Genomic DNA, 288,358 nt, shown 5'->3' with positions numbered 1-288,358 from the left:
CGTTAGGGCGTTACAGTATAGGTTGTGCTGAGAAATAGAGCTTAAGGAGAAAATTCAATGCGTTGTACTTTTTCCGATTTAATTAGCATTGACGTTAGCCAATCATTCGCTGCGCGCGTTGCAGTGCGTTGATTTAAATATGTTGCAAATAATTTCACACTAAAGGAAGCAGATAGTTTATGATTTGCGAAAGGTACACTCGAATTCAAACACTTGCACGCGCTAAAATCTAATGCGCAGTCATCTGTGGTTCATGAGTTTCCACTTGCTCAAATGCTCTTTTCCAGTTAAAATGTGCGTGTTTTGGAAGTGATTAAGTTAAACTAGGTGAGCAAAAGCTACCGTTTTTGGTGAGCCGTGTGGCTCGCTTCGATCTCTCTATTGCCGGTTGTATAGTTGTGTGGCAATCTTCGACCCTGCGAGGCTCTGCGGCGCGACAGAGACGCCTTGGTAGTTGGTAGTTGGGCTTCAAGCGGTAAAGGGTCGGAGGAAGGACAGCGGTGTAAGGGAAGTGGCCACGGAGTGTTGTGTTGTTAGATGGAGATACCGTGAGCCTGTTGGGGCAGACGCGTGTTTTGGATGGCCAGCGAAATTGCGTGCAAGAACCGCAACGGTGACTGAGCCGCGCCCGCTATTTGTGTCTGCCAGGCTATGTGTTAGAAAGTAAGCTCATGGGAGACAATGAGGGACAACCTGAAACTTGGATTTGACGCCATCCCCCGCCAGACGCGAGTGGCCTGTTTCCTGCCGTGCATTAAAAAAAAAAAAAAAGAAAAAAAAAGAAAGACTGGTGAGCAGTTTGAGACACCGTTGTGGAGATGATGTCTGCCTCAGTGAATCAAAACTTTGACGTTTCATATGACTATAGTGTCTCATCATCATCATCATCATCATCTCAGCCTTTTCCCATGTCATGTGGGGTCGGCGTTGCTTTGCTGGATCCTTCTCTCCCATAAATGCCTATCCAGTGCTTCTTCTCTGAGCCACCCTTTCTCCCGTAGGTCCCTTGCTACCTTGCCTTTCCATCTCACTTTCGGTCTTCCCCTACTCCTTGGTCCTTCGATTTCTAGGTCTTCAACTCTTCTCCCCATGTAGTACTCCCCTCTTCTCTGCACATGTCCATACCATCTTAGCCTACTTTCTTGGATCTTCTTTCCCATGGGCCCCACTTTCACTGTTCCTCTGCTGTACTCATTCCTTAGTCTATCCTTTCGTGTCACCCCACTCATCCACCTTAACATTCTCATTCCTGCCACTTCTATCTTTTTCTGTTGAGCTTTTGTAATTGACCAAGTTTCTGCACTAATAGCTTCGCAGGCCTCACCACTGACTTGTAAAGCTTTCCTTTCATTCTGCAGCTAACCTTCTTATCACACAGTACTCCTCTCAGTTTATTTCATTCATCCACTATTTATCCTGTGCTGTATTTCGGCCTGCAATCTCCTATCACTTTGCGTGTAAGAGTCTAGGTATTTAAATTTCTTGACCAGCGTCAGTTGTTCTCCTTGCAGGTTAATATATAGACCTTTGGGATCGTTTGTACACATATACTCTGTTTTCACTCTGCTAATTCTCATTCCCCCTTTTCTCTAGAGCTTCTCTAGACTGTTCAAGCTTGTCTTGAACTGCCTCCTGGGTGAGTTCACAGATTACAACATATCGGCAAACATCATGCTCTAAGGTGCCTCTGTTTTTACGTCTTTGACTAGTATATCCCTGACAAGGTCAAAGAGTTATGGGCTGCGAGCAGATCCCTGATACAGTACTATTCTTACTGGATTGAGTAGCTCGTTTACCGTTGTTGTCGGTCCCAAGCCCGGATATAGGAGCAGGGTTGGCGTCAGGAAGGGCATCCGGTCAGAAAAAAACCTGCCACAACCAAAACTATGATGGATATGACTCTAGTGTCTATCGGTCGTTAAACCGTGTGTAGTTATTGCGTGTTGGGCCGCAAGGCGTTTTACCAGAAGAGATCAAAAGCTTTGCCTAAACTAAATTATATTATTCCGGAGTAAATTGGTGACTTAAAATTACGATTCTGCTTGTTTACTGGTATTGCGATACAGGCCGTAAGGCCAGTCTTATTGTGGATTATCTTTAAAAGTCGTGATATTTAGAAACATTTCCTTGTTAATTGTATAATCAGCTTTAAGTAGGCATACTGATTGAGCTTTCTGGCTGTTTGTTATATCGTGGGTTCGTGGTTGTTAGTAACCTACAACCTGATTATAAGCATGGTGCCTTGTTGGACTTCTAGAGGTCTGCCATTTACCCTTACCCAATGTCCATTAGTTGCAAGCCGAATTGTTATAATTGCTTATTAGTAGGAACAGTTCCTGAAAATTCGCTCATGGTGCAATAATAATTTTGGCGATACTTGGGGAAATATTTAGGCCACTTATTTAAGCCGGTCAGTGCCTGGGGTGTTATTTCCGTATTTCAACTTGACTCAGTTTCATTGTGGCTACTCTCAGATCTTAAAAGGCCTCCGGTAGGATTAGCCTTATCCGTTGAGCTTGGCCATTTTACTATTGAGCGCCTCTCTAGGCTTCCTTTTGACGATGTGTGTTAATAAGCGTGTAATTGAGTAACCTTACGTTAGTTTTAATTTTTTATATACTTCGGTAGTGCTCTATCTGGTCTGTTGTTAACTTGCCTTGCCGCGTGGACCCGCCCATTATTTCCCGGACAGTGGCGTTGCCGTCCTAGCTGATTGCAACGTCACTTTGGATCATATGGAGTCTTTACCAAGTAAGTAATTTGCTTAACCTTTGTGTTATTGTTGTATCTTATTTAATGTTGTTAACCTTAACCATGGCTATTTCTACCAAGCCGCTTCATTCAGAAGTTTTTTAAGAATTAATCTTTTCATTCGTTGATGCAATTAGCAATCGACATAAACCAAAGTTTATAAGATTCTGAATTTTGTTTGATTTTACATTTGTTAAATACATTATCTTAAAAGCTGTAAATAATTTTGAATATCAAGTACAAGCTTCTACCATTTATGAGGAATAATTCAAGGAATTTTAGTAGGATTTTCTTGCAATAATTCGTCACTGTCGTCTCACTGTCTCACTAAGCTACAGTCGTTTAATGTTTTATCACATTTTGCTGTATGTTTCATTAAATCAAGTGTTGTATTTGCTGGAACCGTGAATCATGCTGTTGTTGTTAGCCTCTTGGGTCCGCCATTCCACTCCACAGCCGAGTGTGCTATATAATAATACGATTTCTTAAAGAAATGGAACGCGTTCTCAATTCGGTTTGAGAAAACCAAACGAGGAACACATTTGGCGACATTGTCTCAGGCGGGTTGCTTGAATTTGCGTGCCCTCAGATGTGACTGGATGGCTTCAATTTTAATCAAACCGGAAAGAGCTCAATGTGTCGAACTTTATTTTTATATTTATTTCTCAGGAAACCTCCCTTAACACAAGCTTTTCAGACTCCTTCTGACTAACCTGTAAGGGAGCGAGGCTAACTTTGTTTAAGGAGACTGAACGTGAACAGGTGATATTTTCATCCAGCACCTTCAGAGTATATTATCTTACACATAACGCTAAGCAGCATCAGAAATTGTATTTATTTATCTCTTAAAGTGTAATTGTAAAAGTTTGTCTACAAGATGAATTTTGAAAGCACATTTGTCTGGGCGTTATCCGTGTAATAGGCTCAAACTGTGTGAGAGATCTCTCTATACGCATAGATTTATGTTATGTTTCACATCTTATAGTTCGGAGAATGGTGGTGAAACACATGTTGGCATAGGAATGTACAAGCACGCAGAGATCTAAAAATGAACTTAACGTTAAAGATGGGAAGAAGGCCCCCAACGAATCGCCAACTCATACTGAGTCCTGTGGAAGAAAGAATGAAATCGTAGAGAGATTGCTTTTCTTGGTAGCATCGAAAGCGGCGGCAACAATTTACCTGTTAATGAAATAATATCTGCTGGAGGAATTTCGGGAGGCGAATGCCCTACTACGAGTTGAATGAAACTTCGGGAAAATGGTTAATGGAAAATCATCACTATCACAGTACTGGCTCAATTGATATGTCAGTTGCACCACCAGAGCAGCTTGTTTTCTTGAAGGGTTTGGAGAAAGTGAAGTGGGTTAAGGATTAAGGACTTTTGCCAGAATATGCTATGTCCAAAACTGAGCACAAAGGCTGCCCCTTATTTCCTGCACTGAGACTGAAAATGCGTGTTTATGGACATGAGCCAGTGGCTGATAGATTAAATGTGAGTTTGATGGATCAGTGATGGCGCAAAAGTCATATGAGGGATTTCCCATTTGACACCAAACGAGCAGAATGCACCTTGTTGTTGACCAAACAAAGAAATGTCAACATGAAATACTTTTTTAACAAAATTTATATCTAAAATATTTTTTGTCTGGTCTTTTTCCTTTTAATATACAATACTTACTTTTACTTTTCAGGGCTTCTCCACTCTTCAGCAGTTGCCCTGTATTCCCATTCGCCAGGTTTCACGATCATCGTGGTCTTCCTCTATCGGACACCTCTTCCTCATCATTCCAATTACGCCCGCTCTCCAAGTTAATCTCGACCGTCCACGCATCCTCCTTCCTGGCGGTGACCATTCCAGAATTCCTTTGGACCATCGCCCTTGCTCCATTCGCCGTACGTGGCCACGCCATTGAAGATCTCTGTTCTCAATTCTTCGCACGACTGGTTATGTCCATTATCTCCTTAATTTTCTCATTTCTTCTGCGGTCGATCCTGCATGTACTGGCTGCCCTCCTTATTCCAACGATCTCTACTGCATGTACTCTGCTTCTCTGCTGCTCCCCAAAGGTCCATCCTATACTTTCCACTTCTGTTTTCAGAATCCTCTTCCTTCTTTCTTTTGATACTGTCCGGCTTCACAGAATTCCATTTAGCATTTTAGTTGCTCCTCTTACCTTCTGGATCCTGCGTTCCACATCTTTTCCATAGCTTCCCAAGGAATGCATGATCGATCCTAAGTATATGATATGCTTTACAACTATAATAGTTCTTTGCGGCAGTACTATACCCCTTCCATCTCCTTTCACTACTAGATGTTCTGTTTGGCTCATATTTATTATAATCCCGCCTCGTTCAAATGTTTCCGTTAACTTCTTTAATACATATCTGCCATCCTCTCTACTTTGCGCTTTGAGTACCTAATCATCTGCAAACAATACTGAGTAGATAGTACCATGTTGGAAAGGAAAGCCCATAGCTCCACATGACGATTCCATAGTCCCGATATATACTACAAATGTATTTTACACAGGGTCGGTGACATACTGCAGCCCTGTTTATGTCCTTTGGATGTTTGGAATGTCTCACTCAACTCTTTTCTCAACCTGGAGGATCGGAATTCTTCCACAGGTTTACCTCCCTTAGGAAACTGCCTTCACTACGGTAAGAGTCCCCCTACTCACGATTGGATAAAGGAAAAGATGGGATGTTCTGAGACACTCTTTGCCTGGATTCTCTGCAACAGGCCTGTCCAGCATGGAAGACCTTGCCAGTAGCTACGCTGCCGCCAGCCAAGTCCTCAGGTTCGCTGAAACAAGCGAACGCTCTCGCCCGCATGGACAGTGTTACTTTAAGCGGTGTCTCCTCGAGAGAGAATACGCCATATAAAGAAATATTTTGCTGTCGATGCCTGATTTCGGCGAGATCTTGCTTTTATTGCTGACTTTACCAAACATTGTGCTCATTACAATCAGCATGCAAACTGAGATATCTGAAGAACAGCATGGTCCAGCACGCAAAATTTACTAGAAGAGAGTACTCCTGAACGGAACAGCCGACATTCAGCAAACTGAATTAGTACACCTGAATGGATATTCGAAACATAATTTGGGCTTTGAAAGGAACAGGGGGATCAACGGAAGTTATTAACCAACCAGGGAAGTTATCGGTTGATCCCAAGTCATCACTGTTAAGGAGACGAGAATGAAAATTAAAACTACGAGGTAGAATACTCGGAACGATATACGCGTATAAGCATGAAAATATTAGCAGATATGAAGGGATACAACGAAAATGTCATAAAATTAGCACTGTATAATACAAGAAATAACTGACGGTGATAAATGGTACATAACACATAAGGAGGATATTCTAGACCATACAACGAATTTGTACAATAAACTATATGAAAGAACCACTTAGAACATGGGAAGTGCTAGACATCCTCCAAAAGGAAATACGAAAAGCTATAAATGAAATGCAGAATGGCAATTCAGGGGTTATAATGGTCCGAAGACGGCTTGTATACAAAAAGGCATCTCTGGATCAAAGCAAATATAATCCCTCTACACAGAAAAGGAATTATTCGTGATACGGAGAATTACCGTTCGATCAGGTTACTCCCAGTTTTTTCATTAAACTCTTGACAGGTTGCATCAATGCTTTCGTGGAAAGCGCCTAATCCACAGAACGTCCAGGATTCCACAATGTTTACAGCAAAACTGTCCGTACACACACTGCGTGAAGTAATTAGTCGAGCCATTGAATATGAAATGCCACTATGCACAGCTTTTATAGGTTCTGAAAAGGCTTTAAGATTATGTCAGCCACACTGCATTTATATAGGCAGTGACCGAACAAGGTGTGGAAACAAGTTATACAAACATATTATGCAACAAGTATGATATCTTGATGGCTTCAGTCAGCAAAGGGAAAAACAAGAGGTAACCGTTGGAAGAGGGATAATCGGGCTTATCCTGTAACGCCGCAGCTATTTTTGATTTTCCTTGTATCCCTTCACATCTACTAATATTTTCTTGATTATACGCTTATATCGTTCCGAGTATTCTACCTCGTAGTTTTGATAGTGTTATATCGAAAAAAGAGGAATTGGAATAAATGGGGAAAGTCTCACTTACTTGATATTTCCAGACATCTTAAAATTGCAGTTCTCTACACAGGAGTTCTCAGACAGTTGCGACAACATGGGTCTTAAGATCAAACTGTCCAATATTATGCACAAGAAGTGGGTAACTGCAAGACAAATGTATAAAACATGTCAATGAATGTGTTTGTCACAGATAATTGATATCCGAAGACAAAATTTGAAATCATGTTAGGTCGGAGGGATTATAGAACAAACACAACCGTTTTTGAGACTAAAATGTCAATAAATTTGAAAAACCGCTTTGGAATAGCGTGCTCTTCCCTTATTAAAATATGGTTGTGAAAACTTCGAACAGCTCAGAGAGTTATGCGAAGGTCACTCTAACCCTGGAGTGGGCGCGTGGGCCTGTCACCCAACGGTTACACATTGTGATTATTTCCGTTACGTTTAAAGATGCAGCGTTCCCACGCTCAGTGCCTTTCGAATGCGTGCATTGTTAAAGATCCGTTTACAGCTAACGTCAGTTGGACGGCTAAACAGAGAGCAGCAGGACGTTGAAGTGCGGTTGGGGTACAACTGTCCATCACGCGCCTATCTACATAACTATTTCTTACGGTAGGTGTTTTTCTTTAACATTTTTCATACTAAATTCACTGTAAGTACAATATTTAAAATTTTTATTGATCTGAATAAAATAACTATGTTAGCTTAAGTGATTACTTATGCAGTCTTCAAAATGTACTGTAATTTACAGAAACTGATACTCATGAACATGTTTTTATTTTAGTGATGTCAGATCCGAAGAAAATTTCCATTGAATTACGGCGGCGTGCACGTATTCCACTGGGCATAAATTCAAAAGTTACACCACAAGACAATCCCAGAGAAGGTTCCAAAGGACGTTGCTACGAGTGTGGAAGGCAGAAAGACAAGTCAGCTAGAAAATTGTGTTATAAATGTAAAAGGTAGATGTGTTTGCTTCATTTGCATAAAGTATCTGTTAACTGTCTGTGAAATAAATTACTGAATTTTTTTTAAAATTTGTGTTTTATTTACATCCCTACACACATACAAACATATAAAAAGCAACTAAATAACATTTCAATGAGTAATTAAGAAACACAAATGGGGGACAGCATACAGAACAATTACGTAGCTGTGATCACGACTGTACGAAGGTGATGTCATGCCCATTCATCCGTCTGTAAAGAAATTTATGATTGGTTATTTCATTGTTATGGCAGTAAAATACTGCATTGTGATTCGGACATCTAACTATGTGTAACACAGTTCATTTAGAAGCTGTCTGATCTGATCATTTCCAAAAAGAAAGGTGTTGTTTAGGAAAGGTGGATTGAGGGAAGGGGTTTGACAGAAGTGGTGGAGGGGATTGGGGTGGGATGGCAGGGGCAAGAGAGAGGAGGGGGAGGTTGAATGGGAGAGGCAGGACCGGCGAGGTCAAGGTTGAAAGTAGAAGATCAGATTTGGTCCAGAGTCCGCATTGCGTTCCTTACTGTGAACCTTGTCATGTTCAAAATGTAGTACAAGTAGTGAAAACTGATCGACGAATGATTTTAATTTTTTCTGATATTGCCTCAATTGTGATACGTCGGTCTTCGAGAAGCAGGGCCTGCAGTGCTTCTGCGATTCCCGGTTCTTCACACAGAAACGTTCTGTCGCTTCGTTCTTTGCCTTCCAGCTTGCTGGACAGCACTGGACGCGTTTGCACCACCTAACCACTATTTCATATAACGGTACGTTGTAGCCGTAGTTTTCATCAAGTCAGCACGGATTATTGCAGTTTTGTTTCCCCTCAAATGTACATAAGCTCGATATTTCACTTTATCAATCGGAAGCGCCTTTTTTGTTTTAGCTTCTCTAGCGGGCTGCTACGGTACTGTGGTGATGAGATTTCAATATGTACCAGGACGGCAGACGGGTATCTGCAATGAAACGAAAAATTATTTTCTTAACATTTTTTGGGACAATATATATTCGTAGTCTTCGCAAACGCAAAATGTCTTTGCGGAATATAAAGTATAAGGGGCGTTAAAAAAGAAACGAGCCGGAGTCTGGAATGCGCAAACCGGTGACAGGAGGGTAATATCGTGGCGTGTGTAACGATGTGTGGTTCCAGCCAGAGCGTGGAAATTCACAAAATGGCTCTGAGCACTATAGGACTTAACATCTGTGGTCATCAGTCCCCTAGAACTTAGAACTACTTAAACCTAACTAACCTACGGACATCACACACATCCATGCCCGAGGCAGAATTCGAACCTGCGACCGTAGCAGTCTCGCGGTTCCGGACTGAGCGCCTAGAACCGCGAGACCACCGCGGCCGGCTGGAAGTTCACAGCCCGTCGCTAGATGCCACGCGTGCACGTAACGTGACGGTACAGAGCTAGCAGCAGCATGCATCAGTTGTCCACCGCTGCAAGTCAGATCGCAGACATTGACATGGAGGCGTCAAAAGAAGAGAAAAGGGGTGTTGTTCGTTTTCTGACAGCGGAAGGAGTAGGAGGAACGGACATTCGTCGATGAATGTGGCAAGTGTACAGTGAGTACTGCATGTCCCTTGCAAGGGTCGTGGCGTGGGACAAGCCCTTCAGGGAAGGACGGGTGTCGTTAGACAATGATGCACGGTGTGGAGCACCACACTGCGTTACCGATGACGTCGTCCAGCTGGTGGATGCACTCATTACCTAGAACCACCGAGTGACAGCGAAAGCCATAGCAGCCGTGGTCGGTGGCAAACGATTCACCTCGGATGACGACGTCCACCTGTACGTGCAGAACTGGTTAACATCGCAGCCCCTGAAATTTTGTGAGACAGCCATTCACCGCCTTGTGGACATCGGGACAAGCGTCTCAACAGCAAGGGCTAAGGTACTGGTTTCTGTAATTATATCTCCGGCTCGTTTCTTTCTAAACGCCCCTTATACTTTATTTAGTATATAATGAGTCTGATGGATTTCATTCTTAATTACACTGAAGCGCACACAATAGCAACACATTTTAAACTCTATCCTTTCCAGATCCGCTTGTTGAATCCGGGACTCCATCTTAATAGGCAGCAATGCAACCGCCAAAACTTCGGTAAGCTGGTGTTCTGCTCAATCCCAGCGCCCCAGCGTATGTCTGGATGACTCCTAGCTCACGTTGTAAGTATCGGCTGAAAATGAAATGAACTCTCTTAGCTAGGGCTTCCTGTTGGGTATACCGGTCGCCTGGTGTAAGTCTTTTTAGTTGGCACCATTTAGGCGGCTTGCGTGTCGATGGGGGGTGAGATGATAATGAAGACAACACAACGCCCATTCCCGTAGTACAGAAAACCCAGAAGGGTGTCGAACCCAGGTCCCTTGCATGCCATTCTTCCACGCTTACCAATTTTTTTTTTGACCTCATTTTGTTCGTTATTGGTCGTTGTGTTCGTTCGGAGCGGACGTCCCATGACGATCGTTGAAGTTGATCGTTCATCCTTTAACTAAGGTTTTTATTTCTATCCCTCCGGCCGAATATGCTGAGCTACCGTGCCGGCAACCACTGAGATATCTAGGCGGGCACAGTTTCGGTTGGCTAACAAACTGTACACTATCTGAGCAAAAGTATCCAGGCTGCCCTATGTAACGCGGAATTGACTACTGCATGTCACAAGAGACGGAGCCACCAGTTTAAAATAGGTGGGAGGCACTCTGTTGTCAGTAGAGAAACAGTAACAGCAGAATGGGTCGGTCAGGACAGCTCAGTGGCTTCGAACGTGGACCAATGATTGGACGTCATTTGAGTGACAGATCCATTAGAGGCGTTACAGCGCTCCTAAAGCTGTGCAAGTCGACTGTTGGTGATGCGACTGTGAAGTGGAAAAGCGAAGGGACGACTACAGCTGAACCAAGACCAAGCAGATCTCTCCTACTGACGGAAACGGACCGTCGAGCATTGCGGAGGGTGGTTACAGAAACTCGTGCGAAATCACAGGAGGGATTTACTCACGAATTCCAAAGCGATGCAAGCACTCCAGCTAGCACAACGTCTGTGCGTATGAAGATAAAGTGTGACTTGGTGGCTCAGTGATAAAGTGTCAGACTAAAAATTCAAAAGCCTCGGCATCGATCCTAGGTCAATCTTAGGACTTTTATGTGCCACTTACCACTTCGTTTTGAAACCTCCCCTTAGAAAAATTTATGCAAGACTGGTCTATGTGAAACGTCCTCTTTGAACAATTATACACGAATGTGCTTAAACTGACACACAATATCTTTAGCGCAACGCAATCTGACTTCCAAAAATCCCTACGAAAGAATGGCCCTGACTATCATTAACCTATATGTTTCACAAATCACTTACCTCACAAAAATCTTCATTACTCGAACTACTGCAATACAGCGAGTGCCACTACTGCCAGCTAACTAAAAGATTCAAACTACTGAAGGCACTAACTACTGATAGGCATAGTTAGCAAATGAAAGATTTTAATAGAGAACAAATAATGTATTTACCTCACTGGTCATTATATATATATATATATATATATATATATATATATATATATATATATATATATATATATCAGTTCATGACACCAATTCTTACAAATTTCAAAACTCCGCCATCTCTCTCCCCACGTCCACCACTGCTGGTGGCTCACCTCCAACTGCGCAACGCTACGCGCTGTTAGCATCCAGCTGCCGCTGCCCAACACTACAGTGGCAGACAACAATGCAAACCAGCCACAGACTGCACACGGCACAGCCAGTGTCCTTCATACAGAGCGCTACGTGGCGGCGGTGTTACCAATAAAAAAAACCTAAACAGCATACTTACAGTTTCTCGTTCGTAAGGTTTGCTAATGTGAAAAATGCTGACTTGCAAAGTAGTTCGGAATCCAGTCCATGTTAAACAGTAGGTCGCCCTATAAATGCCTGGGTAAGTCATTTAGAAGGTCGGAGGGAAGCGACGTCATGTCACCTCCTTCCTATGGAAGTATTTAATTATTTAAATTTCTTTCCGTAATGGACAATGGATGCCATTTCAGACCTCCATAATTTTCAGCCACAGTTACGCGAAAGAAGAATCAAAAGAGGGGGTTCCAATAGAGAATTACTACGAAGGAAGTTTCAGTTGCAGCATTTGCCTCACAATCAAGGAAATCCTCCTGACCAATTGATCAGGACCTAGGTATAGGAACTATCTGCATTAATTAATAGGACAAAATGTCTCAGACAAAAATACCTTTTAGTACAGGAGGAATACTAAATACTTTTGGAGTAGATATTACAGGTTAATTAAAAAAACATTCCATGTAATATGTGACCCAATTTTATTGGTAACAACGATTCGGATGGTTGCAGAAATAAGTTCCCATATTGGACCTTAGTAGTCCATGTGCTATATGTTCATATATCCTTCGTCGTTTTTGTTTGAAGTTCAAATAGTGAAGTCGTGCTTGAATAACATAACAGAAGTTTTAAACGGTAGCTAGGACGGTGATTTGTTGGCCGACAGCCAGTCGCATCGCCTTACAGGGCCGCGTTGTATAGACTTCCTCGAAAACCAGCTTTCAGCGTTATTGGAAGAGGTTCCCTTAGCCAATGGTCGCATTTCTTGGCCACCAAAGGCACCGGATGTTACCTGTTCAGACTTTTATCTGTAGAGATGGTTGAAAGGCGAATTTTACAAAGAAAAGTGTAAGTAGGAGACGAAATGATAGATCGAATCATGAATAGTGCTGCTGTTATAGAAGGAACGCCAAGACGACCTGAGAATTGCTGCACGTTCTAATGTCGAGATAGTTCGAAAGTTTATTAAAGTATGATGTTATTGGATGTGTTAATGTTTGTAAAGGAAAGTAATATATTTGAAGAACTATGGACAGAGAAATAGTTGTTACACAACAGTATCTGTGTCTGCCATCGCGCCGACCGCTGGTGACCGAGCGGTTCTAGGCGCTTCAGTCTGGAACCGGGTGACCGCTACGGTCGCAGGTTCGAATCCTGCCTCGGGCATGGATGTGTGTGATGTCCTTAGGTTAGTTAGGTTTAAGTAGTTCTAAGTTCTAGCGGACTGATGACCTGAGATGTTAAGTCCCATAGTGCTCAGAGCCATTTTTTCTATGGTGGCAGCATTGTGGAGTCGTAGACTCTTTGACAGTCAGTAGTGAATAGCTGCGGTGTGCAGCAGGCGGGGATTCGTTGAGTATGCTGTGTACCGCATGGAAGCACTTTTGGAACTATGTGAGTTGCATATTTATTACGGGGAAGAATGATGACTGACAACAATGTCTGGATAGCGTAGGACATAAAAAACGTTTTGAAATGAAGCACGTGTTATTTGGTGAGGCAAAAAGTTTATTTTTATTTTTGTAGACATGTATTGTTGGTCAACTTCAGCCTCCTTACAGTCGAGTTTTTGATGATTTTGATCTTCTGAGTTCATTTACTGTACCATGCAAGTTATTAGATTAAATGAATTTTCATACTTGAGTCTGTAATTGTTATTTTTTCTATAAGTTCCTTCCTAATTGAAATTTCAGAACTTAATGGTTGAGTCATGTGTTTCATTGGCTTTCTGTGTTAAGATTATTAACTCAATTTCCCTGGACCAACTGCATTTCGTTTTTAGCAGTAGATTTCTTAGCTGTTACAAAGTCTTGCTGTGTCGCTGTCTCTGCCAGTACTTCATTTTGCCGGTGAGACTCATAATAAATGATTGTTTCATTTCCTTTGCGCAATGTAGGTTCTGTCAGTTTCTTTATTTTACCAGGGGCATATATCAGTGCATAAATTTTCGTTTTTTTCAGTCTTATACAGATCGGACTACAGTTTGGTTTTTATACAGTTACGTTTTTTTAACACTTTGCACTGACCAAGTCTACTGATCGTGAAATAATCGGTTTGCTTATTTATTCGCTAATGAATGAGATCGTTTTTCACACATAAAGGATTCTTTTAAATTTCATGTGAGTGGCGTGCTTTGAGCTCAGTAGCACATTTACGTTGTCAGTTCACATTCTCAGGTTTGTGTTTACGATAACACACACACACACACACACACACACACACACACACACACACACACACATACACATACACACAAGTAAAGGCTACTCACAAGTACTACAAGCTACTTACAAGTAACAGGTGTAGCTTATGAAATTTAACTTTGCTTAGCACCTTCTGTGAACATTTGTTTGTTTTACATTCTAACCAACAGACACTAACCGAAATTAAAACATTGTCACTTTCGCGAAACCGTGTAATTAAGTTTCAAATTTGGCTCAAAGGTGTCTACGCTCTTCCTCTGCAATTTCGCAAAAGCGTGGTGGCCTGCAACGTCACCTTCGGACTCTTTGACGCTTCAAACACTGGTAGCAGTTACTTCTGTAAAATATCTGGGATTATGCGTGCGGAACGATTTGAAATGGAATGATCATATAAAATTAATTCTTGGTAAGGCGGGCACCAGGCTGTGATTCATTGGGAGGGTACTTGAGCATTGCTCATCAGTGTGGGATCCGTACCAGGTCGGGTTGACGGAGGAGGTAGAGAAGATCCAAAGAAGAGCGGCGCATTTCGTCACAGGGTTCAAATGGTTCAAATGGCTCTTAGCACTATGGGACTTAACATCTATAGTCATCAGTCGCCTAGAACTTAGAACTACTTAAACCTAACTAACCTAAGGACAACACACAACACCCAGCCATCACGAGGCAGAGAAAATCCCTGACCCCGCCGGGAATCGAACCCGGGAACCCGGGCGCGGGAAGCGAGAACGCTACCGCACGACCACGAGATGCGGGCCTCGTCACAGGGTTATTTGGTAAGCGTGATAGCGTTACGGAGATGTTTAGCAAACTCAAGTGGCAGACTCTGCAAGAGAGGCGCTCTGCATCGCGGTGTAGCTTGCTCGCCAGGTTTCGAGAGGGAGCGTTTCTGGATGAGGTATCAAATATTTTGCTTCCCTCTACTTATACATCCCGAGGAGATCACGAATGTAAAATTAGAGAGATTCGAGCGTGCACGGAGGCTTTCCGGCAGTCGTTCTTCCCGCGAACCATACACGACTGGAACAGGAAAGGGAGGTGATGACAGTGGCACGTAAAGTGCACTCCGCCACACGCCGTTGGGTGGCTTGCGGAGTACAAATGTAGATGTAGATGTAGAAGGCATCGAAATAAGCGAAAGAAAGAGTCACAGCCCAGAAGTAGATGCGAGCTGTAAGATGGGTTAATGATGTCACATTGGCACCAAATGTCGCGACAATTCTTCCTGATGCTATCATGGACGCGTCTCGCGACTGGAAGAACATCATGCCTCTCTCACCCAAATTTCACCCCTTCGTTAGACGCCTCCGTCATGGAGGTCAAAACACCAGCGTTGGAATCACGCGGTTTTCCTGTGAGAGACCGGAGAAAACATTTCAGACACACCGCCGCTCAAAATCCACACGAAAAGCTCTGAGGAGGTAGCCAAAAGTTTATCATTATAAACTACTCCATCCCTTGGTGCATTAATTCCCACACAACTGGTGGACGAAAACGTCAGTTGACAGTGCGATGGACAACAGTACCACGTTCTTGACAACATTTGACACTGCTGGCACCCGTGAGCGATTCAGTCCTACTGTAAGGACATCATGAGGCTGCAGACCCACGGAACGTGATGTCATCCCTACGGTGTGTAGTGCGGTCAAATGTTTTGCTCTAGTATATCAGGTGGAACCATTAGGGACCATTTAAAAGCACACAACGAAATTTTAATGTGATCTGAAACAGCAAAGGGTGTTTATGCTGTTTCAGCCATTCTGTTTGGCATCCTCCTGTGTCGTGATGCAGTGATCACAGAGTGGGATGCGGGGGAGTGGAGTGCAATATTGAGACGTGTCATTCTAAGAAATCCCAGTTCGGAATCACCCTTGGTGCCATCCACATGCCACAGGACGGTGTGAAACAGGAGGACCGAAAAAGCATAAACACTCTCTGCTCTATCAGATTACGTCAGATGTCGTCAAACGCTTTTGAATGGCCGCCATTGGTACCACCCTTTAACCAGAGCAAAAAAATCGTTGTTACATTACTGATCAAAGGGATCATATCACATTCAGTGGAGTTGGAGCCCCCCGATGTCTTTAGAGTAGGGTTGAATCGTCAAGGGGCTGTCAGCAGTGCCGAACGTTTGTCAAGAACGTCGCACTGTTGCAAGTCGCACTGCGAACTCTCGATTTCGATCGCCAAATATGTGGGAATCAACGCCGCATAGGAAGGGGTGGTTTCATTGAAAGGCTTTATGCCACCTCGTGAGGGCTTTTCGTGTCAGTTCTAAGCGACGATATGTCTGAAACGTTTTCCTAGACGTGAGGAAACCGAATGATTCCGACGGTGGATGTTGCTGTTCTGATATCCGTAGGTGAGGCGTCAATAGAACGGATGACATGTGGGCAAGACGAGATGTGATGACCTTACAATCGTGTGACGCGACCACAACGACATTGGGCTGAAATAAGGTGAAATTATGTGACATCATTAACCCACCTTATAGCTCACATGAACTTCAGAACTGTGGCTCTGTTTTTTCTCTCGTTTCGACACCTTGATGTCTGAAGTGTTGCCCAGCCCGAGGGAGACGTTACAGGGAGCCACGCTTTTGCATCATTACAGAGGAAGGTTGTAGGCCAAAACTATGGGACTTAACAGCTAAGGTCATCAGTCCCTTAAACTTAGAATTACTTTAACCTAACTAACCAAAGGACATCGCACACATCCATGCCCGAGGCAGGATTCGAACCTGCGACCGTAGCAGCCACGTGGTTCCGGACTGAAGCGCCAAACAGCGCTCGGCCACCCCTGCCGGCTTCAAACTTGTGCTTCGCAATGAGGGACTAGACTACACCAATACCACCTAAAATATTAACTATCTTTCCTGAAGAACTTTGTACAGAGACCCAGTGCGTCACAGTGAATCTCTTTGTGTTTGTGCCATCGTAAAGTCGATGTCTTTGCCTGACCTGTACTGAAATGAACCTGCATCGATGATCGACATATTCGGTGGTGATGTCAGCCACGCAACATAGAGTGTCCACTGTTATCGCACCACACGCACTGAATACTGCATCGAAGTAATAACAGCAATATTATGCAGACGAAGGTCATAAGCAATCCTAAATGTAATACCACGATTATCATAAGCATTGTAAGTAAGCTGTTTAGGTTTTTTTATTGGTAACGCCGCCGCCACGTAGCGCTCTGTATAAAAATCACTGGCTGTGCCGTGCGCAGTCTGTGCTTAGTTTGCATTGTTGTCTGCCATTGTAGTGTTGAGCAGCGGCAGCTGGATGCTAACAGCGCGTAGCGTTGCGCAGTTGGAGGTGAGCCACCAGCAGTGGTGGATGTGGGGAGAGACATGGCGGAGTTTAGTAATTTGTAAGACTGGATGTCATGAACTGCTATATATATTATGACTATTAAGGTAAATACATTGTTTGTTCTCTATCAAAATCTTTCATTTTCTAACTATGCCTATCAGTAGTTAGTGCCTTCAGTAGTTTGAATCTTTTATTTAGCTGGCAGTAGTGGTGCTCGCTGTATTGCAGTAGTTCGAGTAACGAAGATTTTTTTGTGAGGTAAGTGACTTGTGAAAGGTATAGGTTAATGTTAGTCAGGGCCATTCTTTTGTAGGGAGTATTGAAAGTCAGATTGCGTTGCGCTAACAACTATTGTGTGTCAGTTTAAGCACAGTCATGTATAATTTTTCTAAGGGGACGTTTCAGCATGCAGAAACAGAGCGTTGCAGTTCACTGATTTAATAACACCATAGTGAAGCACGCAATACGACCTGAATTACTAACAAAAATTCAAATTACTTTTCTTAGACTAATAGATTTTCTATACGTTGAAATAAAAATATTGAAGCAAATATTACGGGCTTTTGTTACTTTTTCTTATTAGAGATATTCTCCACTCCCTGTATAGTTGCAGCGTTTAGGAAGTTAAAGGTCCGCTAGAAACTTTCGAAACAGCAGACACTCTACTACAGAGGAAAAGATTCATTTTTCTACAATGACTTGTCTTCCCGGAATGGTAGTCTTACAAGGCACGATGAGAGCTTCTGTGAAGCCTGAAAAGTATGAGAGAAATGCTGGCAGAAGTGAAGTGTCAAGCTAGGTCGTGTGCTGTGCTGTGGCATCCCAAATGGTACGAACATTGCCCGTGAAAGAGGGAGCTCCGCCTTAGAGCTTCGTTGCGGCGCACAGTGGACCAGAATCCTGAATACCTGGCAAAAACTTCAAAATCTGCTCCAGTAGAGCCAAAGTTGGTTTAACAGGGATTCTGATAAGGAATTTTATATCAAAATTGAAAAATTCATAATGGATGTTCTAGGATGGCTAAAAGAATCTGCCAAAAATTAATGAAGTGAAAAAAAATGTCTTCGGTTTATACTCGTAATGGTAAACTTTCTTACAAAGCTGTCTCTTTTACTGTATTTATTACAGAAAATATACATTGAAGAGCCAAAGAACCTGGTACACCTGCCAAATATTGCACACGTTCCACAACACGAAGTCGCATGGACTCGACTAACGTCTGAAGTATCACTGGAACGAATTGACACCATGAATCCTGAAAGGCTGTCCATAGATCCGTAGGAGTATCAGGGCTAGATATCTCTTCCGAACAGCACGTTGCAAGGCACCCCAGATTCGCTCAATAATGTTCATGTCTGGGAAATTTGGTGGCCAGCGGAATTGTTTGAACGCAGAAGAGTGTTCCTGGAGCCACTCTGTAGCAATTCTGGACGTATGGGGTGTCGCATTGTCCTGCCGGAAATGCTCAATCCGTCCGATGCAGGTGATCAGAACGGATGCTTACGTACGTGTCACCTGTCCGAGTCGTATCTATGCTGTGTCCCATATCATCCCAAGTGCACACGTTCCAGACCATTACAGATCCTCCACTAGCGTGAACAGTCAACTGATGACATGCAGGGTACATGGATTCATCAGGTTGTCTTCATACCCGTACACGTCCATCCAATCGATACAATTTGAAACGATACTCGTTCGACCAGGCAGTATGTTTCCAGTCATCAACAGTCCAATGTAAGGCACTGTGTCGTGCACTCATCAAGGATACACGAGTGTGGCTCCAATGGTTCAAATGGCTCTGAGCACTATGGGACTCAACTGCTGTGGTCATCAGTCCCCTAGAACTTAGAACTACTTAAACCTAACTAACCTAAGGACATCACACACATCCATGCCCGAGGCAGGATTCGAACCTGCGACCGTAGCAGTCGCACGGTTCCGGACTGCGCGCCTAGAACCGCGAGACCACCGCGGCCGGCTACACGACTGTGCCTTCGCTCCGAAAACCCATATCGGCGAGACTTGTTGATGTCCCGGAATTAAAATCTGCAACAATTTGCGCAAGGGTTGCACTTCTCTCACATTAAACAATTCTCTTCAGCCGTTGTTGGCCCCCTTCTTCCAGGATCTTTTTCCGGCAGCAGCGATTCGGAGATTCGGTGTTTTACCGGGTTTATGATATTCACGCTACCTCGGAGATGCTGTGTCCCATCGCTCATGCACCGTCTATAACACCACATTCAAACTCACTAAAACCTGATAACCTGTCGTTGTAGCAGCAGTAACAGATGTAAGAACTGCGGCAGACGCTTGTTTTCTTATCCAGGCGTTGCCGACCGCAGTGCCGTATTCTGTCTGTTTACATTTCTCTGTATTTGAATAGGCATGCCTATACCAGTTTCTTTGGCGCTGTACTGTACAGTGGTAACAAAAATTGACAGTTTTGTAAGTCTTCTTAGTCGTCTTCCTCTTGCGCACTTTGTTCTTCATTTTCATTTCCTTCTTTATGCTCATCCTCTCTGATATTTGTATCTTCTTATCCTCAGCATCTAATTCCAGGTAATATTCTGTAGGATTTCGAATTTTCTCGGAGACGGTTTCCGCGAAGAGGAAACATAGGGATCGGTTGTTGCCAAAAGTTTCCGGAACATATCCCCCGTATTTTTCATGCAAGAAGACTTCCGGAAAAAGCTTAGGCGATATTGTGTTATTTACTTGTTTTTTGATTCCTTCGTATCTTCTGACAGCTGATCAACTGGTAAAATTATAGTAATTATATGTTTATTTTTAATAGCTTATTAGCAATGTTATAGAGACAGTAAGTGTATGGTTATGTGCGCATATGTGTTCTACTCGTATTTTAATAAAATTTTCAATTGTGACTGGAAAGTGTTGCCGACCGGTGTGGCCGTGCGGTTCTAGGCGCTTCAGTCTGGAACCACGTGACCGCTACGGTCGCAGGTTCGAATCCTGCCTCGGGCATGCATGTGTGTTATGTCCTTAGATTACTTAGGTTTAATTAGTTCTAGGCGACTGATGACCTCAGAAGTTAAGTCGCATAGTGCTCAGAGCCATTTGAACCATTTTTTTGGGAAGTTTTATGTGATTGTACTCCACCTCCTCCTCAAACAGTAACTGTTCCATGCTAGAGACACGGAATAATGTTCTGTTTGAACATTAATTTAACATTAACAAAGAAACATAATCAGCTATCATATTATGGAATAGTCTTCATCGTCCCTGTTCTCTAGCAGCTGTATTTTTGCTCATGGTGAAGAAGACAACTGGTGCAACTAATTTCCTTTGTGCCATTACACAAGCGGTAATGTGGGAAAGACTTGGTGTTGACCATTACTGTTGAGAGGACGCAAAATATTTACACCAAGCTGTTGTGTAAAACTGTCTCACTGAGAAATAGTTAATTAAATGAGAAGGCAACTGAGTTAAATTTTATGGCAAGCGTACTCATTAGTCTAATTATCACTCGTTAGTTATCAAGTTGCGAGTTCTGTTTCCTGTTAAAACGTTTTGTAGTCTCCTGTAGTCCCGTAACCTTGCAGGTTTCTATGGTCAGCGTCTATATGAATAACACCTTTTTGGACTAAAACAACTATAAAACCGACGCTGCGAACAAATTAACATTTTTGTAGTGGTGCTCTTCAGGACGTCTAAATTGCCAGGTACTGGAGACTGGGTTCCTCATTTACCGCCTCATTTCGCTTCTCAGGTAACTACTGAGGTCACAGTTTGGTACGCCACTGGGCAGTTCGTTGTGTAGATGCCTGCGCAGGAGTGGCTGCACCTTAGTTAGCCTGTGCTACTTTAAACTCTAGGAGTCCACCCTTCTTCACCATGTTGAGACAGATCATTTATTTCCTTGTGACTGGTTCGATGCAGCCCGTGAACAATTCCTGTCTTATGCCAGCCTCTTCCTCTCAAAGTAGAACCAAACACCATCAACTATTTGTTGGAATATTGCAGTATCTGTATTCCTTTAGATTTTAACCTTTACAGCTCCCTCAAGTACCGTAAAAGTTATTCCTTGATGCCTTACCACGCGTTATATAATGCCGTATTTCTTCTTGTCAGTATTTTCAACATATTTGTATCTTCACTGATTCTGCGAATAACCTCCTCGTATCTCATCTTAACTCTCCACTTAATTCTCAACGTCCTTCCACAGCTTCATATGTCAAATGCTTCGGCTGTCTTTTGCTGTTTTCCCGGGGCAATGATTAACTTCTGCACAAAGCTGTATCCGAAACGTACATTCTCAGAAATTTCTTCCTCGAATTACCTCGAAGAAAACGGTCTATTGACACAGAGTCAACATGGGTTTAGAAAACATCGTTCTTGTGAAACACAACTAGTTCCCTATTCGCATGAAGTGTTGAGTGCTACTGACGAGAGATTTCAGATCGATTCCGTATTTCTGGATTTCCAGAAGGCTTTTGATACTGTACCACGCAAGCGGCGTATAGTGAAATTGCATGATTATGGAATATCGTCTCAGTTATGTGACTGGATTTGTGACTTCTTGTCAGAGAGGTCACAGTTCGTAGTAATTGACGGAAAGTCATCGATTAAAACAGAAGTGATTTCTGGCGTTCCCCAAGGTAGTGTTATGGGCTCTTTGCTGTTCCTTATCTATATAAACGATTTGGGGGACAATGTGAACAGCCGTCTTAGGTTGTTTGCAGATGACGCTATCGCTCATCGACTAATAAAGTCTTCAGAAGATCAAAACAAATTGCAAAACGATTAAGAAAATATATCTGAATGGTGCTAAAATTGGCAGTTGACCTAAATAACGAAAAGTGTGCGGTCATCCACATGAGTGCTAAAAGTAGTCCGTTAAATTTCGGATACATGATAAATCAGTCAAATATAAAGGCCGTAAAATTAACTAAATACCTAGGATTTACAATTACGAACAACTGAAATTGAAAGGAACACATAGAAAATGTTGTAGGGAAGGCTAACTAAAGACTGCGTTTTATTGGTAGGACACAGAAAATGTAACAGATCTACTAAGGAGACCGCCTACAGTACGCTTGTCCGTCCTCTTTTAGAATACTGCTGCGCGGTGTGGGATCCTTACCAGATAGGACTGACGGAGTACATCGAGAGAGTTCAAAGAAGGGCAGCACGTTTTGTATTATCGGAAATATAGGAGGGAGTGTCATAGAAATGATACAGGATTTGGGCTGGACATCATTAAAAGAAAGGCGTTTTTCGTTGCGAGGGAATCTCCTCACGATATTCCAATCACCAACTTTCTCCTCTGAATGCGAAAATATTTTGTTGACACCGACCTACATAGGGATTAACGATCACCACGATAAAATATGAGAAATCAGAGCTCTTAAGGAAAGACACAGGTGTTCGTTCTTTACACGCTATATGAAACTGGTATAATAGAGAATTGTGAAGGTGGTTCGATGAACCCTCTGCCAGACACTTAAATGTGATTTGCAGAGTATGCATATATATGTAGATGTAAGGCCGATATTTGATACCAGTACACTACCCTTGACCTAGAGTGCCCTCTTTATCTAATTTAGTCTGTTTTTCGTGTCCTCCTTACTTCATCATGTTTATTTCAATAACCTCACTTATTTTCAAATGAGTGGAAAACGCTAGTTTGCTTTTGTTCTACAGAACTACTTTTGTTTACATTTACATTTTCAGACGTTTACTGACTGTTGTCTCCAAGGAAGTTGCAATGTTTGTAAACGACACAGGAATAAAGTTACACATCTAGACTGAAGCAGAAACGTACAGCAAATAACGTCTTTAACAGTGTGATCGTAAAGCAACGTAAAAAGTAAAAAGTTCAGCAGTAAATAAGCATAAATGGAATAAACAGGCCGGTCGCAGTGGTCTAGCGGTTCTAGGCGCGCAGTCCGGAACCGCGCGACTGCTATGGTCGCAGGTTCGAATCCTGCCTCGGGCATGGATGTGTGTGATGTCCTTAGATTAGTTAGGTTTAAGTAGTTCTAAGTTCTAGGGTACTGATGACCACAGTAGTTAAGTCCCATAGTGCTCAGAGCCATTTGAACCATTTGGAATAAACAGGAAAAAACTTTAACATAAAACTGGAACAGCAAGTCAACTAACAGTTTATATTAATAACCAAAACCAGTAAAACAAAATAAAAGGAGTACTTGATAAGGCTTCTTCAAGAGGTATAAAACACAGAGAGTGATATACAAACCAATTAAAAGAAAGAATTATCATTGTAAGTACAGAACATATGAGGAACTTAAGCAATATCCACAAGATAAACAGAGATGAATAACTGCTGGAAAATGGAGGACTGTAAGGGAATATACAGTGAATGCCATCTTTGAGTGTGTGGTGGTAGTGCTTTTTAACAAATAAGAAGTAGAACAATATGCAAACATAAAAGGATCAAACATAAAACTAAAAATTGCGCCTATGTAACAGTTTGCTTTAAATAATTTAACCAAGTAAAATAAAAAAAAAAACAGTACTTGATGACGCAACTTCAAGATGTGTTAAACATGGAAAGCAATAAAAGCGCCAGTTGTAAATACAGTCTATACCGATTACACAGACAATTTTAATAAAAGAAAAGAACTGAATGAATACGGGAAAATGGAGAATATGTAGGAACAGACAGTGTGGGAAGTAATGAAAAACAGAAAAGAATATGTGAATTTTAGGAGAGGGAGGTATTAAGCTACGTCTGATCAATGTAAGATTTTCCGCTGCTGCATCCACGACTGCTGAGCAAGCACAAGGAGTTCTTGAAACTTCAGCTATGGCTAATTTGTTGTGTTATTCCAGATAGCGTTCATGCTCCTACATGCGAGTTCTGATAGGTCTCACGGTTTCATTGACGTAGACTCCATTGCACTGCACTGAAATTCGTAAACGCCTGCAGCGTTGAATCTACGGAATCCTTCGTAGGCCTCTGCGGATATCGAATCATGAGGTCGCTCTGGAATATGAGCTTAAATCCTCATCTGCGCAGGATCTTTCCTACACGATCGCCGAAGCCTCCCACGCCAGGTAAGTGAGCAACAGAAAAAGTTCCTTCAATTTCGCTGTTTGTTTTAATTTCACTGTACCTCACGTTGTATGTTGGTGTTACTGTACCCATTCGCGTGGAGTGCTCTCTCGAGCTCCTTTAGTCGATGCTGCAGGTTATCAGCGTCGCTTATCCGGCGGTTTTGGGCAGCAGCGTCGTAGAGCAGTGTTCTTTTTTGTTTTATGCTGATGGCGACTCCGAAAACAGACATCCGTGTGAGACGGGTTCCCATACACTTCATATCCTTCAGAAAAAGTATATCAATCTTTCAGTCTTACGATAAATAAATCAATATAAGGAAGTGATCTATAAAAGGTTTGATCAGTTATTGTCACCACATCCGCTTAAGCTCCATAATATACCCTGAAGGGCTGAGTTTGATGTTGGAAATCGGACCACTTATTTTCAGCCAAATACCAGATAGTGGGGCCCCTATTTGGGAATAATTTGAAGAAAATTTCCAGTCCAAGCTTTTCCCTTACAACCAGGGAGATCTCCAGAAAACCTTGGTCGAAACTGGAAGACTGAGGCCATTTTTAATTTGTTTTTCTTTTTGTGGGGTTCAGCGCGAAGACTGGTTTCGTGCAGCCCTCCACGCTACTCTGTCCCGTATAGGCTTCTTCATTTCTGCATAAATACTGCTCCTACCTCCATTTTAATCTTTTTATTGCAGTCAAGCTGCAGGATACCCCTACTCGTACTTAACCTCCACAAATGTCTTAGTTTAGCCGGTGAGTCCGTAGATGGTGGTTTAAGGGGCGAACAGTACAACTTACCAATCTTCCCCACCCGAGTTTTGCGATAATTAAGCTAGTCCGTCCTTTAACTGATTTAGTGAGCCGCCTCGTAGGATTTCTTCCTATCTGTTAAGCGAAGATGCTCTCTTAGTTTTATATTTCTTGCAGAGCAGTAGCAGCGCCTTCGGATTCTGAAAGTGTAACATTAATATCTAAGTTTTACGGAAGAAGTTTTTTGTGCAAATAGTTTTTAATAGGATGCCATTATGGTGCGTTTATTTAAGAAAAACTGTAAAATGAACTTGGCCACACTGATTATAAGCTAACTGCTAACGGTACGCAAGCGTTGTCTACTGCTTAACTAGATTGAAAGCCATCCTGTCAACGGACAGCCGACTATGGCGCAAAGTCTGTAACTTAAGTGTACAATCTGAGTAGTTAGTACAAGATCGTATATCTTCGGTTATGCCAAAGTTATTCATTTATTTATTAATGTCTGTGTTTCCTGGCATTGTAAAATTACTTAAATATAGTGTTTATGATTCATAGACTACTCCTAATGTCTGAGTGGTGAAAGGAAACTTTTGTTAGCAAATATTTATTAATAACAGTTATTTGATTCTCACTAGAATAAATGTACTTTCCCTACTATCTCTTTGCTGACGTCATGAGTGATTTCTGCATCAGCACCTCATTCCACTGGCTCTGAAAGCGCCAGACGGCCAACCGCTTCTGCTAGCCAGCGTGCGAACCCACCGCTCGCTCATTACGCCATACGTACTACAAAGCTGACACAATCACTTCACTTACATGAAATAACAAATATGTGAAATAACAAAACTGGGAATAAAGTTAAATGAGCTTTTATCAGCAAATAAAGGGTACCTTACAAATCCTATATCTCCCTCTAAAATTTTTACCCTCCATTACCAAACTGGGATAGTCCTTTGTGCATCAGAATGTGTCTTGTTAAGTGATGTATTCTTTTAGTCGAGTTGAGCCATAAATTTCTTTCCTCCCCAATTTGATTCAGTACCTTCTAATCAAATACTCAGTTTACCAATCTAATGTTCAGCATTCTTCTGCATCTACATACAGGCCCTTCAAGCCACTGTGAGGTGCATGTCAGAGGGTACCTTCTACCACTACCAGTCTTTCCCTTCTGCCCTCCATTCAATAATGGAGGGAAGGAAAAACGGCAATCTGTACGATTCCGTACGATGTATATTGGTGACAGTAGTGTTTTCCGCAGTCTGTCGCAAACGCTAGGTCTCTAAATTTTATCAATAGAGCTTCATGAAAAGAAAGTCGTTTTCCTTTCGAGGATTCCAATTTCAGTTCAAGAGCATTAACGTGTTCATTGCACCTAACGGTAACAAGTCTAGCGGCACGCCTCTGAATTGCTTCGACGTCTTCCTTTAATCCGGCCACGTCGAGTAGCGAACACTCGAGCTGTATTCAGCAGTGGCTCACTCTAGTCCTCTGTGCGCGATCTTCTTTACAAATGAGCTACACTTTCGCAAAATTCCTCCAATAAACAAAAGTCGAGCTTTCGCCTTCCACACAACCGACCTCACGCGCTCGGCCCATTTGATATCGCTCTGCAGTGTTAACGCCTACGTATCTAACCGACGTGACTGTGTCAAGCGGCACATCACAAGTACTGCACTAAAACGTTACAGGATTGTTTTTCCTACTCATCTTCATTAACGTACATTTCCTCAAATTTAGAGCAAGTTGACATTCATTACGCCGAACAGAAATTGTATCCGAGCCATCTTCTATCCTCCGATAGTCAATTAACGACGACATTCTCCCAGACGCAATAGCGTCGTCAGCAAACAGTCTCAGATTGCTGCTCACTAGAGATGGGTCGTTCGCGAACTAACGGGTCCAAAGCAACGGTTCACCAAGATGAAGGGAACGAACGAGGAACGAATTCTAATTAACGGTCTTTCATAGTTCACTTCGGTTGCGGATTTTCTTCTTATAGTTCCTGAAACGGGAAACGGTCGGCCTCGTTCCCGCAACGGCTCGTCGGCCGGTCTCGTTCCAGCCTCGGTCCCGTTCCCCTCGGTCTCGGTCTCACTCGGCCGGACTCGTCCTTCTTCGCGTGGCCACTCGTGGCAGTTCCGCTGCCGACTGCTCATAGTTCAGACTCGAGTTGTTGTTCGTTTCGTTCGCTTCGCACGCCCATTCTACACTCCTGGAAATTGAAATAAGAACACCGTGAATTCGTTGTCCAGGAAGGGGAAACTTTATTGACACATTCCTGGGGTCAGATACATCACATGAGCACACTGACAGAACCACAGGCACATAGACACAGCCAACAGAGCATGCACAATGTCGGCACTAGTACAGTGTATATCCACCTTTCGCAGCAATGCAGGCTGCTATTCTCCCATGGAGACGATCGTACAGATGCTGGATGTAGTCCTGTGGAACGGCTTGCCATGCCATTTCCACCTGGCGCCTCAGTTGGACCAGCGTTCGTGCTGGACGTGCAGACCGCGTGAGACGACGCTTCATCCAGTCCCAAACATGCTCAATGGGGGACAGATCCGGAGATCTTGCTGGCCAGGGTAGTTGACTTACACCTTCTAGAGCACGTTGAGTGGCACGGGATACATGCGGACGTGCATTGTCCTGTTGGAACAGCAAGTTCCCTTGCCGGTCTAGGAATGGTAGAACGATGGGTTCGATGATAGTTTGGATGTACCGTGCACTATTCAGTGTCCCCTCGACGATCACCAGAGGTGTACGGCCAGTGTAGGAGATCGCTCCCCACACCATGATGCCGGGTGTTGGCCCTGTGTGCCTCGGTCGTATGCAGTCCTGATTGTGGCGCTCACCTGCACGGCGCCAAACACGCATACGACCATCATTGGCACCGAGGCAGAAGTGACTCTCATCGCTGAAGACGACACGTTTCCATTCGTCCCTCCATTCACGCCTGTCGCGACACCGCTTGAGGCGGGCTGCACGATGTTGGGGCGTGAGCGGAAGACGGCCTAACGGTGTGCGGGACCGTAGCCCAGCTTCATGGAGACGGTTGCGAATGGTCAAAGCCGATACCCCAGGAGCAACAGTGTCCCTAATTTGCTGGGAAGTGGCGGTGCGGTCCCCTACGGCACTGCGTAGGATCCTACGGTCTTGGCGTGCATCCGTGCGTCGCTGCGGTCCGGTCCCAGGTCGACGGGCACGTGCACCTTCCGCCGACCACTGGCGACAACATAGATGTACTGTGGAGACCTCACGCCCCACGTGTTGAGCAATTCGGCGGTACGTCCACCTGGCCTCCCGCATGCCCACTATACGCCCTCGCTCAAAGTCCGTCAACTGCACATACGGTTCATGTCCACGCTGTCGCGGCATGCTACCAGTGTTAAAGACTGCGATGGAGCTCCGTATGCCAAGGCAAACTGGCTGACACTGACGGCGGCGGTGCACAAATGCTGCGCAGCTAGCGCCATTCGACGGCCAACACCGCGGTTCCTGGTGTGTCCGCTGTGCCGTGCATGTGATCATTGCTTGTACAGCCCTCTCGCAGTGTCCGGAGGAAGTATATTGGGTCTGACACACCGGTGTCAATGTGTTCTTTTTTCCATTTCCAGGAGTGTAGATCCGTTTCAAATCTTTGCTGAACTCTGAACTTCTGATACTTTTCGTATTCTATTCAGCGACCACGATCGGTAATTAAAATGTATTTTATGATTACGTAAATTACATAAAAATTACGTGGTATGTAACACATACATCTTTTCAGGTAACAAAATGGCGTATCAGCTTACGTGACTATTTCGATAAACAGCAGACGAAATACTTGTAAAAAGGCAAGATTTTATAGTTATTACACGTGCAAAGGACATGGGCACGGCACAACGAGTCGCCATTTTCCGTCTTTTTTTTTATCCAAAGTACAAGAGTATGTTCATTGTTCTGGAAGACAGACAGACTCACAACCGAATGAAGCAAGCGCTTCGCAATCGAGTGAATGGTGTCACATTTTGTAAAGAGAATATGATAACTCCTACAATATTATTTCAGTGGTACAGGGTGGCGCACGAAAAATCGGCCCCGAGTATGCTCATTGTCGCTTACCAATCGTCATCTATTGTTTTGAAGTTGTTTGCATTAGCTTATTTGTTATTTCCTCTGTCTATTCTACTCGTAGCGGTCAATAAATCGTGCGTAATTGGCGAGCAGTCTGTACTCGGGACCGGGTTTTTCGTGCGCCACCTTATGTTATTTCACTGCTATCAGCCACATAACGCTAGTTGGCTAAACGAGATGTTTTGTAGTATGACGAAAATTACAATTGTGTGAGAATTCTGATATGAATAAAAACTCTGTACTCCAGGGGGTAGGCAAGTGCCCCCTCTTGGCACCTTCCATCTTCAGTTACCTGTACTACTAACTTTTAGTTTTCCATAGGAACCATATACCAAACACAATGGACGGTGAAGGAGTAAAAGTGAACGGTTCCCAAAAAAGAGCGATCACCAGAGAACTAGTTCCCAAGGATGAACGACTTTGCCCATCTCCACTGCTCACCCTGTCTGTCAAATCGTTTATGTATACAAGCGTTTCACAGCTCCTATTACAGAATTCTACTGGTTGCAAAGGTGACTCAGCAGATAAATTTTTCATAAGGAACCCTTGTCGCGAAATGTGTCATTCGGAAACAAAACACATTCGAAGAACGGATCATTTTCAAGTCTCCCACTTCACGGTATGCACACAAATTAAGAGGGCGCCGTCGTCAGTCCCGCTGTAATTATGACACCACATACCATTCTCATCCGACTACAACAACAGATGTGAGTCACTGGTTCGTTCGCAACTGGGCTGATGGACTGTGGTACTCCACGGTCTCACCGCACCCTCAACTTTGAAGGCTCCTGTAGAGCACACAGGTCAGAGCTTTCTGTTTCCGCTGTGTGCGAACCGTAAAGAGGGAGATTTCAAAGTGATCACATCTTTAAATTTATTTTAACTCCAAACGGTACATTTCTGGACATGCGTTACCTATCAATGCTTTATCTAAGTTTCGTCTACAACTCCTAAAAGCCTGTGAAAGGAATTATGAAATACCCTATGTACTGAACAACAGCAGTCCTACAACACTTTTCTGGGCCACTCCTGGCGATACCTTTGTCTCCGATGAACACTCCCTGCACAGGGCAACTTTCCAGGTTCTATTACTTAAAAGGTCTTCGAGCCACTCAAATATCTGCAAACCTATTCCGTATCGTAGGACCATTGTAAACAGTCTACGGTGTCGTACTATGTCAAACGTTTTCCGGCAATCTAGAAGTATGAAACCTGTCTGTAGCAACGCATTCAAAAGCTGCTGTTCTGTCCTAGTTTGCATTGTGTCTCACTGTTTAGAGGCACAAAGCGAGTGTGTTTTCAGTTCGTTACTAAACGCAAATAAGTAGGAGGCCGAGTTGATAGGAGCTGAAGGGAGTCCATGTTGCAATAATATGCGGTACGGCACATTGTTAAAGAGAAGGATTATTATTCAAGAAACACATAGTGCAATGAAATTACTTATCTTCAGTAGTTTGTAGGACTGCAGCTGCGGCTATGAACTGACAATCCCGTAACATAGAATACCATGAACTAATACAATATATTCTCAGGGACTAAGCCTGATGGGCTCTCCTCAGAGAATGAATGCAAACATTTCAGAACTGGCTGAGGGCCGATTACGAAAGTGCGTGGGCCCAAGTTGAAATCTACACTCCTGGAAATGGAAAAAAGAACACATTGACACCGGTGTGTCAGACCCACCATACTTGCTCCGGACACTGCGAGAGGGCTGTACAAGCAATGATCACACGCACGGCACAGCGGACACACCAGGAACCACGGTGTTGGCCGTCGAATGGCGCTAGCTGCGCAGCATTTGGGCACCGCCGCCGTCAGTGTCAGCCAGTTTGCCGTGGCATACGGAGCTCCATCTCAGTCTTTAACACTGGTAGCATGCCGCGACAGCGTGGACGTGAACCGTATGTGCAGTTGACGGACTTTGAGCGAGGGCGTATAGTGGGCATGAGGGAGGCCGGGTGGACGTACCGCCGAATTGCTCAACACGTGGGGCGTGAGGCCTCCACAGTACATCGATGTTGTCGCCAGTGATCGGCGGAAGGTGCACGTGCCCGTCGACCTGGGACCGGACCGCAGCGACGCACGGATGCACGCGAAGACTGTAGGATCCTACGCAGAGCCGTAGGGGACCGCACCGCCACTTCCCAGCAAGTTAGGGACACTGTTGCTCCTGGGGTATCGGCTTTGACCATTCGCAACCGTCTCCATGAAGCTGGGCTACGGTCCCGCACACCGTTAGGCCGTCTTCCGCTCACGCCCCAACATCGTGCAGCCCGCCTCCAGTGGTGTCGCGACAGGCGTGAATGGAGGGACGAATGGAGACGTGTCGTCTTCAGCGATGAGAGTCGCTTCTGCCTTGGTGCCAATGATGGTCGTATGCGTGTTTGGCGCCGTGCAGGTGAGCGCCACAATCAGGACTGCATACGACCGAGGCACACAGGGCCAACACCCGGCATCGTGGTGTGGAGAGCGATCTCCTACTCTGGCCGTACACCTCTGGTGATCGTCGAGGGGACACTGAATAGTGCACGGTACATCCAAACCGTCATCGAACCCATCGTTCTACCATTCCTAGACCGGCAAGGGAACTTGCTGTTCCAACAGGACAATGCACGTCCGCATGTATCCCGTGCCATCCAACGTGCTCTAGAAGGTGTAAGTCAACTACCCTGGCCAGCAAGATCTCCGGATCTGTCCCCCATTGAGCATGTTTGGGACTGGATGAAGCGTCGTCTCACGCGGTCTGCACGTCCAGCACGAACGCTGGTCCAACTGAGGCGCCAGGTGGAAATGGCATGGCAAGCCGTTCCACAGGACTACATCCAGCATCTGTACGATCGTCTCCATGGGAGAATAGCAGCCTGCATTGCTGCGAAAGGTGGATATACACTGTACTAGTGCCGACATTGTGCATGCTCTGTTGGCTGTGTCTATGTGCCTGTGGTTCTGTCAGTGTGATCATGTGATGTATCTGGCCCCAGGAATGTGTCAATAAAGTTTCCCCTTCCTGGGACAATGAATTCACGGTGTTCTTATTTCAATTTCCAGGAGTGTAGCTAAGAAGTGAACGAGGCACACCCCAGTTCCGTCGAGCTGCACAGCCCGCTAGAGTGCGCTGGGCTCGGCGGACGCCGGGCTGCCAAACTTGTGTTGGCGCGGCGTTGTAGTGGTGGTATCTGTGGCAATGATACTACAGTTTGTTTATATGAATGCGTGTTGCCTGTCGTTTCCGGAATGTCCGAAAGAACAGGCACATTTCCGAGTGCACATTCACGTTTGAACTCCAGCGGGAATCTGAAATTAGCGAACACGAAGGAAATGCAGGGGATTGCTGATAGGTGGCGCTAAGTAGAAGTGGGAAAGACCCGGCGAGTGTGCCGAGACAATCCGTGAATTTCCGATAAACACTTCGTCAGGGTGGTGCAGTAGCTAAAGTAACTGCCTAATACGTAGGAAATCCTGGGCTCGATACCCCGTCGGCAGGCATTTTCACTCGTCGCCTCTAATTTCACGTGAAGCCCCGATGCAGCTGATATCATTAGATCATTTCCCTTCCTTTCATCCTACCCCCTCCACCGTAAATATGCATAAATAGTTTGATTTGTTTATTGTCTACGTTTCATTTGCGTAGAAGACTATACTCGAGACAAGTATTTTCAGAAAAGACTTCCTAATGTTTTATATTCGATGTTAATACATGTCTTATTTTCAGAAATGCTTTTCTTGCTGGTGGATAGCCTGCATTTTGTAATCTCACAAGTCAGGCATAGTCACTTATTTTGTTGCCCAGATAACAAAATCGTTTACTGCTTTTAACATCTCGTTACCTAATCTTACTCCCTCATCATCACCTCGTTTAATACGACTACCCTCCATTATCCTTGTTTTACTCTTGTTGAAGACACGATCCGTTTCGTTCAGTTGCTTTTCCATGTCCTTTACCCTCTCTGACAGAATTAAAATATCATTGCAAACCTGCAAGTATTTATTTCTTCTCACAGAACTATAATCACCTTTCTAAGTTTTCCTTGGATCTCAGCTTCCCATTGATTTTCTTTGACACTTCTAAATGCAATCTGGTTCCTCCACGAGTTGCAGTCCCTGTACTTTATTCCCACTACCTTCATAATTTGAAAAAGAATGAACCCTTTCAACACTGGCAAAAACTTGACCTTTATTACACTTGCTTTAACGGTAGGTTTACCTTTCTTTGCACTACATTCTAAAATACGTTGTAGTGTCAGTTTTGCCTCGAGTTTCTACGAAGGCCATGATGATCTGCCCTGAGGTCAGCTGCTATCCTATGTCCCACCCTTCTGTAAATAATTTGTGTAAGTATTTTGGAATCATGACTTACTGTTAGTCCGTTAATATTCAAGCCCCTCAGCAGTAGCCTTCAAAGCAATTGGAGTTATTACATTTTTTTGTGTAAGTTCGGGGGTATTTCGCCTGTCTCGTGTATCTTGTACAGCAGAGTGACGCCGGCCGCGGTGGCCGAGCGGTTCTAGGCGCTTCAGTCTGGAACCGCGCGACCGCTACGGTCGCAGGTTCGAATCCTGCCTCGGGCATCGATGTGCGTGATGGCCTTAGTTTAGTCACGTTTAAGTAGTTCTAAGTTCTAGGGGACTGATGATCTCAGATGTTAAGTCCCATTGTGCTCAGAGCCATTTGAACCATTTGCACTTAGGTGATACATGTAGAAAAATTTCCGAAGTGATTATAGCCGCACGATAGGAATTAACACATCTACACGCGGAGTGGTGGTTGGAGATAGACGAATGGGACATCCCATTTCCGAAATATTTAGGGAATTCAATATTACGAGATTCAAAACTCAAGAGTGTGCTGAAAATACCAAATCTCAGGCACTACCTCTCACTAGGGACAATGCAGTGGCTAACAGACTTCTCTTAAAGACTGAGAGCAGCGGGGTTTGCCTTGAGCTGTCAGTGCTAACATACAAGAAACTCTGCATGAAATAACCACAGAAATCAATGTGCAATGTGCGAGGAACATATCCGTTAGGACAGTGCTGCGAAATCTGGCATCAGACAACCGACGCGAGCGCCTTTGCTAACAACATGACATCGCCTGCAGCGCCTCTCCTGGGATAGTGGACATATCTCGTGAGCCTCTGACGACTAGGAAACCGTGGTCTGGTCAGCTAAACTTCAGTTGGTAAGAGCTGATGGTAGCTTTCGACTATGGTGCAGACCCAATGAATCCATGGCCCCAAGTCGTCAAAACCGCACTGTGGGAGCTGACGATGGCTCCATAATGGTGTAGATTGTATTTACATGGAATGGACTGGGTCCTTTGATTTAATTGGACCGATCGTTGACTAGAAATGACTATGTTCGGGTACCTGGAGACCATTTGCAGGCATCGTGGATTTCGTGTTCCCAAATAACGATGTAGACAACCCATAATTGCTCGTGATTGGTATGAAGAACGTTCTGGACAATTCGAGCGAATAATTTAGCCTGCCAGATCGCACGACATGAATCCCATCGAACATTTATGGGACGAATTCGAGAGATCAGTTCGTGCATATCATGCACTGGAAACACTTTTGCAGTTACGGACGGCTGTAGAGGCAGCGTGGCTCAGTATTTCTGCTGGGGACTTCCAGCGACTTGTTGAGTCCATGCCACGACGAGTTTCTGCATTATGCCTGGCAATAGGAGGTTTCCTATGACTTTTGTCACCTCGGTATATATCAGGTGGAATATTCGAGGGAATGACATCTACTCCAGGGAACAAGTTTCGATTTAGGTCTTTCAGTGTTCTGTCTTCATCAGTATCCCATCCCCTATTTTATGTTTATATGCTTCATTATACTTATCCATAATATTATCTTATCGTTCATTCCACTTGTATAGCCCTTATCTATAAGCTTTCCACCTCACATTCTTGCCGGCCGGAGTGGACGTGCGGTTCTAGGCGCTACAGTCTGGAAACGAGCGACCGCTACGGTAGCAGCTTCGAATCCTGCCTCGGGCATGGATGTGTGTGATGTCCTTAGGTTAGTTAGGTTTAATTAGTTCTAAGTTCTAAGCGACTGATGACCTGAGAAGTTAGGTCGCATAGTGCTCAGAGCCATTTGAACCATTTGAACCTCACGTCCTTCCCTTCTTTGCCCAGTACTATATGGCATCTGCCTCTTAATATTCATAAAGTGCTTCACTTTTCTCCTACGGTATCCCTAATTTTCTTATTCGTGGCGTCTGCCTTTCACTTAATCAAGCATACTTTCACGGATTTCTCCTCTAGTTGACTCAGCGTAGCCACTTCACACTTTCTGCGTGGTTTGCCTTTTGCTTACATCTTTTGCAGCATTCTGATATTTTCTCTTTTTGTCACTTAAATACAATATCTCTTGTGTTATCCTTACCTTCAGTATCTCACCTCTCGAAGCTAACCACTAGTCTTCTACTACATTCTACTTTTCCCAGTTTCTGTCAATCGGTGACAGTATAAACAACTTTTTTTTTTAATTTACGAGGGCTATTCGGAAAGTAAGGAACGATCAGTCGCGAAATGGAAACCATATTGGCAACAGTTAGCTACACCCTGCACCCTCTACATACTCTCCGCTCAGATTTTGTATTAGCGTTGTAGCAGCTTTCAAATACCCTCGTTACAGAAGGCCTTCCTGTACATTCCGACAAATTTCTACACTGGATCGCAGCTCGTTATCTGTCCCAGAATGTTGTCTTCATAGCCAATGGGTCACCTGAGCGTGCCAAGTTTGGGCTGTATGGTGAGTGATCAAGTATTTCCCATCGAAAACGCTTCAGGAGCGCTCTCATTGCCGCAGCAGTGCGCTGCCGAGAATTGCCGTGAAAGAGGAAATGCATGACAGTTAGGTCATGTGGGTTGCTTGAAATCAGACAAATCTCTCGGCAGGCACCCATACTTGGAGGCAGACACTGTCTTCTAGATATCTTTAAGCTGTCACTGTGTGGTTAAAACTGAGAAGCGCAACATGACGCTGTCTACAGGCATACAACAGATACTGCCCAACACATCTGTGCAAAGCTTCATCGGATTTTCACTGTGGTTTCTGTTTCGCAACTGACCATTCCTTACTTTCGGAAAAGACCTCGTATTTCTGGGATGAAAAGTACCATAGAAAAATATGAAGGCCTTGTGCGTGTTTGAGAATCTGATTGTGTGCAGAGGGCAAGAAACTCGATGATTTCCTGGTCACATGCAGTATACTTGATGATGTGTATTCTCGTCTCAGGTAATTACTAGCGGCAACACGTGCATCTGCACGTGGCTGCGGGAAATACTACCGACTTATCTGTCCATCGATGACTGTGGAATGAACGGCAAACGCCGGCGAGAAAGTCGTAAAAAAAAGTTCCCGTAATAAGTTCCTGCCCTGCGAACATAAATCCTATCAGCTAAATCACGCTGATCGAGAAGATTCTATAATCGGTACAGATTGGGGAATCGGGTGGTCAAGTCGAGGTTCAGATAATTATACTAATATAAAATTTATTAGGAGGTAAGTTCATTACAGTGTAAACAGGGCGGTATAAATCTCGCGCCGCGTCTCGCTAGGTCACGCCTAATTACGGCAGAGGGCTAATTATCGAGGTCTGCGCCGCTCCGCACCGGGCACGCCCCTTTCCTCTACCACCCCTCCCCCCACCACCATCCCTGTCGGCGTTTCTTTGCCCCACACGTCTCGGCCGCTCGCATTCCCGCTACCTGCGCCCCTTCACGCACGTTCCAACTGCCAAATACTCCGTCCAGACTGTGCAGGAAATACTGGTACCTCCAATGTCAGACGTCTTCTGGCTTTTGCTGATCGACTGTCACCGTGACCGTGGCAGTGAACAGGGGACCACGAGAAAATTTTTAACAGAACAGCGTTACTTTCATTCTTCTGTAATTCATAACGTAATATCGATTACATATTGAAGAGCCAAAGAAACTAGTACATCTGCCTAATATCGTGTAGCGCCCCCCCCCCCCCCCCCCCCCACGAGCACGCAGAAGTGCCGCAACACGACGTGGCATGGACTCGACTAATGTGTGAAGCAGTGCTCGAGGAGGAAATTGACACCATGAATCACGCAGGGCTGTCCATAAATCAGTAGGAGTACGAGGGGATGGAAATCTCTTCTGAACAGCACGTTGCAAGGCATCCCAGATATGTTCAATAACGTTCATGTCTGGGGAGTTTGGTGGCCAGCGGAAGTGTTTCACTCAGAAGAGCGTTCCTCGAGCCACTCTCTAGCAATTACAGACGTAAGCGGTATCGGATTGTCCTGCTTGAATTGTCCAAGTCCCTCGGAATGCACAACGGATATGAACGGATGCAGGTGATCAGACAGGATGCTTACGTACGTATCACCTGTCAGAGTCGTATCTAGACGTATCAGGGATCCAATATTAATCCAACTGTACACGCCTCACTCCGTTACAGAGCCTGCACCAGCTTGAACAGTCCCCTGCTGACATGAAGTGTCCAGGGATTCACGAGGTTGTATCCATACTCGTAGACATCCATCCACTCGATATAATTTGAAACGAGACTCGTCCGACCACGCAACATGTTTCCAGTCATCAACAGTCCAATGTCGGTGTTGACGGGCCCAGACGAGGCGTCAAGCTTTGTGTTGCGCAGTTATCAAGGGCCTATGTGTGGGCCTTCCTCCGAAAGCCTATATCGATGATGTTTCGTTAAATGGTTTGCACGCTGACACTTTTTGATGGCCCAGCATTAAAATCAGCAGCAATTTGCGGAAGGGTTACACTTCTCTCACGTTGAACGATTCTCTAAACTCGTCGTAGGTCCCGTTTATCGAGGATCGTTTTCCGGCCGCAGCGATGTCGGAAATTTAGATGGTTTACCGATTCTTGATATTGACGGTACACTTTGTGAAATGGTCGTACGGAAAAATCCCCATTTCATCGTTGCCTCGGAGATGCTGTGTACCATCGCTCGTGCGTTAACCGTAACACCACGTTCAGACTCACTTAAATCTTGACAACCTGCCACCGTAGTAGCAGTAAACGATCTAACAATTGCGCCAGAGACTTGTTGTCTTACATAGGCCTTGCCGAGCGGAACGCCATATTCTACCTGTTTTCATATCTCTGTGTTTGCATACGAATGCCTACACCATTTTCTTTGGTGCTTCAGTATATCTGAGCCTGGCCCGCCCGGTTGGCCGTGAGGTCTAACGCACGGGTTTCCGGGCGGGAAGGAGCACCTGGTACCCGGCACGAATCCGCCCGGCGGACTGGTGTCGAGGTCCGGTGAACCACCGGACAGTCTGTGGATTGTTTTTAGGCGGTTTTCCATCTGTCTCGGCGAATTCGGGCTGGTTCCCCTTATTCCACCTCAGTTACACTATGTCGGCGATTGCTGCGCAAACAAGTTCTCCACTTACGCGTACACCAACATTACTCTACCACGCAAAAAAAGGGGTTACTCTCGTCTGGTGTGAGACGTTCCCTGGGGGGTCCACCGGGGGCCGAACCACACAGTAACCCGGGTTTCGGTGTGGGGCGGTGGAGGGGTGAAGTGGACTGCGGTAGTCGTCGTGGGGTTATGGACCACTGCAGCTGCGGCGGGGACGGAGCCTCTCCGTCGTTTCTAGGTCCCCGGTTAACATACAATACAATGCATACAAGGACCGAGACTACAGAGTTTGGGTCACCAAGCTTATAGAACACAACAGGATTTACTGCACTCGTACAATCGAGGGAATTTGTAATTGGATGGAAGTTGATTAGTTGGTAGATTGTGAGCGGGGAGACCCTGAGATGGAGTTCCTAGAATATAGAATGGGCTTTGGAATATACTAGCTGTAGAGGTGAAAAGAAAGTCGGTCAAAGGGGAGGATTAATGATTTAACCCTATTTATTTCACGGTTCAGTCACATTAACGTAACCCCCGCCTATGTTCACTGCCATCGTACAATAACCACTCACAGGAGTCACGCGTCAATACTAACAGCGGAGGTTATAGAAAGATTCTTGGGGATGTGGAAAAGTGTGCAGCCGGCCGCTGTGCCCGAGTGGTTCTAGGCGTCTCAGTCCGGAACCGCGCTGCTGCTATGGTCGCAGGTTCGAATCCTGTCTCGGGCATGGATATGTGTGATGTCCTGAAGTTAGTTAGGCTGAAGTAGTTCTAAGTCTAGGAGACTGATGATCTCAGATGTTAAGTCCCGTAGCGCTTAGAGCCATTTGAACCTTTTGAAAACAGTGCAGTCGTTGTCGTATTGCGGAAACAGAGCGATTTATCCGACGTCCAAAAGACCACGATCATTGGCTTCCGGCCCAAGAGTGGAAGCACCTCCGAAACGGCTAAGTTTGTAAACGGTGAAAGGATGTCCTGCATGGTAAAACAGCGCTGTCAAAATCGGCGCAGAGGTAACTTTGGTGTACCATGGGCCATAGACGACAGGGGTGAACGACAGCTGCGGAGATGTGTACGGGCGACTGACTCAGCAACTGACCGCTCAGATGAACGAAGGGGCTACCAACAGTGTTTCCTCAATGACTGTTCAGCTAGCGTTGCTACCTGTGGACCTGCGCAGCAGGTGCTAGGTTAATGTACCCATGATGACTACTGTTCATAGCGACGAAGGATGGAATTTGCACGCCAGTCAGTAACGCAACTGGATGTTCACTGAGTGGCGACAGGTGGTCTCTTTAGAAAAATCACGCTTATTGCTCCATCTGACAGATGGCCGTTGGCATGTTCAGCCCTGCAACAACAGTAGGAAAGGTCCAGGCCAGAGGAGGGAAAGTTATAGCCTGGGGGACGTTTTCGTGGCATTCCTTGGGTGATCTTGTCTTTCTGGAAGGCACAATGGATCAACACAATTATGCGTCTATCCTTGGGAACTACGTCCACCCGAAAAATGGCATTTATTTTTACCTCGGCACGATGGCATCTACGAGCAAGACAGTACAATGTGTCACACAGTTCGCAATGCACATGCGTGATTTGAAGAAATTCAGAGTGAGTTAACAGTACTCCCCTGGCCACCAAACTTCCAATCGAGAATCTGGGGAACCACCTCTATCGGAATGTTCAGGCCTTGGATCCTCAACCCTAAAACCTAGCGCAACTGTCCACGGCACTAGAGGCGTCATGGCTAGCCATCCCCGTCGGTACTTTGCAGAGCCTCACTGACGCTTCCTACACGTCACGCTGGAAGAAAAAAAAAAAACCGTGAGCGAAGTCGGTGTTGCTCTTTTGTTTGAATTCTAAGTTCCATAACACTCAACAAATAAACTGTCATCATTATATTTGTAGGATTTCCTACATTAATGGAAAGGCTGTATATGTTTATTCTCTTCATCGACAACGAGTCAAATTTCCATGTATCATAAACTACGACATAGTTTTTGCTTATCTACACAGCGTTAGTCGAGAGACAATCTATAAACATGGCTACGGACAAGTTGGTAGTTAATCATGTGACATTTTGCATATCTGCTTAGGCCTACATCAGATCTCTGGGAGAGAGAAGTTCAAAAACACAGTACCAAGTGCTCTTCACCTAATGTCAGTAGATTAAAAGTTCCAATGGCAAAGTGTCCACACTCATGCAAATATGAAGATTAGATGAGATAGTTGGAAGATGAATACCTACGAAGTTGATGCAACGCTAATGCCAGAGGTAGCAGCTTGATAGTCTCTGTGTCAGAAAACAACGATTACACAGACCGATCTGTGAGGGGCATTTAGGATGTTTACCACATGTATATGGGTGAGCAGTGATCTGACACCTCATTTCTATATTACGGCACTCAGAGGCAGACTATGTTCGCTTCACAGTAGATCCCTGTAGAAGCTAATAATGGCTTAGGTTGCAACTTCAGACGTCATAACGTGACGTCCTAAAAGCTAGCAATGGCTACAAATGGATGAAAAAAAACACGTTTCAGAGTCACTAACAGATGCAGAAAAGAATGAAAGCAGAGATTAAGGTAGAATGATCTCAGGAAATCATTCGGGCTTTTTTTCCTATCTACTTCTCCATCAATATTCCGCAAGCCTCTTGACGTTGTATGGTGGAGGGACGGGGGGGGGGGGGGGGGGGGGGGAGAAGGGGGTCCTTCTAGTACGACTAAATGCTCTCCCCTCTCTCTCCACTAGCGAATGCCGCGTGAGAAGAAAGACTGTCAGTAAGCCTCTTTATTGGCTCTAATTTCTCGAATTTCCTCATTATGGACATTTCGCGAGGCTTATGTGGAAGCAACATGTTGTCCGACTCTTACCGGAAAATACTGTCTAACGATTTCAGTAGGAAATCTCTCCGTGATCCCCTGACGAAACGCGCCGCTCTTCTCTATTCTATCAGTCCTAAGTGGTAAGAGTCCTGCTTCGTGGATGAATTACGTCTCCTTAAGATCCTTCCTATGAATCACATGATTTTTCCTGCTATCTGTTTCACGTGGTCTCGCCAGACTCGATGTTTTACGGTAGTTACCGTTTCCAGCAATAGTTTCATCAGTAGTTTAGTTGTACAATAGTGGATTTCTTTTCCTGTGTATGCGCAATACGTTACATGCATTTACGTTCAGGGTCGACTGCCAGAGCCTGCACTATTCATTAATTTTCTAGAGGTCATTTTGCAAATCGATACTGTCTGCTGGCGTTGCTACCTACCTCATATCACATCATCTCCATACAGCCTTAAAGAACTCCTGACGCATTCTACTAGGTCATTTATATACCTTATGAACAGTAACGTTCCTATCACACTTCCCTGAGGTACACCTGAAATTACCTTTACATCTGTCTCTTTTGTTCCGTTAACAGCGACATGTTGAGTTCTGTCTGCAAGGAAGTCTTGTACCCAGTAGCAAATCTGGTAAGATACTCAGTAAGCCCATTTCTTTCCACTGAACGACGGTACAGCAGAGTCTCAAAAGCCTTCCTGAATTCGGGGAACATGGTATCAACCTGATCGAGATGTCTAAATCGCTGTGGATATCGTAAAGGAACAAAGTAAGCCTTTTGCGGAATCCATATTGATTTTTATACAGGAGACTTTCGTTCTCCGAAAACTGCAAATACATTAGTACAAAACGTGTACCAAAATTCTACAACAGTTTAACGTCAACGAAATAGACCCTTCTTGAGAACGGAAATGACCGATTTTTCCCCAGACGCTAGGCACCATTGACTGCTCCAGCGACCTACGATAAACTGCTGCTAGAAAGCGAACAAGTTCTTTCTCATAATGTCCGCAGAACCCTACAGGTATGTAATCTGGTCCTGACGCCTTTCTACTGCAAACTGATTGTAGTCGCTTTTCTATTCCACTATGAGCTATCCCAACATCTACCAGTTCGAAACTCGTACGATGATTGACATGAAATACAGCGTTACGGTCTCCCACCGTGAAACAGTTTCGGAAAATCGAATTCAATATTTCGGCCACCTCTCTGTTAATTTCAGTTTCGGTGCCATTACTGTCACTGAGCGACTGGACGGATGATTTCGAACCGCCTACTGATTTTACGAAAGACCGAAATCTCTCAGCGTTTTTAGTCATGTCGACAGACAAAATTTTATTTTCAAAGTCAAAAATCACTGAACGCCGCTCTCACTGATTTCCTTACTCTCTCCGTTTGTCTTGTTGAATGTATCTTGGAGAGTGGTTGTTATTGTACGAGTGAAACCGTGGCGCGTGTGTCGGACAGTTGTGAGTCACCGTCCATAGTGGCAGTGCGACTGCTCTGCTTAGTCAGTTACTGCTAGATAAGATTACACCTGTGTGTTGACGTTACGTGTTCCAGTTCGTGCCCTCAGAAGTGCCTTACGATAACGCTTTCTCACCGAGAGCAATTGTAAATTCAACTGTTAAGAATAGTAATAAATATAAAGAAAATATTGACCTACAGGTACCACAAAAATCAACATAAAAGCAAGTATGAATCTGTGGTCGAACTATACTCCAATGAATGTTCGATTTCTTACTCACAGAGACATGCTTGGAACACAGAGCCCAAGTCATAAAACATCCTTTGCGTTAGATTCTAGCACTCGCTTCAACTATATCCAAGAGTAATTCCCTACTTCAAATCAATGGACACTATCTCCTTTTTGGTTTTGTTATCACTTAATTTGTAGCTTTCTGTTGTCAATTTATACACTCTTTTTATATGAAAAGCTTTAAAAGTATACTACTGGTTTCAAATCATTAAGCCCTTAATAAACACCAATTATGTTTTCACAAAAGGGCTATGGGATTACAAACATTATTGTATCACCGAACTTATTCATAGTAAATACTTCATAAATACTTCAAAACAGGACGTTTTATGTGGACTTCCGGAGTCAGAGTCGTCTATGGAGTGTCGAAATAATTAGCTTACCACGAGGAAGCTTTCTTTCAGCAACGTTACTTAATATCAATGACCAACAAAACTTTCGGCGAATACAAGGAGTTTCCTTAATGCCGACCAGGCATTAGCGAGACAAGGGAAATATTTTGATGTTGAAGTCCACTTGACAATGATATTCGTCCAAACTCAGCTAAAAACCAACTCTGTATATTTCATCTTAAGAGCAATAAGGCACTTCACAAACTTACCACGTGGCAAGCGATACAGATAGTAAACTATAAATACATATCATTGAAAATACCAGGCGGTCACTCTGGATCTTACTCCGAGGTACAGGCAGTACTGCAACAATACTAGAATGAGGATGGAAGCCAGATCAATGGTAGCACGTGGAGCTCTTTACGCCAGCATAAGCAATACGTCACAGTGCTGCTATGTTTAGGCTCATTACAGGTAGTTTAAAACCTACAGCACTTGTAAAACTCTACCAGCTTACCGGCATCGCGTCACCTGATGTTCAGCGTGAAGTAGCTGCCAGTGCGAAGAGATCACATCAGCCTCATCGGGATGGGCACGTTCCAGCAACGCCAAGACTGATGTGCAGAAGACATTTCCTCTAGAGCACTTCACATTTGCGAACACCAGCAGTAATAGGAAGGAAACAATGTCGACGTCTCAACTTGAAAACTCTACCCGGCCTCTCCCTTCTGAAAAACTCCCAGGTGGGCATGGACATATTCGGATTGTCTGGACGTTACTCAGCCGTCTTCATTCTGGGGTTGAACGATCCATAAACAAACCCCAGAAATGGAGCGATATCCTGTCGATACCACCAACTGTGACAGCAGAAAACCACAGTCCTTGGAGCACCTACTCGACTGTCAACTATGCCCTGCAATTTTCACAGAAGAAGATCTACTGCTTGCATCTCCTATCACTATTGAAATTGCAAGGTTTTGGTCAACAGTAGTTTAACTTGATTATTCTTCCGTTCACTTTCTTTTGGTGGTAATAATTATCTACACTGAAGAGCCAAAGAAAATGGTACACCTATCTAATGCGTAGGGCAGCGAACGACTTGGAATGAGTTTGACTTATGGCTGAAGTAGTGCTGGAGGGAATTGACACTATGAATCCTGCAGGGCTGTCCATAAATTCGTAAGAGTACGGGGGTATAGAGATCTCTTCTGAACAGCATCCCAGATATGCTCAATAATGTTCGTGTCTCGGAGTTTGGTGGCCAGCGGAAGTGTTTAAACTCAACAGAGTTTCTGGAGCCAGTCGGTAGCAATTATGGACGTGTGGGGTGTCGCATTGTCCTACTGGAATTGTCCAAGTCCGTTGGAATGCACAATGGACATGAATGACTGCAGGTGATCAGACAGGATGCTTACAAACGTGTCATCTGTCAGGGTTGTATCTAGACGTATCAGGAGTCCCACGTCACTCTAACTGCACACGCACCACACCATTACAGAGCCTCCGCCAGCTTGAACAGTGTCCTGCTGACTTTCAGGGTCCATGGATTCATGAGGTTGTCTCCATACCCGTACACGTCCATCTGCTCGAAAAAATTTGAAACGAGAAGACCAGGTAAAATGTTTCCAGTCATCAGCAGTCCAATGTCGATGCTGACAGGCCCAGGCGAAGTATAAATCATTGTGTCATGCAGTCATCTAGGGTACACGAGTGGGCCTTCGGCTCGGACAGTCCATATCGACGATGTATCGTTGAATGGTTCGCACGCTGACACTTGTTGATTGCCCAGCACTGAAATCTGTAGCAATTTGCGGAAGGGTTGCACTCCTGAAACGTTGAACGATTCTCTTCGGTCGTCTTTGGTCTCTTTCTTGCAGGATCTTTTTCCGACCGCATTGATGTTGGAGATTTGATGTTTTACCGGGTTCCTGATATTCACGGTACCCTCATGAAATGGTCGTACTTCATCGCTGCCTCGGAGATGCTGTGTCCAATCGCTCGTGCCCCGACTATAGCACCACGTTCAAACTCACTTAAATCTTCATAACCTGCCATTGTAGCAGCAGTAACCAATCTAACAACTGCGCTAGACATTTGTCTTATACAAGCGTTGCCTGTTTACGAACCTCTGCATTTGAATACGCAGCATTTGAATACGCAGCATAATTTTTTCTTAACCTAAATCAAATCTTGTCTGGGAGATCCCACGGTCAGATGCGGATACAGTATTCTGTTTTGGGAGGGATCACGATCTGTCATGATTTCCCCATTCCGTTCCAAATATCGACTGCCGTGACACCTACTTGCAACGTGCCACTTATGACAACGACCCTAATAGTAATAACAAAAACTATAAAATGTTTTAATATTATAATTATTTTTACTTGTTTATCTCAGTGATTAGAACATTGTTTTAGCATAACTTTCAGGAAGTTTCGTAAGGGGAAACCCGTTTTTTGAAAAGATTTGTCCAGTAATTTTAGAACTACGTTTGTCATGCAGTTAATGTAACCCTAGGGTACTAAAAGCTCTTAAAATTTGCGATTGCAGTTGCTACCAATTCACGGTTGTAGCCAATCTGTTATTTTCAGTATACGGTGTAATATCGGACATTTCGTAATTATTTTGTGTGTGACATACCAATGGAGACTTTCTTATTGTAATTAACTGGAGTTTAAACTATAAAATATGTCTTTCTATGAATAAAATATTGACTGATACAACTTATGATGCTTAAATAAAAAAGTAACGTTTTCTCCCCTTTAGTTTCCTAGGATTAACTTTGACAACTCATATTTTACACGATATACATCCGTAGTGTGCTCTCATTATTGCCAGTATTTCACTTAGCACTACGGACTACGAATAGGCGAACATGTAAAAGATGCAAATGCTGTATCTTTCAAACGTTTCAGCCTATCGATTTCTGGAAATCAGTCTTTCTACTATTGTTTTTCTTAGTAGAGGGTCTCTCCCTTTCTGTTTCACCTTATCCGGCTTCCTGTGGTTTCTCAGTTTCAACTTTGTCGGATTTGTTATTGACAGCGTATACAGTCAATCTGTGAATGCGCATCAGTTTATGTGCCTTCTTAGATCAGGCAGTTATTGATTTTCTTTGAAATTTACGGAGAATTTCCCACACATATAGCAAAAGTTATCAGGGTGATATAGACTACAACGATATGTGCCAGTGCCATTTTTACTGAGTGTAAGTTTTAAACACCTCATCGTTCCTCTATATCCACGAGAAACACTCACTGAGGTAACAAAAACTCGCAGAACACTGTTGGGCCGCACTAATCGTGATGAAATTGCACCACGTATGCATTAGATCAAAAAGACACTTTGCACCATGAGTTATCTTGCCATCAGGTGAGTAAAGTTTAGAGTCTTTATCACATCTACCATGTAATAATAACGACTTGTAAATCTTCCTGTGCCAAAACAACAAAAGTTAAAACATTAGATACTTCAACAAAAGACCCGTAAACAGTTAAATAGGGAAAATAAAAGCCTTTAACACTCAAAAAATTACGTGTAGAACCTTTTGATTGGTAGATACGGATTCTACACACCAGAATACATACTAACTCAAGTATGACATGCCGGATGCAAAATTGATTTTGACTAATGTAACTATATTGAAGTCACCGCGATTTGTGATGATTCACTGTTTCGTAATAAGGTGCATGATCACTGCGGACTATAGTGAATGCTCTGTAAAGTATTCCTGTGCAGGCCACAAGCTGGTACGCAGTTATTGTTGATGTCGTTGTTGTTGTTGTTGTGGTCTTCAGTCCTGAGACTGTTTTGATACAGCTCTCCATGCTAATCTATCTTGAGCAAGCTTCTTCATCTCCCAGTACCTACTGCAAACTACATCTTTCTGAAACTGCTTAGTGTATTCATCTCTTGGTCTCCCTCTACGATTTTTACCCTCCACGCTGCCCTCCAATACTAAATTGGTGATCCCTTGATGCCTCAGAATATCCCTTCTTTTTATCAAGTTGTGCCACAAACTCCTCCCCAATTCTATTCAATACCTCCTCATTAGTTATGTGATCTACCCATCGAATCTTAAGCAATCTTCTGTAGCACCACATTTCGAAAGCTTCAATTCTCTTCTTGTCCAAACTATTTGTCGTCCATGTTTCACTTCCATACATGGCTACACTCCATACAAATACTTTGAGAAATGACTTCCTGACACTTAAATCTACACTCGATGTTAACAAATTTCTCTTCTTCAGAAACGCTTTCCTTGCCATTGTCAGTCTACATTTTATATCATCTCTACTTCGACCATCAGCAGTTATTTTGCTCCCCAAATAGCAAAACTCCTTTACTACTTTAAGTGTCTCATTTCCTAACCTAATTCCCTCAGCATCACCCGACTTAATTCGACTACATTCCATTATCCTCGTTTTGCTTTTGTTGATGTTCATCTTATATCCTCCTTTCAAGACACTGTCCATTCCTTTCAACTGCTCTTCCAAGTCCTTTGCTGTCTCTGACAGAATAACATCGGGGAGAAGCTACAATCTTGTCTCACTCCCTTCCCAACCATTGCTGCCCTTTCATGCCCCTCGACTCTTATAACTGCCATCTTGTTTCTGTACAAATTGTAAATAACCTTCCGCTCCCTGTATTTTACCCCTGCCACCTTTAGAATTTGAAAGAGATTATTCCAGTAAACATTATCAAAAGCTTTCTCAAAGTCTACAAATGCTAGGAACGTAGGTTTGCCTTTACTTAATCTTTCTTCTAAGATAAGTCGTAAGGTCAGTACTGCCTCACGTGTTCCAACATTTCTACGGAATCCTAACTGATCATCCCCGAGGTCAGCTTCTACCAGTATTTCCATTCGTCTGTAAAGAATTCGCGTTAGTATTTTTCAGCTGTGACTTATTAATTTGATAGTTCGGTAATTTTCACATGTGTCAACACCTGATTTATTTGGGATTGGACTTATTATATTCTTCTTGAAGTCTGAGGGTATTTCGCCTGCCTCATACAACTTGCTCACTAGGTGGTAGAGTTTTGTCAGGACTGGCTCTCCCAAGGCTGTCAGTAGTTCTAATGGAATATTGTCTTCTCCCGGGGCCTTGTTTCGACTCCGGTCTTTCAGTGCTCTGTCAAACTCTTCACGCAGTATCATATATTCCATGATTGTCGTACGGCGCTCATTACTCGATCAGCGATGTTGATAACTGACGGAGAGTCGTTGGTGCATGTGGACGTGCTGAAATACGTCTCCCCAACGCATCCCACGCAAGCTCGATGGGGTGTAAGTCGGGGGTGGGGAGGGTAGGGGGATGGAACGGGTAGGTCAGTCCATTCCCCGAATATCCCCTGGTTCCAACAAATCGTCCAGTTCGATGCCGTGGAGCATTGTCTTCCATAAATTGGGCGAATGCATACCTCAAAAGACGCACATGATGAAAAAGCACACTGTCACGACAACGTTGACTGATGAAGGTGCCGTATTCAAAGAGTTGGAGATCAGTATGCCTGTGCAACATTATGCCTACGCACACCAAAACACCTGGACCACCAAAACGATAATATTCGACAATATTCCAGAGTATATTGTGTGTTCCCATCTGTCGCCATACGAGGGTACGTCTAGACTCAGTACTCAGACTGAATCTGCTCTCATCCGAGAAGAGCACGCAAGCCCCACGCCTAGCTGGTCCAGTCCCTATGCTCTTCCCACAATCGCAAAAGCGTCGTCAATGTGCGGGTGTCAACAGAACAGAATTTACTGCTCTTCGGGAAAAGAGACCACCTCATGCATTCGCCGTACCAGTATGGAGCGTGAGACTGGTCGCCTTGCAGTCCTGTTAAATGTGCTTGCAGTTGTACCCGCTGTTTGACATTGGTCCCTTCTTGGCTGTTGCACAGTATAGCGGTCATTTGCTGCTGTAGTTGACTATTGTCGACCACCTCCTTTCTTTGGGGCACAGTGCCTGTGGTTCAGAACTTAACCCATGCACGTGAGATAATGCTGTGAACAACACGTAACTCCTGGGCTACACCCAACACACTTCGTCCTTCTTCCATTTTCCCGATGACGCTTCCCCATGTGAGTAACTCAGGTGTTGTCTCTGGGCCATGTTGATTTGAAGGTCACCACGAGCATACACCGTAACTTCTCGCTGCTTTGTGTTGCAGGTCCAGCCCCATTTTCCGCTATATTCACGCTGATCTTACGCTATGGAACATGCAACTTTCTGTGCACTACTTGTAGATGTCTGGAAACATGCTCCCGCACTTTCGTTCACGTCCACCGAGTGATTGTACGCCGAAGAGCCAAAGAAGCTGGTGCACCTGCGTAACATTAGGGCACCCGCGAGCACGCAGAGTGCCGCAACACGACTAATGTCCGAAATAGTGCAGGAGAGAACTGAAAACATGATTCCTGCAAGGCTGTCCATAAATGCGGAGGAGTACGAGGGGGTGAAGATCTCTTCTGAACAGCACGTTTCAAGGCATCCCAGATATGCTCGATAACGTTCATGTCTGGGGAGTTTGGTGGGCAGCAGAAGTGTTTAAACTCAGAAGAGAGCTCTTGGAGCCACTTTGCAGCAATTCTGGACGTATGGGATGTCGCGTTGCCCTGCTGGAATTGCCCAAGTCCGTCGGAATGCACAATGTACATGAATGAATGCAGGTGATCAGACAGGGTGATTATGTACGTGTCATCTGTCAGAGTCGTATGGGCTCCCACGTCACTCTAACTGCACACTCCCACACCATTACAGAGCCTCCATCAGCCTGAACAGTCCCTTGCTGACATGCATTGTCCATGGATTCATGCGATTATCTCTATACCCGTACACGTCCATCAGCTCGAAACAATTTGAAACGAGACGAGCAGGTAACATGGATCCCGTCATGAACAATCCAATGTTCGGTGTTGACGGGCAAAGCCGAAGCGTGAAGCTTTATGTCGTGCAGTCATCAAGGGTACACGAGTGGCCTTCGGCTCCGAAAGCCCATATCGATGATGCTTCGTTCAATCGTTCGCACACTGACACTTGTTGATTGCTCAGCACTGAAATCCACAGAAATTTGCTGAAGGGTTGCACTTCTGTCACGTTGAAAAATTCCTTTCGGTCGTTGTTGGTCCCGTTCTTGCAGGATCTTTTTCCGGAGATTTGATGTTTTTTCCCGATTCCTGATATTCACGGTACTCGTACGGGAAAATTCCCACTTAATCGCTACCTCGTAGACGCTGTGCCCCATCGCTCGTGCGCCGACTACATCACTCACTTAAATCTTGATAACGTGCCATTGTAGCAGCAGTAACATATCTAACATCTACGTAGACACTTGTTGTCTTACACAGGCGTTGCCGACAGCAGCGCCGTATTCTGCCTGTTGATGTATTTGGATACGCACGCCCATACCAGTTTCTTTGCCGCTTCAGTGGATGTTGCTTTATCTACCTCGTCCATAAGTTTCGCAGAGCAGTGATAAACAGTCTTACTAATTTTTGGGGGTGGCTGGGTGGAGGGGGTGGGGGGAGGGGAGGTTCATAAGCCCCCATTCCCCCGCCCCCTTCGTCTCTGTTACTACAAGTGCGTTAGCCAACGTTGCGATCGCAATTGCATAAAGGTTTTCTTTTTCTGTGTAAGGGTTTTACGGTTCTTGCCATCGACAGTTACAGTGCATTTGAAAACTAGGCGCGTGCTCAGCCACCGATTTAAAAAATGGCTTATTCATAACCCTCGGCAAAAGATTATGAGGATGAACGTGGCCACAGAGTACAAAGGGCAGAAAACAGAGTTACTTATCACGAAAGGAGCACTTCATGCATGCCAACACGAAAGAGTCTTCCGACTCATACTATGCTCGAACGTCAAAAATACGTTCGGGCGGTGTTTGAAACCTCTCTGATCTCAAGTCATCATGTCAGTCTACAGTCCAGGAGTACCGAACAGAGTCTGTGAAGAGTGGAGAAAAGAAATGATTGTGTACACATCAGCAACGAAAGTGAATCCCTCGACGATGGTGTGAACTGGTAGTCGTTAGGGCTACAATCATCTTCAATCCGTTTCAGCACCGGCTTGAACTGTCCGAAGAATAGCACATCAAATGGCTGAACGTAAGTTGTGTATCCAGGAGGCTTCAAAATGGTTCAAATGGCTCTGAGCACTATGGGACTTAACAGCTTAGGTCAGCAGTCCCCTAGAACTTAGAACTACTTAAACCTAACTAACCTAAGGACATCACACACATCCATGCCCGAGGCAGGATTCGAACCTGCGACCGTAGCAGTCCCGCGGTTCCGGACTGCAGCGCTAGAACCGCACGATCACCGCGGCCGGATATCCAGGAGGGATGATCTTCACTGTATACACCGTGTTTTGCGGTTGGATAACATCGATAAGAGTCCTGTCATGATATGTTCGGAGAGAATGAACTAGAAAAAGAGACTCCTTCGAAGCATGTGGGGAGTAGACATCCTGAAAGAATTGAGTCAGAACTTATTCGTGATTAGGTCGGATTTCGAGGCAACTTGCATAAGATTTTGCTGTTTAAGAATATGTTGTACTACTCGTACTCCAGACTGACTTCTAGGTTCCTGGTAAATCACCAGCATCATTAGAAACACGTATCCACTTGCCGACGTAACGGACTGAATGGTGTAAAAATGAGCTATTGCATGATCACTCCGCATCGAATTTCTTACCGGTTTCTCTCCCTTGAAATGCACAGCTCGCGAATGAGTGAAGTTCCTTCTGGATACCACTTTGATCAGTATTACAAAACTGTTTGCGTTCCATGATGTTCCTTGCCGACATTACCTCCTTGTGGAACTCTTCGCATCTTTCATTCACGTCATCGTCTGTATTCCAGGCTTCAGTGGTTAAACGTTTCATCAATGCCCTTGAGCCAAGATGATGTCTCCGTTTAAACCTTCCAACCCATCCATGGATAGACCCAGAGAATGAAGTTAGTCCTATTTCTCAGGTCTTTTCCTAACCCTTAGCACGAATATCCGTGTCGTGAACATTAGCGCCTAGAACACTTCTCGCCAACCTGAATTCTTCAGCTACTTAACCGTCAAACAGTTGAAGTTTTGAGCGCTGGACTTCCTCCATTTCTCTGCCATGTGACGTAAATATCATAGATGATGTATGTGCAGCACCATACGGTATCGTTTCTGAAAATTGAAGAGTAACCTTTTAGTTTAGAATCCTGGAATGCAATTATCTCCTTCAAAAATATAACACCTTACTTCTCCTCCATCGGTGGGATTGGCAGATAAGCAGACGACTGGATTCGTAATTATCAGGTTCTAAACCATCCATAAGTTTTTCATAATCAAACAAGTCTTCTTCTGTGCTTTCATAATTTTCTACGTAGTCGATTGTATTTTTGTGATGTATATTATTACCATTGTTTGTCGCTGTTTCATCTATCACACTGATTATGAATGCAGCTACATTTCTCTCCTTAAGGATACAGGGTACTTTTCCAGCTCAATATTATGTAAAAATCAACACCTATTTCTTTCAGACACTGTTTACAATGTATATGTTCACTAGATTTTTTGTTGGTATCATGTAATGCAGCACACTATCTAAACATATTAGTAGTATTTTGAATATTTTTGAACGTGCTTAGGGTTATTAAAAAGATTACAAAGAAATTGTCGCATTTTTTCTAAATGCTTCCTCAAATTGAGGTACCACTTAATTCAATGTTATACATTTGAAGGAGACCAAATTTTTACTAGATATGCACGACATGATGGCGGAGGTACAAGACCTGTTTAATTCCACCTGCTATGTATATTACAAGGATTAAAAAGTAACACATATTATATTTTAAGTTTTATAATTTTTTTCCTAATAAAAATATTTTTTCTATAATTTAGTTAATTCTGCAATAAAGCTTAGATCCACCACACAAGTATGGACTATTTCAAGTTACAGAAAAAAATTAGAGCAATGCTTTATAAACTTTAGGAAATATTTGTATCTGACTTCTGAAAAATAAAACTTGTGGGAAATTGCTAATGAAGATATGAGTTATATTAAACTGTTCCTCAACACATTCCTGAAGCATAGTTTTCATCCTGCAGTATTTCTTTATCTTCAAGCTTCCTCTTGGATTTCCTTTTAGCGCTTCTTGCTTCTTTATTAACTTGAAGAGAGAATCTTTCAGCTTCATGCACCCATCGTCTGTCACACGCAAGCAATGGATCTTCCATACTAGAGCCACATTTTATGCCTAAATTTCTCAGGACTACCAACCTTCCTATCACTCCATCACTGAAACATACCACTGTATCTAGTACACCAACTTTTAAAGTATTTAGTCCTACAAAAATATTCTTGGTTAATCTTTCCCATATGCAATGGTTGAAACTTTCATTTCTTTCTGAGTGCCCCCATGAAGACATTTACTAAGCAAAACAGGGTCACTCAGGACTCTAAAAATTGGTTTTATTTCATTCATAACAGGCTCAGAAAGAGAATGCTTATGATGGTGTATTTGAACACTTTCTTTTGCTTTTTGGTAACCACACCAACAATCCGCTCCTTTGGGGCAAAGTCCGTGAACAGGATGATCATCTGCGGCCAACTTATGAAAGTGGGTGGCCCATACAGCTTTTCTTATTGCTGTAACATCATTCAGAGGTGCAGTTCGTCTAATGGCCAGTTCATAACAACTCTGAAGAAGGTTTATTTCAGTTTTTGTAAATCTGCCTAGAGATTTTTCATCAGACAGTAACTTCTCATTCATTTCTCTTCGAAGCTTGTTCAATATAGTACCCATCCTCGTTTGTCTTGCTGCACAACACTCCAGTTTTGTTACCAAGGTATCACCATAAACATCGAATTCATTAATTTTATTGAAAGCTTTAGAGTCCCCATCGCCTAGGTACTTCGTATATCTAATGTTATAAAAGGGCACTGACCTCTGAAATATTTGTAGAGATCCATCACACTCCATACCTCCACTGTAACCATCATAATTCTTAGTACAATGATGTTCAATATGTCCTTAAGTGTTATCATGGCAGGTGCGTCAGTACTTAGATAAACATTCAACATCAACAACTTTTCCATTCTAAATAGCACTTACAAGACCATTCAAGGAACTATGTCCTCGATGTTACCATGTCCCATCAAGCACAAGAGCAATGTTCCTGGTTACATTAATATTTAGAGTTTCTTCTCCAGCACGTTTCATAGATGTTTTAGACACAACCGTCAAGGCACCTAAAAATATTTTTATGTACTTGCCGAACTGGGAGGAGGATGGAGGTCCATCAAACCACAAAACGTTTGAGCAGCCTTTTTTCCTTTTCCTATTGCACACATTGCATACAATAACTTCAAATTCACATCATATGAATTATGCACAATGTTTGAAGTCGTTTTCGAGGTAGATCTATTGCAGGATCTACACAGAACAACTAATTTTGACGCTAAACCCTTCCTGCTACTTTGTTGTTCAGTTAGTTCCAGACAGTCTACACCATCACAATGTTTACATTTCGCCACTTCCTTTTGTCAAAGAAGATAAGATGCCAACATCAACAACAACAAATCCACTACAAATAGCGTCATTGTTAACATAATAATTTTAATCACCAGAAAGTGTGCCATGTGGGAGTTTCTTCTCTGAAACCGAGTGAGGTGGCGCAGTGGCCAGCACACTGGATTCGCATTCGGGAGGACGACGGTGCAATCCCGCGTCCGACCATCCTGATTCAGGTTATCTGTGATTTCCCTAAATCGCTCCAGGCAAATGCCGGGCTAGTTCCTTTGAAAGGGCACACCCGACTTCCTTCCTCTTCCTTCCCTAATCCGATGAGACCGATGACCTCGCTATCTGGTCTCCTCTCCCAAAAACAACCCAACCCAACAACAACTGTTCTCTGGAGAACTGACACATATGTTACTTTGAACGTGTCGCTTGCTTTGTTTGTGAACTGGTTACCACTGAATTACCTTTTATTGGATTTATTGGTTCGTGGCATGGTTTGTATTTATTGCACACTAATGGATATTTACTTCCACAAATATATGTAGCACTTGGGCAACAAACATTCAGTAACAGGTGAACAAACTGCTTCAGCAAAACAAAAGTGAATACTAACAAATATAATAATTTACAGACACTAGAATCCTGCACCGTTTCCAACATGTACAATATATCATATGTATAATCGCTCGAAACAAAAGGTTGGCAGTTCTTTTCGAAATAATACTGGTTTCTGTAACAGAAATGAAGGGGGCGTGATGGCATACATGACCGTAATTTTAAAATTTGGTATATACAGGTCATTTTTCATTTGAAACCCTATAATGTATATATAAATGTAATCAGGAAAGCTTGTAGAATATTCAAAATTCTTAAAAAATTTCAATTTTTCCACTATTTTAAGTACCCTGTATCCTTAACGCAATTTCTGTGTATCTTCTTTCATGATTGTAAAGGCTAACACTCATGCTCACAATATTTGCATGCTTCATTATCACACGATTACGTGGAAAGGGAGACTAACGTGACCCACTTCGAAATCGGTAACATCACAAACGGACGGATTAACTGCCAAGATTGATGTAACACAGCCGAGGATCACTGTTATTCTGGTCTCTTTGCCCTTATAAGTAATGTTGCAAGACAACACTTTAGCTCGTAAGCCCTCCACTTGCCTACTTGGCCCATGCCCTGGCCCTGGCTTTTCCCTATGACCCTGGTTGTTGTTGTTAGCCTGCATTAGAGATTATGACATTTGTCAGAATCTAAATGAACTTAAACGCTGAACTAATTTAATGAAATGGTGGCCCTGTCCTTATTGTAGTCAATTGTTGATGGGTGATCAATATACCAACAAGAGATTCGTCTTTTACGAAAATTATGGCAAACGTTTATTGATCATAAAATGGGACAAACAATACAAGTTAAGCGTGATGACAAATAAAACATAAACTGTTGGCAACACAAATAGATGGAACACATAGTTTGCATTCCACTTCGTGGCAATTCGTTGGCAAAGCCTATGGTTTATCTGATTAAACTATTTACTCTGGCTCAAAATATGGATAATGCAATCTGAAATTATCTAACGCTAAATATACTTTAATGGATTTATTCTACACAGAAGTTACATAACGCTGGTGCAGCTGAGAGCATGTGACGAGACTGTGATTCTGCTTGCCCTAACAAGCCAGAGCAGTAGTACTGTACTTTTTTCTCGATGTGTAGTGCTGTCTTAGGTGACGCTCGTGGTGCAAGTGCCTGGAGATTAGCAATGTGCGGGTCCTGTAATTCGTTATCGCGGGCTCACAAAATGCAAAGTCGCGGCTGGCGATGTGTTAGACGGATTGAAATTACTCTCAAATGGAGCGGTGAAATCTCGGCATATTCCAGCATGTGACCTCCCATTCGCCTGTCATACCATGGACCAATTTGACTTACACGGCAGCGCGCACGTCTAGGATGCAGACCTGACACGAAGAAGATTTCCCTTGGCACAGCGAGTTGTCCAAGGTGACTGATGTCTAAACTATCGGTACAGCTAAGTCCTCACCAAAGACTCCACAGTCAAGACCAATGCCAATGCAAAGTCAGGCTCAGGACGAGTGTCACAAGTGCAGTCCATTCATAACAAGAGCCAATACCAGAATTCTCCCTGACCAGAGTCTGAATCAGCAGACCAAGTTTCTCCACTCCTCACTTTCCATCAAACCATCAATGAGGTCATTATCTGCACAGGCTAAACGTTACAGCATGTCCAACCAGGCTCTTGGCTAAACTACAAGAAGTTCTCTCTTGACCCAGAATAGACCATTGCAGTGCTGGCATAAATGTTGCTTTCCATTCTAAAATTCAAATGGCTCTGAGCACTATGGGACTTAACTTCTAAGGTCATCAGTCCCCTAGAACTTAGAACTACTTAAACCTAAGGACATCACACACATCCATGCCCGAGACAGGATTCGAACCGGCGACCGTAGCGGTCGCGCGGTTCCAGACTTTAGCGCCTAGATCCGCTTGGCCACCTCGACCGGCTTTCTAAAATTCTTTTGAAGGCCTGAGGCTTCCCGAAAACGCGGCTGGCGGAGGTACGACATCACCTGACAGCTCCCTTGATGGCGTCCAGTCCATGGTGAACATGGAAACTCGCGAATTTTTATGGCATCATCCCTGTTCACAAAGGGCGTTTATGACACTGTCGAAACGCCTTGGCTGGGCGACCTAAACTTCTGTTGTGTTCCTGCCCTTGCTGTGGTTAGAGATGCCTAAGAGGTAGATCCAGGTAGGCAGTTTTCTTTGTCCGAATACATCGTATGCACACCGGTGCGAGAAATTTTTGGGACCAGCGTTCTGCCCCCCGGTGAGTGCTTTGACATGTTTCTTTCCCTAATAGCTGCACATGGCTTCCAAGCCCCACTCGTTCACTGCATGATTTACTGTTAAATGACCAATCTCCATGCTAGTTCTCAACTCCAGAAAATATTATTCGGAGGAGAGCCACTATAAAGATACCACCCACATTAACGATGTGCATGCTCCCATCAGTGCCTGGAAGAAACGAAAGGAAAGGGAATGAACTAATGATATCAGTTGAATCAGGACTTTATGCGGAATCAGCGGCGACGACTGAAAATGTATACCAGACAGGGACTCAAACCCAGGATCTCCTGCTCAATCACTGCGCTACCCAGACAGAGTTTACTGCAAAAACGCAGATTATTTCAGCAAGCCTCTCGGCCGACCCACACTCCCACCCAGCGTCACCTATTTGCAGTCTCTGTCCATGTTCTCTACACTTGCGAATTTTAGATTCCCGTTCGAGGTCGAACGTAAATATGCATCCGCACTGTAGGTTGTGGATTTGTACCCCATCGAGGCGAATCAATTATATGAATGTGTGACGTCTGTTCTCTCGGACATGTACAAAAGAACAGACACCACACATTCATTCTAATAGTGTGCACTGCAAATAACTATATTAGCTGGAGGAACACTGTTGACGATGACTACAGTTACTAATGTCACGATATCAGGTTAGGTATGGTCCATTGTGAGTGGAATATCGCATCTTCATAGCTTACAGTGTAATTTGCAATGACATTTAGTTTTTGTAAGCAGCACCTCAAACATATCAGTATTAACCACAACTCAGCTGCAATTGCGATCGCCCCTTGTGCTGACTCTCTTTTCAGATCCGTGCCTGACATAGGTTCAAACACTAAATGGGGAAGATATTCTTTTCCTTGCCTTCCTTTTTAAGAGCGATGTAAGTTACATGTTGGTGACCGTAAGCCTTCCTTCTAAAGTGTGAGAACGTTTTCTAAACGTTTGCACAGTACATATTTGATGTGGCACATGGGTACGAGCCAGGTATTCTCCTAACTGTATGTGTGAAACCACCTAAAAACCGCATCCATCTAGCTGAGTCACCAGCCCTCTTCGTTAATCCGCAAAGCAGATTCGTTCCAGGCCAGGCTCACCTCCCCAAGTTTCGGAAGCAGTGCATTAGTGCATTTGGTTATCTGGGCAGGTCTTTTAAAGGGTTATCATTGAAGGTTCTTGTATGTTTGTGTTAATTGATGTCAATGAGAGAGAAGGAAGAGGGCTGCCGAATTCAGTGTCTCCATGGAACAAATGGAACTCAAGAGCTCACTCCGCGAAACATTGCGAAGTTGTTTGCCTCACTGTAGTCAGGAACTATTCGTCACGGCTTCTGCTGCCCTTACCAGCTAAAACCCAAAGATGAAAAATTCTTTCTCCACTTCGAATTGAACTGGTTGTAGACTTCCACTTCATTACCATGTGTTATCGACTCTGGCTTCGGTAAATGGAGGCTTCATTTGTTGAAAACGAGAGACTGTTAATTACACTATTTGCAACTAGTGTATGGCTGTGAATAGCATTGCTTCATGCTCAAAACGACGTTGCTTTCTTTGCATTCTCTATTATTCTTTATTTAAAGAAAGATGAGTAGTGCGAAAATAGGAAACGAACTATTGATCGAATAACGAAAACTGCCGCTCACGCTAAAATATTGAGGAAATGTTTGTCCAAGCATGAAAATGAGAATTCGAATCATCCAATTGATTAACACTTTTAATGTAAGCTTGGAGACGTTGAAATGTGTTTGCTACAGTGGTGTTACGAGAGCACATCACAATTTTTTAAAATTTTTCAATTTTTACAAAAAATATACATAGGTAATTTCACTATGGAACCACTGTAACACAAGGGGTTGTTCAACGTCCTTCAGAAACCTACTAATTTTTAATTTTCAGTATTTTATTACACTAATGATACATTTTCTTTCATACATACTTTTTTATAAACTGAGGTCCCAAAAAAGTATTTTTCTTTAATGCAAAATTTCAAATTACATTACATACCACACTTGTTTTTTACTTCTCATGACACTCCAAAATACAGTTTTTTTATCTGTTAGGCACAATCCGACATCACATACTTTGCATCTCCATCTGGTCCTATGAGGCTCTTTTTTTTAACTACAATTTTCACAGCGTTTCGATTTGTTTGGAACGGGAATATGTGGTTCATTGGATTGTCTTTTATCCACAGAGACTTTCATTCTAAATGTCTTCTTAGATGATGATGGATGGGAAACTGCTTTCCTTTTCCTGCTGGGAAAATGCTGCCTTGCACAAACAGCCCCTCAACCACTAGTATCTTAAAGTATTTTAATTTCAGTTGTGTTCATCCACTTTTTATTTTATATATGACATAGTCACTCACGACAGTGACATCCAAGAAATGGAAAAATATTCTATGCCACCACTTCTTGCTTTTCCTGTCTAATTCATAAGTTGATTGGAGCATATCTGCTTTGTCAACATAACCCACTGAAGCCCACTGAAGTAATGCAGTCATATATGACTTTCAGATTTTTATTGCTTCCTGAGAGCAATCTTTTTTTCTTCAGTTCACAGTGGCTTCTTGGTTTGGATTATGGAAGTCTGAGAGAAAAAGAAAAGATTTTTTGTTCAGCCATTTAGTGCAAGTTACTTTCTCCAAGTTCCCCCACGAGTATAACATTTATCAGATTTGAAATCTTTTGGCAAGTATTTCGTGCCACTTTTAATTGTGCCACAGGCATATACTTTATCTAATAGAAGGATTTTGAACAATGGTACTGATGTAAAATAGTTGTCTACATAGATTTCATAACTCTGACCTACCAGTGATCTTGTCAAATCAGTAACAGCTCTTCCACCTAGGTCATCTTCTACCTGAGTTCCATTTCTCCCTGTGTATATTTGAAACTCACAAATATACACTGTTTCGTCCGCCCTTACCCACAGCCCTTTTTATGGGTTTCTGTGGCATATACATTTTCATAAATGATCGTCCTTTGAACTTAATCATTGACTCATCAATGCTTTGTTTCTTAGATGTCCTGTAACAATTTTTGTAGGTTGTGGAGAGAGAATTTAGCAATGGTCATAGATTACATAGTTTGTCATAAAATGCTGATCCCTCTGTAGTTGTTTTTCACTGTCATTTACATGTAAATTAAAAAGGAGCCACACAAATCTATTCAATGGCATTCTTTGGGCAATGTATTCATCGCACAATGCTGGAAAACATGACCAGTAATCCCTAAAACTAGGTTTTGCTTTTACACCCATAAATAAATGAATATCTAAAAACACTTTCATCTCATCTATATTTGTAGGGTGGGGATTGATGCCACCATCCTTTTGCATATAATGTAAATTTTTCTGATACAGTATTTCCTCCAGTGTCTGATTTGTAAAAAGTTCAAGGAAAAAGTCAGCTGAGGAAGAAAGATTATCGAAATTGGGCTAAGGCCCTATTTCTTCCATAAAATTTACATGATCATAATCACCGAACTCACGTGCCCACTTTGGGTCTGTAGAATCTTGTGTGGAAGGAAGAAGTTCACTGACATCAGCTGGAGCTTCTGAAACTTCTTTCTCAGCTGCTAAAGAAGGTAGGAGTGTGGGGGCTTCCTGTCCAAGGGCGTGAGTAATAGATTACCATCTTCATCCTCTTCAGATTCTGACAATTCTGACAAATCGCTTGGAATATCCTCAAAAAGCAGGTTGTAGACAGTAGCCTCATCTAATTCTTTCGTGGTGAACGTTTTATCTATCTAAATAGAGGCAAAAGTTAAACAACTTTCTGTATATAAGAATAGATTCTTCGTACAGTAAAGGTATCATATTAGCATAGTGGTTTCACACCTAAACCACCAACATTTGTGCTTCTCATTGTTTCAAATAATGTGCTATATTCAAACTTTAGACATATTTTAAATCTAGAGTATATGTTGTAACGTGCATAAAAATTTTACTTACATTGAATAAAGCACAGCACCTGATTAACACAAAACAATGTGTCTGAATCACAATATGTCGGACTTGCACGGAAAACACGTGCTGAATGCCGGTTCCCGCTCACAGTGTTGCTGTTTCAATATTTATTGAGTTAGTTCATCGAAAATCCACTAGAGTGCACTACAAAGATGGGTGAGACGGTGGTTTCACAGTGAGTCACCTATGCCGCAAAGAGATACAATGGAGCAAAAAGTGATTCCACAGTGAAACCACTGTGACACAAAGGGTTAAAGAATCGAACTCCCATGTACAAAATAGTTCAAACGTCGAACTGCTTTACAAATGAGTTAACGTGTTAAATATTTGACATTAAGCATGTAATCGAGAGTGAGAAAAAAGTAATAAATAAAAATGTCATACCTGATGCTAGAACAGAAAAAAATGTATTAAGCGATGAACTATTCTTCTTTCATGATTTTGTGGATGGGAGAGGGGAGAGGTGGGGGTATTCGCGAGAAAAAGCTTCATAAACGTTTGAAATTGAAATTTATAGTTCGATGGAATTCGCTATGAACTCTCATTCTCAAATACAAGATGAATATAGTTGGGGTAGATTGCATGTAGTAAGATACGCTGCCTCAAAACAAGTACACAGGTTCTAAATGTATTACCAATCTTGACCATAAGGTCAGTGGCAGCTCGTGGAGTCTTTTTTTTCCCTAGGGGTTTACTGGAAGATGGTCTACAAAGTTCCAAATAATTAACAATTAAGTATAAAATTAACTAATGAAACAACAGCTACAAGGAAATGCGCTTGTCTTATTGCAAATATATGAATATTTGTATGAGCAGTTCACTCTCCTCTCCTTAACAGCAGGTACCCCAGCAACGAATAATTCATTGAAGTCTGCTGTGCCTTGTATGAAGTCTTTCTCAATGGAAAGCACTGCTACTGCTATAAGCCGCTTTTGACTCATAGTACTTCGCAGAAAAACTTATATCATCTTCAGGGTAGGAGAAGATCGCTCTGCCTCGGACATTGTCACTGGTAGGATAACAGTCACTTTCAGGCATTTCATTGTTTCACTAAAAGGCTTCTGCAAATTATTTTCGAGCAGGAATATCAGAAATGGAACATAACTTGCGAGAGTTCTAAACTCATTATTCATGTGTAGTATCTAAAGTTCTGTTCTCAGCTTCTTGTATTCAAGGAAGGGGCATACTTTTTAAGACCTCTGCAGAAGCATTTGCAGAAATTGACTTGCACTTGAGACAACCTTTTCAGAACCAAACAAACTTGCTGCAACGAGTTACCCTGTGAAGTCAAAGCGTTCAGTAACATGAGCAATAGTAGTATCTCACGCTTCTACTGCAACTCCTTGTCTCTGTCTCTCTGCAGGATGCAGCAGCTTTCTGCATGTAGGAAATGTGTCAAAGATAATATCTCAGATATATTTTTGCAATGTTCTACCCATTGTTGTACAGTCAGAGAGTCAACTATTCATTTTTTTGATTAACAATACAATTTATCAGTTGTACAGCATGAGTAAATACAGATAACAAAATTTGAAATGATGGGTACTTTAATTTCAGATGGAGCTCTGCTTCTCGAGTAATTCTAAAAGTAGGTGTAGATGTAGGTTCAGTTAGCTCCAAGCAAGCTAGAAGAGACTCTCTTCGTACACAGCATACACATATCTTGATTTAAAATTCCAACTTATTTATGGTCTTTCCTGTTCACTACATCAGTTAGCATCACTGTTCACTACTAAGAACTGTGGAAAAAAACTAAAAATTTTAGCAATGTCAGAAAAAGAATTGTAAAATACCTATTCTGACTTGTTGCCTGCGCTAAAATCAGATTCAACGTATGGGTGTAACAGTTAACAAAAGAGGTATGTTTAAAATACTTTTTGGGAAGCATCTGTACAACTGAATGATGACCACCCGTAACAGCTGCACCATCTAGAATATTCAGAAAAGCTTCTTTGAGCTATAATGCTAATGTTTGTTCATCATGCACACTAGGAGTGAGGAACATATAAAGCCTTTCTAAATGTCTACCCTCAAACAAAACATGCCTGCTAACTATGACAAACTCCGAAATTGTCGAAATATCATTTCTTATCAGCTACAACTGAAACAAAATTTCCTTTCGTACTTGGACATGGTAAACCTCCAGCATACAGGAAAGAAAATCATATTGAATATGTTTATGTGTGCCTTTGAAAACAGTACTCTTCAAAAGGTGATTGTTAAGCATCAAATTCAAATTCAACAGTGAAATTCGGAAGTCCATGGACAATCCCTGGATTTGATGAGTCACGGTATTCATTATGTTTATGAACTGTGAACGCAGAAACACCACAAACTTTAATACGGCAGACATTTTTAGAGAATATTTAATATGTTTGCGTTTCTAATCACTGAGTCTTTTCAATTGTTTGTCTATAAGCACTATACAGTTTTTGTCTAATATCATGTTTTTCTAAAATATTGTGCTCTAGCTATGTATTAGTATGTGATCTGGACCACTCACAATTTTTGTTAAATTATTTAATTTTTTTAAATTTAAATATCTCTTACGATGTATGTCCAAGATCGTCAAGAAACCTTGGCATCTGAATCTTTAGCAGCGGCATTCTGTTTTGCGAACAACAATCTCATAAAACAAAACAACTTGTTCGTTGTATCACAATCACATATCTAATCTACTTTCTTATAAATGCCAGGAGTGAAAATTCTTATAGTTTTCTTCCTTAACTTGATTTCCAGCAATGGTCTCCTCAAATCCTTGATACAGAGCTTATCTTCAAATAACAGGAAAAAATAATTCACTTCCCCAACCCTCTGCACTGCATGAAAAACAGTACAGATGGTCACAGCACTGGTAACATAACTGCAACAAACAAGAGAAAAAGCCTTCCTCTCATTATTGTCTAGATTCTTATTGTTATCTCAGTTTCCAAAATATAATTGCTCACAGGGACCGACGACACAACAAATATTATGATTTACAAAATAGTGTAGATATGCATCAGATGAAAAAATATGCTATTTGTGAGTAATGACGACAGGAAGACAGGAGGAAGGAAAACCGCATTTTGGCGATGAGCACCAGCAGAAAGGAGATCAGAGGCTGTGGCGAACACATGCCTGTCTCTTGCTCCAGTGTTCAGAATTGCAGTCACCTGCTGCCCCTGATCCCTTCTCCATGTTCATTTTTAGAATCGGAACACTATTGCACAACAACTATAATCTATGTCAGTAACAAACTAAAATAAGGCTCTGGAGCTGTAACTTACCAAGAAACAAACCAGTTGTGAAATTTTTCATGAGTGCTATATAATAATGGATGAGGTATTTAAATTGGAGTCACTCTTGGCCTAAAAAACTAGTCAATATTCTGAGTTATCTCACCATTGAATAAACTTGACATGAGAACTGCTCTAGCTATCTTTTGCTTTCTTCATATTGTACATTATGGATTGAGGTAATGGTTGTTATATTTTTACTGTAATAATTAGTAGCATTTAACCATAATTCTTGTCCTATAGGGAAGTCAACAATGCTTTCCTAGAGAAAATATATACATCATCAGGTAGTAAAACTTAGCTCATGAAGTTAAAATGCTACTAACACAACTGCAGCGTTCATAAAATAAAATGGAATCAAAAATACATTGGACTATGTGTCCACCTCTACATTAAAATCGCCGACTTCTGTCAGTGGCCATCCCATCTCACACTGCACAATGCACCAGGTGTGTCCTTCTGATCTACTGTAGACTCCAAGAGTCAAAGCGACGCTTATGCAGAGCTCGGAGGGATTTGTGAACTGATATGTCCGTTACATTACAGTATGAGCACAGCTTCTGGATCAAGCATAGTGCTGTTCTATTATTCACCTGCATTTGCCTCATTTTCTAAATGTTTGGACATCACCTTATGGCTCCTTCATCAAAGAGTTATTGTAAATTTATGATTATGTGTCTGCCTTAAAAAGATTCTATTTAGACAAACAATCCTGTGAAGTATGATCTGAAACATTACATCTGCAAAAAGATAAATAAATTCGAAAAATCGGACGCAAAGCATGTTGGACAGACAGGAAGAACATTTTTGGTCAGTTATAAGAAACATGACGATGCATTCAGACTGGTTAATAATGATAAATCAGCTGTTGAGAATCAGGTATAGCAAACAGGCCATCCTCTTAAGGAAAAATCTGAAGGCTTAGATCTCTTGCACTTAGAAAGGAAAGGAAGGAAACTCGACTTGTAGGAAGGATAGGAGATCGCCACTCATGAAAAGAAAAATGTCAGTATTCTGAATGTGCATGGTAATGACAATGGAATGAGATTTCTCAAATACTTTGCAGAATTAATTCAAGGTAGATACATAACCATAAATTTGTAATGATTCATTGATAAACTGGCCATAAGCTGATGTCCAAACATTTTGAAACAAGGAAAATGTATGCGAATAATAGAACAGCATTGTGCTTGATCCAATAGCTGTGCTCATCCTGTAATGTAATGGACATATCAGTTCAAGTATCTCCCAAACCTCTGCAGAAGAGTCATCTGGACTCTTGGTGCCCATAGCAGATCAGCAGGACGCACCTGATTCAATGTGCAGTGTGAGATGCGATGGCCACTGACAGAGGTTGGCAATTTTAATGTAAGAGGTGGACATGTAGTCCAATGTGGATTTTATTCCATTTTATTTTGTATATGCTACTATTGTGCTGATAGCCTTTTCAGCGTTTTAACCCCATGAGCTAAGTTTTACAACCTGATAATGAACATTTTGTCTCTAGAAACCCTTTGTTGACTTCTGTATAGGACAAATATTGCAATGAATACTACCAATTATTAAGGTTCTCTTGCATTTATTACGTAATACATTAATACGTTGATAAAGTATCACCCACTAATACCTGTACTTTATGTTTGTCATCTTTCTATTTTTGACTATCAGTGGCATTATCTCTAAAATTTCAACTAAATATGGTAGAAAATTCTGATCTGTAGTTTAACTCAACACAATTTCGTCAAGACATTGTCACGTCATGGCATCGTCACCTAAGAGAGTACTCTCACTGTCTGTCTCGTCATGTCATGTCATGTTACGTCAGTTCGCTTAAACCAGTACCGAAAGATGATAGTGAGGTTATATGCAACAACAGTGAAGTTTATTAAGGGCAAAGCACGCTTCATAATCCATATTTTTCATCAGGTTTGTGTGGTAAAGGGCTGAGAAGTCAAACAACATTTCAAACAAGTGGCATACATTTGTTGGCGAAAATGTATAACACTCAATATCACCAAACTATGTTTGTAAGGGAATGAAAAGTACTTCTTTATCCATTATGGTTTTACATGTAACAAATAACGTAACAGACAACTGTATTTTCCTCCTTCATTAGAGCTGACTTTTTAACTTAAAACGATACTTAGTAAAAATTGATCCCTCAACTAATGTTTTTGCTTATGCTCAGCATGGGGTTAGCTCTGTTCCGTTACTGTAAAACCTAAATAATGTCGCACTTTTAGATATCTGACCTCACATGTGGAAGAAGATTTGTTGGAAAAAATATCCAAATCATCGTGGAACATGTGCAGTTTTCCACGAAAACAAAACACAGTGACAATAATAAAAATTAAAAAGACACAGAAGCATAAAATCCAATGCTGTTGCATGAGTGAGCGCAGCAAAAATTCCAATTTATCAGACGACGACGCCGTTATAACTTTCTTCCCGAGAAACCTTGACGTGACGTGTCGATTCTTTGACATCCTGTGTGGATGTTGCTATTTGAAAAGAATTGTGGAACATTTTGACGGACGTGAGATGTGAATTGGCCTTTACCTTGACGAAAGGAACGACACATTCTTACACTGATGTAGTATATGGAGGGGCAACGACATATATGGTATCATTCTTTAATAGGAAACGCTTTTGATCAAATCTCACTAGACGACAGTTGAATTCAGGTGCTGTTTCAAACACAGTCTCTAGTGTAGTGTGTCTTGTTAATTTTCAACGCTCGAGTCACGGTCGTACTCGAGTGCTACTTGCAGAGATCACTGGCTAGATGTTGGTAATCTTTGGACGGTAAGTTACACGTATTTGTAGAAGGTGTGCCATCTGTGAGCGTGTGCTGTAACTACGTGAAATGACACTTCAAACAAATTTGTTTTGACTTACATGATGATTCATTCACAAGAAAATGAGACACTGTCAGTAATTGTTGGAAGAGTGCGTTCATTGATAGTTTGAAGTTTAGTGTTGGCTTTCTTTGATCTCTGTATTCGACATGGAAGCGATTATTGAAATTGAGGAATGCTTGCGGGACTCTCCACGTTTTCGGTGAGAAAAACCACCTGACATTTGAGTTCTTTTCGACGCTTATATATTGTTTATCAGCAACCTCACATTTTCATATCAGCAGTATACTGATAACATTGATTAGCGAACCATAATGCCTCAGTCGCTGCAGCAGACAGTTGACATTTTGCATTTGTTCATTCGCTATCTCATATTTGCGCAAAGTGACACTTTATTGTATCGTCGTTATTGAGACATGAGGAGGAAAATAAGAACAAATCGATGGACTATTTTCACAGAGTTTGTAATTTTCAAAACATTTTAACGTTATTTATTTGTGTATCCCACACTGTGTTACTGGTTTTCTCTGTAGCGGTGCGATTTCACAGCCCTTTCAGTTTTCGTCTAGGTGGCGTTTTTAGTGGTATTACTTCCCAGCGATATGTTATTCTGAAACGTGTGTTGTAAAATAACAACATATTCATTGTGAATTGAACAGAAAAAAATTACCCCTAGCCCCCATGTGAATTCGTTTTGAACAAACCTATCTTATGACGCTGTGGGTGAGTAGATACAGTTCAGCGTTCAGAGTTGAAAAAGTTCCATTGAGTTACCCGGTTGTAAAGAAACAACATTGTTTAACATTTCCCCCCATCATTCGTCGTTCAACTGTTGGAGCACACACTGAAAGTTTTCTTAGGTATTGACCGGAAATTTAATATACCAATAAAGGCACCAAAATATCAAGCGCCCCGAAAACGATATCGCAGCTTGCAGCTTCTACAGCCAAGAATCTTTTGTAATCTGCCAGTGTTACATTTCTTAGAGCAGCAGGTACCGCGAGTTATTATCAAATGTTTTCCGTAGGAAAAACAGGGAGTAGTTTCAGTCCTCCATGCTGAACGAAATATGAGTGTTATTTTATTTGTCTTCGTTTTGTTATTTGGGTAACAGTCAGAACAAATATGCATTATGGAGAATCGTGGCTGAATCATCTTTCTTGTTAATGTATGCATGTCACCTAGTCTTGGCATACCTTTCACAGTGAATAATATGATAAAACAAATTGATAGGCATCAACATAATATGCTTATACTTCTTTCACCTTTCTCTTTTATTAATTTCGAAAATGCGAAGGTTATGTATAGACTAGAGGAGACAATTCCAATTTCTAATCAGTGTATTGTATTGTCCCACAAAATCACAGTTTCCATCTTTTTTCCCCTAAGGAGCGCCATGTTAACGAAAGAGTTAAGAATCTTCGGCTTCTATAATTATGTGAAGTTGTATATATAATTTGCCCAGTTTATATCAGACCAATAACGTGAAACAGTTGACTAATGAACGCTGAATAACAAAGGATACAGATATGCCTAGCTCTGTGGGCTGAAATATGACATCAGATGTGCCACGATATTGTGACATGTAAACTGGGCTAAAGTGCAATAGTAAGCACCACCTTCCTTCTAAAATATTTGTTATGACACATTGAACTGTAGCATTGCCTGGTGTTATAAGAATTAAAACTGCAAGATACAGTTTGTTGAATCACAGACTTTATTTAGACATTTGTATTTTTCACTAGACAAGACATTTTTCAGAAACAGAGTTCATGTTTAGCAGTGTGGTGTGAAAATGTAGCCTCTTTAAACAGCACACTCCAGATCACTGCTATTTCCATCTTAAGTGTTGAAAAAACCAGTAGCATTAATAGCTTTCCTTTAACTGTTTTCATCTAGTCTGTAGTATCCCTGTTTCCTTGATGGGCAACAGAATATTTTCCAGTAGGGCTGATATAGTGTGATAAAAGCCTTGGCAGCCAGAGACAGCAGTTGTGTGTGTGTGTGTGTGTGTGTGTGTGTGTGTGTGTGTGTGTGTGTGAGAGAGAGAGAGAGAGAGAGAGAGAGAGAGAGAGAGAGAGAGAGAAGTCTTTTTGTTGTGTCTGTTTCAACTCAACAGCTACAATTTAGTGAATATTATTTTCATTGTTACCATTATTGCATAGATTCAAAATTTTTTGTTCCTATTGCATGTTAATGTTAAGTACACAGACACTTTTACTCATTGGTAAACAGTGAGACAAAACAGAGAGAGAATGATCAAAAACATATACCTGTAGACGAGTTACTTACAAAAACATATGACAAGTTACTTAACACACAAAAACAACATGAACACTCTGCCACTGTGGAGTTAACCAAATGGTGAAGTGAAAACGTGTTGTGGAACCAATAGCCACACCTACCCGTCAATGTCAGTGCTTGCCGCCTCAAGGTTGGCCGAAGGAGGCACGCCTTTAAAAGAATGTTTAAAAATGTGATTTCAAACATATAGACTTATAGGTGTAAGATTTATATTTAAAAAAGAAAAAAATTCTTACTTGCCAGTCATAAAGCTCTTGAAACCCCAGATATTTTAGCAACCCTAGACAGCACTGTCCAGGTTAATCCTGGATGTATAGGAAGCCTACCTTTGGTGATTGCTGAGATTGTTTGTTTGTAGAGACCATGGCTAATTACTTATGAACTTTCTGTCCAATATTATCTTATGCTCAGTTCCTAATGACATTTTTGTCATTGAGTTGTTAAACCCTAATCTTCTAAGGGACTGACAAATATGGTTTTCAGTTTTTATCTGTTTCATTAACTTTGGACCAGCAATTTGTGAAAATCTCTGTTGAAAAGCTGCTGTTTCCTTCCAGTAGTGCTTGACTCGAAATATTCATTAATATTCTTGAAAAATAAAGTGTGTTCCTTCTCCAGCCTTTACATCGTCATCAGTGTGACTTTTAGTTAACTATTTATCTAGCTGGCTGCAGTAATAAGATTTTTATGTTCAGTTTGTATTTACTTTCTTGCTGAATTTGTTGTAGTTCCATGTAGTTTCATGAAAGTGGCCTACGCTGAGTCCATGAAGGTATGAAGGTTGTTTCAAAAGTTTTACATGATAGAACTGAAGAGAAAAAAACCTTATTTTACCAAATTCCTTCATGAGCCTTCAATATACCCTCCATTCTTGTTTGACAGTTTACTGATTACTTCTTTATTCCTGACAGGACACCTTCATTCTAGAGCTGGCTAATTGCTTGGGTCATCTCACTGGAAGCTTCATCAGTTGGGTCAAAACCTTATCCGTGGAGTTGTTCCTTCGATTTGGAAAACAAATTAGAGCTGGTGGGCTCGTATCAAGACTGTATGGTGTGGTGATGGGGAAGTGGGAGTATTTACCATCCATATTTGTCAAGAACTTACCTCACTGGTAGAGCACTTTGTGGTCTTGAATTATCATGCAAAATGAGGACACCAGCTGGAAGCATTTCAGGTCTTTGACAAAGCAGAAACAGGCATACCCTGGGGGCACTCTATTTGTAGCTTTGTCATACCCAGAGATCATCAGTTTCCCCCCCCCCCCCCCTCTTTTTTTTTTTAGGCATAATTTTCCACCAGGAGTAGAGAGTTTGAACTTTTCCATTGTGTTGACGGAGATTGAAATTACAGTTTGGGCTCAAAATCTTGTGTTCTGGTTTCATCAAGGACTACAGTCCTTTTCAAAAAAATATTCTCCTTCTGCAACCTATTTTCTACTCTTCACTCAGATCCTGTGGAACCTATCTGGCAGCAGCTTTCCTTATCTTTAACTTTTCCGTTATGATTCCGCATACCGAAGTGACAGACATTATGTCATCATATGCAAGTTCCTCACATGTCTTTTGTTGATCCTCTCGCAAAGTATCACTGACAGTAACTTCTGAGGTGTAGTCTGTTGGGGTCAACCGAACCGTCCGATCCCACCAGTCGGCTTTGACCCGTGACATAAGGCTGTTGTGGTGTGTAATGTCACAACAGCGCGGAATTTAGTTTGTGAGTGTGGCGTGTTTGTGGGTGTTGTTTTGATGCGATCGGTGGTGCTCTCTGGTGGTGTGTTAGGTGATGTTTTTGGTTTAATTTGTGAGTGTGGCATTGTGTGTGAAATTTGGTAAAATTGCTTTTTTTATGTGTTTGGTAGGTATGGATATGACCGACAGGGTCAACAGTTTTTGGTTGTCGGCTATGATGGGGGACAGTGCGTTGTCTCTAATAAAATTTCTTCTCACTATTCGGATTTTTTGATGAAGTCATGAAGTGTTCAGTATGTCGTGAAGGAATGAGGCTTACTTAAAGTTCCAGTGTCTCGGACCATGGACGGCTGTATGTGGAGATGTCGTAAGGATAACAGGTCAAGGGAAGTGTTCAATCCCAGTGTGTGGCTGTGAGTGTTGGTATTGGTATCGGGAGATGTTTTTGAGCTGTAGCCTATAGGTCAAGGGAAGTGCTAGGTCCTAATTTATGGGATCGGAAGCTGCTGTTGAGCTATATAGGTCAAGGGGAGTCTTCGATCCCAATTTATGAGATCGGGAGCGGCTGTTGAGCTATAGAGGTCAAGGGAAGTTTCTGATTCCAGATGATATGTGTTTAGTGGTATTTGGGGAGTTTTGTGATGTCGGTTTTTTTGTCGTTTTGTATGGTGGTGGGTGTCTAAATTTGTTTGTATTTAGTTTGTCCCCACCCAAAAACTCCCTATTTCCCGTACTTGTCCCGTTAGTGTCATTAGGCTTTTTGTGGAACATTTGTGTGTTTGTGTTTTGATGTATTTTCGTCCTCATAATGTGTATGTAACGACTTCATATGTGCCATATTGGAATCGTGGTTTATGGTCGTTTCCGCCATATTTGTGACGTCATGGGTCAAAGCAGACGGGCGGGGTTGGACGCTTCCGTATTTCTGTCTGTTGCAGTTGATGGGCTTCCACTTTTTGGGTTATGCCTTGAAAGTGTGGACACAGAGAAAAGATATTCCATTTTGAAGCACATTAGTAGAAGACAAGGCAGCGATGCCCAAACGATTTTTAAAAATTGCTTTGACTCTGAGATATAATTTGGCACAATACCCCCATTTTCTTTCTTTGCACATACTCACAAATTGTTAGGTTCGCAAAAATCTTGAGGAAAAATGTCCTGCATGATTACTTCATTTTTGGCTAATGTTTCTTAGAAACAGTAGGCCTAATCCAAATGTTTTTCCAGTACTGAACTGTGGAATGTCATTAGGTAGTTATGAAAATGTGCTGTAGATTTTGTTAGTGAATTAAGATTACCAGTATTGAATCACCAATGTACCTACATATTTTAATAAATATGTATGAAAAAGAATGCCATATCCCATCCAGAAGCATAATATAAAAATATATTATCATCTTACCTGTGTTTTTGGTAGATGATTATCAGAAATGAAAACAATTCATTTGTGCCACTCCTGTTTGTTTAAAAATTTTGTCACATTTTAATCACCTTTTTCAAATACTTTGTCAACATTCTCACCTGCTTCGTGTCCACAATGGCTCATCAACCTGTTCACAGGATTTTGTTTCCCATCCTGATGTCGTAGTATTAGTAATGATAATAAGTAGATAATGATGTGAACTTTCTCTAATTTTTTGTTGGTACCACATTGGGCAAGTGACTGCTTTTTATCAAATACATCAGATGGGTCAGCTGAACCTCCAGTACTGGGTGTCGGCTTCACCCTGTGGCCTAAGTTAATGGTGTTGTGGTTGTGTGACGTAATAGACCCACTAATTGGAAGATAACACTAAAAAAAATTTATTTATGTTTTTATTTTTCAGTTTTATTTTTGGCATCTATATAATTTTTTGGAATATAGGTCGTGGTGACAGACTGATCTGCAGCATATCCCAAGATATAGGTTAGATTGAAAGGCCACAGTTTGGTTGACAGTATAGTGATCATGTGGTACTGGTGAATAGCTGGCTTGTTCATATTTGTATGGCTCATGGCTGATGAGCTATATTAAAACCTTCACTATTTTCTGTGAAACAACTCTCAACACTCTAGAATGACTCGTTTTTACCAAGCCTGTCTTACATTAAGATATTTATTTTTGTTGAGCCATCATGTTTTCATCTCAAATGATGTAGATATTTTGTTTTTAACGATGGAAGGAAGGTAGCTTTATTGAATCGTACCTAATATTTGTTTTTTCAGTGTGTTACAGCTAGAGTGAAGTTCTTATGTCACTGAGGGTGCCAAATGTTTCAATAGGCAGATCCAGCCCTATCATATAACTATGAGAATTAATATAATCTAATTGGTTTAACAGAAGCCTTTGATGCCATTTTGCCAACTCACAATGAAATTGGACCTGTGACTATGTTGCAGCCAAGACCATGTCCACACTCTTCACTTGAACCAACACCATACCATGTCATAACACATTCTTTAGCTTTTCCAACTCTCAACAAAACTATCGTATGACATCCTAACGTAACTCTTAGGCTGCACTTCGTATCAATCTGTTACTAGGGCCTTCATTATCTGCATTATGCTAATTTCTGGAATCCATGAGCCACACAAGCAATTTAGGGATGGAAACAGCAGTAGAAATGGAAGTGGAATCCAATCTGAAACAAAAGAATAACACAGGATTTGACTGCTTTGAAGAAAAACCTTTTATTTGCAAAACTATAGAGTTCTGATACTGATCTGTAAGCACACCCAACAGGCATCCTACACAGATGTCAGTGCTTCCCCTGTAAAATGCATTGCAGTTCCAGTGCATAATATAGCTACATACTTTTAATTAAATTCAGTCAGTGACCACAAATACAAGGTGTCAAAGATAGGAATTTTAGAGCTCATTGATATTGTGCTAAGAAAAGTGATATGTGCTTCCAGACTATTATTGTTGTTATCAATCTCCCATTATTCTAATAATAATAAAAATAAAAAACACCCTTCCCATCTATTAACTAACAATTAACTTTGTCGATGTTTCATTCATTTGGGTGGATATAGCTGTAGTCAGCATTCATTCCATCAGTTACTGAAGACAATTTGTAAATTATGCCAAGAGTGCACATTTCTCTCTCTCAAGTGGAGATTACTTTCAGCGTACACCTTGTAACCACTCCAGTATTAAGGACAAGTAATTTTGTAAACTAAATTTTCAAGCATGCATAATTACTTCTCACACTGTTTTATAATTTTTCCAAAGCTTTTGTTGGTGACAGAAATCACAGATTAATGTGCACTGAATGTTCCTGTGATATTAGTCAGTGTTTGGCAAGGGTTGGCAATTAGTATTGCTCAGTTGTTATCAATAGTGTATGCAAATGCATATTCATATAGTTTACTTTTATTTATCCTTTTATATTATTGTTTTTCCAGTTTGAACAAATCTGATGATGGCAGTGATCCAAAACTAGTTGTATTGTGAATTACATAATAATGTGCAATAAAGGTGGACAGTTACAGAAAAAATGCTGAATATTATCACAGATTCATGAATAGCTTTTATGTCATCAATTAATAAACACTACTAAATGTTGGTGTGTTGATGCAGAGTGCCAATGAACCAGTGAAATCACAGTTTGCATCTGCAACACTGTCCAAATTTTAAATGGGCTGTTAATGTGAAGCCTGTGAGATCCTTCAGTTAAGATTAAACAGCCGTCATGAGAGTGTCATGTACCAACAGTTGTATTAGTTGACAACTTTCCTACTGTTTCAATTAAATTTGCCTTCGTTTCTGTTATCACACTGGCTTTTTCAATTTCTCTGTGCTTTTCTATTCTGTGTAATACTTCATGTGTATCCTCTTTAGAGTCCATGTAAGTGTTCCTTACTCTCCCTTTATCACCAGAGGGTCTACAGATCATGAAAGTAATGAAAATAAACAAGTAGTCATGACAGAAATGCAAAGGTAATGAAATGAAATGAAATGGAGTGGGTGGTTGTGCATTTTTGTCTGTCAGTCAGACTTGGCTTTATAAGGGAGTAGCAAGTTAGAGCTACCCCCAAAAATGTTGTATCTAGCAGCCCATTTAATACAAAATTATATACAAGGGTTCACCAGAACTCAAAAGTCTTTATGTGTAGGAGACTAAAGTGTCCATCTGTGCAAGCCATGTTAGCAAAAGATCTGCTGCTGTGGTTTTAAACCTTGAGAGGCAATTGAGAAATTTCGATGTGTGACTCCATTGACTTACATGTGATACACACCTAGTAGAAATAATGTATAAATTGTATCTCGGTCCTTTACAGTGCTGCCATCTCATGTGTTGCTAGGTTATTAATAGTTAGAACAGCTGTTTCTCTAATTCGGTGCCCTCTCACTTCTGTTTAAATCTATTTAGTCCACATCTTTCTTTGGAAACACATTTCCTTAAAGGTTTTTAATAATAAATATAAAACTATTGTGATTTTAATCCCATTTTAAAGATGTTAAGGCTTTTCAGAGTAAAATCGATTTCTTGCTAACCAAAACCTTTCCTATTTCATATTGGTGCTACTTGCAGGCTATAACTTGGCAACTGTTGAACATCTTGTGTAAATGTGACTTTGACATTAGTGCCAGTGACATTTCATGTGTACAAACACATCCAGTGTTGGTTCATTCATTAGTTTCAAGGCAACAAAACAACTTGTCTTTTATAGTAGTAGTTCGAGCACAGTCACAAGTTTCTTCTGAAAGAATTTGAATGGCAGCAACAAATTACAATCACTTGCTCCTCCTACAACCTCTGAAACCTCAATTGAAAAGAGTTCTAAATCAAACTCATTGAAACATTTATTTAGTTATTTGTGAGATGATAAAATCTGACATTATGTGGGCTATGAACAAAGTCATATCTCAGTCACCAGTAAGAAGTTCTGGAAACACAATAGACATATTCCACATTATGTTTCTCGAGAACATGATTCAAAAAACAAAAAAAGGTTACTTGGCCCTCATTTCCAGAATCTCCTAGCCAAGAAAGTCAGGGAAGTGGAATTCTTTCATGTGTTGTATAATGAGAGCCCGAACAAAGTTGTCCTAAAGGATAGATGGATCTGTGGTTCGTTTCTGGAATGAACAAAATCAGTCTATATCTACAAGATACTAAACATATTTGTTAGTTTTGCCACAGCTTCTGATTCACAGTCAATCTCCTGGGGGGGGGGGGGGGGGGGGGTATGAATATTTTGAATGTGTCACCTAAGACTATAATTCAAATTTTAGTGGCTGGGCCAAATGTGAAGTTGAAAATGTTGCACAATTTGTAAGCATTTCTAATCATAGAAGAATATAATCAATTACAAATCTATCATTGTGGCACTTGCCTCCTTTCATGTAATGGATGGAGCCTTAAAAAGTGGTTGGAATGTTGATGAGTTTCTTAGGATGATCTGGTAGTTTATGAAGGATTTTCCTTAGAGGAGGGCAGCCTTCTCAAATACCACTGGATTTTCCAAGTTTAATATCAAATTCTGTTCTGTAGGCCCGCATCTCGTGGTCGCTCGGTAGCGTTCTCGCTTCCCGCGCCCGGGTTCCCGGGTTCGATTCCCGGCGGGGTTAGGGATTTTCTCTGCCTCGTGATGGCTGGGTGTTGTGTGTTGTCCTTAGGTTAGTTAGGTTTAAGTAGTTCTAAGTTCTAGGGGACTGATGACCATAGATGTTAAGTCCCATAGTGCTCAGAGCCATTTGAACCATCTGTTGTGTAGAATGGATTGGAAATATTGAAGCCGTGAAGATAGCACTTGAACTTATTCCACATTTGAAGAAGTACGTAAAAGACCAACGGAAAAAAGAAACTTTGAAAAAAATTAAACATCACTTAGGAAGTAAATTCCTTTGGGCAAGACTTGAATTTCTCAGTTCTAAGTATCAGTCAAATGACTCCCTCTTCCTCTTGTTGTTCAGATTTGTTCTGTTTGATGTATAGCATTGCTTCTCAGTTCATAAAGAAAACTGTTATGCAAGTGGTGACAAATTCTAGCAAATTACTTGCTCTTGTTGTTATAAAAGCACATAGTCGAAAAACAAGTCACTATGTAGGTACTGAATTTGATGCCAAAGCTGCTAGCAAGGACTACATGGAAAAGTATATCCTTATCTCAGAAAGAAGTGCACATTTATTTTGTGAAGTGTGTATCTAAAAACTACTGCTGGAATTAAAGTACTCAAAGTGGCTCATGTTTATCATCCGAAGTCCATTTTGAGAAGCTCTAAAGTGAAAATTGCAATCAAAGAATTTATGAAAAAAAAGTTACTGTATTAACAGCTGACATAGTGAAGAGAGAATACCTTAAATTTTGTGTGATAACTGACCAGTTCAATCCTGAGGAGGACAAACTTGATCATTTTCTGACAAATTTATTGCACAGTATGAGCATGACTTCATCAAGTTTGTGCAGAAGCTGTTATGCATGTTTCATGAAAACAATGTAGTTGAAAAACACCTTTCTTTTAAGGAAAAAAGTTTTGATTGAAAACTTAGAAAAGCTACAATTGTTGCAGAAAGAAGTGTTTACAATGCAATACAATCATTAGGTGGTTAATTCAATAGTGAGAAATAACTGAATGTTGATATTACAAAATTAATGATACTAACTGTGAAGAATGCCTCATAAAAAATGTAGAAGCCTTAAAAAAGAAGAAATCCGTTTAAAATGAAGTGGCCAATCTTAAAAGCACAGTAATTCAAGAAATAAAAGAACTCAGAAATAAAAAAGAGAATAATTATTGAAAAGACAAAAGAACATGCTGAAGTTTTAGATGAAATTTCAAGTTTTAGCTAAGAAACTTAAACAATAAATCTTTTACTTTGAAGTATAACATTTTGGTATAAATTTTGTACCTTCAGAGTTGTTAAATTGTCTTAACAGAAATTGTAAGTTTTCACTACATTACTATGTTAAAACAATTTTAATTTTAATTGATATGATGATAAATATATCTGAAAATAGTCATAACCATCCTATGTGAGAGTTTAATGTTTTTATAGCATTTGGTGAATGGTATACTAAAAGTCATACATAATGGAAAATCCAGGATGGAATGTAACAGTATTATGAAAAGGACAGTTGCTGCATACCATATAGCAGTTGTGTTGAGTTGCAGATAGGTACAACAAAAATACTGTCAGATAGTGAGCAGTCAGCCAACATTGCCTTCGTTAAAAAAACTTAGGAGCACGCATGTGAGCAAATGCAGCTCACACACACATTGGCTGAAAGCTGTGCCTATCTGTGACTCAGCATCTCCACTGTATGTTGAGTAGCAACGATCCTTTTCATGTCATTGTTACAAGTCATACATAATTGTGTTATTCATGCTGACATGATACAAGAATTATTACAGTCAGATTTCATTTCAATCAGCTCTCAGGTTCATAAATTTTTTGTTTTTGATATTGTAACATGCATAGTTTTGAGAAGTCATGATGTAAGTAAAGAGGTAATGAAACACACATGAAAAGGTCATGAATTTGATCCCCTGAATATCTGCAGATGCCCTGATCGAATTTTGTGTAAGCCTACTGAACTCCTGTTATCTTTTCCTCTGTATTGTTCCAGGTTTTAAAGCCTAATAAGAAAATGTATAGATCTTATTCAGGAAACAGTCTTGGTAATATTGAAGTTGTTAATTTTTATTTGTAGATGACTGTTTTCAGTCTCCTAAAAAGATAATCAGATCTTCATTCCTTGATGACAGTAGAAGTTGCTTGTGCGGAGCAGGCCCATCCATGCTGGTGTGGAGAACACTAGTACAGTATTCTTCACACCAGCAGGGACAGACCTACCCCACACAAGCTATTCCTCCTGTTGTAAAGGAATGTAGATCTCTGATGATGATCTCATTAGAAGATCGAAACTCTTCATCTATAAACAAAAATTAACAACTTAAATGTGACCAAGACTGTGTTTACTAAACAATTTATAATTTCAATAGATCACTGTTTTCCTGGAACAATGCCCTAAAAACTTTTAAATGTGTGGGTGATGATTCAGCTGTGAAACACTTGCTAATTTTCAGATTATTTGCTGTGTGGTGTATCTTCTTAACCCCTCCCTCCTTTTTCTGTGGTTGCCTGATAGCAAAAGGCTTACAACTATTTTAAACTGTGTTATTGAACAATGTCCGTAGAAATATTACTCAGGCAAAATAGAACATTTTGACTGATAAATGAACTCTTTGCATAGTGCCTTTGATATATGTTAATTTTTTGAATATCAGTTTTTTGACACATGAAATTTTTCATTTATTTATTTTGCATTGTTTCAGAGCAAAACTCGAAGAGCAAGAAGCTGATATAGAGCAACTGGAGCAACGACTGGATAAGGTTATTACACCACATTAAGTGATAGCTTCATATGTGTTAAAAATTTCCTGTGACTAAAAGGCACTCTTCTTTCCAGGTTCTAAAGATGTGTGGATTAATGATAGATGCTGGTAAAAGCTATGTTGCACAACAAAGGTAGGCAACTCTGAAATAATGAACTATATTTCTAATTAAATGCTGTAATTAACATAGTTGTCCTTACTTGTTGCACAAATGACAGTTCAAAATATTGATCAAAACAATGAATGTGTGAGACAATCATAAATAGCTGTATTGTAGAGCCTTGCTGAAGATAGCTTAATAACCAGTTCAGCCATTTGTTGAGGAATATGAGCAGCTAGCCATAGATGAACCCTTTTTAAATATGTAGACTTCCTATGGGTTCATAGAATCTCCCACTCTGCCTAGCAGTGAGGCTCCACATAATTCTTGTCCAGATCAGACTGGTCTTCTCATATTTTGTTCCATGTGTGCTCACCAAGGTTGTGGCCCAAAGATAATTGTGACAGAGATGTCTTCTTCAGGACTGCAGTAACATTCATCACTAAAGGCCAAAATGTTTATAGTTGCCATCCAATGTGCGTACCCCATTGCCAGTGGCCACATTCTTGTTTGGTAGTAGCTATCAGTAATAATGTGACTACACACACCTGCTTTCAGCAGTTGGCCTCTGTGTACTTTTTGAGTGAACATTTAATGACATGCCATTACAAAATCAGTTGTATCACGATTGCCATCTGTCAGTCATGTTGAGCTTAAGCAACCATCTGTAGATATAAAGCAATGCATTGAGGTGGCACTGGAGAGGCACTTGACCATGGAGAATATAGCTTTCTAGTGTCACCACTGTCAGTAGTCCACCAGCATGCCACAACCATTATGAAACACAGTTGTTCAGAGGATGTTGACAGTTTCAGTACACAAGTGTAATTAAATTGTCTAACTTGGATTACTTAGCTTAAACCCACCACAGAGAGACAGGTGGCCCATTTGTAACGAGAGCTGTGCATAAAGCATATGATGACATAGTGCAGACTGTTTCGATGCTACTGCACGGGACATGGTCACATGTTAGTGCCCCTCAGTCCAGGCAGGTGCAGTTAGTGTAGGCCACCTGCTGCACCTATTCCACCATACTCAGATCCAGTTCTATCACACCAGTGTGCCATTTACCCGTCTGTGCCATCTCAGCTGGGGCATGTGGTTGCATAGATTACGACCAACTCCCTGACTGCCCTATTTCTCCACTGCTGCCTGTGGTCCCCTGGGGGTATGAGGACAGATATTTGAGCTGGAACAGCTTGATACAGTGGATTTCAGTAAATTCTCGTGCTATGTAAAGTTATTAAATTGATTTACAGCTTAAGTCTACTCACTCTTCGTCAAAATTCCTAAAGGTGGGTCATCACCACACCACACCAAAAACAAAGACATGACTGGAATGTTTGAAGGACTGTTGAAGAAAAAATCACAGTAGAATACTTCAGAGTGCATTTATCAAAAATAAATTAAACATTACTGTTTGAGTAATACTGTTTTCCACATCCTTAGAACTATAGAAAACAATTTTATACCCCCTTCTCAGTCTCTCTACCAACTGTTAAAGACCAGACTGACAGCTGCCATCTCATTGGAAATGGTTAGCCACTGCAAGTGTTTAAATACTCGCACAATTCTTCTCTTATAATTATATTTTGAAGGTTGGCAATGGTTACTTCAGTCCTTCTAGTTTCCCTGTGACAAATAGTTGACATTGTATAGAACAGGACCACAGAAAGTAATAATCTCTATTGTTATATAATTAATGAGTCCTTATCCAAGTATTATAGAACACCCCAGTCTGTTGGAACATTTATGTAAGCATACAAGGAAGGCAGAAATAAGTGAGACAAAAATAAGACAAAATAGTCTATAAAAAGTTGGTTTAATAAGTTGACTGCACCAAATCCGTACAACATCTCAACAGTTTAATTGCTCTTCTACCAGTCTCTTATTTACTTGTGAGGATATCATCCCTCACCCACTTCCTGCAGGCTCATACTACTACTTTCTGGCTTCCACCTGTATCCAACTTCACTGAAATTCCACATCATGTCTGCCTACACTCCACCGAGGATTCTTGTATGTAACTTGTTCCATCACTTACAACAGACTGTGTTAATGGTATGGGTGGTAAAAAGTAGCTTATACTTGCAAACTGTTTAAAAAGGGGAGTCACATTGTGTTCTTTTGGTTGCTGGTACTTTCAACAAGCCATGAAATCGCCAAGCTCTCTAAAGAAGACCAACATCTCTCTCTCTCTCTCTCTCTCTCTCTCTCTCTCTCTCTCTCTCTCTCTCTCACACACACACACACACACACACACACACACACACACACACACACACACACACACAGAGAGAGAGAGAGAGAGAGAGAGAGAGAGAGAGAGAGAGAGAGAGAGAGAGAGAGAGAGAGAGAGAAAGAACTACTTTCTGTTCCTGCCGTCAATGAAAAATACATTAAAAACAAAAATTCCAAGACTTACCAAGTGGGAAAGTGCTGGTAGACAGGCACAATAAAATAACACACAAACAATGTCAGCCACAGCTGCCCTGACACAACTGTGTTTGCAAAGACATCCTGTCCCCTTAACTCATAAATGAATTGTATGGTAGGAGGAGCCTTGTTGAATGTGGTGCTGAATCTCTGACATGCCACAGTTGGGGATTCACTCTTGCATAACTCCATCATGCAAAATATCTTCTCTGTTGGTTTGGCAGCCATGTTCCAGGAACCATGGCACCAAAAAATACTTCTCTAGTTGCTGTATCCATACATATAATCATGTAATACCATACCTCAATAAAACATTTTTTATAATCAGTTGAACATAGCTAAATCATTTTGAATAACCCTGTACTGTAGAAACACACTATGGCAAAATGCTATTACGGTGATTCCTACAGTTAGGTATTTCTTTCCTTTTTTCTTACAGAATATTAACTATTCTTTATTCACCTTAAAATAATAGCGGTGTGTTTGATAGGTAATGGCAAGGAACATCCATGCCTTTAATGCTTGTGACTGAACTACTTCATGTGTACACCGATTTTGTGCATTCAGATGAAAGAATCTTCATCTCCGTCTGTGGACAGGAGATGTTAGGATGAGCACAAACTCATTGTTGCATATGTAGTTTTAGCTCTCACTGTAAACACAAGACACGAGGCTCACTACTTGATATATTACTTCAGTAAACAATGGATAAGCTGCATTGCCCAGTGACTGACCTTGCTCAGTCTTCTTCTCAGCTGATCTTGATATCCAGTAATACGTGCAAAATGCTTAACATGGCTGGCTGGAGCCATTCAGACCACACGTCAATGACATTCCACCCCACCACCTTCGTCATGCTAACTAAAAGGTTCTTGCATTTGAATTAAGTGGCTTCATCAGTTGAATGGCACAGCATGTCTCCATTTAGGCCAGCATCAACAGTGTTTTGTGCTCCTGAGCATGTTTCACTAAATTCCAAATCCCAATAAGCATGATGGCTATATTGCAACTCAAGTTGTACATTATCTGGTAGGAAACCACCCAAAAATCTGCATTTAAATCGGCGAAAGATGCCAAGAACATAAGTTTTACACTTCTCTAGCTAATAGACAGTAATGCCAGGTTATTAAAGAAAAAGAACAGATCTCAGTCGTTTATTAGAAACCTTAAAAGATAGAAACACGTCATGTATTTCACTGGGTAGAACAAGGTTCAATTCAAGCTAAGTTTTGACACAGCTGTACTGTTGTTTATTTGTAGCAGCATTGTGACAATGCCACAAGAGAAATCATTTTTTGTGTTTGAACTTGCATGAAGTTAATCCATTGTTAAAGTGCAACATACATTCTTCCATCGATTCAGCAAGAAGCTGTCTTTAAACAAGCAGATTTATGACTAGACTACAAAATTCTTGGAAGTTGGTTGCATATGCAAAGGGAAGAGCAGTGGTCTGTCACGCATATCTGTTGAAAATGTCAAGGGTATGCAAGACGTGTTCACACGGAGACCTCAAAAGTCCACAAGATGGACACACGCCAGGAATTTCAACTTACTCAAACAATGGGGTGGTGCGTTCTGAAATGACGTCTGTATATGAAGTCTTACAAGTTGCAGTTACTGCAGCATCTGTAGCCCAATGGCCATTACAGAAGGTACATATTTTGCATTTCAGTTCTCCAGGATATGACAGAGGCTACTTTTCCAAATGACTCATCATTTTGGACAAATCAGTGTTTCATCCATCGGGGAAAATAAACTGCCAAAATGTAAGAATTTGGGGGTCACAAAATCCTGGGTTTGTCATTGAACATGAGAGACATACCGAAACTGAATATGTTTTGTGGCATTTCTTTTTACAAAGTTTATGGGCTTTTCTTTTATGCAGAGGAAACTGGGACAAAAATGTCATACCCGTTCATACCACAAAAATGATTGTCTCCTCAACTTTACAGAGATTTGTATGATTCCGTTTTTATGCATGACGCTGCCTCACCTTACTTTCATCTTGACATGCAGCGTTATTTCAACACCACCATCCCGACTCCCAGGTCATCAGGTCTCACACCTTGTGACCTTTTTTTACTTTTTTCATTTTCCTTCTGTGAAGTTGTGAGGATTTCGTCCCACCTATGACAGCTGTCCTTTAACAGCTGAGAAATCAAATTGTCAAACCTGAGATTCAATAAAGAGGCACTTGTTGATTCGTGTGTGGAATGAAATGGACTACCATTCCCAAGCAATGCTTGGTGCTTGTGTTGAGTGTATGGAATAGTGTCTTTGCAAACATAAAACTTTGAACCTTCCTCTATCCAGTGGCATGTACAATGTAGTTCTATCGTTCATAGTTTGTAATAAACCCTTGATATACATTCTTTCTTTTTGAGTCACACTGTATATATTTCAATAAAATCTTCTCAGTTTAAAAGCTACTTCACCTCAAATAAAATAATTGAGCTTATGATAGCTGTCTCTGCCATCATCACCAGAGGTTAAAATCACTGACTACGAGGGCTGGCACTGTGTTCTGCTTATGTAGATGCGATGTTCTATTTATGTAGATACAATTGATCCATCTGGAACCCTCCATAGAATTCTGCAGTGGCACTTGTGCGGAAGGCAAGTTGCCCAGTGTCTCTGTCCTGCTGTGGGACCAAGTACCTTAAAGTGGTGCAAGGGGCCGGTGCCACATTTGAACCTGCCACCCCTGTCCCTGCAAGCATCAAGCTTCTGCTCAATGTCCAGATACCACCCCCATGCCCCACCAAGCATGTACTCCTGGATTCTGTTAAAATTGTTACCATTTGTTCTAATTTTGGCAGCTTATATAACAGGATCCCAGTATGATGCTGTTTGAGTGAAAATTCTAGTCTTCTTCAGATTGTCTTGTACGCCTGTTTTCTAGGCAATGACTAACCACAGCTGACTTCTCATGTTCTCTTTGTTTCATGTGATTTGACTACTTTGCACAGCACTTGCAACATCACAAATAGTTGGACCTGTGAAAATGATGCCATATTCATAGGGGTTGTTGTACGTGCCAGGAACTAAAAGGCCTAAAGTTCTCTGTAACAAGGCACAACATCTCTCTTATCTTGGAGGCAGGCTGGAACACTGTCTCAGTCAATGTCTCTTCAACATGCTTCCTTTCTTGCTAGTAGTTGCTCCACTGTATAGAAGGAATGCAGCTAACTTGGCTTCTTCTGCCATTTGACGAAGCATCTTTTGTCGGTGGCACCAGGAAACTTTTGCAGTTTCTCCCTTGCTGTAACCATTTCCTCTGAACACACACTTCAAATGTTGAAATTCAGACTCCAGATGGTCCTTGTCAGAAATAATGTATCCCCTGTCCACTAACATGTTCAGGATTGCTTTCTTGTATACGGCTGACATTCAAGTACTGGTTGCTGTGTGTAGATTGCTTGGGCACTGAATGACCTAACAAGCCACCTGCCTTCCAGTCAACTAAAACATCCCAGACTGAAAACTTGCCATTCCTATCCAACTCAATAATAAATTTAATGTTGGAATGGACACATTTCATCTGACTGATGAACTTCTGTAGTGCATTTTCACAGTGAGGCTATATCAAGGTGTCATCAGTATGCAGTAAAAAGCAAGATAGTCACAACCCCGTAGAGTTCAGAGTTTTCTCATTAAAGCGCTCCATGAGAAAGTTTGCGGCGGCTGGAGGTAGCGGTGATCCCATGGCTGTGCCATCTGTCATCTCATAATATTCATTGCAACACAGAAAGTATGTCATTGTTTAAGGTGTTGCGGAAGAAACTGGTGGTGGAAATTGTTGAGCTAGAAGATCTAGCATGTCTTGTACTGGCACCAACGTAAAAAGTGATAGAACATCAACTGAATTTAGCCTATCTTTATTTTCCTGAAGGTCTCATTGACTAACTACGGACAGCTATCAATAGCTTGAGTATTTTATTCAGAGTAATTCAGCTTGTAAACTGAGAACATTTTGCTGAAGCATGTCATTGAGAAAGACTCTGAGGGCACAGAGATATAGACTTGCTTTTCACTTACTCAGCCGCCTAACCACTTTCATCTGTGGATGTGAATTACTTCATTAGGTGGTTACAAAGTCTCATTACTAATTCTAATAAAGTACAGACAAGTTCAAGTTTTTATAATTACTGTTTCCTTGCACATATGTTTGGTGGCTGAACCTGTGGCTATTATATCTTCTGCTTCCTTTCTCAGTACATCTTCAAAATTAATGCTTGCTTCAAAATTAATGCTTGTCCAGCTACAAAAATAATGAAATATAGTCACATATGTAATAAATTAAATGACAACAGTTGTATCATTATCAGAAAACTGTTGAATATATTAAGATGAAACATCAGTGATCACACTGAGAACAAATTCATTGGTTGTTGTTTTTTTATTTTATTTTTTTAAGACATAAAAGCAAACATAATCCATATTTCACAAATACACTGCTTCCAGCTAAGAATGAGTCTCTATTTAAGGAGCACAAATGGTTTTGTTATGTCAAGTCACACCCTCTGGTGTACATAAATTGTTAAATCCATAAGATGAGAAGGGGACTGAACCTTCTCTAAATAAATTCCTGTTACTGACAACAAGCTGGGCATCACGAATCAAATTCACTTCTTGAAAAACTGACATGAGTAAGGCTCTGTACAGCAAGGCGGTTGGAGCGATGCTGTCTGTAGCTTTCAGCTGTTTTTAACATGTCAGTTTCTCAGCCGAGAATCTGATTTGTGATGGCCTGCTTGTTGTAGGGTAACAGCATTTTACTTCAACAAGGTTGAGTCCCCTTCATATCTTGTGAGTTTAATGTTTTAATGACATATCTACATTTGAATATGCAATTGATATCATGAAACTGTTCGTTCTCCTATAAATGAAGTTTTACACGCAGCTGGAAGTAGTTTTTGTCAAAATGGATTACTTCAGCTGCAGTTGCCCACAACATAAAACTGTTCATGCAAACGTAATATGTCCCCACCCCCAGGATGTGGCAGGGGGGCCACAATTCTTCTGTAAATATGTGCATAGTGAGCATGGGTCCCAAGTGGTTGCAGTGCTTCTTCCTTTTCTGTGATGATGTCTTACCCTCTGACAGTATCTATTTTCAGACTTGGTCTTGTAAGACAGAGATCCTTCATACGACGTGGTTTGCTTGTAAGGACATTGTTTATGGCTTTTTCCCACATTTTTTCTTATGACATGTTTTTCTAGTCTCTTCACTTCTAACCAGGACACCCTCAATATGACAATTTGGTGAATATTACTTTTAGCTGCCAGAACTACAGCTAATTTCTTCCTGTTCTGCAACCTGTGCATCTCTACAAGAAACGCTTTCACTGATGGCCATTGTCCAACTCTTCGAGGTTACTGTCCACTCCGTCAGAATCGCCCAGCTCTGAGAGAGCTGCTAAGGAGGTTTGTACATTGGTTCACACAGATGTCGATGAGTGCATTCCCCTCCTCACTGCATGCTGTGTATGCGTGTGCGTGTTTCGCCATTTGTAACATTTATTTATGTTATTCAACAACTCAGCCTCCCTCCTCGCAGCTTGGCAATTTCAGTGTGCACCGTCCATGTAACACCCACTTTAGTTACAGCCATGGTACCTTTATTCTATCAACCTTATGATCCATTCTCTCAACATTGTTGCCTTGTTGCAGCGGTTACTACCCAACAATCTTTGAGACACTGGCCACTTTCAGGTGCTCTGTCACTTCCCTGTAATGTGTGCCCAGTGCTTACAGGAAGACATCAAACCTACCAGTTACATATGTCTTCCTGGAACAGCACATGACTTTTATAAATTCAGTTTGTTCCTAATATCTTTTGGGTGCAGTGGTCGCCTACAACATTATCTTGTACAGCTGGTACTGCTATTCAGTCCCAGCTAATAATCTTCTTCACTGTGCTCAGAGCCTCTTCACTGTAGATTTCATGAATTAGCTGTAAAAAGAGCTCATTTCTCTCCTCAAACAAAGTGAAACATTCATAACCAGAGTTCCATCGTTACAACCATGTATGAGGTATGTTTTTTAAGTAAGTACCATTTTGAAATTAAAAAAAAAATACGTGCTCAATAATTTTATTTTTACACGAAAGCCTATATCTTAATCTACTTATCTACATAATTTCCATCAATATTGAGGCACTTGTCATAATCGTGTACCAGTTTTTGAATACACTCCTCATAGAAGTCTGCCGCCTGACTTGTTAACTACTGCATCACCACTGTTTTTACTTCGTCATCGTCTTGAAGATGCTGACCACCCAGGTGTTTCTTCAATTGCAGGAACAGATGGTAGTCACTGGGAGCAAGATCGGGGCTGTACGAAGGATGATAGAGTTTCCCATCAAAAAGATGTGATGAGATCTCTGGTCTGATTCGCCACATGCGGGCAGGCATTGTCTTGCAGCAAAACAATGCCCTTGCTCAACTTCCATGCACTGTTGCTTTGATTCTGGTATGATGTAGGCCACCCATGTTTTATCGTCCATAACAGTTTGGTTTAAGAAATCACCACCATCGTTGTGGTACTGCTCGAGGAAAGTCAATGCACTGTCTAAACGTTTGGTTTTGTGCACATCTGTCAACATTTTCGGTACCCAACGTGCTCGCAATTTTTGGTAATTCAAGTGCTCGGTCACAATGCCATACAAAACACTATGAGAAACATTAGGAAAGTCATCCCACAAGCAGCCCCCCCCCCCCCCCCCCCCTGCGGATCCGGGGTAAGAATAGGCCCGAGGTATCCCTGCGTGTCGTAAGAGGCGGCTAAGAGGAGTTGCAACCATTTCGGCCTTCAATGTAATGGTCACCATTGGGGGTTTGACCTCCATTTTTCAAAATTCTATACAAGTAAAAGCCTTTTGGGGAAGGACACCTTACGTGGTGTATCACCGGTCCTCAGTGCACTAAGACCTTGGCACTTATTGTAACAGTGTCGTAACTGCACCCACTGTTCATCAATTTGGGCCTAAACACCTGTTGGGGTGCACAAGTTCCGCCCATAGTGCATCCCCATCTGCATCTATGATCATGATGGACTTTCCATGGTATTTAAAATCCAGCATGGTAGCCAGCCCATTGTGGTGGGGTTGTCATGTACCCTCTAGGTTGTAGCCCCCTGACAAAACAAGGATCATACTGCCGATATCTGAGCTGCACCCTCCCCACATCAGCCCAGGAGTAGATGCCCGTCTACCTGGGGCATCAGGACTCCCGGCTACGGTCGTCCTGCCAGGTGGCCCTTGCTGAGGCTGGGTGGCACCTGTGGGGAGAGCCCCTGGTCAGAGTGGGTGGTATCGGGGCGGACATTTCGCAGATGAAACATCAACATGCATCAGGTCGCTCTGTGGCCGCGTCTTCCAAGAGGAAAGGTTATGTCTCTGGTTCTGGTACTTCTGCTTTTTCCCCCTTGTCCACTCCCTGGGAGGAAGGACAGGCCCACCGGCTTGGGGCAAAATACTTCCCCCGCTATTTAATCTGTTCTCGGACCAATGGGGGGGGGGGGGGGGGGGCGGCTTTCGCCACCTCCAAGCCCGTGTTCTTTGTACAGCATATCGAGGGATATCTTCGGAGAAATCGAGGCTCTTAGTAAAATGCGTTCAGGGTCCATTCTCATCAGGACCACCTCTGCTACACAGTTGGCAGCGCTCCAGACATGCGACCATTGTCCCACATCTGGTGCTCAATAGGACGCAGGGGATTATTTTCCATCGGGACCTCCTTCTGCAATCTGATGAGGAGCTCAGGGCCAACCTGGAGCGCCGTGGCATGCATTTCGTCCGGCGAGTCCAGCGCGGCCCCAAAGACCATCGCGTCAACACTGGGGCCTTATCCTCACCTTCAAGGGGAATGTTCTCCCGGAGAAGGTAAAGGTCATGTGCTACCGGTGCAACGTGTGACCTTACATCCCACCTCCTATGCGATGCTTTCGATGTTTGCACTTCGGGCACATGTCGTCACTGTGTGAAGCTGAGCCCCTTTGTGGCGTTTGTGAACGTCCTCTTTGTGAGGGACATACATGCACCCCACCACCTCAGTGCGTAAATTGTCCTGGCCTCCACCCCTCTAGATCTTTAAACTGCCCTGCTTATCAGAAGGAGAAAAAGATACAAGAATTGAAAACCTTGGACCATCTGTCTTATTCTGAGGCCAGGAAGAAATATGACCGCCTCCATCCCGTGATGTTGACAACGTCGTTTGCTTCGGTCGTATCCACTCCTTCTGCAGTATCCTCACCCCTATCCTGTCCCCCTCCACCTCCTCACCCCATCGGGGCTATGCCTCTGCCTCCCAAATCCCTCCCTTCCAAATCCTCCTCCCTCGTGGCCCCTGCCCCCTCTGTGCCAGGGACCACCCTTCCTCCTCCTCCTCCTCCTCCTCCTCCTCCTCCTCCGCCACCGCCTGAGAAGCAATCCTCTTCTCAGGCTCCCATCGGGGAAACGTTACGGACCCTGGCTTCTGAGGTCCAGCATTCCAAAAAGGACCCCAACGTGAGGACTTTCTTCGGGTCCAGCCCCCACAGTCCACCATCCCTGCGACTCATCGGTCTTCCAAGAAGGCCTCAAAGAAGAAGTCTTTATCCCCCTCTCCACCCCGGTGCATTTCATATGATGCTCCATCTGACAGTCGCTTCTCCCAGCTCTCCTCAGTTTCTCTGGGATGCTCTGCTACCAGGCACTCAGCTGGCCTGTCGTCAGCGGATGATGCTGCCCCTCCTGCGCAACCCAGGAATGTGGCCGCAGCTGGCGACGACTCAGTGGAACAGGATCCGCCTCCCAACAGGTTTAGCGATGTTCCCTCGAAACCTGGCCCTCCGCGGCCGTGGAGGTGACCAGCTCTTCACCCGTTTCGTTCCCCCTTTCTCTGATTTGCGATGGCTCTGTTACATTGTAACATAAGAGGTATTCAACCTAATCGGGAGGAATTACAAATGCTCCTCCGCCTGCGCTTTCCACTCATCATTGGTCTCCAGGAAACGAAGTTACACCCAACTGACCATATTGCTTTTACACACTATATCTCCGAGCGATCTGACCTAACCCCTGTGCATGCTGCTCATTCAGGACGATGTCTATTAGCATCCCATCCCTTTGACCACCCCACTCCAAGCAATAGCTGTCCGTATTACTCTTTCTGCCTTTACTTTTTCTGTTTGTACTGTCTACACTCAATCGTCATCCACAGTTAGTCGGACTGACATGATGCACCTCATTGCTCAGCTTCCTCCGCTGTTTTTATTGTTTGGCGACTTCAATGCCCATTATCCCCTTTGGGGTTCTCCTGCATCCTGTCAGAGAGGCTCCCTCTTGGTGGATGTTTTCAACCATCTCAATCTTGTCTGCCTCAATACTGTCGCCCCGACTTTCCTCTCGGACTCTACTCATACCTACTCCCACTTGGACCTCTCGATCTTTTCTACCACTCTAGCCCGTCAGTTCGAGTGGTATGTCCTTTCTGACACCTATTCGAGCGACCATTTCCCCTTTGTCGTTTGTCTCCTGCACCATACCCCATCCCCACGTCCCTCAAGCTGAAACATACCGAAAGCTGACTGAGGACTTTACTCCTCCCTGGTGACCTTTCCGGACCAAGATTTTCTCAGCTGTGACAGTTAGATCGAATACCTCATGGCTGTTATCATCAATTCTGCCGAACGTTCCATTCTATGTACTACCTCTTCTTCATGTCGTGTTTCAGTCCCCTGGTGGAATGAGGCTTGCAGAGATGCTATCCATGCTCGACGACGTGCTTTACGCACCGTTCGCCGCCATTCTACGCTGGCGAATTGTATTGATTACAAATAACTCCGAGCACAATGTTGTCGAGTCAGCAAAGGCAGCAAAAAAAGCTTGTTGGGCCTCTTTCACAAGCTCCTTTAACAGTTTTACTCCCTCTTCTGTCATGTGGGGTGGCCTGCACCGGCTGTCGGGCATTAAGGCCCACTCCTCGATACCTGGCCTGACTTCAGGTAATGAGGTACTTGTGGACCCTGTGCATGTATCAAACGCCTTCGGCCCATTACCACCCTGCCTTCCTTCCCAGAAAAGAGGCAGAAGAGGCTCGGCAACCTTCCTTCCACTCGCTGAATCTGGAAGATTATAATGCCCCCTTTACCATGCGGGAACTCGAACGTGCACTTGCACTGTCCCATTCCCCTGCTCATGGGCCAGGTGTCATTCACGTTCAGATGCTGACACACCTTTCTCAGGCAGGCAAATGCTTTCTTCTTCGTACCTATAATCGCGTCTGGACCGAAGGTCAGGTCCCCATGTGCTGGTGTGAGACCGTCGTTATTCCCCTACCCAAACCCAGGAAGGATAGACACTTTCCTTCTAGTTACCACCCCATTTCTCTTACAAGCTGTGTCTGTAAGGTGATGGAGCGCATGGTTAATGCTCGGTTGGTTTGGATTCTTGAATCTCGACAGCTACTTACCAATGTTCAATGCAGCTTTCGTCGATGCTGCTCCGCTGTCGACCACCTTGTGACCTTGTCGACGTTCATCATGAACAACTTTTTGCTAAATCGCCAAACGGTAGCTGTGTTCTTCGATTTGAAGAAGGCTTATGATACCTATTGCAGAGGAGGTATCATCTGCGCTGTGCACAGGTGGGGCCTACGTGGTCGCCTGCCCCTTTTTATTGATTCTTTTTTTAACAGATCGAATGTTTAGGGTACGTGTGGGTTCTGTATTGTCTGACGTCTTCCTCCAGGAGAACGGAGTGCCTCAGGGCTCCTTTCTGAGCGTAGCCCTTTTTGCCATAGCGATCAATCCAATTATGGATTGCATTCGACGTAACGTCTCAGGCTCTCTTTTCATCGCTGACTTTGTTTCCTACTGCAGTGCCCAGAGAACATGCCTCATGGAGCACTGCCTTCAGCATTGTCTTGACACCCTATACTCATGGAGTGCGGCTAGTGGCCTCCGGTTCTCTGAAGAGAAGATCGTTTGCATTAACTTTTGGCAATATAAAGCATTCCTTCCACCATCCTTACATCTCAGTCCCGTTGTTCTCCCATTTGTGGAGACAATGAAGTTTTTAGGGTTCACACTGGACAAGAAACTCTGTTGGTCTCTGCATGTCTCTTATTTGGCTGCCTGTTGTACACGTTCCCTTAATTTTCTCTGTGTTCTTAGTCATTCATCTTGGGGAGCGGATCGCACTGTCCTGTTTCGCTTATATCTGTCCATAGTCCAATCACAGCTGGTTTATGGGAGCCTCGTCTGCTTGGCCATCACCTTTAAATACCGGCTCCTCGACCAGTGTTCCAGCTTTACGGCCGAGCTTTTTGCTCTGTCAGGCCATTCAGTATGTCTGCCGCCACCGCCATTCTCCATATGTACTCTGCTCTGATTCACTCTAGTGTTCTTCAGAACCTTGGAGCTCCATATCCAGTCGATCCCTTGGTGCAACGGATCCAGCAATGCCTCCATTCTTTTGCTGATGATGGCTCTCCTGCTAGCTTTATGTGGGTTCCAGGCCATGTAAGAGTGCCTGGGAATGAGGCTGCTGATGCTGCGGCCAAGGCTGCAGTCGTCCTGCCTCAGCCAGCCTCCCTTTGTGTCCCATCGTCTGACATTAGTGGGGTTGTTTGTAAGAGGCTTGTGTCATTATGGTGGGATACTTGGTCGTCACTTCAAGAAAATAAGCTCCGGGCCATAAAACCGTTCCCAACGGCTTGGGTAACCTCCTCCCGACCATCTCAGTGAGAGGAGGTCCTTTTGGCCAGGTTGCGGATTGGGCATTGCCGGTTTGGCCACCGCTACGTGCTCTCCGGTGACCCCACCCCGGAGTGCCCTTGTGGTCATGCATTGACAGTGCGCCATGTTTTATTGTTGTGTCCCCGTTTTAATCAATCTCGTGTTGTCCTGTCTCTGCCATCTACTTTACAGGAAATTTTAGCTGATGACGCTCGAGCAGCTGCTCGTGTTCTTTGTTTTATTACTTTGATGGACTTGTCCAAAGACATCTAACTCTTTTATTTTATCTGCTTCTTTGTAAGAACTTTCTTGTGTCCCCCCCCCCCCCTCCTCTCCTTCAGTTTTACCTGATTATATGTGCACTTACATTTGTGACTGGGCGCTAATGACCTCAGTAGTTGAGCACCCTAAAACCCCATACACAAAAAAAAAAAAACATTCCACAAGCAGGAAATCATGAAGCGTCTGTTTTCTTTCACCTTATTGTCCACTTCCTGCACCAAACTTTCATTGATGGCCAAAGGATGGCTACTCCATTTTTCATCATGTACATTTGTGCGGCCATCTTTAAATGCTCTCACCCACTTCCTTACCATTCGATCACTCGTAATGTTTCCTTCGTAAACTGCACAGATCTCACGATGAATATCAATTGCTTTTAGGCCTTTAGCACTAAGAAATCTTATAACAGCCCGTACTTCATAGTCGGCAGGACTCAAGATTATCGGAGGCATCTTAAACACTCAATACACAATGTAAACAAGGAAGAATCGGGCTGTAATGTCGTCAGTGCTTAGATTAAGATACAGGCTTTCATGTAAAAATAAAATCATTGAGATATCTTAGCACGTCTTTTTAATTTCTAAATGGTACGTACTTAAAAAACATGCCTCGTACTACGAAATTAACCATTAATAAAATGCACTTTACAATGAGCACCAGCCTGCTCCCTCTCTCTAGTCGATACACCATAAAGTTAATGAATTATGTTACATTTTACATAAACTTAATTGTTAACGCAGGCTCCTTGGTTATTCTCTGGTGGGCCACAATAACCACTTCCATCAGCAGCTGCACAGAATAACACACCCACCACAGCAAGTGATGATATCTGTTCGTCAGTCATGCCCACAGGAGGTGCAACTCCCGCACATATTCTTTTCTCCTCATATACAGAAGCCTAGTGACAGTGTTTTTGCTCTACTCCAGCCCAATTAACTAAAAATAATAGATTTTCCTCTTTGTATTCATGTGAATATCTTCCATTTCTCAAAGAGCCTTAGAGTGTACCATGCCCCATTTCCTAATAAATTGTCATGTTACGGTACAACTTTATGGTCCAACTGCCATATTGAGCTGTACAAAAGTCCAGTTGCCAGTTGTATACCTGTGAGGTCACCTTCACCACAGCTCCATCAGATTACACCTATGAAGTTGTGGAAGGTAACTCAGGCTGCTGGAACTGTTTTCTCCCTTTCTGTGGTCACCCTGTATCAGTGATCAGTACCATAGTAAACCAAAGACATCACAACAGCTATTCATGACCATTGAAGAACAATACATTGTCTCAAATTACATTCTTGACAGACTACCCTCATCACTTTCAAGTGGCTCCATGCAAGTGCTTGCTTTCTAGTTAAACACAGTAAGAAGTAATGTTAGAAGTGCTGTCTTTCCTCATTGGGAACATGTATGTCTTAATCTCAGGTGTGAACCAGGCACCATAGTCCTTTGGAGCACCAAAGATAAACTACTGTACCTGGGCTCCTCTTTCAAGGTGGAACTTCTACCATTGCACCAGTTCTTACTCCATGATTCGTGAACTACTTTGTGACAGTGCCAGCATCTTTTTTTTTTTTAATGCCTCAAATGCATGAAAGACAAGTTGAAGACATCCCTCTATCATGTAGCCCTCCACCTCTATAACTGTGAATTATATGATGAACCTTTAACTGACAGGGAATTGCTTCAGACTCTTAACTCATAATAGGTATGGCCCCACACTTGAGTCTATTCCTCATCAGATGATCCGACATATGAATGTGATTCACAGACCACCTAATAAGGAACGAATTTGGTTAGTAGGCGTTTACACTTTGCCATGTAATTAGAGTATCATCACATCATACCAGTCCTTAAACCAGACAAGAATTAAACATCTATTAATAGTTATTGACCAGTTAGTCTTATCAAATGCTCTGCAGACTGCTTGAAAGGATGGTAGAACAAGGGTTATTCTGAGTTCTCAAATCATAGGTCTTTTGTCACTAGATCTGTGTAGTTTCTGGGAAGAATGATCCACAACTGATCATCAGGTCAGGTTGGAAACAACAATCCAACATCTCAAAGCAATCTGTTTTGACTTACATAAGACTTCAGTAGCAGTCTTTTTTGATGTAAATAAAACATAGGACACATTTTGCTGCTATCACATATTACTTATCCTTCATGATTGGGGTTTTGAAGCTCCTTACTAATCTTTATTTGTAAGTTTTTATCTCACCAATCATTCGCTCAGCTCCTCATGAATCCAAGGTTCCACACTTAATGGTCTGCCTTTGAGTTTCCCCCTCCACTTTTCTAAATTTCATAGTAGTGTTTGCCATATGGGAAGGATGTGCCGTGTAGCACATTACCTGTCCACAATTTGCTGTAATGCCCTGTACCTATTGTTAGGAGTTGACTTAACATTTGCACCTGAAATACAGTGCAGTAGGCAATCTTTAATGAGTCGAGCAAGAAGACATGGAGATACAGTCTGCCTAGTTCTTGGTACGCTCCAGAGTTGATAGAGAATCATTTGTAACAATGAGGTCACATTTTGCATTGAAGACAGGTTTTGTGGCGTTGCTTCTATTAGAGAAAATGAGAATTGGCTATGTGTTGATAAAAACTTTGAATGCTAACCTATCACAGGCACTTCAGGCCAGGCACAAGCTCAGATATATATGAGCTACCATCACTCTTTATAACAAACATCTTCCATAAGGACGTAATGTTAGAAAAAGATGAAGGCTCTTAGCTTACCTAGAGCAGTACGAAGTATATTTGTCCCTTGCATTCAGAGGACCAGAGGATAATAGGGTGGACAGTGACGCTTTCATCCTAGCCTTCAATGGAAATGTTTTACCTAAAAACGGCCCTGGTTTGTGGGTGTGATGTAAAACCATGTTTTCCTCCTCCTATGAGAAGTTCTAGGTGTGTGAGGTTTGGACATGTGTCCTCACACTACTAATGAATATACCTGAGGGGTGTGCAAAATGGCAGTGCATGATGGCAGAACTTGTGAGGAACATGCATAAACTGCACAGATCACAACCCCCTCTCCCCCCCCCCCCTCCTCCCCTCCCAGTTTGCCAACATACCCAGTTTTCAAGAGGGAGGAGAAAATCCAAGACTATAAAACTCTTGATCACCTTTTGTATCAAGATGGCAAGAAAAATTTTGAAGGACTCCACCCAATTGATGTAACTTCAAACATAGCATATGTGGTGGCAAAATCCATACCTAGTACCACCACGACAACAAGATCTCAGACACCAACTCCTGGCCCTAGCATACATTAAGACCCTATATTTCATTTGAGGAAGAGGACATCAGCTCCCTTGATTCTCAAGCACACAACTGTCATCACCAGGAAAGAGGAGAGGACACCTGCCAGGGTTCCTCTCTCCCACAATGAAAGAGACTAGCGGTCTAGCACCAACCAGTGGGTGAAAGAGCCAGTGATAGAAAAGTTCGGTCATCTGCCATTCCAGAAGTCAAGACTGGAAAATCCTCATTGAAAATAAAGGGAAAAAATCAACAGTGAAATCATATTCCGTTACACCAGTCAAGCTGACCCCCATCTCTCTTCGCTCAAGTCGAACCTATTAATACCAATGTAGAACCACAAACTCAGGTGATGCATACATGAATAGCACAGTAATTACAAGCTTTGGCAATCAATGTCCACCTTTCAGCTAGGGTAATAGATATTACATACTACCCCTGGACAGATACACACTGTCGCAAGCCAGTGGAGCTTGTGGAACAGCTTTTGGTACCCTTCCTCATATAGGACTACTGCAGTGCCCATACCAGGCAAAGCAGTGCGGTGGTTAGCATACTGGACTCCCATTCAGGCGAGGACAATGGTTCAAATGCACGTCTGGCCATACCGATTTTGGTTTTCTGTTATTTCCTTAAATCGCTCCAGATAACTGACAGGCTGGGCCATTTGAATGGGCTTGACTGACTTGCTTTTATGATGCCCTCAATCCTCTGTGGGACATTAACATCATCTCTAGCTGGGGCCAAGTAATGGAGTAGTTAATCTCAGAACTGAAAGTAAACTAACTTAACAATGGAGCTGCAGCTCATTTCAGCATGTTCCACTTAATATACTCAGCCATAGATACTGCAGTCTGCAGCCCAAGCATTTTCCTCTTGGTCCAGTGAAATTTCCATGGCAACCTCTGCAAAAGCAACCAGTTTCCCATCACTCTCTCTCTTTCTCGGACTATCAACCAATTGAATATGCACTATGTTGGTTGCTTTGGAAAGCCAACTCAGGCAAGCTTTCACCTCCAAAGCAACTCTTGAAGCCAATGGAGAGAAAGAAATCAAAGGAGTAGCACAAGATACTACTGGTATGATGGTACACACAGTAGAAGCAGTGATAATCTATTTCCCAGGCCCACCCAACTGGAAACTTATGCCGTGATGTCCAGAAAAAAAGCTGAAACCATCAAAGAGCGTATAAGAACATTTCAATGATACAAACACCATCCTTTTATTGAACATTTAATAACATTCAAAAGATTTCAAGCAAAGGCAGGGTTTTAATAAAAGGAAGCAGAAGTGTTGATAACAATGTATGTCATCTATGAGAACCCACACCCCTTCATTTTGAATATGAACTAGATTCCACTGCATTTGCAGCCACCAACTATCTACAGTAATCTCCTTTAGTGGCAACATCTGCCTTGATCCCTGTAGTTGTTAGACGTTTCATGTGACTCATCGCAGTGTCCGCAAGCAATAACTACCATCCTAAATTCCTGACACACAAACACTTGATGGAGTGAAACTACTTACCCTTCAATGCACAAGAACCCAAATAGTACTGTGTTCCATGTAATGAATGGGAGCTCTGCAGCAAACAGTATGCAGTGACACCTCTATGAAAGGGACACACTTGGAGGCATCTTAAAAGGGAATGTCGTGCACAAAACTCCATATATATGTGATGCCTTTTTTTATTGTTAGAAGACTTCATGATTTCTAGGACACCTCCATCAGTGTAACTTCCAGGCACATCTACTCATCTTTGTATGGCTTTTCCTGTCACATGTAACAGTTTTACGAGGTTTTGTCAGACCAATTTGAACAGAAGATAATTTTTAAAATGAAATTATATTTCCTATTGGAGTTAATAACATCCTTTTCACTTTGGGAGATCTCTTCAGTGCTCTGTGAAAAATACAGAGGTGCACCTTCGCTCAGAATCAAATCAACATTTAAGCAGTGGATCTCCACACAACAGGGGGTTCAAAGGTTGCAAAAGGTAACAGCATACCACCTTGAATGGGACCATGCCTGATAATGCTCTGTGATGTTCAAACCAACCTTTGGTTTTATGACAGCTTTACTTTTTTTAACTCCTTAATATATTATATAGTCAGAAGCTTTGACGATGGCTTTACCTTTTTTTAAATCGTTCATATGTTACATGATCAGGAATGTTTCTAGCGCACTTAACCTGGAGCATGCATTACATCCTGTTAGGTCTTCTAAAAGAATTAACATTATGTATTTGTTGCCCATTGATTATTAGATCAGATTGTAGTATCTGTCTGTATTCAGAAAGAATTATTCGGCAGCTCGGTAGGCATCCGTTTTATTATATGAAGCTGTGTATGATAAGGAATGTTGATAACTGTTTCATATTTCACCTTTTTTTTGTTTCAGTGCTTTTGCAAACAGCTTATGGGATTTGAGTACATATTTTAGAGAGGACGTTGATGTTATGACTTGTTTGAATAAACTTATTCATGCACTACAAGAGATGAATAAGTTTCATAGTATCTTACTTGACCAGGCATCCCGTACAATACTGAAGAATCTTACGTCATTTATCAAGGGGTATGTAATTTTTACAATTGCATAATTTCAAGTTTATGGTGTAAATTTCATTTTAAAATTCATTTCCTTTTATATTTCTTCCACTGTTGATAACTTTCCATGCAATCAGGTTATTAAACATGAGTTAGGTATTTCATGAGCATTTTATTGTGACAATTTTACAGCATTAATGTTTTTGATGGTCAATGAGGTACCTCACTGGTTTATGTTTTTACAGGAGTCTAATTTTTGTAGAATTTGCTGTTCACTTCATCATCATTGTTTCCCTCCTCTTACTCCTACTCCCTTTATTCTTTGTTCTTGGATTACATCCAAACATGAGTTTAGTGTCAAAAATTTAGTGCAGTTGTATTATTATAATTGAAGATGTAAATGGGCATATTTGTATTTATTCTGTTGCCTCAGTCACTTCATTGTATTCTGGTCTTCCACAGTTATACTTTTCTTATCTGCATAAAGTGAAACATGAGACTATTTGTTATGTTTAACATCATGCCACTGGTGTACACCAAGTAATAAATAGCTCAACAGAAAATAATTCATTCTAGTGCTCATTAAGCACCCCTATTCAGTTAGTTCCATATATTTTGATTATTTTTAAGTGTTCACTCTAGTCATGTTCCTTGTGATCTGCTGCATGCTGCAGCAGTATATTGGTGATTCATTTGCCTAGACTAAAAACTAAAGTGAATTATTAGATGTATTTAATGGGTAATGTATGTCCACATTGGGTGTCAGTTATTTAGTTGATACTTTGTTAGCCCCACACAGGGAAAAATTGTGTGTTGACACACCTGTCATCAGCCATTTTTAATGATGGCTTGGATTCAGGCTGCCGAAAGGTAAACCATCAACTATCATATTTGTACGGTGTGATTTTTCCCACCGTGTACAAACTCTAGGGATCGATCAGTGAGAGAACACAGAACAAAAAAGGTCTAATGAACTTGCATCTGAAAATGCAAGGTTTCCATGCTAGAGACCATTTATTCAATCATACATTATTACAAAGTCTGTGGTCTATTACGTGCCACAGTTACAGTATATGTTGAAAGTGATTTCCATGTGCCTCAACGCACGTGTGTACATGCTGTAGCATCTGCTGTCTCAAGTTCACATCAGCCAGGCTGCATCTGAACAGTGTCAAAGGCAGCATGAATACGCTGCTCCAGTGTCTCCACATATGGAATGGGCTCTGCATACTCAATATTCCAATAGTTAGATGCAGAACTGTTATCAAGCACCCATGTGACCCTCCACTGCTGGCAGTCAGAGCATTGAAGGGCTTTCTGCGTGTGTGCCATTTGTATCGAATCAGTGCAGTAAAATAGGTTAATGTGGCAAAAAGCGGCTATTGTGTTCAAGCATTCCTGTGACCACACTGTGACTAAAGTTTCCTGATTTGTTGCTGTATCAAAACAGTCTGTTTACCCAGTCTACAGGGAATGGTGTACATTCACATCCATGTAACAAAATGTAAGGACAGTGGTTGTAAAAAGATGCTAATCCAACGGCGACCGGAGAAGATTTTCACAAGTTGCCAGTGACGGGCAGTTTCAGACACATCAGGAGTTGCTTCTGTCAGTGCTTGGAGGTCCACCTCAAACAGTTTCCAAACAAACATTAGAGGTGAATCTGTGTGCAGTGGAAATTTGAAATCAGGAACCTAGCAAGGCCATTGTTCATGACAACACACAAAGTTGTACTTCTTCAGTGGGCCAAATATGAAATAAAGTGGACAGTGACTGATGGGAATCATATAGTGTAGTCTTGATAAGTCACAATTGCTCCTATTCAAATGATACTAAACATCAAGAGCACTGATAATTCAATGAGGCAGCATGTGGAGTGTGCAATCCAAGCCAGAGACAGTTCTATGATGATTTGGATTCCACTTATTCAGGGTTTCGTGAACATGGCGAAATGTTGCTAGTGCTTCTACAACTTGATGAGTATGCTTTGTACAGTCCAGCCTTCCTTGATGACAACCAACATGTTCACAGGGCAGCATGCGTACCTTGCTGGTTTAACAGACATTCCTGCCCCACATCAACTGACTCACTAAAGGTACAAAGTCTTTATCTTGCAGGAAATGTCTGAGAACACATGATACAGTAGAAGAAATAGAACAATCGGCAGCATCACCACAATTTGGTTGTTTCATAAGATTTTATCACTAATGTATAGCTTCATTTGGTATGACATACATAAAGAAATATGTGGACTTTATTCTTCACCAAATTGAACCTTTTATCCGGGATAAAGATGGTGCTACAATGTATTAGTGCTCCCCCCCCCCCCCCTTCCCCAGGGGCCTCCACAGTTGTTTCATGAGTTCATGCATAGGGCCTCAAGCTACTGCAGCCCATTCTTCCTTCCCGGGCAGCATTTGAATCTCCATGCCCCTCTCTCTCCTTCCTCGCTCCTTCCCCACTGCCCCCTTCTTCCCCTCTCTTGGTGTTCTTACTTAAGTTGACCTGGCTATCCACTTATTTTTCTGTATTCGTTGTGGTTTCCCCCCCCCCCCCCCCAGCCTTTTCTCTTTCATCCTTTCTTTTTTATGTTTTTTGTCCCCCTTTGGGGTTTGACATCCACTTCTAAATTTTCTCTCCATAGTGTGAGCCATTTGGGGATGAAATCCCTCCCTAGTGTCTACAGCATAGGTGCCTCTCCCCCTTCCTTCCCTGCCATAGCCCCACCTCCCTCCCTGCTGGGTGACCAGCACGTGTAGCCAGTCTGTGTGGTGGGGCTATTATGTACCCATGTGACTGAGCCATTGACAACACACAGATCCCATTTCTGATACCTGAACTGTTACATCCCCATGAATGCCTAGGAGTGGTTGCTTGTCATTCCAGAGTATCGGAATTCCTGGAAACTGCTGGTGTTCCAGACAGCACTTGCTATGGTTGAGTGGTGACCATGGGGAGTCCCCCTCATTGGAGTGGGTGGTATCAGGCCAGAAGCTCGAGAAATGTGGCCTTACATCTACAGCCATCGCTTTGGCTTGTTATGACTCTGTGGCCTTCCCTTCTCTGGCTACACACTGGGAGGTGGGCCAGGCACTCATTTTTGGTGAAAATGGTTTCCTCGATACCTGATCTGTGCTAGAACTAATAGGGACACATTCATGGCAACAAAGCTGTTATCTTGTGGCAAATATCGAAGACAGGTTTCGCGAAGTGGAGCCTCTCAGCAAGATGTGGTCGGTTTCATCAAAACATCTTCTGCCAACCAACCTGCAGCTCTTCGTCTTCTGATCATCTTGGTGACATTCTCGTGTCCATTACACCTCAAAAGTCTTCGAATATGGTCCAGGAGTCATTTTTCATACGGATCTCATCCTTCAAACTGATGAATTGTGGACAATTTGAAATCATGGGGTGTTCATTTTGTTCACCTTATTAAGTGTGTCTTACACGGAGACTCATCATAAATTTGACTGACTTCATCCTGTGTCAGTGACTTATACTTTTCCCTCTGTTATGTGCTTTCCAACCCATCCCTCTTCCTTACCCCAGTGCAGTCCTCCTTTCCTCTCCCCCGTCCCCCCAGTCCAGTCCTGATACCCTCCCCTCCGGGTGCACCTGCCCAGCCACAGAAATGTCCACTTTCCTTAGTGCCCACCAGTGATGGGGCTTTTCCCAGGATGCCTCCCGCTGGCACATCTCAGGCCAGAAGCCTGTTACCACAACTCAGCCATGGGACACAGTCTGTGTGCACCAAGGTCACTCGCCACCTTTCAGTTCCAGATCTTGGAGAAACCTGCTCTGCCTCTGTGGCCTGTCATCCTCAACCTGTGAAAGAGAAGACGAAGAAACATAAGTCTACAGACAAGGCCCCTCCCCCTCCCACCTGTGCCCTGAAGGTGCCATCTACCCGCTCACAACCTGAGTGTGACCTCTTATTTATGGATGTCAACCCACCCTTGTTGGTGGTGACCCAGTTGTGTGATTGGCACCACCCCATTTGCCTCCCATTTGGATATGCCTTTCATGCTTATTTAGTGGAACTGTAATAGACACTACCACCTTCTCCCCGACTTTAAAACCCTTATTGCGTTTTGTTCAGCACCTTGTGTCATTTTCCAGGAGTGTCATTTTATTCATGCTCGCTCATCGACCCTTCTTGGGTTCCGTGCTTTGTCGGAACCAGTTCAGCCCTTTGAGGACTTCTGGTGGCGTCTGCACATTAGTCCATATAAATATTGTTAGTACGTGGACCACACTTTGTACCCAATTGGAAGCAGTTGCCATCCAGGTCCACTTGGACTCTGCTGTCGCAGTGTGCAATCTCTGTCTCCCTCCTGCAGGCCATCTATGTCTGCTGCCCTAACTTCCCTCCTTTGTCAACTCCCCCCTCTCCCTTTTTCCTTTATGGAGATTTTAATGCCCACCACACTTTGTGGGGCAGTAGTTTTTACGTCTTGTTGGGGATTCCTCATTAACCAGTTTCTTGTGGATCCAGACCTTGCCTTCTTAAATCTGCCGTTGATTTTCCTCTCTCTTATCCCCATTCTTTCTTCCTTACATTGGTTGCCACACAGTAATCTCTGTGATAATGACCATTTCCTGCTGATTCTCTCATTATCTTCTTACCTCCCAATGACCAGGTTACCCCACTGGGCTTTCTATGGTGGTGATTGGCCTCTACACCCCTCCCAGATCATGTTTCTACTTTCTTTGTAAGGTTGTATTGATGAAATCATCCATTATCTGTCCGCTAAGATAACTGGCACTGCTTGTCTTACCATTCCCCGCTAGACAGGCCGCATTCACCATGTTGGGTACTCTTTGTCTCCTCTCCAGGATCTTCTTTCCCCTCATTACAGGTGTGGGCTACACTCCACACCCTCAAAGGTTGTCAGCAGCAGCCTTCCATTCCATTCCATGCCTTGCCCTTCCAGGTGGCCTTTGTGCAAGTCCATCAGTTCTCGCTGAACACCTCATGACCTATTTTGTGACAGCATCAGTGTCAGCCTCCTATTCAGCTGCATTCCTCTTCAGGAAACAGTGGGCTGAAGCTTCACGATTATGTTTTATCCCTAGTCAGAGTCCTACAGTAAACCTTTTGCTGAATGGGAGCCTTTTCTTCCCACGATTCAGCTCTTGGACCTGATTCCATCCATAACCAATTGCCTTAACACCTCAGCCATCTACAACAATTGTATCTCCTCCAGATGGCTAACTGTATTTGGCTCCAAGGCATTTTCCCCTCTCAATGGAGAGACAGTATAGTGGTTCCAGTCATTTAGCCTGGCAGGAATCTGTTGTCCATTGATGGTTACCAGTTCACCTGACCAATGTCACCTGCAAGTTACTAGAACGGACAGTGGGCTGACTACTCAGTTGGGTCCTTCAGTTTCTGGACCTTTTATCTTATCTGTATCCTTTTATCTTATCAGTATCTGGCTTTCGAGAAGCACAACTCTGATAGTCATCTGCTTAAATTGTAAACCACATTTCGGTAGGCCTTTTCTCGGCGCTGCCATCTTATCACTGTTTTCTTCGATCTCCGTAAGGCCTGTGACACAGCTTGGTGTCATCATGTCCTCCTTACACTCCTGAGCGGGGTCTTTGTGTGCCCTGTCCCTATTTTTATTCACCAGTTCCTGTCCCACCAGTTGTTCAGAGTTCAGGTTGGCACTGTTCTCTGCTCTCCACAGACCAAGGAGAATGGTGCTCCACAAGGCTCCATATTAAAGGGTTCTTTTTTTCTCATCGCTGTCAATGGGCTTGGGGCCCCCTGCCAGACAGTTGGTCACTCCTGCTCTGTATGTGGATGATTTCTGTAATTGAGCTAGCTCCCACTCGATGGCCTATGCAGAACTACAGCTTCAGGGTGCCATCTGGCCCACTTCCATGTGGACAGTCTCCTATGGTTTTCAATTCTCTCCCCTTAAGTCAAAAGTGGTGCACTTCTGTCGCCATACTACAGCCCATCTTGATGTGGAGCTGTATCTCGATGCTCAACACCTGACCATAGTCCCCCAGTTACGCTTTTCTTGGGTCTTCTTTTTGACAACAAGCTTACTTGATTGCCCCATATCTGTCATCTGAAGGTCGACTGTTTCCATAAACTCAATGTTCTTCGCTTCCTTGCCCATACTTCATGGGGGCATGGACAGTTAGACCTTCTCTGCCTTTTACAGGCCATTAGTTCTGTCTCATCTGGATTATAGTTGTTAGGTTTATGGATCAGCTGGTCCTTCCATGCTGCTGCTCTTGAACCCAGTTCATCATTGTGATATTAATCTACCGGTGCCTTTTGCATGAACCCTGTCACTCCAATGGTGCTCCATTGTTTGTTCTGAACGTTCTTATGAGAGTTTCGGTATGCCATTGTTTTTTTGGCACTGATGGCTCTAAATACACCAATCAAGTGGGATATGCCTTCACATCTCCTGTTGGCACAGAACACCATCACTTATTTGCTGCATGTGGGGTGTTTATTGCAGAATTGATGGTCATCTGTTGGGCCATCTGATTTGTTACACAGTCTTCACTCACCTCTGTTTTGCTATGTACGGACTGAACGAGTGGCCTTCGGGCTATTGCTTGGAACTTTTCTCGCATTCCTTCCCTGACATCCTCTATCATGTAGCTGTGGTGATGCTGATTGTTGGGTTGATTTCCTTTGGGTTCCTGGCCATGTAGGATCCCAGGTAATGAACTTACTGATCGTCTGCATGGGGAGGGGCAGCCAACTACCCTAATTCTCCCTCACCTCTCCAGGGACAGATTTGCAGCTTTACATGAAGTCACTTTTCACTCAATTGTCTAAAAAACTAGGATGATCCATGGTTATTTTTTTTTTACTCATCAGTGAACTGCCCCCTATCCATTCCCCTTTGTAGGTGTGGTGCTCCCTCGCGGTGATCTGCATTTTGCTGGACTGCGTCCACCTTTTGGCCCTTTGCACTAAATATGCCCTCCCACCTTCCTTGTCTTGGGTGTTAGCAGACAACCCTCTTATGGTCCTCAGTTTTTTTTCACAAAAGTGGTTTGTCCTCTCGAGTATAAGTCCTTGAATTTTCCTGTGGAATTTGAGTTCCTCAATTAGCATAGGCATTGCTTATGGAGGCCTTCACGTTACCTCCACACCAGCCAGGTTCTCCCTGAATTTTCTGTACATTTTGTTTGGTCTGTTGTGCTGTCTTGTTTCCCCTTTTCTTGTATCTTCGTCCCCTGGTGTTGCTCCTACTGTATCATGATAATGGTGGTATGGTGTGGGCATTGAGACGGTACCCCACCGCCTTTAGCATTTATGGTGCACCCGTGGTCTCCCCATTTCCACCCGCACTCCTCCTGTTCTTTCTTCTTCCTGCTGCCCTGACGTTCCTTTTCCCTCTTTATTTGCATGTTATCTCTCCTCACCCCCCCCCCCCACCCCCCACCCCCCCATGAACCGTGGACCTTGCCGTTGGTGGGGAGGCTTGCGTGCCTCAACGATACAGACAGCCGTACCGTAGGTGCAACCACAACGGAGGGGTATCTGTTGAGAGGCCAGACAAACGTGTGGTTCCTGAAGAGGTGCAGCAGCCTTTTCAGGAGTTGCAGGGCCAACAGTCTGGATGATTGACTGATCTGGCCTTGTAACAATAACCAATACAGCCTTGCTGTGCTGGTACTGCGAACGGCTGAAAGCAAGGGGAAACTACAGCCGTAATTTTTCCCGAGGGTATGCAGCTTTACTCTATGCTTAAATGATGATGGCGTCCTCTTGGGTAAAATATTCCGGAGGTAAAATAGTCCCCCATTCGGATCTCCGGGCGGGGACTACTCAAGATGATGTCGTTATCAAGAGAAAGAAAACTGGCGTTCTATGGATCGGAGCGTGGAATGCCCGATCCCTTAATCGGGCAGGTAGGTTAGAAAATTTAAAAAGGATAATGGATAGGTTAAAGTTAGATATAGTGGGAATTAGTGAAGTTCGGTGGCAGGAGGAACAAGACTTCTGGTCAGGTGACTACAGGGTTATAAACACAAGATCAAATAGGGGTAATGCAGGAGTAGGTTCAATAATGAATAGGAAAATAGGAATGCGGGTAAGCTACTACAAACAACATAGTGAACGCATTATTGTGGCCAAGATAGATATGAAGCCCACACCTACTACAATAGTACAAGTTTTTATGCCAACTAGCTCTGCAGATAACGAAGAAATTGAAGAAATGTATGATGAAATAAAAGAAATTATTCAGATAGTGAAGGGTGATGAAAATTTAATAGTCATGGGTGACTGGAATTCGGTAGTAGGAAAAGGGAGAGAAGGAAACATAGTGGGTGAATATGGACTGGGGCAAAGAAATGAAAGAGGAGGCTGCCTGGTAGAATTTTGCACAGAGCACAACTTAATCATAGCTAACACTTGGTTCAAGAATCGTAAAAGAAGGCTATATACATGGAAGAAGCCTGGAGATACTGACAGGTTTCAGATAGATTATATAATGGTACGACAGAGATTTAGAAACCAGGTTTTAAATTGTAAGACATTTCCAGGGGCAGATGTCGACTCTGACAACAATCTATTGGTTCTGACCTGTAGATTAATACTGAAGAAACTGCAAAAAGGTGGGAATTTAAGGAGATGGGACCTGGATAAACTAAAAGAACCAGAGGTTGTACGGAGTTTCAAGGAGAGCATAAGGGAGCAATTGACAAGAATGGAGGAAAGAAATACAATAGAAGAAAAATGGGTAGCTTTCAGGGATGAAGTAGTGAAGGAAGCAGAGGATCCACTAGGTAAAAAAACGAGGGCTAGTAGAAATCCTTGGGTAACAGAAGAAATATTGGATTTAATTGATGAAAGGAGAAAATATAAAAATGCAGTAAATGAAGCAGGCAAAAAGGAATACAAACGTCTCAAAAATGAGATCGACAGGAAGTGCAAAAATGGCTAAGCAGGGATGGCTAGATGACAAATGTAAGGATGTAGAGGCTTATCTCACTAGGGGGTGAGATAGATACTGCCTACAGGAAAATTAAAGAAACCTTTGGAGAAAAGAGGACCACTTGTATGAATATTAAGAGCTCAGATGGAAAACCAGTTCTAAGCAAAGAAGGGAAAGCAGAAAGGCAGAAGGAGTATATAGAGGGTCTATACAAGGACAGTATTATGGAAATGGAAGAGGATGTAGATGAAGATGAAATAGGAGATAAGGATACTGCATGAAGTGTATGACAGAGCACTGAAAGACCTGAGTCGAAACAAGGCCCCGGAGCAGACAACATTCGATTGGAACTACTGACGGCCTTGGGAGAGCCAGTCCTGACAAAACTCTACCATCCGGTGATCAAGATGTATGAGACAGGCGAAATACCCTCAGACTTCAAGAAGAATATAATAATTCCAATCCCAAACAAAGCAGGTGTTGACAGATGTGAAAATTACCGAACTATGAGTTTAATAAGTCACAGCTGCAAAATACTAAAGTGAATTCTTTACAGATGAATGGAAAAACTAGTAGAAGTCAACCTCGGGGAAGATCAGTTTGGATTCCGTAGAAATGTTGGAACACGTGAGGCAATACTGACCTTATCTTAGAAGCTAGATTAAGGAAGGGCAAACCTACATTTCTAGCATTTGTAGACTTAGAGAAAGCTTTTGACAATGTTGATTGGAATACTCTCTTTCAAATTCTAAAGGTGGCAGGGGTGAAATACAGGAAGCAAAAGGCTATTTACAATTTGTACAGAAACCAGATGGCAATTATAAGAGTCGAGGGACATGAAAGGGAAGCAGTGGTTGGGAAGGGAGTGAGACAGGGCTGTAGTCTCTCCCCGATGTTATTTAATCTGTATATTGAGCAAGCAGTGAAGGAAACAAAAGAAAAATTCGGAGTAGGTATTAAAGTCCATGGAGAAGAAATAAAAACTTTGAGGTTCGCCGATGACATCGTAATTCTGTCAGAGACAGCAAAGGACTTGGAAGAGCAGTTGAGCGGAATGGATAGTGTCTTGAAAGGAGGATATAAGATGATCATCAACAAAAGCAAAACGAGGATAATGGAATGTAGTCGAATTAAGTCAGGTGATGCTGAGGAATTAGATTAGGAGTTTTGCTATTTGGGGAGCAAAATAACTGATGATGGTCGAAGTAGAGAGGATATAAAATGTAGACGGGCAATGGCAAGGAAAGTGTTTCTGAAGAAGAGAAATTTTTTAACATCAAGTATAGATTCAAGTGTCAGGAAGTCATTTCTGAAAGTATTTGTATGGTGTGTAGCCATGTATGGAAGTGAATCATGGACGATAAATAGTTTGGACAAGAAGAGACTAGAAGTTTTCGCAATGTGGTGCTACAGAAGAATTTCACATAGGTAGGCTGCTTGAAACTTGACAGGCTTGTGAAATTGCTAGCCATCTCTGTGGGGTTGCTAGTTACACTCACCAAGGATTTCTCTGCTTTTGCATTGAATTCCATCAAGACAGATACAACATGCTGATGTTCACCATTGATCACTGTATTGGGGGTGTGGGGGAGGTAGTATTACATGCCAGTTTCTGGAGCACATACGTTAATGTTAGATCTAAAATTGGCCACTTCCATGGTTGATACATCCTTGTAGTGCTACTGCAGAAGCTTGTTGAATTCAAAATTAGCAACACAGATGTGACTTTTATGTGGTGACAATATACCATGTATGTCATTGTTTGTGTACTATGTGGCAGAACACCAGGCTGTAATACACTTGCAAAAACTGATACATTTAAGTAAAACGTTTTGCTGGTATTAGTGTGGATATCACCTTTTATTGCCTCATCTCTAACATTGGGTTGATGGCTGATGAAAATAGTCACAACTTCAGCCTTTAAAGGGTTCAGGTACAACAATCCTTTCTCAATACGTAGACCAAATCTCCATTGCCACTGTTGACACTCTGAGAGGTTATAAAGTAAGTATGTGTTTTGTATTGAAGTTCACAATAAGAGTTGCTATTTTTTTAATGCTGCACTACACTACAATAGCTACTATTGTAATGTTGTTCTTCCTAGATGTGTGTGAGATGTCTGGGATTCAGGAGCAAGATTTGCTGTGCTTGTCATTTAGAATCAGAAGTCCTTATTTATTTTCCTTTTTGGTTTAAAAGTGTTGGGGGTGGTTATAAAACAGGCTTTCCTGTACAAACAATATGTTGTACATGGATTTTTTGACATGGAGAAGGCCTATCTCAAATTTTTCTTCCTTTAGTTCCTCATCCAGCCCTACATCAGTGACTCATCAGCTGCAGATGACTGGAAGGCTGGAAAATGGGTAAAATGCTCTGGTTTTAGTTTCTTATTTAATAATGTTTTGCATTTCATTTAATTGTTTTGCTGTATGTTTGTATAGCTTGTATTAAAAATGAGTGACTTGATAATACAGTGGATCATATCCAGTTCTCGTATTTTACATTAGCTTATTCATCAGATAGTTAATTTCTAAATACGTACAGAAATTTCGTTTGCATTTTTTCCCTTATTTTAGAGCTTGCTTGGCCCTCCAAATACAGGTACATGAATTATGTTGTATAATTTCAGTATATTACATTTTGCTTGAAAGTGTTTTATATTATCATAAAGTTACTATTCTGGTTTTGGTAGATACATGTGTGGTGGAAATGGTCTGGTTCTGTGGCACATCCATACTGTGTTAACATTAATGCAAAACAGTTTGTATGCGTTTAATAATGACTAACTTACCAATTTTCTTATACACTGTTAACCAGCTCGTTTTTCTTATGTTTTTTGACGTGGTTGGACTACTGGTGTGTGTGTGTGTGTGTGTGTGTGTGTGTGTGTGTGTGTGTGTGTGTGTGCGTGTGTGCGCGTGCGTGCACACTTCAATATTGGAAAATAATAATCTTGTGTGTTGTTAATGTTACTTGTTTTACAGGGACATCAAAAGTGTGAAGGAATCAAGACATTACTTTGAGAAAATATCAGTTGACTTAGACACAGCACTGTCTAGAAATTCTCAAGCCCCACGTAATAAGCCCCAGGAAGCAGAGGAAACACAGAACTTGCTTAGTGCAACTCGATCATGTTTTCGCCATACAGCCCTTGATTATGTGCATAGCTTAAGTCTTCTGCAGACCAGAAAGAGGCATGAGGTTTTAGGGACGGTATGTATATTATGCTTGTGCTTGTTTTGTATTTCTTAGTAAATTGATGAATAATGAATAACATTTTACGTTTATTTTTTCAGTTACTTTCATACATGCATGCTTGCAGTACATATTTTCATCAAGGGTCTGATCTCTGCCAGGATTTGGAACCATTCTTCAAGAAGCTTGCAGAAGAGGTAAACTGTGTTCAATTTGTTGTCATAGAATCACTAGGATGTGTCCCATGATTATCAGTCTGAGAGATTTCTGCAAAGAATTTCTCTGATTTCTTAAGTGCTCTTGGTATTTGTGTGATTGGGTTTGCTGGGATATCTATACCATTCTACATACAGTAGTTAAATTGCAACTCTTCTGGTAGCCATCTACCACAGATTACTAGAGGAATGGCTGTCATTCTGCTGTAGAATTGTTAAACAAGTCTTATGCTTGCTTATTATGACTTTTATGGCCATCATAAATCATGCCTGTTAAAATTGATAGATTCCACTAATAATAATAGAGTTAAACCCATCTTGCTCTGTTTCTTCACAAGACCCTGAAAGCAGTAGATACTGGCACCCAGGTTGATGTTGTGTTCCTTGACTTCCTGAAGGCTTACAGTACAATTCAACATTGTTGCATTATGAACAAAATACATGTGTAATGAATAAAAGACTACCTTTGTGACTGGATTAAAATTTCCTTGGAATAGAACACAACATGATGTGCTTAACAGAGAGAAGTCTTCAGACATAAAAGTAACCCTGGGTGTACTCCAAGAAATTGTTAAATGACCATTACTGTTCAGTGAGGCTGTTCACGTATGATGCTGTTGCATATAGAAAATTTAGCAACAATAGAAAATTGTAGCAAAATACAGGAAGACCTGTAGAGAATAAGTGCTTGATGCAGGGATTGGCAGTTGACCCCTCAACATAAACAACATAATTTATCATACATAAATAGGTGGGAGGACCCATTATTGTATGATTAAGTGGTGGCCAAACATCAATGGAAGCATTCACATCCATTAAATATCAGGGACTACATGTATGGAGCACTTCAAATTTGAATGATGCCATGAAACTAATGTTAGGAAAGGTAGCTCCCATACTGCAATTCATTAGAAGAATCTACGAGAAGTACTGTCCACCCATGAAGGAGGTAGCTTACAAAACATTCACTCTGCCAATACTAAGACATTGCTTATTAGTCTGGGACCTTTTTGGATTGACAGGTGAAATAGAAAAGATCCCAAGAACAGCAGATTCACAGATTCATTAAGTAAGTGTGAAAGCATGATGAAGATGCTCACCCACCTGCAGTAGTAGGTGTTACAAGAAAGGCATCGTTCATCACAATATAGTTTACCAGTAAAATTCTGAGAGTATATCTTCTTAAAAGAGTAACCATTTATTGCTTTACCCCACGTACATTCTGCAAAATTACTGTGGAGACAAGATCAGATGTCACACAAAGGTTTATCATTAATGCACCATTCACAACTGGAATGGGTGGAACAGGAAAGGGAAAAGGGGGAGTGTGATAGTGGCAAATATGATAAGTTGGTTTGTGGAGTGTAGATTTAATGCCAATCATTGTTTTGGCCGAAAAGGCCTTTCTGCCAGCTGAGGCCAGACTACCTGGGCTTGGTCACAGACTTTGGTCGTGTGTGTCTGTTGTTTATTTTCAACAAAGGCCTTGTTGGCCAAAAGCACGTGACAGTCCTTTTGTTGTGCCTATCTGTGACTCGAGCATCTCCACTACATGGTGAGTAGCCACTATCATTTTTCAGAGAAAAAAATCACATATTAAATACAACATTTCGTCATTTATTTGCTAATGGTTCTCGTAAGATATCTGATACTGTTTTGCATGTTTTCCTGATAAGTGAGGTATTTAATATTTTTATAGTAACACTGGCTGACTCACTTGTGATACAAAGATGAAAATAAATCTGAGAAATTAATTTGATTTTTATTGAAACTAAAACTACCATGCTCCATCCAAATTTAGGGTAAGATTAAAAGCACAAAGTAAGCCAACTTCGATTTCTATTTGTCGAGTGTTGTTGCAAATTACATTATGTCCTCAAAATATGTGACTTAATACTTCTCTCATCTGCTATTAATACATTGCTATAATATGCTTCTGCATAGGAAACTCCATTACAATGCAGACTTGCTTGATTGTATTAACATGTGTTGTTTGACAAGTGATGGTTTATGAAATGTTAAAGAAATAAAAGTAAAAGTGCCATTCCTTGCTCACAGCTGGCCACTGTGGCCATTACAGTGTGACTGCCATTCACTGCAGAAGCAGGAACCAGCATGTCCCATGAAGTGGCAGTAGCTTCCAGCTGGTAACAATACATCAGAAAAGTTTTCTCTTCTTCCACAGGATGACCACAACATTTATGAAAAGACTATGTAATATCAATATGGCCTCATTTTAAAGTTGTATTTGTAGTGCCATTTAGCCTGAAGATGTTTACCTCGCAACATGTCGCTAATAAATAAGTCATACAGTAGTTGACAAAGTTTGTGAGTGGTAGTGAAAAAAAAATTTTTACATAAATAATGTCCTGTTTAACTGCTGCTAGATCTGATCAAAGATGATTTCGAGGAGAGTTCATCAAATCCAGTAACATCTGACTACAAATTAACCACAACACTAAATTAAGAATAATCGAAATACTTTGAAGGCTACAGTGATTTATTTAACATTTGTTTTGTTCTGAAACAAGGAAAAACAATTAACAATGAACTGAAATTCATTACCCTAGCAGGTTATAAATAATCAGTTATGTTCAGTTACATGATTGCCAGTAAAATCCAAATTTGTTGCTGATACAGATCTGTCATTATTAATATTTGGGGGTGCCAAACATGCTAATTGTTCGTTACAATTTTGTAAATAAAAAACGATCTACAGTGACATTTCTTTTTCTGTGATTAAGTCGGGTGTCGACTTTTTAACAGACATTCTTGTGCTTCCGAAAAATAAATTGATGTTTTCCTCAGGCATTGGTCTAAAGTTCTTAATAATATTTTCTCTCTTGATTTGCCTAGCCTCCAAAAGTTGTAAAATTAATCATTCATTTCTGCCTTCTACTAGTTGATGGAAGAGGAATGAACAACTTTATCCTCATTCTCTGTTGAGGGAAGCTCCACTGCAATGTTCGTATCACCACCACCTTCAAGAGTACTGACATCGGAATACTGAATGTTTGAGATACTTCTGCGAAGTAAAATGAAATTAACAATTTAATTCTTAACAAAATTAAAGATCATTGTTAAGAGCGAAAGTTAAGGATAGAGACAATGGTGAACAGTGACTTGCTCTCTCTTGCGGTCCACTTTTCCAAGAAATGTCAGCACATCAACTAGGGGCAATTTCTTACCCTGACTTGAACACAGTTTGGGAAATTCCATTTACATTCAGATTCCTTGGATTTCATCTTCAGGTCCTCCAATGAAGGTGGCTGCAAACTCTAATTTCATTTGAAGTACTGATAGCGTGCTTTGTAATATTCTAATGGTCTAAATGACTCTCCTGTTGCCAAGAAATTAAAAACAAAATGAAATTAAGACTGAGGCGCACATGTGTATTGAAGATCCAATTGCTTCTTCTTCTTCTCTCTCTTTTTTTATTTAAGGGTATCGTTAATGTGTTTCCATCTTCTCTTAAAATCTTCACCTGTAATGTGTCAGCATTAACTACTGGCGAAATTATTATATCACATCCTATTCTAAATTGGATGGTGCAGTTATGTTTAACTATCTGTACCCATGTGGTTCTCAATCTTATTTTCTAAATTTTAATTTAATTTGATTTTGTTTTTATTTGCAAGGCAACAGGAGAGTTAATTTGATAATTGGCATTGAATTCAGAATATAATAGTGTTACATTGACAGAGTAGTACAAAGCATGCTGTTAATATTTAAGAAATTAGTGGTCCCCTCCCTCTTACCCTCAGCCACCTTCATCAGTGGATTTGTTGATGTCAAAGTCCAAGGAATTTGAATGTAAATGGAATTTCCAAAATTGTGTTGGAGCTATTGATGGAAAACGTGTGGAAATCTTCCCCTGCTCATAGTTCCCTGTTCTATAATACAGATCTCCCCCCCCCCCCTTGATTGTGTTCCTTGCTATCATTGATGCTAACTGCAGGTTCATGTGACTGATGATGTTGGCTCCTGTGGAACTGAAGGTGACAAAGGAATTCTTGACAAGATCAATATTTTAGAAGTGGCATTCTGTCCCTACATCCTTGCAAACTGCCCAGTGCTGCTGATGTTTAATCACAACTTCTTCTTAGTGGTGAAGCATTTCGATTGAATGCAAATGTAATGAAACCCTTTTCTCTACCTACTGCCTCAGCAACAAGAAAGCAGTTTTTAATTGCCATTTCTGCAGTCTTCGTAGAGTGTGTGAAAAAGACTCTACATTATTAAGTCAGATATTTTTCAATTTTTTAAATGTGCTAGTTGCTGTAAATCCTGATACAGAATTGGATTTAATTTTGTAGCTTGTTGCCTGTGCACTCTACTTCGGGATGCTTTTCTGGAGAGCAGCAACAAACCGTGTTGTGACATAGAGCAAACTGAGCTACCACTATCTAAACATAGTACACCACTTGCTAGGGGTGGCAGTTTTGCCAATGCAAAAGGTTTGTGTGTGGAAGGTTCAAGCATGAACCAGTTAAACAGCCCTGCAGGGACAGCAGTCAGCCAGAATAATCAGGTTACTAGTACCCATTAGAATAGTTACTTATGAGTATATAGAAAGTTTGGTTTAACTGTAGTAAATATTGATAAGAAATCACACAAATAGACTGAATGGAATCGTGGATCTGCAGAAAAATTTTCCAGGCTTCTTTCAAGCATTGTGTTTCACATTTTCATCTTCACATACAACACTGGCTACATTCAAAATAAATTTACACTTGAACCCTATGTATACTACTTTTTCATCGTCTAAAAATGTGAATGCCATTTCTGTAGCTGACATTGTCAGCAACTGGTTCGGTGACACCAGTGTACTGTAAGCTGCAGCTGGGCTGCTCTCAGAGCAGTGTATCTTCATGACATGCATCTCACCTGTCACCACAGATGCTGCTACAGCCATCAGTCACATCATAGGAACCACACATTAAAAGGTGGATTAAAAAGTGATACAACAGCTTGAGTGACTAATTATTCCTCCTGTAGTACTCTCACAGGAGGAAATAAACTCTGTTGAGACTGAGCTTTGATCTTCGTAGTGTAAACGTATGCTGTCTTAATTTATACGTCCTGTCAGATTGAGCTAGAATCGATGAGGAGGAAACATCTTCACCAAACTGTTTTGTTGCATTTAAATGGATATTTTTGTTTGTTTGTCTCAAAATTTCCATTACACTACAAATTAAGATTTTTATCCTGGAACTATTAACTGTAGTGAGTTTCCTTCATAGGTTGTTACCATGCGAAAACAGAGTTGTAAATTGGAAAAAGAAATGGAAAATCGGCACACACATGTGACAAGTGCTGATTATGTTCAACCACCTACCAAAGATGGAGTAAAACCCCCAAGGATGGAGGGGTATCTTTTCAAGCGAACTTCCAATGCTTTCAAGACATGGAATAGGCGATGGTTTACACTACAGGAAAACAAGCTAGTGTATTGCAAACGAACAGGTACTTATGGTTCGATTGGTGCAGTAATACCATTGGATCATTTATATTTTTAAACAATTTTTTAATTAATTAATTTATTTATTTATTTATTTTTCCAGGAGAAGATAATGTTACAATCATGGAAGAGGACTTAAGGCTTTGTTCAGTAAAGCCAGTACATGAAGGAGATAGGCGATTTTGTTTTGAAGTTCTTTCACCTTCGAAGTATGTATACAAATAGAAAAGTAGTTTACTTGTTTTAGAGTGAAGTAGTTTAGGCAACAAATTATTAACTGTAGTGTTTGTTTAAATTTTAAAAAAATTTAACAAATTACTTGCAATTCAAATTTTGGAAATTTTTCCATGTGTAATGTATAGGTGCATTAGTTTTATTGGATATGAAATTGATGTTATTTGTTATATCTTGAGTTGTCATGGAAGACTTTGAGAAAACAAATGTGGTGAAAATATTTTTGTGTCATCTTTATTTACTGTGTTAAGACTCACTTTTAATAATCATTTGATTACAATTTTTTGAATTGTGTTCCTTGGGGCTTTTGTTATTGGTGCACCCTAAAATTAGTGCCACAGACACAATCTGAAATTTTCAGAGAGGTGTTACAAATATTTGTATCTTTTGGCATGAAGCATTAAATTATGGCAACAATAATTGTATACTGCAGCTGTTTCAGTGTAGATAAGCACAAAGGAAAAAGTGAAAAACGAAACCATAAAACCACCAGTGACCAACTCAGAATTCAGCTGTGTTTTAAACAACTTAAACAGTAACAAAGCAATAACTTCCCTATTGAATTATTGCAAAATGCTTCAGATAAAGTGAAAGAACACCTGGACGAATTTATGTGTATCTACCGAGAGACTGGAACACTACCAGTGGAATAAAAATGAAAGTAAAACAGTCACCATGCGTAACAAAGAATATGCCAGTGATTTTTGAAATTATAGAACCTTGTGGTTACTACTAAGCTATACTTTTAAAAAAATCTACTAAGTTTAGTTAAGGAAATACTAAGGCTAAAATTAATCAATATTTAAGAGAAGATCAGTTTGGATTTAGAAAGGAAAAAGAACCAGTGCACAACAAATTATCTTAGAAAGAAGATTTGAGTTCAACAGGAAACTGTGGCATGTTCATTGTCCTAGAGAAGGCTTTTCCTGAAAAACTAAATAAAACTGGTTTGTACTGGAGATATAAGACTAATTCTCATTTTATGCAAAAACTAAAGTAATGAAATAGATGCCAATGACCCTAAAAAAAAAGAGGCTATGAGAAGAGGAGCTGTTCTCTCTCTCTCTCTCTCTCTCTCTCTCTCTCTATTATTTATTTAATTTCCTTGTGGAAAGTTCAAACAGACAATGAAGAACAACTCCAAAGGGATCAAAATTAATGGTGCACAAGTACATTTTATTCACTTTGCTAATAACGGAATAGTTGTAGCAAATTCTGAAAAAAAAGAGCTATGTTAAAAATTCTGTCTTTCATCTTAGATAACCACAAACTGAAAATAAATCCAACTTCTATTTCTTGGTGTAGCAAACATGAAAGGATTTCATGAAAAATGAGACATTATTAACATGGTGTGAAGTCTTTGCTTAAAAGAAGTGACAAAAGTCACAGCAGTGGATATTTTATAAACTCTAATACAAAGATGCTAAATACACACTCCAGTAAAACCAACACCCCAACTTCAGCTTCCCATACAGAAAATCTTTCAACTGCAGTGCAAGTGCCCACAGGTCATGTGTTTCGCAAGAGCAAGGGTAAGAGATGGTTCAGTTGCAGCAAGTTTGCCTGTGCCTCTCCTGAAAGCATGGAGAAAAATGAAAAGGCAACAGTATAGATGCTGTTGAAAAGAGCATTAACAGCTGCAAATTTAAAATTGCCTAAATATCTAGCTGAGATGTGAAGATGCTCACTGACTGGCAGTCAGGTTAAAGTATTATGACAAGCTGTTTGAGAGACAATAAATGCTTGAAGATTGAAGGCAAGAGATGTTTCTGGACAGGATGTTGAATAATTTTACATTGAAAGGGGTATTCTACAAATACTATTGAGACTGGTTATGTAAAAATTAAAACAGATATTTATTTGGTTTTTAGAGACACTATGAATTTAGGCAGTGTACTTAGGAGCAATCTGCTAGACCACACTGAAGGTTTCAATAAATAATGGTAACTTTATTACTAGGAAAGTAGGAGTGGAAGATCATTCCAAAATTGGAAGCTCATCTCGTGCATATCCATTTAGCAGCAATCCACAATTAGGTATTGAAAGCTTTGCTAGTGATAAAATGAAGGAACATACTGAAGATTTAATAATTAATTATGTCCTAACAAAGACAATACTAATCAATGTCAGCATGAAGACTATTGTTAAAGATTGTCACACTACAGAAAGAAACTGTTGACAACAAAATCCAGGGATTATAGAATACAATTTGAATATGGCTTTAAATTAATTTGTTTTTTTAGGAGAACAGTTTAGTTTCTTGCAACTGATACACAGTGAGGATGAATTAGACATTCTTCTGACAAGAAGAGTCATTCAAATCTTTTTAGAACTGAAATCTGTTGCAGCAGTTAAAAAAAAATCCTGGGACTAACAGGATATTTTAGGGAATTTATCACAATTTACTCTACAGTACAAAAACCATGGTTTACTTTCTGAAGAATAAAATTTGAAGTGCAGGATCCAGTTTCAAAAATCTACAGTCAAAAATTTAAGTTGGACTAAATATAGATGCAAGCCAAGAAGGCTTTGGAGCCATGTTGTAACAAAAATCTCCAGATGATGAGTTACATACAGGCTCTTACATGAGTAAAGAAATAACACTTCAAGGAAAAAAATTCTAACTGTGTCAGACATCAGAAGGATTGGTTGAAAACTTATGATATGTATGTTTTCTGCAGAGAAGGTGATAACCACCTGGTTTCCAGGACTGTGAGAACATGCACAAAATTAATGTAACTCTGACCAATTGACTACTAATCATCCAAGTTGAATGATTATCTAGTTAACTGAGTGTGGGATTTGGATGGAGGCTTTAAAACTTCCCTGCTGACGAGATAAGTGACATGACAAAGAGGCCAAATAATGCAGACTATTTTTGTATGTTCACAGAGAAATTGTTTTATAGAGAAGGTATGACTTTGTGTTCTGTTCCTTTGCTTATTCTATTTCATTTATCATTTGAATTTGTAATAGTGGTGATAATAAGTGGTTTATTTAGAAATCAGCACAATTTTTCCGTTGTTGTTATGTATGTATATAGTAATAACTCTTTAGACTAACCAGTTAATTGTAAAGAGGATCTGTTGGCCCTTTCTGCCAGGAAAAAAAATCTGTAAATAAATAATCATCTTCTTGTTCAAATCATGAAAATATATTCTCCATAAAGTTACAACAAGTTTTGAGCATATTGCAGCTAATTACAAAATGGTGCTATAGTGTAGTAATGAAATGATGCATGTGGACAGGAGTCACATGCTGCAAGCAGATTCAGAGGAAATGCTTCAGTGCTGGATTTCAGCTATGCAGCAAGGCATTGGAGCAGCATTGCAACAAAGTCTGAATCAGGATGGTAATGGTATGGACAACAACAATGCAGGATCAGACACAAAGGATTGTCATTCACCAAGTGGTAATTCAGGAGGTGCACGACCTGGAGACAGCACAGAACGACCTTCCCCTGACAAAAATCGTAAAGCCAGGTTTGTTCTTTATAAATGCAAACAGCTGTCAGTTTTTTCTTTTTTTCTTTTATTCTTGGTTATCAGAAATGTTTCACAATAAAGTAACATTAAACTAAATTTGAATGATTGTACCAATTCTTATGTTGAGCAAGGTTCTTCATACACTCGATTCTACTCCATACTGTTGAGCTTTATTTTTGTGAAGAAATTTATGTGACAAAGCCTCAATCTAATATGGAGTTTTCATGTGGAAATGAAAAGGTTTCAAAATGCAACATAAACTAAACAAATTAATAATATACTGGACGGGGAATGTAAGAAACATGTTCTGGATGTGGAATAGTAGACACAAGAAGCAGACGTAGTTGATACCAGTTGGTACGATAAAGGAAAGAGTAGGAATATGGAATATGGAAAACTGTCTTCTTCGTATCAAAAAGCTGAGGAGAGAATTTCTAACAAATGGCGATCATAGTCATTATTGGTAACCACTTGCCACCATCACATGCTAGACTTTTTGCAGGCACGTAGATGATTGCTGAAGTTCAAAATCTCTCATCTGTTTTGTATTAACTGTTATCATCTTCGTAATGTAGGCTGAACACCAAAACCTTTTGTCCTCATTCTTTCTCAGCAACACCAGCTGATGGCCTCAGGTGCTCAGCATGTTGTCTAGGCACAGGTTTGACAAACCAGGGTTCTTGAGCTAGGGACTGGTAAGTTCCACCAGTCCTTTTTCACCATAAGCTCTGGACATGCTTCGGCAACAATTGTGTAGTACAGTGGTGGAATGTTGTGTGTCACAGGGAACAGAGATCTTGGCTTAACCACCTGGATTGTAAGAATGGTAAAAACCTCTATTAAAAATCAAACCTCAATTGCAAGGTATGCTGCATGCTCATTAGATCCATGGCTGTTGAGGTAGAACAGTTGTTAGTGGGCAACTTCTGCGGTAACTGCTACACTAGAGTTGTACAAGGTTTACCAAGCCACACAGGGCTCTGTCTGGGTGGACCATTCTTTCCCTAGCTGCTTGTGGAACTGAGATGGACCCCTCAAAATTTTCTCCTCCTCCTCCTCCCAGCAGAATGGGTGGGAAACTGGTAGGTATTTACACCGAATTGCTCAAGAGGCCTCGTTTGATGAGCCGTTCAGACTCTGAGTTTATAAGAGTAGTTCAGTATTTAGTAACAGAATGCATGCTGCAGGTCAGAATGTCTTTTTTATAGTTAAAGGAAGAGAAGGAAGACTTGAGGAAGTCTATGTTCAAAAGGGTTTAGAGGGGATTGCAGGTACATTAAAATCTGTAAAGTGGTTGTGCAATGGCACACTGTTAGTCAAAACTTACTTTCTAACAAGCAAAAACATGCAGAAAGTGTAAGGAATATCCCATTGACATTGAGCTGGACACCACTTTCAACTACAGTAAAGGTGTTGCCACGTGCAGGGATCTGGTGGACATTCCCAAAGAAGAACTGAAAGTTGAGTGGGCCCAAGTAGATGTTGTTGACATGCAGGATATCATGAAAGGGTGGGAGACGATCTGGGCAAACCCAACTCGTTCCTCACTTTCAATATCACAAAAGTCCCAGAGCATTTCAAGGCAGGTTTTCTCCGTTTAAACATACGACACTATGTCCCCATCCCAGTGCACTTTTTTAAATGCCACTCTAGGATCTAAGGGAAAAGCCACTTGTGGCAAATGTGGTAAAGTTGCCCCAGAAGAACTCGGATGTTCATCTCCTGTGAAGTTTGTAAATTGCTCTGGGTATCACTCTTTCTGGAATATGGACTACAATGTCTTCCTTGGAGAAACTAAGATACGAGAGATTAAAACAACAAAGCACATCTTGCATGGTGAGGCCGAAATGATCTATAAGGCCAAGCAGCCCACACATTTGCTACCTCATTTGTTTCAGTTCTTAAACAATCAGTTCAGAAAACTGAGGCTACTGCACAAATAGGGGTTGCCAGTGTCAGCTCTGGTACCTGCTTTTGTCAGTGCACATGTGCTGCTGCAGTGATTTTGAAGCCCATACCTTGCCCCAGAACATCAGAAAATGCTGGTGTTGCTGACATTGCAGAGCTCCTTGCCCCTCCAAAGGTTCAGTCCGGTCCACCATCCAGTACCGACCCTACCACGGCCACAGTGGTGGCTTTAAAGCCTCCCCAGACCAAAATATCAAAGTTGAAGCGCCAATTGTTGACAGAGACAGGAAGTAAGCAGTCTGACAATGTCGATCTCCCTCCCATCCCTCCCCCCCTGATGTCTCTCATGATATTTATCTTCAGATCTGAAGGTCTTCGATTTTGGACTGAGGTACTCATTTTCTCCATGAGTGAGCCTCTACCTTTGTGATCTCCCCATCCTGGTGGAAAGACAGGGTGAGAATGCTACCCCCATGATAAATGGCTCCCCATACTACAGTGGAACAGTGGGTACAGGGCACTTGGAGGAACTGAAATTACTAATACAAAAATGCCTTCTGTGCTTGTGTTTGCAGAAAACACATTTTACAGCTTAAGTCTGTCTACTACAGGGCTATATCCTCCATCACAAGAATGACTTGCTGGGAAAAGAGCCAATGGAGGGGTTGCTGTGCTCTGCTCACCCCCTCGCTGCTGATCTGCAAGCAGTTGCAGTGGCTATTCATGTGTATCAGAGGATAACTGTTTGCCTACTGTATTTACCTCTGCAAGGCACAACAGACTCTGAGACTCCCAAGAACAACTCCCCTGATCATTTATCCTACTGGGAGACTTCAGTACCCATTATATGTTATGAGTCATGACCTCCACTTGCTCTCGGGGTCAGGTTTTGCAGTGCCTCAGCACATCTCACAAGCTGTGCATCTTCAACACAGGCACTCCCAATCATTTTTGTGCTGCTGCTGCTGCTGCTGGGTCATCCTCAGCCATCTACCTCTCTTTCAGCTCTACAGCCCTCGTGGATTCTGTTCGGTGGGAAGTCACTGATGATCTTCATTCTGGTGACCTCTTCCCACTGTGGATTCCCTTTCTAAATGGAGCTCTCCCTGAAAAGACACAGCCACAATGGGTGAGCAGCATAGCCAACAGGACTCTGTTCAGCCAGCTGTCTGTGTTTGAATATCGCAACAGTATTCGGGAGTGGGTGGACCACATCACACGAGTGATCCACCGTGCCTCTGACTTCTTCATTTCAAAGTCCTCAGGTCACCTTTGGAATCAACTTGTCTCTTGGTGGACTGATGGAGTGTGTTCAGCAACCTGGGGCAGGCATGTTGTTCTGTGAGAGTTTTAAGTGCTGCCCAATAACAGAAAACCTTGCAGCCTTTAGAGTCATGAAAGCCAGAGCAAGAGGAGGACATGGCAAGTGTTCCTGGGTTCTGCAGCTACTCCATTTGTTCTACAAAAGTATTAGAAGCCATCAGGATGATTTCCAGTAAATACTGTAAATTACCAGTAGTAGCAGTGCTGAAACGGGGGAGTTTCCAAACAATATCCAGAAACATTTCTCAGACATTTGAAGAGCATTTTGCAGTGACTGCTGCTAATGTCAGCCAGGATCCAGCATTCTGCCACTACCATGTGTCTGTGGAGAGGGGCAAGTTTGACTTCAGATACAATAATTATGAGACTTGCAACTGACCTTTCTTCGATGAGGAGCTGGTTTCAGCACTGTCTGGGATTTGTAGTACTGCAGCCTGTGACAACCAAATACAGTACAGTGGGCCTCGACATTTGCCAGCAGTGTCAAAATGAATCCTCTTCAAATGTTTCAATTTGATACGGTACACAGGCCAATTTCCCACCTCGTGGAGAGGTCATTTTGATTCCTCTCCTCAAACCAGGGAAGGGTCGAACATGTCCCAGTATTTATCAGAGTGTTGCCTGGATAAGCTTGGGGGAAAGACCCACCAATGAATGGTTAATTATCATCTAGTCTGCGTGTTAGAAGCCAGGCAACTCCTTAGCCACTCTGTGTGAATTCAGGAGATTTTGATCCACTGTCGACAAGTTTACACTGCTACAAGCGGTGATTCAGCAGGCTTTCCTGACTCAAAACTGTTGTGGATACCACACCTAAAGAGCCTGAAGGCGAGGACCTAGAAGGCACTGAATATCTTCAAATGTATTAGCCACAGTTCTTGAGAGCTGGACAGAGCACAGTTGCTCAAGTTTTAGAGAGCCTTCCTGCAGTCACAGCTGGACTATGGGTGCAGTGTATGTGACAGCCAGGCCTAGTTAGATTTGATTGCCACTACACAACCTGAAGGGATCAGGCTGGCTACGGGCACCTACAGAAGCAGCACCATACCCACTCTGAGCTGAGGCTGGTGAACTGCCACTTACCATCTGGCAGCAACTCAAGGTATCAGTCAAGAAGATGTGTAAAAAATCAAATTTTTGGGCCAAATAGTTTTTCTGAAATCAAATGATAAGTGTGTCAAAGCAGTCGGAACACCATGTGTCTGCACAGGCGAGCAGTGGAGTGATGTCAAAATGCTGGGACCACATCTCTGTAGCAGCAAAAGGGTTAATGCGGTCGTGGTGGCTTTACTTCATAAACTGCGCACTCCCCCCTAAAAGTAAGTTTGCGAACTATACTATACTATGGCGCTGCTTTTCCTTGTGCGTGCGTCGTTTGGCAACACAGCAATCACCCGTGTCTGGGCGGGCATGCGCGAGCCGCCAAGATAAAAGAATTGAACTATATGCGATCAGCTAAAGTTGAATGGGAGCTATTACTTTACAGTGCTCTGAGATTTTCTTTATACCTGGTTCTAAAATTCATGCATGTTTGACACATGTATACTGATAAACAGCAATTGCAAGTTAATTGATACTAACCAGACTGGCTGTATTTGTCAGTGTAGATGGTATATTGTTCCAAGTCTGTTCTGTATTGTGTTGTTGTTTCGGTGTACTATGTTGATTCCTTATCTCTTCAGTATATTGCCCACACAGTGTGTAACCGTACTAAAGAGACAACACCTTAACGTGGCATAGCAAACCAACAACAGACATTTCTCCAGAAGTTAACTGGTGGTCAACAATTTCATGTCAGACCTTTATCGAATGACATGCTACATTGCAAAGTGACCAATTTTGGGATTGGATTATTGATTCAGGTCACTCATTCTGCTGACAAGAATTATTGCAAGTCTGAATTGATATTATTGTTGAGTAATTTCAGTAAGTGAAAGGAGTGCAGGTTATTTAAAGTCTAACAAAAGTCAGAATAACTGCCAGTCTTGCAACTTTGTAGCGCTGTGTTCACTTTGACGAAGCGTGCTCTCTAAATTGAAAAGAAAAGCTTTTCTTCAATCTGCCTATATTTGAATCATTTAGCACATAATTCTGTAGGGTTAGTGTAAGCCAAAGGTGACAGGCCCACCATTACCACATCATAATGCAATATCTGTAGCATAATATCAGCTGTTTTCTTCTGGGTGGGCATTAATGCACTATTAAAAAGCCACATTAACTAGATGGATCAAGAAGGTAAACCAAAAAATCTGTAGCTGTAAATTGTAATTATTCGTGCTTATTCTTAGAAGTGTCATGTATGTGACTGCACGGGAAACACTTTCAGTCAATGAGTAAAAAAAAATATAAGGAACTTAAAGTACTATTGATATAATTCTTGAGTATATCTTTCTCTTGTACTGATCGTTATATAAAGACATGATGACTTATCCTAATATTTATGAATTGGTGTCATACATAAGCAGTGGTACAAAGAGCTGTTTGTACAACAGTAAAAATTTAATTTATACCATATGTATTACAATTGCACTAAGTGGCATATATTGTGCTGAATCTCAAAATTGAACTCTTGGGAACATGAAACTGAGGTATGAATGAAGTTTTCCTTTTGTCTTTAGTGCTAAATCATAGTTTTCACAGTCACACTACAAGAAACGTAACCATGGCCCAATATATCACACATAGAGGACAGGTGCCAAAAACTAGGTGCATAAGTGAGGATAAACTGATATTTACTAGGTCCCAAGAAATAACAATGTGTCAGTACAAAGAATAATTGAGGCAAAATAAAAACAGAGGATCATGGTAAATAACACTTCACACCAACAGACTGTACTGGCTTCATGTTAATCTAAATTACTTGATGAATCATAGTGAACACATTCCCACAGTTATTTGTCTGCTGCTAATGAGTGTTACTATGGTGATGCACTTCTACAAAGCAGATCATTTCATAAATTTAACACACATCTATTTTTTATAAGTTAATTAAAAAATCTATCATTCAGTGATTTTTTTTATGTATACTTGTGTTTTATCTCTAAATTTTACTTATGGAGATAAAAAAGAGACTTGTAAAAATTTAGTTTTCTCTAGTGTAATGGACTTACACATTTACTTAGTTAAATTAATTTTTAACTTTGTCTACATACTGTTGTTTGTGTTCTACTTATTAAATAATCGTGTCACTGAAAAATTGGTCTAAAACATGAACATAGTCATTTCCAGATTCAAGCCCTCCATTCCAATAGAATATCCAAAATCAAAATTGCTCAAATGCTAGGTGCTAGTGACAGCAACAGAATTAGGCAGCAACAAAACTCTCATAAAACACTTTAAAAATCAAAGACCATTAGGAGGACAACAGTAAAAACCTTTATTTGTGGACAATCCTAGAAAATGTGTGTCCAGCATACAGAACCTACACTGTCAGAAAAAAATGTTGTTGATTGTCTGGCATCTTGTAAAAGAATAATATCTGATGGCTCCTGCGATGCTAACCCTGAAGGAAAGAGGAAAAGGATTCTCTCTCTCTCTCTCTCTCTCTCTCTCTCTCTCTCTCTCTCTCTACATGAGTGTCCAGTAGAGCTTTACGCAATGTCCAATTTGTATAAATTAACTAGAGAAAATTTCCACAGACCAAAGCAAGGATTGAAGATATGGTTACTGGTGGCATCTGTGACTATGGAAAAACTGAACTGTATGTGGTTGATGCAAAAAGCACTGTCAGTGCCAATTATTATAAGCCAAGGATTGTTCCTGTCAATGCTCAGGCAGTCCAGAAAAGTCTTTTCCCAAATCCAGACAGTGCTGTTTTTATGCTAGATGAGACAACAGCTCACACAGACAAACAAGCAACAGCACTTCTGAAGAGAATGCCTCCTGTTGTTTCAGATGACTGGCCTGGTAGCAGTCCAGACCTAAACACTGTATACTACAGGATGCAGTCTTCAAAGAACCTTGTCCACACAGTGGAGGCCTGCTTATTGCACATGTTAAGAAAGAACGGAACTCAGTCAGTTTGAAGAGACAGCAGTGCACAGAGCATTTTGACAGATTTTTTGATGAATGTCTTCATAATCAAGGACACCATACAAAGTACTGAAAAAGTGAACAGATCATTCATGCAAATGCAGTAATGTGCATTTGTAAAAAGAAAAGTGTGTAATAAAAGTGTTCTAAAAACCTCTTTTCATCCACCATGTAGAATACTAGTGCAGCCCATTCTTGAGTACTGTTATGTACACATTAGTATTATCGAGGTGCTGTGTGAACTGATGCAGGAATCCCCGGAGGGAATAAGATGTTCTTTTCGTGGAACACTGTTGAAAAAATTTAGAGAACCAACATATAAACGTGACTGCAGAAAGATTCTAATTCCACCATTGTAAATTTGACATAAGCAGCACAAAGATAAAAGAAATTAGGGCTTTTAAAGAGGGATATAGACAGTAGTTTTCTAGAGTTACTCTTATTGTAGGTGACAGGATATGCTACTCTCCACATGAGCACACCTCTGACAGTATACTGAGCTGTTTGAATGTGGATTACATATTGAAAATTTTGATACGCGGCATACGTTGTAGGAGTAAATACTCTGCAAATTATATAGGAAATGGTTTGTTCATTCTATGGTAGAAATAAAGAGGCAAACAGTGCTGATGAGACTTATATTTGCCATTGTGAATACAGAAATGACCGAAAAGAAAGGAAAGCAAGTGAAGGAAATTAATTTGTAGAAAGTTTCAAAATTTATATTTGAAGCAAACCATAATGCACTTAAAAAAACCTTTGTATTGTTACTGTTGATAATTGCTAACACATTTTAAATGTTTGCCATTCTAGTATATGATTATCAAATTAATGAGAAAAAATTGAGACCATGAAATATGTTTCATTTCAGGATGTGGGAGCAGTTACTGAAAATTCCGGGAAATGACCGATGCTGTGACTGTGGGAACTCTGAACCGAGATGGGCAAGCATCAATCTTGGCATAACTTTGTGCATAGGTGAGGTGGAAATTACATTTGAAATTATTTGTTACAGAACAGATTAAACACAGAAACATTAATTACTTACCCCTAGTTGTATTTATTTACATCTTTAGTTTTCTTGTGTGGTTCCCCCCCCCCCCCCCCCCCTCCCTCCCCCCAGACCAGCTGTATGTACTATGTTCAGCTTACAAAGTTGTGAGCTGAAGTAATAAACTAACATTGTATTCCATATTCTGTTCTTATTTGGCTCTTACAGCATTGCACTGCTTAAGTGCGTATTGCAAAAATTACTTGCAGACAAATGACTGAAATTTATGTAATCTATTCTTTTTATTTGAGCTTTCAGTAATGGTTGAGCAGTCGAGAATCTAATAGCTATGTACATCACTAATCTATCAGGCGAAGTAGCACAGTGTCTCAGATGCTTCCTTTATGTGGATAAAAGAGCTGAAATAGCCATCCTGTCATCAAGATTTAATTTTCATGTGGTTGTCATGAATTTTGAATGCCAGGGTACCTTAAAAGGTGAAAAATCATCGTGACCTTTTTCTTCCCTTCCATCTGAGCTAGAAAGCCATATGTAATGGTTTTGACATTATCAAGCTGTATAACCTTCATTCTTTCTTGTTAACATAAAGACTCTTATGCAAAATATAAAGCGATGTGTGACAGTACGATTCTAAGAGTTTGCTAAGTTCAAAAGGGATCGTATCCAAGAAACTTTTTTTTCTCTTGTTCCTCAGCATCAGAATGACTTCTAACTGCAAGCAAATTGTTTCTTTTTGAACCAGTGAAAGACAGTGACTGTTTGAGAAAATGAATGGCTAAATGCCATGTGTGACCACTAATGCCATTGAGTCGTACTTGGACCACATTCAAAATCATAAATCATCTTCCTATGTCAACTTTGCAACATAAAGGAATGAATACCTTGCTGACTGCACATTGGATACCAACCATATATTCTGATATTTGCACATTACTGAAATTTCACACAATAGATTATGTAAAGTGTTGATACGTCATTTATTTTTATGAACTACTATATCCAGAGGAGGGGAAGTAGAGAAGTTTGTTACACTTGAAGGCACTTTTACAACACTGACAAAAAGATTTAATATTGCAGTTGGCAGTACTTCTGACAATCATGCTCAGATATTTATTGATGATATGTGGTGGGTAAAATAGTGGAACTAAATTGTTCAGTGAACAACTTGCTGGAATACAGAGTAGAAGTAAACAGTTCAAACATTGCATAAGTTTGGAAATATCAAGTAAATTTTAAGTTGAATTGATAGGATTTAAACATTTGAGAAACACCTTACCAAATATTGTTCATAACCCATAAACATAAGATGACGACCTAGTGTAGAATGTGTTTGAAATTATAATTTAATACATGTAATATCATCATTCAAAATGAAATTGTATGAAAAATTTGTGATAGAAATCCTTCCATCAGATGGGCTCACTTTCTAATCAGCAGAACACATACTGTAAGTTTTAGTTTGGTTACAACAGGAAACAAAAAGGAGAGTGTTCATGATGGATGAGAGAAGATGAAACAAAAAATAATTAAAGAAATGACACAAAACAATTACAGTGTTGTTAGTAACAAATTTTTAGAAAACTGCTGCAGAAGTGCAAATATTTTGAATGCCATTTTTGTTTTATTGTTAAACCGAGATGTGTATTACGCAACAAAGCAAATTGTAGTCATGGCCATAGTGTGAATTAATATGGTACAACCACATTAAAATTAAAAATAGCATGTGTTGTTACCTCACAGTGAAAGCACGCAAAGTCATTGCAGAAAGTGGCTTTGTGGACAGCCATGACTGCTAGCTCATTAGATCATTAAATTTATTGATTATGAACAGAGAAAAGAATTACCACGTTGACCAGAAAAGATGTTCAGTTAAGTCAGTGGTATACAAATTACAGGAGGACAGGTAGAACACTGAACAGAGAGAGACGCGTATATCTATTGCAAAGAAGATGCGAAGCGCACACACACAATAGAGGTCTCATAAACAGTATTGTTAAATTTGCTTTTAGGCAGTAATCTCTTCATTATGAACAACAACAACAACAAAAATGCAATTTTGTGAGAACTGCAAAGATTTTGTCTCGCACACCTGGAATTGAAGGCTAGCAAGGGAACTCCATGACATTGTTCTGTTTTTGGGTATAGTTTTAAAAGATGATGGGACAAACGAGTCGTCTTATAGAAATGAGGGGACAGAGTTTCAAACTAGACATACAATATAAGGTATATAGAAAAAGTGAAGCATCTGAAGTAAATGGGCCAATGGCTTATTCGGTCAAACAGTAGGTTCATTCACATTGCAGTTTGAAAAAATGTTGTTGAAGTGGTAGTTTATGAGAAATGTTGTCGAAGAAAAGTGCTGCTCAATGTTTAACACTTTGGAGACCAAGCCTGAGGATAGCTTAGGCAGTAACTTTGTATTGAAAAGACCCTGCCTAAGTACAGGTTGGTCTACGACTGTCTTGATGTACGAGCCACCTATCGCTCAAAAAGTGGAGTCATTTCATAAGACGACAATATACAGCTGTCTCGCAACCTGCCCATTGACTGGTGCTGCCTTCTACTGTCAATTTCTAGAATTATTTTGAAAGGAACATCAGTAAACATAAGAGCTGCTATCAGAAATGGCTGAGCCAGTATGATTGTGTTGATGTAATGTCATGCATACTCGTAAAATTTTGCAGTTTGCTGTAACTCTTCTGTAAGTACATCATGTTCATTGAGCGAGAAATTTTGGAAGCTCGAGAGGAAGAAATTTCTCAAAAACTTACCTCTCATTTCTTGAACAGGTAATTGTACTTCCTGTCATCATTATTTTAAAATTTGTAATTTATCAAAGAACTAAAGGAAACATGAAAAATAAATCTTGAAGCTTGGCCCTTTTTTACTCTAAATTACTCTTGAAGATACATAATTGATGTATGTTCCAGTAATGCTTTAAAAAAGTCATAAATGGCCTCTTTCCTAGACCCATTATTTTTCTAACTGGCTGGCCTTCAAAGTGTTAATGGTTGTGTTACACATGGCATTGGCACATAGGCATGTAGTGTGTGGCAGTGCTCCATTTGTAAGACTAAGTGGAGGGGGGTACTTTATTAATACCTGTCTCCATCTCCCAGTTTGTAAAGCATAAACATAATGGAGCTGCCATTCTTGCCAGGTCCCCAGTTTGCTTTGCTCAGTAATATTTGACATTGCCCCAAAACAGGTCGAGTACAAAGGAAAGTTTGGAGGATTTTCTATGAGTTAATGAACATTAGATAAAGCAAAAAATTGGTAGTTTATAGAGGAAATAAATTTCCTGTATGAGCACTTGAATATTTATTATAACATTGTTACATTCCATCCTGGATTTTCCATTGTTTGGTCTTCATTTATTATGCTGCTTCCGCTACTGCCATTGCCAGATACCAAAATCCTGCTTCCTCGGCAGCATGGCAGACAGTTTACACAAACAGCTATCAAACTGGACATGGAGTCTCTCCCTGTCAATAGCAGCAAGTGCAACCCTAATGAGGAAACTACTTGCCTCAAAGCTCTACTGTCTATATCCCTCTTTATGAGCTCTAATTTCTTTTATCTTCGTGCTGCTTATGTGAAATGTACAATGGTGACAGTAGACTCTTTCTGCAGTCAGGTTTATATGTCAGTTCTCTAAATATTTTCAACAGTGTTCCACAGAAAGAGCATTGTATTCCCTCCAGGGTTTCCCACTTGAGTTCATATTAAATTAGAATTTTCATCAACACACTGATCATGCATAATTTTTTTAATGCTGAGCTGAACCTTCTTCCTTTTTTTTTCTCTCTTCAAGTTCTAAGTTTCTGATATTTAATGTTGGTAGTAGCCAAAATGGCATAATAAAAAAAATATTAAGCATCTAGACAGTTTTATTCATAAACCAAAATTTTTTATTAGTATTACATAGCAAAAGCTATGAACTTATGACTTATGTTTCTTCATGGAGTGAAGAGGAGATGTTTCAGTATTTGTCTTCCTTTATATTATAAACTGTACTTTATTTTATGTTGGTGCTTCTCATTCATTTCATTGTACCACCTACAGTAAAAGTTATCTTGATAATATCATCTTCAGTTTTTGTTACAGATATTATTTAGTTATGAGTACCCCAGTGATAGTCAATAATTGTTGAAACAATGCTGTTTCCTTTTCCATGTGCATAAGGCAGATGTTTGTTCCAAATGTAAATATTTTTTTATGTCTCTCTCACTTTATATTACAGAATGCTCGGGTGTGCACCGTAGTCTAGGTGTCCATTTCAGCAAAGTTCGATCCCTTACATTAGATGCTTGGGAGCCTGAGATTCTTAAAGTGATGGCTGAATTGGGAAATACTATTGTAAATAGTGTATATGAAGCCAACATTCCTACAGATGTTATCCGAGCTACTCCAAAGTGTCAGGAGTGAGTAATTTTATAGTTCATTGTTAACATGTATGTTAATATGAATACTATTTAATTTGGTTATGTGTAGTTATTTATTATAGCCAAGCTGCCGTTTTGCCTTTGACATTCTAACTGTTCATCAGTCATCACAAAAAAGAAAAAAGTAGTTATTTTTATGTCTGTTAACCTATAAGTACATAATGTGAAGTGTGTAAGTTCTTCAAAAGTGGAAAGACATCTTATCCTAATTGCTGGAAAATTATGCTTATTTCATCTGCTCACACAACTAAACTGTCTACTACTCAGTAATCCCACTGAGAGTGAGTCTGAAAGTGCTGACCAGAAACTACCACTCATCAAGCCCTGAAAAGAGGAATATCCTACCCACTATCTTTCCCACTCTTCCCACAGTGGTATTCTGCCACCTGCCAAATGCACACAATATCCTCATCTACCCTTGCACACTCTCTCCTCCCAGCCTCTTGCCGCATGGCTCATCTACCTGTAAGAGATCCAGATGCAACAAGTGTCCCACACTTCCTTCCACAATGCCACCTACTCCAGTCCAGTCACAGGCATCACCTATCCTATCAAAGGCAGTACTACTTGCGAAATTAGTCATGTGATCGGGAATCTAAGCTGCAACCAATGTGCTGCATTCTACATGGGCATGATGACCAACAAACTGTCTGTCCACATGAATGGCCACTGACAAACTGTGGCCAAGAAACAATTGGACCACCCAGTTGCTGAACACACTGCCTGACATGATTTTCTGCATTTCAGTGACTGCTTCACAGCCTGTACCATCTGGATCTCCCCATCGATACAACCTTTTCTGAAATGTGAAGGTTGCAACTCCCTGCAATATGTCCTACATTACCGTAACCCTCCTAGTCTCAACCTTCATTAGTCATTGTCTTTTACCTGCCTACCCCTTTCCCTGTTCCCATTCCGGCACTACATAGCCCTCTCTAGTCTTTCTACTTTTCTGTTACCCCCCCCCCTCTCTATCTAACCTCTTGACTGCACCTACCCTCTCCCCACCTTGTCCCTGTATGCTCACACAAACAGCACATTACCATCACCCACCCCTACCCTGCTATCCCTTACCCTCCCTGCCCCGGCCTCCTCCTTACCTCCACCACCCAATTTGCTTCTCCCATCATGCAGTACTGCTCACAATTTGGCCTCAGCAGGCACAGACTGTGTGTGTGTGTGTGTGTGTGTGTGTGTGTGTGTGTGTGTGTGTGTGTGTGTGTGTAGTTTTTTGTTGTTCCTATTTGCAACTTGGTATCTCTGCTGTATTGTGAGTAGCAACTGTTCTTTTCATAATACTGACCAGAAACTGTGATGTACAATATGTGATCAAAAGTATCTGGACACCTGGTTGAAAATGACTTAAAGATTCGTGGTGCCCTCCATCAGTAATACTGGAATTCAGTATGGTGTTGGCCCACCCTTGGCCCTAATGACAGCTTCCACTCTCGCAGACATACATTCAATCAGGTGCTGGAAGGTTTCTTTGGGATTGGCACTCCATTCTTCACGGAGTGCTGCACTGAGGGCATGTATCGATGTCGGTCAGTGAGGCCTGGCATGAAGTCCGCATTTCAAAACATCCCAAAGGTATTCTATAGGATTCAGGTCATGACTGTGCAGGCCAATCCATTACAGGAATGTTACTATCATGTAACCACAGGCTGTGCATTATGAATAGGTTTTCGATCATGTTGAAAGATGCAATCGTCATCCCCGCTACATACAGTGGGAAGCAAGAAGGTGCTTAAAATATCAATGTAGGCCTGTGCTGTGAATGTGCCACATAAAAAAATAATGGGTGCAAGCCCCCTCCAAGAAAATCATGACCACACCATAACACCACCGCCTCTGAATTTTACTGTTGGCACTACATACACTGGCAGATGACGTTCACCGGGCACTCACCATTCCTACACTGCCATTGGATCGCCACATTGTGAACTGTGATTCATCACTCCGCACAATGTTCTTACACTGTTCACTCACCCAAGCGAGGCGTTGTTCAGCATTTACTGGCATGATGTGTGGCTTATGAGCAGCCACTCGAACATGAAATCCAAGTTTTCTCACCTCCTGCCCAACTGTCATAGTACTTGCAATGGATCCCTATGCAGTTTGGAATTCCTGTCTGCTGGTCTATATAGATGTCTGCCTATTACACATTATGGCCTTCCTCAACTGTCGGCGTTCTCTGTCAGTCAACAGATGAGGTCACCCTGTACACTTTTGTGCTGTATGTGTCCCTTCACATTTCCACTTCAGTATCACATTGGAAACAGTAGACAGGTATGTGTAGGAAATGTGGAAATGTGTGGAAATCTTGTGTACAGATGTCTGACACAAGTAACACCTAATCACCTGACCACATTCAAAGTCCTTGAGTTCCACGGAGTACTCCATTCTGCTCTCTCACCATGTCTAATGACTACTGAGGTCACTGATATGGGGTATGTGGCAGTAGGTGGCAGCACAATGCACCTAATATGAAAAACATGTTTTTGGTGGTGTCCACATCTTTTTGATCTCATAATGTACTTACTAATAATAAGAATCGTTGTGAATTCTCTGCCAGCAGTTTAGCAGAACTCTTATGGAAGTGACTGGAATAACCACAAACTCTTAAATGTGTTTCGAATTTCATAATAGCTGGACTTCAGTTTGAAAACTGTGTAACGTTCATACCTTAAAATCAGACTTTCCCTTAAAGCAGGTTTCATTAAAACTGAATTTCAGTTACATTGTTTTTACAAGAATTTCACCAAGATTTATGTAAATATTCTGTAAAGTCAGTTCACATTACTGTACTTGCATACTAGTAACAAGAGTTATTCAGAATGATAGGAGGTGTTAAGGTGGGATTAAAATACAGTAGAGTCAGAAATTAATCCAATACTGGATTCTTAAGACTGTTTTCTCGAAAATAAATATCGTTTTGTGTTACCTCATCTTAGCTGTTCTTTCTCACTGTAATAACATTGCATTCAAAATGTGCATTTACACCTCTCTTCCATTTACTTTGTTGTGGCATTGCTGATGTACATTGGAGGAATTCATTCATTTGATTTTTCTTTGTGTTTATTATTCTGTCCTCCATTATAATTTCAATGTCAGTTTGTTCTTGACACTAAGTCGAAGTCAAAGTAGTCCCATACTCAGAGAACAAGTATAGGAGAGCAGATGCAGAAATCCTGTTCCTGCATCACTGTTCATTGCGAGTAGTTATGAGACAACCGACATGAAAATAAAACAGATACAATTTTTTTCTTTGTGGCTTGATCATTTGCATTTTAATAATATGCCACCACTTGTATGAAGTATTTGTTTTGCAAAAAATATTTATCATCAACATTACATCCTCGGCATACTCTGCAAACCTCCTAATGGTGTGTGGAGGAGGGTAGTTTCCATTCCACTAACTGAGCGCTCCAACCTTGTTCCACGGTCAAATAGTGCATGAGAAGAATGATTATTGGTACACCTCTGTAATGGCTCTGATTTCTCGAATTTTCGCCTCATGGTCATTATGCGAGATGTATGTGGAAGGGGGGGGGGGGGGAAGTAATGGATCCCAGATAGATAAACAGTACTCAAGAATCGGTCAAACAAGCACCTTATAAGTCACTTCCTTCCTGAATAAGTTACATTTCCTTAAGATTCTTCCTATGAATCTGAGTCTATTATCTGCTTTTCCCACTATTTATTGTATGTTGTCGTTACATTTAAAGTTGCTTGGGACAGTTATTCCTACATATTTTGTGGTAGACACTGTTTCCTGCAGTTTGTCGTCAGTAGTGTAGCTGTACAGTAATGAATTTCTTTTCCTGTGTATGTGCGCTATGTTACATTTATTTATGTTAATGGTCAACTGCCAGAGCCTGCACCATTCATCAATTCTGTAGAGATCATGGTGCAAATTGTTACTACCTTCTGCCTGTATGTATGATGGGTTCTGGGCAAAAGTGTGTAACCAGAGTGCAATGTATTTTTTGGGACAAAGTTTTTATACTTTCAAGAGAACACTGTTTTCTTATACCCAAGTTCTATTTGTATCATATGAGGAAATTTTTTCTATAAATAATGGATCCTGTAATCTGGCGCGTTATAATTTACCTGTTGATTTTTATTCTGGCATGTTTCTTTTTTTTAACTTGTTTTGAAAATAACATGCCATTGTATGTTGGCAAGGTGTGCATTTCTCCCTTCCTTTTTGCTATATGTTTGTAATGTACAATTTGAAATATTCAATTAATGATTTGCAAGTGCACATTTGGTATTTTGTGGTAATCTCTTGCCAAATAAAGTAATGTTAAGTATCCGCATGACACATGTCACATAGAGGGCCCCCCCTGCGGGTTCGGGGGTACGAATAGGCCCGCGGTATTCCTGCCTGTCGTAAGAGGCGACTAAAAGGAGTCTTCAAAGTTTCGGCCTTATGTGATGGTCCCCACTTGGGTTTGACCTGCCATTTTCAAAATTTCCGTTGTTAGTGCGTGCCATTTGGGGAAGGACGCCTTACGTGGTGTTTTTCTATTGGTCCATCGTGCACCTCCATATTGCATGCTATCTATTGTCGTGTGGAGGGATTTACACCCCATGTCTTCTGGGTTGCCTCCTCGTCTTGTGCGCAATCCCCTTCTTAGCGCCCACGGCAATTGTGGACCCTTTCAACACCTAAAATCCAGCACGGTAGCCAGTCCGTTGTGGTGGGGTCGTCATGTACCCTCTTGGTGGTAGCCCCCTGACCACGCAGGGATCGCACTACAGATGCCAGAGCTGTTTCCTCCCCATGCATGCCAAGGAGTATGTGCCCATCTTGTCTGGGGCACGGGGACTCCGGGCAATGGGATATCGGCCAGGTACCCGTTGCTTTGGCTGGGTGGCGCCCTTGGGGAGAGCCCTCGTTCGGAGTAGGTGGCATCTGGGCGGATGTGGCGCAATGAAGCGCAATAAATCTCAGCAAGCTGGTGGCCGCACTGCCACCAGCGTCTCTAAGCGAGGTAAAATTGAATTCGATGCTGCACAATATGATCCTCAGTCGTTCCCCTCGTTGGCTGCGCCATGGGAGGGACGCAGATCTTTTGCCAAGCAGGAGCCTTATGTACCACAATACCTTGTCTGCAGCAGAAGTGATGGTGACTCCTTTCTTTCGACAAAGCCTATGTTTTTTGTGGAACACCTGGAGGATAAGTTTGGGGAAGTGGCGGGTTTGTCTAAAATGAGGAATGGGTCCATCCTCCTCAAGACGGCCTCCCCAGCCCAGTCACGGGCGTTGCTCTTGTGTGATAAGCTGGGAGATGTCCCTGTTACCGTCACTCCCCACAGTAGCCTAAATATGGTCCAGGGGATTATTTACCATCGCGACCTCTTGTTACAGTCCGATGACGAGCTGAGAGCTGACTTGGAACGACGTGGTGTGCATTTTGTCCGTCGTGTGCACAGAGGACCCAAGACCAACAGGGTGGCCACCGGTGCCTTTATCTTGGCCTTCGAGGGTGCTGTATTGCCTGAGAAGGTCAAGGTAATGGTTTACCGTTGTGACGTCAAGCCATACGTCCCTCCCCCGATGCGGTGCTTCCAGTGCTGGAAGTTTGGGCATATGTCCTCCCGTTGCCCATCCAGTGCCACATGTCGAGATTGCGGACGCCCCTCCCATCCCGATTCTCCATGTGCGCCTCCGCCTGTCTGTGTCAACTGTGGGGAACACCACTCTCCATGCTCGCCGGACTGCCCCGTTCTTCATAAGGAGCGGAAGATTATGGAATTTAAGACCCTGGACCGGCTTACTTATCGCGAGGCAAAACTGAAATTTGAAAGGTTGCATCCTGTCCCTCTTCAAACTTCTTATGCTGCAGCTACGTTATCGTCGCCCTCGCGGGCGGCAGTTGTCGCCTCCTCTGTGCCGCCTTCAGTTGGCCCTCGGGGCCGTCCATCTCTGTCTGCCCCCCTTGTGTCTGGGGGCAAGCCTTCCTCTGTTGCCCCCTTAGCAGTTGGGGGCAAACCCCCTTCTGTCACTCCCCCCGCACATGCTTCAGGAGTGACATCTGCTCCAAAACCAGGGGGCTCGATCCCTCCCCCTCCCCCTCCCCCTTCTCTGCCGGCGTCGTCTCCGCCGGCGTCGTCTCTGCCGGCTCCTCTCTCGCGGAAGGGGTCCCTCGGGGCCCTCCCTTCTTCCGTTTCTTCTGCTACCCCGCCGGATGTCAGCCAGTGGCTGAAGGTTCATCCACCTGCTGGTCGTAGGGCTTCTGCGTCGTCGTCAGCCTCCGACGCTCCTTCAGAGAAACTCTCCCAGCCCTCTAAGCCAAAGGACAGACGCGAGAAGAAGGACCGGAACGTGTCCAAGAAGAAGGACGCTCCGGCAGTTTCAGTACCGCCTGCTGTCAATAGCTCTGGCTCTGGGGATGCGGTGGAGATCCTCGCCTCTGCCATGGATCTCGCCCTCACGGAACCCTCGGGGACGTCTCCTATGGACACAGCTGACTCTCGCTCGGTGGCGGCCGTTGACTCTGCGGCGCCGTCTGCCTCTTAGTGGACTTAACGCCCTCCCAGTCCCTTCCTGCTTCCATTCTCCAGTGGAATTGCGGCGGTTATTTCCGCCACCTGCCTGAGCTCCGGATGCTTTTGAGTGTTTCCCCTGTTCTGTGCATTGCTCTTCAGGAAACTTGGTTTCCAGCAATGCGGACCCCTGCCCTTCGCGGTTATCGGGGATACTATAAGAACCGCGCTGACTGTCAACGAGCTTCAGGTGGAGTTTGCCTCTTTGTTCACCACTCTGTCTGTAGCTCACCAGTACCCCTTCTGACGCCTTTAGAGGCAGTCGCTGTCAGGATTGAGCTCTCGCCGGCTATTACTGTTTGCTCTGTTTACATTCCTCCGTATGGGCAACTCCCCCGACATGTCTTGGCTGCGCTGCTGGCTCAACTCCCGCCGCCATTGCTGCTTCTGGGCGATTTCAATGCCCACAACCCTCTATGGGGTGGGACTGTCTCCGATGACCGTGGTCGCGCTGTGGAGCATGTGTTGGCTCAGCTCGACCTTAGCCTATTGAACACCGGTGCTCCCACGCATTTCAGTGTGGCCCATGGCTCGTTCTCGGCCATCGATCTCTCTCTTTGCAGCCCCGGACTTCTCCCATCCCTTCACTGGAGAGTGCATCCTGACCTGTGTGGTAGTGACCATTTTCCCATCTATTTGTCACTGCCCCAGTGTCATTCTTCTGGTCGCCTGCCCCGCTGGGCTCTCAACAGGGCTGACTGGCCGGCTTTTACTTCCGCTGCCACCATTGCTTCTCTCCCACAGGGTGACATTGACGAGGTGGTCCGTGTCTTGACCTCGTCAATTATTTCTGCGGCCGAGACTGCCATCCCTCGCTCTTCTGGACTCCCTCGGAGGAAGTCTGTCCCCTGGTGGTCGCCGGAGATTGCTGAGGCTATTCGCGACCGTAGGCGGGCTCTCCAGCGTCATAAGCGGCACCCGTCTCTGGAGACCCTCATCGCCTTTAAGAAGCTCCGTGCCTTGGCCCGTCGTCTTATTGCACGGCGTAAGCAGGAATGCTGGGAGAGGTACATTTCATCCTTGGGCTCCCGTGTCTCCCCGTCGCTCGTGTGGTCCCGCATCCGGCGGATTTATGGATACCAGACCCCTATGGATGTCCCTGGAATCTCCCTGGACGGCGCTGTCTGCACGGACGCCGCCACCATTGCTGACCACCTTGCCACGCACTTTGCTACGAGCTCTGCGACTGCAACTTACCCTCCTGCCTTTCGCTCTCTAAAGGAGCGCGCCGAGCGGACGCCGTTATCGTTCCACACACGTCGTTCTGAAAAATACAATGCTCCTTTCAGCGAGAGGGAATTCCTCGCTGCCCTCGCCAATTGCCCTGATACAGCGCCAGGACCGGACTGCATCCACGCGCAGATGCTGAAGCATCTCTCCAGGGACTGCCAGAGACACATCCTCACCATCTTTAACCGCATTTGGAGCGAGGGCGTGTTCCCGTCGCAATGGCGAGAGGGTGTTATCGTTCCCATCTTGAAGCCCGGTGCGGACCCTCTGGCGGTGGACGGCTATCGCCCCATTACACTAACCAACGTTTTGTGCAAATTGCTCGAACGTATGGTGGGGCGGCGTTTGTGTTGGGTCCTTGAGTCGCGCGGTCTCCTCGCTCCATCCCAGGGTGGCTTCCGTCAGGGCCGGTCTGCTGCGGACAATTTGGTGCGGCTGGAATCTGCTATCCGTACGGCCTTTTCCCGCCGTCAGCATCTCGTTGCTGTATTTTTTGATCTGCGGAAGGCATATGACACAACATGGAGGCATCACATCCTTGCTACGTTGCGCGAGTGGGGTCTTCGTGGTCAGCTTCCAGCTTTTCTTCAAAACTTTTTATTGCGCCGCTCTTTCCGGGTGCAAGTCGGTGCCGCCTCTAGTTCATCTTATATACAGGAAAATGGGGTCCCGCAGGGCTCGGTATTGAGCGTTTCCTTATTTCTAGTGGCCATTAATGGTCTGGCTGCAGCTGTGGGGTCGTCGGTGTCTCCTTCTTTGTATGCCGACGACTTCTGCATCTCATTTAGCTCAACGACTACGGGAGTCGCCGAACGCAGGCTGCAAGCAGCCGTTCGCAAGGCGGCATCATGGGCTCTGACTCATGGATTTCAGTTCTCTGCGGCCAAGACTCGAGTTATGCACTTCTGCAGGCGTCGGACGGTCCACCCTCATCCGGAACTTTACCTCGACGGTCACCTACTTGAAGTGGTGGACACTAGCCGCTTCTTAGGACTCGTCTTTGATGCCCGGCTCACATGGGTTCCTCATATTACTCAGCTGAAGCAAAAGTGCTGGCAGCACCTCAACGCCCTCCGCTGCCTGAGCCATGCGTCTTGGGGTGCAGATCGCAGCACGCTGTTGCGATTGTACAGAGCCCTTGTGCAGTCCAGGCTTGATTATGGGAGCCTGGCCTATGGGTCTGCATCGCCCTCAGTGTTGACGTTGTTGGACCCCATACACCACTGTGGGGTTCGGCTTGCAACTGGTGCTTTCCGTACGAGCCCCGTGGATAGTCTGCTGGTGGAGGCCGGGGTTCCCCCGCTGCGGATTCGCCGCCACCGACTGCTCGCCGACTATGCTGTCCATGTGCATTGCTCACCGGGCCATCCCAATCATCGCCTGCTTTTCCCTGCCAGGGTCCTCCCTCTGCCCGACCGGCGACCTAGGTCTGGGCTTTCCATTGCTGTCCGTGTCCAGTCCCTGCTGTCGGAACTGGGGTCGTTCCCTCTTCTGCCGCCCTTCCGGGCCTGTGCACCCACGCCTCCCTGGTGTATGACCCGTCCGTCCGTCCGCCTGGACTTGGCACGGGAACCCAAGGACTCGGTTCCGCATGTGGCCCTCCGTCACCGTTTTCTTGCGCTCGTCGCCTCGTTTTCAGGCTGTGAGCCTGTCTACACTGATGGTTCCCTGGTGGATGGTCGTCCTGCCTACGCTTTTGCTCACGCTGCCCATGTTGAACAGCGCTCCTTGCCGGCTGGCTGCAGTATTTTTACTGCAGAGCTGGTGGCCATATTGCGCGCTCTTGAGCATATGCGTTCCTGCTCAGGTACGTCCATCGTCATCTGCAGTGACTCCCTGAGCAGCCTCCAGGCTATCGACCGCTGCTATACCTCTTGTCCTCTGGTATCCTTTATTCAGGAGTCTGTTTTTGCCATTACCCGCTCTGGTCGTTCGGTGGTCTTTGTTTGGACGCCAGGTCACGTTGGCATCCCGGGGAATGAACGTGTCGACAGGCTGGCCAAAGGGGCGGTCGACGCCCCCACTTTGGCGATCGGCCTCCCGGCTCGTGATTTGCAGCTGGCGTTGCGCCGTAAGGTGCTTCAGATGTGGCGTGACGAGTGGCGTAGCCTGACTTCTCCGAATAAACTGCGGGCTGTCAAGGAGACGACCGATGTGTGGCAGTCCTCCCTGCGGGCTTCTCGCAGGGACTCTGTCGTCCTGTGTCGGCTCCGCATCGGCCATACCTACCTGACGCACGGACATCTTTTGCGTCAGGAGGATCCCCCCCTGTGTCAGTGTGGGTCCCGGTTGACGGTCGCCCACATTTTGTTGGAGTGTCCCTGCCTGCGCATCCTCCGGCAGACTTTTAATCTCCCGGGCACGTTGCCTTTGGTTTTATGCGACGATGCCTCCATGGCTGACGACGTTTTAAATTTTATCCGTGGTAGTCCTTTTTATGGTTCCATTTAGGGGGGACCTGTCCCTTTCCCTTTCTGTGTATCTTGTCCTCGAGTGTCTCATTGGTTGCAGATTTTAATGTGTGTATTCGGATGGTTGACTCTTTCCCAATTTTTGTACCCATGGTCAGTCAACCAGTCTCCGACCCTCTTATTTTCTTCCGTTTCTTTCTGTCCAGTGTTCGTCTGTACTCTTCTTGTCTCTAGTGTTCGCTGACACATTGGTGTTCTTTCAGTGACTGGGGGGAGGGGCGTCTCCTCCCCCCTTGGGGTTTTACCTGTTCCGTAAATTTTGTTTCGCCGGTTTTTTTGGAATGGGGGACTGATGACCTTAGCTGTTTAGTCCCCCTTAAACATCCCAACAACAACAACAACATAGAGGGCATTCTAAGCCCCTGTCACACCAGGGTCTGTTGTATAGCTGAATGGAAACAATGGCTTCTGTTGTTGTGATCATTTCATAGCTTCTGTTACTGCTACTAACTAGACACCAGCGCCTACAAGCTTAAATTTGTATGCTAAAGGTATGTTCTTACCACCAGTTGATATGTACTCTGGGGTATTTTTGGTCTTTTGTTTCTTATTCACTGATCGCTATGTGAAATGTTTAACTTCCAGCACTGAAGATGATCATTATGTGATCGAAAATCGATTTTGCTGTTAATAAATGATCAAAATTATGGCCGATGCTGACCTACCTTCTAATTTTATTTATCATATGGTTGTTGTGCACAGAGCACTCTATGGAGTCGCCAATCAAATAATGTACTGTTTACCAAACAGCTGCTGCTCCTGCTGCTACCACTACTGGTGCATTTGCTCAACTCTTTAATTAATAAAGTTTCATAGTGTGAATCGTCCTTGTAGATATTGTACACCATGGTGAGTTAATTCAGAGGATCACTTCTTACTCGGTCATATATTAGTCTATCAGAATTACTTGCAGTATTATTTGTTTCTATTCAAGCAGTGCAAATGAACAAAAGACATTTATGAATTGCAAACTGCGCAATTTCTTTCAACAATCAAAGCACAATAATCTTGACGGTGCAATGTAACATTACCTCTATTATTCTACATATGCTGAAATGTGTCTGCCTGATAGTGTTAACGTATAGATAAGTTTTTTGTGTTGTAAGTCACTGTGCATGTAAAAGAGGCTCAAATGGTTAACCAGCCCAGCCTAGAAAAGTGACAACAGCAGTGCGATGCGGCACACAGCCAACAGAAACTCTTTCAAAATAATGCAGTAAAGATACTCAGTTGAATTGCATTATAACATCTATCCATGTTCTAATAAGCTGTGAGCACACTCACTTGGTGTTGCTTGAGCACAATTACATGTCCGTTAATTAGCTTTGGGGAAAGTTATAATCTTGCAGCAGTGTGTTTTATGCACTTTTGATTGATTTGAAAAATGCTGTTTAAAAAAGTTTGTTACAAGAGAAGTCTTAATATTTTTAACTTTCTTTAATTTTTTAAAAACACCATCTTGTCCACATTCTTAGATTTCATCCGGTTCCTTCTCTCTATGCAAACATGTCCAGCCTTTGAAAAAACTCACTCCAAGAGGGTCATAGTGTCCAGAATACACAGTGTCAGATAATGACGACATGGACTTGTGATACTTCTTTCAAAAATCAGTGGATCAGGTTTCTCCTCTGTGTCAAGAAAGTTTTTGGATAAGTGGAGCCAGATGTCTTCTTGCATGTTTGTAAATTCCAATGATACTGACTCATTTTTGTTATTCTATTCCATGAAAAAGGTCCTGATCTTCTTCTTAACTTGGGTTTCACCTTCTTGCACTTAAGGTTCCAAACTATCAACCACAACTCTGCCATAGTTTGGAGTTTGGCTAACCTCTGCTGTGAGCTCGCTCGATGACTTTTTCAGCACTTTCAGTTACTCTGAAACCACACTTTCTGAACAGAGTGTTCAAAATAGTTACTTTGAGATGGATGCCGGTGCTGTCTTATTCATAATATGTCATCCTTTTTGACAGCACCTCCAGAAGATATGGTGCGTATCTTAATTTTGTCGGCCACTGCTCTTTAGCATCTTTGAACTAATGTGACTGCAAGGGAGGCTGTGGTGAACTGTTCCCCAGACAGTTCTTTTGTTAACTCACAGGTTCCAGTACAGGAAGGCAGTCTTCCAAAATGCCCCTCTATTTGCTACCAAAACTTCATAGATAACTTATGAAAATATCATTATGATGGTGTATTTGACCAACAGTAGATGCTGCATCATAAGAAACATACAGTGCCACCCCCTAGACATCTCCTGTTTAAGCTTTAACTGTTTTTTGTTCAGCCAAACTTGGCAGTTTACCAATTTCACAGTGAGTACTGTACTGTTTTTGAAAAACTCAATAATTTTGCAACATTTCTGTCTCAAGGCCTCTAGTGCTGCAGTGTCAGGTTGGTTGAAAACATCTGACGCTACTAAATTAAATGTGTGAGCAGCGCATCCCAAGTGAACAACATTAATTTTCCTTTTTACATCCACCATAACACTTGTGTTGTCACTGGCAAGAGAAAACAGTTTTACCTATCCCCATTCAGAAACAATTGTTTTAATGCTCTTACTAACATTTTCAGAGGGATGCCGATCTGCAATGTGCACAGCATCTGGGACAGCAGATTGTAGTGCTCAATACACCATATTGTCACTGTCAAAAACCCTTGTGTATTTGTGTTGAGCCACATGCCCTCAGTTAGTGTGACATACTTGGTTTCAGCCAGTATATTCTCAATAACTTCCCTAATTTCGAGTCAACAATCCTTTAACAGTATGTTTGTCAGAGTCTTCCTGGGAGGAAAAGAATAGTGCAGTTCTAGTTTCTTAACTAGTTTCATAAACTGGGTATCATCAGCCATAGCAAATTGATGGTAACACACAGTCACAATATCAACACTGAGGTTGTGAATCTCTTTAATGTTAATGCTTGATAATTCTTTTACCTTCATGGTACCAAAAATCCTAGTCTGCCTCATATTTTTTCTCGATGTTTATGGGACTATAGTACTTGGACAATTAGAGGGTTGGTTTAATACTGTTCTTTCAGTCATAATATTTCTTGTGAAATCGAGTTGCATATTTGACATACCTGCCATATCCACGAACGTAGGAGGGCCAATAGGGGAAGAGGCAGTGCACATCGTGGAGCCATAGATGGAAAAGGTAGACATGTCACCAGCAGCAGGTGGCGTCAGCTGACTACCTGTTGTATCTTCTGACAAATTATCAAGAGATGTGATGTTAAAACGCTGATGGTGCTTCTGTTTCAAGTGGTCTATTAGATTACCGGATGAGCCTTGAAAATGTATTTCCTTTGTACAGACCATACAGATCGTAACATCTCTTTTTAGTTTTTGTGTAAAATTCACATACAATTGAGCATTCAGCATTTTGATCCAGATGGCAAACAAAGCTTACTCACTAATAATGTGAAAACACTTCAGTAAACACAGACAAAAAATTGAATTGAAAGCCACTGCAAATATTGGAACGACAGTATTACTGATGACTTGTAATAACAGAGTGCAGTCAGCAATCGTGTTTTGATAGCACCAAAATGTTCTGTTCTTTCCACTAGGAACTGAATGCATAAGTGTTCAGGGGAGTCCAGTTGTCACTTCCAGGGTGCTGGAGAGGTGCAAACTTGGTTATGTTGTTACAGACTGTTAAATTGTGCCTCAAGATAGATCTGTGAAAATGATGTACCAGTATGTGAATGTGAGAACAACTTCTTTGTATTGATGAAATACTACACATACTATGTAAACAGCATTGTGTGCAGTGGGTGTAATTTGTATGTATAATTTTCTGTATAAAATATTTATCTTCCACACAAATACATGATTAAGTGTTTGTGGGCTAGATTGAAATGATTTGTGATTTGTGAACATAATCACACATTTTCCATAAAATCGAATGCAAAATATCTAAAACGAGAAAAGGTTCCTTCCTTCTTTAAATACCCTAAAGGGAAACATGCAAGCAAGGAAATATTCCACCACTTCTTGTGGTACAATGTGCCTCATCGGTCACCTTATCTTCAGACTGTGTGTGTCCAGGAAAAAAATCTGATGTGACTCAGGTGTCCGGGGTTTTCAAAGCTTATTTTCTGGGGATTGGCAATTTAAGTGGTGGCAGGTATACCCTAGCCTAATTAGTTACTCAGTGGTACCTGGGACAACTTAATCCACAGCAGTATACGAATCAGTTCTATGTGGCGAGATGAAAAACGACTCCATTCAGTACACAATTAAATCACCAGTTATAATGCTTATTTTAACTTTGGAATTATCCTGATACAGGTTTTCACCTACTCTCGGAGGTAGAGCTACCCTATGGCTGATAATGTAGCACAGCTTTATTTCATCTGGTGAAAGTTGCTCCCACAGCCTAGGTACAGTCAGAAGAAGGAGTGAATGAAGGAATGAATAATTCAACCGATATGTAAAACTACAACTGAATGAATAGATTATTTTCATTCAGTTGTTCCCATCACTAATGACAAGTTCCTAGTGGAGGTGATTCACCATTGCTTTCCTCAACCTATTGTGAACTGTGAAGTGTGTAGCTGCTCATGTGGATGGTTGTGATAAGTGCTTGCATAGTGCAGTGTTGTTATTCACTAAGAGAAGATAAGGGAAGGGAAAGGATGCTGACATATAACCAACTCCTCTCAAATAGCAGCAAGGTGGCCACCGAGCTTAATATTCCAATTCCGCTGATGGATCACCGTCAACAGTAGCAACTCCCTCACTTCATGAGACGCTGCATACAAGTTTGGAATTAATCAAGGAGTTTGGTCCAAAGACTGGTGATCAGGAACTGTATCCCATCATCTCGCGTCCCTTTGTTAGTCAGATACTGGCAGTGAAAATTTTCCACCACTAGGACTCAAACCAGCTTCCCTCTGAGTCAAATGCCACCACATAGACATGCGTTAGTGACCTCAGTTACAAAGGCAGGTTGATGCTAAATATTTTTACTAATAACTTGATTGTTTCACATCGTCACTGTGGATTTTTTTTCTCCTTTTATTGTACTGAATACTTTCTCAGAAAATTATTTTGAACAGTTAGTTCATCACCCCACTCGAAGCGTAAATGGTTGTGAAAGCATACTTGACCTCTTAACAACAAATAATTCTGGACAAATAGGGAGTGTCATGATGAATACAGGGATTAGCAACCACAAGGCAGGTACTGCTAGGCTGAATACCATAACACATACAGCCATAAGAAAGAAACACAAAGTTTCTCTATTTAAAAAAAGCTGATAAAAATGCTCTTAACGCCTTTTTAAGAGAGAGTCTCAACTCCTTCCGATCTGTTCATGTAAGCATAGAAAAGATGTGGAATGATTTCAAAGAGATAGTATCGATGACAGTTGAGAGATATATACCACATAAATTAATAATTGATGTTACTGATCCCTGATGGTACACAAAAAGGTCAGATCGATGTTGCAGAAGCAATGAAAAAGCAGGACAAATTTAAAAGAATGCAAAATCCCCAAGATTGGCAAAGTTTTGCAGAATTTCGAAATATAGCACGTACTTCAATTCGAGATGCTTTTAATAATTTCCACAACGAAACTCTGTATTGGAATCTGGCAGAAAACCCTAAGATATTCTGGTCATACATAAAGCACACTAGTGGCAAGACGCAATCAGTACCTTCACTGCACGATAACAACCGTGAAGTAACTGATGACAGTGCCACTAAAGCAGAGTTGTTATTAAACACGGTTTTCCAAAACTCCTTCACCAAAGAAGATAAAGTAAATATTCCTGAATTCCAATGAACAATTACTGCCAAAATGAGAAACATAGAAGTAGATATCCTCGGTGTAGCAAAGCAGCTTAAATCACATAATAAAGGCAAAGCCTCTGGTCCAGATTGTATACCAGTCAGGTTCCTTTCAGAATATGCTGTTGCAATAGCTCCACATTTAGCAGTTATATACAACCGCTTGCTAACAGAAAGTTCTGTACCTAAAGACTGGAAAATTGCTAAAGTCACACCAATGCCAAAACAGGGAAGTAGGATTAATCTGCTGAACTACAGGCCCATATCACTAACGTCGATTTATAGTAGGGTTTTGGAACATGTACTGTGTTCGAACATTATGAATTACCTCAAAGAAAACTATTTATTAACACATAGTCAGCATGGATTCAAAAAATATCATTCTTGTGAAAAACAACTTTATACTCATAATAATGAGTGCTATTGACAAGGGATGTCAAATTGATTCCATATTTTTAGACTTCCAGCAGGCTTTCGACATCATTCCTCACAGGCATCTTCTAACCAAGCCGCATGCCTATGGAATATCGCCCCAGTTGTGCTGGATTCATGATTTCCTGTCAGAAGGGTCACAGTTTATAATAATAGACGAAAAGTCATTGAGTAAAATAGAAGTAATATCCGGCATTCCCCAATGAATTGTTCCTGATCTATATTAACAACATAGGAGACAATCTGAGTAGCCCTATTAGATTGTTTGCTAATGATGCTGTCATTTACCATCTTGTAAAGTCATCAGATGACCAAAACTAATCGCAAAATAATTCAGATAAGATACCTGTATGGTGCAAAAAGTGGCAACTGGCCCTGACTAGAGGAAAGTGTGAAGTTATTCACATGAGTACTAAAAGAAATCTGCTAAATTTTGATTACACGATAAGTCACACAAATCTTAATGCTGTAAATTCAACTAAATACTTAGGCATTAAAATTACAAATAACCTAAATTGGAACAATCACATAGACAATGTTGTGGGTAGAACAAACCAAAGACCGCAATTCACTGGCAGAACACTTAGAAGGTGCAACAGGTCTACTAAAGAGATTGCTTACACCATGCTTGTACACCCTATTCTGGAATACTGCTGTGTGGTGTGGTATCCACATCAGGTGAGACTGATCGATGACATCAAAAAAGTTCAAAGAAAGGTGGCTCATTTTGTACTATCACGAAATACGGGAGATAGTGCTGAGACATGATAAGTGAATTGGAATGGCAATCGGTAAAACAAAGGCATTTTTCATTGCGACTGGGTCCTCTCATGAAATTTCAATCACCAGTTTTCTCCTCCGGTTGTGAAAACATTCTGTTGGCACCCACCTACATAGTAAGAAGTGATCATCATGATAAAATAAGAGAAATCGGGGCTCACACAGAAAAATTTAAGTGCTAGTTTTTCCTGCACACTGTTAAAGAGTGGAATGATAGAGAGGCAGCTTGAAGGTGGTTCATTGAACCCTCTGCCAGGCACTTTGTTGTGAATAGCAGAGTAATCACATAGATGTAGATGTAGTCCAATGAATAAGTTGAGGATTTATCATATGAGTTTCTGCTGCTTTTTAGGAATTTTCCTTTTTATTAAATTCTTTGTTTATCAGTTTAGATTTATTGACTTGCATTTTGAATAAACTGCATTCCATCTCCAGCCGTACAGAGTTAGTTTTCTGTGTGGTCTCTAAATCATTGAAGGGAGACCTGTATTGTCATCAAAGATGTTACATCTAACATGGAATAGTCCAACGAATAGCTCTGGAGATTGGTTGCCGATGGCGTTAATGACTAGTGACCAAATAGATTTTCATGCTTGTTTAATGAGCTGCAGGCAGAAATATGAGGATGCCTTAGCCCGTATTTACATGTTATTTGCACATGAAGGAGGATAAAAAATCATTTTCCAAACTTGTAAAGTCTATCTGTAAATATTTGAAGCATTACAATATTTGAACTATGAAGCAGCTCTGCAGGTGTAAACCCAATAAAACATAAGTATCACTGATGGCTGACTTCTCTTCCCATGAAGGATAAGAAAATTAAAATGTACTACCCAAAGATCAACGATTTGAAAGAAATAATTTACTCCTTTATGAATAGAATGCTTTACCTTCAATAGATGTTTTATGGCTTTTGAGCTAGAGACTTTTTAGGTCTTATCGGAGTTGGCTTTCCACAGTTGAGAGCAGGAACATAGTAGGAACAAGTGGGATGTTGAGTAATTTGGTTGTGTACCACACTGGGAATGTTGAGAAGGTTTAATACTGATACTGTGTGTGATGATGCTTCTCATTTCAGAAAATGAGTAGAGACAGATGAAGTCTTGCTTGTGTTGTTCCAGTCACGGTTAGGGAGGATTCTCTAGTTGGGAATGTTGTCCAGTTTTTCCAGTGTCAGATTGGGATTGTCAGTGGAGTTTTTAATATAAAGGCAGGTAAATTTTAATCCTGCCGGTGTTTTTTCTGAGTAGTTGGAGCACAATAAGTTTAAAGTGAAAGTCTATAAATAACGTAGAATCATCATAAAGAGTCCATGATCATTATCACTAGTCAGTATAATTGTCCATCTTGATCGCTTTTCTTAGTTTCACTTTTAAATTTTTTTAAAATATGAATAGCCATCAAAATGGACAGTCATATTATATGAGATTGGACTATAGTATCAAAAAGTTCAAAAAGAACACAAACTTCAGAGCTAAAACTTGTTCATTAAAATTTGAATTTAAGAATGGACAACTAAAAGCCTTAGAAATATGAAATAATATGGAAAGAATTGTCCTTCCTTATGCCACCCTCCGTACCATTTCTTGTGTTTTTGGTTTCTTAGACCACTTGTGTAAGAGGCTTCTCATTATGCGTGTACCATATTACATTGCTCTGAGATATACACAGTTTTATTTTTTAACTCTTTTTCTTTTTGTGCATGTTTCTTGAAGCAAATTGTACCATTCAGTCTGTGCAACAAATTTGAAATTACATCTCTTCCATTTTTTCCCTTACCTAGCAACATTCGCGAAGCGTGGATCAAGCGGAAGTATGTAGAACGACAGTTTGTGAAGCAACTTTCTGTACCTGAAAGCAATCTAGGGGACCATCGTGCTTCCCGCTCTATTACATTTACTGGACGCAAGTGGAGCGTTCGAAAGCTTAGGCGAAGGCCTCGAAGCCGGGATAGTCGCAGCAAGAAAGATTTACTCGGCTGTGAAACAGTATCAGACAGTGGAGAGCCTACCTCACAAACAGGCATAGAAGTAACATCAATCTCAGAAGAGATCACGAATGACCCAGAATGTGTTCATGTTACTGATTCACTACCAGAAGAACAAAATCCTTCATTATCATCATCTGATGCAAACACACCAGTAAGTGCAGAGGTGCTTGCATTTGGCAAAAGCTTGGAAAAGCAGACTCTTGATGGTTCCATTGAACTGAGCAGTGATCAAGATTCTACTGGGGGAGAAGAAGATGAATTTATTGGTAAATATTGGAAATGTTTCTTAAATTATTTTTAGTAGACATTCAGCTAGGTTTTGATTCAATGTACAATTAATTATCTTTTGCTTTATTGGAACTTTAATAATAAAGTGAACATGCCACACTGTTGACTGCAACTTCCATGCTATACACAAAATCTGAAATACCATGCTGCCAGTATGTTGATTTTTCACAAGTAATGATACATTTTTAAAAAAACAAAGTGTTTAATACTAAATCAAATATGATATCAAAGCAGTTTCACTCCTATCACCGTATAACATTGATGAATATAGCTAAATTGTGTTGCCAACTACTTTGAATTTCACATTTGGCACATTACAACAAACATTTATTCTTTTGTTTAAAAAAAAGGGGGGGGGGGGGGCTGCTGCTTCACATCAGTGTATTGAACTGCCTGTGAAATACAGTGTGTGTGTGTGTGTGTGTGTGTGTGTGTGTGTGTCCACATTGCCAAGCTTTCAGGCAAATTATACTTAAGAGGTACACACACACACACACACACACACACACACACACACACACACACACACACACAGTTACACTGTTATGGCTGACAACATTATCTCAAATGACTAAATTATGCTGGCATTATAACTTGGCTGTACTGAGGTATTGTATTGGACGGAGCGGCCGAGAGGGGCTTGGAAGGAGAGTTGAGGAAAGAGATGGCAAGTGTAACGAGTAGGAGTTTGGCATCAGTGCATTCATTTTGGTATAGGCATGTGGATTTACATATGGCATGCAGTGACGTGGAGGAGTGCATTGGTAGGGATAGAAAATCAGAAGAGAGAGTCTACCAAGAGTAGAAGTGGTGCGCAAAAGGTGGTGAGGCTAGTGGGGTGGGGTGGGTTGAATTGAGTTGGGTTGGGTTAAGTGTGGGCAGGATTAGTAGTGATTGAGACTGGGTGCATTTTGTCATCAAAGGACAGTTCCCATCTACATATCTCAGAAGAGGTGGTATTGGGGCTGGGTGGAGGACAACTCAGATGGCACAGGTTGTGAAGCAGCCATTGAAATTGAACATGATATGCTCAACAGCATTATGTGACACTTGATGGTCAGCTCTACTTGTGGATATCTGATTGGTGTCATGACCACATAAAATTCTGTGCAGAAGTTGCAACAGAGCTGGTTCGAGTCCCAGTCCAGCACACATTTTCACTTTTCATCTCCAAATCCACATAAAGTGCCATGTTCCATCTTCAATCTGGCAGCAGACTACAGAGAGAACACTTAGAACCACCCTGGACTGAAGGTGGAATGCCAGCTCTTGGCCTTAGGTATTGGACCAAGGAGGGAATACATTAAGCACACTTGTAGCAGGAACGAACTGTAGCTCATGGAGGGGGGAGTGTCATAGGTATATTTACTTCACCTGTTCCACTTGACAAGCAGTCTTGGGTGAGACCTGATGAAGATAACAAGTACTGTTGTCACAATGTTGTGCCTGGATGATGCTGATATCTTGTACAATACCCGGCACCTCAAAATGTCAACAAAGTGCTGGGTGAGGCTGAAGAATTACACCAAGAGACTCTACAGGCAGTAGATGTACAGAAATATTGAGATGCTGGACAAACTTCAGCAGAGGAATGGGTTAATGCTGAATTCTGTGTTTCCTGCTGAGATGTCGAGATGGAGACGTAGTACCAGTTTCTGCCAGGATTAAGCATCACGTGCACTTCAGAGTGGTGACCAGGATAAAACTTTGGGCTGGGTATGCATCACATGCTAGATGTGGTAGCCAGGGATCTTTTATACCTTACCCTGTACATGGTAATATCCTTATCAGGTAAAGACTGGGACTTGGTGGATAGTACCTCTCACTCTCTAACGGAGTTCGCCGTGAAGAATGCCTTAGCATGCCAATCTGTGAAGTCTGACCACAAGAGACGGAAAGCACAACAGATAGAGGGCACTTGCACTGTGATTAACACAAGTGGCATGCAACTTGATGACACCACTTTGAAGGTACTCAACAGAGATCTCAGCTTCATTAAAACTTATAATAATGTGCTGATTTCAAGTTTCACCAGTGCAATGGAGCAAGTAGTCATCACACTTCCACCAAATGTGGCAGGAGAAATATGCTGAGAGACTTGCAGGGATCTCACTAAGACAAACCTTTCAAAACTAAACATCTCAGGTGATGCGGGGCTTGCACTCAGAGGCTCAGGCATGACAGCAGCACCATGTTGTTGCCAAAGGGGAACTTCAGTCATTTTGCAGCAGGCTGTTTATGATGTGAAAGTGTCAGCTTCTGAAGGACTCTGCATACCAACTTTTGAAATGTCGCACTACAGACAGAGTGGATGAGAAGACTGGAAAGGAAATGGGTTTGTCCGACAAGGTCATTAAACAACTATGACCAAGAGCACCAGCTCCACTAGACCATTTGGTCTGCCGAAAGTACATAAAAAGGACATGCTATTGTGCCCAACTGTCAGCAACACTAACTCATCAACACACCAGAGAGCCAAGTACTGCTATTCCCATATATGGGGAAGTGTATTCACCACATTCACAACCCAGAGGACAACTTGCAGTGTCTCAGGCAACTATGTATCACATAATGTGATATAATGGTCAGTTTGGTGATGCTCCCTATTTCGAGGACACCAGTGAAAGACTCACTCTGACTGACTGCAGAGAAATTTTATGATTCTCTGTTGGACCAGATCAGGAATATATTGACCTCGCCTTATTTTCTGTATGGGGGACAATATGAGCAGACAGAAGGTGTAGCCCTGCCTCCAGTGGCTGCAAATACGTTCTTGGAGAGAGCTGAAGAGGTGGCATTAAAGATGACTAGGTAAAAACCCATGTGCTTCCTCAGGTAAGTGGATGATACCTCTTAGATCTGGCCTCATAGTAGGGTGAGGCTCAGTGAGTTTTTGCAACATCTTAACTCATGGCACCCAGATATTATGTTCACTACAGAACTGGAAAAGGATGGCAGAGAAATTTTATGATTCTCTGTTGGACCAGATCAGGAATATATTGACCTCGCCTTATTTTCTGTATGGGGGACAATATGAGCAGACAGAAGGTGTAGCCCTGCCTCCAGTGGCTGCAAATACGTTCTTGGAGAGAGCTGAAGAGGTGGCATTAAAGATGACTAGGTAAAAACCCATGTGCTTCCTCAGGTAAGTGGATGATACCTCTTAGATCTGGCCTCATAGTAGGGTGAGGCTCAGTGAGTTTTTGCAACATCTTAACTCATGGCACCCAGATATTATGTTCACTACAGAACTGGAAAAGGATGGCCAGTTGCTGTTTCTTGATGTCAGAAGGAGATCAGACGAGTCATTTGGCCACTGTGTGAATCACAAACCTACCTATAAGCCAGTTGTTGCCACCACCAAGTGCAGAAGAGTGGTGTTGTGAAGACAATCCACAGGCCACACACCCTTTTGGCATCAGTAATAGAGCACCTATGATCAGTGCAGATTCAGAAGGCCATTCAATCAGTCACTCCACCACAATTTTTAGAAGAAGAGCAGGATGAAGCAAAGATTATAACATACCTGCCCTATTTGGGATCCTACTTTGCTAAAATCAGCAGGATTCTCGGGAAGCATAACATCAAGTGTGTGTTCTTTTGATCTTCCGAAATAAGACACCTATTGGGAAATGTGAAAGGTGACCTGAGACTCAGAAAACTTTGAATTTATAATTGTTTTACATTTTTTTTTTTTACATTGGCCAAACAACTAAGGCAGTAGATATCAAATGCAAAGTACATCTGAGACACACCCACTTAAGCCAAGCAACTAAACTGGTCATTGCTGAACACAGTCTGGAACTTCAGCATTCCCTGAACTATGATGAAATGAGGTTTGTGGCACATATCCCCAGTTATTGGGATGACATTGAAAGAGAATCTGTATATAATGGTGATGAAAACCTCATGAATTTTGACACTGGGTACCAACTCAGTAGTGCCTGGTACCTGGCACTGGAGCTGCTGAAAACACAACAGGGGCAGTAGCAGAATATTACAAAAAGAAGTAGTAAGAATACAGATTTGAGAAGTGAACACCAGACAAAGCACCAGGCACATTGGAGCAAAGATAGAACTTCATAGGATGGTTTTAGTGGGAGCAGACCACAGAGAGAGCAGCTGGAACCCAGTGCACAGAAAACAGAACACCAGCTTGTACACAGGGACACCATAACAAAGACAGAATATCAGCACACAGCCTGGTGCACAGGGCTGAGGAGGGAACCCTTAAGGGCACTTTCAGCAGGAACAGACTGCAGACCAAATGCCTGGGGCCAACCATGGATGGAAAAGGCAATAGGTATAAATGCTGGAACCATTTCACTCAATGAGCAATCTTGGGTAGCAATTGTTGAAGATGGTGAGCCACATTATTGAAATATTGAGCATAATTCAGCAGAATAGCTGATCCCTCAAAATGTCAACAGATCACTAGGAAAGCTTGAAGACTTTAGACAGTGTGGTCATCTGTTTATTGAATACCTGTGGCCTACAAAGTTTCATCTATCCAGATGCCTCACCTTAAGCCCCACAACCAACTTAAGTTGTGCTAAACTTGTCAAGTACGTACTCTCCTCCTCCCAATTCCTACATTGCAAACACTTATTTCTCACCAACCCCTCTGATCCAAAGCCAACATTGAGCAGTGTCTCTCCCAGTTGATACTTCTCTCCAACAACCCTGAACACCAACTCTTCTGTCGCACATAACTACACTCTGGATACCTTTCAGGAATTCCTTAACACCAACTTGATGTCATCAATTTGTCGTAGATCCCTTCTGAATAACATAAAGCTCTCAACAGAGGAAAGATTTGCCATTCACCACCTGAAATGCATGCATTGATTTGAACATCCTTTCTGCAGACATAGGGTCCACCACTGTTGTGATGAATTCTTGTAATTAATTGACAGAAGATACTGCCAGATGTCTCAACTCCTTTCTCTACAACCCCTGCCGCAGTGAATCCATTGCAAATGTTGTGTAGGTTTTCGGTCCCTACTCAAATCCTTAGGCCTTTAGCAGAACCTCTTGTCTGAATCCCTGTTCTTTCTCAACCCCCCTAGTCCTGCACACCCACCTTCTAGGTGCTTTCCAAAATTTTGATTGTGTAAATCATGGAATACTTCTAGGTAAGCTCAATTACTGTGATATGAATGGGACAGTGCTCCAGTGGTTTTAATCATACCTAACTGGAAGAGTGCAGAAAGTTGAAATAAGCCGTTCACATAATACGCAAAAAACTGGTGATTTCTCAAACTGGGGAACAATCAAGAATGGGGTGCCACAAGGTTCGGTCTTGGGTCCTCTGCTGTTCTTATTATATATTAACGACTTGCCATTCTATAGTCACGAAAATGTAAAGCTGGTACTTTTTGCTTATGATACAAGTATAGCTATCACACCCAACAAACAAAAATTAACTGGTGAAATTATAAACAATGTTTTCCAGAAAATCATTAAGTGGTTCTCTGCAAATGGACTCTCATTAAACTTTGACAAAACACAGTATATACAGTTCCACACAGTAAATGGAATGACACCATTGATAAATATAGACTTCAATCATAAATCACTAGCTAAGCTAGAATATTCAAAATTTCTAGGTGTATGCATTGATGATGGGTTGAACTGGAAAAAACACACTGCGGATCTGCTGAAACGTTTGAGTTCAGCTACTTATGCTGTTAGGGTCATCGCAAATTTTAGCGATATACATCTGAGTAAATTAGCTTACCATGCCTATTTTCACTCTCTGCTTTTCTATGGCATCATGTTCTGGGGTAACTCACCATTGAGTAAAAGAATGTTCATTGCACAAAAGCATGTAATCAGAATAATTGTGGAGCTCATCCAAGGTCACCCAGCAGTCACTTACTTAAGAGCTAGAGATCTTCACTGTTAATGTAATATCTTGTATAGACACCTTTTATTAACCTGACATGTTCCACATCATTACGAAATGTCATAGTCATGATCTATGGAACAAGTACTAATCTAATGTAATCCATAAACCTTTATGTCCTATAAGCCCCATTGTAATTAGTTACTGTATTGTCACAAAAAGAATATTGGCTCTTGTTGACCAACTTGTCCAACCAACTGCCTGCACAGTCCAAAACCAAACACACTGGACTCGCATTCGGGAGGACGACGGTTCAATTCCGCGTCCGGCCATCCTGATTTAGGTTTTCCGTGATTTCCCTAAATCGCTCCAGGCAAATGCCGGGATGGTTCCTTTGAATGGGCACGGCCAACTTCTTTCCCCACCCTTCCATAATCCGATGAGGTCGATGACCACGCTGTCTGGTCTCCTCCCCCAAAGAACCCAACCCAAAACCAAACACACAAGCCATTTCCTTCAGCATCTTTCAACCATCCTTGTCCTTTTACAACTTGAATCCCTAATTCTCAATGTCTCAGTGTTTATGGTGACTTCCTGTACATGGTCGCCCATGCCTATAACTCACAATTGTTGACAACTCATCTCTCCTAACATTGTACTGTTTCTCAGCCCCCTTCCTTATTCCTGATATACATGGAAAACTACATTCGTATGCATAACTGTTTCTTCTGTGAGAGGAAGCTAAACAGAGAAATACGTAGCATGGCCATGGGCACCCACCTGGTGCCCTCATATGTCAACCTTTATAGGGACCATTTTGAGGAAATCATCATAGCCACCTCTTGTCTGGTTGTTTCATTGACAGTTGATTCATGATCTGTACCTAGGGCCAAGACACATTATTTTTATTGCTCCACAGTTTCAACCACCTCTATCCTGTTTATTTAACCTGCTCATATTCAGGCCAGTGTGCCACCTTCCTGGACATTGAACATGTCTCTCCAGTGACTAAATAATAACCTCTGTCCATGTCAGGCCCTCTAACCATCAGCAGTAGTTACATTTTTACAACTGTCATCCCTTCCACACTAAAAAATCTTTCCCATACAGTCTGGCCACCAATAGACAGAGCATCTTCAGTGATTAGCAGTCACTTGCTTGGTATGGTGAAGGTTTTACAAAGGCCTCTATGGATGGGGATTACCCACCAAATCTAATCTGCAATAAAATGTCTCATGCCAAATCTGCAAATATCCCTAACTCTCCAACCAACCCCATGACTCAGCTACAAAAGAGAACCTGCCTTTCAGCTCTTTTATGTGGTTCATTCCTGCCATTGCACGCATAATAGAACAGGCTGCCAGGCACATCAGGATTAAGGCCACACCACCACCACCACCACCACCACCACCTTCTTTTCATCCTCCTCTGGTTGGAATGTGAACCTATGACTTGGCCCACAAACTTAATAGACCTGTAGTCGTAAGAAGTTGTCAGCCTAGTGAAGGTGCTAACTCAGTGCGTTTCATACTTTCCTTCACACCATCTTAAAATTTTTGTCATTCTATGTTTATCCAAAGCTAATTAATCTCACCATCAAAAACTCCGTCTACCTCAAAATGAAGCAGTCTGCCAGTAACTTTGAATCTAGCTTATAGTCTTATCAAGTGACATCGCATATCCTGATATTTGCGTGAAAGAAATCATGTCACTAATGATAAATGTTTGGAGAGATCCTTAATGCAGTGCATCATGCAAATTGCTTCTTTTCACAGTACTCAAGTAAACAGTCAAGTCAGATTAATGCGATCACCACCTGTAATTGACATCAACATGGAATAACTGTTTGAAGACAGCAGGTGGTAGCACTAGCAGTGGAGGGTATCTGTAAAGCATAATTGGGGGGGGGGGGGGGAGACAAAAAACTGTGCAGTTGTCATAATGCAGAAACGCAGTGAAGTAGGTGACGTCCAAAAGGACAGAATAATTGGCTTTTGGGTCGAGTGTGGAAGCATTTCAGAAATGGCAAAGTTTGTAAACTGTTCGCATGTCACTGTGGTTAAAGTATACAGTGCATGGCAAAATGGTGCTGAGGCAACTGTGATGCAGTATAGGCCATAGGTGACAGTTGTGAAAAATGGCTGCAGAGATGTGTACAGGCGAATAGGCATGCAGTTTGTCACCAACTGACCACCCAGGTGAACCAAAGGGCTACCAACAGTGTCTCCTCAACAAGCGTTCATTGAATGTTGCTGCATATGTGCCTCCACAGCAGGTACCTGGTTCATGCACCCATGCTGATGCTATTCATTGGTAGCAAAGGCTGGAATTTGCATGACAGTAATGCAGCCGGATCTCCAGTGAGTGGCAACAGGTGGCCTTTGCAGATAAATCATGTTTTATGCTCCATCAGGAAGTTGGTTGTTGGCATGTGCGGTCCTGCAACAATTGTCGGAAGGATCCAGGCCACAGGAGGGAGTGTTATGGTCTGAGGAATGTTTTTGTGGCATTCCTGGGTCATTTTGGCATTCTGAAAGACACAGTGGATCAACACAAGTATGCATTTATCCTTGGGGATCATGTCCACCTGTACATGCAGTTTCTATTTTCCTTGGCACCATGGCATTTACAAGCAAGACAATGCAATGTGTCACACAGTTTGCAGTGTATATGCATGGCCCAAAGAGCACCAGAATGATTTTACCATACTTTTCTGGCAACCAAACTCCCCTATTTAAAACCAATCGAGAATCTGTGGGACCACCTCAGTTGGGTTGTTCGTGCTGCAGATCCTCAGTTCAGAAACATATTGCAGCTGCCCCCAGCACTGGAGTGTGCATGGCTCCGCATGCCTGTTGGAACCTTCCAGAAACTCACTGACTCTGTTCTTACATGTCCGTACTTGCAAAAGGTGCTGACATTAATGAGAGTGGACTGTGTATAAATATAAAATCTATCAAATATGGCAGTTTAGCTTCACAAATGTATAAATAAACATGACACTTTATTGATTTTGTTTATTTTGGAATTTAAAAAATATTATTTTTACTATCATGTGAATTAACTTTGTGATGACAGCCTGATTTCATGCACAGTCCAAGGTCAAGATTAGTCAAAGGTGATAATTTGGTTAGTGAATCCAGTTAAGGTGATTCCATATGAAACTAGTGAACTATCTTATGTACATATTTTGTTCCTTGATTCCAAATCTTCCCTGTATCATCTGTAATAACTGTGATGTAGCCATATGTCACATAATCTGTGCTGTGATTTTTTGATTGGAGCAAACTGAGAGAAGCCATCTTGATTTATGTGTTTGCTAAACAAAAGTGTCATATTGGGTGGGTTTTCATATTTATGATTGCATATTATGAAAATATTCGGTTTCATTCACATTAATAATCTCCCAAAAATGGCTCATTTGTGATACAAACTGTTGTGCACAACTGTCATGACTAAAACTGTTCCTGAAATTAGGTTTAATGGTAGAAGGGCTATTTTTACTGTACATCACATTTGGAACCATGTTCTTTATTGGGAAAATGAACTGTCATTCTAAATTGCAGGCAGACCTGAAAAATAGATCAAAATCCAGTTTCAGAATTCAGCAACCATCAGTTACCCACATCAGTACACTGGTGCCTCCAGATTTATGACATTTTTACACAGCAATGAAGAAAATGTCAAATATCATGACGTTTCATAAAAACTGCCAATTTTACATTATTGTTAACACAAAATTTTACTCTGTCTAATATGGTTGAAGTTCTTAAGTAAGGAACAAAGGGTAAATTGGAAAAATAATGAAATAAGATCCAAATTCATGGGGTAGGAATGAATTTTTTTTATGTACTTTGTCAACAGAAAGAGAAATGTTAGATATTATGGAAGAAATTAATGCAAAGTCACCTCTTAGTAATTTAAAAATAGTCATGGTGTGTAGGAAAGCTATTGAAGAAGTGGGCATTTGGACAAACTCTCGTCATAGCCAGAATATGCTATTCAGTAGAGTCATCTGTAGAAAAGTGTTTAGTGATCAGATAGGAACCTGTATATAGATGAACACTTCCATCAGCTAGATAATCTTTCTTTCCTACGTTGTTCTAAATAATTGTTCTAACCTTGGGCTTGGGCAGGGAGGGGGGGGAGGGGGAGTCTGTTAATGTTTTAAAATTGTACAACAAATAAAACTGCATGTGATTTATCAAGCATCCCATGTTACTGTTTATGTGAGATACAGTTTAATGATTTAATCACTTGTGACAACTATACCTTTTGTGAAGCTAAAATTATTTGATTGTTCCCCAACCTCCACTTTTCACTATCAGCATAACCTGTGTTTACATTTACTTTTTATTGAACCCTTGAAATCTCTCTCCTCTCTCCTCTCTTCTTTACTGTGTGTGTGTGTGTGTGTGTGTGTGTGTGTGTGTGTGTGTGTGTGTGTGTGTGTGTGTGTGGGCGCGCGCGCGCACTTGATGGGAGTAACATCCACTTATGTAACATGCAGGTGAGGAAGACATTTCAAAGCTGGATCCTAATCGCTTGCTGTACAAGGCTGCAGCAGCTCATAACTTGCCTGTGATGCTGAAAGCACTTGCCTTGGGAGCAGATAAACAGTGGATGAATGAAGAGGATCACAATCGTACACCTTTACATCAAGCAATCTTTAGTGTAAGTACATGATATATTTTTATCATCTCAGAAAACTTATTTTCATTTCTCTGGAACCTAATTTTGTGGTAGTTGTGCTCCATAAAACAGCAAAAAATGAAGTCAGCTATTAGCAAGAAGTCTGCCAGTAAAATAGGTGTGAAGAAATTTAGTGAACAGTAAAAGATTATCTGTTGTTGAAGCACAATAATTGGGTCAGATGTTGATTTAGCACTGTTGTTAATTGCCTCTTATGTTAATTCAGGTCAACAGTGAACCTTGGTCAGTCGATCTAGTTGTCTGGACGAAAGACCAAAATTGATCTCCGGTCAGCGATGCCAAGTCATGACCAGCTTCTCATCTGTGCAAGATCCTGTCACTATTTTATCAGTCTGTCTTCTTTCACTTAGCTCTAGATTGTCAGCTTCTGTCACTTACAATTTCTTGGGCATTTTAGGAAGTGTTTATTGTCTTGCTCTTTCGAACAAATGGTGCTATTTCATGCTTCCAACTAGTCACCACCTTTTTGTGACTGCATGCGTGTATCCATGTAAGTGTACACCAATGTGCCTGTGTCAGTCAACCAGTTTGCTAACATCTTGTGGATATGATATAATTTTTTCTCTTATTTCCAGGGATCAGTAATGGCCTGTGAATTTTTACTGCTTAACGGTGCCAAAATAAACTCTCAGGACAGTGAAGGAAAAACACCATTACATCTTGCAACTGAATTAGGTAAGTACCACAATTACAAATACTGAAGCCTTCAATTATCCAAGTCACTTGGTTATTTTAAGTATTCCTGCTACGCCTAGTCTTTATAATCAAATTTGATAGTACAATGTGACAATCTTCATTATAAAAAAAAGGTGTCATAAATTGTGAGTGAGCTCTTTACTTCTTTCTAATTAATGGAAAATCTCATATAAATAAGTGAAACAATTACTAACAAAGAGATAGAGGGGCTGGCCAGTACTTACCTCAGCTCAGTACAGCCGATAGAAACACAAAAAAACAACCGAAAATTTAACTTCCTAGCTTTCGGAATAAATGTTCCTTCATCAGGGAGGAGAGAGGGGAAAGAAAGGGAAGAAGGGAAAGTGGATTTAGTTACTCACAACCCAGGTTATGAAGCAACAGGGAAAGGAAAATAGGGAGGGTAGCAAGGATGGAGGCATGGTTGTCAGAGGGTAGCCAAAGATATTCTACTGTAAGTACTGTGCCAGCTTCAAACCAAATAGGATGCATACAGAAGTAAAGAGGTGTATAGTATAAAGATGTAGGGTGAAAAGATGCATGAATGGCTAAAGAGGAAAGGAAAAGAGGAGAAGACTGAAAAGTACATGGGAGTGAGGTTGTTTAACGTAGGTTCAGTCCAGGGGGATGGCGGGATGAAAGGATGTGCTGTGAGTGATTACAACTACTGAAACAATAAGTTATTAAAAGTTGTGCCGGTTTCAGTGTAAACACAACATGGATAGAATCTGTTCTGGCATGCAAGTAACTTACCAAAAGTATTGTAAATTACAAGTTGCACGTTAGTGTGATACTTCGGCAAGTGCATTGTTTTGTGATCGAAACTTTTTGGAGTTCCGTGTCATTGTTAGTTGACATCACGTAGTGGTCTATCTTGTAAAGTTTACAGGAACAGAGGAAAATAAAAATTAAAACTTCTCATTTCTACCGTGTCAAATTTGCGCCATTAAAGTTTTCATCAAATGAGTCGCTGCAAATGTTTGCTTTGTAACATTGCACCCAGACAAGCACCAGATGTGAAGAGAGCTATTGAGCTTCTTGAAAAACTGGAAAAGAGTGGAGAAGTGCCAGCTACAAAACTTGCTGCACTACATAAGGTACTCCAGAGTGATTTTCTCAATGCTGTCAGGGAAGTCTATGAGCATGTTTGAGACAGTAGATATTCAAGGGTCACAGGATATATGGGATCTGCAACATCTAAGGCAACTGTAGCAGCTTTTGCTGCTAGTGAAGGACATGCCCGTCCTAGAGTAGTAGAATTACCTAAAACAGAAGAAGGGCTTGGCTTTAATGTTATGGGTGGAAAAGAACAAAACTCTCCTATATACATATCCTGCATAATTCCCGGAGGTGTAGCAGATCATCATGGAGGCCTGAAGAGAGGAGATCAGCTACTTTCTGTGAATGGTGTTAGTGTGGAGGGTGAGAACCATGAGAAAGCAGTAGAATTGCTTAAGCAAGCACAGGGCCCTGTGAAACTGGTTGTGAGGTACACACCAAAGGTACTGGAAGAGATGGAGATGCGTTTTGATAAGCAGAGAGCAGCACGTTGGCGTCAGTTCCAGTAAATGTACACAATGATTTAAGTATAAGAGAACAAATTAAAATGCTTTTTTTGTTTGATGTGGCAATCAGTTTCAAGCATTGATAAATTCATACTGAGTTTTTCAACCTCTTTCTGGGAACCAGGGTAGCTTCAGTACAACAGCGAGTATTAATACTAATTAAATTATAGAAAAAGAAAAATTAGTCCTTGCATGAAGAGACTGTGTTATGTACAAAAGCCTGATACCAAAACTTTTGCTATGAACTTCACATCCTAAACATGTATTATTACCCTTTTTATTTGTGATAATCTAACAGTGGATGAAGATCAAGAGGTCATTTATTAGATGTGACTGAGTGTACATGATGTAAGTGTATACACATGCTTATTAAAAATCATTGTTCAAATTAAGATAATTGTTCCAATATTAGCAGCAGAATGATTTAGTATTTATAAATGTTTAGGTCAGTTAATAGAAGACAGTTACAAAAGCTGTAGCTCCAGGTGTAGCCATTATTCAGTTTATACATATTCAAGCTATTTTCGAGGCAGCCATTCCTCAGTATTACTGTTTTGCACAATGAATGCATGGTAACTTCTTTGTTATTTGTGCTTCTGTTGACAGTGTATAGTTATTTAATTTGTAATTGATACTTGTAAACAGAAAGTCATTTAATATTGATGCAAGACCTAATTCTTTGCTGCCTCATATTTTCCAGAAGATAGGTTATGCCACTTACACTGAAAATGAACGATATCTTGATTTCAGTATATATACTAAGATACCATCTTAGTATAATGCTCAACAGCCACTTGACCATCTTCTTCTGTGCGAATGCACAAACAGTGCCCAAACTCTTACGGGAATCGGCAGCATGCCGCGAATAATGAGTATAATGGCCGGGCGCACTACGAATGTAGTGCAGGACAATGCATTGAGAATGTGGGTTTCATGGGAGGTGTGCCAGAGATAAATCCCTGCAGTCGCGTACTATCCTCTGTGTCCTCGGTGGCTCAGATGGATAGAGAGTCTTCCATGTAAGCAGGAGATCCCAGGTTCGAGTCCCAGTCGGGGCACAGATTTTCATCTGTCTCTGTTGACATATGTAAGCAGCTAAGGGTGGTCATTGCATTGTAATTTCATGATTTCAGTATTTTTTAAATGTGTTCAGGTATACATTTTTAGTAGGAGCAGATGACGACGACGACGATGACGACGATGGTGATGATGATGATGATGATGATGATGATGATGATGATGATCCATGGAATGGCTACAGATTCCTGGATATGTTTAATTTCCATTCAGCTATCTGATTCTTATTTTATTTTTAGCAGTCAACCCATTTCATTTCAGACTGTTAAGATCTTTGTACAATTCAATATTTTGCATTTTTAAATATTCATTCATAATGATATTTGTTCCATATTTGAGACAGACATTCTCGCAATTTTGCCAAATCAGTTTCTATGCTTGTTGAACAGCTGGAAGATAAAGTAGCTGTACACAAATCATGTTGTACACATCTGTGCATAATAGAGTATTACTGTTTTTACAAGATATTCATACTGTTTTTTTAAATATGTTTTGTTGCCTTTAACTGTTAAAATATCTATAAAAATTTTCTTTGTAAACTTTATTTATGGTTTAAGGACTAGAACACAACTATACTTACATGAGAAATATACATGGCAAGTACAGCACATCCTTTCATCCCGCCACCCCCCTGGACTGAACCTACGTTAAACAACCTCACTCCCATTTACTTTTCAGTCTTCTCCTCTTTTCCTTTCCTCTTTAGCCATTCATGCATCTTTTCATCCTACATCTTTATACTATACACCTCTTTACTTCTGTATGCATCCTCTTTGGTTTGAAGCTGGCACAGTACCTACAGTAGAATATCTTTGGCTTCCCTCTGACAACCATGCCTCCATCCTTGCTACCCTCCCTGTTTTCCTTTCCCTGTTGCTTCATAACCTGGGTTGTGAGTAACTAAATCCACTTTCCCTTCTTCCCTTTCTGTCCCCTCTCTCCTCCCTTATGAAGGAACATTTATTCCGAAAGCTAGGAAGTTAAATTTTCGGTTGTTTTTTTGTGTTTCTATTGGCTGTACTGAGCTGAGGTAAGTACTGGCCAGCCCCTCTATCTCTTTGTTAGTAAGTGTTTCACCTCTTTACTTCTTTGATCTTTGTTAGTTTTTGGGATACATATCTTTGTTTTGTTCAGAGTCAAAAGTACAGTGGCACATTCTTTTTATTTGTGTTGTGTCAGATGATTCTTCTGAATGCAGTGTCTGAAGCACAGAAGAAAGTAACATAGTTTAGAGTTAGGTATAGGCCATTTCATCAAAAAAATAAAAAAAGGCTCTTGTTACTCTAATATTAAACTCCCTGTCTTATGTATAGAGCCTCAAAGTAAATTTACTTTAGACTTTTGTTTAACCATAATATATTAAATGGTGATTACTAAGCAATGAACTAATTAATTTTCAAATTGTAATTAAAAGTTTCATTTTTTTATAAATAAGTGAGGAAACAGCTTTGGAAAGGTTTCAGTGATATCCTGTTTCGATGCAAGATGTTAGACTGCAGAACCGGTATCACACTATATTAGCAATATATCCATGGAGTGAAAAATGCTACTTTAACTTGACTCTGAGACTCGCATAATGTGTTCACTTTCCTGAAGTAATTATTTTATTTTTTACAAACGTCATACAATACAGTAACATATTCATTCTTATATCTTTCTTCACTTTGTAAAACTTGCTCTTTATCTCATAGCACAAGAAAGGAGGACAAAATGAAGTCATATATTAATCATTAGTGTGGTAAACACAAGGGTGTAAAATATTATAGATCATTACAAATCATAATTCAAATTGTAAGAAAATAAACTTTGTGAGGAGGCTATTTAATTGAAAGATGAGGAAAAACTGGTGATCATCTTCTAGGAAATCCTTGCTGTACTTGATGTGAGATTTGTAATATTGTGTAACTAGGATTAAAACCAGAATAAGGAACCAAAGTTGGTTTTGGTTGCTGAGAAAACTTAACTATCATATGCACTGCATTCTTCAGTATTGTTTATTGTTAGTCACCCAAAGTGGAAGACATGCTTTCTTTTTATTTGACAGTTTTCATTATTTTGAGTGGGATAAACTGATGCTGCAGTGTTTATCTTTGCCGTGATAGTGTAGAAGGTATTACAAAACCACCAGAGTGAAAAATTTGTACGTTTTGCGCATTTATTTACATATATGATGCGACTTTGTCTTTTGTTTGTGGGAGATTACTGGGTAAAGATAGATCTGCATCAAAATTCTTGATTCAGATATTTTACTGTTCTTGTCAGCAGACTTGTGTCTGTGTATGTGTGGATGGATATGTGGGTGTGTGCGCGAGTGTACACCTGTCCTTTTTTCCTCCTTTTTTCCCCCTAAGGGAAGTCTTTCCACTCCCGGGACTGGAATGACTCCTTACCCTCTCCATTAAAACCCACATCCTTTCGTCTTTCCCTCTCCTTCCCTCTTTCCTGAAGAAGCAACCATCAGTTGCAAAAGCTAGTAATTCTGTGTGTGTGTGTGTGTGTGTGTGTGTGTGTGTGTGTGTGTGTGTGTGTGTGTGTGTCATATGATAGCACAGTAAGTTTTTAGTGGAAAGCTGGAGGAAATCAAACTCATGTGGCCTAAAAAACAGGATAAAAGAACACATTAAAAGCACAGAAAGTGTTCTGCAGTGTTAAAATTAGATGGTGTGGTGTTCTGGAGCAATGTCACAGAATTCACTGGTATGGCCAAAATCCAAATGCGTTAAATGCTGACTATAGAACGAAGCAAGAAAAAAGTACATTAAATTAAGAAGTTGAAAAGGTAAACATAAACATTTGAAATAAATCAGAAATGAACACCAGTTATTTAGGATAGTGTCATACGGTTTGATTGGGTGCCCTGTGTTAGTTGTGGTTAGTGGCTGCCAACTGTGGTGTAGGTGATGACGAGAAGAGAATCAGCTCAAAGGAGTACTCAGTATTGAAGCTCTGTTGTGCAGATATGTCTCCCTAGTAATTTTAGTGCATTTCCAATTCCACAAATAAACTTTCTGCACATTATTGTAACAATGATCACCAGAAAATCTACATTGTCTCCCTCAATAGGTGCAAGCTTCATTTGCAAGTAACTCCTTCCATTGACCAAGTTGTTGGTGTTCTTGCATAATTTCAAATAATCTCAAATTAGCTAAGAATGACCATGTATGTTTTGATTCTGCATTGTGAATGTCTGTCCTTCCTTAAAGCTTCTTTATACTGTTATTAACACATCAATATTTTAGATAGCATTTGCTACCTTCCTCAGCACATAATCATCAGACAGATGTTGAAAATATGTTAATCAGTCTGCAAATTTTTTTCTAATTGATTATACAGTTAATAGAAGAAAAGTGGATGTGTACTGTAACTCGTCATTATTTACAGTAATTGGTCATTATTTTTCAGTATTTTACAACTGCCATTTCGCTGGATTTTTGGCAGTAAGATATTGTTTTCTAACAATTACTTGTACCTCTGTTAGCATATGTGCAATCAAGGCTTTATTATCACTGGTCACCACATCAACAATAATTACATCAAATAGTGAGACCTATTATTATCCAGTGAGTCCAAGACACTACAAGTAGCTGTATTGACAAATCATTTAACATCATTATCAAACAAGCAGCTTATAGTAATTTTGTGTGACTCCTTATCTCATGGTACTCTCTTTTGGGAAGGCAGTGGTCCAGTGCCCCTTCTGGTCATCCAGATTTAGTTTTCCTGTGGCTTACCTATATCCGTTAAGGCTTTTGGTTCTTTTGATAAGTTCAAAGCTGATATCTTTCATCATCACTCACCAGTCTGAGCTTGTGCTCAGTCTCAGTTGACCTCACTGTAGACAAGGCACTGAACTCCTACTCTTCTTGTTTACTTTCTCCACCATTAGTAAACACAACTCTCCCATCTGTTATTTCTGCCATTGCAGAAAATACATTTACATATTAGTTACAATTTCCATTCCTCTTTAATTTTAGTCTTTACCAAGACTGTTTCAGACTTTTTACCTTTAAAATTCATTAGATTTGACCAAATACACTGCCTCAGCTTGCCTCCAGTTGGTCTTGCTGACAACTGTTCCATTTTTAGTTGGTCATTTCACTGGCACTAATACTGTCCAGTGCAAAATCCCCTTCTAGTGGACAAATTGGTGAAATGACAACAGTACACCAGCAGGATTGTTTATAATATGCTGTTTGTTGTAAATACTAGTTTGTGTTCCATTAATAAAATTGTTATTCACATAAAAGATAGAAAGAACTGTGTGAACATATTGCTTCACTCAATCTGTAAGTTAACACATGGACTGTATGTGTTAAATGAGGCCGTTGATGAGTAATAAGTCAACAGGAGTGTACTGCAGAAATGAAATGTGTTTCAAATGCATTCATTATGTCTCCAGTGTTACCAATGAGCATAGTACTTAACATGACAACAGGAATCAGTGAGCTTCCACGCCACTTACCAGTGTCCTCCACACCCAACACACTTGGTTTTCTTGTTTAAAACTCAGGAGAAGGGCTCTTGGACACACATACTGTTCATTTGGCATTGTGTTGATGGTTATCTTTTTTCATTCACCATTTTCTGTCCTTCCTCCATCTTTGCTTTGTCTGTGCTATTTTCCCTGTGGTGTTTAATCAGCTCATTACTAGTCCTTGGATTTGAAAGTAGGTTTTAACTGTGTGTTGCATCTGGATGTGTTATGGATGACTTTATCACTTCCTTTTACTATATCCCATCTTTACTTATATTCTTACAAAGACTTTAAAAAATCTTTTTTTTAAAAAATTTACCTAGTTGGATTTGTGTGTGTGTGTGTGTGTGTGTGTGTGTGTGTGTGTGTGAGTGAGAGAGAGAGAGAGAGAGAGAGAGAGAGAGAGAGAGAGAGAGAGAGAGAGAGAGTTATGTAATGTGCAGGTTTCAAAAGCTGGTAAGTAAACATCTTATACATTTTGTTGTTGATGTACTAGTTAACACTTTGTACTGAACACTTTGTACTGGAGTGTTTTACATGTCGTCTGGTATTTTATTTTGCAGGACATACAGCACAAGTTTGCCTTTTACTGAAGCACCGTGCTGATCAGCATATTCCTGACAAAGAGGGTACTGAACCTCTTACTGTAGCAATAAGGGAGGCAAATGCAGATATAGTTACCTTGTAAGTAAACCCTATTTTTTAAGGTTGGAATTCGGAAGTTTGTCACTGAAGCATCACTAATTAAAGTAATGCAAGGTGACAGGGCAAGGGAATTGTGTATGGGAGATGAAACTATTGATACCTGAAGTGGATGTATCGTTGTACTTTGTTATTTCAACTGTGTCTTGAACTCTGTATACATTGCTAAGTTAGTATGACTGAGAGACAAAAGTTACTTTGGTGAATATACTATTTATGCATAAAATTGTGTTTACTGTGTTCTAGCACTTTCTTATGCCAACAATTTTTGTATTCCAGACAAACTCTATGAAAATCCATGTATGTAGCATTCCATAAGTTACCGATTGACTGTAAATGTCTTAATGATCTCAACCATTAAATACAGGATTCAGTTTTAGGTGAACTGTGGATTCATAGTCAGTGTCTTCTATCCCTGTAAATTCAAAATATGCAACAATTACTGTTGGTCAAAGCTGTGTAATAGTCTTCTTAGTTTATTTCTGTAGTTTTTCATACTATTCTTGTCAAGTCAAAAGTTGTCAGACTGGTAATCAAGTAGTTCTTAAATTATTCGTTGTTAATTATTTTTCTGAAAAGCAGATAGTGAGTCTCACTAGTATGGAAAGGATAGATTGCTACCTGCTACGTTAGAAAAAGTGTTGAGTTGCAAACAAGCGCAATGAAGAAGGATGCTAGATATATTCAACTACCAGACAAAACTGTTCTTCAGATGTAGAAAACTCACAAGCAAGCACACTTGGCCACTGTTGTCTCTGGGCACCAATGCCCAACTAATAGAGTTCCTATGTGAAACATCATGAGGTTGCAATGGAGGGAAGGGGCTAGGGGTCGATAAATAGACAAATGAAAAGGTCAATGCCAATGTGTTGTTGGGATAGGAGCCAGAAGTAGTACGGGAATGGGAGTTGGGAGGAGGATAGGGAGGTGGAGAACAGGGATAAGTGAAGGTTAAGGTCAGGGGGGGGGGGGGGGGGCAGTTAAGAGACTGTATCTTGACCACAGTTTGGCGGTGATCATTCATATGACAGACAACTTGTTAGTTGTCTTGGTCATATAGAATGCAGCACAGTGGTTGCTGATAAGTTGTTAGATCACATGGGTGCCTTCATAGGTAGCTGTACTTGTGATTGAGTAGGAGACAGCTGTAACAGGACTGGAGTAGAGAATGGTATGAGAATACATGGGACAGATCTTGCATCTAGATCTGCAACAGGGATATGGGCCAAGAAGTAAGGGTTTGGGAGCATGGATGGAGTATGGACAGACAAGGATATTGCATGGGTTGGGTGGACTTAGATTAACACTGTAGAAGGGATGAGAAGGATATTTAGCATTCCAGAGCACTATGAGTAGTAGTCGAATCCCTGGTGAAGAATGTGGTTCAGTTGCTGCAGTTCTGGGTGGTACAATAGGAAATACTCCTTTGTGGCTGGAAAGTGGGTATGTGGGGGCTGATAGATGACTGGGGAGTCAAGGAACAAGAGGTCTGCTGTGGATAAGGTGTATTGGGTAATTTCGGTCTGCGAAGGCCTCTGTGAGACTCTTGGCATATTTGGAGAGCAATTGCTTGTCACTACATCTGTGAAAATCGTGGGTGCCGAGGCTATATGGAAGGGACCTCTTGGTGGGGAATGGGTGGCATCTGTTAAAGTGGAGGTATTGTTGGTGGTTGGTACATTTGATTTGAGCAGACATATTAATGAAGCCATCCTTGAGTGGATATCAACAACTAAGAATATGGCTTTTGGTCTCAGGAGGACCAGCCGAAGTAATCGGGGGACAAGGTGTTGAGTTCTGGTGGAATGTGGATAGGGTGTCCTTAACCTCAGTTCTGATCTTGAAAATGTTATCAGTGACTTTATACCAGATGATGGGTTTTGGATTCTAGGTGCTTAGGAAGTATTACTCTAGATAGCCCATGAATAGGTTAGCATAGGGTGCCATGTGGATGTCCATTACTGTACCACAGATTTGTTTGTTGTTGATGAGCGTCTCGTTGCTTTGTGCCACTCAGGACTGGAGCAACTGAATCACATCTTCTGCCAAGGTTTCAACTACTTTGCATCATCTTCTGAAATGAGAAATATCCTCCTTAACATCCTCCCCAACATCCTCCCCACCTCTCCCACAGTGGTACTCCACTGCCTACCCAACCTACATGATATGCTTGTCCTTCGGTAATTTGCCCATGCCCCGGACTTCTTGGCTCATGGCTTGTATCCCTGCAGTAGACCTAGATACAAGACCTATCCCATGCATCCGCCACTACCATCAGTCCTGTTACAGACATCTTCAATCGCATCATAGGCAGAGCTGCCCTTGAAAGCAGCCATATAACCCATCAACTTAGCTGCAACCACTATGCTGTGTTCTGTGTGAGTGAGGCAACTAACAAGCTCTCTGTTCACATGAATCATTTCCACCAAACTATGACCAAGAGAGAGCTGAAGCACTTAGTTGAGGAGCATGCCCCCCTCCCTCTTCCAATATGATGTGCTTGACTTTAATGACACCAACAAATATGTATAGTGGTGTAGTATCCCTTGTCTGTCTCACGTCTTTCCTCTCTGCCGCCTCCCACTCCCCACCTGATCCTTCTTCTGTACCATCGCTACCTACCCCACCAAAGACTGCTGCTTAGCTCAGATGCAGTCACAGTTGGGCGTTAGCACCCTTAGACGAAAGTGGCAAAGTGTGCCTGTCAGGAGCTTGCTTATGAATTTTTCTGCTTTTGATGTAGAGTGTTGTCGGATAGGTGAATGTATCTAGCATTATTTTTGATTGAACTTGCCAACAACTAAGTGCTCTTCTGTGTGGTAAGTTGCAATCTATCCTTTCCATATTGTTGTTAGTCCATCCTGAATTTTCCATCATTTCATAGTATGTGTCTTGCTGTATAGATTACTTGCCCAAGTTGAGTTAACAGTATTGTTCTTATATTTCCTATTTAATGTTATTAACTCAAAATATTTAGAGTTAAAACTAGTGGTCACTGAGACACTCGTACAGGGTCATCCATTTCTTCCATGCAAACTGCTGGTTCGTTTTCGGTTGTGATGCAGTAGGACAGTTTGTTGGGGACAGCCTTTATACCCCATACCCATCCCCCCCCCCCCCCCTGCAGCAAATACATTTCATAATGGTGTTTATGACCATACTGTTGAATGCCCCTCATTCATCCATCATCATTTCTTCATCATAATGCACAATTTTTTTTATGTACTCCTATAATTTATCAGTTCTTTCTTTTCCACAAATAGGAGCTTTCCATGTGAACTTCATGCATTAACCCTTGTGGAAAGTTACATTTAATGTTTCTGTACCTTTATTGTTTTCTGTGTGTGCCTCTTTCACACATTCTGTATTTGTTTGTTCATAAGGTGTGTTAATTTAATTTCAAAGCAATTTATATGTCTGAATTTTTTTTGCCATCTTGAATTTTGTATTAATTTGAAAGCTGTATTATTATTATTATTATTATTATTATTATTATTAATTTGTCTGATTTTCATCATTGTTAGCTATAAAAGTACTGGTCCATATTGCCTGTTGAACCTTTCTTTTGCAGGTCACTTTAGTAATCTGTACTAAGTGTAACTTTAGACTACTTGTTCCTTGCTTTTGATATTTTCCACTTTCTTGCAGTAGATGTCTGTCATTCTACACACTAGCTGCTTGTGTTAGCTGTTTTCCTCGTTTTCTTCTTCTAAACAGTCTCTGCTGAAATATCCATATTGGGTAATAATTTATTTTGTGTATATTTTTTTTTTCTTTTGATTAATTAGCTCTCCTGATACAGTTGAAGAAGTCTGGTTTGGAGGATACACTTTTTGTACTGCATCCACATATTATTGATCTTTCATGAGCCATCTAAAAATGGAAACAGTTTCACACTATAAGTGAAGAGGTTACCCAAAATCTCTAACCAATTCTTCTCCATCACCTATGTATTAGTTAACATTCGTAGTCATTCAGTATCCAGAGACAGAGCTAAACATCATAAGTGGTTAAGGTCGTGGACTTGTGTTCAAGAGAAGGGCAGTTCAAAAACCCTGTCTCTCCATCTATATTTACAGTTCCAGAATTTCCTTAAGTTATTTCATGTGGTTTTGAGATGGTTGTTTTTTTGCTCCAAGCAATGCCACAGCTGATTTCTTGGCCCATTTGTATGTTCTGTAATGACCATATCAGCAAGAGGCCATTAAATTAGTATTCTCTGGATCCTCACTTGAAGAAAGTCTAATGGAAATGTTGGTTTCTAATGGGCACAGAGTGTGATGCTCAGTGGAAAGATCAAAATGAGGATAAATGACAATTTAGTAAAAGCTATAGAACTTGTTAATACTTGTTATACCTAAAAGCATTTTAGAAAGTAAGAGTTTGTGCTCAACTTCCAGAAATCAGTGTTTGTTCTAATTATGGCTACTTTTTTGTGTGTAATTTTAAATGGCTCATTAGTATTTAGACTTCATAATTTGATCGTACAAATCACTGTGAATTTATCATGGAATGGTAGCGTATTTTTTTGAACATTGCTTGCAGGAAGCTCTGACAGGTAACCAAGAGAAAATTCATATGACTTGTGTGTTCTTTGTTTTATTATTGACTACGATAAGTCATTTCGAATTACATGTGATTACACAATAACTGTTACATTGGCAGGATAGTAAACAAAGGCATATGGGTCCAGGAAACTATTAGCCTCACATGTGTTTTTTTGCAGTGTGTTCAAGTGTATAAAAAATTACAAAAAATGCTTTTTAACCTACACAAAATGTTCCTCCCAATAAATCCACTATTGCTCAACTCATCCTTCAATCTGCTAAACTCTTGACCTCCATCTTTACTAGTTTGTCTATCACCTACTCCTACACTATCCCTAGTCTTCCACCCATTACTTTAATTTTTATTGTAGCCTTAATACATGATTCTCACTATTATTTATTCTCATTCTCTTTGATCTTTACACCCAATACTACTTGTATAATGGCATCTCATTGTTACATATGTGAGCAAGGTGAAAAAGTTCTTAAGCTGAAAGAACTTAACATGAAGAAAATTGTGTTTTTTGTTGCATTATTGTGTGGTGGACCATAGTGTAAGCAAAATGTCAACTATCTGCAAAGTAGTTTTGTTTATATGAATTTTTAAAGTAGTTGTGTTGTGATTGGTTCATTCAAATGGATGAATTGGAATATTGTTGTCATGAAATTTTTTAGTTTGTGTTGATTATTACCAGGACAAACAAAAATCAAGGGGAAAGAAAACAATACTGCAGTTGCCAATTTGAGTGAATCATTCACAACACATCTGCTATAATAATCTCTATATACAGAACTGTTTGCAGATCAAGGTGACTTTTGACTTACGCCAATCTGCACCAAGTTATTGCATCTTCTGTGGCAGTTCAAGAACTTTTTTTATCCAAAAGTGATATGGAGTCTGGGTTTTCGTCTTCAACATTTAGAAAATTGACAACTGAATTCAAATGTCATTGTACTTGCCTAGTAGGTAATCCATATGAATGATGTCTGAAAACATCAAGAAGATGCACACTGTAGTGTTGGACGATCAGCAGTCAAACATGCATGAAGTAGCTTGAATAAGTAAGAGGATGGTACATAATGTATGAACCTCCAGTGCAGAAGTTATAGTTTACCCTGGTGGGTATTTAGCAAGTATACCTGAATAACACTTTAGAAACTGAATTTAATCAAAGCAGAAACTAAAAAGTAAGTGTGATGGCAAGAAAGGTGATTTTTTTATAAAGCCTTTCACTGTCAGGCAGAAAACTTACCTTCTTAAGCAGGTTGTATTTCATAAGTGTGTGTTCAGATGCATTATCATTGTTTTGTACATAGGCAGGACATTTCCATTAGCTTTGCATTTAAGACCTCTGGTACCTATGTTTTGATATGTTCATATGTTACCAACATTTCTTAAAATTACAGTAGCAGGAAGAAAAAGTGTGTCCTTATTCATTATTTTCAAATACCACACCCCAACATAAACACATCCGTCTATGCATGTTCTGTTTTCCTTTTGCAAGTGAAATCAAATCTTTTGTTTCAGATGAAATGATTATTATACAACACTGAAGGTACTACAGGCTGCATTTATACTTCACTGATACATTTTATGCTTTTTATTTTTAAGAACATCTATGGAAGTTATGTAACAAGCAGAATTTTTTTTTCTTTAACTGACAACTCTGTTTCCTCAAACATATTTTATCAAAATGGATGCATGCATGAGAATAATGATTTGATTTTTCAGCTAATCCAAATACTTCTTTTTCCTGCTAAATCATTCCAGTTCTTAACCAAACTGAAAAAGTTGATGCTTTCTTGTTTGTCTGAGCTACCTCCATGGTGTGTGTTTTTTCTGAGTGCTGGAATTCTGCTATTATTATAATGTTACTACAGCAGTAAAAACAGCAAATGAGCTCCCTGTACAGGATTACATATTTTATTGCTAGTCATCCACTTCACAAGCGTTTAGAACTGTGTGATGTATCAGCAAGTAATTCATGCAGATCTCCAGTAAGGCAGCATTTTGTAATTGGCAGATAGATATTTTATCAATGCAAGGATTTATGATTGTCCACTAAGATCTCTTATCACTGCTTCCAGTGTGTCAAGAACTACTGGAATTACTTTAACTGGCTTAAGTCAGAGTAGCTGTAGTTCAATTTTGAAGTCCTTATATCAGGCAGGTTGTTAAAGTTCTGGTCGAGTCTGCAATCAAGTGTGATGGCAGTGTCAGTGATCCATATTTTATTTTTCTCCATAGCTCCATAGCTACGATGTCTGGTGTATTTTGTTTCAGCAATTCATCTGTCAGAAGTCCCATTCCCCCCCCCCCCTCTACTACTTCTTTGTTGCCAACTGATGCTAATTTTTGGCGTAAGTTCCAGTGAATGATTTGTGGCACATCTTTATGCCTTTGCTTGTAATCAGTTTGAGTTTTGTTTTTAATTTTTTTTTCAATGTAACTGGATATGATAAATTGTTATGTCAGCTTCTTCGCAGAGTCTATGCTTTGGGTCTTCTACTTATTTCTTAACTGTTCCTCTGCGCCAAAAATCAGTCCTTCCGTTTCCCTCATTAGGATTCCATTGCTCAGGCAAGATCAGATCTATTATTTATCTATTTTGCCTTCAATTGTCTCCAAAAAACTGCCATGCAATGCTTCATTGTGCAGGTTCTCAATCTGGCATTAGTGTGCAGTAATCTGGTAGTGTTCCTTGCTTTGCTATACCTTGAGAAGCTTTCCATTGGTGACTTCAGTCAGAACTGATTCTGAAAGCATCATCAACTGCCTGTTTCTCTGAGCAAGTACAGCTTGCCGATGTCACTGCAGGGGTGAAGAATCCTGCAGCATACGCTTGTTAAGGATATGGATCTACTATTTTGAGGATCCATTCTTTTAGCCTCCTTATACACAGGAGCCACTTGTGCTATTTTCCAGTCACTTGGGACTTCGCACTGGTCAAGAAATTTGTAATAAATACAAGGAAGTGAGGAGCCATTGTTGTAGTGTATTCTTTGTAAAACGAAATTGAGATTTCATCTGGACCTGGCAGTTTATCTGTTTTAAAGTCTTTTAGTTACTTCTTAACTCCAGAGATGGCAATTACTGTGTATTCCATTTGGGAGTGTATGGCAGTCAAATGATAGAATTTCTATACAATCCTCTTGTGTGAAGGATTTTTAAAAGCAAAATTTAAAACTTCAACTTTTTTTGTCGTCTTCTGTTGCCACAACAGACTGGTTAATGAGTGACTATATACCATATTAACTCGAATCTAAGCCGCACTCGAATCTAAGCCGCATCTGAAAAATGAGACTCGAAATGAAGGGAAAAAAAAATCCCGAATCTAAGCCGCACCTGAAATTTGAGACTCGAAATTGAAGGGGAGAGAAAAATTTTAGGCAGCACCTCCAAATCGAAACAAATTTGATCCATTGTAATATGAGACACAATTTAGGTCGAATGAATGAAGATACAGTACAGTAGTTTGGTTCGAGTCGTAAGCTTAGCAGTTAAGCTTTACCAGGTAGCCATTGCTATGCATCAGGCGATCCGTCCGTATTTATACAGGTACCCTTCCTCTTTCACGTGCTTAGTCTGGTTTGAATAGATTGCTTATTTTTCTTTGATCTGATAAGTGCCGTTTTCTTTGTTATAGGTGTTTACGTCACTCTAAGCTGAAAATGCATTATTGTACTGTTCATGCATTGTTTGTCGCATTCTGATACTGTGTGTTTACGAACTATCGCCGCTTGCGTCATGGCTTGCTTTTGGGCGCGCTACCACCGCTTACAATAAAAAAAAGAGAGGAATTGTCTCATTAGCGAAACAATGGCAAGACATTGCTATTTGTTGTTACTTACACTGCTGCTTTCTTTGATAATGATCAACAAGAACCAACTAACAGACTGCGTATGATAGATGATGTTCTGAATGAGAGTTTAGCTAAAATTATTCTCCGTTTGAAAATCTTTGCAGACGCCTCTTTTGTACATTACATTCTGCGCAGAAATAAGAGTCGTCTTAGATTTAAATATTTAATCATTTGTGGTGCTTCATGTCTGACTGTATCACTACTAGGCATAAGAATAATACGAATATAAACATGACATGATATGTATATTCTTCCGCATTTGCTGTTGTCTCACATTAGTTTCGTAGCTTATTAGGCAGACAGGATTTAAATGAAATAGCAGCAAACACGAAAGAATACGTGGCAAAATGTTTATATTCATATTATTCTTATGGTGAAGAGAATACTGCATGTGATTCACAGTTCATAAAAGTTTCAATTAGCAACCATCTCGTCTCACAGGTAGGAAAAAATTCAGAATGTAGAGTTGGCCATATTGACAAACATCCCAAACTATCTTTCCAGTCAGATTTTCGTGGTACATTGGAATGCTGTTACATTCGAAGATGAACAATACGGAATTTGTATTTACTTTGTTGGATAATGTATGAAAATACAGTGGTCGAAACTCAAGGCGGAGAAAAAAAGCTCGTCATCTACCCCCTTTCCCCCCCCCCTTCCCCCCCCCCCCCCCCCGCACAGGTTTTGGCGCCAGTATTTATCTTTGTGCATGCAAAGCATGCCTGTGTAGCGCTACGTATATTCAACGGCAGAAGTTAGTTGTGGCAGTACCTACCAACATTTTTCAGACCTTCCGCTTACTTTGCACTCGATTCTAAGCCGCAGGCGGTTTTTTGGATTACACAAACGGGGAAAAAAGGTGCAGCTTAGATTCGAGTAAATACGGTAGAAACATTGGCCACTTAAAGATTTTATGTAGGACCAGAATTTTCTTGAGTTATCAGCAAGATTCTGTACTAAGATATAATGGTGAAAGTAGTTGTATGCTTCATGCATCAGTCTTGTTTTACTGACATTTCCATGTCCTTTTTTGACCTGAGAAATAATCTGTGCTCCTCATCATTTTATGAATTTTGGTAATAAACCACAATGGGTCTTTTCTGTCCTTAACACACATACTTGGTACTTACTTCTCCAGAGTGCAATTTATAATCAGTTTAAACTCTGTCCCTAATTCCTCAACATCCATCATACCGGAACTAATTTATGTCCATTCATTGACTAATTGGAAGCTAAAAACTGCTTCTCTGGTCTTCCCAGCATAAATAGTCTCCTAGCCTTCATGATGGGATTATTAACTTTAGCAACCATTGTCGTTATCATATTGTGATCACTAATACTTGCCTGAATGCTGACTGTGTCAGTAAGATCTGGTCTGTTTGTAGTTACCATGTCTAATATTTTTCCATTGTTCGTAGGTTGCTGAATTAGCTGCGCAAGACAATTTTCTGAAAACACATTAAAAACTACTAATTTTATCTGAGTCTTTCTGCATTAAATACAGTTTTCCAATTGTTAGCCATTTACTGACATTTCTGTATCTAGCATCGCAGTAAACATTTAGGCCATTTTCACATGCAGGCTGGTAAGGTATATCAGCCAGAAGTCAAACTGTTGATCATTGATAAGTGTCTGCAGATTGTTTTTGACTTTATTCTCTCTTTTCTCAATTATTTTAGATGTTATCTCCAGCTGTTGCATACTGTTAATAGAAAGTTTATTTTCAAAATCCTTTATCCACCCACTACCTCTGTTGTAGTCTTTTTGTCACTTTCCCAAATATATTTTCAGAACTATGTTGTTGCCTCTTTCACTTCTTTCAGCTTACTTATATAAGTGCTTGTTGAATTGGAAGCTTTGATTTTACTTGTACTGGATGATCTTGGTGTCATCTTTTGATTTTTCTGGCTGTTGCAGCTGTGGTTTACAGTTTCCCAAAGCTTCTTAGATTTTCCTCATATTCAGCTAGTACTTTGTATTAGGTACCATTTGATCTACTAATTATTCAGTTTATGTTCTTTTGTGTTCTTAAAGTTGGTTGCATCACATTTCAGACTTTCGATTTTCAGTTCAAGACAAACTTTTCGCTTTGATTTCTCAGTCGATTTTCTGGAAGGCTCTGATTGTCCTAACCCCAGTTCTGCTGTTACTGCTATACTGTAGGTGTAGTTATTTGGACAGCTGCAAGGACAGATTAATGTCCTTCATCAGTATTGCCAGTTGTTTTCAGATCATAGTTTTGGAAGTCAAAGGCCACATCCTTTCTGCTTTAGATGACACACAACCTAGAATTTTAAGTTCTTGTTGTCTTTGAGTCCTTGTTCTTGGCGTCTTCATGTTTTTGTTCTTCTTCATTCCACATTATTTATGATTATTTTCATTATTATTATTAGTATTATTATTATTTCTTTCTTATCTCAGACATTATGTCTGGTGAGAAGTAGAAAGTGACGTGGACCTTGATCAAGCGCGACTTCCTTTTAACTGTACGGTATGTTATATTGCATTTAGGAACTTTCGGGTAATTGAACATGTATCAATAATTACGGATTTCTGTAGTTGTATATATAAGTTTGGATGTAGCTGTATTGCATTGATGTACTGGTGGATATTGTGTGGTATGACTCCTGTAGTTGATAGTATAATTGGTATAATGTCAATTTTATCCTGATGCCACATATCCTTGACTTCCTCAGCCAGTTGGATGTATTTTTCAATTTTTTCTCCTGTTTTCTTTTGTATATTTGTTGTATTGGGTATGGATATTTCGATTAGTTGTGTTAATTTCTTCTTTTTATTGGTGAGTATGATGTCAGGTTTGTTATGTGGTGTTGTTTTATCTGTTATAATGGTTCTGTTCCAGTATAATTTGTATTCATCATTCTCCAGTACATTTTGTGGTGCATACTTGTATGTGGGAACGTGTTGTTTTATAAGTTTATGTTGTAAGGCAAGCTGTTGATGTATTATTTTTGCTACATTGTCATGTCTTCTGGGGTATTCTGTATTTGCTAGTATTGTACATCCGCTTGTGATGTGATCTACTGTTTCTATTTGTTGTTTGCAAAGTCTGCATTTATCTGTTGTGGTGTTGGGATCTTTAATAATGTGCTTGCTGTAATATCTGGTGTTTATTGTTTGATCCTGTATTGCAATCATGGATCCTTCCATCTCACTGTATATATTGCCTTTTCTTAGCCATGTGTTGGATACGTCTTGATCGATGTGTGGCTGTGTTAAATGATACAGGTGCTTGCCATGTAGTGTTTTCTTTTTCCAATTTACTTTCTTCGTATCTGTTGATGTTATGTGATCTAAAGGGTTGTAGAAGTGGTTATGAAATTGCAGTGGTGTAGCCGATGTATTTATATGAGTGATTGCTTTGTGTATTTTGCTAGTTTCTGCTCGCTCTAGAAAGAATTTTCTTAAATTGTCTACCTGTCCATAATGTAGGTTTATGATGTCGATAAATCCCCTTCCTCATTCCTTTCTGCTTCAGGTGAATTTTTCTGTTGCTGAATGTATATGATGTATTCTATATTTGTGGCATTGTGATCATGTAAGTGTATTGAGTGCTTCTAGGTCTATGTTACTCCATTTCACTACTCCAAATGAGTAGGTTAATATTGGTATAGCATAAGTATTTATAGCTTTTGTTTTGTTTCTTGCTGTCAATTCTGTTTTCAGTATTTTTGTTAAGTCTTTGTCGATATTTTTCTTTTAGTTCTTCTTTAATACACTCCTGGAAATTGAAATCAGAACACCGTGAATTCATTGTCCCAGGAAGGGGAAACTTTATTGACACATTCCTGGGGTCAGATACATCACATGATCACACTGACACAACCACAGGCACATAGACACAGGCAACAGAGCATAGACAATGTCGGCACTAGTACAGTGTATATCCACCTTTCGCAGCAATGCAGGCTGCTATTCTCCCATGGAGACGATCGTAGAGATGCTGGATGTAGTCCTGTGGAACGGCTTGCCATGCCATTTCCACCTGGCGCCTCAGTTGGACCAGCGTTCGTGCTGGACGTGCAGACCGCGTGAGACGACGCTTCATCCAGTCCCAAACATGCTCAATGGGGGACAGATCCGGAGATCTTGCTGGCCAGGGTAGTTGACTTACACCTTCTAGAGCACGTTGGGTGGCACGGGATACATGCGGACGTGCATTGTCCTGTTGGAACAGCAAGTTCCCTTGCTGGTCTAGGAATGGTAGAACGATGGGTTCGATGGCGGTTTGGATGTACCAGGCACTGTTCAGTGTCCCCTCGACGATCACCAGAGGTGTACGGCCAGTGTAGGAGATCGCTCCCCATACCATGATGCCGGGTGTTGGCCCTGTGTGCCTCGGTCGTATGCAGTCCTGATTGTGGCGCTCACTTGCACGGCACCAAACACGCATACGACCATCATTGGTACCAAGGCAGAAGCGACTCTCATCGCTGAAGACGACACGTCGCCATTCGTCCCTCCATTCACGCCTGTCGTGACACCACTGGAGGCGGGCTGCACGATGTTGGGGCGTGAGCGGAAGACGGCCTAACGGTGTGCGGGACCGTAGCCCAGCTTCATGGAAACGGTTGCGAATGGTCCTCACCGATACCCCAGGAGCAACAGTGTCCCTAATTTGCTGGGAAGTGGCGGTGCGGTCCCCTACGGCACTGCGAAGGATCCTACGGTCTTGGCGTGCATCCGTGCGTCGCTGCGGTCCGGTCCCAGGTCAACGGGCACGTGCACCTTCCGCCGACCACTGGCGACAACATCGATGTACTGTGGAGACCTCACGCCCCACGTGTTGAGCAATTCGGCAGTACGTCCACCCGGCCTCCCGCATGCCCACTATACGCCCTCGCTCAAAGTCCGTCAACTGCACATACGGTTCACGTCCACGCTGTCGCGGCATGCTACCAGTGTTAAAGACTGCGATGGAGCTCCGTATGCCACGGCAAACTGGCTGACACTGACGGCGGCGGTGCACAAATGCTGCGCAGCTAGCGCCATTTGACGGCCAACACCGCGGTTCCTGGTGTGTCCGCTGTGCCGTGCGTGTGATCATTGCTTGTACAGCCCTCTCGCAGTGTCCGGAGCAAGTATGGTGGGTCTGACACACCGGTGTCAATGTGTTCTTTTTTCCATTTACAGGAGTGTATTTGTATTATGTATTCCTATTTATTGTCTGTATCCTAAGTATTTATAGGCATCTGTTCTTTCCATCGCTTCTATGCAGTCGCTGTGATTATCCAATATGTAATCTTCTTGTTTAGTGTGTTTTCCTTTGACTATGCTATTTTTCTTACATTTGTCTCTTCCAAAAGCCATATTTATATCATTGCTGAATACTTCTGTTATCTTTAATAATTGGTTGAGTTGTTGATTTGTTGCTGCCAGTAGTTTTAGATCATCCATGTATAGCAAATGTGTGATTTTGTGTGGGTATGTTCCAGTAATATTGTATCCATAATTTGTATTATTTATCATGTTGGATAGTGGGTTCAGAGCAAGGCAGAACCAGAAAGGACTTAATGAGTCTCCTTGGTATATTCCACGCTTAATCTGTATTGGCTGTTATGTGATATTATTTGAATTTGTTTGGCTATTAAGTGTGGTTTTCCAATTTTTCATTACTATGTTTAGGAGCTGTATCAATTTAGGATCTACTTTGTATATTTCCAATATTTGTAGTAACCATGAGTGGGGTACACTATCAAAAGCTTTTCGGTAATCAATGTATGCGTAGTGTTGAGACCTTTGATTAGTTTTAGCTTGAAATGTCACCTCTGCATCTATTATCAGTTGCTCTTTACATCCTCGTGCTCCTTTGCAACAGCCTTTTTGTTCTTCATTTATAATTTTGTTCTTTGATGTATGTGTCATTAATTTCTGTGTAATGACTGAAGTTAATATTTTGTATATTGTCGGTAGGCATGTTATGGGGCGGTATTTAGCTGGGTTTGCTGCGTCTGCTTGATCTTTAGGTTTCATATAAGTTATTCCATGTGTAAATAAAATAGAAAGAAACTTCCACATGGGAAAAATATATTAAAAACAAAGATTCCAAGACTTACCAAGCGGGAAAGGGCCGGCAGACAGGCACATGAACAAAACACACAAACACACACACACACACACACACACACACACACACACACACACACACACAGAATTACGAGCTTTCGCAACTGGCAGTTGCTTCATCAGGAAAGAGGGAAGGAGAGGGAAAAATGAAAGGATGTGGGTTTTAAGGGAGAGGGTAAGGAGTCATTCCAATCCCGGGAGCGGAAAGACTTCCCTTAGGGGAAAAAAAGGACAGGTGTACACTAGCGCGCGCGCACACACACACACACACACACACACACACACACACACACACACACACACAGACACAAGCAGACAATATGTCTGCTTGTGTCTGTGTATGTGCGGATGGATATGTGTGTGTGTGTGTGTGTGTGTGTGTGTGTGTGTGTGTGTGTGTGTGTGTGCACACCTGTCCATTTTTTCCCCTAAGGGAAGTCTTTCCGCTCCCGGGATTGGAATGACTCCTTACCCTCTCCCTTAAAACCCACATCCTTTCATTTTTCCCTCTTCTTCCCTTATTCCATGTGTAAGTGTATTAGGGAATGTGTATGGGTCTGCAATGTAACTGTTAAATAATTTAGTTAGATGTGAGTGTGTTGAGGTAAACTTCTTTAGCCAGAAATTTGCTATTTTATCTTTTCCAGGGGCTTTCCAATTGTGAGTAGAATTAATTGCTTTGGTGACTTCATGTTGCAAAATTATCACTTCAGGCATTTGTGGTATCATCTTGTATGTGTCTGTTTCTGCTTCTATCCACCGTGCATGCCTGTTATGTTGTACTGGGTTTGACCATATGTTGCTGCAGAAGTGTTCCATGTCTGTTATGTTTGGTGGATTGTCTATTTTAATGTGTGTGTTATCTATTGTCTGGTAAAATTTCTTTTGGTTTGTGTTGAATGTTTGGTTTTGTTTCCTTCTATTTTCACTTTTTTTGTATCTTCTAAGTCGTTTGGCCAATGCTTGTAATTTCTGCTTCTTTTCATCTAATTGCTCTATCGTTTCTTGTTGAGAGATTTTACCTAACCTTTCATTTTTTTCTGACATTTGATGTCTTATAAATTGTGTTAGCTGTCCAATGTCTTTTCTTAGTTTTTCTATTCTGATCTGTAGGCGTTGTTGCCATGCTGGTTGTGTGGGTTTCTTCTGTGTGTTGGTTGGTTCTGATCTCTGCCTAGTGTGTATATTTAGTGTAGTGAGTGCTCCTATATAAACCAGTAGTTGTAACTCTTCCATAGTTGTTTTCAGTTATTTTGTCGTGTATGATTGTGTTGACAGTTTTTATTGTTGTTTCGACTTGTGGGTTATTTGGCAGTCTATGCAAGAATGGTCTAATGTCTGTATTTGTGTCTTTGTATTCTATATATGTCAGCTGAAATTTTTCTTCTATATCTAACATGTGTGTCACTTCGTGTTCTATTTGTACTTGTTCTGGTGGCAGTCTTAAGATTTTGTTTTCCTCTGATTGTTTAATTGGTGTGTGTTGTTCTTTGTTTGTTTGCTGTGGGATGTTTGAGTCCATTGCTGTATTTTCTTCTTCTTCTTCTGATTGCACATTATTTTGTTCCAGTATTTGTTGTACTTGTTGTTTGATGGTTTCTAATTCTGACTGGGGTATCCTGTTATTTTTGATTATTACACGGATCTGATCAGCTAGTCGTTGTTCTGTTAAAAATTTTAATTCCGGGTATCTGGTAATAAATGTTGTGTATACTTGTGATCTGTATCCAGTTGTGTTGGTTCCTAGGTTTGTTGCTTGGTAATAACAGAACATGAGGTGTCGATTAACTTCATCTGACCATCTCATCCTCTGTCTTTGTTTTCCTTCTAGGGTGGTTGTAGGAAGCATATCCTGCAAAACACCTCTATTTGGATTTAAATCATTTTCCAGTTGGCTAGCAGTGTCGTTACCATTGTGGGCGGGCAAAGGGTTCAAGCGCCGTCCCCGACCATGACGGCGCTTGTTCCGAGGCTTCTTTAGTTGTGTCCTGAACCAACTAATCACACTAAAAGGGGGGTTAGCCCTATTAGTGGTTTGTTCTTTTCGTCGCCTTTTACGACTGGCAGAACATACCGGAGGCCTATCCTTTTCCTGCTATTATTATTATTATTATTATTATTATTATTAGTAGTAGTAGTAGTAGTAGTAGTAGTAGTAGTAGTAGTAGTACTTGTACTTGTACTTGTACTTGTACTTGTACTTGTACTTGTACTTAATGTTGTTGTTTCATTAGGTACTAAAGGACCATACAAGGCCTTAAGATTCAATTTTTCTGACTGTTCATGCAACTATTACTTTTCACCAGAAATATTCTTTCTTTCATTTGTCCATTTTGTTGCTACTTTCATTGCACTACTAATCAGTCAGTTTCTTTGATGTTAAGAGTTTATGTATAAAACTACTGAGGAATTTATCTGGGCTCTTTCCGTATCTTGTTCCACTTAATGATTCTAGGGTATAGTTTCTAGTCATTCTATATATTTAAAAATTTTGTGGATATATCTTGCTGGTGGTAGTCTGTGGATGTGCTCACAAATTTTTATAATCTTTATTTGTGAATGTTTGCCATGAAGTTGGGTAAATTTTCTATTGTTTACTGTGATTTTAGTCTGTAGCCATCTTCCATTCTATTTACGCCCAGAACCTGTCATAATTTTCCATTTCTCTTATGGAATATTTTGCAAGTGACCTTTTATGTGAAGTGAGAGAGTTCTGTTGTGACACAACCCTTCCACCCATCCCCTCTCTATCTCTTTTTGTGTGTGTGTGTGTGTGTGTGTGTGTGTGTGTGTGTGTGTGTGTGTGAGGCGGGGGGGGGGGGGGGGGGGGGGGTGAGAGTTTTGAGCACATGAATGAAGGAAATTTCTAAACTAACTTTTTCAGTACATTGTTGAGGGGTTGTAACTGCTTGGTATTATTATTATTATTATTATTATGCACAACAGAGATTATATTGCTGAATACAGTCAAGTCTTCTCCTGATTAAATCAAACAATGGAAACTCCACTTAGAAATATCAACAATGTACGAAAAGATAGATTGCTGCTTAGCGTAAAGATGACAAGTTAAATTGCAGCCAGGCACAATTAAGACACAGTGTCTTTTTACCACAGCTTTCATCAACTAAAAGAGAAACACACACCATTCATACACACAAGCAAGGGCACTTAACGTACACATGACCGTCAACTCCAGCAGTTTGTGGCCAGTTTACTTTCATCTTTGTGTGGAAAAGGTTTAAGTACTTTTATACTAAAGCTTTATGCAGGATGTGGACAGTCTCAAACAGTACAAATCTTGTATTTCATTGTGTACACTACATTTTCAGGACATAGACAAAGCATTCTAGAGGTTTTGCCGTTTTGATTCCAGGGCACCACTGATGACTGGGATGACATTAGTTTTAACATTCCACATTTGACTGCCTTCAGTGCCCAGATCCTTACATTTTAATTTCCTCTGAATCACCTTGACATTAAAGTGCCATTTCCACATGGCCGACACATCAGTTAAGAGGCATAATTTCTTTTCTTGCTGTTATACACCAGTATCAGGCTTCTTCGTCTCATCCATTCAGTAAGCAAGTAGTTCTTGGTTGTACTTGATAGTGGTACAGGCAGTTGTCATGAACACTTCAGGTATGTGTTAGAGAGATTTGGTACTTCTATGCTTTGCATATTTGCCGCTGAAGGTATACACACACCTTATTGGGTCTATTGAGGTATTCATTTTTTTCCAAGATAGGACAGACTAAAATAATGTGCTCCATTTTCTCAGTGTGTGCTCCACAGAGTTGACAACTTTCATCTTGAGTTGTTTTTATTACAAGTTTTTCACAATTCTTTCTTGTCAGTGTGTGCTCTCGTGCAGCTTATAGTGCATTTGACTTAGCTCTCATTCTTCCTCTTTTGAGGTACAGATGTGTGTTCTCTATAGAAATTCTCCAGGTAGTTAGGGTACTAAATGTGCAGTGATTTCTGCTTATAGGTTGTTTTAACTTACACTAAGTTTCCATTTTAATGGTAGTGTGCAGAAATGAGTCAGTACCAGTACCTTCTGCAGTCATTTGGAACTTTCCTACAACCTTCTTAGTCTGATGGACAGTAATTCTTCTGTTTCCATTTGCCATCTGACTGTATTATTTGACACATTAGTGGATGATTCACTTGCTGGGATACACGTCTGCCTAATCCAACTGAGGCAGTGATACACTGCCTCTGCTTCTCTCAGACTTTGACCCCCCCCCCCCCCCCCCTCCTCTGTGTGTTACATATAGTCTGTCATTTTCAGCTATAGGGTGCACTCCACTATATACACATGGTAAGAAACTTCAGTGTTCTATGATCTGCAGATAAAATGTCTTGTTGATCTTCCAGTCAGAAGCTGCTTTTCAATTACAGGAACTGCTGGTAGTCATCTAGCTATTATTATTATATCTCAGAATGTTTCCAAAATGTAATTAATGAGAAGTAGCTTTCATTAATTTGTTGGTGGTGATTATGTGTCTTGATTTAAGATTCATTTGTATTCCCAATTCACTAAGTGAGGCAACACTAATTGATCAGACTGAATCTTGTGTCAGTTTCATTCAGCATGGAAGGAGAATTCGAAAACAATAAAAATGCCAATAAAATTTAAGAAGCAAATAGAAATAAATGCCACAACATAAGAAAATCATTTTTGAATCTTTTAAATAAAACACCTTAAAGCATTCCATCAGATAGTTGTCTATATTAAATACAGAAGACAATGTGACTGGAAGTCCTTTCATGATTTGTTTAACAGGGAAAACAATTCTTTGTGGGGATGAAATTGGAAGAATAAAATACAAATAATTATTAAGAGGTCAGTTGGTGTCTCACTGTTAAAGTTCAGTACAGGTAGACTGTTGATGGGTAGGTTTCCAGAATGTCAAAATTTAGTGAAAAAAGATTAAACATGAATGTCACTCCATTTGTAGTTGTGCTGGTCACCCCCCCCCCCCTCTCTCTCTCTCTCTCTCTCTCTCTCTCTCTCTCTCTCTCTCTCTCTCTCTCTCTCTCACACACACACACTCACACACACACACACACACACTCACACTCTGAGGATTGAGTGTTAGATTGCCTAGCCAGCAGCAGGACTCTTTCTGTGCCTGTCCGCCATTCAGAAATTTTCTTTGAAAGTGAGTTGTGGACAATCATCTTTCATTATTTGTGTAACATCAAGATAATGTAGACATGCTGAAAACCATTTATCACTTTCTGTTTCTTTTTTAAGGTTGCGACTCTCCATGTTAAATGAGCAGATGAGGACCTCAGAAATGGGATCAACAGGGGATGACACATTCAATGATGTTGTCAGAGACTTTTCACAACTAGCTTGTTCTCATCCTGAGCGTCTGTTTCGCACAAAGGGTAGCCCAGGCTCAGGGCAAGGCCCCAGTAGTCTCGGACCTGAGTGACGACGCGCGCCATCTGGCGCAGTGCGTAAGTTATCAAGATTGTTGTTGTTGCATCGCAGAAGAAAAGGACGCACTGAATAAATATTTTCCAGATCTGTGTTCCTGCATCATGATGCTTTTGCCACTCATTTGGTAAATGATCTCAGACACATGATGATACAGCTGATACTGTAATCACAGGGTAGGATTGATACTGTTCCCTAACAATTGTTTGATATTACATATAAAGAATCTCGGAAAATTATGGCTGAAGGAGGTTACTGAAGTGTCAGTGTATGGTCAATTTTGGTACATATTCTTGTAACTGTAATTATTTCAGTAACAGAATATTCTCATGCAAACTGTATGGATAGCGGTAAACTGGTACAAATTACGGTACTGTGTTACCTACTTCTGCTTCCATTGGATGGGACTTCCAGAGTGTCTGACTTTCACTATGTGTGACCAACGTAATTTTGTGTGTGTGTGTGTGTGTGTGTGTGTGTGTGTGTGTGTGTGTGTGTGTGTGTGTAAAAGTCTGTTTCTCATCATTAGTCCTCCAGGACTGAACTGTATCCCTCAGTATTCAGTATTTTTTCTGCTTCTAGTTGAGGGCTACTGTTCATAAAGTGATTGCTCAATGAAAGTGGTCTGAATAGCTTTACTCAAATTGCCAAAATACTTATACTATTTTTCTTTTATAAGGAAATTATATTCTTTATTATATGAATTTAAAATTGTTGATGTGTCATATTTATTAGGTGTAATTTTGTTAACTGCATCATATTTACTATATTTGATTGTGTTAGCTGCACTCTTTCAATAATATTACAAAATATTCAAGAAATGTGTTACCATTGCATCACTTATTTTTTTTATTCATCTTATTGCCACATGTAATTTGCATAAATTGATAAACACAAGTTTTTAATAAGTAAACATTTTATTTAATTTAGTGTTTAATTAAATGCTGCACAGTTCTAGAATGCCAATCAAAATTGAAACTAACTGGTTTGTGCATAGACTGTGCTTGTGAATTTTACATGGAGGTTAATTTATACTCTACATGAACCTAAGAAACAGTTTTGCCTTAAGACTTGAATTGTTGGATAAGCCACATTTTCTTGTGACACATACCAATCAGCAAAAGGGTTTAAAATAATATCTGTAACATCCTTGTAGTATAACTTTACTGATCATATATTTTTTATAGATGTCAGTGCTCTTGTTTCTAAAAGACAGTTACTCTAGTTTTGAGATTTCCTTGTTCCATCAGTATATGCATAATTGTTGATAACACTGTATGTGTTAAATATTTTATACAGTAGTTATAGTATCAACTGTTTGACTGATATATTCTTTGAAAAATATTAAAATATATCGAAGTACTCACTTCTTACTGTTGCCAGACATTGTCAGCATAAATAACAGTTTTAACAACAGCTCTAAAATAATAAAGGATGCTGTTGTTAACATACGTATAAAATATATAAATTTGAGTGTCAAATCCAACTACTAGCTAAATGCTGCATTAATTACATAAATAGTATGAAGTTATATTATGTTGATGATTAATTTTGGTTTGGTTATATTGATAGGCAAAGAGGAAGTGAGATTGAACTAATTCTCTTTCAAAGAAAATATACCATTTCATTGTTTTATACTGGTGTAGTGGTTGGTAGCCACCCTCGGATTCACCAAACAGTTGTTATTAGTTTTATATTTCTGTGAATTTTTTCAGCTATAGAGACATTCATTTTGTTTTCTGTGTTGTCACATTTTTCTCTGTCTTGTTACATTTGTTTCTTCCTAGTTGTGTGAGTAATTTTTAGGTAACTTACATGTGGACACTTATTGCAGCATTGGCATAAACTGCTGCTCGTAAAGAACATACTGTAAACCATACAGGATGCTTCATTTTTTGTAGATACTACTTACTATATTTTATTTTGAGGTGCTCTTTGGAAGCTTTCTGTATAGCAGTAATTGCTTATATTGAATCATTCATTAAGCATTAATGCAAACTGTACAAAAGGTGCTTTGTAGTGTAACTGCTTTATAAAATACTCGTGTGTAGTATTGTTCTGTATTTTGTCATTGATCGTCGTATCAAATTGTGATTGAATAGAAATGTAAAAGAAAAAATGCCTTCCTGTGTCTATGTAGATGAATAAGAAATAAGAAAATGGCTGTGCATACTATTGCATTTTTTATGAGTTCCAGCAGTGTCTTTTCTGCTAGAATAATTGATTGCCTAGTAACAACGAAGTGTTGAGACTGAATTGGTGTTATATAATTGTGTGGCTGATGCTATATGTTTGTGACTGTAATGCAACAGACTACCTTAATAGTGGCCTATTTGAATAATCGCTTCAAGATATGTTTGGTTCAGCATACAAATAGCAATACGTGTTACCTCAGAACAGTAATTTGTTGTGTTTGAAGAAAACTCTGCGAGTGGAATACCTGCACACTTATAAATAAATTTATCGTCAATGTATCTGTATCTTCACTCTGAGGTCATGTCGTATACATTAAAATACTCAGTTAACGAGACAGGATAAAGGATGGCTTGTCAGCTCTGATTTTGTAGTTCCAATATTTTATTGCTTTGTGTGTTGCTGTTAATCTGGTATATCCGACTTTTACTTTTAGCACACTGGCATCAATGTTTTCTAATGGAAGAAAACAGCTCATCAGATACAGACATGCCTTAATAAAAAAATCTCTGAAATATGAAAGAAATGTGTATTTTGTGTAACTGTTGTGCTTCAACAAGTCACATTTTCCAGTGTAACCCGGGCATTTTGATTGGAATGTAAATTTTTGTAAATGACAATCCTATTATTTCCTTGTGTATTATGTTAACTTACCATTTGGTGTACATAGCACACAGCCTGTGCATTATTACTGAGGTTGCACATGCAGTTTTTTTTTAATCATAATATTGAGCTACTGTATAGGTCTTAGTCATTGCAGACTACATAAAAGAAACATTTCTTAATTGTAAATGTTACAGATTTGTCATTTCATTCTGATCCAGTCTCAACTAAAATATTGCCATGAAACTTGCCAAATACATAACTTGCTGCATGATACATGTAAAATTATTATTTGGTTAGATCAGTATATACATTTGTGTGTCAACAGAGTATTGGTTGAATTCACTCTTCAGACTTCATGTAATTTGTTAATTGTCTATTCATTTGTTACATTTAAAGGCTTCTTTTTTTGCATTATACATAAATCTGTGGATTGCAATTATATAAAAGAAAACACTGGAAAAGCTGTAAACTTGATTGCAGAGATAAAATTCTATACAAAAGAGCAACATAAGAGTAAAAAAAACTAATCTGTATTTCTCATTTACCAATGAAATATTTTGCCTTTCACAAATTCCACATGAAAATATTTCTGTTAATGCACCGCGAAAAGGGCATAGTCCCTCCTTGTTATGAACAGTGATCTGAAATTATTAACTAAAAATTGCTCTATCACAAGTGGTTTTACAAAGAATAGTGATTATTCGTGGATGGCATTTCATTTTGTGAGTGCGCTCTCTCTCTCTCTCTCTCTCTCTCTCTCTCTCTCTCTCTCTCTCTCTCTCTCTCTCTGTGTGTGTGTGTGTGTGTGTGTGTGTGTGTGTGTGTGTGTGTGTGTGTTGTTTTTCTCTTCCAAATAATTACATTGTGGGAAGTTCTCCTTTCCTTGTACTTCAAGTTACCTGTTGTTTTTGTTGATAGTAGATGATGTTGATTTGAACTGGAAAACGCATAACTGCAGCACTATTAATTCGAATGTAGTATCAGCAGTGTGGCTTTATTTAGATAAATTTTTACACTGATCGTCGCCAAGAATTTTTGGAAGAATTGTGCATAGGTCCATATTTAGGTAGGTACAACAAATGCAGCTGCAAAAGGTACCAAAATTTTGGGGGCAGCAAAATGTTGCCATCAAAAAAAAATTTAAGTGTAATTTTAATGTTCATTACATCAGCATTCAGGCATTCAACAATTTATGGGCAAACTGTTGACAAATATTTGTACCTGCCATTAAACGCTTACTTTACTACTTGTCCACCTGTACAACGTCTTCCATGTAAGAGTGCATTACAGCTCTGTCAAACAGAGAGCACGTAGATTTGTTCTCACATTTATGCTTTTTACTGTATCTTTTAACTCCACTATTTTATAATTGGACTCCCCTGACTGGATGTGTCCACTTTTAGTGGACACTCTTTCTTCTGTAACTAATTTCAGAATCACAGGACTGATGAGCTCACCATTTGCTGCCATAAACCCTCTCAATTAATCAGCCACTCAAACAGAGAGCATGCAACCTGTGGGGGCATCCACCTTGGTCTCTGTGTTGCACACTGTGGAATCAGATATCCCAGTCCTACTGGAAATGAGTGCCAGCATTAGACCGCTCTCGCACGCAGCTGGCAGGTTGTGGTTTTCTACAAAGTCCGTGATGGACAAGTGTGCTAAAGATCACAGCAGAAATGGAGAGACTGATGGAGTTGGTGCATGCAAGTATATTTTTGTACAATGTAGGATGCTGCAATCACAAAAATGTGATTAAAAAGGTGGCAACAAGGAAGAAAATTGACAAAAGTGCATATCAGACGGGTTTCTTTTGTGTGCAGTTGCACGATGTAGGTCCAAATTAATATTGTAATGTACAATACAGTTCAGCCGAAAAAATAATGTGTGATTACAGTGCAATTTAAGCTACAAATACGCCACTTCAACAACAGCTTCTACCGTATAGATTGTACCAGGTGTACCGGTATGAAATGAGCGTTGAGATACAAATGTGTCGATAGAAAACATTTGTTGTGAATGAGCCTTAAATGTGTGGGGTTTTTTTTGGGTGGGTGGGGGGGGGGAGGGGGGTTGGTTTTTCATCTGTCAAAGATATTTAGTATACATCAAGTCATGGAACAATCATCATCATATGTTTTCATCGTGTTAACAATGTCGAATTTTGTACCAGAAAGTGATGATTTGTGGAACGCATTAATTTTTTGTTTTCCTTTGAAAAAAAGTGTGCAGAGTCGCATCGAATGCTTGTCGAGGCATATAGTGATCATGCTCTATCAGAAGCAAAGTGCAAAAGATGGTTTCAGTGGTTCAGAAATAATGATTTTGATGTAAGAAATGAAGAACGTGGAAGACCACAAAAAAAGTTCGAAGATATTGAATTGCAAGCAATATTGGATGAAGATGATACTTTGAGTCAGAAGCAAATGTTAGCAATGCTAAATGTTACACAACAAATAATTTCTGACTGTTTGAAAGCTATGGGAAAAATCCAAAAGTTTGGAAAATGGTTGCCACATGAATTGAATGAAAGACAGATGGAAAACCGAAAAGCCATTTGTCAAATATCGCTTCAAAGATATGAAAGGAAATCAGTTTCGCATCGAATTGTTACTGGTGATGAAAAATGAATCCTAAATGGGAAAAATCATGAGTTAATCTGGGACATACATCAACATTGACTGCAAAACCAGATTGATTTGGCAAGAAGACAATGCTCTGTATTTGGTGTGATCAGAGAGGTGTGGTGTATCATGAGCTTCTAAAACCCAGTGAAACTGTGAATACTAATCGCCACAGACAACAAATGATCAATTTGAACTATGCATTGATCGAAGAAAGACCAGAATGGGCCAAAAGACATGGCAAAGTAATTTTTTTTACACGACAATGCACCTGCACACAAAGCAAAACTGGTTCAGAATGCAATCAAAATACTTGGCTGGGAGCTGCTACCCCACCCACCGTATTCCCCTGACTTGGCCCCTTCCGACTACCATTTGTGTTCATCGGTGGGATACGCATTGCCTGAGGAACACTTCGATTCCTACGAAGAAGTTGAAACTTGGGTGTCTGATTGGTTTGCTTCAAAAGACGAACATTTCTATTGGCATGGTGTCCACAGATTGCGAGAAAGGTGGTCAAAATGTATAGAAAGCAATGGTCACTACTTTGAATAAAATGTTCTTACTTTCAATTTAAAATTAGTGTTTCATTTTCACACCAAAAAAATGCTCATTTCATACTGGTACACCTGGTAAGTCTATAGGCCTTAAAAAAACTCATCTCTCTTGGGCAAGCATCTTCCACCATGTAACAACCTCTCCAAATTTGTTTATTGAAAACTGTTTTGAAGGATCTTCCAAAGCCACTGATTTGGGGAAAGTGCTATTCAGGTATGTTCGTAATTTAAACTCCTCAGCACATGAGGGATGGGCATTTTTGTGTTTGCAAATGGTTTTGGTGGCAGAATAAATTTTCCTTGTATGAATTTGCAGGAAAATGCATAATTTTCAAACCTTGGGCTGTTAGTGTCTGCCATAGTTGTCCATGTTCATAATAATGAAGTTTCAATTGTGATCAATAACGGCAAGCAAGACAACTGAAAAAAGTTCTTGTAACAAAGATAACTTGAGCCACTGTTTTTAGGACACTTCATTCTAACTTGTGACCGAGCGAGGTGGCGCAGTGGTTAGCACACTGGACTCGCATTCGGGAGGACGACGGTTCAATCCCGTCTCCGGCCATCCTGATTTAGGTTTTCCGTGATTCCCCTAAATAGTTTCAGGCAAATGCCGGGATGGTTCCTTTGAAAGGGCACGGCAGATTTTCTTCCCAATCCTTCCCTAACCTGAACTTGCGCTCCATCTCTAATGACCTCGTTGTCGACGGGACGTTAAACACTAACCACCACCAACATTCTAACTTGCTTCCCATCTATGCTGCCAGTGCAGTTAGGAAATTGCTGCCATTCCATCAATACCACAGTAGTTGTAAAACATTGTACATTTCTTGACACACACATTTGACTAAGTTGGAGACAGTTGTTCTTTCCATGCAGGATTAAAAAGTAATAGTCTGGTGTGAATCTCCAGTGGTCACATCTGGAACAGAATGTCCTACTTGATAGTAATAAATGTGCCATAAGAAATAATATAATTTGCATATGGCTTGACTGACAAGTGAGGCTGTTTGAGCAAAATGGAAGAATCTGAGATTCCTACAGCAGATACCTAAAATTCATAAATGAGGCACAGGTTCAGCCAAGAAGTATCAGAATAGGCCAGAAGCAGGTCATTTGGATTTTCTTCCTGACACACTGTCACCATGTCATACATCATCAAATGTTGAAGAATCAGCGGGACCATTTCCTGACAGTGAGGATAAAGAGGAGGAAGCATAATTGAATCCATAATGTCCCATGAACCATGGACCTTGCTGTTGGTGGGGAGGCTTGCGTGCCTCAGTGACACAGGTAGCTGTACCATAGGTGCAACCACAATGGAGAAGTATCCGTTGAGAGGCCAGACAAACATGTAGTCAACATTAAATCACTACTAAAGATCCTAAAAGAGAGTTCAACATATTCCGGAAGGCAACTTATTCAGACATCATCATCCCAACAGATTCAACCCACCCCCAAGTGCATAAAATGGCGTTTTTCTATTCTGGTATCCATCGGGCGATTTCTATTCCGTTGTCAGATGTCAACCTCAAAAAATAATTACAAATTCTCAAGAGTATTGCACAGAATAATGGCTATGTTCCAAAGATAGTGAGGCAGTTATAAGAAAACGCGAAGAAGGACGACGACTTTAGTAAACGCAAATACTCAAACCCAAGATCAGACCAAGAAATGGTTGTTGGTTCCTTATATAGGTAATGTCTCCTACAAGATAGGGTGCCTGTTGAAAAATTCAGGTTTTAAAATTTAAGCATCAAGTTTTATAAAGTTGACTTAGGACATGGCCTGTTTTAGGCAAACATTTAAATAATATTTTATGTAAGTACTACATGTTGCATCCTGTAGGATGACCATATCTAATATAATGTACTAGCACATTATAATATTAATGTGTTGCATGTTCTGAAGAAGACATTCTTACTAACGTTGAAACCTAGGTAAACGATAAAGTTAACCTGCAACTGTAGGCTGTATGTTCTTATATAAAAAGACGAGGGCCAGTAGAAATCCTTGGGTAACAGAGGAAATACTGAATTTAATTGATGAAAGGAGAAAATACAAAAATGAAGTAGGCAAAGAGGAATACAAAAGTCTCAAAAATGAGATCAAAAGGAAGTGCAAAATGGCTAAGCAGGGATGGCTAGAGGACGAATGTAAGGATGTAGAGGCTTATCTCATTAGGGGTATCAAGAGCTCAGATGGAAACCCAGTTCTAAGCAAAGAAGGGAAAGCAGAAAGGTGGAAAGAGTACACAGACGGTCTATACAGGGGTGATGTACTTCAGGACAATATTATGGAAATGGAAGAGGATGTAGATGAAATTTGAGATACAATACTGCGTGAAGAGTTTGACAGAGCACTGAAAGACCTGAGTCGAAACAAGGCCCCCGGAGTAGACAACATTCCATTAGAACTACTGACAGCCTTGGGAGAACCAGTCCTGACAAAACTCTTACCATCTGGTGAGCAAGATGTATGAGACAGGTGAAATACCTTCAGACTGCAAGAAGAATATAATAATTCCAATCCCAAACAAAGCAGTTGTTGACAGATGTGAAAATTACCAAACTATCAGTTTAATAAGTCACAACTGCAATATACTAACGCTAATTCTTTAGAGACAAATGGAAAAACTGGTAGAAGCTGACATCAGGGAAGATCAGTTTGGATTCTGCAGAAATATTGGAACACATGAGGTAATACTGACCCTACGAATTATCTTAGAAGCTGGATTAAGGAAAGGCAAACCTACATTTCTAGCATTTGTAGACTTAGAGAAAGCTTTTGACAATGTTGATTGGAATACTCTCTTTCAAATTCGAAAGGTGGCAGGGGTACAATATGGGGAGCAAAAGGCTATTTACAATTTGTACATAAACCAGATGGCAGTTATAAGAATCGAGAGACATGAAAGGGAAGCAGTGGTTGGGAAGGGAGTGAGACAGGGTTGTAGCCTCTCCCCGATGTTATTCAATCTGTATATTGAGCAAGCAGTAAAAGAAACAAAGGAAAAAATCTGAGTAGGTATTAAAATCCATGGAGAAGAAATAAAAACTTTGAGGTTCACCGATGAGATATTGTAATTCTGTCGGAGACAGCAGAGGACTTGGAAGAGCAGTTGAACGGAATGGACAATGTCTTGAAAGGAGGATATAAGATGAACATCAACAAAAGCAAAATGAGGATAATGGAATGTAGTCGAATTAAGTCTGGTGATGCAGAGGGAATTAGATGAGGAAATTAGATACTTAAAGTAGTAAAGAAGTTTTTGTCTGTTTGGAGAGCAAAATACCTGATGATGGTCAAATTAGAGAGGATATAAAATGTAAACTGGCAATGGTAAGGAAAGCATTTCTGAAGAAGAGAAATTTGTTAACATCGAGTACTGATTTAAGTGTTAGAAAGTTGTTTCTGAAAGCATTTGTATGGAGTGTAGCCATGTATGGAAGTGAATCATGGACGATAAATAGTTTGGACAACTAGAGAATAGAAGCTTTTGAAATGTGGTGTTATTGAAGATTAGATGGGTAGATCACATAACTAATGAGGAGGTACTGAATAGAATTGAGGAGAAGAGGAGTTTGTGGCACAACTTTACAAAAAGAAGGGATTTGTTGGTAGGACATGTTCAGAGGCATCGATGGTTCACCAATTTAGTATTGGAGGGCAGCGTGGAGGTTAAAAATCGTAGAGGGAGACCAAGAGATGAATACACTAAGCAGATTCAGAAGGATGTAGGTTGGAGTAGGTACTGGAGATGAAGCAGCTTGCACGGGATAGATTAGTGTGGAGAGCTGTATAAAACCAGTCTCAGGACTGAAGACCACAACAACAACAACAACGTCAGTTCATTGGGTGAAAAAGCCAAACAAAAAGAAATAAATAAAAATGTATCTACAGTCACAACAGAGACAGTAACAGGAGAGAGGAGTGTGAGCTCAACCATATGGCAACTTGTTTTTGAGTTACGTGCACTCATTCAAGACATTCCGAGCTCGACCACAAATTCATTTAAAAATATAATTTGGAGATGTTGAACTTGCAATATTAAAGAATAAAACACCACCACATTTACCCCTCGCAGTCCTTGTCTTACTCAGCTCAGTTGTGTGATTCTATACCATAAAATGAAGACACCATTGCAATTTTGGAACCAGGGGAATCTTCCAGTGCCTTACATGGTGCCAGAGAAATGTGTGTGAATGCAAAAGTTTGTTTCAGTGCATACAATTGACATGTAGCCCACACTCAGTTGTACACAGACGGCATTTTTCAGTTTACATTTTATTTATGTAGTTCCATGTTTTATGATTATCACTATTTCTGAAAATATATATTTACAGTAAATAAGAAAGTAAATGGTTACTGCTATAAATGATGTTCTACATCTACATTTATACTCCGCAAGCCACCCAACGGTGTGTGGCGGAGGGCACTTTACCTGCCACTGTCATTACCTTCCTTTCCTGTTCCAGTCGCGTATGGTTCGCGGGAAGGACGACTGTCTGAAAGCGTCCATGCACGCTCGAATCTCTCCAATTTTACGTTCGTGATCTTGGGAGGTATAAGTAGGGGGAAGCAATATATTTGATACGTAATCCAGAAACGCAACCTCTCGAAACCCAGTGAGCAAGCTACACCGCGATGCAGAGCGCCTCTCTTGCAGAGTCTGCCACTTGAGTTTGCTAAACATCTCCGTAACGCTATCACGGTTACCAAATAACCCTGCGACGAAACGCGCCGCTCTTCTTTGGATCTTCTCTATCTCCTCCGTCAACCCGATCTGGTACAGATCCCACACTGATGAGCAATGCTCAAGTATAAGTCGAACGAGTGTTTTGTAAGCCACCTCCTTTGTTGATGGACTACATTTTCTAAGGACTCTCCCAATGAATCTCAACCTGGTACTCGCCTTACCAACAATTAATTTTATACGATCATTCCACTTCAAATCGTTCCACATGCATACTCCCAGATCTTTTACAGAAGTAACTGCTACCAGTGTTTGTGCCATTATCATATAATCATACAATAAAGGATCCTTCTTTCTATGTATTCGCAATACCTTACATTTGTCTATGTTAAGGGTCAGTTGCCACTACCTGCACCAAGTGCCTGTCTGCTGCAGATCTTCCTGCATTTCGCTACAATTTTCTAATGCTGCAACTTCTCTGTATACTACAGCATCATCCGCGAAAAGCCGCATGGAATTTCCGACATTATCTACTAGGTCATATATATAGCAATGGTCCCATAAGACTCCCCTGTGGCACGCCAGAGGTTACTTTAACGTCTGTAGACGTCTCTCCATTGATAACAACATGCTGTGTTCTGTTTGCTAAAAACTCTTCAATCCAGCCACACAGCCGGTCTGATATTCCGTAGGCTCTTACTTTGTTTATCAGGCGACAGTGCGGAACTGTATCGAACGCCTCCCGGAAATCAAGGAAAATAGAATCTACCTGGGAGCCTGTATCTAATATTTTCTGGGTCTCATGAACAAATAAAGCGAGTTGGGTCTCACACGATTGCTGTTTCCGGAATCCATGTTGATTCCTACAGAGTAGAATCTGGGTTTCCAAAAATGACATGATACTCGAGCAAAAAACATGTTCTAAAATTCTACAACCGATCGACGTCAGAGATATAGGTCTATAGTTTTGCACATCTGCTCGACGACCCTTCTTGAAGACTGGGACTACCTGTGCTCTTTTCCAATCATTTGGAACCTTCCGTTCCTCTAGAGACTTGTGGTACACGGCTGTTAGAAGGGGGGCAAGTTCTTTCGCGTACTCTGTGTAGAATCGAATTGGTATCCTGTCAGGTCCTGGGGACTTTCCTCTGTTGAGCGATTCCAGTTGCTTTTCTATTCCTTGTACACTTATTTCGATGTCAGCCATTTTTTCGTTTGTGCGAGGATTTAGAGAAGGAACTGCAGTGCGGTCTTTCTCTGTGAAACAGCTTTGGAAAAAGGTGTTTAGTATTTCAGCTTTACGCGTGTCATCCTCTGTTTCAATGCCATCATCATCCTGGAGTGTCTGGATATGCTGTTTCGAGCCACTTACTGATTTAACGTAAGACCAGAACTTCCTAGGATTTTCTGTCAAGTTGGTACATAGAATTTTACTTTCGAATTCACTGAAAGCTTCATGCATAGCCCTCCTTACGCTAACTTTGACATAGTTTAGCTTCTGTTTGTCTGAGAGGATTTGGCTGCGTTTAAACTTGGAGTGAAGCTCTCTTTGCTATCGCAGTAGTTTCCTAACTTTGTTGTTGAATCGCAGTGGGTTTTTCCCGTCCCTCACAGTTTTACTCGGCACGTACCTGTCTAAAACACATTTTACAATTGCCTTGAACTTTTTTCATAAACACTCAACATGTTCTTGCCTCAAACAATTTGACAAGACTTAACTTTAAACCTGTGGGCTTCATTACAGTTTGCGCGATTTGTCAAGTGGGTTAACGTAACATTTCCACTTGTTTGAGAGACCTTTGAAAATAACTGAAGAAACTAACAGTCTTTGCAAGTTATTGTCTTGTTGTTTAGTGTTTATTTCAGATTTCTTCATTTCACTGAAGTGTGACATCTGCTTCTCTTATTCACTGGACAGCAGCTGACTCGTTAACAAAGAGTGCCATTCAGCAACTGGATTGCTGCATCCTGCCAATGCCACCTAGATGCTCTCTAGGTGACATTTGTCCTGACTGCTCTCTGTGAGCAACAGAGCATTCTGTATGCAGCTCGTGGTCTAGTGGCTAGCATTGCTGCCTCTGGATCACGGGGTCCCAGGTTCGATTCCTGGCCAGGTTGGGGACTTTCTCCTCCTGGGGACTGGATGTTTGTGTTGTCATCATCATTCATGAGAGTGGGAGATTGGAATGAGTAAAAACTGGTAATTTGTACAGGCGCTGATAACTGCACAGTTAGGTGCTCCACAAACCTGACATCATCAACAACAGATCATTCTGAGCATACAGTCAGCCTGCTCTCTGTTTGGCACAGCCTTACAATCCATGTATGTATCATGTAGCCTACGAGATATTGCCTGTGGTGTCCTCATTTCTTCATCCATTCATAGTTACGATGCCATCATAAACAAAGCTATATTTTATGTGGTGGTCAGCTAAAAATTAAGATATGTAATTTGAGTACTGACTGGTTGTGCTGAAGTTGATTCTGTTGTATTTGATATAACCAAAGTACAGTGGACAGTCTATTATCTGGCTCATTACTATATAGCCTCCAGGCTCCGTCCTAGTTAACCAATATTATTATAATACTACTATAATGAGGATAAATTTATGTCCTTTCCCAAATATTTAGCAAGCAGGTGCTGGCTGCAATGCTGTGGCCTTTCAATTTTTTTTTAACTTATTGTGTGTATAATGCATCTGGAATCACACTTATAATGTTGAATAAATTATGGGAACTGCTCTTCAAAATATGAAACTTAGAAGTGCTCACAAATAACAATGAACACACATAGAGAGCAGCTCTCTTGACAGTTCTGTGTTTTTGTTTCTTCTGTTATGTATCACATGGCCAAAGTATGTGCATTGTTAAATTATTTTGTGTGGTGGTTTGTGCTTTAATTAAGAGACCGAAATGGATGATAACTGAAAAAAACTTGTAGTGGTTGTGGAAGTCATAAAATGTTAATCAAACTAGGTTTAGGTATAAAAAAGGATATTTTCAAAGGTTACTGCTGGAGTCGGAAGATAAAACATTCTGGCACATCCCCTTCTTTTTTTTCGGCCTGACACCTTCTGTCATATTAGACCAGATAGTTGACTGTGCGCCAAATTTCCAACACTACATTGGAGATTCCCCCCCCCCCCCCCCTCCCTCCCTCCCTTCTTTCAGTTGACAGTAGCAGTATGGATGGACGCCCTAGGCTAAGTGGTGCTGCCTATCAAAAGAAAGCTTAAGATGAGAGTCAGGGATACTAAACTTACCGATAAAAAACCGTGAATGGAATCATATTTTAGTAGTGGAAGTGACCCATGTGGCTGTGAACATTCAGATGAAGTTGCGGTTCTATACATTAACAATGAAGAATGAGGCTGCATAAGTGCAAACAAAATTAGGGTTCTAAACAGTAACAGAAGTTCCAACTTTCGGAGTTCCAGAAGGATGTCAAGAAGGTACACGCTCTAAAGCAAGAAGATTTTCCTGTTCCCCGTAATGACCCATTTTACTCAGAAAACAATGACCAAACACTCGATTGTTTGCTTAGAAATTGTATTAATCAAAATAAAAATGCTGATTTTTTTCAATGTCCTTGCAGTGATGTGCCGATGGATCTCAGTGATTTTGCAGCAAAAAACTGTTTCAGAGGGTTTTGGAGAATGGAGAAATTATCGATTGTGAATGTTTTGCATAACCTCCTAGCCCAGGATCATTGTTCGTTGCATGTCGTAAATTATTCAGTGCTAAATCACATTTTGTAACATCTGGTTTCAGTGATGGGAGCCTTGCTGGAATATGAATAGGTGAAAACGATAATTCTACCTCTCACAGAGACTGATTGCTAAAATTGAAAAACGAAAGAAACAAGATGAATGGAACTGACAAATTCGTATTCACACTGCATGAATATGAAGTAGCATATTGGAGAAATGTGTTGTTTTCGTAGTTAGGATGGCAGCTAGCTTCTAGGAGTATAGCATTTCTTGGAGACAAAAAAGTGCTTGGCTCAACAAAAAATGAAAAGTTCATGATGTGGATGGAATTAATTTCAGAGAATGAATACTTTTTTGGCAGCTATGTAGCAAGGTCTGGTAACCCTGAGATAGGATTTACTATATACTTATTACCAGCAACTTACGGAGATTTAATACGCCTTGTGGGGAGGTCTATGACCCAAAAATGTAATGATCACTTTAGTATAATAATTAGATAAGATACGTAAATGAAGAAGGGCTTTCAGTTGAAAGATTCTCGTGTCTTAAAGCTTTCTGAAGCAGTTTTGAATTCCTTAGAACTACATGGACTGAAATTTGACAGCTGTAGAGATGAGTCAACATGTTGTTGTTGTGGTCTTCAGTCCTGAGACTGGTTTGATGCAGCTCTCCATGCTACTCTATCCTGTGCAAGCTTCTTCATCTCCCAGTATCTACTGCAACCTACATCCTTCTGAATCTGCTTAGTGTATTAATCTCTTGCCTGGTGCATGTTCAGGCTTGCAAGCAATACACAAAGACTGAAAAACACTAGTTTTCCTCAATCCATATTCACCTCTGCCGCTGAATCTAGTTGGCTCAAGAGCTACTGAAAGCTGCACAGCTGCAGTATGGTTTTTTGAGTTAATTCAAGTTTTATGCAACTTCTTTGCATATTTTACAGGCAGATGGAACGTTGTGGAAACATTTTTTAATTCTGAGAGTACTGTTTGATACTGAAGTCACAGTCTATTTTATTTATTTATTTATTTAGCCATTCACGGACATTTTAAAATGTATGGATGTTGTCAGTTGCGTACATTCATATATTTATACAATTTTTTGTTACATGTAGCTAAACATTGTGACATATAAGTTATTTACAATCATTTTTGCTCCTTATCAAAATATTGCGAAAAAAAGCTATTTACAATCATTTTGTACTAAGGAATTCACTTATAGTGTGAAAGCAGTGTTCCTGCAATAACAGTTTAAGATTTTTCCGAAAGCAGTACATATTATCTGCTTCTTTTATTTTCTGCTGCAGTTTATTATACAGTTCTACACTTTCATGCAAGAAGCTATTTTGAGTCTTCATGTCTAGGTGAAGGCAGTGACTTGTTCTTGTTCTATAGTTATGAAAAGCTATTTTTGCTATAATTTCTATATTTTTCTTGACATACACTAAGGTTTGGAATATAAATTCACAAGGAACAGTTAGAATTTCTAACATTTTGAAAAGTTCTCTGCAGCGGGCCCGCTTACTGCTTTTTGTTGTAATTCTTACTGCTCTCTTTTGCATTTTAAATACTGTTTGTAAATTTTGAGCACTGTTTCCCCAGAAAATAATACCATAACTGATAAATGAATGAACATAACTAACGTATACAGTTCTCAAACATTCACTACTGCATGCAGATACAAGGAATCTAAGTGGGTAACATGTTGTGGATATCTTTTTCGAGAGTTTCATAGCATATTCATTCCTCTTCATTTGGCTGTCAATGTTCAACCCTAAGAATTTTGCTGTAGGTAAATCACCTATGGAGATGTTATCTAGTTTTAAATTTAAGGGACTCTGTTTTCTGTTCATTCTAAAGCATATTGTATTTGTTTTCTTTGCGTTGAGAGTTACTTTGTTTTTCCGAGACCATTTGTGAACATCCCTCAGCATTTCAGTAGAATTGTCCAACATTTGTGCTGGTGTCTTACTGGTGATTAATATGTTGCTGTCATCCACAAACAATATCTTCTCTCCATTGCTGATATGTTGTGGGAAATCGTTTATATACACCAAAAATAATACAGGGCCTAGTACACTTCCTTGAAGGGCCCCAGTATTGATATATTGTGGATCAGATATATGTTTCTCAATGTACTTTGATCCACTGGAGACAAGTGGTCTCTACTGACTGTACTCTGTTTTCTAGATATGAACAAAACCATTTGAGAATCACTCCCCTTACTCCTGGTGCCTCTAATTTATGCGACAGCTTCTGGTGGTCAACTGTATCAAATGCCTCAGACAGGTCTAGGAGAAGGCCAGTTACATAGCTGTTCTCATCCAGTGCTTCTAAAACTGTTTTCGTAAATTGTGCTGTTGCAGATTCTGTACCTCTACCAGGCCTGAAACCATGCTGGTCATTGCAGAGCAGGTTGAATTTACTTAGATAGCTCAAAAGCCTGTTTTTCCTTATTGTTTCTATCACTTTGGAAAAGCATGACAATAGGGCTATTGGTCTGTAGTTCTCAACATTTTCTACGTCACCTTCCTTGTAAACTAGTAAAATTTTGGCATGCTTCAGATAGAAAAAAAAACAGTTTTGAAGGATTCATTTATGATTCTGTTAGTGGAGCTTTGATACTGTTTATGCACTTTTATGGCACACACATTGGGATTTCATCTAAACCTGCTGAGTTTTTGTTCTTTAGTTGCCTTACAACATTTCATACTTCCTCCTCAGTAGTTGGAAGCAATACCATTGAGTTTGCTTTATGCTTCTGTATTGGTTGATTAGCACATTTTGAAAAAATTTTCTGTAAGTTTGTTGCAATGCTGCTAAAGTAGGTATTCACATAATTTGCTAATTCTTTTGGGTTACTTTCTAAGTTTTCCTTGTTCCTAATTTGTGTGTTTATACCTCTCTGCTTCACAGTTCCTGTTTCTTGTTTCACTACAGCCCATTTAGCTTTACTTTTATTATTGGCTAAATTTATTGGCTAAATTTATGAACCTATCATTGGCTGATTTTTGTTGAGTACCTTCCTGTAGATCCTTTTGTGGTTTAGTAGTATTCCAAAAAGCTGGATCACTATTGTCCTTTTAATGAAGTTTAGGTATTTACAAGTTTGAGCACTTTTTCTAATTCTTTTAGCAATCCATTTATTGTTGGTAGGTATTCCAATGGGAATTAATGCATTGGGGAATGTTTCTTCAAATTTTAAATTAAACTCAGACATAAAATTGGAGAACTTGCTATTCACTTTAGTTTCTATATATACTCCTTCCCAACTTTCATGTGCTAACTTTAAGGAAAACTCTTGAAAAGCTGATGTAGGCTCTTTTATATACACACAGTTTTGATTCTTTTTTTTACACAAGCTTTTACTTTTATCATCTGACATAGATGGTCAGACAGCCCCAGTTTACTGCAGGACAGTGTTCATATGAGGATGTTTGTAAGAGTTCGAATGTAAGGAGAGCTTCTGTAAAGTTTGGAAGGTAGGAGACGAGATACTGGCAGAAGTAAGGCTGTGAGGACGGGGCTTGAGTCGTGCTTGGGTAGCTCAGGTGGTAGAGCACTTGCCTGCGAAAGGCAAAGGTCCCGAGTTAGTTCGAGGCTCGGCCTGGCACACAGTTTTAATCTGGCAGGAAGTTTAATATCAGCGCACACTTCACTGCAGAGTGAAAATATCATTCTAGTTCGAATGTAGACAGGAAAGCTGTTTCTTCTGCATAAAGAACAATTTCAGAAAATGATGGTAGAGTTAGCTGTCAACCTCTGGATCGTCTTAGGAAGCATGAACGTGAAGTTACATTTTAGAGAAATGCGCTTAAGAGTTCCTCCTGTAGTTAAGGAGCTAGCTTCTAGTAGTCTAGCATTTCGTGGAGACAAAGACGCTCTTGGCTGTGCGCGACAACAATGGAAATACTATCGATGTCAGCGCTGCTAAAGCAGAGTTACTAAACACGGCTTTTCGAAATTCTCCACCAAAGACGACGAAGTAAATATTCCAGAATTCGAAACAAGAACAGCCACCAACATGAGTACTGGTAACTTAGAAGGGGACAACTTCGGAGTACTGAAGCAACTTAAATCGGTTAATAGAAGCAAGTCTTCCGGTCCAGAATGTATACCAATTAGGTTCCTTCCAGAATACGCTGATGCAATAGCGCCATACTGAACAATAATATACAACCGCTCGCTTGACGAAAGATCCATATCCAAAAGACTGGAAAATGCAAAGATCACACCGATGTTCAAGAAGGGCAATAGGAGTAATCCACTAAATTACAGGTCCATATTATTAGCGTCGATATGAAGCAAGGTTCTGGAACATGTATTGTGTTCGAACATTATGAATTACCTAGAGAGCAGTCTGTTGACACATAGTCAACAAGGATTTAGAAAACATCGTTCTTCTGAAACACAACAAGTGTTGATTACTATCGACAAAGGATTTCAAATTGATTCTGTTTTTTCTAGATTTCCAAAAGGCTTTTGACACCGTACATCAAAAGCAGATTGTAATCAAATAGTGCGTGCTTATGGAATATCGTCTCAGTTATTCGACTGGATTCTTGATTCCCTGTCAAAGAGGTCACAGTTCGTAGTAACTGACGAAAAGTCATCGAGTAAAACAGAAGTGAATTCTAGCGTTCCCCAAGGCCCTCTGTTGTTCCTCATCTATGTAAACGATTTAGAAGAGAATCTGAGCAGCTGTCTTAGGTTGTTTGCGCATGATGCTGTTGTTTGTCGTCTAGTAAAGTCATCAGAAGATCAAAACCAAGTACAAAAAGATTAAATGGAAATTGACCCTAAATAATAAACAATGTGAGGTCTCCCACAAGAGTGCCAAAATGAATCCGTTAAACTTAGGTGACATCCATCAAATATAAAGACTGGATTTCAGATAAATATCTAGGAATTACACTTACGAAAATCTTAAATTTGAAAGAACACATAGAACATGTTGTGGAGAAGGCGATCGAAAGACTGTGTTTTATTGACAAAGCACTTAGCTGTAACAGACCTACTAAAGAGAGTGCCTACACACACTAGTCCGTCATCTTTTGGTGTACTGCTGCGTAGTGTTGGATCCTTACCATAAACGATTAACGGAGTACATCGATAAAATTCAAAGGCTGACAGCACGTTTTGTGTTATCGAGGCAGAGAGTATGGCGGAAGTGGTACAGGATTTGGGGTAGACGGCATTATAACAAAGGCATCTCTTTTCACGTTATTACAGTAATCAACTTTCTCCTCTGAATGGGAAAATATTTTGTAGACACTGACTAACACAGTCACCATGATAAATATGAGAAATCAGAAATCGCACGAAAGATATGGGTGTTCTTTTTTCCGCGCTCTGTGGAATAGCAGACAATTATTATGGATGTGGTTGGATGAACACACTGCCAGGCACTTAAGTGTGATTTGCAGAGTAGCAATGTAGATATAGATGTAGATGTGAAAAATGGAAGGTGAGATAGCTTTCATGATGTCAATGTGGTGTTGTATTCTGCAACGGTTTGGTAAAGCAATGGAAAAACTGCAAGCTGAGGATGTAAATACGATGGTTGGAACTTTTTAATAGTGGCAACTATTTATTTACGGCTCGTACAAAATAGATACGTGTTTCAAAGTTATACTGCCCTTCAGAATAGTCACCAGCATTGTGTATAACCCGTTGCCAGCAATGTGCAACTCGTAGGATACTCTTGGCAGTGCCAGTTGTGCTGACAGTCCGAGCGGCACGGTGTATTGCCCGACGAATTTGTAGCACCTCTGAAGCGAATGCCGTGAAGTGTTTTCATCAGTTTAGAAATCGAGTTGAACTTAGGGGACTTACGTCAGGGGAGTGCAGTTGGTGGTATAGCACTTAGCAGCCCATCTGTCAAACAAATCGGTAACAGCTTTCACTGTACGTGCTTGAGGGGGGGAATGTTCAAATCGCTCTGAACGCTATGGAACTTAACATCTGACGTCACCAGTCCCCTAGAACTTAGAACTACATAAACCTAACTAACCTAAGGACATCACACACATCCATGCCCTAGGCAGGATTCGAACCTGCGACCGTAGCGGTCACGCGGTTCCAAACTGAAGCGCCTAGAACCGCTCTGCCACAACGGCCGGTGCTTGAGAATCGTCCTGCAAAATAATGGTCAGGTCATGCAGAAAGTGTCATCACTTCTGTCTCTACGCTGTTCATTTTTGGAACACAACCTATGACCAGCTCATATACAGAAGTGATGTCACTTTCTGCATGATCTGACCATCATTTAGTAGGGCAGTGCTCAAGTACTTACAGTATAAGCTGTTACTGATATGTTTGACTGATGGGGCTGCTAAGTGTTATACCACCTACTGCACTTCCCTGGCTTAAGCCCTCGTGAGTTCAGCTCTATTTCTAAACTGAAGAAAACACTTCACGGCATTCGCCTCAGAACTGCTACAAATTCGTCGGGCAATAGACCGTGCCGCTCGAAGTGTCAACACAACTGGCACTGCTAAGAGTATCCGACTTCCACATCGCTGGCAACGGGGGGTTTACATAATGCTGGTGTCTACTTCGAAGGACAGTAAAGCTTGAAACACGTATCTATTTTGTACTAGCTGTAAATAAATAGTTGCCACTATTAAAAGTTCCAACCCTCGTATTTCTGCTTCTGTTGAAATGTGTGACACACTTGCAATATTTCTAGCTGAGCTTGGAAAGCTTTTTTTCAGTTCCCAAGTATTCCGCTGACAAGAAACTCATGGAGATCTGGAATTCGGAATCTGTTCCACTCCTTCAGCTGTTGAGATTCAAAAAAAGGAACGTCAGATTAAACAGAAGAGATTCTTTGATGACTCAGAAGACGAACACAGTGGTCCTGAAGAAGAAGAAATCAGATTATGTTGAGATCTGGAGAAAAATTAGGTTGTTGTATTCTAAGATTATACAAATTGTTCAGGACGAGTTACAGAACAGAGTTAATGACAATGGACAATATAACTTAAGGACTTCATTTCTCTCACATGTCGCCGAATTAGAAGCCGTTCAGATATATGATGTTTCATAGAAACGTAGAGCCATCTACAGGGTGTTACAAAAAGGTATGGCCAAACTTTCAGGAAACATTCCTCACACACAAATAAAGAAAAGATGTTATGTGGACATGTGTCCGGAAACGCTTAATTTCCATGTTAGAGCTCATTTTAGTTTCGTCAGTATGTACTGTACTTCCTCGACTCACCGCCAGTTGGCCCAATTGAAGGAAGGTAATGTTGACTTCGGTGCTTGTGTTGACATGCGACTCATTGCTCTAGAGTGCTAGCATCAAGCACATCAGTACGAAGCATCAACAGGTTAGTGTTCATCACGAACGTGGTTTTGCAGTCAGTGCAATGTTTACAAATGCGGAGTTGGCAGATGCCCATTTGATGTATGGATTAGCACGGGGCAATAGCCATGGCGCGGTACATTTGTATCGAGACAGATTTCTAGAATGAAGGTGTCCCGACAGGAGGACGTTCGAAGCAATTGATCGTCTTAGGTAGCACGGAACATTCCAATATTATGAGTCGAGACTGGGAAAGACCTAGAACGACGAGGACAACTGCAATGGACGAAGCAATTATTCGTGCAGTTGACGATAACCCTAATGTCAGCGTCATAAAAGTTGCTGCTGTACATGGTAACGTTGACCACGTCACTATATGGAGAGTGCTACGGGAGAACCAGTTGTTTCCGTACCATGTACAGCGAGTGCAGGCACTGTCAGCAGGTGATTGGCCTCCACGGGTACACTTCTGCGAATGGTTCATCCAACAATGTGTCAATTCTCGTTTCAGTGCAAATTTTCTCTTTACAGATGAGGCTTCATTCCAACGTGATCAAATTGTAAATTGTGCAATCATGTCATCAACACAGATTTTCTGTGAACGTTTAGGGAGGCATTGTTGGTAATGTCTTGATTGGGCCCCATGTTCGTCCACCTACGCTCAATGGAGCACGTTATCGTGACTTCATACGAGATACTCTACCTGTTCTGCTAGAACGTGTGGTTCATGCACGATGGAGCTCCTGCACATTTCAGTCGAAGTGTTTGTACGCTTCTCAACAACAGATTCGGTGACCGATGGATTGGTAGAGGCGGACCAATTCCATGGCCTCCACGCTCTCCTGACCTCAACCCTCTTGACTTTCATCTATGGGGGCATTTGAAAGCTCTTGTCTACGCAACCCCGGTACCAAATGTAGAGACTCTTTGTGCTCGTATTGTGGACGGCTGTGATACAATACGCCATTCTCCAGGGCTGCATCAGCGCATCAGAGATTCCATGCGACAGAGAATGGATGCAAGTATCCTCGCTAACGGAGGACATTTTGAACATTTCCTGTAACAACGTGTTTGAAGTCACGCTGGTACGTTCTGTTGCTGTGTATTTCCATTCAATGATTAAAGTGATTTGAAGAGAAGTAATAAAATGAGCTCTAACATGGAAAGTAAGCGTTTCCGGACACATGTCCTCATAACATATTTTCTTTCTTTGTGTGTGAGGAATGTTTTCTGAACGTTCGGCCGTACCTTTTTGTAGCACCGTGTACAATTCCGACATAGAGAACAGCTTTGGTGAAGAATATATACATCTTAAAAGCTAACTGTTGCCTATGAGGAAAGATGATGACAAATTGTCCTCTCCTTCATTACCCTGTAGAATGTTCATTTAAAAAAAAAAAAATGGTGATGTCTATCCAAATGTGTACACAGTACTAAAGATCTATAACCCACCTCTTGCAACAAACTGTTTTAAAACTGATTAAGAGCAATGACTGGTAAGTCTTGGCGCACTAGCCGTAGAATCCGGCATACCAGTCAGTCTGCATTTTCAGGGAATGACAAATGAATTCGCAAACACAAAAGTGAGTAGGAAGTGATTTCTCTCAGTTTGCTACATTTTGGAAAAGGTCAGTTAAATGGTATTGTATGATGTATTTAAGACGAAGCAAATTTAGCATTTAAGCGAATAATTGTAGTTTAGGGTATTAAATTGCAATTACTTTCTATGTATTTTTACCATACATTGTGTCTGTGTTTTATGTTTCTATGGAAATTTTGCCATAAAAGAGGCCGTGCTGCAGTAGTTATCTTATTATTTTAATATTTAACTTGCACTTGTGCTTTTTGTTATATATTATTTAAATACTTAAGTAAAGCTTAGAATTGAAGTTAATGATTACGTAGATTTATCGTTGATAGTCCATAAACTAATACCGATGCTGAAGTTTAGGAACAGGTCGTGTAAAATAAATTACAGCAGAGAGGCATCACACACCCTATTACAGCCCTGATCATGTAAGTATGTCGACAGTACTTAAGTGAACTATTGGTCATAACCTACCATTGCTCAGATGTAATTACTGGTATTTTTATTTAATAAAAACCTCAAATCTCCAAAAGACTCTAAAATTTGCTCCATTTTCATTAATTAATAATGTGTCCTGTTGGGAGGACTTTCATTAGAGAAGACATTAATCAGTCTGCAATATTCAGCACCAGCTGAAAACCAGTAAGCTCTCTATCAATAAGGATGTGAAGATGAATGTAAAGACAAGGTGCAGGTTGGTATTTTAGGAGACCTTGTCAAAAAGCCTTAGATCCTATCATGTCAAAATGATAGAACATGTAGATTTGGTAGTCTGGCACACCACACAATACAAAATTATCTCCATTAAATGTGCCATAGAAACAAAGATCTCTGAATTTAGTTTTTTCAATTTTCCATGGACTGTAGATCCTGCTGCAGTGGGGTGGCTTAGGTACTTAAAAATGGTTCAAATGGCTCTGGGCACTATAGGACTTAACATCTGTGGTCATCAGTCACTTAGAACTACTTAAACCTAACTAACCTAAGGACATCACACACATCCAGCTCCGAGGCAGGATTCGAACCTGCGACCGTAGCGGTCGCGCGGTTCCAGACTGTAGCTCCTAGAACTGCTCGGCCACCACGGCCGGCGTTGATCATCCACTTGGTGCTGTTCTTCCATTGTCTTACATTGTATGCACAAAATCAAAATCGACAATTTCTCTTGTACTAATATTCGGGAGGACGACGGTTCAATCCCGTCTCCGGCCATCCGTGATTTCCCTCAATCGCTTCAGGCAAATGCCGGGACGGTTCCTTTGAAAGGGCACGGCCGATTTCCTTCCCCATCCTTCCCTCACTCGAGTTTGCGCTCCGTCTCTAATGACCTCGTTGTCGACGGGACGTTAAACACTAATCTCCTCCTCCTCCTCTTGTACTAATACCACTTCATATATCATTCCTCTTTTTTATTTCCATCGAACACTTTGTCACTTGGTCCATTTCTTGGCACAGTCACCATTTTTTCGTAAACTGTTCCAGTATTTCTGATTTATAATTTTACAATTCCAATTAATTGAAGTCTTCATCAGTCTTAACCTTAAACACGCCAAGCTAAAAAAATAACATGGTACACTAAGAGTGATACCAGATTACCCCAAAAGCAAAATGGATTGTTAAGGCCCTTTTACATGATCGACTTTTCTGTCTCAATTGACTACGCAAGACAAGTGCATCTACTGCAGCGCCCGTGGTATTTCTATTTCCCTATTGAGTTTGTCTGTTTAGAGTGGTTATTTTTGTTTACACACGAGTGTGAAAATGGCTGGTGATACTCACAGCTGTCTGCTGTGCAGTTTGGCGTCTGAATGGTGAAAGTGAGATTGTGAGGGACTATCCTTTCTATGGAAAAATCGAAATATAGTGACGAAATGCTGGAATAAGCAATGGCAATAGAGTTTCTTAATGACCAAGGCAGAATTAATACAGCGAAAATTGTTCTCAAAGATCGTGTGATAAATTGTTTATTCTCCTGAGAACTGAAAGAAAAGGAAAATGTATTCCAAACATCTTAGAATATACACATTTATTTACTTGAGAAAATACATAATTGGAAACACTTCAGACAATAAGAACGCAGTAAGCACCTTTTTGCTTTATCCTCTATATCTAGTTTTCTTGCTAAGTGCCAAATAACAACGAAAATTATATTTCTGGTCCAATAATTCGAACTTTTTTACTGGTGAAATAATTTTCATTAAAACACGTTTATTCATTTACATTCTTATTTATCCATAGTGTAGGTTTTTTTTTCTTTGTAAAAACGTAAATGCATTTTGCTTTAATATATTCGTCTCTCTTGTAGGAGAACAGTGATAGGAAAAAATACCAAGACTGTGTCTAACTGTTCAATGTACCAAAAAAACGAAGAAAACAACGTAATAAAGAATAAAAAGACACGCAAGCACACAATACATTTCTCTAATAGGAGTGAGCTCAATCATAACATAACTTCTGATGTTAGCAGACGGCATGACAGTCCCTTGTCTGCATAGGGGCACAGCGTGCAGCATATTTGGAAATTTAGAACCCCACACTTGGCACAATCTATAGATCATTGACATCAGAGACACACAGGTGTCATGGTTGGTTGCTGATTTACTCGCAGGCACTAAAGTTGCGTGCACTTTGAGTACTCTATTTCGACCGGAAAGTTGCTCATGCAAAACGGACCTCAGACATAATGCATGTACGTGTAAATGTACACATATGTGACACAGTAATGGAGAAAGAATAATCCTTTATAACAACATTGCAACAAAAAAAATTACATCATGTGAGTTGGTAATAAATTATGTGAATAATTAAATGTTTCTTTTTTTTCAAATGTGGTCTGTATTGGTAGTGACCCGTATTTCAGTTCGTATCAGTGCAATTTGTGCACAATTTTTCTGTTTGCACAACTTCATGTTCACCACACAGAAAAGAATAGCGCTTTACACATTTTGTTTTACACTTCCAGTCTTTTTTCCCAGAACACAGTTTGCAACGTCTACACTGGAAGTCCCTTGCAGAAATTCCATTGAATTACATTTCTGTGTCTCTGGACTTGCATCTTTACGAAACAATTCCCTCATTGCTGTTCTCGTGTCTGTGGGCATTCTATTCAGCTTCTGCATTCTTTTTTTCATGTGAGGTTTTATAAATTCCATTAGTGGAATAAGTATTGTTCTGTGACAGCTTTAATTAATTCAAGATGGCGGACACCCCTAACACTCCTGAAGTATAGATGTGGCAATGTCACACTTACGATGTCATGGGTCTTCCCCTCTCCCCTCCCAGAAAATAATTAGCAGGAAAAATCGCTCAATATGTCCTGAGCTGTTGGTGTGGGAGGACATTGAGTAGTTTATTTTCTTTATTTTGGGTATTATCCTGTTGGAAATTGGTGTGAAACACTCACAGTGAGTTCAACTGACAAATGTTGGCATTGAAATGAAAGGACTTTAGTATCTGTATTGCCTGTAAGCATTCAACTGAGGACTGTGCCCACAGCGCCCTATATGAAGATTGGAAGCGAAAGATAATGGAGGAATGTAAGAAAATGAATACTTTTCAGTACACTAAGTGAGGTGGCACAGTGGTTAGCAGCAGGACGACGGTTCAAACACCTGTCCAACCATCCTAATTTAGGTTTTCATGATTTCCCTAAATCTCTTCAGGTGAGTGCTGGGATGGTTCCCTAGAAAGGACATAGCCAACTTCCTTCCATAATCCGGTGGGACCAATGATCTCGCTGTTTGTCCCCCTCCCCCAAATCGACCAACCAACCAATTTCTTACAGATAACAGTGATGCAGTGGGATGGGTTCAAGATGCATTTCGCAACTCACACAAATAGTTGCTTGTGCTGGAACTGTCTACCTTTTTTGAAATGGTCAGTCAATATGCCTAAGAGATCAATGTGTGCCTTCAACAGTCCCAGCCCAACAGACTTCCTTTACTATACTGCCAACAGAGCACACTCGAAATTGGGATGTCATAGGTGAAGCAATTGGCGTTAATCAATGGAAACACTGCATCCAGTCACATGATCATGACATCAGGGATGTGAAGTAAGCACAGCAGCTCATCAGAACCCACCAAACGATGTGGTGCAGTGGTTAGCACACTTTCCTCGCATTCAGAGAACGATGATTCAAACCCAGTCCCTAAATCGTTTCAGGCAAATGCTGGGATGGCTCTTGTGAAGGGACATGGCCAGCTTTTCTCCCCATCCTTCCCTAATCTGATGGGACCGATGACCTTTGCTGTTTGGTCCCTTCTCCCGAATCAAGCAACCAACAAATAATCACCAGCGCCAGTTAGTGGAAGGACCTTGAAAAATCGACAGCAGCAACAGCTGATTTTGGCCAGTGCCTCCCAGCAGTATAGGAAGAAGCAATAGAGCAAGTAATAATTAAATGTCTTTGCCATTGGTGTTGCAGAGGTAACCTCCACCTTGTCGGGACCTGCAGTAGTAGCTGGGACATGGTATCCTGTAACGCTTCTGATCAGCATGTTGAGGCAGGACAAGAAGCAGCTATTGTCCATGTCACTCATCAACAAGGACACCCAGACTGTTCCCAACTGGAAATGCATGTTGAAATATTGCATTTGACTGTTCTACATGAGAAAGCATATAGAGTACCAAAAAACCAAAGCAGTGTGAAATACAGAAATATTATGAACACTGTAATACATGTTGAAAATATCAGTGGTGATGGTATTGGCATTCAGCATCAGAGTGTGATCATTCGATTCCCACAGTATATATATTAAGAGGATCTCAATGAGCTAATAGATTCGCTATGGTTGTTCATGGCATCAGCTGCTGGTGATAATGCAGCTCATTCAAATGAGATCATTTCACTAAGACTCTCTCTCATTCATACCACTCTCATTGAATGAGTAGTGTGAGTACGGGCGAGTTTCAGTCCAATCCTCACAAATAACCTGCTTATTGTCATGAAGTGGCAGACTGATTTTAGATTGCAGGACAGTGTACTCCTCACGTCCTCACAATTGAGTACTAATTTGCTGCGGGTGTGATGGAGTACCGCAAACACTGCTCTGCAGGCACTGCAAGGAATCTTCAACTGTGAGGGTCCTTGATGTCACATGATGCACACACCTCGTCTGCATCAAGTTGGCACCTCCCAATGTGCAATACGCATACATTTTGGATCTAAGAACCACAAACTCTACAATCAGCAACCCATTTGCCTCTTCTTTCATTAGACCCGACAACCTTCTTGTTCTGTGGAACAATACTGTAAGCATTATCGACTATGTAGGAAGACATGTAGAAGCACTGGCGTGGCACTGCATTACTTCGTATGGCTCATACCTCTTCACCTAATAGAGACAGGTATCTATATCCATATTAAGTTACTTACGATCAGCGAAATGAATTATCGCAAACTCCTAATGAAATCAGTACATGAAGAGTTTGTGCAGGCCTACTATGCACGTCACCACATAGACAGGTTTCATGAATTCTACTGCTGTCTTTCCCATCTCCACAGGAGCAAAGTTCTTATTGAAGATGGGGACCCATTTAAAATTTGGTATGGCGATACGTGTCCTTATGCCCCAACGTCCAATCACTGTGTTCTAATAAGAATTTCACGGTTTTTCTTAAATTTTACATTTTCTTGTCGAAAATTGCATTATTCATTAATTTAAAAACTGTTTTAGCGAATCATTCTTCATGGATACTCCTGCAACCAGGATGATTGCTTTAAGGAGACAGTGAATGTGATTGTAACCAGCTCCATCCTTAAGATGAAACACTGCTAGAGGTTTCTGTAATGCATGACGGATCTCTGCTCATCCCCCAGCATTGTCATCAGTTTGGGGATAATAATAATGGAGTGTGGCGAGGGCCTCCCTTCGGGTATACCACTCGCCTGGTGCATGTCTTTCGAGTTGACGCCACTTCGGCGACTTGCGTGTCGATGGGGATGAAATGATGATGATTAGGACAACACAACACCCATTCCCTGAGCGGAGAAAATCTCCGACCCAGCGAGGAATCGGACCTGGGCACTTAGGATTTACAGCCTGTCTCGCTTACCACTCAGCTACCGGGGACGGACAGTTTGGGGAAGGTGCTTCCTCATGGAACGAGTTACTCTGGACATAGCAGCTTATTGCTTTGCACAACACACAAACTAATAGGGTATTTGAGGTCTGCCTCCTCTACATACCCTACACCAGAAACAGCCACCAGACTATGGATATTTCCACCCAATCCCTTGCATTCATCTTCGGATATCCGTGGAAACTTGCCAATTGGCAGTGATTATTGCATGGCATGCCCGTATAACTTATTCACATCCAGGTACATGATTAGCTTGAATCAAGGGGTACATTGAGTGTCTCACCCATCTGTGAATTATTTTCCTTGGCATGTCTATGAATATACCGACAAAGTCCCTCACAGATCCCACGCTCAAAGAAAAGAAGCATGTCAACATCCAACATGAGTAAGTAGTTTGATGTCGACTTCCATTTTCTTGAGCATAGTGCACAACAAAACCCAGATGCTGTGTAATAAAAGGCAGAATCCAGAGCATATGTTGTCATGCATACACTCTGGAATTTGTCAAAAAAATTTGCAAGCAAAGGTACGTCTGTGTCCATATAAAGTTTTGCATACTCTTCTTTGGGTCACTGGCTGATCTCATTGACGTTTCCTATACAATCCAGATATTCATATGAGAAACCCCTCTTCCCTATCACAAGTTGGAACTTTGTGTGCCGGCCGCGGTGGCCGTGCGGTTCTATGCGCTTCAGTCCGGAACCGCGAGACTACTATGGCCGCAGGTTAGAATCCTGCCTCGGGCATGGACGTATGTGATGTCCTTAGCTTAGTTAGGTTTAAGTAGTTCTAAGTTCTAGGGGACTGATGACCTCAGATCTTAAGTCCCATAGTGCTCAGAGCCATTTGAACCATTTGAACTTTGTGACACTGGAATACGGACCTCAGTTAGTGTGCATATCCTTCTGAGGCAAAGTTTGAACAAGTTTCTGGAGTGGTGGCTGCATAAAACGTAACGATTCCAGAAATCAGAGCGTAATTCTTGGTGTCATTCCATTGGATAATGAAATATATTTCTCAGTACTCTCAGGCAGTACACTGACCTAATCCTTCTCCATACCGAAATCAGCCAAGCGCTCAACAAGAAAGTGAGCATGATATCCGATCAGATTTTGGAAAAAGATGAGAATTTGTCATGGTAATTTATACTTCATGTTGCATGTATTACGTGTAGCACCACGGAACTTCCCTGTTAGAGGACTCCAGTACCTACGAGGAGTTTCCACTTTCCAATATAACGGCTGCCCACAGACAGGACTGTCAACCACTTTCTTGTACAGATCATCATTAGCCTTTGACTCAGTCATGGGAATGTTGGTTCTGTGAAGCTTATCGACTTCCCATGAATGATTTTCGAGCAGTGAGCAGCCAAATCGCAGGATTATCCCCAACATATGATTTTTGGCAGCTAAGGCTCGAATCATATGATCATACAGCCCGGTACACTGCCACATACGGTACGTGTTCCTTGTGAAGGTGGTACGTGAGGCTGCAGGGTAGCCTTCATAGCGTGTCACAATAGCGAGGAGGCACTCAAAATCAGTGTACGCTACAAAAAAAAAAAAAAAAAAAAAAAAAAAAAAAAATAGAAATGGCTCTGAGCACTATGGGACTTAACTTCTGAGGTCATCAGTCCCCTAGAACTTAGAACTACTTAAACTTAACTAACCTAAGGACATCACAGACATTCATGCCCGAGGCAGGATTCGAACCTGCGATCGTAGCGGTCACGCGGTTCTAGACTGTAGCGCCTAGAACCGCACGGCCACTCCGGCCGACACACTACAAAAGGGTAACGCTCTTGATGATGGACATTCTTAAACATTAAGATTTTGTTTTTCTCAGTGGGCACTACAGCATGTACCAGTTTCTTGATACAGCAGTCCACAAGATGTTCAGCTAATAACTGCTTGTGGAAAAGACACTGAGACATCTGAAGCAAATATGCTTTTTACATACATGTTTACTTAATTGCAATGAATGGGAGTCAGGACATGTCTTTGATCCATATATGGTGATAATCATCTTCTTTGGAGAATAGCAGAATGTTTACATGCATCCTATGCTGACCAGGAATTTCAGAGAAATGAAGGGATCTGACTATTTTTTGCAACTTTATCTTTATTTGGCTTGTTCTCCTTCAGGCTATAAACATGAACCTATTTCCTAGTATTCTGTGCCCCGAATTTAGGAATTCTCTGGACCTTAATGGGAAACTCAATACTGTCAAAGTTATAAAATCCTCAAATGTCATTGTTTCTGCTGTATCAAAAGGTATGCTCTGGATAACCCAAGCTATTTTTCTTACAAGCCAAAATTGACCAATCAAAACAATAGTTGCCTTTTTTAATTTTATTTCATACATTTAAATATGCCTTCGTATCTGCTCTATCCTTAGAAAGCTCGATGTAGCTGTCCCCCCCCCCCCCCCCCCCAGTTTAGCGATCAAAGACGGGTATGGATGTCGAGGAGTAGTAGTCAGTTGAGTGCTTTACTTGAACCTCTAACTTCCATCTCGGAAAAGTTGGCCTGTACTCAAGGTGAAATCGTGAAACCACTTATCTACGGAGGTGCTCGGCAATACCACGCCGTTTTTCCACCAAAGGTACACAGTGCTTGTCTCTGCATGTCTGAGTCCTGTTTGGAGTGATATGTGAGTTCAAAATGCGGCACAGCGCTGCACTTAATGGTGGGATACTGAAGATCATTAATGATTTTGAGGAGCTCTGTTTCCAGAACAGAAAAACGCTTTCAGAAAACTGATCAGGTCTCTGTACTCTCCTTTTCGTTTCTCTGTATGAGAAAATGAGATGCGCTCCTCAAATGCATCCTCATTCACCTCATAATTTCGCTGTGGCAACACATTACTAACCTGGTGTCTGTCTATAATAGGATACGAGAGGGAACTGCCAATAGGGACATGATCGCTGTTACTACCACTATGGCAAGCAGCTGAGGACTGCAACCATCCTGTGGACAAATCCAGTTGTGGAATGGAGCGATGAGGTGTGTGGGCTGGTGCCACATCCCTAAAAGAGCATCGGTTTGGATGAGGAGGAGTAGATACTGCGTCAGGCCAAGAGGAACACCTGTGCTGCAGAGATGGCCACCGTGTGGGGGGAGGAGGGAGGGGGGAGAGAAGGGACAACGCGTGTCGGCAACTCCTAGCCCTGACGCAGTTCGCAGTGCTGCCCTAACGAGCAGGTGGAGTGTACCCAGATGGGTGGATGTCTGCGGACCATTTGCCGTCTGTAGTCACTATAGCGATGGAACAGGTGAGGCAAAGCAGCGGGGGTTACCCTTTATCTGGTTGCCTGTGGTAATGGTGTCCTAGCAGCCAGAGGGATTGAACCCAATGGCCACCAGAGTAGTGCAACGGTGGTGAAGCAGCGAGGATGACAGCAGTGGGGACGACAGAGGCAGGAACAGTGGCAGGAAAAGTGGCAGCTGCAACTCATATAGCCACGAGCCTCTTCCTGATGGGCGAGGCATGCCACATAGAGCTATGTCTCGGAGATGCTGTCTTCACCTGCTCCGGCGCCTGCAACACAGCCTACTGCGGGATTGGCACAATGAGTCAGAGTGCCAGCAGTGTCAGCTCGCTAACTGTAAAAAAGAATAACGAAGCATAAGTCCAAACGCTATAAACTCACTTGCTGCAGCTGCAAAGAAGGACAGAACACTGATTATAGGTGCTACAAAAATAAAGATGGGGATGTAAATTATCTGAATCAGTCGTAATATCACCCTGCCTCCACGATGACACCACATAGCCGAGGTCACTAAGGTCAAGTTCCGTTCAGTCAGCCACTGGCGATTGGACTTCACAGAGCTGAATCTCCTACTCTACTTTTTCTACCCACTGTTGTATCTCCTCGTTTACACCGGCACGAAGCCGCCGGTCCATCTCACCAATATCGCCTACAACAACAACATATGTATACAAGAAAAACTTCAATGTCACTAGAGAACAAAATTTTAATGAAAAAAAGTGCTTACATGACATCTGTGATAACTCTATTTGGGGTTGTGTAACAGTTCCTTGGACTTTCCCCAAATCACCTACAGCAGCAAGAACATATCGATACGCAAATTACAACACAAAGAAAAAAACAAAATTTAATGAGGAATCACAGTTGGAGGCAGCCCCGAGGTTGTAAAGACTTGTCAGCCTCCAGCTGCAAATCAACGTCAGACAAAATTTCGTGAATGAATGCTGTAACAAAAAGGAAACTTTTATCTAGTGAGAATATACTACTGAATCGTGCTATGAAGTGACGAAAATGTACTCAGCAATTTGAATACTCGCTACTAAATTCGTTTTAACACACTGATTTGATAAAAAAAAAATGTGCTATGAAATATATGAACACACGATGAACACTTCTCCAAAAGCGTCAAAAGTCTTTAACATGAAACATGTTCCATAATTCAAAAAACAGCTTGACGTCAATGATGAGGTCTATATTTGTGTGCATCTGTCCTACGGCCCTTCTTATAAACGAAAATGAGCTGCGCTTTCTTCCAGTTGCTAGGAACCCCTTGTTGGTCAAGCGATGTACAATAAATTAGTGCTAGAAGGGGAGCAAGTTCTGCCGCATAATCTTTGCAGAATCTTGTAGTATCTCATCTCGTCCTGACGTTTTTCCATTACTAGCGACTCTATTTTTTCTTTCTGTTACGCGATCGGTTGTATCAATATCTGCCATTTCGACATTAGGACGACAATTGAAAGTAGGGACTGCGTTACGTCTTCCGAAATGAAACAACTTCGGAATAACGAAGTCAGAATTTCGGCCTCCTCTCTGTTATCTTCCGTTTCGGTGCCAGTATGGTCGCTGAGTGAATGAACAGATAATTTTGAACCACTTACTGATTTTACATACGACCAAAACCTCTAAGGGTTTTTGCTCAGATCGATTGACGAAGTTTTACTTTCGATGTCATTGAACGGTTCCCTCTGAGACTTTCTCTTTGTTTACGTAGCAGTTGTCTAACACCGCTATTAAATCATAGTGTGTCTTTCCCATCCCCTGAGACCTTACTCGGAACAAACTTGTCGCTGTGTCGCCCAAACAAGACACAATCAGGGCAAAAGCACTACGAGTACAGGCGCAGAGATGCGAGCTAGTGCCAGTGCCATAGAGACACGTCACTTGCGCGAGTTCCAACACCGCCACGGGCGGCGCTGAGGATGAAGATACCGACTTCACCTTGGCCAATTGCCGGCCGAGTACAATCCGCCAATGGCCGGACGTCAACGGACAGAAGCCTACTCGGAAAACAGAAGAGCAGCTCTCGCCCACTTGGTATAGATCATCGTCCAGGGATGACTGAGACAGGGAACGTCGTTTAGTGAACTCCTAGAGGCGAGCAGACAGTTGTAAATTACATTTGCTATGTACTGTGAAGTTTACCTACGATTATTTGCACACAGCCATTGAGGGCGTCTTTGTGTTGTATTACATGCAGTGTTGCAGACTTCATAATTCAACAAGTCACAAAGATAAGTAAACGTTTTTAACTAGTTGTGTGACTTTGTAACCGATTTGTTGGACTGATGTAGAACCTTCGTTCTCCTATCCTGTTACCTGACCATAGGCAAGGAGAAATTGTCTTAGCGGTGTATTGCACCACAAGCCGTTTCACGAACTCGCAAACTCGGCCTACCATAATAACATTGCCAACTCGGCCTACGCAGCAGTAGCTATGAGGCCTTCACACAATTCTCGACGAGGGTTTACAAAACTTGTCTAGTGCATATTCCACAATTCCTTTGAATTTTTTCCATTTGCTCTCCATGCCAACATGTTCTACTATGTGCAGCCGGTTGCACCCAGTGCACACAATAGCCACTAGCAGGACCTCCTCCACCTCCACTAAAGCAGAATGAAGATAACTGTGGAGGATATAGGGTTTACATAGACTCAAGCTTCGTCCATTAATTTGGAAGGAACCAATAGGAACATTTAACAGGAGGGAAATACTGCCAGCAGGTTCAGCAAGTTAGGTGTGTTTGTTCCACAGACCACAGATGAAACCAGTTCTTCTTCCTCCAGCAATGTCTTCGTCAAGGTTCACTAGTTCTGCTCGAAAAAACATATTGTCAGCTACATCATAACTGGCACAAATTTCTCTGGGGCATTTGTTGTTCACAAGGTCAGTGTTCCACTAATGTCTTCGTTGGCGTTCACCAGTCCACCCAGGAAAACTGGTTGTCGGCTACATCAAAGCCAGGGTCAGATGCCAAGTGTTTGCCATACAGCTTTCCCGGGTGCCTTTGAAGCAAGCACTGATGGGTGGAGAAAGGAAATACACCGTTCTTTGTTCGTCTTTCCAGGGAGATCTTTCAAGCTGCACAGGACAGACTAAGCGATTTTTCCTGCCAGTTTTTTTTCTGGGAGCGGAGTGGGTTTAGGAGCGGAGGGGGGAAAGGTGGGTGAGAGGGGAAAACGATTGATTTCATCAGTACCATATTACACATCTACATCAGGGGCATGGAGCAGTGGTCCGCCATCTCGAATAAATTAAAGCTATCCCAGAACCCCCCTTATCGCACTAATAATTCTTATCCTGGATCCAACAAAAATTTTCTTCTTCTGTCATGTGCAAGAGCCTTCCAAATAAGATAGGCATTTAAGGTTGCTGTATAAGTCATGTTCAAGAACAGCACAAATTACCATCACTTGGTAGTCCTATTGCTGAATACTCATTTATCATTTTATTTATTGTATTTGTCCATGCACATTACCTGCATTAGCACTACTAATAACTCATATCTGCATTACATGTAGTGTTAACACATTTTGTGCAAAATTAACACTCTCTGAGCATATCTACCGACTGTGTCGCCTATGGGAGCCCATTTAACTTTGTGGAACACCCTGGAATTGCTTTTTGTGATGTAGTGGGATAGACAGAGTGGGAAATCACTTGCTAGATCTTTAGTTTATAGACCTAGGAGGAAGGGAGTGCATGAACACAATCCGTCGACCTGCCTACCCTTGCACTTCTACCCCACACAACTCCTCCCTCCCATGCTGTTGCACCCCTGGAACACAATTTATCCCTTAATGCGGCTCTACTGCACTTAGATGTGATACATACATTTAATATTTGTTTTTACCTCACTTAATTTAGACATAAATATTAACTTTATAGGATTAGTACAATATTTGTAACAATTTGCTATTTTTCCATGCTCTGAACGCGGAAACTATCGGTCCTAGAGGAAAAAAAATTGAGCAGGACTTTTTTTGTAGGAAATTTAATGTAATTTAATGTTATACTGAGAAACATTTGCGCTACAGGCTGGGGTTTACGAGCTATTCCAGAAAAACATTAAAAATGGTACCTTTAAACCCACCGACAATCCCAAGGTCGCATACCAACGGTCAGGATTTTGAGTATGTTCTTCAGTATTCTCCCTCCTAGCACTGGGTAAAAACTTTCGACTACTCGATTTTCCCCTTTACTTATCCTTTGTTGACTTGCCTGTTAGCTGCTAGATGGGTATTATTTCAAAATACAGCTGAAAACCGCGGAGCGCACGAATATTTTAAGCGAGCATGCGGTCCACAATTAAACGACCACTGCCCTAGAACCACATAAATATGTGTTTGTTTGACCTCATATCCCTGAGGGGTGTCGACTCCATGGGGGCCTGAGGGGGGCGAGCCCCCTCCCCCTCAAAAATTCGTTGGGGAGGGGGGGTTGGAGCCCTCGCAATAATTTAGGGAAATAATTGGTTATATTATGCTTTGTAAAATCACAAAATCATGTTGGAATTTTTTATGTTCCTTGTTTGACGATAGCTACCTATTAAAATACACTACTGGCCATTAAAATTGCTGCACCAAGAAGAAATGCAGATGACAATGGGTATTCATTGGACAAATATATCATACTAGAACTGACATTTGACTATTTTTTGATTCAATTTGGATGCATAGACCCTGAGAAATCAGTACCCATGCAGCTTCAACACGATACCACAGTACATAAAGAGTAGTGACTGGCGTATTGTGATGAGTCAGGTGCTCGGCCACCATTGACCAGACGTTTTCAATTGATGAGAGATCTGGAGAATGTGCCTGCCAGGGCAGCAGTCGAACATTTTCTGTATCCAGAAAGGCCCGTACAGGACCTGCAGAATGCGGTCGTGCATTATCTTGCTGAAATATAGGGTGAAGCCACGGGTCGTAACAAATCTGAAATGTAATGTCCACTGTTCAAAGTACCGTCGATACGAATAAGAGGTGACCGAGACTTGTAACCAATGGCACCCCATACCATCACGCTGGGTGGTACGCCAGTATGGCGATAACGAATACACGCTTCCAAAGTGCGTTCACCGCGATGTCGCCAAACACGGATGCGACCGTCATGATGCTGTAAACAGAACCTGGATCATCCGAAAAAATAACGTTTTGCCATTCGTGCACCCAGGTTCGTCGTTGAGTACACCATCGCAGGTGCTCCTGTCTGTGATGCAGCGTCAAGGGTAACCGCAGCCATGGTCTCCAAGCTGACAGTCCATGCTGCTGCAAACGTTGTCGAACTGTTCGTGCGGATGGTTGTTGTCTTGCGAACGTCCCCATCTGTTGACTGAGGGATCGAGACGTGGCTGAACGATCCGTTACAGCCATGCGGATAAGATGCCTGTCATCTCGGCTGCTAGTGATACGAGGCCTTTGGGATCCAGCACGGCATTCCGTGCTAGCCTCCCAAACCCACTGATTCCATATTCAGCTAACAGTCATTAGATCTCGACCAGCGCGAGGAGCAAAGTCGCGATACGATAGGCCGCAATCGCGATGGGCTGCAATCCTACCTTTATCAAAGTCTCAAACGTGATGGTACGCATTTGTCCTCCTCCACGAGGCATCACAGCAACGTTTCACCGGGCAACGCCGATCAACTGCTGTTTGTGTATGAGAAATCGGATGGAAACTTTCCTCATGTCAGCACGTTGTAAGTGTCGGCACCGGTGCCGACCTTGTGTGAATGCTCTTAAAAGCTAATCATTTTGCATATCACAACATCTTCTTCCTGTCGGCTAAATTTCGTGTCTGTCGCACGTCATATTCATGGTGTAGCAATTTTAATGGCCAGTAGTGTACATTCAGTAATGAGTTAAAACAAATAATTATTATGGTAGTAAACAGGTTAACTGAAAACGAGTGGTGTGAATCATGATAGCGTTACGGTGCTGCGGGCACACTTAGAATTTGTTCTGGTGCGCGAACCTTCGGGTTAAGTCTGGCACCGCCGGGCCAGCGCTGCGGCTGCGGCTACATCAAAAGGACTGGAGCAGAAGCGCCTGGAACCCTCCGCCTTGCATCACCTTCACGCTTTGAGACATTACAATGCCGGCCGTTGTGGCCGAGTGGTTCTAGGCGCTTCAGTCCGGAACAGCACTGCTGCTACAGTCGCAGGTTCGAATCCTGCATCGGGCATGGATGAGTGTGATGGTCTTAGGTTAGTCAGGTTTAAGTAGTTTTAAGTCTAGGGGACTGATGACCTCAGATAAGTTCCATAGTGCCCAGAGCCATTTGAACCACCTGAACCAACGCCGCGGCTATATTAAGCCCACCCTGCCGTCGCAGTCATTCAGTGTGGATAGTTTCGTTCAGCGCATGCTGCAGACGTGTTTATTTTTCTGACTTTAGTGGACTGTTTTATATGACTATATCTTATTCATTTACTTTAGTCTCTTAGTGTTTTGTAAATGGATAAATGTGTTACCAAAAAGGCGGGCTTGGAAGTTGATGATACTGCAAGTCAACACCCAACAGATCTTGTATCGCCAATTGCTTCCTCGCCTTCAGGTGAGAACCATTCATAGCCAAAGCCTGGACAATCTGGTAAGGGAAGATCACTTCAGAAGTCTTGGTTGATGCATATACATGGCTAGAATATGAAGCATCTGGCGAAAGAGCTTTTTGCAAAACTTGCAAAGAGGCAGATGCTGAAAATCTATTACAATTTACTTCAAAAAAAGAAGATGCATTTAGTTCCATAGAGTTTTCTAGCTGGAAAAGGGCTTTGGAAAAATTCCGTCTTTATGAAAACACGTTTACGCATAAAGAAGGTGTCCTGAAACTAAATTCTATCACTAACCGAAGTGTGGCCTCCCAATTGAATGAACAGTTAGTGATATGAAGAACAGCCGTTTAGGTCTTGAGACAATTTTTAGTACCGTGCAATTTCTATGCCGATAAGGACTAGCAATTAGAGAGCACGAAGAAGTAAACTCAAGTTTTTTTCAATTGTTGGAACTCCAAAAGAATGAAATACCTGACTTTAAAGATTGGTTAGAGCATTCAGGGTATAAGTGGACGTACCACGATATTCAAAACGAGATCCTTGATCTACTAGGAAAGTCTGTGTTGAGAAAGGTATTGGCTTCAATCAAGAAGATTGAACATTTTTCTATTATGGTTGACGAAACAAGTGATTCTTCGATTCACGAACAACTGTCATTTTGTATTCATACTGCCGATGATTCCTTAACCATCAACGAAGACTTTATTGGCTTATACGAGAGCCCCAACACTGAATCACAAACTCTGTTAAATATTTTAAAAGTCGTTTTTGCTCGTCTTGATTTGTCACTGGATCACTTAAGAGGACAGTGCTATGATGGTGCCCTCAATATGAAAGGTAAGCTCAAAGTACTAAAAAAGTTAGCTTTGGATATACAACCAAAAGCACATTTTGTGCACTGCACTGCTCACAGTTTAGACTTGGCAGTTGTAGACAGTCTCCGCCATCTTACGTCTATAAGGGATATTATGGCTTTAGCCAAGGACTTAATAAACACTGCGAGGGAATCCAACAAAAGGATGGGACTTTTCAGAATCATACGCTGTGAGAGCACCAACGACCAAGCTGGTCTACAACCCCTTTGCCCGACTCGATGGACTATGTGAGCTTCTAGTATCTTGAGAATATTGAAAAACTTTGAAGAAGTTCTAGAGTTTTTTGGAACATTTTCTGCTGAGGACAAAACAGAGGCAGTATACAAATGTGCAGGCCACCTTGAGTCAATGTTGCAATTCAAGACACTTCTTTTTACGTCTTTATTGCCATGCAATGAACCCAGTAGAATATGTCAATGAAAAAATTCAGTGCCCTCATCTAAGTGTTGCTGGTCTGGAAAAAATATATGAGGACTTGATTTGTATATTGAATGGAAGGCGTGATAGTTTTGAACACTTTTGGGAATTGTGTTTAATAGAAAAACTTTCACAAATTGATGATCCTTCTCTTCCTCGGAATCGATTTCAAAGAAGTATGAAAGCAACGAAGCCAGCTCACCGCTCACTTTTAAAACCCCAAAGGAATACTACAAAGCTATTTACATTGAAGTTTGAGGAATTGTGCAATCTTGCATTACTGAGCGGTTTGCTTCAACTGGACTCACATAGGTCATTGCAGTTGAACAAGAGTACTTGCTTTTAGTAAACAGAGGAGAAACAAATTCGGAAAAATCAACTGGGTTTTTCAAAAATGACCTAGACATTGAGAGACTGCGCTTGCACTTGAACATGTTAGCCGATATCGCTAATAAAAAAGAATTGGTCTTAAAAAACATACGTGATGTAAGAAAGTACATTACACAAGAGCCTGCAGTTGGGGAATTGTTATGTGAAGCAGGGAAGTGCATTAAGCTTCTCCAAGTAGTCCCAATCACGACAGCAACAGAAGAACGGTCATTTAGCGCCCTTAGACGTCTGAAGTCATATCTCCGATCAACAATGGGACAGACGATGTAGAAAAACTTCGCTGTTCTTCATGCCCACCGAGATATTTAGGGTGATTTGGATATCCGACCAGCCATCAACGACTTCATATTCAGTAATCCAGTCAGACGGTCAACATTTGCACCTTTCTAAAGACCCTCAAGCCCTAATAATGGCATTTAGAGCAATATTAAAAATCTTTATAAAATAGAGAATTAAATACATACATAATGTTAAATTTTCAGTTTCGAAATATTAGTACAAGTTAAGTACTGTATTACTATATTACTATAGTAATGTATTAGTTATTTTCAAATACTTAAATATTTTTAGGGTGTAAGACGCAAATAAAACCCGCTATTTACATACTTTTTGACTGAAAGTGTTAGGCATATAGTATTAACTTTATGAACTGTGTTAAAGCATTAACTTTGATATATTGTTTTTATTTAATGAACCCCGAGCCTTATTCAGAGTAAGCATAAATTAGCTATTTCACTTATTAATCAAAGTGCGATTACTGTGCGACAGCAATATTTTATGTTTTATTCCTTTAATGATAGTTTATGATTTATTTCAAAATAATTTCGGTCTTTTCAGAGCTATATATTCACTGCTCTGTAATAATCTGTAAGCATGATTGTTACTGTAAATTAAATTAGCTTTTTACGAAAATAACATGCTTGTTTATGTTTTATTTCTTTTTGCAAAGCCAAAAAATGTGTCAGGCTTGTCGAGTTTCCCCAGAGTGTTGAGTTATCGAGGGTCCAGGTTTCGGAGTTCTGATGTTCATCATATGACTCTAAACGCTTAAAAAACTTTAAAAGTCACTATTTTTCATGAAAAATTTAGAAAATTTCCCGGGGCAAGACCCCCAGTATGGGCCCCAGTAATATTTTGTACCCCTCACCACACATGTAACAGAGAGTGGATTTGAAATAGTTTCTATAAAATTGTGAAGATAGCACGGGTAAAATACAGGGAGCGAAAGATTATTTACAACTTGTACACAAAAGAAACGGCAGTAATAAGAGTAGGGGGACATGAAAGGGAACCCGTGGTTAAGAAGGGAATAAGACAGGTTTGTAGCCTATCTCAGATGTTACTCTGCAGACACGTCGAGCATGCAGTAAAGGAATCGGAAGAAAAATTTTGAAAAGGAATTAAACTTCAGAGAGACGAAATGAAGACTCAGCTTTGGTCGGTGACATTGTAATTCTGCCGCAAACAGCAAAGGACATGGCAGAGCTGTTGACTCCAATGAACAGTGTCTTGAAAGGAGGATAGAAGATGAACATCAACAAAAGCAAAACAAGGATAAAGGAATGCAGTAGAATTTAATCAAGTGATGCTGAGGGAATTAAATTAAGAAACGAGACATTAAAAGTAGCAAATGAATTCTGCTATTTCGGCAGCAAAATAACTGATGATGGCCAAAGTAGAAAGGATATAAACTATAGCCTGGCAATGATAAGAAAAGTGTTTCTGAATAAGAGAAATTTGTTAACATCGAATATAGATTTAAGTGTTACGAAGTCTTTCCTGGAGGTATGTGTTTTTAACAGAGGTGGAGCCTCTCCGCGCCCACACCGGCATGATGGCCAACTCAAAAGGTCTACTGTTATCTGTGCATAAGGGTTAGTTTTCACTAAAGTGAGGTGTCGCAGGATGTGGGTACTCCGATGTTTGCGTACGTCTGGTTAAGGTTAACCATTAATACGCGCTCATCTGGAGATAGATTGGGTCGAAGTCGAACGAAGGGTAGCGGCTTGAACGACAGAGGAAAAAAAAGTGCCAAGCCAAGAGCTAAGGGAAAAAGACCCTGCGATAGTTAGGTCGGGTGGTAAGAGCAGTAGCGGATGTCTTGCTGCCTGTGATAAGTCGTGCAAGGGTAGGGGTATCATGCATGTCGATACCTTTGTCGTTGTGCGGTGCTGTTACTCGGCGGCTGCCGCTGGGTGCCGGTGTTGAACTCTCGATCAGCGTCAGCAACCTGCAATAGTTAAGTTTATCATCGGTGTCCGATAGGCCATATATCGGGTGCACAGTGTAGGGTGATGTTGGCGAAATGTTTGTGCGTCAGTGGGCGAGCTCGTCGGTTTCCCTGCTGTGACCTGTTGGTCGGCTCTAATAGCAGCTGGTAATTTCCAGTCAACGTTGCTGATATGCAGGCGCTTGCCGGCGTCTGTCGCTTGTTAGTGTATGTTAGCTTACCTTAGGTGGCTATGCCCTAGCTAGTAGTGTCTTTGGCCGCTTGTGCTTCCACCTATGGTTGTGATCGTAGTTTCCCAGAATGAGAATGAAAGGATTGTTCGAGTCTTTCGAGTTCCTGTACAGTCGTGTGGCGTGTTTTTTGAATACCTCCTTGAGGGTTTCAAGGCGGTATTCTTGGTGAAGATCTACGGTGCGTGTGTAGCGTGGAGCGTTGCTAATTATTCGTAGCCCTTTGTTCTGTATCCTGTGCAGGCGGTGCAGTCGTGTAGGAGCTGCGTATCCCCAGACGGGAGCAGCGTACGTCATCAGAGGTCTAATCAGTGTCATGTATATGGATCTCGACACCCTCCTGTTCAGTGTGCCTTCCCTGTTGAGCATTGGGTAGAGCTGTTTGAGCCTCGCGTGCGCTCTGTTGGCAACGTACTCGATGTGTTCCCCTCCATGTGAGTTTCCGGTCCAGCCAGACACCAAGGTATCTGACTTTCTCTCGGAAACGTATTGGGCGTGAATTTACTGTTATCTGTCTACTGTGTTGATGTTTGCGCAGTAGTTTTCGTCTGCGTTTGAACAGAACTGCCTCGCACTTGTCGACGTTTACTTTAATACGCCATCGCTCCAACTAAGACTAGGCAGTTCCGAGTGCTGTCTGTATTCGTGAATTAATGTTCGACGGTTTCCAATCTTGCGCAAGGATGGCGGTGTCATCCGCGTAGATGGCTAACGTCGCGTTTTGTGTTGCTGGGAAGTCGTTAATGTACAGGTTGAACAAGATGGGCCCTAGGATGCTTCCTTGGGGTACTCCAGCTTGGATACCATGTTGTGTTGATTGTTTGTTCTGCACGTCGGTGTTGAAACACCTATTCGTGAGATATAAGTGTATGAGACGTACGAGTCCGTCCGGGAAACCAGCTTCGTTTAGTGTGCGTATGCGGCCGTTGTGCCAGAGACGGTCGAAAGCTTCTTCGATGTCCAGGAACTCGTATTTGTCTGGAGTGGACGATAAACAGTTGAGACAAGAAGAGAACAGAAGCTACAGAAGAATGCTAAAGATTAGATGGGCTAGATTATGTAACTAATGAGGAAGTATTGAACAGAAATGATGAGAAAAGAAATTTGTGGCACAGCTTGACTAAAAGAATGGGTCAGTTGATGGAACACTTTCTGAGACATGAAGGTATCTGAAACTTAGCATTTAAGGGATGTGTGGGAGCTGAAAATTGTAGAGGGAGACCAAGATACAAAGGGCGTTCAATAAGTAATGCACCAACTGTTTTTGTGCAAGCAGGCTGGTTTTATTCAGGATTCCAATACACCATGTTATTCCCAACTCTTTTGGCTACAAAGCGCTGTTTTCTGGAGGCCAGTACTCCAATGTGGTAGCACTGTACTGGTCGACGCCGGAGCCATAGTCTTGCTGCATCAATATCTTCCCCATCACCCACCTACTGCCTCCCGCACAGTGAATCCTTCATTGGACCAAAAAGATAGAAGCCGGAAAGTGCGATATGCGAGCTATAGGTGGATGAGAAAGAAAAGTAAGACGAAGTTTTGTGAACTCCTCTCTGGTACACGAACTTGCGTGAAGGAGAGGTTCGTTTGCATTTTTATGGTGACGAACACGCTGAAGTCGTTTCTCAATTTCCTTAGGGTAGCATAATACACTTCAGACTTGCTCGTTGCACCGTGTGGGAGGACATCAGACAGAATGACCCGTTCAGAGTCCCAGAAGACCGTCGCCATGGCTTACCGGCTGAGGGTACGACTTATCGAACTGTTTCTTCGAAAGTTAGGTGTTCTGGCGCAACTCCATGGATTGCCGCTTTGTTTCCGGTTCGAAGTGGTGAACCCATGTTTTATCGCCTGTATCGATGCTCGACAAAAAGGTGTCATGATGAGCCTCGTAAGGCTCAAGCAATCCCGCTCAGTGGTCCTTCGTTGCTTTTTATGGTTTTCTGTTAGGCGGTGAGGAATGCAGCGCGCACCTTTGAGCACCCCAGCTGGTGGACGAGTGTGTCAGCACTACCAGCAAGATGTCCAGTTGTGCAGCGAGGCCGATAATCTCGAATGAGAGTGTCCGCACGTTCGAACATTATAGGGTTCGGCTTTGTGCGGTCGGCAGGCACGCGCGAGAAGTTTCCGCGATCTTATTGCGATGACGACAGACGCCCTGCCCAATAACTCGCCGTACTTTTGTTCACTGCCAGGTCTCTGTACACATACTCCAAGTGCCTATGGATATCTGCGATACTCTGGTTTTCCGCCAGTAGAAACTCAGTAACAGTTATCTGCTTCGAACGATCCTCCGTTACAGAAGTCGTTTTGAAGGTTATGTGTAGCGCCGCCATGTGTCGGAACTTCAGTGAAACTGTAGAAGCTGAAGCGGGAACATTCCGTAACGTCCCACAACAAATTTCTCAGTTTTTCAACCGAAATTGGCCGAGAAAAAAACGTGTTGCATTACTTACTAAAAGCCCCTCGTATGAATGCAGCAAGCAGGCTCAAAAGAATGTAGGTTGCTGTAATTATTTGGAGATGAAGCGGTTTGCATAAGATAGACTGACATGGTGAGGTGCATCAATGCAATCTTCGAACTGAAGACCACAAAAACAACAACTGCTACTACAACTGGGGCCCTTAGTTTTCACGGTATATTTTTCTCCGAGAGTTTACTGAATTATATATATATATATATATCTTTAGAGGTGTTCATGATGTAATATATTGATTATTCCTTGCTACTGTAGTATTATGTTGAAGCTGCGAGAAAGGAGGACAGGCGTTCAAAGGCGCGGAAGCACAGACGATGCCGAGGGCAGACGAAACTAGGAGAGATATTGTTACATGAAGTGAACCGTAAGGGGAAGGCCCTGAGAAAATGCAGACCCCCCCAGACGCGATCCCAGGGCGTTAGTTACTCTTCAAGGAATTAACATGTAACTTTATGTCTCGTGAAGACGCTGTGGTAGGTTGCCACCGTAGAACTTCGTAACCAACAGGCACTTGGTAGCGTATAAGGCCAACATGGTACCAGCCCTGAGAACAGCAACTTCAGCAGGCTCACAAGGGTTAGAAAGAGAGCGCAAACGCCAAAAACTGTAGACTTAGCAGTCCCTACTCCGAAGAGCCCGAGGGGCGGGGCTAAATGACGCACAACCATAATGTTGCAAGCCTTATGTGGCAGAGCAGCTGAACAATGTTGATACCAAATACGGACTTAGTTAGTGCAACTGCATTACCATCCCCGACTTAGAAGCAGTAGAGGTGACCTAACTAAACCGTGATTGGCAGGCGCCTGCAAGAGACCTATGGGATTGGCTGGGTGGCTTTAAGTGGGAAAAACAGTGCCCCCACGCCACTCTTTAAAACTCCCTAGATTCCGCATTTTGGTAGAGTTCTCAGTCAAACGATCTGGGCGCCGAATCCGCGTCCGCCGACTCCAACCCCGGTCCAGCTCCGCGTAAGTCTGCTCCCTCACTTGGAGTGCTTTAGTGAACAGTGTCACATTCAGTATGTTTTGATTTGCAACTATGTTGTTGCCTTAAAATGCTGCTAGTGGTTGCTAATGTGGTTACCGTACACTCGTTGTACTTCTGCACTGGTTTCTGTTGTAACAGTGTTATTCATGCTTTTTCTAGCCCTAGAACTAGCCTCCAGTGTACTAGTCAGTCCTGTCTGGAATAAACAACTATTTCAAAACCCTGTTTGTCCAAGAGTCTCCACGAGTTCCCTGCCGAGTCTCACCACCTGCATTTCTAGTAAATGCCCGTACCATTGTTGGCTCAGATAGAAGGAAACAATAAAATGCCTTCACTGTGAATTGTCCTTCTGCCTTCTGCTCTGTACCGCTCGGGAGCGCAGACTATCCAATAACCCTCGTACGGAATATCAGACCAGCTGTGTGGCTGGATTGAAGGGTTTTTAGCAAACAGAACACAGCACGTTGTACTCAATGGAGAGACGTCAACAGACGTTAAAGTAACCTCTGGCGTGCCACAGGGAGTGTTACGGGACCATTGCTTTTCACAACATTTAAAAATGACCTAATAGATAAGTGTCGGAAGTTCCATGCGGCTTTTCGCGGATGGTGCTGTAGTATACTGAGAAGTTGGAGCATTAGAAAATTGCAGCGAAATGCAGGAAGATCTGCTGCGGATAGGTACTTGGTGTAGGGAGTGGCAACTGTCCCTTAACATAGACAAATGTAATGAATTGCGAATACATAGAAAGAAGGATCCTTTATTGTATGATTATATGATAGCGGAACAAACACTGAAAAATATCTGGGAGTATGCGTGCGGAACGATTTGAAGTGAAATGATCATATAAAATTAATTGTTGGTAAGGCGGGTACCAGACTGAGATTCATTGGGAGAGTCTTTAGAAAATGTAGTCCATCAACAAAGGAGGTGACTTACAAAACACTCGTTCGACCTATACTTGAGTATTGCTCATCAGTGTGGGATCCGTACCAGATCGGGTTGACGGAGGAGATAGAGAAGATTCAAAGAAGAACGGCGCGTTTCGTCACAGGGTTATTTGGTAAGCGTGATAGCATTACGGAGATGTTTAGCAAACTCAAGTGGCAGACCCTGCAAGAGAGGCGCTCTGCATCGCGGTGTAGCTTGCTGTCCAGGTTTCGAGAGGATGCGTTTCTGGATGAGGTACCGAATATATTGCTTCCCCCTACTTATACCTCCCGAGGAGGTCACGAATGTAAAATTAGAGAGATTCGAGCTCGCACGGAGGCTTTCCGGTAGTGGTTCTTCCCGCGAACCATACGCGACTGGAATAGGAAAGGGAGGTAATGACAGTGGCACGTAAAGTGCTCTCCGCCACACACCATTGGGTGGCATGCGTAGTATAAATGTAGATATAGATGTAGATGTAGTGGTGTGCAAGCAAATGAAAGTGACGTCATCATAAGAGCAGAGGCTACGGAAGGAAGTCGCTCTCGGTCATTGAAAATGCGGGGAGCTGCACTGGCTGGGAGTGGAGTGGCAGAGAGGCGGCCGGGCAGACTGCAGCAGCACGCTCCGTGCCGTCAGCGTCGGCGTCGGTGGGAGGCGTCGCATTTCGCGGCCTCCGCGCCGACCTTCCTGAGTCAGCCAGCCTTGGCTGACAGCCGACCCACGCTCGCCGCGAGCTGACAGTGGCCTGGTCTCAGCCCGCAACTTCTCCGCGCGGACGGAATGGACACACAGTCGCTGCAAGCGGAGTGGTTTTTAGTCCTAAGGTGCTGGTGTCTCTTTCGTCTTTCAGCGCCCAAAACATGCAAAACATCTTCACTGAGCGCACTCTACTGGGAGGTGATAAATTAGTACCGTCATCCAGTGCCCCACGTCAAAGAAGCTGATTTCATTGTCACGCAGCTTGTACACTACATTTACATCTACATACATATTCCGCAATCCACCATACGGTGCGTGGCGGAGGGTACCTCTTACCACAACTAACATCTTCTCTCCCTGTTTCACTCCCAAACAGAACGAGGGAAAAATGACTACCTATATGCCTCTGTACGAGCCCCAATCTCTCTTATCTTATCTTTGTGGTCTTTCCGCAAAATGTAAGTTGGCGGCAGTAAAAATGTACTGCAGTCAGCCTCAAATGCTGGTTCTCTAAATTTCCTCAATAGCGATTCACCATAAGAACGCCTCCTTTCCTCTAGAGACTCCCACCCGAGTTCCTGAAGCATTTCCGTAACACTCGCGTGATGATCAAACCTACCAGTAACATATCTAGCAGCCCGCCTCTGAATTGCTTCTATGTCTCCCCTCAATCCAACCTGATAGGGATCCCAAACGCTTGAGCAGTACTCAAGAATAGATCGTATTAGTGTTTTATAAGCGGTCTCCATTACAGATAAACGACATCTTCCCAAAATTCTACCAATGAACCGAAGAGCCTTCCCCACATCAGCCATTACATGCTTGTCCCACTTCATATCGCTCTGCAATGTTACTCCCAAATATTTAATCGACGTCACTGTGTCAAGCGCTACACTACTGATGGAGTATTCAAACATTATGGGATTCTTTTTCCTATTCATCTGCTTTAATTTACATTTATCTATATTTAGAGTTAACTCCCATTCTTTACACCAATCACAAATCCTGTCCACGCCATCTTGTATCCTCCTACAGTCACTCAGCGACGACACCTTCCCGTACACCACAGCATCATCAGCAAACTCCCGCACATTGCTACCCACCCTATCCAAAAGATCATTTGTGTAGATCAAAAGTATCCGTACATCTATAAGTGGACATTAGTACGAGGTGTGTCCACTCTTCGCCTTTATGACGGCTTCAACTCTGTTGAACACAGTTCCAACGAGGTGTCTGAATATCTGTGAAGGAATGCCAGTCCATTTTTCCTGAAGAGGCGAAAAGAGATAAGGCAGTCATCCTCGATATTCGGGCTCGCAGCTAAGTCGACGTTCGAACTCATACCAAAGGAGTTCCATTGGGTTCAGGACGGGACTCTTGACATACTTCTCCATTTCAGTAATATTACTGTTCACGAACCATTGCGTCACAGAAGACGCTTCACGGCAGTATGCATTGTCATGCTGATACAATCATCGTCTCCAAACCGTTCCTCTGATGTAAAATGCTGTAAAATGTGTTCACATTCTTCCGCATTCATTGTTTTCTTAAGGTCAATAATGGGACCACACACTTGCCCCGAAAAACATCCCCATACAGTAAAACCACCTCTTCCGTACTTCACTGTTGTTACTACACATAATGTCAGGTAAAGTAGTCTAGGGGTTCGCCAGATCCAAACCCTTCCGTCGCACTGCCAAATCGCTCCATTCCAGGCATGTAATGTCCAGTGACGTCGGTCTCCACACAACCTTAAGATTCACTCCGCACCGCCCACAGAAATATGTGGCTTATGAATGAGTGCCCGATCATTCTACGCCATTCTTCTTAATTCCCTACTCACAGTCCTTATGCCAACTGGACTCCTGGTAACACTTTGGAAGTCACGAGTGATTCCTTCCTCTGATTTCATGCAATTTTTTTACAAGCACCCTCTGCAGTGCTTTATAGGCCCTGCAGGCCAGTAGATGAGGTCTACCTACTCCTGGGTCAGCTGTTGTTCTTCCTTCACAGTCACGTCACCAATAGGCGACTTGGGCAGCTTTAGAAAAATTTAAACGTTCCTGAAATCCAGATGACAGTTTACGTTCGAAGTCACTGGTCTCTGCTGACGGACCCATTCTGCTGTTACTGCTTCTCTATTGAAAACGGAATTATCCCCGCCTCCTTTAATACTGGCGAGTATGCATCTCGAAGTAAACAGAAATGCCGTGTGACTAGGGCCTCCAGTCGGGCAGACAGTTCGCCGGGTGCAGGTCTTTCGATTTGACGCCACTTCGGCGACTTATGCATCGATGGGGATGAAATGATGATGATTAGGACAACACAACACCCAGTAATAAATGATGACTAACTGAAACCCTCAGTTGCCTACAAGTGCTGTTGATATACCTCGATGTGAACAGCCGAAAATGTGTGTCCCGACCGGGACTCGAACCCGGGATCTCCTGCTTACATGGCAGACGCTCTATCCATCTGAGCCACCGAAGACACAGATGAATAGCGCAACTGCAGGGACTTATCCCTTGCACGCTTCCCGTGAGACTCACATTCCCAGCTGTCCACAATTCTACCTATGTAATGTACCTTATAGACTGCAGGGACTTATCCCTTGCACGCTTCCCGTGAGACTCACATTTCCAGCTGTCCAAAATTCAGCCTATATAATGTACCTTATAGACATTTGCAGTCGCACTATTCATCTATGTCCTCGGTGGCTCAGATGGATAGAGCGTCTGCCATGTAAGCAGGAGATCCCGGGTTTGAGTCGCGGTCGGGGCACGCATTTTCAGCTGTTCACATCGAGGTGTATCAACAACACCTGTCGGCAGCTGAGGGTTTCAGTTAGTCATCATTTATTCTAGGGAAAAGCTGCACGGTCATCTACAGTATGTGTTCTTTCGAGAACAGTTACTGTCTTCACGTATAAACGACACCCAGTTCCTGAGCGCAGAAAATCTCCGACCCAGCTGGGAATCGAACCCGGGCCCTTAGAATTGACATTTGGTCGCGCTGACCACTCAGCTACCGGGAGCGGACATCTCGTGGTCAGTTTCATATTCTAAGGGAGTTTCCGGATACTTTTGATCAGATAGTGTGCACCGTGCATGATCTCAGTCAATGCTTCTTTGAGCATCAGATCTGTATGCGTTGTTTACCATAAACAAGCCTCCGTCAGTAGCCTCTGACGACTACAGCTCCCATGGATGTACTTATCTTGTGGTCGTCGGTTGTCCAGAGCTGCAGGTCGACAGCTTCATTTTTTACTGACATGTTTTTCAGCTTCATAAATAACAAACAAAAACTTTGAGTAACTTTTTTATTACTTTCAACCACAAAAACAAAGACGTCTAGCACCTGGTTTAGTCAGTGTTGCAACATGTTATTTAATGTAACCCAAAGATCAGAATCACTTGCCTCACTAACGCAGAACTTTCCAAAAACTGCCCTCACAAGTGGCCACAGCTGAGGCTGCCGCTTTTATTTTTTATTCTAGTGTCTTGTGACGCCACTCCCATGGTGTCGAATAATCCCAGAGTCAAAATTAGGACGTGCCTTGTGAATCAAATTAAGGTTCATATAACTATTGCCCAAATATGCGCATGATTAAGTGTACTTAAATAACATTCGGAATCTCTAACAGATATACGGTTCTATTTGCACGCAAATCGTGTTTATAACGTAGACTCGTTGAGTACCTGGCGTTGCCTGGGTATGTATTTATCTGAATTCTATTAGTCCATCTCCTACTCCCCTCTTTCTCTATCCATCTCCTCCTCCTTCCTTTCTCTGTCCATCTCCTCCTCTCAATTCTCTCTCTCCGTCTCCTCCTCTTTTCTTTCTCTGTCCGTTTCTCCCTCCCCCTCTCTCTGTCCATCCCCTTCATATCTGCGTCCAATTACCGCTTCCTCCCCTCTGTCTATCGATTTACTACTACCCCTTCTCTCACCACGTTATCACTCCCATTCCAGTAGGAGGTTGTTGGTTCTCTTCGTTCTTAACCTCACAATAAATCTTTCCAGACAATACCTAAGTAATACCTGGCGTTGCCTGGGTATGTATTTATCTGAATTCTATTAGTCCATCTCCTACTCCCCTCTTTCTCTATCCATCTCCTCCTCCTTCCTTTCTCTGTCCATCTCCTCCTCTCAATTCTCTCTCTCCGTCTCCTCCTCTTTTCTTTCTCTGTCTGTTTCTCCCTCCCCCTCTCTCTGTCCATCCCCTTCATATCTGCGTCCAATTACCGCTTCCTCCCCTCTGTCTATCGATTTACTACTACCCCTTCTCTCACCACGTTATCACTCCCATTCCAGTAGGAGGTTGTTGGTTCTCTTCGTTCTTAACCTCACAATAAATCTTTCCAGACAATACCTAAGTAATACACTAATGATCAAAGGTATCCGGACACCTGGCTGAAAATGACTTACAATTTCGTGGCGCTGGAATTCAATATGGTGTTGGCCCACCCTTAGCCTTGATGATAGCTCCCACTCTCGCAGGCATACGTTCAATTAGGTTCAGGAATGTTTCTTGGGGAATGGCAGCCCATTCTTCAATGAGTGCTGCGCTGAGGAGAGGTATCGATGTCGGTCGGTAAGGCCTGGCACGAAATCGGCGTTCCAAAACATCCCAAAGGTGTTCTATAGGATTCAGGTCAAGACTCTGTGCAGGCCAGTCCATTAGAGGGATGTTGTTGTCATGTAACAACTCCGCCATACGCCGTGTATTATGGACAGTTGCTCGATCATGTTGAAAGATGCAATTGCCATCCCCGATTTGATCTTCAACAGTGGGAAGCAAGAAGGTACTTAACACATCAATGTAGGCCTGCGCTGTGATAGTGCCACGCAAAACAACAAGGGGTGCAAGCGCTATCCATGAAAAACACGAACACACCATAACACCACCGCCTCCGAATTTTACTGTTGGCACTACAGTCCCTTGCAGTTGAAATTCACAGGGCATTTGCCATACCCACACCCGGCCATCTTATCGCCACACTGTGTACCGTGATTCGTCACCCCACACAACGTTTTTCCACTGTTCAATCGTCCAATGTTTGCGCTCCTTACACCAAGCAAGGCGTCGTTTGTCATTTGCCGGCGTGACGTGTGGCTTATGAGCAGCCGCTCGACCATGAAATCCAAGTTTACACGCCTCTCGCCTAAATGTCATAGTACTTGAAGTGGATCCTGATGTAGTTTGAAATTCCTGTGTGATGGTCTGGATAGATGTCACATTACGACCTACTTCAACTGTCGGAGGTCTCTGTCAGTCAACAGACGAGGTCAGCCTGTACGCTTCGTGGTGTAGGCGTCCCTTCACGTTTCCACTTCACTATCAAATCGGAAACAGTGAACCTAGGGATGTTTAGGAGTGTGGAAATTTCGCGTACAGACGTATGACACAAGTGACCACGTTCGAAGTCTTTGAGATCCGCGGAACGTCCCATTCTGCTGTCTCGCGATGTCTAATGAATAGTGAGGTCGCTGATATGGAGTACCTGGCAGTAGCTGGCAGCGCAATGCACCTAATATGAAAAACGTATATTTTGGGGGTTCTCCGGATACTTTTCATCACATTGTGTATGTCTACTAAGTTTGGTTGAAACCGATCTAGGGGTCTAAAAGAAAATTTATCCTCGGCTTTGCCCGCATAAGCACATGTCACGCTGAGGTGACAAAAGTGGGATCACGATATGCACATATGAATATGGTGGTAGTATCGCGTAAGTAAGGTATAAAAGGGCAGTGCATTGGCGGAGCTGGCATTTGCACTCAGGTGATTCATGTGAAAAGGTTTCCGACGTGATTATGGCTGCACGACGGGAATTAACAGTCTTTGAAGGCAGTATGGTGACTGGAGATAGGCGCATGGGACACTCCATTATGGAAATCGTTAGGGAATTAAATATTCGATCTACAGTGCCAAGAGTGTGGCTAGAACACGAAATTACAGACATTATCTATCGTCACTGGAAACATAGTGGCCAAAGTTCTTCGCTTAATGACCGAGAACAGAGTCGTTCGCATGCAGATATCGGTGCTAACAGACAAGCAACACTGCGTCAAATAACCGCAGAAATCTATGTGGGACGTACGAATAACGTACTCGTTTGGATAGTGCGGTGAAATTTGGCGTTATTGAGCTATGGCAGCAGGCGAGCGATGGGATCGTCATAGCTAACAGCACGACTTCGCCAGCAGCGACTCTCCTGGACTCGTGACCCTATCGGTCGGATCTCGACGGCTGTAAAACCGTAGCCTGGTCAGATGTGCCCCGATGTCAGTTGGGAAGAGCTGATGGGAGGGGTTCGAGTGTGGCGCAGACCTCAAGAGGCCAAGGACCCAAATTGTCAACAAGACGCTCTGCAAGCTGCTGGTGGCTCCGTAACGGTGTGGGCTGTGTATACATGGAATGGACTGAATCCTCTGGTCCACCTGAACGGATCATTAACTAGAAAATGTTCATGTTCGGCTACCTGGAGACAATTTGCAGCCGTTCATGGACTTCATGTTCCGTGACAATGATAGACTTCATGACCGTACCTCGCGATTGGTTTGAAGAACATTCAGGACAGTTCAAACGAATGATTTGGCCACCCAGATCGCCCGATATGAATCCCACCGAAAATTTATGGGGCATAATAGAGAGATCAGTTCTTGCTCAAAATACTACACCGGCAACACTTTCGCAGCATAGCTCAATATTTCTGCAGGAGCTTCCAACGACTTACGGAGTCCCTGTCACATCGAAATCCTGCAGTATGCCGGCCAAACTGAGGTCCGACACTTAGTATGTAGCAAATTTATTTGTAAACAAATTTCGTCTGTATCTCTAGCGAATTTCGCCCTGCAGTTTCATTTTCACTCAGCTCAATATTTATGACGCAATTTCTTCTGAGCTACATAAGTACCGTACAATAACATGTTTCTGAAGGTACATTCAGTGACACGTATGAATGTTGTCTGAAAAATTTATTGCGAATAGAGTTACTATTAAAGAAGAAATACTGACTAACAGCGAAGGTTTAGTAAGCAATAAACTTTTTTCCGCGTGTGTGTGTGTGTGTGTGTGTGTGTGTGTGTGTGTGTGTGTGTGTGGCGCTGTGAGGAGATCTAGAAAAATTCTCGTAAGGGTCTAAAATTATGTATATACTTTGCTGAATATCACTTAGTGTTTTCATTCTCTAACACTGAATGAATATATTGTGTCTGTTTGCGCGTCGTGAGCTATGCTCCTTTTTCACCTCCATCCCTTTGAGAGGTTGGTGATTCATATCCCCATAGTTGTTCTTCACAGACAATAAGTGATATGCATACCAAGTTAGGTTGAAATTGATCCAGTGGTTTAGGGAGATGTGGAACATACATACTTACAGATGCATGTAGTATGTTTTTATAATATTGATACGCAGGCGACAAAATACGCTTCCAGTACATTCCTAAACGCCACACATGAAAACGGGATTTTTCTGGGTCCCGTACCTCAGGTTCTGTTGGCTGTAGAAAGGTACGGCCAAGTATTTTGGAGAGCCCTTGGACTAGTAACCAACAGAAAGATCCTTTTACCCTAACTATCCTATAGTACAGGGCCAAGTTTTGAAAATTACATACCTCTTCCCACTTAGGCAAATCTTGGAAACCGGTTGGTTATTTTTGGATTAGGCATGGTCTGCGGTGCGCCTAAAGGGAATTACGGAGGCACCATTTGGTCCATGAGTGGTTGCTGAGAAAAACCGCAAAAATCTTTCTTCACCAGTTTTCGTGGTCAACAGCGGATATCCAAGTAACTGCCCTCACCAAAATGCTCAAATTGTAATGGTACAGTCTCTAGGCATCTATCTAATTGTGTCATCTTCCCGTTTCCAAACATATTTAACCGTTGTCAAGAAACAGCCCAAAAATATGGTTTCTGATTTCCAAAATCGAGCCGCGGATTCCAAGACAACTACGCACACAAAATGGCTGAACTTTTACGCGCACTCAAATAAACCTGACAATTTTCTGGGTATCTTTGTATCTTTACCTTACTTGTTCGCATAGAATAAGCGCGTCAATCCGGTGCTAGGCGAAACATACTGTAAAGTCTCTCCGTAGTCAACAGAAGGATTTTGGGAACCCCAAGTTTCATTAGTGAAGCACATGAAAAATTTTTGTGCATGTAAATCCTGTCTGAGGCTTCAAATTAGTTTTGCGTTATTTCAGTTTCATACATGTAAACCAACGAAATTTTACTGACTCATAATGTCTTCCCCATAAGTGCGACATGCCCTGCTGTAACAGGGAAAAGAAAGGATCCTGTGGAAAAATCCACTTATCAGAGCACATAAATACGAAAATGCTCATGTTTAAAAGACTGTGACTGAAAAGTGGGGTACTATGTGCGTCATTCTACTTTCCTCAGCATCTTTATAATGTTCCCAAAAATTTTGGCATGTGAACATATTCGCGTTCATTTACGCTGGGAGAAGAGGAGACAATGGCAGTGGCAAAGAGACGGAAAAGTAATAAATACGGGAAGATAATGGAAACAGCGTAGGAGACAACGGCAGTGTGAGAGACAGAGAGGAACAAACTGGGAGTGTACATAATGGACGGTGACAGATCAGTGCTTCGAAAAGACTGAAGGAGGCAGTGCCAGTGGAAGAGGAATAAAGAGAAGGAAGTAGCTGGGAGCCAATGATAATGAGAGACAGAGTATATGACAATGAGGACAAGGAAGAGAAAAATAGTGACAGTGAGAATAGCAGCAGCGGTTGGATGGAATGAATGACATAGTAACAGTAAGAGAGAGCAAGAGGGAGACAGTGAGAGGGGACAGTACTAGTAGAACAGAACGAATCAGGAGGTGGTTGTGAGACAGGAGACAGTGACGGACAGAGAGACACAGAGAGATAATGACAGTGAGCTGGGCTGAATGGATAGGTAAGAACGGGCCAGTGGGAGTGGATTGGTACGAGCGACTTACAGCATTGGACTAGTGAAAGTGCGCGAATTACGAGGGGGGACCCAAAAGAAACCGGACTCCGAGGGCGCTGCCATTCGTGGACGTAGTGCAGGGTTCTCACGCTAGATGGTGTTAGTACAGACCTTCATGAAACAGCTGTGCAGACTGCGTCAATGTAGAGCTGAACGTGCACTTTAAAAGAACAAAGAGGGTGGTCGAATTTTGTTTCCTGCTTAAAAAAACTGCAACGGAGACACACCAAATGCTTCAGGAAGCTTTCCAGGAGGACGCTATGAGCCGCACCCAGGTTTTCGAGTGGTTTGGGCGCTTTAAACGTGGTGAGATGTGTGTTGAAGACCAAGCTCGTTCTGGACGCCCTTCAACGTCGCGAAATGAGGAGAACATTGAAAAGGTCCGCCAAAAAATCAACGAGGATTGTCGCCAAACGATCGACCAAATTTCAGCAGAGACAGGAATCATTTGGAGTTCGTGCCAGAGGATTTTGAGTGAGGATTTGCACATGAGACGTGTTGCTGCTAAATTTGTTCTGCGCCATCTCACACAGGAGCAAAAAACCATCCGCATGAGTGTTTGTCAGGACTTGAAAACTGAGATTGCACATGATCCAAACTTCTTGATCAAAGTCATTACAGGGGATGAGAGTTGGTGTTACGGGTATGACCCAGAAACCAAGCAAGCGTCAAGCCAGTGGGGGACTCCCAACTCTCCCAGACCAAAAAAAGCAATGCAAGTGAGGTCAAATGTGAAGACGATGATCATTGTCTTTTTTGATGTTCGTGGAATTGTGCATCGGGAATTCGTACCCCCGGGCCAGACTGTTAACCAGCACTTTTACTTGTATGTTTTAAAGCATCTGCGACACGATGTGAGGAGGAAAAGCCCCGAACTTTGGCGATCAGGTAACTGGTTTCTGCATCACGACAACGCTCCAGCACACACGGCCTTACGAGTGACCCACTATTTGGCATATCAGAGGTGGTCTGTCGTTCCCCTCGCTCCGTATTCGCCGCACCTAGCCCCGTACGACTTTTTCCTATTTCCACGAATGAAAAAAACGCTAAAAGGGGAGCGTTATGACAATGTGGAGGCGCTAAAAACAGCTTCGCAAAGGGCACTGGACAGTATCAAATTTGAAGTTTTCCAAACATGCTTCCAACAGTGGGAAGAGAGACTTGACAAGTGCATTGCATGCAATGGAGAGTATTTTGAAGGTGAATGACAACAATCCTGTTTCTTTTGGGTCCCCCCTCGTACAGTTAGGGGAGCTTGTTGGAGTGAGAGGTGAGTCGCCCGTTAAAAAGAGCGCGAATACGTTCAGGTTGACTCAGGTTGAGTGTTGTATGGAAGAGATAGAAACACATCAAAACAAAAATCAGAAGAAAAATTTCAAAACAAGAATCAAACAGAATGTTGCTGTGACGTATATAAAAGACTCGATTAGATCAGGGGATTACAAAACTGAAATTAGATATTGTCTAGGTGAAGTATTACGAGGATTACCGCCGTTATCTTTACGGATTTTGTAATTAATTAATAGCAACGGAAACCTGGTAATTGAAGTAAAACTAATTATCAGAATCGAGGTATTTCGACCTCGTGCTTCGAATGGAATATATTAATTACTTCGCAAGGTTATTATGAAACGTCTCAAAAATTAAGATGAACGGTTCTCCCAAATCAGGCTTTCCAGTGACCTATTATGTTACTGCGGATAAGAGCTGGTTTTGACTTACAAAATTTATAAAAGAAAAACCAAATACAAACATTAAAACCAAACGAAGAAAGTAATTATAAGTAAAATGATCGTTATGGAAGAGAAACGATCATGCGATTTTATGCACTGTCGGAACGTCTGTTACCTTACTTCAGAACCAACTTCTAGTACGTAAAATGTTAGGTTATAATTAACAGAGAAATATTTATCTGAAGTAACCGGTATGGGATAGATCGAGTGGTCGTATTTATTAAGAGAGTAAGGAGTTTAATACAACTATATCACACGTTATTGACTGCCTGTTTCCGACAACAGTTTCAACATCGTTTGCAGCTTTTGTGACATCCCCATGATAATTTAAGTACCCAGATTAACGAATCTGTAATTACTTAACGGATAAGAGACAACACTTCACGAGACAGCCGCTAGTCAATCGTGAAGCGTTATGTCTGACCAGTACAGCTGTGTGGAGCAGTCCAATAACAATTTTGTTTACAGTCGATGACCGAACAGGTTGCAGAGCCCTGTTCAGGGGCCTGGGGTTTCTTCCTCTTAGGTACGTATACTCCATAATGGTATTTGTGGCTAGTAACAAGAGTGAATTTAGGACCAACTCAGCAATTCACAATCACAATACCGGAAGTAGAAACAATATCCATATAGACGACGCATCCCTCTCTAGTATTTAGAATGCAGTTTTGTAATCTGGTGCAGAAGTCTATAACAGAATGCCAATGGAGATCGACAGTGAGTTTCAAATCCCCAACTCCTCAAAGAATACCTCATGAGCTACTCCTGCAGTTTATCAGACTACTAGGAGTCAAGACTGTAACTTCTGCAGAGACTAATACTTTTACTGGCTAGATTGTGACTTTGCCAGGACACTATCGAATCGGAAGTTTCTGGACACACCTTTCTAAAGCGGAACTGACCACTGGATGTCACAAGCGGCGTATCCCCCATTATGAAAGGAGGCAGGGATTATTCTATCAGTATAGAAGTAAAAACAGCAGCAAGGGGTGGCCAGGAGAGCTCAGTTACTTCGAACGTGGACTGGTCATTGGATTTTACTTGAGCAACAGATCCACTAGGAACGTTTCAATTCTTCTAAAGCAACCCAGGTCGACTGTTGGTGATATGATTGAGAAGCAGAAACGTGAAGGAACAACGATAGCTAAACCAAGACCAAGCAGACCTCATCTACTGACAGACAGGGACCGTCAAACACTGAGGAGGGTGATTGTAAAACAATCATATAAAATCAGCGGAAGGAATCATTTGTGAGTTGCAAAGTGCTACAAGGAGTCCGGCTAACATAATCAGTATACGTAGGAAGTTAAAAAGAATGGGGCACAACGGCAGAGCAGCTCATCATAAGCCACACATTTCCGTAATCAATACTAAGCGACGCTTGAGGAGGTGTAAAGAGCGACGCCATTGCCAGTGGATGACTTGAAACAAGTGATAACGAATGATTACTCAAGCTAGTTTAGGTTTGGCTAACGGCTGGAGAATGTAACCTGCCGTCATGTGTAGTACCAATAGTGAAGTGCAGACGAGACGGTGTTATGGTACGGGGTTGTTTTCGGTGGTTAGGGTGCGGTTCCGTTATTGTACTTAAGAAAACACTAAATGCGGAAGGATATGGACGAATTCTACAGCATTATGTACTGCGTACCGTAGAGGATCTGCTAGAAGACGATGATTGTTTGTATCAACATGATAACACACCCTGTCTCGGGGCAGCATGCTTGAGGCAATGTTGAGGCAATAACATACCTGAATGGACTTTGCCGCCCAGAGACGCTACCTTAACCTAACGAAATCCCTTTGGTATGAGCTAGAACGTCGACTTCGTTCCAGGATCCATGCCCAAAATCACTACCTTCTCTAGTTTCGGCTCTTGAGGAAGAATGGACTACCATTCCTCTGCAGACATTAGACACCTCGCCGAAAGTGTCCCCAGCAGAATTCAACCATTTATAAATGTCCACTAATGTGTATCCAGACACATTTGATCAGATAGTGTATACAGACACCATCAACTCACTGCTCCATGCAGCTATCTGTATATAGTTACGTAAATGCTTTACTTTAGGTTTTAAAGGAAGACAAAAATTGAGTAGTATAGGTGGAAAAGCAGTGGTTTTTCCATTGTGCCTTTTTCTGTTTCAACATACAAGTATACACTAATCTAGAAGAAGTTGCCATGATCATCATTTTGAATATATTAGTGTTAGTCATAAATTGTTGTTACAAGTAGTCAGCAGAAGCGCTTGTGACTGTTAACCCTTTCAGTCTAAGTGATTTCGTAGAAAAACCGTAAGGTTTTCCATTTGTGCCTGCTGAAATGGTGGTTTGTCACTGGAACCACCATAACCTCATTGCTCCATGCAGCTATCTTGTGGCAAAATAGGAACCACTTGCCCAAGGTGGATGCAGCGCTACTTGAAACAAATATGAGTCAAGAAGATGTTGATGTTGATTTTTTGCAATAATCGTAACTTTTTGTTCTTAAGGTAAGAACTTTGCATTTTCTATAATCAGAAATACTGACAGCTTGTAAATATTAGATAATATTAGGTACATGTAAATTTTTAGTAAGGAATCCTTACTCTTGAATATGTTGTTTCAATTTAAACAATCATACCCCGAATAATTTTCGACTTTGAGGTTATGTACATTGTGAATCTTCGAAAGTAGAACACATTACTGAATTACTTCGAAGACCAGCGATCTTATTTTTAAATACTTCTAGATATAATTCGTTTCCTTCAATGATTGTGATGTTTACTCCACGAAATCAATAAATATACACACTAAAAAAAGTTTTGCATCACTCCAGTTTCCAGAACTCCTGAAGATAGAGACGTTGACTGTGGATACTGAATCACAGACAAAGACTCTTTGACTGTTCAGAGATGTCACTAAACCCGCCCAAAGATGTAAACAACTATGCATGAGCAGCGTCTGTTAGATGGAGGGGGCCCGGCAGCCGATCAGTTCCAGTCATTCCACTAGGAAGGAGGTACCCGGCTCGTGTTGTCTGTAGTTCAACCATTGTTACTTTGTGCCAGGAAGGGCTCTCAATAAGGGAAGTGTCCAGGCGTCTCAGAGTGAATCAAAGCGATGTTTTTTGGACATGGAGGAGATACAGAGAGACAGCAACTGTCGATGGCATGGCTCGCTCAGGCCGCTCAAGGGCTACCACTGCAGTCGATGACCGCTACCTACGGATTATGGCTCGGAGGAACACTGACAGCGACACCATCATGTTGAATAACGCTTTTCCTGCAGCCATAAGACGCCGTGTTACGACTCAAACTGTGCGCAATACTGTATGATGCGCAACTTCACTCCCGACGTCCATTGCGAGTTCCATCTTTGTAACCACGACACCATGAAGTGCGGTCCAGATGGGCCCAACAACATGCCGAATGGACCACTCAGGATTGGCATCATGTTTGTCTTCACCAATGAGTGTCGCATATACCTTCAACCAGACAATCGTCGGAGACGTGTTTGGAGGCAACCTGGTCAGGCTGAACGCCTTAGACACATTGTCCAGCGGGTGCAGCAAGGTGGAAGTTCCCTGCTGTTTTGGGGTGTCATGATGTGGGGCGACGTACGCCGCTGGTGGTCGTGGAAGACGCCATAACGGCTGTACGATATGTGAAAGCCATCCTCCGACCGTTAGTGCAACCATATCGGCAGCATATTGGCGATGCATTAGTCTTCATGGACGACAATTCGCGCCCCCATCGTGCATATCTTGTGAATGACTCCCTTCAGGATAACGACATCACTCGACTAGAGTGACCAGCACGTTCTCCAGACATGAATCCTATGAACATGCCTGGGATAGATTGAAAAGGGCTGTTTATGGACGACGTGAGGAGTGGGACATTCTGGACCAACAGTGCGTTGATGAACATGTGGATAGTATGCCACGACGAATACAGACATGCATCAATGCAAGAGGACGTGCTATTGGGTATTAGAGGTACCGGTGTGTACAGCAATCTGGACCAACACCTCTGAAGGCCTCGCTGTATGGTGGTAGAACATGCAACGTGTGGTTTTCATGAGCAACGAAAAGGGCGGAAATGATGTTTATGTTGTTCTCTATTCCAATTTTCTGTACAGGTTCCGGAACTCTCGGAACTGAGGTGATGCAAAACTTTGTTTTGATTTGTGTATAAGCGACCGTCAAGAGAAAAGAAAAAGATTGTAGCATTATTACGATCAACTGTCCAAAAAATTGTCAACGACTATAATAAAAACTGCGGATTCGTTGACAAAGCAGACATGTGAAGGCAACATATGCCACTGATCGCAAAAGCAGAAATGCTGGCACATTATTCATGTTAGAATTCTGAACAGTTACATTTTATACAAATTTTGCAATAGGTTGCCTAAGTTGTCATTGACATGTGGACATATTTTTCACCTGTTTTGAGGAGCAAGGAGCTAGCTAGTACAGAAATCATTTAAAGCCTTACGTCTCTCTTACTGATAAAGCAGCACACACGCCTGTGAAGATCACTTCTAAACGTTATGTCTATTGCAGCAATAAGTAAAATCTCAAACGAACGAGATGTATATTTTCCATGTGCAAACTTGGATTATGTATGATGAAGGGAAGAGAGTGCTTTCAGCTGTATCATTGTGAGAACTAAACGTGAAGAACTGAAAGGGCTTTTTATATGTTTTAAACAGAAGATAATCATAAACTTATACGTTATGGATTTTGCTTTTGTGATTCCACTCTCAGTTCTGTGTATCTTGAAATAATACTTCTATTTAACATAAGGTGATATAATTAAAAGTTTTCATTGACGATAAATAAAGAAGTGGCAGTTTTTATGTAGGCCTACAGACCTTCTGAAGCTGCTATCACTGCAGTGGTTTCACATCGAAACCAGCAGTTTATGCCCTAATGACACATTAAAATTAAAAACAAACATTGGATTCCAGTTTACGCCGTGTAATTCTATAAGAGAAATATAATTTCAACTCAGTTTTAAACTATAAAATAATTTGTGGCTCAAAGGTTTCATGTACAAAATGATTCCTTCCTTCCACATGCCTGAACACTGTCCTTCATCATTGTATTTACGGAACTATATGTTTGAACGAACGTAGAAACCTGGACGGTCAATGAATTGTTCTATGAACAGGCTAAAGGCATGTAAAATGTGAACGCGCCAACGATTTTCTTTAAACTGAATATCTGCTTACCGTTCGTTTGGAGTATGTATTATGGGCGAGCAATAACTGATCCAAATTGCAGAATATAGTCTCTCTTCTGTATCTCACTAATCTTGCCTCCTATTGCGATTTCAACATTTCCTGTCATATGAAATCAATATATTCACTTGTGGAATACCATCGAGTATGTTCAACGATGAGTTGATTCTCGGCGGTCGCGTGTGACGACAAAACTTAGTGTAAGTGTCCTACCTGCAGAGTCTGACACCCCAGAAGAACGATACCGTACTGTGGCTTGCAGGTTCAAACATTTCCCACACCTGCGGCCGGGTACTTTCATGCAGAGGATTCTGACAGCCCACAGAAATTTTCCGGAAACTATAATTTCCAAAAGGCTTTTGACACTGTGCCACACAAGTGGTTTATAGTGAAATTGCGTGCTTGTGGAATATCGGCTCAGTAATGTGACTGGATTCATGATTTACTGTCAGAGAGGTCACAGTTCATAGTAATTAACGGAAAGTCGTCGAGTAAACCAGAAGTGATTTCTGGCGTTCCCCAAGATAGTGTTATAGGCCCTCTGCTGTTCCGTATCAGTATAAACGATTTACGAGACAATATGAGCAGACGTCTTAGGTTGTTTGCAGATGATGATGTCGTTTATCGTCTATTAAACTCTTCAGAAGATCAAAAATAATTGCAAAATGATTTATAAAAGATATCTGTATGGTGCGAAAATTGGCGATTGACTCTAAAAAATGAAAAGTGTGAGGTCATCCACATGAGTGCCAAAACGAATCCGATAAACTTCGGTTACACGATAAATTAGTCTAATCTAAAGGTAGTAAGTTGATCACAATAGAAAGGAATTGCAATTACGAACAATTTAAATTGGAAAGAACACATAGAAAATGTTGTGTGGAAGGCAAACCAAAGATTGCGTTTTATGGTGAGACATTTAGAAAATGTAGCAGATCTACTGAAGATAACTGCCTACACTACGCTAGTCCGTCCTCTTATGGAGTTCTGCTGTGCGGTCTGGGATCCTTACCGGATAATATTAACGGAGTTCATCGAGAAAGTTTAACGAAGATGAGCACGCTTTGTACTATCGCGAAATAGGGGAGAGAGTGTCACGGACGTGACACAGGACTTGGGATGGACACCATTAAAACAAAGGCGTTTTTCATTGCGGCGGAATCTTCTCATTAAATTTAATAACCAACTTTCTCTTCCGAATGCGAAAATATTCTGCTGATGCCGACCTACATAGAGACAAACGATCATCATAATAAAATAAGGAAAATCACAGCTCACACTGAAATATATATGTGGTAGTTTTAAAGCGCACTGTTCGAGAGTGGAATAATAGAGAATTATTGTGAAACTGGTTCGTTGAACCCTCTGCCAGGCACTTAAGAGTGATTTGCAAAGTATTCATGTAGATGCAGATGTAGATAATGTCCCAAAATTCCTTTCTCGTACAGTTCTGCGGCTTTGTAGTAGAAACTTTCTCGTAAAAACTAAATACAGAGAGATGAGCAAGTGTAACGGACTGGGTGTTGCAAGACTTCAACGAGAAACTTTGAGGAACTACAAGTCGCAAACAGAGCATCCTTTCTTGTTAAGAGGCACACTATTTTTAACCTCCGCTTATGACTCACGCCATTGAGGCGTCCATAATTTTCTGAAAATGAAATACAATTTTTTAAACTTACGTTTTGTCAAGCTTTGTCGGAATAAAGTCACGAAATATTTTCAGACATTCTGCCCTGAACCTCCTTACAAGCTTGGTATCCTCACAGCCAAGGGCAGCCAACTCTTTTAAGCATGGAGTGATTAAAAGTGATGTTCTGAAACACATCATTGACCCGGTCATCAACTCTGACGGCATTACGAGACGTTTACTACACACGTTTGATATGTTTCCAAAGGACAGGACAAAGAACTCTGTTTCTGGATTACGTATTGTGTTGTGTGTGTTTTTTTTTAAGAAATCTGTACGCGTTCCGTAGCGTAGAAATATCTATGGCGCGACCGGTGAAATCTGGAAAAAGAATTTTTGCTGTCAACATACGTTGCACCCAGATCATGTAACGTTGTGGTACTTACCTGTGCAAACTAACTGTTCCTCTTCTCGCATGTTGCGTCTAGCATCCATAGCAACGACAGTTATTCATCTTTTCTATCATTAGTTATAAATAGGAACAAATGTGTGATATCAAAGTTTCTGTCTTAGATCAAAATGTAGATAAAGAGCGTTGTGGTTAAGTCCCATGAAATTTCCGGTTGAACGTCGGTGATATGTGCACCACGCTTCCCTCATTCCATAGATATTCCTATACTATGGCTTGTACACATGACGGGTGTTCCTTCTACTGTATTTCTCGCTTGCCTTACCGCAACACGTGGTGATGCTAGTGTCATCATGTTCACTGACGAGGCAGAACTTTATGACCACTGTCCACAGCGATACTGAATACCATCTGGTTGCGTTGTGGGCAGTCGACGGGGTAAGGAAGGTATAAGTGGAGCAAAGACAATACAGGCAGTAAGTGGAAAAATTCACTGCTCTGCTGTCTTACCTTGTAGTTTTTACCCCCTACAGCACCCCCTAGTACGATGGAAGTAATTCCGAAGGAGTGCTATTCATCTCTTCTGCTTTATTTGATCGCAAGTCTTCCAAAGCTCTATTAAACTGTGTCCCTAAAACTCGATCCCGCACGTCTTCAGCATCGACAAGTCGTCAGACAAGCCGTCCATCGCAGAGGCCTTCAGTGTACTCTTCCCACCTATTCGCTCTCTCCCACGCGTTTAACAACTAATTTGCCACTACACTCTTAAATATTGACAACGTTGCATTTAAATTCACCGAAAATTGTTTTGGCTTTCCTGTATGCTGAGTCAGTCCTTCCTTCTTCGATTTCTTCACATTTTTGTTGCAGCCGTTTCGCCTTGGCTTCCCTGCACCGCCCCCCCCCCCCCCCCCCTTCGCCCATCGTTTCGAAGTGACGTACCGTATTTCTTCTTTTACCCAAGGTTTAAGGTTTCTTCGCAGTTACTTTCCTCTCACCTACGTCTGTCGAACCAACTTTTGTGATTTCCCTTTTTGGAAACGTCCGTCCCTCTTCAACTGTACTGTGGTATTCATTATGGCAGAGCATGTATGGCCTCAGAGAATTTCAAACGTACCTCATCATTTCTCAGGACTTCAGTAGCGCAGTTTTTCACAGTGATTCTTCCGAAGGGTTCTCTGAGAGTTTAACCTTCTCTTCATTGTTACTAAATTGTGATCCGAATCTAAAGGGAGGTTCGTATTGCCGTTTAGAATACTCCGAAGAGACGTATACGTCTGCCAGACGCATGATTCGAAACCTGAGCCCCCCGCGCTGAAGTCGCTCACTAACTTTACTCGGGATGGAACGGTCAGGTACCACGGACCGACAGGCTCCACCACTGCACGTGCGGCGCGGTATGCTATCTGGTGACGTCACGCGTTCAACATTTGTCATCCACTTTGGGATATTTCCCGACATTTGCGGCACACGTGTCTTATATTAAATTGCCTGTCTCAGCGTCATCTACGACACGTCGTTTTTTTTTTTTTTTAAGTTAATAAGATGAGCTTTACAATTCAACATCTGATTTTCGAATCTCTATCTCACCACGTTATAATCCAGCTGGTATCTTCTCGTATCTCCGGCATCTTTCCAAATAAACCTCCACGTGTGGTTTTTGAACAGTGTATTCGCTATTTCTAGTTCAAAATTATTGCAAAACTCAATTAATCTTTCACCTCTCTCATTCCTGCTACAAAGCCCACGTTCTACCGTCAGCCTTTCTTTTGTTCTGCAGCTGTTGATATTGTTCTCCATTAGTCTGACAGAGAAATCCTTGTCTTGTTTCCATTTCACTTCACTGTCTACCAGTATACAAGAATCAGCCTTTGCATTTTACGTTTTAGATTTTCTGGTTTCACTAGCAAGTTGAAACTTCCGATATCTACGTTATGACGCTGAATATGTTACCCTTTCGTGGGTTATTTAATCTTTTTCTCACTCACTTAAGCGACTTTGACACGTGGCAGGTTTATTTATGGCCCGACGCCTGGGAAGGACCGTCTCGAGAACGGCGAATCTGGTCGGCTGTTCATACGCTACTGTCATCAACATCTAAGGAAGATCGGACAGAACAGACACCACAGGTGATACAGCAGCCCATAAAGAAACTGTAGGAATTAAGACTTCAACCGCCTACAGATATTGAAATAAATCAGTGGTGGCGGTTGAAAATTTGTGCCGGACTGGGATGCGAACCCTTCACTTCTCTATAATGGTTACCTTAACCGCTCGGCCATCCGGGCACCCTTCGCATCTAACCCAAATTCTCATCCTCTTACACTCAAGTAGCGCCCCTATCCATTAGCCCCACCGCTCGTACTATTCACTTAAGTCCGGCAGGGGTTCGGAAGATATGGTGTACCTCCACTGAAAGTACCTAGAGCCGTTCTCGCTCGTATATATATATATATATATATATATATATATATATATATATGTGTGTGTGTGTGTGTGTGTGTGTGTGTGTGTGTGTGTGGTGTCTGCTCTGATGGACATGTTCAACAGAATAGGAATTGTTTGATGTCACACTTCATCACAGAATGCGGAGAACCCCTTTCTGTGAGGCATGAATGGTGGCAATGTTTGGCCAATCTGGCATGAGAGTATAATGGTGATGCAGCCACAAGTGTTCTGGAGCAGCGCAAGAAGTTGAACACGGTGCTCCATGGCAGACGACCCCATGATGTCCGAACAACACTATCATTTGCAACTGCAGTGGACACGAGATCCTGGGGATTAGACCGTGGATCATTGGAAGGTTTGACCTGGTCAGATGTTTCATTTTACATCACCCCGATGGCAGTGTCCGGATGCGCCGTTATCCAGGCGAACGGCTGGCCGAAACATGTCCGCACCATAGACATAGTGTGGTGGGGCCAGTGCTACGCTATGGATGACATTTACCTGGACTGTCTTGGGATCTGTGTTAGTAATCTAAAACAACATGTCAGCTGTTGATTAGTGAACGGTACTGCGGACGACCTGCATTCTTTCATGCTTGATGTCTTTCTCGATGGCGGTGGCATCTTGCAGTTTCAGTGGTTTGAGGAGCTCGACAGTGAACTTACATTGATGTCTTGGTCACGGAATTCATCTGATCTGAACCTGGTGGAATGTCATAGGACGCCAGCTCCGCACCGGCAAACCGCCAACCTGTAATTTATGAGGACTGTGCGCTGGTACTCGTATTGGCTCACCAGGGTGGCGCAAAGTTTCTGAGGTCCAGACTTTCTATCCGCGTCCTGGATTAAATTTCAGATCTCTCCTCAGTGTCTGAGAGAGACTGGTCATGTTGACGGCGTTCACTCCGGCGAATAGGAACGTTAAGTACTTCGGTCCCTTTGGTACCATTTGAGAGGAAACCAGCATTCCGGCTCCTGTACATGAAAATGAGTCGAGACTGTTAACAGTTGAACCACATAACTCAGTCCACATGGAGCAATTTAGAATGTCTCGTTCGGAGGACAATCAGGTAAGTTTTTTGGCAACCAAATTCGCAGTTTTCTGGAAACTGCCCAGGAACTCGTCTGCTACAGAGATTTAGAAATAATAAAGTTTTGAAATATTAAAGGAATCTGAAAAAAAGTAGCTACACGGCTTCAGACTCATCATCATGTGTTGGCTTATTGATCAGTATGTGTTTCCTATTATTGAGAGGCCATTTTGGAATGTAGCATAGCGTATGTTGATGGACGAAAAATGTAAATGTATTGTGCAGGAAGACAGCACACTGTCGTCAGGGGAAACAAGATCTTTTTTCGTAATTTTATAAACGAAGCACAGTCTAGATTACGATAGGCTAATTCGACCGAAACCCGTCGTGGTAATAAAAATGATTCAGACCTTGTTTTGTTTACGTTAAGTGACGTTTTTTCGCGTTTATTCCTCTCATAATGACAGCCTGAAATCCTTCATAGGGTGAAGCTCTCCATACATATCATCAGAAGTAACGGAAGAAACAGTGACACAATATTGTTGAACCGGCCGGTGTGGTCGAGCGGTTCTAGGCGCTTCAGCCTGGAACCGAGCGACCGCTACGGTGGCAGGTTTGAATCCTGCTCGGGCATGGATGTGTGTGATGTCCTTAGGTTAGTTAGGTTTAAGTAGTTCTAAGTTCTAGGGGACTGATGACGTCAGATGTTAAGTCCCGTAGTGCTCAGAGCCATTTCAACCATTTCTTGAATATTGTTGTGGTCTTCAGTCCAGAGACTGATTAGATGCAGCTCTCCATACTACTCTATCCTGTGACAGCTTCTTCATCTCTCAGTACCTACAGCAACCTACATCCTTCTGAATCTGCTTAGTATATTCATCTCTAGGTCTCCCTCTACGATTTTCACCCTCCACAGTGCCCTCCAATATTAAATTGGTGATGCCTCAGAACATGTCCTACCAACCGATCCCTTCTTCTAGTCAAGTTGTGCCACTTATTTCTCTTCTCCCCAATTCTATTCAGTACCTCCTCATTAGTTATGTGATCTACCCATCTAATCTTCAGCATTCTTCTGTAGCACCAAATTTTTAAAGTTTCTATTCTCTTCTTGTCTAAGCTATTTATCGTCCATGTTTCACTTCCACATATGGCTACACTCTATACAAATACTTTCAGAAAAGACTTCCTGACACTCAAATCTACACTCGCTGTTAACAAATTTCTCTTCTTCAGAAACGCTTCCCTTGCCTTTGGCAGTCTACATCTTATATCCTATCTACTTCAACTATCATTAGTTATTTTGCTCTCCAAATAGCGAAATTCATTTACTACTTTATGTGTCCCATTTCCTAATCTAATTCCCTCAGCATCACCAAACTTAATTATACTACATTCCATTACCCTCGTTATGCTTTTGTTGACGTTCATCTTACGTCTTCCTTTCAAGACACTGTCAATGCCGTTCAACTGCTCTTCCAGGTCCTTTGCTATTTCTGACAGAATTACAGCCTCAAACTTTTTATTTCTTCTCCATGGATTTTAATACCCACTCCGAATTTTTCTTTTGTTTCCTACACTGCTTGCTCAGATTGAATAGCATCGGGGATAGGCTACAAACCTGTCTCACTCCCTTTCTAACAGCTGCTTTCCTTTAATGCTCCTCGACTCTTATAACTGCCATCTGGTTTCTGTACAAATTGTAAATAGCCTTTCGCTCCCTGTATTTTACCCCTGCTACCTTCATAAGTTGAGAGTATTCCAGTCAACATTGTCAAAAGCTTTCTCTAAGTCTATAAATGCTAGAAATTTAGGTTTGCCTTTCATTAAAATATCTTCTATACATCGAAATAAAAATTGGCCAGTACGAGCAGGACTCGTGCCGTGAGGGCTCTGTACAGATTTAATTATGTATAGAAATAGTCATCAGTTCCGCGAATCGATAATCGCGACCGGTCCCCAGGGATTCCAAGACTTTCGAGAATGTCTTAGTTTCACGTTTTAGGTGGGATACCAATTGACAAAAGAAATATTTTTCACGTGTGATATAATGACAAATTAACAAGTTTCGTATTTTTTCCTTCACTTGTGTTTCGAAAGCCTGCTTCTTGCCAAATTCCATAAATGTACGTCAACGAGTTGTACCCTATATGTTTTAATGAGTGAGTTTGAGAGTATCAAAAAATGTGACGTAAATGGTCCTGTCTTTTGACAGCATTCACTTAGAGCCTTAAATTTTTTACACCACTGAACGACCATATACCTCAATATGTAGTATACATTTTGATTTGATGTGCGTCTATCCGTTTTTCAGAAAAAAAGGGTCTTAACAGACGTATTGGCAGACAGACAGTTCGTTAATATGAGAAATTTCTTTTTCGTGTAATATAATTACAGGTCAACTGTTTTCGGATTATTCCTTTGGTTGTATTGTGAAACCTTCCTTCTTGTTAAATTTTAACTGGAAGCAGGCTTTGATGAGTGTGTTCAGGAGTATCAACATGTATGACGTAAATGGCCGTATATCTTGATTGCATTGACTTAGAAGCTTCAATGTTTTACACCGCCAGGGGACCGTAGATCTTAGTGACATAAGTTTCAGTTTGATACGTCTAACCGTTCCTGAGACAGACAGACGGACAACAAATTTATTTTATAAGGCTTCCGTAAGGTTCTAAAAAGAGATTCTAAAAAAAAAAATTAAATTATAATAATGTTCGTTTCCTGTCAGCGTTATATAATTCACGGATTACTGTAAAAATTTATTTGAAAGTAGAGCATTACTTCGATTAAAAATGTGCTAGTAATGTCACAGTGGTGAGATACAGCACACATGGAGTGTGCTGACCGCTTTTGTAGGGAGATTAGATCGAGTATTGGTCAGGGGTCTATTTTTTCTGTTTTTAGGTAAGAAAAAGTCTAACTTGCATGAAATCCGATATTTTTTTCTACTCTACAAATATGTCGCCTTTTCAATACTCTCCAAGTTTTACATGGACTCCGACCTTTCATTCTATTGTACAAATCTGTTGTCTTTGAAATACCTACCAAATGCACCTCTTCTCTTCGACTCGTGTGCTATGATAGTTTTCATTCTACTTATAGGTGTATCGGAACTAACTGGACTAAGTGCCCTCATTTCTCTGTTTTTGGTTCATACAATACTTCTGTTAACAACATTAAATCAATTTTTAGATTCGAACTTCAGTAAACTTTACTGTTATTTAAAATCTGCAGAAATAAAGATCGAGACTGAAGAATTCTATAAATTTAGATGACACACCATTTCAATTAAACTTAACAAACAGATTATGTCAGTATTGGTGAGTCACACAATGTACGGGCTGCTGATGATAACTTAACAATGATACCTATGTTAACAAAAAGTACGTTAGTAGACTTGCCATGGCAACTGTCCTGCCATTTTCAAGCACTTGTTCCATGGCAAGATCAGATAAAAATAACATAAAATATAAATTAAGACGAACTCATTCTCATGAAGAAGACATTATGTTACTCTATTGTTTAACAAAATAAGATTCTTATTTCCTCACTGCACAGTGGCTGCAACCGTTGATAGAAAGAACGTTGCTGTTGGTTATTATTTCACACTAGCGTTAGACATCTTGATACCAAGCAAAATGCAAATCATACATTCTGAAAACGTAATTTGATTATAGACTAAAGAGTCGTTTCTGTTGTTGCATTTTGTATTAACGTAAGTGGATGCTTATTTATTTGGTCGTGAGCAGCATTCAAAGTTCCAAAATCAATTTTCAAATGCCTTGACCACGTTCTCTTTTCATACATTGAAAGCATTTCTCTCTGTTTTGATATTGCATAAATATATAATACAGCATAAATTTGGAACTGGAAGTAATTCCATATTATTACATTTAGGAAATGACTGAAACTACAATGTATATTACTTTCTTTTTTATTAAACAAAAATTATCTGATGTCATATGCAACGTCTTACTTTTGCACACTACTTTATAACAAGGAGTAACAAAATTATTAAAAAAAATACTGAGTATAAATACAAGCTACTATACAACAATAAATAAAACGATAATTTACATTTGAAATTAGCGTTTGTTGTCTGATAGAATATTAAACAAATAAATTAGAACCTGAAATGTGCTATTTAACATGTGACACAGTCTGGTACGTTCATGTGGAACAATGCCTATTTCACATGATACTGAATAAGTATGCAATTATTTACAAGTAAATGGTATTTTGGGATGATATTTGTTGTAGATGATCAACATTTACAGTTTACAGACAGAACACGAAATCAGATGTTCATAAAACAATATAATTGTTCCTTGATATAAAAATCTGTGTTCTGATTATAACTTTGCGAAACTAAATTTGTCAAGAAAACTACTAATCTTTTTTTCCATAACGAGATATACATTTTGATCTGTGTGTTCAGTTCTAAATTGTATAATTAAGTACAGGGGTACAATACTGTATTATTTATCAAGAAGAAATGACTGCTAATTCTATGAAAACTAATCACATTATACTGAAATACGTTGATTAAAAGGTCAACATCTTTTTTACAACGACAGTGAAATCTTAATTTATCAGTTGCCGAATTTTCTAGTATTCATTAAATTGATAAAAGAAGTTTCTTTAACAAATTGTGTGTGGTAGAACATATTACCACATTAATGTTGTGCAGTGCATTCGTCTTCTGTGACTCTGTGCTCAGCTGCACTGATTAGAAGAATACTGAAGAGCAGTCTGAACAAAACATAGTACCTCATCTTAAGTTTCTGTTTCAAATAAGAGACTACTATTTCCTTCCCAAGTAACTAAATACACATATCCAGCCAATACTAAGCTATGACCTTACGGTACTGGCCTTTCACTCAGTTCAAAAAGAGTAAATAAAACATGCCAACAGAGGTGTTATGATTTCGATGTTGTTACTGCCAGCGGCATGATCAGTGTCTCACAGTTGTCAGTGGACACAAGTTCATACTGACTGAAATTCAGTTTCTTACTTGGGGACATGTGAAACTGAACGGTTGAAGAAAGAGGAAAAAAATTTCGTATAAAGAGAGTTTTCTGTATGAAAAAATGTTGCTACAATAAGCTATTGTAGTAAGTTATTTTGCAAAAATATCTGGAAATGGTGTCAAGGATGAAGTAAAAAATATGAGGCACTACTTTCGTTCAGGACCAACCAACGTACATATATCAATTTAAGATCAAATATCTTCTTCAAACTAACTTTTACTTCTCCCATCTAATGGACCACTTGAGCGTTCCATGAACTTAGGAACTGATCTCCGTACGTAAAGAGTTGATGAATGTAAGCTGAAAAAATGGTTTGAAGGAAAATGAAGACTTGATGTGGACGACGAACTGCTGCTGAGATGTAGACAATAGGAACAAGTTATGCATCGGTAGTAGCAGAATCGTATGGCTGCCCGCGCAGTGGCGTTGCAGGGACCGCTGATACTGCGATCTACGCGTCTCTGCACCTGTAGACGTAAGCAGACACGGAGAGGTCATCATCCGTCCTGGTGCACGTCTTGCCTTTCGGACACTCGCACCTGTGAACAAGAGAAACGTAAAATATTACCTCATTATTCATAGAAACCCTAAAGTTGTCAGGAAGTATTCATACATTTAAATATTTTATCTGTTTACGTGAAGTAAATAACATCTTTTGTGGTACTGTGGTAAAAAGCTGAACAATATACAAATATAAATGGGCAAACAAGATAAACATTAACACTATAATCGAAGTTGTGCCTATGTAACCTTACATCAAATAATGTTTTACCGCATTTACAAAGATGGCATTTAGTGTATGTTCCCCCACACTCCTCATATTCCTGCATTTATTAATTTCTGTTTATCTTATTGATATTGCTTAAGTTCCTCGTCTATTCTATAGTTACATTGATAATTCTTTCTTTTAATTGGTTTGCGTATCACTCTCCATATTTTACACCTGATGAAGTAGGCGTGTCAAGCACTAATTTTATTTTATCGATTTTAGTTATTAATATAAACTGTTACGCAGGCTTGCTATTCCAGTTTTGTGTTAAAGTTTTTCCTGTTTACTCCTTTATATTTATTTACTACTCAATTTTTTACTTTTTATATTGCATTGCCACCACACCCTCAAAGATGTCTACTTCAGTCTAGATGTGTAACTTCTTTTCCAATACAGTTTACAAACATTGTAACTTCTTCGCGACAATAATCAGTAAATGTCCGAAGATGGCCTTGTAAGCCTGTAAGTAGACTGCTTAGGGTTTTTTTTTATTGGTAACGCCACATAGCGCTCTGTATGAAAATCACTGGCTGTGTTGTGTGCAGTATGTAGCTGGTTTGCATTGTTGTTTGCTATTGTAGTGTTGGGCAGCTGGATGTGAACAGCGTGTAGCGTTGTGTAGTTGGAGGTGAGCCGCCAGCAGTGGTGGATGTAGGGAGAGAGATGGCGGAGTTTTGAGAGCGGATGATCTGGACATGTGTTCATCACAGACAGTAAATTTGTAAGACTGGATGTCATGAACTGATATATATATTATAACTTCTGAACACTATTAAGGTAAATAAATTGTTTATTCTCTATCAAAATCTTTCATTTGCTAACTATGCCTATCAGTAGTTAGTGCCTTCAGTAGTTAGAATCTTTTATTTAGCTGGCAGTATTGGCGCTCGCCGTATTGCAGTAGTTCTAGTAACGAAGATTTTTGTGAGGTAAGTGATTTCATGAAAGGTATAGGTTATTGTTAGTCAGGGCCATTCTTTTGTAGGGATTATTGAAAGTCAGATTGCGTTGCGCTAAAAGTAATGTGTGTCAGTTTAAGCACAGTCATGTATAATTTTTCTATGGGGATGGTTCAATCCGAAAACCTGCTAACACAATAAATGTAATACTGCAGGAAAAAGAAAACTAGAGCTTTTCATTTATTATAATGTTCTACCAGGAACCGACGGGATATTCAGTTAACATGATGGAAAGAAAGTGTTTAGCCGACTGCTCGCGATAAACTGGTAATCCGGGTCCGACTTCCAGCCCGGCACAGGTTTTCATAAACAACTGGCGTCCCAACGTATTTGCAATTTGCGAATGCATTTCGTAACAGTGAATTACGGGCTGTAATCTCATTTTGTGAAAGAACATCGCTTTCAGACGGCAATGTCTCTGCATCTATAGAACGGAGAAATTGTTAACGACGGTCGCTACTGCTGGGAACTGACCCTCACTGGCCAGCCGTGTTGTTTTCGAAAAATCGTGGTTCAGTCATTCCAGTCGCTCAGCAGACGACGACCTCTGGGCTGCCCTGGGTCTTTCCATGAAAGAGCTGCGAGTTTATGCCCAGTTATTATCAGAAGTGTTGTTTATTGACGAACCTATTCACATGAAATTTTGTCTCATGAGACGTTACGTGATTTGTCAGAAATGCGTCATCCTAGTCAATCCCGTCGAGTAATGTTGTGAGGAAATGCGAATACACACTTTATCTGCCGGTCGTAGCTGTCGGGTCACTTGCAGCTTATAATGATGAAATTTTAAATCCTGTTTCGCCATCCTCTGCAAAGACGTGCGAGGGATTTGTAATGGCGACGGACAGATCGCTGTGTGCTTTGTTGAACAGAAGGACGAACTCGTCGAATACTTTCCAGCGTTTCATTTCAGGTCCCTTATCCTTCACATTAATTACAGATTCCGTCTCAGGCTTTTGTTTTATCCACCTAAACATTGTCCCTTTGTCTGAAATGACGGTTTCTTCCACGGGCATTGCGCGCTGCAAAACTGCAACGCTCTGCACACGACAGAACACTTCCACTGCGTCAGTACGCACCTACACTCACCGAAGTTCCATACTGAAGTGAAAGACGTACTATGTGGCTCCGATTAGACACAGTCGTTGGCGCAAGCACATATCCGGCCAACTGAAAATGTATTACAGTTTGTCAGATTGGATTACCTCCATTATCAGCCAGTTGGTCGAGGGTGCTGTTATTTACAGAAAATATCATTAATGGACGTTGAAAGGGAAATGCAGAAGGACTTGTGATTTCCATTTGGTGTAAAGAATGTCAGCTCCATTTAAACGTGGGCAAATGCAAGGCAGTGCTCATAGCACAGCGGAATGGCCAGATTGTATTCAGTCACGAGGTTACTGTTGAACATTTGGAGCTCATCACTTCCTTTGAACATTTAGGTTTAATACTAACTATATGAAATGAGATGATCACGTAAAACATGTATTAAGGAAGGCGAACGGAGTAGTTAGATTTGTGAGAAAGGTTTCACGAAACTAGTGCACCAGCAAAGTAGGTAGCACACAACATGCATCTCCGACCAATTCTCGAGTACTACTCCAGCGTTTGGGGTCATTATCGAGGTGTGGCAATGGATATCAATCGAATTCAGATACAGTACTAGGATTGTACTAGATCGGTGTAGCCCATACGAAAATGTAACAGAGGTGCTTGAGGGAATTTAAATTGGAATCTCTGGAAGCAATACGGTACTTTTCTCGCAAAATCCTGCAGAGTGAACTGGAACAGCTATATTGGAGGAAGACGGTGAGACGGTTTTGGTTGCCTCCCTCTTGTGTCTCACCATGGGGGAGAATGACATAAAACTGACTAGTTCCACATCGTTTTGATAGAAGAATAGTTCAAATGGTTTATAGGTCATGTCACTAACTAATCACTTTAGGCTTGGGCAAAATACACGGGTGACTTACGTGTTCTTCATGAAGTAGTCCACACGCCTGGTGTAGGGAACGTAGACAGCCCACCCGCACGGCGTACTGGCGTGACACATCTTGACGTGGTTCTCATTCGTCGATTCGTCAACGTCCCTCTGCAACAAAAAGAAACACGTTATTACGAAATCATAACTCCTCAGCTCCACTGACTGAGTTGAGGTGTGGCTTCCTACAGTGACTGGTACACGCGAAAAATTCAAAGTTTCGCAGTCCACGTTAAACTGTAGGTCGCCCCCTATAACAATAGCCCGAGGTCAGCGCGGGTCAAAAACATCCTTACCGCACCCCCACCGCAACAGCAAGTCTCTTATCCGTATCAGCTATCCTTTCATCAGCCCAGGCGGGTATTAAGATGTTTTCAGTCACTTTAGGCCGTGCGGTACGCTGCAGCTCTGAGGCGAGCTTACGCCTGGTCTGAATTTCCCCTTCGCTGAAGTCTATAATTTTCATTCCATATCCTAGGAACGTGGAAGTCGACCATGGCCACATTTTAGTACAGTATTCTCGCTCACATTATTGATACATCCTCTAAGTTCCAACTTTCTGTAGTAATTACGGAATAAGGATTTTATGAAATTTTCTGCAGAATATTGCCTCATCACTGAGAAGCCAAAGAAGCTCCGTTACAAATTCTAGTCGCCTTCTGGATATCCGTACATATTATAAAAATGCATTTATGTATTATGTTCCACATGTCCTCCTAAACCACTGTACCGATTTCAACCAAACTTGGTACAAATACCACTTACGGCCTGGAGAGCACCACTGTGTGGCTAATTATCACCTATCTATTAAAGATGCGGGGGTGGAGCTGAAAAAGCAGTGCAGCTCATGACGCGCGAATTCGCAGACTTTATTCAAAAAATGGCTCTGAGCACTATGGTACTCAACTGCTGTGGTCATCAGTCCCCTAGAACTTAGAACTACTTAAAACTAACTAACCTAAGGACATCACACACATCCATGCCCGAGACAGGAGTCGAACCTTCGACCGTAGCAGTCGCGCGGTTCCGGAATGCGCGCCTAGAACGCTGACTTTATTCATCCAGTATTTGAGAATGAGACCACCTAGTGGCAAGCAACAAAATTTACATGTAATTTCAAACTTTTAAGAGATTTTTCCCGCTGGTAAGCCCCACACAATGATGAAAGGGAAAAAATTAATCGCCTACAACATTTTTCCCTATTCATGCAGTAAAACTACCGCGTCAGTTTTGACGTTTTAATTTATTAATTCTTAACTACTAACTGTATTCACGACACATTTTGCAGTATTCACATATACCACTTAATGTATCCGTAACATTATATCATCGTAGGACACATCGTTCAGGAGATAACGACGTCATAGAGATTGAGCTGTGTGAAATCTTAACTGCAGTACGATTCGCCACAGATAGAGGTGAAATATGTGTGAAATATATTAAATATGTGTGAGTTACATGTGGCACGTGCGCTCACTGGCAGGTGGTTCAAATGACTCTGAGCACTATGCGACTTAACTTCTGAGGCCATCAGTCGCCTTGAACTTAGAACTAATTACTATCTGGAAAGAAATAGTGTGGGGATTTGAACCAGAAACCACTGTCAGAGTGAGGGTCATAACGTGAACGGAGAAGGGGGGGGAGGAAGAGATTAACTGACAGGCTTGGGGGGGAGGGGGGAGGGCGTAGACACAGATATGAGGGAAGGAGAGGGCGGGGCAGAGGGGGATGCAAATAGGACATGGACAAAGGAGCTGGACCTGAAGATGGGCAGACAGACAGGGAGGAGGAAATAAAGAGAGAACAGGGATGGGGAGATTGGCAGAGAGAGGAGTGGATGAGATTGACAGGGAGAGTGGGAGATAAAGAGAGCGAGGGGGAGATAGAGGGGCAGGATGGAATGGACTCAAACGGGAAGGGGGGTGGAGGAGATAGGCAGATGGGGAAGAGGGGAAGGAGCAGGTCGACCTAGGTGTCAGGAGCAGATGGGCAGAGAGAGGTACAGGAGGAGATAAGACATTTGGGGGGTGGAGAAAGTGGACTGAGATAGGGGGAAGGGAGAAGAGAGGAGGGCAGAGAAGATGGGCGAAGAGAGGGGAAACAAGCAGACTGGTTAACAGAATTGGAATAAATACATACCCAGACAACACCAGGTAGTCAGCTGGTTGTAAAATATTGACCATATAGTTGGATTAACAAATGTACATTTTTCAGTCTTTCTCGTTTTCATTTGACTGCCTCTTGTACATCAATTTGTACTTGCTTACTGTAGCCAAGACCTTGTCTCTCTCTACAGGTTGTAACGCCTGTCGTTTCGGGGACAGCATTCGTCAACGGAGCTGTCCCTCACTGGCTGTGTGGCAGCAGCCCAGGTTGGCCAGACCGTCAAGCAGCTTTGAACTGTCTCAACAGTTTCATCACGAGGCTCTAGGCAGGCGCGTGGCTGGTTTCATTGTGGATACTGTCTCCGAGATCGGCCATTCATCACTGCGCGAGACTCCAGCAGTCCCGACCTTCGCTCCCCCTGCCCCCCCCCCCCCCCCCCTACCACCACCACACACAAACACACACTGCCCGTTAATCTCGTGCGTAAAGCCCGCCTGCCATCGGTTGACAAGACGTTGCACAACGCGTGCACGTCACCGTCTGCTCTTGTTTATCCCATTCGGCCGCCCCCTTCCTTCGAAAACATCGACCATCGTCGTTATCGCCCCAAAAGCCACTTTTTGTTTCAGTTTGGGGAACTGCGCAGTCCGCTCCCGGCGCAGTCGAGATATAATCGCTCGTAACTGCGGTCATTCCAAGTGGATGGCGTCAGCGAGTATGTACCATTCCATAGGCGCAAATTCAAAAGTTAAAACTGATGTGTAACAGCACGGACACTATATACCAAACTCAAACAGGAAACTGTCTTTAATGGTACTTTTATCCAGGAGTTACGCCATTCGAAAGGAACTATAAGATCAGAGGAGTTACAAACTGAAAATCAGGTTACAAATTCTTGTCTTCTTATAAATGATCCTTTATTAGACACGATCGCAAAATTATTTATAAACATTAATAACTAGTTTCTGCTAGCCATCTTTAGATCAAATAAGACGAACGTTGCTGTGTTTAATCATCGCGCCGTTTGGAGACATATTGTCACCAACAAAATACATACTTCTGCATAACACCAAGTACGTATTCGTATTTTATTGGTGAAAATATGTCTCCAATCAGCCTGGTGATTAGACAACTTTTTTCTATTTGATCTGAAGATGGCTAGGAGAAATTGGTTATTACTGTTTCTAAACGGTCGCCCCCGGTAGTTGAGTGGTGGACGGTAGCTCAGCGTGTTCGGTCAGAGGATTAACAGCCCTCTATAATAATAAAACTGGATAAACGACGAACTGAAACGGGTGTCTTGCGACATCCGCCCCGAGCAGATGCAACGAACTAAAATGAACAAAATGAGATTTTTTGAAAAAAAAAAAAAAAAGTCAGCGCGACAGAATGTCAATAGGGGCCCGGGTTCGATTCCCGGCTGGGTCGGAGATTTTCTCCGCCCATGGACTGGGTGTTGTGTTGTCTTAATCATCATTTCATCCCCATCGACGCGCAAGTCGCCGAAGTGGCATCAAATCGAAAGACTTGCACTCGCCGAACGGTCTACCCAACGGGAGGCCCTAGTCACACGACATTTTTTTTTAATATTTCTAAATAATTTTTGTGATCTTGACGAATAAAGGATTCGTTATAAGAAGTCAGTAACTTGTAACATTGACAGATATCCTACGCATCTCAAACCTATGTCAGGCAAACAACTGAAAGTCGGATACACTCCCCTCTTCTTTCAGCCTAGCAATGCGGTTAGCTCGTTGCATTAAATCACTTCAGCTGAACACCAGGAAGAGTCCTTCACAGAGGAAATTCTCACTCCCGTCCACGGTCCGCTCGGCTCCCCCCGTCAGAAGTTTGAGTCCTCCCTCGGGCGTGGGTGGGTTTCTCGTCCTTAGTGTAAGTTAGTTTAGGTTGGATTAAGTGGTGTGTAAGCTTAGGGAGCGATGACCTCAGCAGTTTGGTCCCATAAGACCTTACCACAAATTTCCAATTTCCGCTCCTGTCCACTTCAGACTTGTGCTCAGCCTCTGCCTCACTGTCATCGCCGGCCGCGGTGGTCTCGCGGTTAAGGCGCTCAGTCCGGAACCGCGTGACTGCTACGGTCGCAGGTTCGAATCCTGCCTCGGGCATGGATGTGTGTGATGTCCTTAGGTTAGTTAGGTTTACGTAGTTCTAAGTTGTAGAGGACTGATGACCACAGATGTTAAGTCCCATAGTGCTCAGAGTCATTTGAACTATTTGAACCACTGTCATCGACTAACATACGTTTCTCGTCCCGTGAGCATTATATCCTACTCCACTCTCCAAATCAGTTACTAAATATGCATAAATGTGAAGTACTGCTAATGTCGTTAGGCTCATAATACTAGCTGACGAAATTGTACGTTTTGTCTCTAGTGCAAATAAAATAGATCAACGAGTGAAACAATAGAGCAATTTTCAAAGTAGACCTGAAAATCTATTAAAATGAGTCTAAAAAATGTAATCTACACATCCAAAACAACATAGTGCAAATTAACGATAATGGCATGAGTTTTTATGTCTAGTGCAGTTAAAGATCATGAATGACAGTTCATATAGCTGCCATGCATAGCTAAATGGTTAGGCCTATATAGAAGAATGTATTCACAATTGCAAATACGATTACACTTCAGCTGTTCAATTAATTCGTGACTTATGAAAATTTACACTGGTTAGGGACTCGAATACGGATTTCCCACTTTACTCGGGGGCTCACCTTAACCATTTCGGCTACCCGAGCGCGCCTCCCAGACCACACCAAACCCTTTCGTGTTACTGTGTCGGCAACCTGCACTCGCACATATGCTGTGATTCCCGCACAGGGAGGGACTTATTCACGAGGGCTGTTCGGAAAGTAAGTTCAAATCGGTCGCGAAATGGAAACCTATGTGAATATCAAAAATGTGTTATGTGCAAAAGTTAGCTACACCTTCCAGATACTTCTCTGCGTAGTCAGCACTCCGACTTAGACATCTGTCGCAGTGTTGCACCAATTTTCCAATACCCTCATCATAGAATGTCACCGCCTGTGTTCCGGCAATTCCCTACGCTCGTCTGCAGCCCATTGTCTGTGTCAAAATGTTGTCTTGATAGCCAGTGGCTCATGTGAGCAGAGATGAAGCTCAGGACGAGCCAATTGCGGGCTGTGTTGTGGGTGATCATCGAAAACGCTGCAGGAGCATCTTGATTGCCCCTGTTGAGATCGGCCGAGAATTGTCATCAAGAACGAAACACACGGCAGTTGTGTTATGCGGCCTGCACGACCTCAGGCGAAATCTCTCACCAGCCCCTCATACTTTGCGGAAGATACTATTTTCTAGGCATTTTACTAGCTCACTGTGAAGTCAGAATTGAAAAGAGCGAAGTATCCCAATCGACAGGAAGACTAGGGACATTACCCAACACATCAGCGCAAAACTTCATTGGGTTGTCACAGTGAGTTCCATTTAGCGACTGATTGGAACTTCACTTTCTGAAACGCCCACCTATTATTGTCGCCACTTGTCCAGGCATGTAATACTATTTCATAGTGTCTGTTTTCTACAGTGCAAGCATGTATGTCTGAAGGATAATATGTAGTACACTGTGAAATACAGACGCTGCAAAAGAGTACAAAAATCTATTGTCAGGAGGAGTGGAACTGTTCCTGATTTAACTCGGATGCAACATGTTCCATTCCGAAAATACCATAGTCTAATGTGTACGCGTCTCTCAATGTGTATAAATCATAAAGTCATTGCATTTTTCGGCACGGGCAGTGCACCTGCATCGCTGCCGATCACAGGTGATGCGAACCATGGCGATGACTGCGACGACTGGAGCATCGACGTAAGTGACAAAAGTCTCATCGATACCTTCGAGATGAGGTGTCTGTATGGAATGGTAAGCTCGCCGCACAATGTATTAAAGTCAACCTCTAAAACGAGCACACTTATCACTTAAGCGTGCTGTAGATGGTGTATGACTGGCAAAAGTCGTGCATCTAACCCTCCACCGCCGCTGTACGTCATAGCAGTGAAGTGGTGTGTATGTGCCAGTCGACTCTATGGAATTAGGGCAGGAAAACGGGTCTATATGGAGATGTGTTGCCCGATTTGTTGGTGTATCAATGAAGAGTGACCAATTTGCAAGGCATAGTGTACCGCTCGCGGCTATGTAAAGTGAACAGTGGATGCAGAAAGATCCCATCCAACAGGAAGTAGGCACGTGTGTCACATGTTGTCAGTGACATTCTGTTTCAAACCCGACACGAATTGCTGCTGTGAGTGAATGCAAGTCCATCTGAATCAGTTTCCAAAAACTGTGAAAGGAATGGCATGCTCTGGGTATTTCGAGACGGGTACATCGTAAAGGCCGTAACTGACACTGGCACATACACTGAGGTGACAAGTCATGGGATCCCTCTTCCAAGTCGTTGGAAGTCCACTGCGGTGCCACCATAATTGCGAAAGTGTCGCTGGTGCAGCAATTTGTGCACGAACTAAACTCTCAATTATATTCCAAAAATGTTCGATGGGATTCATGTAGGGAAATCTGGGTGGCCAAATCATTTGCTCGAACTGTCCAGAATGTTCCTAAAACCAATCGCGAACGATTTTGGCCCAGAGACATGGTGCACAGTCATCCACAACAATATTGTCGTTGCTTGGTTACATGAAATTCATGTACAACGATTTCCAGTCAATGGTCGGTTCAGTTGGATCAGAGGACGCAGTCCATTGTATTGTAGAACAGCCCAAAGCATTATAGAGCCAGCTTGGACAGTGCCCTGTTGGCAACTTGGATCCACGGCTTGGTGGTGTCTGCGTCACAATCTAACCCTATCATCAGCTCTTATCAACTGAAACCGGGACTCATCTCACCAGATCACCGTTTTCCAGTCGTCTAGGGTCAAATAGATATGGTCACGAACCCAGGAGAAGGGCTGCAGGCGGATGTTGTGCTGTTAGCAAAGGCACTCGCGTCAGTCGTCTGCTGCCATAGTCCACGACAAATTTTGCCGCTCTGTCCTAACGAGTACGTTCGTCGTACGTCACACATTGATTTCTGCGGTTTTTCACGCAGTTCAAAATGGTTCAAATGGCTCTAAGCACTACGCGACTTAACATCTGAGGTCGTCAGTCGCCTAGACTTAGAACTACTTAAACCTGACTAACCTAAGGACAACACACACATTCATGCCCGAGGCAGGATTCGAACCTGCGACCGTAGCAGCAGCGCGGTTCCGGACTGAGGCGCCTAGGATTGTCGTTTGTTATTTATAAATCACTTCTGCAGTTCGAGTTAACTTATTGACTTACTTCTTTGCAGATAGTGAGTGGAGCTGTGGATGCTAGAAAATGGGAGCAGCAAGTGGATAAATCGGAACGGTTGAGTTTAATAGGGTGGTGACAGCAGTGGAGGCAGTCAGAAACACTTGCGCCGTGTATGATGATAATGCCATTGGACAACCCAAGGCAACAAAATAGTTTTCTCGTTTTAAGAAGGATCGTTTTGACATTTGTTACTAACCATATTCAGGAAGATCTTCGGGGTTTCATAAAGATCCTTTAAACGCATTAATCCACAGTGATCCACGTCACTGTACTCTGTGTACTCTAGAACTGGTAAATGTGATGAACTGTGACCACTCCCCCATCGTGCGACGTTTGCATGCAATGATGAAGGTTCAATAATTGATTGTATGGGGACCGCATGCTCTAAGCCAAAATCATAAAAATCAGCCGCTGGCCATATGAAAATCTCTGCCTGCTCGTCATCAATTAACTAACAACACTAACCATTCCTATCCTCTACAGTTACTGGAGACTATAAATGGAGCCTTTATGCTAACATAAGGAAAAGAAAGGAATGGTTGAGACCAAACGAAGCGGCAACTCGCCGTGCAAAGAGACCTACGCGCATCCACAGACGATAATGTTATGCATCTGGTGGAACAGTGACAGTTTGGTTGGTTGGTTGGCTGCGGGAGGGGTGGGGAGGGGGGCATCGGTCCCAACGGATTAGGGAAGGATGGGGACGGAAGTCGGCCATGCCCTTTTAAAGGAGCTATTTAAGCATTTGCCTGAAGCGCTTTAGGGAAATCACGGAAAAGCTAAATCAGCATGGCTGGACGAGCGTTTGAACCGTCGTCCTCCCAAATGTGATCCCAGTGTGCTAACCCCTGCGCCACCTCGCTCGGTGATGGTGTGTTGGACTAGGAATAGCTACCCCGAGGTTTTACCATCACTGCCGACATTTATTGTCAACAAATGAGACGTCTTCCAGACGCAGTCCAAGAACAACGATCAGGAAGACTGCGTGGAATGATGCTACTTGGAAACAATACCCACCTGCATTCTGCTAGAATGACAAAAAAACATTATATGGTAGTTGAGTTGGAATGTCATTCCGTACCCACATTACTCATGCGATCTTGCGCCTTCAGATTTTCACCTTCTCTGTTCTCTATCGAACAACCTTCAAGGAGCTTTCGAATAAAAATGCGTTCCAAACACGGCTCGACGAGTTCTGTGGCTCAACCCCATGTCATTTCTACAATCGCGGAATGGAAAATTCACGCCAGCGTGTGCAGACTGTTGTAAATAGTGAAAATGGTTCAAATGGCTCTGAGCACTGAGACTTAACTTCTGAGGTCATCAGTCGCCTAGAACTTAGAACTACTTAAACCTAACTAACTTAAGGACAACACACACACCCACGCCCGAGGCAGGATTCGAACCTGCGACCGTAGCGGTCGCGCAGTTCCAGGCTGTAGTGCCTAGAACCGCTCGGCCACTCCGGCCGGCGTAAATAGTGAAGACGAATATTAGTGATGATTAAAGCCTCCGTTATGTGTATCTGTTGTGTTTATAAAACTCATGGAAAAACGCTACGATCTTATGCACGAATCTAATAGATCTCCATAAAGAATATGCTGTGTACAATCGAGTTTTCCAAGATGACAACAGTCCTGTCTACAGTGCTGCAAGCACGGGTTTGATTAACCATAAGGCATCCTATCACATCTTGACCTGCCCGCTAAATCACCCGATCTTAATTCAGCATAAAATTTCTTGTATTATTTGGAACTTTGTGTGAAGCGTAGTGCTCAATATTCCCTACAATCTGGAGTCTCTGCTGGCTCTAATTATCAATGAGCGGCTTCAGCATATCTGTACAAATTTATGTATTCTCTTCCTCGTCGAACTGAGGTCATTAACAAAGTTACTATTTGCATTCTAGGATATTTCACTATTTGTCCTGGAAGGGGCCGGCGACTGATTAGTTATCCGGTTTGCTTACGTGTAGCTTTGCTTCGGAATGTGGGATAATGGATCCAGGCTTGAAACGTCAGTCCAGTTCATACGCTAGGCGCAGAAGGGGTTTCTGTAATAATACTCATTTTCTTGTTTCTTCCGGACTTCACAGATGCTGCACTGTGAACGTAGCGGTTCCGGCTAAAGGAACGAAATTCGGCGGATGACGCGGCATTGCGCAACCAGCGGACGAGGCCGTGAAGCGTGGGAAGAGCCGGCCACACGCACGCACGCCGGCGGCTAGTAAACAAGTGCCGCTGCTGGTCGCGGGTCAGGGGTTATCCCGCAGGCCGCCCGCCTCATGAATGGAACACCGCGCCGTGTTCGCTCGTAACCGCAGCCGCCCCGCCTCAACGGGAACGCCGCGAGCGCCGCCGGCAGCCAAGCGGCCGCTGCACGTACTATCAAGACGACGGCTAAGCACCTGCTACTACAGTGCTGAGTTTGTCCTGATTCACTGAACGACTGAGCTAGCTCATGAAGCGTTGCGACGCAAAACTAAAACACAGTCCCCCTCCCGACACTCCGTACTCTCCGTCTGTTTCATGTTGATTTTACCCGTTACTGAACTTCATGACCAGAGCCAGCAGAGACTCCAGATTGTAGGGAATATTGATCACTACGCTTCACACAATGTTCTACTGGAGTCTTACATACGAAGGCGACGAGAAAGACAGGCTGCGGCGTGTACGTCACGACACTGGACACTGCAGGTCTTACGAGTGCCAGCATCCACCCCAAGTGGGGGGCAAGCAACTATTTCAGACAAGTTTAATGGTTAGCTGCTCGTTTAAATGCACGCAAGCTCTCGACAGCACACGCCGAAGTTAAGACGTTTAGTGGGTACCGTTTCATTGGCATCTTAGTTTCCCGCGGCCCTGCACGGAGTCGAACCTTCACGAAGTATGGTGGACATGACGACTGGTGTGACGTCGTACGTTCGTTGGGAGGCTCATATTTCTGGAGGATCCCGCCTAGGTAGTTCTGACTTCACGCTCGATAATGGAAATGAGGCCCAAGAAAAATGAAGGCAGTTCAAAAGGATCGTTCCACGGTTTAAAACGGAGCAGGATATTTGAAATCCTCGGAAGAGACGGTGTTTGGTAAAGGGTAAAACGCAAACAGAATAATGGAAGACTCAGAATGGATTCTAAAGGGCGCACGTCTATATCTACATAACTACTTCTCAATTCACACTCAAGTTCCTGGCAGAGGGGCCTTCGAACCACCTACAAACTGTTTCTGCACCGTCCCCCTCTCGAATAGGACGTGTGAAAAATGAACGCTTAAATGTCCCCGCGCGAGCTCCGATTTCTCTTATTTTATTGCGATAATCATGTCTTCCATTGTAGGTTGTCGACAGTAAAATATTTCCGCATTCAGAGTAGAAAGTTGGTGATTCAGATTTCGTGAAAAGATATCGCCGCAACGGAAAACACCTTTGCTTTCGTGATTAGCACGCCAACCCGCTTATCATATTCGTTACTTTCTCTTCACTACTTTGCGATAATACGAAACGAGTTACCCTTCTTTGGAATTTTTCGATAGTATCCGTCAATCACGTTCGGTAAGGATCCCACACCGCACAACGATAGTCTAGCAAAGTACGGACAAGCGTAGTGTAGGCCGTCCCTTTAGCAGACGTAGCGTAGGCGGTCCCTAAGTAGACCTGTTGCATCTTGTATGTCTTGTGTCAGTGAAACACAGTCTTCGATTTGCCTCCCCAAAATATCATCTATGTGATCGTTCCAATTTAAGTTGTTCGTAGTTGTAATTCCTAGGTATTATAGATTTGTTTTTGAAGGACATCCGCCTTGAGCAAAACACAATTTTATTTTTAGTTTTATTTCCCAGATACGTTTCGTGGAAGTTTCAGCAGTATCACTGGCATTTTATTTTCTTTGTTGTTACTTCATATTGTGTTTTCCTGTTTCTTTGTTGTGTATTTAGTCGAACGCAGGGATGCTGTCTTTCTGTTCTCGTGTTCGTCCTGTATGTCGAAGAAACAACGAAGAAAATCCCATTTGACCGAGTGAGGTGGCGCAGTGGTTAGACACTGGACTCGAATTCGGGAGGACGACGGTTCAATCCCGCGTCCGGCCATCCTGATTTAGGTTTCCCGTGATTTCTCTAAATCGCTCCAGGCAAATGCCGGGATGGTTCCTTTGAAAGGGCACGGCCAACATCCTTCCCTCAACAGATGAGACCGATGACCTCGCTGTCTCGTCTCCTTCCCCAAACAACCCAACCCAACCCATTTGACACACAGAAAGAGTGCCTCGTTCTCTACTAAACAATATATATATATATATATATATATATATATATATATATATATATATATATATATATATATATATATTAGAGGAAGCCTATTTGAATTAATCACAGACAAACGAAGCACCAACCATCAAAGAGGATCAGAATTCTGACGGGATGGTTCCTTCAAAAGAGCACAGCCAATTTCCTTCCCCATTCTTCCATAATCCGATGTGACTGATGCCCTCGGTGTTTGGTCCCCCCCTCCAAATCATCAAAACAGACACGGAAATTTCGATATGTACGTTCTACAAATTTTATTAGTCAAAACATTTTTTATGCTGAAACATTACAGAGTACATAATAGATCATCTCTATTGTGTGATCAAAGAACAGCTACCTTCTTATCTGTTTAAAATTATAGTATTTGGTAGTGTGTTGCCAACATATATATATGTTGGGTGGGGGTGCGAGGGGGGGTGGAACCTCTGAACTTATTACCGTGATCTGAATCCCAACTTAGACAACACAGCGTCATATAAGCACTGGCGGAAAAAAATTGCAACACCAATAAGTGATTTTAGGAATACATTTGTGTAGATAACATATTTAAATGATTAACATTACAAGATCACAGGTTAATGTAGGCACGAGATAAGTCATTGTAAATGGGGATTGATCGTACATTAATATCAGGTGTAACCACGAGAATGTTGAATGCAAGCATGCAAACGCGCATGCATTGTGTTGTACAGGTGTCGGACGTCAGTTTGTGGGATGCATACTTGCACTTTGTCGACCATTAGAGTTACGGTTAATGCTGTTTGTGGATGACGTTGGAGTTGTAGTCCGATGATGTCCCATATATGGTCGACTGCAGACAGGTATGGTGATCGAGCAGGCCAAGGCAAACGTGGGCACTTTGTAGAGCATGTTATGTTACAACAGTAGAATGTGCGCGAGCGTTATCCTGTTGGAAAACACGTCTTGGAAAGCTATTCTTGAATGGCAGCACAGCAGCTCACTAGGCTGCCGTACAAATTTGCAGTCAGGATTTGTGAGATAACAACGAGAGTGCTCCTGCTGTCATACGAAATCGCACCACGGACCGTAACTCCAGGTGTAGGTCCAGTGTGTCTAGAATGCAGACAGGCTATTGCAGTCCCTCAACTGGCATCGAGATAGAACCAGGTTTCATCGGAAACCGCAATGAGCTCTCGCTTGACACCACTGAAGTCGCAAATGGCTATGGTTTGGGGTCAATGGAATGCAAGCTGCAAGATATATGGCTCGGAGTTGCCCTTGAGCTAACCGATTTGTAACCGTTCGTTGTGTCACTGTGGTGCCAACTCTGCTCTAATTGCTACTGCAGACGCAGTACGAAGCACCGGAGCCATAGACCGAAGAGAATGGCCTACCCTCTAGGTAGTGTCACGTTGCCGTCCGAAGCCCTGTCTTCTTGCGGTTGTATATTCCCGTGATGACCGCTGCCAGCACTCACGTACAGTAGCTACATTCCTGCCTTGCATTTCTACAGTATCGCAGAAGGTACATCCAGGTTCTCGTAGCCCTATTACACGACCTCGTTCAATCTCAGTGAGGTACTGAGAATGGTGCCTTTGTCGCCTTAAAGGCATTCTTGACGACATCAACTCACCACGTCCAATCTCAAAGGTAACTAATGAACACGGCCTTTACAGCGTGTATTTAAAGCAAACCTGATTTTCATCCTCATAGCGGTGCTGCTAGCTCCACTCCTAAACGAAAGGCGCGAAATTTTTAAAGTCGTACTGTATATACCATTAGTTCTGCGCACCGTTTCGCATAGGACGTCGCGAAAGGTCAGCTCGAACCAGAGTATTGAAGTCAGCTTTGGATATGACAGTCGCCTTCTTTTTGCTGCGTGTTACTGTTCTCTATATCTGTTTTTGTTTTCTGTCTCATTCGAATCTTCAGTTCTTGCCTTTTCCCCTCTTGACGAATACGCGTAAGTTAGTTCTTTCTCCTCTGCTAACCACCTGTGTCCGTATATCGTGCATAATTATCGTAAACGTATTCATGTGCGAAGAAGATCAATGATATGACTTTTAACTCATTTTGTAAGATGTGAGCCTAATTCTGCAATAGCGCCTATTCAGTAAATTTTACCGCACTTATTTGTCGATTGCACTTCTTGGACAATATACTGAATCTTTTATGGCGCATCACCGACAATATCTCGATTTCCCAAAGAAGCCCCTCTGATTTTCTATATTGTTACAGCTTTGAGAACCCGCAGCATTCGACTCTCAACGGTCTGTTACGGAAAATTTTGTTCTTTATGTTAAGAGAAAGTGTTTGTTTTCTTTTCCACGTGTAAGGGCAGGTAATATGAGAAAGAAACGAGTCATATTAAAAACTTCTGAGAAATTCAGATTGCTACATGGATACCCCCTCCGTAACACACTGAATCAAAGGTAAATTTTGCTTTTAAGATTCGATGACACCACTGTTGTACTAAAGCAATGTCATAAAAGCATTTTATTTCGTAAGTAAGCTTCGAGTCTTCTTGGCCGTTATACGTGTGTCTGTATGAAATTACGTGTTGCGTCATGAGCGTATCTCGGGCTTTTAAAGTGAACGACCAGGAAGAGATTTCAGCTCCCTGATGTAGACAGCCAAATCTCGGCCCTAGTGCAGGAATCGACGCCGATTATCAAAAATCTCTTTTAGAGTTCCTTTATGAGGTTCGTTTATCAAACGAGAATTAAACGTGACGGGTTCATATCGTATGCATCTCATGTTCTGGTATAAGACTTTGCAACGAACGTGACGTTCTAAACGGGCCGTGACACCACAGTATCAATAACCGTCCAGAAATCTCTGCGCACCAAGCTATCGGTCTATTTCTCGGTAAGTAAGGTAGCGTCGTGTCGTTTACTGTGTCACTTCTGTACAGAATCCGATTTTATAGCTCCTGGAATAGTCATCTGGCGTTATACCGCTGTTTTCGTACATCTTCAATACAATTTCAGTCAGTAATAGTGCAATACACCGAAACAGCAATAGAAACAATAGGGTTTGGAGCCCCATCTCGTGCACGCCTTCTTTTAATGATCGCTGCAGTAACAACTTACACAGAAACAAATTTTTGCGGAACTCTTGTCTTCCATCTCTCAAGATCGCCACTAAAAGTACGAAACTACACTACAAAGCGAGTATCTTCGGATCAGTTACTAGGATATGAGTGAAAAGTCGTCTAATCATTTATTAGGATGTGATTGAAAATTATCACATCGGATTGTACGAAGAAATATGCGCACCAAGCTATCGGTCCGTTCTCGGTGCCCGGAAAGATAGCGCCCCCTCGTTTACTGTGTCTCTTCTCTACAGAGGCTGACTTTTAGAGATTCAGCGTAATCAGTGTTTAAGTTCATATATTTTCCTCTCAAACGCAGAATGCGGTCTGGCTCACTAAATGATTCCCAGCAGGCAATAGAAGTGTTTGGACCTTAAAGTGCACCCGCAGGTATTTCCTACGGAACGATGAGGCGCATTTATTAAGACATTATACTTGAATACGAGATGAGTAGGGTTCAAATCCCCGTCCGCTCATCCTAATCTTTGCGGTTGGCCTTGTTCTCTTACGGAATGCGCCCTGCCGACAAGGTCTCGATCCATTTCCGCCTCATCCCATTGCTACCTAGGCAGTAATCTGTCTCCAAAGTCAGGAACTGTCTACAGGTCACCTTACTCTGGTTCCCCCCCTTCCCTATCCGGGACTAGGAAAGTGTTTGGGTGTTTTCCTTTCTACTGTCTTAGTTCACACTCACCCCACTATGTTTGGTAGGAGGGTGGCGAAGTTACGCAACTTATAAATAGTGCAATAGCCGACATATATGAAATTGTATTACAATAGTTAACCTCACTCTCAAAGACAGTTTCTGTAAGCCGCACTTTTGGCAGTAACTTTCTATTCATTGATTTTTCAGTGACATTCCAAGCGTACGCTAACAAGTACGAGTCGGTGTCAACAAATTAAGCTTTTCGGTAAAAAAAAAAAAAAAATTGAGCGGTGTCTTCCTTCGAATTTATGGAAATAGCCTGCTAGGTATTTCGCATGTTTATCCAAAAGTTATTTAAATCAAGTGTGATGACATCTGAAATGCAGCAGCAGCAGCAGCGAAATGGCCAGTAAGTTCGGAAATTAATTAGGGACGTTCACAAAACACTGTCAATAGTGCCAGAACGTAGTAACAGATTTACAGAATTGACTGAATAGAGACTAAACCGTTGAAACTGTTATTTTACCCAATCAGTTTGAGAAAATACCGATCGAAACCCTCACATAACTAATTATACGTACAGTTCCCCTGCAGTCACAAGAATAACTCTTATCTTTGCAGCACAGTAAAGCGTAGCTTTGTAAGGGCCACAATACATGCAGCAGAAATTTTCTCTCACAATTTACAGCCTCAGCTTCGATGCTGTCATTTTCCAGAAAACAGCGTCGATTTTTTCGTGCTCGTTGCGACTACTAATCCAGCTGAACTAATTTCATTGTGAAACCAAGAATAGTGAATAAGATGATATCTCATATGTTCGAAAGCAGTAGCAAAACATTAAATCGCGTTCATCTGATAAAAAACAATTCACATAATAGCTAGCAT

The 288,358-nt window shown here is 41.6% G+C and overlaps 2 protein-coding genes, 1 non-coding gene and 1 pseudogene across 6 annotated transcripts in view; 2 read left to right on the top strand and 2 right to left on the bottom strand.

The window, feature by feature from the left end:
* The first annotated feature begins 67,879 nt into the window (after positions 1-67,879).
* Positions 67,880-196,313, top strand: LOC126356326 (arf-GAP with coiled-coil, ANK repeat and PH domain-containing protein 2). 4 transcript variants are annotated; one of them, XM_050007301.1, is made up of 17 exons: positions 67,886-68,138; positions 80,198-80,255; positions 80,332-80,390; positions 100,467-100,640; positions 111,834-111,896; positions 112,518-112,746; positions 112,830-112,925; positions 118,187-118,409; positions 118,508-118,613; positions 121,887-122,120; positions 130,258-130,364; positions 134,642-134,822; positions 153,887-154,359; positions 164,740-164,903; positions 165,518-165,617; positions 173,318-173,438; positions 193,214-196,313. In XM_050007301.1, exons 1-17 carry the CDS (start codon positions 68,086-68,088, stop codon positions 193,395-193,397), a joined length of 2,625 nt encoding a protein of 874 aa, XP_049863258.1. In that variant the 5' UTR covers positions 67,886-68,085; the 3' UTR covers positions 193,398-196,313. The 4 variants fall into 4 exon arrangements, with proteins under 4 accessions (XP_049863260.1, XP_049863258.1, XP_049863261.1 ...); XM_050007302.1 differs by lacking the exon at positions 67,886-68,138 and adding an exon at positions 68,203-68,396; XM_050007303.1 differs by lacking the exon at positions 111,834-111,896 and having other exon boundaries at positions 67,880-68,138.
* LOC126356327 (protein lin-7 homolog C-like) lies at positions 166,479-167,493 on the top strand (annotated as a pseudogene).
* A 47,943-nt stretch (positions 196,314-244,256) lies between the features above and the next one.
* Positions 244,257-244,331, bottom strand: Trnat-ugu (transfer RNA threonine (anticodon UGU)). The gene has a single exon. It is a non-coding gene; the product is annotated as a tRNA-Thr (tRNA).
* A 22,875-nt stretch (positions 244,332-267,206) lies between these two features.
* The window catches only part of LOC126356328 (uncharacterized), a 22,549-nt gene continuing 1,397 nt past the window's right edge, over positions 267,207-288,358 (bottom strand). Inside the window, exons 2-3 of the mRNA XM_050007306.1 lie at positions 272,021-272,139; positions 267,207-268,858 (exon numbers count right to left, since the gene is read on the bottom strand). Of these exons, the coding sequence (XP_049863263.1) occupies positions 268,771-268,858; positions 272,021-272,139 (207 nt within the window). The 3' untranslated portion in view covers positions 267,207-268,770. The remainder of the gene's footprint in view (positions 268,859-272,020; positions 272,140-288,358) is intronic.

This window comes from Schistocerca gregaria, chromosome 3 (assembly GCF_023897955.1).
Source record: "Schistocerca gregaria isolate iqSchGreg1 chromosome 3, iqSchGreg1.2, whole genome shotgun sequence".
Classification (NCBI taxonomy): domain Eukaryota; kingdom Metazoa; phylum Arthropoda; class Insecta; order Orthoptera; family Acrididae; genus Schistocerca; species Schistocerca gregaria.
This window is presented reverse-complemented; position numbering and strand designations above follow the sequence as displayed.

Bases quoted from the DNA above. Each gene is read 5' to 3' on its own strand.
- LOC126356326 (XM_050007301.1), top strand. From the start codon at position 68,086: ATGGAAGCGATTATTGAAATTGAGGAATGCTTGCGGGACTCTCCACGT. The intron at 112,747-112,829 runs GTATGTATATTA...TTATTTTTTCAG, and splicing joins GGCATGAGGTTTTAGGGACG to TTACTTTCATACATGCATGC. The intron at 173,439-193,213 runs GTAAGTAAACCC...TTCTTTTTTAAG, and splicing joins AATGCAGATATAGTTACCTT to GTTGCGACTCTCCATGTTAA.